Raw genomic sequence first — 288,358 nt, 5'->3', positions numbered from 1 at the left:
GTACTAGTTCTCATACATGAACCATCCACATAAAGTGTAAGGTCGGGATTAGGTAATGCAATGTCTGTCAGGTCTTGTCTTGGCTTAGTCATAGTGTTAATGACTTCCACACAGTTATGTGTGGCAGGATTTGAAGTAACTGACGGTAACAGTGTAGCAGGATTTAGAATGTTGCAGCGTCTGATTTCTATGTGTGGCTGGAACAGTGTCAGTTCATAACCTGTTAAACGTGCAATTGTCAAGTGCTGAGTCTGTGTTCGGTTTAAAAGAACTTCCACGGAATGTGGAACTTGTACTGTCAGGGAGTGTCCTAATACTATGGAATCACTTTGTCTGATAGCTAGAGCTGTAGCTGCAACTGACTTGAGGCACGCAGGCAAAGCCTGGGCTACTGGATCTAGTGTGCTCGAAAAATAAGCACAGGGCTTGTACTGTCCGGCTTGATCTTGTGTGAGAACAGATAATGCAGTACCATCACGTTCTGTGACAAAAAGTGTAAAAGGCTTACTGTAGTTCGGTGTTGCTAGAACAGGTGCTTGGCATAAGGCTTTCTTTAATTCATTAAAAACAAGTGTATGTTCAGATGTCCAAGGGAGGACAGTCGATACGGCTGCCTCCTGTGTCGTTAACTGTATCAGTGGCTTGGCTAGAAATGCATACTGAGGAATCCATTGTCTGCAGTAAGAAGTGAGGCCAATAAAAGCTCGTACCTCCTTCTGTGTCTTGGGCTGTGGAAGACTCGCTATTAACTGGATACGATCTGGTGTCAACTGCCTACCCCACTTGGACAGTAAGTGGCCTAAGTAGATCACTTGCTGGACACAGAATTGTAATTTGGAAGGGGACACCTTGTGCCCCTGCTCGGCCAGAAAATACAGGACTGTAAGTGACGCATGCTCGCAGTCACGTTCAGAACGGGCTGTGATCAATAGATCATCGACATACTGGAGCAGGGCAGTGTCAGTTGGCATGTGAATATTGTCTAGCTGTCTTTTAAGTGCTTGACTGTAAATACTAGGACTTTCTGTGAAACCTTGAGGAGCTCGTGTGAATTTATAGCTCCTTCCATTTAAACAGAATCCGAAAAGGTACTGGCTGTCTGGATGAATGGGAACACTGAAAAATGCGTTCTTGAGGTCGATAACAGTGAAAAACGTAGCTTCAGAATCAATAGCTGTCAATAGGGATGAAATATCTGGGACTACTGGGTACTGGGGTATGATACATTTATTAAGTTCTCGAAGGTCAATCACTAATCGATATACTGGAGGTGCATTTGGATCAGTACGTTTCATGACTGGAATGATAGGAGAATTACATACATTGGAGTCAGTTTCTACAACCACTCCTTGAGCAATGAGCTCATCAATAATTTTGGATAAGGCTGCTACAGCCTCAGGTGGCAATCTGTACTGTCTGATTCGTGGCAAGACTATACCTTGCTTGAGAGTCACACGATGGGGTGTGATGTGCATAAAACCTACATCAGTTGGACCTTGCGCCCATAAATGCTGCGGTACATTTGACAATCTTGGATCAAAATCACGTAATACATAGTGACCTTTAAAGTCTCTTAAAAACAATCGGATTCCTTCTGGGGAACAGCAAATAACTGCCCCTAATTCTTTCAATGTTTTAATGCCTAACAAATTTTCTGGACATGATTTCGTAAGTAATAAATCAGTAGTTCGGGACAATGGACCAACTTCTAGAGAAACTGGTTTTGAAATCTCGTTCACAATAGGCTTTCCTGAAAATCCAAGGGAAACATTTCTAGAGCCTGAGAGCGGAGCCCCTGGAACCTCGTCATGACTGATAGTAGTCCTACTTGCCCCTGTATCAATCAAAAACTTTCTGTCTTTCCCTAATACTTGACTGTGTACATAGGGACCCTCTTGATCTACAGGTATCTCGATGAGAGGCAAGCCTACCTCCCTCTCTAGGCTGTTTCATGAATACTGTTGATACTCTGGATACTCTGTCTGGGCATACTGGTACATCTGCTGTGTAACATGCTGTGTTGCAGCGATAGGCTGCGGTGCTGGAACTGTCTGTTGTGCATTCTGTGGTGACTGAGAAGTCTGTGAAACTTGTTCTTGTCTAGGCGGACGTGGTCTTTCTTTAGTCTTACCAGTTGCTATATTGTGTTTCAGAACTGCACACTCGTTTATAAAATGACCTGACTGTTTACAATAATTGCATGTCCCTTTAACGGGAGCTGCAGGATGACTGGCTTGATTCGGACCCCTCTTCTGACTGTCTTGTGGAACAGATTGTGCAACTAATACTTTCATTTTCGTGTCTTTCATATGTCTCTTTTCGTGTTCTTGCTCTTCCCTGATTCTATTCTGGTGATACTGGAGCATCTGAAGCATTTGTGACGGGGTACTAGCTTGCCAGGTACTTTCGACTTTCAAAACTCGATTTTTAACTTGTGGACTTGAATTCTCGACTAGTTTAGTAACAAAAAGATGAGGGTATGACTCGCTACCTGTCTTCAGACCACTGTTAATAATAAAACATTTTTCAAATCTAGAATAAAAATCACTAGTGTCTTCATCCTGTTTCTGTTTACATGCTGAGATTGCATCCCAATCTTCCTTTTTCGTGGCTAATAACCTTGGCAAGACCTGTATCAATAACTCGGGCAATTCTTTACATTTGTCCCCAAGACCGGTACCTGGTACTCGTATTTTATCTCCAGCTTCTAGAGCTGTCCAATCAATCTTTTTCTCTCCCACCTCCCATTCTTTTTCCTTGAGTTTTTCATATACCCCTGCGGGCAACAGGACTTTTAGCATTTTAATAATATCTGGATACGTGTATTCTCCCATACGGAGCATGTCTTTTAATTCTCGATGGAACCCTGCTGGGTCTTTGTCGTGACAGGGAATTAACTTTTTCATCTCTAAGAGTTCCATCTTTGTGATAGGGGTGTAAACAAATACTCGTTGCATTTCACCACCCGCTGTCCTAACTGGGTGTACTTCTCGTAACGGATGTTGTCTATCTATGTAAAATGATTTACTTTCTGGGGGTGAGACGTGAACAAAATGCGGGTTCAGAAACGTTCGATATTTGTGGCGCTGTTCTAGAATGACACTAATTAAATCGGTACCTAAACCTCTCCATTTATACTGGAGTAACTCGTTCAGAACATCGTGTAACGGACCTGGGTCAGAATGTTGTCCCTCATACAGTGTAATGAGGTGCTGGATCATATACATACCCACCAGTCGCTGCTCGGCTGGGGGCAGTTTCAGAAACATTTGTGCCACTATTTCGTCTGGAAAAGTGGTAGAATCAGTAGTCCATCGAACTGCTGATCGGGCTAGTTCTTGTTCATGCATAGTACTAAGTTCACTATAACCGATTCATGATTTCAGAATGTGATCGGTAGCTTGAAATACTTGTTCAAGAGAACCTTGTTCTGGTGCTGGAGGAGGGAAAACTTTCTTGTGTTCTAGACGTGAATGTCGGTCGGGAAGTCTAGTTCTACCTACATACGCTATTCTGGTGGGATTCTCGTCGTTTACCTCTTCAGTATCAGAATCGTCTTCTTTCTCGCTTACTTGTGCTGCTTTGCGTTTCTCGTGCAACCTTATTATTTCCTTACGAATTTTCTTGTACATACTCTCTATACAACTTAATGTCCTGTGTCTTCCCTCGGCTATATTATCACTCCACTTTGTCAGGACTCTCATTTCGGTCGGATCTTTAGTCGGATAATCTTGTTCCCTTATTAAACAATTAATTAGAAACTTTAATAGCATGAGCTGAGTCTCAGCTTTCCTTAGAGACATGGTTTCGCCAATACTTTCTGGATCGTCTCCTGTACGGATGAAACAATATATTCTGTCTAGATCTTCTTTCATATTCGGTAGGGTGTCCAAATACTCGGTCACCCGTCTTACGCGCAATGAATATATAACCATATTATCATCGCCTGGGACTGGATCATAACGGCATTCGGTAAGAGCTCGCTTGATATCTGCAATGGACTGATGTTTGGGCGTACGCTGTAACGCACGTTCATGTAACTCGACTAACGTTACACGTTTGTGTGGCGGCGGGGTACCAGGAGGACCTCCCCCCGCGGCCCCTATACTAGAATCGTCGACTGATACTCTTCGTGCTGGCAGAGTGACCGATGTAGCGGGAACTTGTACTATGGGCTGGACCGGGGGTACCGTAACAGGTACTGCAACGGGTGCCCCGGTGGCTGGAGGAACAGGAATTACATTATTTACAGGAGCGGGCGGAACAGGATTTGCATATTCTGGGACCGTGTCGTCCAAATAGGACGAGAGAAAAATATCAGCTGCGGTCGGTTTGTGACGTAGCTTAATCGGAACTAATGGCGGCGGGAAATTACATGGTGCTTCCGGGGTTGCTTTTGGCAAGCCCTCGGCAAGAAGAGGATACATACCCTTAATAAGGGCATTTCTCTGTCTGTCTGACTGTTCGGCTTTTACTCGTTCACCTATTTCGATTAATTCCCTTTCTTGGGCTCTTTCTGAGGATTCCCTACTTAATTCTAACTTTCTGATTTCTTTTTCGGTTCTTTTATGAGATTCTTTGCGCCATAACTCGATGGCATCTTTCTGGGACTGTCTGGATTTCTTTTTCCATAATGCTTCTTCTACTCGCATGATGCACTCGGCATCCCATGTACCTGATACAGGCCATCTATATTTCTCTTCTAGATCTTTAGTATACTCGACCCATAAGTCTAGATATAATATGGCACTTATGCCATGTTTATGATACATAAAATGACCTGGACTGTCCCTAGGCGGGACAGGAACTGCTTCTTCGAGCAGACCTTTTTCTGGTTTTTAACTGACGTAATTTCGAGAACAGAGGCATGACTTAGACTGGAATCTGGACACAATACAATACACGATAAACACAATAATAACTTGAAAAACAAATCACTCATACCACGACACTGAAAACACATGAATTGACATTTAACAGTTCGGACAGAATATCACCTGGAATACTGAGAACAGAACACATGAATTTCTCGAGAACAGAACAGAACTTACTGGAATGACTAGATGCACTGCTAAAACAGTACGAAACTTACCGGTCTCATAAAGAGACACGTCAGGACCCGCATCCACCTAGGTGGACACTTCGTGTTGGATCTGTGTACCCAAACCCACGGACCAGAGACAAATTAATTGACCCTGTCTAGATACTACCCCAGCAATGGTACTCACCGGGCAGCAAGAACGGAAGGCCTCGGACTGGACTGGACTGCTACGACGACGGACGGACGAACTTCGGACTTCAGTTACAGGTGGGCCTCCGGATACCTCGGACCTTGGACTCTCGGCTTGGGCTCTGGTCGGGACTCGCCGCGTTCCTCCACCGCCTCGTCTGGACGCTGGACCGCAACCTCCGTCTCCTCCGTGGGCCTGAGGGATACTTGAAGCAGAAATATCTGCACGTGGCCGGTATGGTTCCGTCACGGCTGCAGAGGATCAGTGGGCCTGCGTGGCTTCTCCGGCGCGTGGGGAAAGGGCAAGTCCCTGTTCGGGCGCCATTATGTGGTAAATAAATAATTAATTACCGGTTCTATTTTTGACTATAATCAATAAACGGGTAGCTCAATAAATAAGAGTCAAGATACGAGGTAGCTAGAGTTGACAGGCTTTAATTAAGCATAAAGGACAAGAACAGGACAGCCTGCATGGGAATGGGATGGCAGCTGCCGGGGGCAGGAATAGGCAAATAAGGGATAACTTTTAATAACAGTGCACAATATTTATAGTTAAACAAAATACATTGCATTCGATACAGTAGGCGTAGCAGTAGGCGGAGTTTGTAGCAGTCGCGAAAGATAAGGGCAAAATGAGGTAACAAGAAGGCGTGTACAGGGCGTATACATAGACATGTGATGTAAACGTAACAGAATATGTCATAAAAAGGGGCGGAAACATGGAGGGGGCTACCTGAGCAGCTGGGACCTCTAACCTAGTGGTGCGTGCTAGAAGAGGAGACTAAAGTCTGGAGGGTCAGAGCGACATGTACCTAGGCATATCTAGTATCTGGTGTTTATAGTACATGTTGATAGAATCCAAAAGTTATCAGGGCAAAGGCTAACAGACACTAAGACTGGTGCATGCATAATTCTATATGTAGTGCGTGTGCGAGGAATATTCTATGAATATTAATACAGTATTTCTCTTACATGGAGACATAAAGGCTAGACCATGACGGAAACTATTGATGTGATTCAGTAGCTTAGGAATGCAGAGAAGGAGGGCTGGACTGATAACTAGAAACATAACATACTCTTGGCAGACTGGGAGGCAGAGCCAGGCCGGGCCGGGCACTGCGAGGCATGAAGTAAGTGAAGGGTCAGGGATACAGGTGGGGGCTGTATCGCTCCTCGGAGAGGGTTCAGGAGACAGGAGCTGAATCTGAGTCCGGGCCCTTTTGAGGCCTAGAAACGGGGACAATTCAATGAATTAACGTGCACACTGTAAAACGTGGCAACGTAGGTTTACATAGGCCTAATATTCGTTGTTTTCACGAGGACTGGAACCTGGCATACTAGAGATGGACACAACTGTAATTGCGTCTTTAATCTATCAGAAAGGGGATACATGCATATCGATCATGCACATATGACATAACATGGGGAACACGTAGGCACATATGACATGGTAAAATTTACTTTCCCACTCTCATTGCTTAATATCACACCAGCAGACAAAACATTTCTCTAGTGTGTTACTTTCCCACGCTCTTCCTCTGCCCCTGCGGCTAAAACATCCCGGGATCTTAGGCAAATCCGTAACCATTACTTCCAGACTACATAAAACGCTAGTGCAATATGTTAGTAATCAAAATCAATAATTCCAACCATTAATTTCCCAAAATAATAATTAAAATCATCAAGCTGCTATCATAACTGATCCAGCGATCAAGAAATAGCAAAATTTAATTTCCAGGGACCAATTTATTACCCAACACGCCCCTTCATGCTGGGTGAGTGTGATTACCCAAACTTACCATTATCCAATTACCATGTCATCTTCGCATGAAAGTTGTGGCGTTGCAATCTTTGTTTATATAATCAGGGTTTGGAAAACTAATACCTGATTTAGGAAAACTCTTATAAACCAAATTCAACACCTCTAAGAAAGGCAAACTCATTTGTATATTTATAATGCTTTATCAAAATAATGTGAAATGCTCATCAATACAATACAGTATGAATCATACATTTTCACACAAGAGACAAATAATGAGAAATGACACAGAAAATGGCGGATTATTTTAAATCCAAAGTTGAAACTATCTTCATCTCCCTGGTGGGTCAAACCAATGATAAACAGTCAGATCCAAACCTCACGGACTTAGGCTACCCAGTTACCACCAAAGGCTTTCTGGATCATTTTACCCCTATTGAGAATACGGATCTGATCAAACTGCTGCACACCAAAAAATCCGGTGCTCCCAGTGATCCTTGCCCCGCTGGAATTGTTAAGTAAATTCCAGAAATCATTGGAGAAGTACTGACCCCCATACTAAATTCAGTTTTACAGACCGGAATGTTTCCTAGAGACTGGAAAAAGGCCTCCGTGCTCCCTCTGCTGAAGAAGCAATCTTTGGACCCCAAGGACTTGAGCAATTATCGCCCGATTTCCAGACTCCTGCTGCCTGCTAAAGTACTGGAGAAAGAAATTAATATCCAACTTAGTAACTTCATTTTGGCTAACTACTCTTTAGACCCCTTGCAGTATGGGTTCAGAGCCTTTCACAGTACAGAGCTGGCTCTAATAAAATCAACGGAGCAAATCAGATAGGCCTTGGATAGGGGAGGAAGTGCCATCTTAATCCTCCTGGACCTATCCGCGGCCTTCGATACAGTCCACCATGGGGTCCTGCTGAACCGGCTCTCGGACATTGGAGTAAAGGTTTTAGCATGGAAACTGCTACACTCTTTTCTGGCTGATAGGTCTCAGACCGTGGATCTTGATGGGAAAGTCTCTTCCCCCTTCTCGCTCCCTTGTGGGATGCCACAGGGCTCATCTTTGCTTTTCAATATCTGTGTGGCCCCCTTGGCCAATATCATCCGGTCGTTTGGGTTCCAGCTCACCTCCTACGCTGATGACACACAGATTGTGTTGTCGCTGGCGGATGGAGTGGAAAGAGAAGCAGGGGACACGTTTCAGAAATGTATGAGCTCCATTTCCATCTGGATGTTAGCCAACTGTCTAAAGCTCAATTCAGCAAAAATGGAGGTGACAAAGTTTGGCAATAATCTCCGGGTTTGGACACCGGATTGGTGGCCGGAAGAGCTGGGGTCCTGCCCAACACCCTCTAAGAAAGCCAAGAATCTGGGAGTCCTGGTGGATAATAAACTCACTATGGGGGACCAAGTGAACCAGGTGACTTCAACCTGTTTCATGGTCCTTAGGATAATCCAAAAAATCAAGCTCTTCCTCTCAGCCAGCAACCTAAGGATGGTCGTTACGGCCTTGATTTTGTCCCACCTGGACTATTACAAAAGCCTTTATCTTAATATACAGAAACAACACATGTACAAGTTGCAATTGGTCCAGAGTGCGGCAGTTAGATTACTGTCGGAAATGGCTAGGTTTGCCTCGGTTAGAGGTGAGCTGAGGAAACTACACTGGCTCCCAATCCCACTGCGATCTCGGTTTAAGGCCCTTTGTGTGGTCTTTAAAGCAGTGAATGGTATTGGCCCAGAGTTTCTTAAGCATAGACTCACATGGTATGTCCCTAGCAGAACCTTGCGCTCCTCTGGTTTCAAACTAGTTCAAACATCCACGTTTAAGATAACAAATTGGGGAGGCAGAAGTTTCTTTCACTGTGCCTCAAAAGCATGGAACAAACTCCCGTTCCAACTAAGAAATGCTCCTGATTTAATCTCCTTCCGCATGGGTCTGAAAACGTGGTTCTTCTCTCAATAACAGCTCACAGCTTTCCCAGGTAACCCAGTACTCAGCGCCAGGACACCCCAGGGTAGCTGTGCGCTTTATAAGTACAAAGAACACAACATAACAGAACAGAACATCTCAAATCAAATACATGAATGAGTGGATAGGCGTAGAGACAAAAGTTCAAAGTCAAATAAACATTTGCAACATGATTATGTAAATTCAGATTTTGGCTAGACTAACCCAGTAGAGAAATAGAAAACTACTCTCTGGCCATGAGAGCAGTAAAGCCCCTCAAGTAGATTTGAAGAGGCAAAGATTAAGTCAGGAATCAGCAGACAGGAACAGCCAGCCCAAAAGAATATGAGACAGCAACACAGGCCTCTCCTCACCCCAGGTAGAAATCACACAACTCCTAACTCCTCCCTCCAGGGACCTCAATTGTACCCTAAAACCCCAAAAGACCAACCCACATTTGTGTTGGAACTGGCAATTTCTCTTCATTCCATTGGTTAAGAAAGTGGGTGTACTTTCACACCACTCTTGTCATGTCACTTCAGTAAGGCGCCTCATTGTTCTTTTATTCATCTTATCAACTTCCAACCCAGGAAATACAAATTCGAGCCACTGCCATAGTACACATTTCCTCCATCCCGGTCATGTAACAACTTTTGTGCCTCCATTGTTCATTTGTGCCGCTCTCTAAGCAAGTGTTCTTCTTCCGAAGAATATTTTGTTTCTCCATGCAAACTTTGGCAGGCACATAGGACCCGTGAAGGACAAACTGTCTTCCACCTTCCCCTTCTCGCTCAGATTAAACCCTCATTAATTTCTAAAATTATTCTCTGGCCTTTTTTGCAGACCAGAAAGCCATACTTCTACGGAAAACAAACACAGTCATTATCAATCACTTTTAAAGCTATACCATAATGCACCCACCCTGTGCGTTGCATTTACCCATGCACATGCCAGTTTAATGTTATTTTTCAACACATATTAGTAGAGAGCAATTCAAGCAGCATTAGTCCTTTTATTTACCATTAGCCATAAGCATTTGCGGACTACTTCAGCATTTGGTTCACGCTTGTGCAGTTTCATTCTTCCTCATGTTAGTCCTTTTTCCGCATTAGTCTGCGCACCACGTTTAATCACTAGGGGGTTTCATCCGATCAAGTTTCATTTTGCGAAAACCCTGCTCCATCAGTATATACTTCAGGTGTCGCTATTGGTCTTGTGCATACATATGCATTTCAAATGTGTCTAGTGCGTTTGTGCATTTGTGAGTGTATATATGTGGGAAGCTCTGTGATGCTTATGCAGTACCTGTGTGGTGTGTGTGTATCGTTATATACACAAGTGTGGTGTTCTTCGTGTATATATATATGGTGTGAACAAGTGCTCCAGGGCTCGAAAGGCGTCACTGCTGGAACTTGGCTAAATAAAAGAACATCTTGCCTGATTGAAGTGGTCCGTCTTCTTCTTCGTCAGTTTGCGACAAGCTGGAGGTTGTTGGGAGTGTTATTCCTTTGGATATATATATATATATATATATATATATATATATTCACTGAAAAAAACATAGGTTTCAGGAGTTATATAGTTAGGAATTAGTTTTTAGAAAACCTTTGAAATTCACTCAAAAAACTATAAGTTTTAGTGGTGTTATAGTTAGCTGGACATTTTACTCATACAAAACCAATGAAATTGCTCCTATATAGTTAGATGTACTAACTATATTTTGCGCACCCGCAATCCACTGCTGATGATGTCACATATTAGATCAATCATGACATGGTCAGTGACATCACTGATGACATCTCAAATGACATCACTGATGACATCTCAAATGACATCACTGATGACATCACTGATGACATTATCCAGTGAATGTGGTTTGCTTCGTTATTTAAATATGCATTATATATATAGCAATTTACATTGAAGAATGAGTGGATATATATAAATAAATATTTGGATGGAGGATTTAGTAGCAGTGTAATTGACTGTTTACTTGACCAATTTATAATGTCTCACTAAATATAGTGGATAGTGACTAAACTGTGTGAATATCTGTATCACTTTGTCAGTTGTTGTGTAAACTGATTCTACAGTTGGTTACAAGCTATGTGAAAGATAATATTAGTTATTGATTAGTTAACTGAGTATTTGTATGGGAGTGTGAAAGTGTGTGTGGTTCGGTGGGGGGTGTGTGACTGTCCAAAGATGTGTGAATAGTTGATTCAGTAGATATATGAAGTTAAAACTACATGTTCTAACAGTTTGGGTGAGGGAATCTCTTTATGGGTGTGGTGATGAGCAAATATATTTCTCAAAGGTACAGGTCCAACAAACTAGAAAAATAAAAGGCAGTGTATGTGTCAGTTGTTGTATATAAATAAGTATACATAAGACACAATGATTGTGTGAGTGACTGTATGGATAACTGTATACTTGTAATAATGATTTTATAATTCACTAAGTATGACTTACTATCTAAATGAATAGAAGAAGTGGTGTTTGTATAAGTGTTTTGCTAAGTAAATATGTAAGTATGATCCATTGTTTGCATAAGTGAGTAGGATGACTTCATATGTGAATAGGATGCGTGCTGTTGTTTAATGTCGATATAGATGTGTAAGTATTTTTGATAGTGTTTGTTAGAACCTGAGATGTCAGGTCACCTAGGGTAGCCTGGCCTAGGGGTAAGACATGCAATTCTAGAGGCACAGTGCGAAGGTTGCCAACCACCCAAGAGTAAATCCACGCAATAGCACACAAAAACAACACTACACCAAGTATAGGAAAATACGTACTGCTTTATAAAAATAATATATTCTGTTCTCTTATACTTTAGAATTTACAGTTCAGTACTTTTCAATCAATCAGGTGAAATAACAATCCGCTAAAGTTTTGGGAGAGAAATCTACCACATAGTATAAGCAAAAGCAGATGTCATGGAATTAATAGCAATCTATTTAGCAGTGTTAACTGGCATTAAAAATCCACATCAACAGTATCTTTCATTGCATTTAAAAGTCATGTACACAGTAGCTCTATTTTCAGGACTATTAACTTATCTCAATGTTTAGCAATAATAATACATCTAGTCAGTTCAAGATTGACCAAATCTGACTTCAGTGAGGAATTCCAGTTTATCCCTTAGTTTAGTTATTAAACAGCAAGCTTTGTAATGAGCTTAAACCTTCATTTAACCATCAGGTTTCTTTATGTTGCTCCCCAGCCTGTATTAACCAGGAAGGAAAACGACCAGTGCCTTAATTACTTCACTGGAGATGTTAGCGCCGCTTCCCCCTTCAATTCTCCTCCTTACTTGTAAATGATATGACCGGAATCGTCTTGCGCCAGGCTTAGAAGGGGACAGCAGACAAAGGGGGTCGGGGAACCAAGGTAGGCGAGGCCCTCACGCCTCAGAAGGCTCCTCTCTATTCACTTCTCCTCCCTCGAGCCAGCTCCTCAGCGTGGCGCTCGAGTGGAGGAAAACCAGGGCTGATGACACTTTGCTCCCCCGGCCCCTACCGGGCCTCTGAACACTCTCTCCCTGCTCGGGCCAGCTCCTCAGTGTGGCGCTCGAGTGGGAGGGAAAGGGCGGATCTCTCGGCGAGCTGGGAAAGCCGGCGCGCCTCCTCAGTGTTGTCCGGCGGGGGCTGCTACTCCCGCTGACATGCGCGGAAGGCGCTCTACTCACGGGCCTGCTCTCTCCTTGCGCCCCTCCTTCCGGGGATCAGCATCAGACGGGGCATGCGCGAAGGCGCCTTCACTTTCCTCAGAGCTAGGTCGCTACCGGCAACGCATCCAAAGCGCGGTAGGCGCCCCCGGGGTCCCGCTCACGAAGGGAAGCCTCGCAAGGCTTCTCAGGCTCAGTGGATCCTGCGGGGGCGCTGCCACGGAGCGCGAACAGTGCCCCAGGGGTCCCGCTCTCAGTTGAAGACAGTGAACAAGTTCCTCAGCCCACACTTTATACCTAACAGATGGGGAGGCTTGCCACACGTCACAGGACCAGTTTGGGGTAAGGAAATCTGGAAATTGGCCAATGGAAGTACTTCCTTTCCACACTATAGTGAGGAGGGGGGATAAAAATGGGGAGGCTCCTTCAGAATGAATCCACAGAGCTCTTCCTCAGCACTAATCCCCTATCCCTCCTTACTGGGCAGACTAGGGGCACAGGGGAACTCTTAGTTCAGCTCCCAAGGCAGGGTTCTTCCCAGCTCCCAAGACTACTAGAATTAACCCCTTCACCTATCTGTCCAGGATCAGCAGGATGAGCTAACTTGGCTAGGACAACAGGACACAGGAGGTGGGAAAGCCTTGACAGAGGGCTACTCTTGTAGAGGAAACCACCCTTCAGAATCCTACCCCTACTAGACCTCAGCCTTCACTCTAGCTGCTCCTCACTGACAGACAAAATGGCTGTCCAGCATTCCGCCTTATATAGGCTGCCCCCTCAGTGGTCCAGAATGGACCAGAAGGTTCTGGAACGCCCTATACTAGTCTATGGACAAGTTCTAGGCTTGGCAGTTAGGGCAGTTGGTAGCCACCATTTTGTGGTTCCAACTTTCCCTGTCAGAACAGGCCTCTGAGCCTGAGGTGAAAGATTTTGAGGGGAAAAAGAACACCTATCCCCTTGACCAATACCTATAAAAAGTAGTAGACACAAAAATTATTAAGGGTATGAGGGGCAAAAAGGGGACAAAATAAATAATAATGAGGAGGGACTACGCAAAAAATCCAGACAGGTCTAACAGTGTTCTATTGTTCATTGACAGCATGTATGAGTGAATCCATAGGTAAGTGATTAGATGTGTGTATACATCTATGAATCACTGAGTGGATTTTTAGATACTTGTATTGCTGTGACAATGGATTTAAATATGATACTCTGTATTTTACAAACAGTGATGAAAAATTGTATTAGTGTATGAAAAGGTGTATGTGATTGTCACGTGGATGATGTCATCAGTGATGTCATCAGTGATGTCATTTGAGATGTCATCAGTGATGTCACTGACCATGTCATGAATGATCTAATATGTGACATCATCAGCAGTGGATTGCGGGTGCGCGAAATATAGTTAGTGCAACTAACTATATAGGAGCAATTTCATTGGTTTTGTATGAGTAAAATGTCCAGCTAACTATAACACCACTAAAACTTATAGTTTTTTGAGTGAATTTCAAAGGTTTTTTAAAAACTAATTCCTAACTATATAACTCCTGAAACCTATGGATTTTTCAGTGAATTTCAAAGGTTTTTTAAATGCTGATTCCTAACTATATAAGGCCTGAAACCTATGGTTTTTTCAGTGAATTTCAAAGGTTTTTTAAATGCTAATTCCTAACTATATAAGGCCTGAAATCTATGGTTTTTTCAGTGAATTTCAAAGGTTTTTTAAATGCTAATTCCTAACTATATAAGGCCTGAAGCCTATGTTTTTTTCAGTGTTTTTAAAAAAAAAATTGATTGGTTAACTGGCTTATTAAGTGTATCTTAGTGAATACATATATTAGCGAGTAATGTTTAAATATTTAAATATATGCATGAGTGACGTAATATGTGACGTCATCAGCAGTGCATTGCAGACGTGCAAGTTATAGTGAGTCCAACTAACTATAACGTGGGAATTTCAATGGTTTTATGCGAGTAAAATTTCCAGCTAACTATAACTGGTGTGAAACCTATGGTTTTTTCAGTGAATTTCAAAGGTTTTTTAAATGCTAATTCCTAACTATTACTGGTGTGTAACCTATGGTTTTTTCAGTGAATATATATATATATATATATAAAATTTCTATGGCAAAATGAACCCCCTCATTTTGTTCCTTTGCAAATTAAATGTTTTAAGTGTTAACACTTTATTCCAATCAAGATGACTTCAGGTGTGCCATACTTTTGTCTTAAGTATGACTGTTAGCGCTCTAGTTGTTCTTTAGAACACTCTGGGACATTCTGTCATTGGGCTATAGTTGGGCTACATCTGGCTGATATTTGGGCTACATTTGTTTTTTTTGTCTCTGGTGGCCATCTTTGGGCTACATTGGGCTACATTGGGCTACATTTGGGCTCTAACATATATATAGCCCAATGTAGCCCAATATATATTTTTTCAAAGTTAATTTTCGTAAAAACCACTGGAGCACATATCTTGAGACATAGCAAAGGCACATCGGGCTACCAGTCCCTACAATTTTGCCAAGTTTGGTGGAAAACCATTCAGCCGTTCGGGCTAAAAGTGAGTCCAACCGCCCTATGGAAATTAACATGGGGAAAACACGTTTTGGGACCCCCCTTTTATCTCGGCCCCCGCTTGACAAATCCCACCAAACTTTCAGGGAAGGAGCGGAGTTCCGCGAGGCAAAGTTAAGGAAAATTTCAGGAAGATTCCTCAACCGGCGCCAAAGTTATTCCCAATAGAATGTTGCGATTTCCCTATGGAAAACAATCCTAACTATATATACCTACTGGCTATCGCCAGTAGGTAATATATATATATATATATATATATATATATATATATAGAGAGAGAGAGAGAGAGAGAGAGAGAGAATCATATATAGTGCCTCATTTACAATAAAAGATGCATCCTCATTGATGCATCAGTTTCCTTGCGCCTGCGCCAAATGTCCTTGCGACACCATGGATGCACTGTATTTACAGTACAGAGCTCCATGGCGCAAAGATTAACAGATGCATCAGAAATTCTGACACATCTGTTGGCGCAAAAGTGATGCACTGCTGGAGTTTGTCATTAAAGTGACACAACTCCAGCAATGCGTCAGAACACATAGGTGAGTCCCATTGTAAAAGCCATTCGTCATTCCTTACGCCTGGTCTGAGCAGACGGATTTTTGACAAAAGCCATAGAGTGACACAGTGAAATGTTGTAAATTGCACTGCGTCCATCGGATCCACGTGGCTTTTTGAGTGGGAACGCCTACCCTGCATGCATTATACCTGGTGCTGGTATAATGTGACACAGAACTCTACAAACAGACGCATTGGACCCAATGCGTCCGTTTGTAGATATGGTGTAGTGTGGTGAACTAATTACGCAGCAGCTGAATAACATAAAGTGACACAGCGCAAGGGGCTTGTAAATGTAGTGTAAATGTAGTATTTTGTGCCTTATATATGTGACATCTTTGCAAGACATTTCAGTACCTTAAATGCAACAGGATGCGAGCCATTCTCCTGGGAGCGATTCAAAGCTGGCAGTGCTAAGCTGCTCCATGATGCATTCACCCTCTCCTCGCTTTTACTTCGTGCCGGTCCCATCAAACGTGACTGCAGAGCGTAGTTTTAATTAAACAAATGTGGCGAATGCAATTTAGTAGTGAGTTATTTATTTTAAAAACCTGGTGACAAGGCAGATATATTAAAACATACATTCACATTCCAGTGCCCCGGCCTGACACTCCGCAGACGCTGCAGCGTAATTACACAAAGTTTGCCAACATTCAGTATGACTTATAATGCGAATCTGCATGTCACCATGGCAACTGATTAGACTGTAAGCGCGTTTAATGGGATGAGGGAGGGTTGGAGCTGTTCGGGAACTTGGTCCTCTGGGACCAAGAAGTCAAAAACTTGGAAAGCTCTGGCATGAATGTTTCTAAGAGAAAGAAAGACTTTTTCATGCTCCTTTTTATTTGTTTAGCTTTCATGTTATTTTAGCTGGTCAAATCCAAGTACAAGTTTCACGTGCTGGTAATGTCCAGCCATATTCTGAAGTGACCTTACACAATTGGCTTAAAGCATAGGTGCCAATGTAGGACCAAGAGGGCCAGATGTCAGGATTTAAGGAAACATTTGTTACTTCCTAATACAAGCCACAATCTCAATTGTCCATCTGTTGGCACCACGGTGCTGACTAATAAGTATTATTTTTTTTTTTTTAGAGTTTAATATAGCGCGAACTAGACCCGAGACATTGGGTATCAGAGCGCTTTACATAGCACCAGTTGCGTTACAGAAGGACACATTATTTTTGTTGGGCACTGCATCGGTAGTAACCCAGGGAAAAATGGGGAAGGGAAAAGCCACAGAAGACACTGTTTCAGAAAGGTGCAAAAATCCGCCTAGTACCATCTCAGAAGCACTGCCAGGATATCTTCTTGAGACGTCAACTTACATGTCACGAGTGATGTAATATGTGTGCTTATAAGCAGTGCATGGTGTGACCGCAAGTTATAACTAGTTCAATAAATATAGCTGGAGAAATTCAGGCTTTCTTTGTTTTTAACCTTTGTTTTTTCGGTGATTTTCTGGGGTTTATTTAAGGTAAGCTAAATTCTTATCACCACATCTACCTATAACATACATTTAACCAATGTTTTTTCAGTGAAATTCTGAGGTTGAGGTTCATATTCACCCAGCCAATTCTTTGCTGAATACAGCCTAAAGTCACTGACTTGGCCCCGTGTCCAGCTCCAGTGCAGGTGGTCTATCACTCCCATGTGTATAGCTGACATTTGCAGCATGGGTTGGCCACAGCCCCGTGTCCAACCCCCTTGCCCACCTAATCCCTTGCTGTGTACAGCCTCCAGCAATGCACAGTGTGGGGGTTGGCCACAGATCGTGGTCTGCAGCCAGGTGCTGCACCCCACCCCTTGTGTCCGCTAAATCCCCAACTCCAACCCAACCCCTTATTCCCATCCATCCCCCACTCTGCACAGACTTCCCTTGTGTGCAACTGTGGTTTGGCCCTATACCCAATTCAACCCCATGTGGATAACGCCCACTGCATGAGGCCAACAATCTGCACAGAGGCAGTTCGCCAGAGGGTTGGCCTATGACCATGCTTGTGTATTTTTTTTTTATTGATTTTGGTTCCACAGTACCATCACTTCAGTACCACAGGAGGTCTGCCCTTGGTACCGCAGCACCAGGTGCCGGCTCTGTGGTACCAGTGCCCAGAAATCTTTTTTTTTTTTTTATGTAACCTAAAGGCGATTATTTACAGGATTTTTCAAAATATCAGATTATTCAGTAACGTGGTACCAAAATGACCAATGGGTGAAACTGACATTTTTTTAAATGTCTTAAGTACCACAAAACTCCTGCAGGGGTCCCAAAGGACCAATTGTCCAGATATACCTAACTTTGTTCGAGCATTAACCCCTTTATGCCCAACCCAAGCTTCTATGAAAATGCAAATTTCTCAAAACCAACTGAACAGTTTTATAGCAATTCACAAAATCATGCTTTCTGAGTACAGGTCTGACTTTTTGCCAAGTTTGGTCAAATTCCATTCTGCCAGTTTTCTGTTTTTAATAGCAAAGAGTCCTATGGGAATCAACGCGGGAAATCCTGTTTTGTCTCTCCCACCCTCCTTCCCCCTTCCTTTCCTTTTTTCTTAGCCCTTGCATGACAGATCGGCTCAAAAAATTCCATGAAGGAGGTGGATGAACTTTTTAATATGGGAAATTTTGTTCAGATTTGTCAAAAGGTACCAAAGTTATTAGAAAAAGAAAGAAAGTTCTTCGCTAAGTAAATTCGGACGTAAATACTGGTGACCACCTCTTTGTAGTTCATAATGTTTTAAAATTACTGGGATAAAATGTAAGAGTTTTTAAGGGTTGAGGCAACACTTAAAGATCTATAAATGAATAGAAAATATTAAAAAAGTTAAAGACTAACAAAATAGTTATAAAAATAAAAAACAAAGCAAATGAATCTAAAGTTAATGTTAATAACCCTATTAGTTAGTAATATAGGTAATCCAATAGGAAAAAAAACAAACTAAAGTCATTATTTCTGACATTTTTAAAAGGAACAAAAGGACATACATCTCCAGTTCAGTATGCCTCAAATGTGAAAATCCTATGCTTTCTTTGAATGAATGAATTAGGAGATTTTGATGTAGTGCATAAGTGATCTCATAGAGTTATCCAGACACTGATTATATTTTACCAGCAGCCTCAGTTATCAAGAGATGGAAGTGGTGAAGAACCATGTTTTGACCATTTTCTGAAAGGCAAGATGAAACATCAACTTGTGAATAAACAGAGGAAGAAAATTACTGAGTTTAGAAGAAAGAAAGCTGGAAGATCTGCAACCACATCTTGAGCATTTGAATGGAGAAATTGAAAGATAACTACCATCAGATGAAATAAGAATACAATATGGTGTGCAATAATGAGCCTTATGGTATCTGTACACATTTTGTAAACAATGCGCTTATGCATAGGCAGTCATTGGAGAGAGACTTATAAGATGCTGTTGAGGGATTGATTTTGAGTCTGAAAAATGTGATCCTTTTTTAAAGCTGCAGAAGTCACTGCACTGAATGCCACTGAAGTGAAGACTTATCTTAAAGATTTTTATTCTTAATGTTTAAGTGACTGTCTGGGTAGGCTACTGCATACACTTAAAGCTAAAGCATACCTACAAGCCCTAAACCTGGAACTCTCAGTTCCTATATGGTCATCAGTTGGCTATGTTGACTACCTTCAGGAAGACCATTAATGAATGAATGAATGAATTAAATAATGTATAAAGCACGGCAATACCCTCGGGTGTCTAGGCACCCATGTGCAGAGCTGACATTTGCAGCATGGGTTGGCCACAGCCCCGTGTCAGAGGATTTGGAGGAACGGCAAAGGGCCAGAGATCATGAGTTAGAGGTCGTGTAAATAAAGGTAGAGTCGAACAGGAACGCTTATGCCTTGGAAGACAAGAAATTGATCTTGGAACATGAACTGAGAATGAGAGAGCTTGATGAGGAACTCAGAGGGCTTGAGGCCATGAGTGTCTTAGCTAAGAAAGAGGACATGTGTGTAGCTCATGAAGTGAGCTTGGCTGGGTTGGAGGTGGAGTCCAGCTCAGATGGTGGAAGCAAAAATGTAGTGTCTAGTGCTGACACACCAAGAGATGTGGCGCCTGACTTGAAGGAGGGGATTGACACACACCGAGGGAGTCAGGGTTATGAGGTAACTCCAGTGGTGTGCAGTGTCCCTGCGGTGGATTGGGGAACTGGCACAGGAGTTCATATCCCTAGTGGTGGGAGGGACACTCTACTGACTCTAGATGAGAGGTGCAGGGAGAGGGATTCCTCCATGGTAGCAGTGGTGTGTGAGTGAGGAGACTGCCCAGAAGAGTCGGGGTTGAGTGACAGAGACAGTCAGACACTGTCTTGCCAATCTCAGGAGAGTGGTGTGGGGTACTTGTGTGAGGCACTGGATGGTGAGGCAAAGGGTAGGTTGGTTAACACATGTGTGGGGCTGTGTGATTTTATTGTTGGAGAATATATTTTAAGTCCCTCTTTTTCAGAGATATAGCAACAGCCAGTGGAGTGTGGGTTCCCTGACCCCAGGGAGCTTGAACTAGAAGCAGAACTTTTGGTGGATTTCAGAGGGTCTGAAGAAGCTTTTGGGAGTGATCCTGAGGGGGGGAGTGACTCAGGTTTACCCCAACCAAGTGAGAAAGAGAAGGTTGGTGGTAGCCTAGATAGGTTGCAGTGTAGTGGGAGGGGTGAAGGGTCCCACGTCCTGTCTCAGAGGAGAAGGAGTGGGAGTGGGCTGTGTCCCAAGGTGCCTGACCCCCAGTCCCAGGGCCTGGTTGGTTCATGGAGTGAACACCAGGAGGGGGGCCTAGTCTGTGCTGAGAAGCCATCCCCTGAGTGAGATCCCAAAGTGTCAGGTGAACTGGGGGGATGCTGTAACATGCATCCCACCAGTTCTGGTGTCTGGCAGCACTGCTCAAGTGGGGAGGGAGCATGATTCCAGCGAAAAGGGTGAGGGGGATGAAGTCCTCAGTGCAAGGACCAGTGGGTCAGTGGTTGCCAGCTCTGAGGTCAGAGCAACCTAGGGCTGACCCTGGTGAGGCCACATCTGGCCTGGGGGGGTCTTCATGCTCTGTCAGATGGACAGAAGGATGGAGACCTGCGCCAGGCAGACTCTCATACCAGAATCCACAATAGAAGACTGCCCCTAGATTGCGTTCCTAAAGGTATCTACAGAGTTAGGGGGAGATGCATTGCCAATGGGGGCATCTCATAAAAGGTTACGGACTGGCCTCACACACCACCCGGTGTCATGCTTCATCATCGGCTGTCCTCGCCCTCTAAAAACTTGGTTTGGTAGAGGGCGGGCATACACCTGGAGACAGGGCTGCACTTCTAAATCTAAGTGATGGCCGTGGGAGGAGTGCAAAAGTGTATAAACCTTTACCCTTGCCCATATCCTAGGTTTATTCAGGGATCAAAGGTATGGTAGTTAAAAGAAGTGGTCGGGATATGGCACAACTCATGAGGAGTGTGTTTCCCTTGGGGGGGTTGGTGTACTCCCCTGCAAGTCCTGTATTGCCAGGCACAGGTCCAGCCTAAGGGTGCAGACCCTGGGTTGAATGACCAGGTTCAGGGTGTCCCCCCTGACCTGGAGGAAGGGGTGACTGCTAACATTGCCCGTACCAGTTTGTCTTCATGGGGTACCGCTCCAGATGGGAGGCCCAAGGAGGAGGACCAGGTATGGGAGAGCCCACCCCAGTCCTGTGTCCAGCCACAGGGTACAGACCCTGAGCTGGTGTACCAGTTGCAGGATAGCACCTCTGAACTGGTGGGAGAATTGTGCAGAACACTTGCCCAGATAATTCTGGATTCGAGGGGAACTGCTCCCGATGGGGGGCATGCAGAGCCCCGGGCAGGGGAACTGGGTGTGGGAGAGCCCACCCCGTCTTCTGTCCAGCCGCAGGGTACAGACCCTGGGCTGGTGGGCCAGTGTCAGGATATCATACCTGACTTGGCAGCAAGGAGAGTGGACAAAAGGTGCCAGGCACCTGGGGCTACCTCCCCCAACTTTCTGACTCCATAGAGGTTAGAGAGGCATGAAAGGCATGAGGCCTGGCTCTCATCACTGACAGTTGTCAGAGGCCACTGTGGCTTGCTGTACTGGTGGACATAGTTGCCCCTCGGAAGGGGGGTGGACTGGACCACACCACTGTGTTGGCCATGTGGGTACTGCCTGCCTGTTGGGACCAATCTGTGAGCGAAGTAAGTTTAGGCGCTGCACAGGTGAGGAGAAGGGTTCCCCATGGGTTAGCTTAGTGGGCCCTGAGAGTATGGATAGAGAGACCCAACTAGGGTCAGGAAGGCGCAGATCAGGAATAGAAACCTGCTGTTGCAGGCTAGGTTCCATGTTCTATCGCCCCGAGGAGGGAAGCCCATCGAGGTATGGATTGGTCTACCCTGGCTTTTGGCTGGAAGGGGGTTGTGTTGGACTTGGCCCTTTTGCGGTTATCCTCAAACTTTTTGCTTCTTGCTCCTATCTTTTTCTGACCTGTTGCTGTTGGATTTAGTACTCTGGGTACTTTACCACTGCTAATCAGTGCTAAAGTGCATATGCTCTCTACGTAAATTGTTATTATGATTGGTTCTCCCTGATTGGCATATTTTGATTTACTGGTCAGACCCTAGTAAAGTGTACTGGGTGTGTCGGGCTGGTAAATCAAATACTACTAGTGGGCCTGCAGCACTGACTGTGCCACCCACATAGCCTGCCACTGCAGTGACTTGTGACCAGTTTGCTAACTGCCATGTCAACTTGGCAAGTGCACCCAGTTGCCAGGCCCTACCCTTCCATTTTATTACATATAGGGCACCCCTATGGTAGGCCCATGGTACCCCCCTGGGCAGGGTGCAGAGTATGTGAAAGGTAGAACATGTACTGATGTGTGTAATGTGCCCTAATAGTGAAATACTGCCAATTTCATTTTTCACTATTGAACGGCTATCTTGCTTAATATCACAGACTGGGGAATGTTTTGTAACATTTTACAGCAAAAGACAAACAATTGATGGACGGAATGCAGAACAAATCAAAACATTCACCCCCAGTCAATAGATCTGGGTTAAATCCACCATTCTTTTGCTCACCATGCTACCCCAGTTTAGACCTGGGCATATGCAAATCAGTCTTGACCTTGTGCCTCATGGTAACAGTCCAGCCCGAACTGCCAAGACAGGTTCTTCCTGGACCAGAAACAAGCATCCTAGGACTGGTTTCAGAGTTTCACCCCTCATCAGCCAGGTTAGCGTGATTCCAGTGGCACAGTGAGCCCAGGATCCTCGTCTGGGCATACCTGGCGCCCTTAGGGTGCGAAAGCAAAAGACACACACTTGATGGACGGAATGCAGAACAAATTAAAACATTCAACCTCAGTCAAGAGATCTGGGTTAAATCCATCATTCTTTTGCTCACTATGCCACCCCTGTTTAGACCTGGCCATATGCAAATCAGTCTTGACCCTGTGCCTCATGGGAACAGTCCAGCCCCAACTGCCAAGCCAGGTCCATCCTGGACCTAAACAAGCATCTTAGGACCGGTTTCGGAGTTTCACCCCTCATCAGCCAGGATAGCTTGAAGTCAGTGGCATAGTGAGCTCAGGACCCACGTCTGCGCATACCTGGCACACTTAGGGTGAGAAGGCAAAAGACCCACAATTGACGAACGAAATGCAGAACAAATCAAAACATTCACCCACAGTCAAGAGATCTGGGTTAAATCCACCATTCATTTGCTCATCATGCCACCCCAGTTTAGACCTGGACATATGCAAATCAGTCTTGACACTGTGCCTCATGGGAACAGTCAAGCCCGAACCTCAAACTGGGGTGGTGTGGTGAACAAAAGAATGATGGATTAATCCCAGATCCTTGTGGCAGGGGGGGAATGTTTGCATTGTACAGCATTCCGTCCATCAATTGTTTCTTTTGCATAAGTCGCCCTAAGTGTGAAGGGTATGCCCAGACGTGGGTCCCGTGCTCACTACACCACTGGATTCAAGCTAGCTTGGCTGATGAAGGGCGATGCCCTGAAACCGGTCCCAGGATGCTTGTTTCGGGTCCAGGGAGGACCTGGCTTGGCAGTTCAGGATGGACTGCTCCCACAAGGAAGAAGGTCAAGACTGATTTGCACATGGCTGGGTCCAAACTGGGATGGTGTGGAAGGCAAAAGAATTATGGATTAAACCCAGATCCTTGTGACTGGGGTGAATGTTTGCATTGTCCAGCATTCCGCCCATCAATTGTTTCTGTTGCATAAGTCGCCCTGAGTGGGAAGGGTATGCCCAGACGTGGGTCCCGTGCTCACTACACCAGTGGATTCAAGTTAGCTTGGCTGATAAAGGGTGATGCCCTGAAACCGGTCCCAGGATGCTTGTTTCCATTCCAGGGAAAACCTGGCTTAAGAGTTTGGGATGGACTGTTCCCACAAAGAAGAGGGTCAAGACTGATTTGCATATGGCTGGGTTCAAACTGGGGTGGTGTGGTGAGCAAAACAATGATGGATTAAACCCAGATCCTTGTGACTGGGGGGGAATGTTTGCAAAGTCCAGCATTCCGTCCATCAATTGTTTCTTTTGCATTAGTCGCCCTAAGTGGGACGGTATGCCCAGACGTGGTGATGTACCGAAAAATATTTATCACCACCCAATCATAGTTACAGTAAACCCAATTACCAATAATCAGTCAGTTGGCAGTGAAGAAGGTCCAAGCATTTATTATAACAAACAAAACTCTGTCAGAGGAGCTCCTTGCGACCTCACCCCACGAGGTCCGCAAAGAAGACTGTTGGCAGCTTGTCAGTACATCACATATATACAGTTGCATTGGCATCAGCATAACCCAAGATGGAAAAATACAAATTGGTACAGGCTGGCACAGACAGAAAAAGGAAAGTCCATATATGGCACACAATGCGCTCCTGGTTTTGCTCATCCTAGATTTAGCAAGGTCGAACGGGTGACTCCCTTCTGCCGTCTCGAGACAGCCGCCCCGCACCCCTCCCGGAATGTGCTTATCGGTCTTCTCTTCTGCTACCTACGACCTTGGCAGGCCTAACGAGCTGAAACAGCGGTTTTAGCAACAGTTGGGTTATTTCTCAGGAGGGAAACTCGGGTGCAAGACAAGAATGGGGCCTAGTTAATGCAACGCGTTTAGCGAGGCCACAATAGGGCGTTCGTGCGTGTATTGGTGCAAGGCTACTATGGTAAATACTATAATGTTAATGTGTACGTATATCTAACTAAAGTATTTAGTGACATCTGGCTAATCATAACATATCGATTATAAGTATTGCATAAGGGGAAATCGATTCCGGTTCCTCAAACCCTCCTTTTAGCGTGGTGTTGCTAAATACAAAGTCGAGCAGTTACTCTTCAAATATTTCTGCATTAATTGCCATTAATTCATGTATCCCCTGCTGCAACATTTGGTGTTTAGGAGGGACAGGGGTTGGAACGCAAAGCGTAGTGATTCGGGAAGCACAGTAAGAGCAACAGGCCGGACCACATTGTATCAGGACGCAGCAGGTAAAGATGATACCGGCTGCACCACCCAGGATCAATAACAATTTCCATCCCCAAGTGGACGAGAGTCCCCAGAACCAACCCAACAGTGACCAGGACCCATTTTCGGTATGCATTTCTGAAGCAATGCGGTGCAGTTTCTGGATTGCCAGATGAACAGAGGGGGCAGAGTCAGGGATATATACACAGCAAGAACTGCCAATCACGCGGCATGCTCCGCCTCGATCAGCCAAGATAACGTCCAAAACCATTCGATTTTGAAGCACCACGAGTCTCGTCGCCTGAAGCTCCACTGTGAGGTTCGTTAGGATGTCAGTTGTTATGTTAATGACATTTTCCACTATCCTGGACAATCTCCTTATTTCCCTGCTATTGAATATGGGACCCCAAAAGGGTGTTAAACCCTTGCTAAAATCCGTGAACTGCTGCAAAGAGGTGTCTGTTTGATCGACTTCGGTCATATCGAGTTGCCTGCGCTGTCTATCGAGGAACGCAGTGGGGGTGGTGCTTACAGGGAGTGGGAGTGATCGTACTGGATGTAGCCGATGTGTCTTATGATAATCAGATGGTGCTATGTACACTGGCAGGAAGAGGAAAGACAAGTAGCAACGTCCCGCCCAATTGCGTGGCAACCAGGTATATGCATGTTCTCCACAAACAAAATACACATTAGGTGGAGTTATCAAGGGAGGGCTAATGCGTTTCTTCAGACGAAAAGTATAATTGCAGATACTATCTCCCATCTGTATCCGGCCCACCCCTTGTACGCAGAATGCAGCAGAAACATTCAAAATAGGAATGGGTACAGTACGATCTCTGGTAACATTACGTTCAATAAACAGCTGAAAATATTGTGAAGCATTAAAATCCCTAAAATCAGAAAGTTCATCCTGCAACCAAGTCTTATTCATCGTTACCAAGTACAGCTGTATACATGCTCGTGGGTCTATTGCTCCCCGCCCCCCATTTCCTGTCTGGTGGAAACCATAGTGTGCACGAACATAGTCGAGAATGATATTATGTTCATTAACATCGAAATCCCTGCGATGCTCGCCCCAGTGTCGGTATATTGCTAAAAACAATTTGTACCAAGCCTCACAGCTGCCCAGATAGGATAAAGGACGTGAGAGAAATAGATCATGGTTGTGCACCACAGACGGTAGAAGTCCACAAACCCAGAAATCAGTAGTGTTGGTGACACTGTGTGTTTGATGAAGCATTTCAAAAAATACATTTTTAGCATATTTCTGGCGATGTCTTTCTTTGTGAGGTGCCAACGTAAACAGAAAATGCTCAGAGGGTGCAGCAGTGGATGGCAACAACTTCTGCAAAGGATATTCATGTTCTAAATATATGAACAAGCCCATAAACACTGCTACAATAACAGTTATAACCACTACGAATGCTACCTTGACCTTCGTGGTCCATGTGGAAAACATTGGCTCATAAAAGGGTACGTATCGTGGGGCAATCGGGAATTCTTCTTCTAAAATAATACGACCAAAAGGGTACATTCCTAGCTAAAAGTCCAAAGTAGGCCTAGCAGTCCGTCCTGCCAGAGGGTTCTTCTTCCTGTGTCTGTCAGAGTCTCACAGGCAGACTCCCATCGTTCATCCCAGACAAAACCAACCAGTAGTACTCCAGTTTACCTCCGTTGCACAACTTAGGTCCTGTATGCAGATTTGAGTCTTCTTTCTGAACAGAGCACAATGATCAGAGTTCCAGCTCTCAACGGGTTCAGTCCAGTGTCTCGCTCAGCCCCTCAGACCAAAAGAACGAACAAACTCTGTTTTATGCATATAAGTCTTTCCCTATCTCCTGGAGACGGGGTCTGAGGTGCCGTGTTTTGGCTTTCTCGGCCGCAAGTTGTATCGCACATTACCCGGCACTTCCTGATCCGGAAAAAGGGTGCCAGGTACTTCACGCACATGAGAACTTTCACTTACCGAGGTACTGATAGCAGGATTCAAAGCTTTTGCAGACTTAGTAGGGACCAAGTCATCTGGTCTCGCCTTTCCCTTCCCTAGCCTCGGTTCAATCTCGCAGGCGTCCGAAAAGGGTACAAGTGCAGCGGCTCTCTCTGTTTCCTGCGTCAGAATTCCCCCTGGGCGTTGCTGATCAAAAGGAAGCGGAAGAGGCAGTTTCTTTAGATGGGAGACATGTATCCAATGCTTTCTCCCATCTACTTTAACCGCCGTCCTGGTGGCCAGGAGTATTTGGTGTGGCCCGGACCACCTTGGAGCCAAACTGGTATCACGCTCAAATTTCTACACCAATACCCATTGGCTGGGTTGCAGTCGATGACCGGGGCCCTCTGGCAGTGGCTGCAGTACAGAAGCTACCTGCTGATGAACAGAACAAAGGTCTTTAGTCAGAGCATAAAGGTAATCAATCAACATAGGATATTCAATATCTGCAAATGAACGTGGTCTGGGTACCCCCCATACATTAGCAGGCCTACCAAATATTATCTCATACGGGGAGAGGCCAGAACAAGAATGTGGGGTAACGCGTAATGACATGAGAGCTAAAGGCAAAGTGTCAGGCCATTTTAACCCAGTGCTTTCCTGTATTTTTGCCATTTTGAGCTTAAGGATGCCGTTATATTTTTCCACGAACCCTGCTGATTGCGGATGTCAGGCAGCGTGGAACTTCTGTTTAATGTGTAAACCCTCACAGATATGCTTGACAAGGGCCCCATGGAAGTGCCCCCCATTGTCCGACCAGATCAAACGGGGCAATCCAAAGCGAGGCACAAACTCTTTTAAGAGGGCTTTTGCTGTGGCCATTGCAGTATTCTCTTTGGTGGGATAGGCTTCAACCCATTTGCTAAAAGCACATACCACCACCAGAACGTATTTCAAATTATTGACGCGCTCCATATGGATATAATCCATTTGGAGCACTTCAAAGGGCAATGAGGGAGGTGCAAAATTCCCGCTCAAGACACTTTCCCCTTTCCCTGGATTATGTTGTAAACAGACCATACAGTATTGGACCAACCGGACAGCCGTCCTTTGAATATTAGGGTTGTTCCAAACTGGGTCCAGGAGCCCGCAGATACCTTTCGCTCCCGTATGTGCCGGTCCGTGTGCCATAGTCACGACAGCCTGTACTAGTGCATTAGGCAATAGCCATCTCTGTTTTTCGGTCACATCAATCCAGCAATTATTTTCATCCAACCTTCCTACCTCCGTTTCCCATCTCTCTAATTCTGCGGGAGTGGCTTCCTTCTGCAACACTCTCACACTTTCTATAGTATTATCAAACAATTCAGAGTCCTACACCCATCTTGCAGAGGTATTTACGAACATAGTTGACATCGGGGTTTGTGCTGTCTGTTTGGCCACCTGATCTGCGAAAGCATTTCCCTCCCCCACTTCATCCACTATTGCACATCGAGTGATCGTAATGTGTGGTGCAAACAATGTCAATTCATATCCGGTGAGACGTGCACTTGTAAGGTGTTGCGTTTTGGTTTTATTTAGCAATGTGTCCACAGCATGCGGTACCATCACGGTCAAATTAGAATTCAAGACGAGTCCTTCCGACTGCCGGATTGCCACTGCGACAGCCGCTGTGGCCCTCAGACAGCTAGGAAGTGCTCATGCAACATTATCCAATGTGGCTGACAAGTAAGCGCACGGTCTTTGCTTACCACCAAAGTCCTGCGTTAACACTGACAATGAACAACCGTCAACCTCGTGTACATATAGTACAAAAGGTTTACGATAGTCAGGAGTGCCCAAAACAGGAGCAGAGCACATAGCAGTTTTGAGAGAGTCAAAAGAACGCTGACATGCATCCGTCCAGGGTAGGGATTCATGCACATCTTTCGTAGTCAAGTGCAACAAAGGTTTAGCAAGAAGGGAAAAATTAGGTATCCATTGGCGACCGTAAGAGGTGATGCCAAGAAAAGCGCGAACTTCACGCTGCGTGCAAGGAACAGACATGTTAGAAATGGTAGTGATGCGTTCAGGTGTTAGTCGTCTACCCTCCTTCGATAGTAGATGACCGAGGTAGGTCACCTCCTGTCGACTGTATTGGAATTTTGATAAGGAGACCTTGTTCCCCTTAGCGGCCAAATGATGCAATAATTTAACCGTGGCCTCCTTACAGCCCTCTTCCGTGTCAGATGCAACGAGCAAATCGTCCACATATTGCAACAGTACATTGCCACTCGGCAGATCCAGATCATCCAGCAAAGCTTTAAGGGTTTGGCTATATATGCTCGGACTCTCAGTATAACCTTGAGGTGCGCGACAGAGGCGGAAGCTTCGACCAGATATTCTAGAATCCGAAAATCTGTCTGCTATCAGGATGGATGGGAATGCTGAAGAAAACATTTTTCAGGTCAATGACCGAAAAATATTGGGCAGTTGGTGGGATCATTGTGAGAATCGTGGTGATGTCGGTCACCACGGGATACTGTGGCACCACTATTTTGTTAACAGCTCTCAGATCAATCACAAAACGGTAAGCAGCACCCTGCTCACTAACATCAGAGTTCCTTTTCAAAATCGGGAGGATCGGACTATTGCAAATATTGGCAGCCGTTTCTTCTACCACTCCTTTATCAACCAGGTCCTGAATAATGTGCAGCAAAGCTCGTTCTCCTGCTGGTGCTATTTTATACTGCGGAATGCGTGGTAATTTTGCGCCTTGTTTCAACGTAATATGAACCGGAGGAATATCCAGCTTACCCACATCTGCATCCCCAATTGCCCAAAGCGTGGCAGGAATGCCATCAAACTCAGACGGAAGGCGTTCACCTTTAGCGAAACATTGTTTCACGTGATCAGCATAGGGTCGGATCGTTAAATAAACCCCGTCCGCAGAGCAATTAATTTTTGCATTTAATTTCTTTAGCATATCTAATCCTAACAAATTTTCCCCGCAATGCGAGGTCAGTAGTAGAGGAGTGTCAATGGTGGCAGGACCGATCGTGAAAGGGAGAGGTCTAGAGATGGGGCTGACAACAGGGACTCCAGAGAATCCCACAGAAACATTATTTTGCCCGGACAGAGCCGCCCCTGGAACCAATGATCGAGTAACTGAACTATTCATTGCTCCTGTGTCAATTAGGAAATTCTCAGAGGTCCCCAACACTTCCCCTTTTACATAAGGTCCCCTTTGATTGACCGGAATCAACACTTGGCCCCTACTCTGTCCTTGGCTGTCCTATGTTGTCACGTATGCGTCTTGATCCTCGTATTCATAACCTTCGTGATAGTACTGTCGGCTTTGGGGACAATCAAAATGGTTCTTTTCCGACTTGCCTGGTCTTTCTTCTTTGTGCATATCACTTCGGTCGGGCCGCCTCGTCCTTGCCCTCTCCCTCGGACTGCTCCGCTCTGGGCAAGCAAAAACGGACACTGTGCTTTCCAGTGTCCCTCCTCCCTACAATAAGAACACTGGTTCAAACCTATTGTCGGGGCTCCTCCCGCACCCCTGCCTGTTCCCGCCCCTCTGGACATAATTCCTCGGCCTCTTCTCCCCCCTCCTTGTCCCCGCACTACTTGCTGCAACAATATTCGAGTCTTAAGATCTTTCGTTTTCTTTTCCGTCTTTTCCTTATTTTCGTTCTCTCTATGTTCATAGTACTGGGCCATGCTTAGGATTACAGACGGGGTAGAGGTAGTCCATGTGCTTTCTGCTGCTTCTAATCGTGCAGAAATCTCTGGGGCCAAGTTCGTAACGAATCTGTTAACAAACAATCTAGTTCCACCTTCAGTTGCCAAATCTTGCCCACTAAAATCAATAAAAACTTCCTCGAACCTTGTGAAGAAATCGGACACACTTTCCTCCTTCTTCTGCCGACAAGCAGACAATTTATCCCAGTCAACCTTTCTGGGCGGAATCAGAGTATGCATAAAAGCTATTATTTTCGCTGGTAGCGACGTTATTTCAGCCCTTGGTTTGTCCCCTGGTTTGCGATCCTGGTCCCAGCCCCTCAACTCCTCCCATGTCCCCCCTAGCTCAGCATGATTAGAGTCGTGCACCTGTCGCCATATGTCAACAGGTACAAGTAACCCAAAGAACAACTCAACATCTGCCAAGGTCATTACAGCAGAGGCAGCTGCCTCAGTCAATTCTTTGTAGTAGGCGGTAGGGTTCTTTCGGGGGTCAGGTAGTTGGGATTTCAGGGCTAGGACCTCACTTCTCTTCCATGGAGTGTAAATCCATTGTTCCTGGAATCTAGCTGCTATCCCTGCCCGTATGATTGCCTGGTTACCATCTCGCTGTTCAGGGACCTCGGGATGATAAATGGGATGAACTTCTCGCATGGGATGCTGAGTAGTCCACTGTGGACTCTTCAAAAACAGTCTCCTGCGGTATTGAACCAGGGTATCTATATTCTTAAATACCTCATTCGGTGTTAGACTGAATTCATGGGACCAGTCCCGGATATTATACAATATCTGAGGGGCAGTCCCGTCCCTGAAGCTGACTTCCCAGGACCAAATGAGTGAATTCGACATCTGGAATATTACGTGTTGCTGCATGACCGGTTGTAAATCCTTGACCGTACTCCATATGTCGGTCTCAGTGTATGCGTCGCTCCTTATCCATCTAACAGCCTGATCTTCTAACACCTCTTTCTCTCCATATCCCACGGATGATCTAGTGAATAGTTGTTTGCCGTCCATTCCCCCAGCTGCCCCCCTCGGAGTCTGTTCCGACTCACCGGGTGCGGCGCCGACCGAGGGAGAAACCCACTCGGGAGTTGGGAAACGTAGTTGTATATGAGGGGGTGCTAAAGCCTGCATAGAATCGGGGACAAACGTGGCCAGGTCCCCTCCATGAGAAGAAGGAACACCGGCATTTCACCCGGAGGTAACAGAGCCCTGTTCCGCTGGGGCGGATGCTCGTGTCCTAGCTTCGGGCTGGACAGGTATGGCGGGATATACGCGCTGTGGGGCATACGGCGGAGGAGGCCTTGCATCCAGCAGCTCCTCTATCTCATCTCCCGTTCCTTCTCGAGTTACATAGCTTTTGTCCACTTGTAACCTAAATTGTCTATCCGCAATTTCAATATTTCTCTCTATTTTGTTTTTGTCATGGGCGATAGCTTTCTGGGTTATAGTCTGTCCTTGCTCTATCTTGAGGAGCTTTTCTGATCGAATGCGCCTCCTTTTTGCCTCCTTCTGCCATTTGTTAAGAGTGTTACGGGGGAGCTGGCTGACTCTCGTCCAGCCTTACATCATCACTGCGGACACAACTAAAACATAACTTGCTAAGACACGGCATGTCCCTTTCCTTTGTTGTATTTCAGCTTAAAAGGAATTAAGGTTTAGTACAAAAAATAACAGAACCAAATGCCAATCAATCACAGCGCTCTCATTCTCATGGCCATGTTTTCATTCAAAACCCGCTCATATCTTGCATTGTACAGTTTTAAAAAGGACATAACACGAAAACACAAAACGTACCAAAAAAACCCCACATATAAATGCAATCAAAAGGTGGAGCCCGTCGACTCCCACCTATGGAGAACTCTTCTGCTACTAATCAAAAGCTGCAAAGAACGTTTCCAACAACAGTCTCGTCCTCAGACTGCCTGGAAATAGTCACACAGGTTTTAAACCACAGACCGACCTACAGGCCATCCGACAGTATTCATGGTTCACCTCCCGAACTATTCTGGCTGAGCCCGCGTTTAAGTGCCGCTCCAGATTTGTCCGGGCGCTACCCAATCTCAACCATTGCTTTCCCGAGAACAGTCCGGCCGAGCGAGAACCGCAGTTCCCCTGAGGCGTGCAATCCTTATCTCCAGTTTTTCTCATACAAAAGACACCAGGAGCGTCCGCACGTGCAATCTCACCATTGCCCCCGTCGGACCCCCTATCCAGAGTCTCTTCGTACCAAATGCTAATTCAGAGTTTCTCCGTGACCACAGGTCACCAAATGCTAAGTACCAATATCCAGGTCTGCAGACGTAGTTCAACATATAACGAGACACAACACTCACCTGGTGCACGCAGGTCTGATCGAACGTTCTCCACTGCCAACTCTCAATAAGATCAACTTGGCTGGTTCTCGGGTCACGCCCGAAGGACTCCGGTGTGGGGCTATTAGCAGCTGAGGTCCTCTGGATCGGGAGGGCGGAGCAAACCCCAAATTCTTGTTGGTTTAGTCTGAAACCCCCCCCGATCGAGGGCACCCCTTTTCAATGTCCCTCCGACCGTCTGTGCATACACAGGGACAGCCCCAACGCGGAGTCCCGGCGGAGTCGCCAACTGATGTACCGAAAAATATTTATCACCACCCAATCATAGTTACAGTAAACCCAATTACCAATAATCAGTCAGTTGGCAGTGAAGAAGGTCCAAGCATTTATTATAACAAACAAAACTCTGTCAGAGGAGCTCCTTGCGACCTCACCCCACGAGGTCCGCCAAGAAGACTGTTGGCAGCTTGTCAGTACATCACATATATACAGTTGCATTGGCATCAGCATAACCCAAGATGGAAAAATACAAAATGGTACAGGCTGGCACAGACAGAAAAAGGAAAGTCCATATATGGCACACAATGCGCTCCTGGTTTTGCTCATCCTAGATTTAGCAAGGTCGAACGGGTGACTCCCTTCTGCCGTCTCGAGACAGCCGCCCCGCACCCCTCCCGGAATGTGCTTATCGGTCTTCTCTTCTGCTACCTACGACCTTGGCAGGCCTAACGAGCTGAAACAGCGGTTTTAGCCACAGTTGGGTTATTTCTCAGGAGGGAAACTCGGGTGCAAGACAAGAATGGGGCCTAGTTAATGCAACACGTTTAGCGAGGCCACAATAGGGCGTTCGTGCGTGTATTGGTGCAAGGCTACTATGGTGAATAGTATAATGTTAATGTGTACGTATATCTAACTAAAGTATTTAGTGACATCAGGCTAATCATAACATATCGATTATTGGTATTGCATAAGGGGAAATCGATTCCGGTTCCTCAGTGGGTCCCGAGCTCACTACACCACTGGATTCAAGCTAGCTTAGATGATGAAGGGTGATGCCCTGAAACAGGTCCCAGGATGCTTGTTTCCCGTCCAGGGAGGACCTGACTTGGCAGTTTGGGCTGGACTGTTCCCACAAGGAAGAGGGTCAAGACTGATTTGCACATGGCTGGGTCCAAACTGGGCTGGTGTGGTAGGCAAAAGAATGATGGATTAAACCCAGGTCCTTGTGACTGGGGGTGAATGTTTGCATTGTCCAGCATTCGTCCATCAATTGTTTCTTTTGCATAAGTCGCCCTAGGTGGGAAGGGTATGCCCAGACGTGGGTACCGTGCTCACTACACCACTGGATTTAAGCTAGCTTGGCTGATGAAGGGTGATGCCCTGAAACTGGTCCTAGGATGCTTGATTCCGGTCCAGGGAAGACATGGCTTGGCAGTTCAGGCTGGACTGTTCCCATGAGGCACAGGGTGAAGACTGATTTGCATATGGCCATGTCTGAACTGGGGTGGCTTGGTGAGCAAAATAACGAAGGATTAAACCCAGATCTGTGACTGTGGGTGAATTTTTTGCCATTGTGCAACATTCCGTCCATCATCTTATGTGTTTTGCTGTTCACCCTATGTGGGAAGGGTATGCCCAGACGTGGGTCCCAGGCTCATTACGCCACTGGAGTCAAGCTATCCTGGCTGAAGACAGCTGATAGTCAGAAACCGGTCCTAGGATGCTTGATTACGGTCCAGGGAAGACATGGCTTGGCAGTTTGGGCTGTACTGTTCCCATGAGGCACAGGGTCAAGACTGATTTGCATATGGCCATGTCTGAACTGGGGTGGCTTGGTGAGCAAAATAACGATGGATTAAACCCAGATCTGTGACTGGGGGTGAATCTTTTGCCATTGTGCAACATTCCGGCCATCATCTTGTGTGTTTTGCTGTTCACCCTATTTGGGAAGGGTATGCCCAGACATGGGTCCCGTGCTCACTACGCCACTGGAGTCAAGCTATCCTGGCTGAAGGTGGCTGATAGCCAGAAACCGGTCCTAGGATGCTTGATTCTGGTCCAGGGAAGACATGGCTTGGCAGCTCGGGCTGGACTGTTCCCATGAGGCACAGGGTCAAGACTGATTTGCATATGGCCATGTCTGAACTGGGGTGGCTTGGTGAGCAAAATAACGATGGATTAAACCCAGATCTGTGACTGGGGGTGAATGTTTTACCCTTGTGCAACATTCCGTCCATCATCTTGTGTGTTTTATGGTTTGTTTTAAAAGCATGGCTTTCATTCTGCTTAAAGTATCAAATCGTATAGAAGAGACGTTCAGTGAAGTCCATAACAGTGACTCCCTGACTGTGTCAATTTGGGGGAACAAAACTTGCATAGAGCAAGTAACCCATGAAGTAACCGTTACCAGATGTGGGAATCCTGGCAAGATGCCACAGCAACCCTGATCATTCAACATGAGGTAACTTCCATTTGAAAGTTGGCCAAACGTTGGATTAATCACAGCAGCTGGTGAACCTTGTAGGTGGCAGGATAGGTTTGCTACAGAACCGATACAAGCCCAGTGTAAACTAATATCCCGACATATGAGTGAACTGCTCAGTGTATTTTCACAGTGTGTACCGCTTAGAAACACTTCACGACCCCACTCCAACATCTGTGTGTGTAAGGTAAATCCCAGGATGTCTTAATATATTCTTTACCCAACCTTTCATATGTGCCTGCTTGCATTTGTTTGAGGCAATACTGAAAATGGAAAGTTGTAACAGGCAGATTTATTTTGCCATGAATGATCCATTCTGTAGCTGTTTTTTCTGCTACCGTAAATGGCAATTTTTCCAGTTTTTCAATGCTCAGCACTGTATATTTTGCTCCCCTTTGTGCCAATTTGATCTGTTTATCAGTGAGATTGTATTCTGTAAACAGAGACGACGTGTTACTGAAACGCCAAGGCACATAGCCTGCACGCAAGTTTTGTAGCGTCCAGCCTAATAACATAATAGAACGTATTTGAGACTGGCCTTGTGTTAACATGGCTAAATCTTGTTCCAGTATGTCAATAGCAGAGAATACAAGGCTGCCCAGTGAATACATCCTGGATGACAGTCATTAACCCATTGTCGACCACAGCGAGAGATTTCTCTAAATTAATACAATCAATTTGTCGTATTCTTTCTGCGGCATCTGCTTGTGTTAACTTCCATATTTCATTATAAGCAGCATAGATGCTGCATATATGAAACGTTTTTGACACGGTTTTCGTGGTCACAGCAAGAAATCCCTAAGGTCTGCGCCTTCTTTAAGTAAAGATAAGTGATGTTTCACATCCTCGAGTGTAAATTTCTGTAGCCAATCGAGGCATAATTGTCCTACACTGTATGTTGTTACTACCCCTGGATGCTGTCGTTGAACATAACATGGGTCTGGCCTATTGATAGTAAAGCCCTATATTCTATTCAGGAATCTTTCTTGACAGGTGTTTGTGTCTGTGGGCCAGGGCAACCATTTTTCCCATTCAGGATCTGATCTGTTGTTTTGTAAAATTGTGCCTACTGTGACCTCTCCCTGTGTAGTGCTATTACTTTCAGGTGTTGGTACAGAAGCTGTGTTCATGTCTTGGATCTTGGCTAATCCGAGGCAAGACATTTGTTAGACAGTGTCATTCAAAAACATTATTTGCGGTGGGATGATACAGGCTCTAAACAAAGTTTCTATCCCCTGTACTTGCCAATCTTTAGAACCTCAGACAGATTTTGTGCCGATTGTGTCTTTCCGAAAGTCGAACCCTTGTCTAGACAGCTGGGCAATAAAGGCTGCAGAATAAATCTGTTTTGTATTAGTTAACATACTTTTCTGTACTGTTTTGTTTACATTCTTATAGTAAAAGTTTTCTGATTCAGATGTATTGCATCCTGAAAAATATGGAAACTTATTTGCAAATGTTTTTGAACTACCCTTTGGTGGTGTAGGACAATGCTCCCATTGGTTAAACATAAATACATTTCTAGGTGTTGAAGATTTATGCAAGAAATGATGACCATAGTGGTTATAACAGTAAAGCTGTTCGTAGACTGATGAACCCTCTAAGTTTTCATTGTTAGAGAACGCAGTTGACCTTTCTAGATCAGACATCATGTTATTCACAGTCTCAATGTCCCAATCATAAGAATAGGTACTAGAGGTAATAAAGATACTTAATGAAATTTTAAAGAAGTGTGTAATCTTCAAAATTTCCGACGGGCCGAATATATCATACTCGGTTTTGTCCCAAACTATACCATCTTGTATAGGAACGGCTGTGATGTTCACTGCTGACAAGTCTCTTGCTTCACGATGGGAGGATTTGTGTGGTTTTAAAAGTAAGTTAGACTTAAACAATGTGGACGGACCCACTAAGTGTATGTATTACAATCACTATGTGTGGTAAGGACATGGACCCATTAGGTGTTCTTAAAAGAACTCTCACACCAACCTAGTTGGCATCATGCTTCATCATTGAGGTCCCACCACGTGCCCCCCCATTTGTGCTACAACGCCTGACTACAGCAGAGCAGGTGTTGTGCAGATTTGTGATGTGACGTGAATTGATTAAGTTAAAAACACCTCTGAGAATCCTTGCCTTTAGACTTTAATATTGGCGCTCAGGATATGATTAAAATAAATATATTTGGTGCAACTATCAGGAGATTATTTCCGTTAGTTGACTATGTTTTGTGGTCTACATGTTTCAGCCCGGTTAAAAAGTGTAAGGGCTTTCTTCAGGACCAGGTGAGTGAAAAAGTGAGTGAGCAAAGGTGGAAGATGCCAAGTGAAACCTGTGAGGTACCTACACACATGCTAAGGTGTGTGGTATAAGTGTCGACATACTCACTGACACATGTAAAATAACCTGGTGGGGGAGAAAAAGGACAAGACAAGACATAGTTTGTAGCAGCATAAAATACAATCTTAAAAGGCAATTTAGGAATGCTGTAGTCATTGTCTTGATGACTACCACAGTGATTGTAATGTTGGAATGTATCAAACGCATACTGGAGAAAAGACCCGAAGAGAGTGGAGGTTATGCGGCGGAAAAACAAAGCTCACCTGTCCGTCGGTACTTCTCTGCCGGCATCCAAGCCGACTGGGGAGGTACCGGGTCAGGAATCGATCGATACGCTAGTAAAACGAGTCTTTGTATCTGACACGACAGCGTGATGTAAACAATTAGGCGGAGTCTGCATTTGGTCACGTGACGTCTGCCTCCAATCACGTTACAGCACTCAAACGAGGCTCCCTAAATGATGAGACTTACGAAAGAGGAGGATACTTAGGATGATCACGTGAGTACAACCAGGCGGGCAACTAGAGCCAAATTTCGGGGGGGGGCTGAAAAATATTTCGGGGGGGGGGCTAATTCTTCCACCTTAGACAGAGTGGCTGTAAGAAGGGGTCAACACACAACAAAAGCCTCATTAGCAAGTAAATGGTCTTTTAAAGACCTGTTAAGTACTCGGGTGCGGCTGCAACAAGATGCTCGCCAGCCCGCGAAGCTGTCTCTGCGCGGGCTGACGGACACGACGGGGGAGGGCTGAAGCCCCGTGAGCCCAATGGGTGTTGCGCGCCTGAGTACAACCACCAATCAGGGTACTGCACTTAAGCGAGGCTCTACTCCTGACCCGGTAACTCCCCTGACTTTCAGTACTAAGACCGTATAGGCACCCTACTTGGTAGATAGAGTATGTTCCATCTGGTCCTCTCACATCACCGGTAGCTTGTCAGCTATATGGTCAACAAGGGACTCCCAGATGATGAAGGGCGGCTCCGTGTGGTGACTGATGGGTATTCTTTTCTGATTTACATCAGGGATGGCTATCTTTTAGGTTAGACTCTTTTGTGTTTTGTGAGGTTCTACATCATGACAGACACTTTTTCTTTAGACCCATTAACACTCTTGTGTTAGACATTCATGATAGGGAACGTGTCATTGCTTGTTCTTTAAATTCCCTTGGGCCCCCTCCCACCGTATTGTTATTAATGTTGGAATGTGGCACATGCTCGCATCGACATGCCCTGATTCGTTGCGTGCTGTACCCGTTAACAAATAGGTCATTATAAATGCAAGCGTGCTTACACTTAGACAGACAATTAAACCTAGGTTGGTGTGCTCAAATGGCTGCAACTTAATACGTAAATGGCACCAACTAAAGAGGTGCCTGGGCCTGGTGGCCTATTAATGGTAAAGGTGGTGCCCTTTGAAGCCCATTGACTATGTTTAATGTGGCACCGTGTTGTGAGTGAGGGCCACTAAGGGATTATGTCCAGTGGTCCGCGGCGCACTATGCAAGCCGGTTTTGACAATTGCATGCACTCGTGTGACTTTGTGCGCTATTAATTAATTAAAAAATGATATAAGGGTAGATAGAGACATGCATGATGTTAAGCGGTCATAGTTACACTATTTAGGGATATTATACAGATTATCGAGGCTCGGGGGGGTTCTCTTCCGATGTCCCAGTCTAGAAATCAAGGACAACATAATGAGCTTGAGCATCCGTGTAAGCTCAAAGAATAAATTCAAAGAATAATACATAACCATGCTGGAGCACGAACCGTCTTACTTGGCCTCGGTGAGTGCCCCGAATCAAACCTGTAATGGTCCCTCTCCTCTTTAATCTGTATATCTGCCCCCTTGTTTCCTCTCTTCTCAAGCTGGGGGTCTCTGTATATAACTACGCAGATGACCTCCAGCTTGTCTTTGATCTGTCCTCCTCTCCTGATTCTATTCCCAAGTTCAGTTCCACCCTTATCTTTATCTCGGAGTGGATGAGCGCCAACCATCTTAAGCTTAACCCCGATAAGACGGAACTTGTCCTCACGGGTGGTCCCTCTAACCCTTGGTCCCCTGCACATTGGCCCCCCTCTTTTGGCCCCCCCCGCGCCCTCTCCCTCTGTTCGCACCCTTGGCATTAAAGTCAGCTCTGACTTAACCATGCACAGCCAGATCAGTTCTGTTGTGTCTTCATGTTTCCTCTCCCTCCGTCTTATTCGGAAAATATCTCGCTTTTTCACCATCGACGCGCTTAAAACCATAGTCTTGGCTTTAGTCATCTCACGCCTCGACTATGGCAATGGCCTGTACGTGGGTATCCCCTCCCACGAATCCCGACGTTTACAGGCCATTCAAAACCAGGCTGCCCGTCTCATTCTCTCCCTCCCCAAATCCTCTCACATTACCCCGGTTTTGAAATCCCTTCACTGGCTCCCCATCCGCTTCAGATCCCTCTTCAAACTTGCTTGCCTTGCCTTTCGCGCCCACTCCCGCTCTGCCCCTGCCTACATCACTTCCCTCATTTCTTCCTATGTTCCCAGTCGCACTCTCCGCTCTTCCTCTCTCTCCCTTCTTCACATTCCCCGCTTCCGCAAATCCAGATCCGGGGGCACTCGTTTTTCCGTCTTGGCCCCCCAGTTCTGGAATAGTCTCCCACTTCATCTTCGCTCCATTCCTATTTTCAGCCACTTCCGTAAAGCCTTAAAAACTTTTCTTTTTTCTTTGGCTTTTCCTTCTTAGGTCCCCTGTGTCCCCCTCCGTGAGTTCTGACCCAGGTCCCCCAGCGCCAGGAAGCCGCTTGGCAGCAGTGCGCTTTATTAAATATTGTTTTCATTTATTAAATATTGTTTTCATTTCCCCCGTAGTTCCGGCTGGTATGGCACGCCGCGAGGGACTGGTCTTTTGTAGCAGTGTTGTATTGCCAGGTACATGCTGGGCAGCATGATTGCATGATAGAATTTCACGCGCATGCACGGGCATGCGCGGTTGGTGCCAGCAGAGTGGATCTGTGGATGTCTAATTCAGCCGACATCTAGGAACAGAATGAGGCCTGATTTCATCACTGACATATATGTAGACAGGCGCAGAGGGTGCACGTAAGGGTGCGCGCAACGCCTTCATGCGCTTGGTCTAATGAGTCCCAAATCGGTGGAGAAGTGTGGCTCAACAGTTAGAGGTGGCAGACCCGGAGGCTGAGGTCGGCCCGGGACCAGGGTTCAATTCCCGACGCGGCCGGGTGCAGCACCAATGTCAGCGGGCCCGATAAATCTCACCTCGCCGCCACTCTAACCATGGGGTCCCACGCTGCAACTCTGGGCAATAGCTTGCTTAATCTCCACTCAGGCCCCATCACCGCCGGGGATGCCTGGCTTCACCTTGGGTATGCCCAGTAAAGGGACCATCTCACAGGGAAAGCCAGGACGGGTTCCCCGGTGGTACAGTGCTGGGACGCTCCAGGTTAACCACGCGCTTTACAAATCCAACATTCATTCATTCATTCATTCATAGCGCCCAATTAAGAAGTATGGTGGGCATCACTGGGATATGTGTAGACAGGCGAAGAGGGTGCAAATATGGGTTTGTATGGCGCCTTCATGCAGTTGGTCAATTGAATCTCAAATAGCTAGGTCTCCTAGTCCCAATTAGGAAGTATGGTGGGGAACACTGCCCCTTGTGGGTGAGAGGGACAGGGGCATCTGTCGTGCCATGAAATTCAATACGTTTTAAAACTTAAACTCAATGGGTAGGACCGGTGAGTAACCGGGAGCCATGGGTTGAGCCCATTTACCTGATTGTTTATAATGGTCTCATTGGTACAATGGAGTCCAGATATGGGCAGTTCATGCTTCTGAGAACCTGGCAGGGGGACTCGTTACTTAAACATAGATTCGGTAGAGTCACGTGTGGCCATAAGTTTACAGATCACGTATTAGGAAGCTAAGGAGGAAGTGAATCAGACATAGCCCTGGTAGTGTTGCATGTGGTATTGGGCTAGTGTCCATTTATGGTCTGCTGACGCTGTTCCATGGAATGTTGTCGTTAAGGCCCGTCTTATGGCTGGATAAGCGGTAAATCCATCTTTGTTCTTTCTCTAATAGTTGATGTTGTATGTTTGGTAAGTTCGGGTCTAGTGCCCCAATAATGACCCAGCGCATGTCATTTGTCGTGTGACTGTCTTCAATGAAGTGGTTGGTCATTTTTGTTGTTTTTTCTGCATCTTATGGTGCTGCGGTGTTTGCAGACTCTGGTCTTCACTTTTCTGTTTGTCATCCCGATGTAGGTGAGATGGCAGGGGCACACAATGCGATATATTACATATGCAGTGTTGCAGTTGGTGTGTTGTCGTAGTTGCCAGGTCTTACCTGGTTCTAGATTGAGATTCTTTGACTTTTCAGTAACGTAACATACATGCAATTGCCACATGAGAAGTGCCCAACGACTGTCGAGAGCCCCCATGCATTGAGAACTGTGTTCCCAGGCTTTTGCTGTTGTACAGATCGTGTCGTTAATAGGGCATCCTTTATGGACTTAGCTTTTCTGTGAGATAATAGAGGAGGGTCCCAGTCTAGGTTCCCTGTCTTCAGGGTTTGCCAATGTTTTTTTATGATCTGAGAGACCTTGTTGGAAACTGTGTTGAAAGTAGTGACGCATGTCAATGGTGTCGGAGTCACTTCACGTGGCTGTATTTCAATGAGCCCTTTGCGGTTTTGGTTCCGCACTCTTTTCTTGGCTTTCTCTGTAATGTGTTTAGGGTACCCACGCTTCAGAAGTTTGTTACTCAAGTCCTTGGCTTGGTCTTTATAATCTGCTATAGTACTACAATTTCTCCGCAGCCGGAGGTATTGGCCGTAAGGGAGATTTTCGGGCAGAGACCTGGGGTGGAAACTGGAGAAGTGTAGAAGTGAGTTGCGGGCCGTAGGTGTGAAGTGGATTTTACTCTTCATATAACCATTGTCGTCTTTGATGAGCAGATCTTGAAAAGTGGTCTTGAGGTAATCAAAGCTGTGTGTGAATTTAAGATTTGGGTCGCAGGTATTTAGCCATTGGCAAAATGTTGTGAGTGACTCTGTCTCCTTCCCAGATGAGTAGAATGTCATCTATGTATCGCCTATAGAATTTTATTACAGGGATCCATGACACGTTGTTATTAAATATGTACTTGGTCTCAAAGTTGTGTTCATAGAGACCGGCCACACTGTGAGCATAAATGCTCCCCATTGAGGTGCCGTACTTCTGAAGGTAGAGCTGACCCTCAAATTCAAAGAAGTTTTCTTTTAGCGCCAACTTGGTGCATTCCATGACGAATCTTTTTGAGGTCTGGTATTGCCAATCAGTATCATCCAGAGCCAATGTCAGTACTCTTAGGGTGTCGTCTTGTGGGAGACTTGTGTAGAGGCTCTCTAAGTCAAGACTCACCAAGAATGCGGTTTCCGGGATATAGGCCAAATTGTTGAGTAGTCGTGGTAGGTTCTTGTGGGCAGATGTAGGTAGCCAAATACCGGTCAGTAACGGCCAAAAATACCGAATTTCGGCCGTTAACGACCGGTATTTGGATATTGAGATGTAGGGTCACAAAAAATACCGATTTGGTAAATACGAGTCGGTAATTTTACAGAATCGGTAATTTTACCGAATCTGTAATTTTACCGATTCGGTAATCTTACAGAATCGATAATTTTACCGAATCGGTAAATAAGAAATACTAAAAAATGAGTTTTGAGATGGACTGGGAACTGAAAGCAGCCCTGGCAAATTTTCCCAGACCAGCCCCCATCCGGTGCGAAGCGAGCGTGCGCAGCGATCGAGCCCGACCGCTACTAGGGGGGTTTGAGAAAAAGAGAGACCAAAATGGTGAATTTTACAGCACATTTTTCATTACGAATTCAATTGTATCAACTTTGAAAGCACAGTAAATAGTAGATGATGACCTTAAAGAGCACCTGGTTACCCACCCATTCATATGTACCCATAGACATTCTTTCCGAGAGCACCAAAAATAGACACAAGTAGTGAATCATATACATCTTATTTTCTGTTTGCATTTTAATAAATACACTGGGGGTGGCATCTAGTGTCTCACTGAGGTGCACCAGTTTGAACAAGATGACTATCTCCCTAAATGACAACTGCAAGTTTAGCTCAGATATAATAGGATGTTCTGATTGCACTACTTTGGCTATTAACCACATTTCCTATGAGATGCCCCTGGCTTCTTCATATTCACTCCTGTTCAAGTACTTTCAGCCAGATTCAATAATCTTCATCTAGCTGTTTATGCTTTTTTTTTTAACATGTTCTTTCCCAGAAAGAAGGGCATTCTCCCAGTTACCTTTCTTTCCCTTGCTACTCTTTTTCCTAATCCTGCCTTCAACTCTTTTTACTCAGATGTCAAATTCTCCATTATTAAACCTTTTTTGCTATTTGATTTTCTTCTTTTTTTCCTCTGCTTTATTATCCTTTCAGTTCTTGTCCTCATTGTCTCTCCTTTTTTTATAACTCATGTACTAAATATAATCTCCCCTCTCATTCCATTGTGTTCCTTTCTTTTCCCTTTCACTCTTCCCTACCATCTCCCCATGATCACCTAAGATTCTTTACTTAATTTCTATCCTGGTTAATACTCTCTCATTCGTCCCTCCCTCACCCTTATTCCTCCTTCCGTTCACCTCATTACTTTATTCCATTCCTTCTCTCACTTCTTCCTCTTGTCTCCTCTGCCTTCGACTCTCTTTCCCATGCTAGCTTCTCTTTCACTCCCTTCTCCTTTGTATCCCTTTCTTTTTACGCTATTGATTTTTTTCTCTTCTTTATTTTCCTTTAAAAGGCACAAGCAAATGACAATAGATGTACTGTAGTTGTGTGAAGAAGGATGAAGCTGTTGACCATGAGGAGTATGAGAATAATGAGTCTGAGAGTAATAAAACGACTGGAAAGGGGCCGGCTACACTCAATGACCCACTGTTGTTGGGTAGACTGCGGCACGTAGGTTTGGAATTTTAACCTGCAGCTGTCTGCAGCGTGAGATAACGCACCAGATGAGGAATCGAGCCTGCAGACTGTGGGTTATGCACGTAGATTAAAAATGGGATTTATACCATTTGAAGATTATGGCCTTTGTTGGAACACCTCTTTCTTATTTATGCACGCATATGGACAACAGGCGCATTTACCTACTGTACTATATACATACAGAGTGCTTCTAGTAGGATAAACACAGCAAGGGGTCTCTAGAAGGGATGTGGCAAAAGAAGTAGAACTAGAAATATTTTCCAAGAGTCGTGCTCTATGTAAGGAAGGTAGTGGTACAAAAGGGGGTGGTGATGGACGGAGCATCTGAACCAATCAAACACTCACACCCAGTCAAAAGATCTGGGTTTGATCCATCACCGTTCTTTAGCCCACTCTGCCACCCCAGTTCAGACATGGCTATATGCAACTCAGTCTGACCCTGTGCCTCACCACCCCCTTTTGTACCGCTATGTAAGGAAGGGCATGGCTGAAAACACAGGAACTAACATTCTGTTCTTCACGTATTTGCAAAACCGTGTCAGCTCTTTCCTCTTCTGCACCATTCCTTTCACTCTCGCCTTCTGCACATACCCGCTTTTATCTTCTCCACTGCACCATCCCGGCCACACTCAACTCTCACACCTGGAAGCATTTCATTTCTATTCCTTTGGCAGGGTCTATATTTTGACAGCTGTGTACTTTCTTCACACACTTCCCAACAGTTATCATTGGAACATATGAGACCATCACTCTGTGCGCTCTGCGGAGAGGCTAAGGATGGGATGTGCATGCAGTCTGAATACCTCTATAACCTACTGACAGGAACTGAAAGAAACTCACACTTCTTCAGCCTCAACTGCAAAGTTATCAATTGTGTTCCATCATAAACACCCACCCACAACCTGAACTCACTCATACGCCTAGAGTCGAATCACTTCACAATATGCACTATACAAGAGTCATACCTTGTGTAAAAAACTACAGAAACACATATGGAAAAAGCAAACAATCATAAGGAATGCAAGAAGTAAAATGTGAAATGTAAGTGGGGGCTGCATGGGTGACGTAGATCACCCTGACTGAGGAATTTTGCAGTCATTGTTTTGAAACTGACCAGTATTTTTGCTTGTAAAGTTATGGACCTTAGAATCGGAGGTCCAGATAAGGACTGTCCAGCTAAAAATCTTTGATATATGCCGAGTTAAAGTCTGGTCCCTGCTGGTACTCTGCAGCAGGTGCATTAACCTCTATGCTCTTTTACCGGATTGGAACCTGGAGATTAGTGAGCTTCACAACAGCTACATTAACTCTCGGAAATGTCTTAATCTGTCCCCCGACATAGAGATCTGCTCACCAGCACATGCATTAACCCACTAAGCCGTGTTTACCACAATGTCCCCTGTGCTCAACAGCTCAGATGAAAAGCTGTGCAGTCAGTGCTTAAAGGCGTCTGCCAGGCTGCAACACGTGTGGGGGCTGAGGGGGAAGGGTTGGAACATTGTGTAGAGTTCTGCACAGTACACTGGATTTTATACATACGTGCATTACACAGGTGCACTGATTTGCAATTGTAGGCACAGAGAGAGAGAAGGAATTCAGGCAGAACGTGCAAATGTTCTCGGGCGTGACGGGCGGCAGCGCAAACTTAGCCATCACCTCTCCCCCAGCCCAGACTGTGGGGGTGCGTGTCCTCTGCAGACAGGAACCCAGGGCAAGTGTGCACCCTCCTCTCAGCCTAGCCTGTGAGTGACGGGCTCAGCCCTGACTGGGTGAGTTCACAGGTCAGTGAGGGAAAGGCAGACAGCCATGGGCACAGACTGCAGCAACTTGCAGCCACTGAGACAAGGCAGAGGGCATGAGCAGCACGGGCCGTGGGGGCCGCTAGGGAGACGGGAAGGGGGCTGAGGAAGACTGCCAATGGGCAGGAGGACAAGACTGTAGAGAGCCACCCGAGCTCTCCCCTACAATGTGTCCTTTCTAGCACGCACGCACACGCAGCCTTGGGGCGGGCTCGCCCCTTGGTATAAATAAACAAGCGGAAGACCGCTCGGGGTCTTTCCGGCTAACTACATAACCGAGTCCGTGTGCAGTCATTATAGTGTGAATGAGCACGTGTGAGGCCTTACCTCACAACACAACATTGGCGACGAGGGGGCTCTCTCTCCCCACGTGTGCCCGGTGCCCCGGCCTGCCGCACTGCTGCCTGCCTCCGGCTGCGGTGCCCGCCCGCTGGTGTGTGCCGGTTCCCTGCCTGTCGAGGCCCGCCCACGCGTCTCCCGTGAGGGAGCGCCTTCAGCCGGCGGGACTCGTGTAGCCGGTGCGCTGCTTCTGGATCCTGCGGGTGAGTGTGCCTGCCGTCTGCCCCGCCTGCGCGGCCCCGCCTCGCCTCCTCCCGTGTGTCTGCGCGGAGGAGGTTCGACTGCTGAGGAGTGCTCCCCGGATCCCTGACGCCGCACCACGTGTCTGTTCATCCCGGCGGCAGGCCGTGCGGAGCGCCTCCTCTGGCCACTCCCGCCTCGCTCCTGTCCCCGCAGCTCGCTGGCACTCATCCTTGCTGCTGCCACGTGGGCCCATGCGCCTTGTGCGGAGGAGGCCTTCAAATAGACATTACTTTGGGGGAAGGAAGGCGCGTGAAGCAACACGCTGTCTGCACACCAACTGAAACAGTTAGAGAAAATTTAAGGGAATCAGGCAAAGACACCACACGTCGAGGGGCACATCAGATACCAAGTGCAGCACATCAAGCATTGGCAACAACAAGGACTTGCAAGCAACAGCTCCCGCCCAGAGCTCCCAGCATCCTGCGCACACCCTAACTGCGCCCAGTACCCTGTGCACGTCCGCACGACGCGCAAGCCCGGAAAGCACCTGCACAGCCTGCGTGACACCGCGCCATGAACCAGGACGGAGCGGCCCAAGACGGGGCTGGCCAGCCCCCTCAACAGGCGGTCCAGCCGCCACCTGGTGTGCCTGCAGCTCAACAACAGCAAGCCCAAGCAGGGGCAATGGCCCCAGCGGGCCCCCTCACAACTGCGCCTCACGCGCATCAGCATGCTGGCGCAGCACCCATTCCGCCGTTCAGCGAATCTGCGGACCCAGCGACGGCTGCCAGCCGCTGGAAAGCATGGGTCGGTCGCCTCAACCTGTACTTTAAGGGCACCCGAGAGACAGATGGAACTGTGAAGAGGTCGCTCCTCATTCTGTATGGGGGTCAAGAAATCTATGATCTGTTTGAGTCGCTCCCTAATACTGGGCCAGAGGACAACTACGAAGCCGCGGTGGCGGCCCTCAATGCGCATTTTGATCCGCAGCTGAACAATGATTTTGAAAAGTTCAAATTCAAACGTGCCTGGCAGATGGACTCTGAGTCGGTTGACATGTACTACTCTCGGCTCCGACGGCTTGCGAGCACGTGTCCGTTCACCAATCCTCGTGACGAAATCAGGGATCAGATCATTGTTGGCTGCAAGTCCAAGCTGCTGCGGAAGTTGATACTGAGGCAACCGGGAATAACTCTCGACGAGATCCTCATCCTGGCTAGATCACATGAACTGTCCGATGCCCGCGCAGAGGAGATGGAGATAGCGCTGCGCACCCCGGTGATCGCCCCGTCGGTGGCGAGGGCCCCGACCATTAAAGAAGAACGAGTGGACGTAGTACACAGACGATTCCCGCCCGCAAGGCCCCGAGGCGGCCCGCCGAGAGGCGGTCAGTGCGGGTACTGCGGCGACGATCACCCGGCATCTGCCACGTGTGGCGCCAAAGGCAAGACGTGCCTCAAGTGCGGACGCCTTAATCACTTCGCCGCCGTCTGCCGAGGAGGGAAATTCCGGTCAGCAGGCCCGCGCGCCAGAACTGTGACACAGCGTGTCAGGCAACTGTCCCTCGACCAGGAGAGACCCCCTCCCGACACAGAGGCTCAAGACCGCCGGCCCAGGTACGAGGACGATGAAGACGACGAAGTGTATGTCATCTCCTATGTGAGTCGGGCCTCCACGAAAAGACGACCGCCTCCCATGTGCTCCGTCTCGGTTGATGGGACGAGTGTCCACGCGCTGATCGATACGGGGGCGTCCGTGAACGTCATGGACTCGGACCAGTACGAGCGTATGTCCCCGAAACCATCGCTGGCACCGTCCGCGGCGCGCATCTACACCTATGGAGGGACGGAACCCATGCCCCTTCGGGGAGTGATCCAGACCACCGTTGTTAACGGAGAGTACTCCACCGTGACCAAGTTCCACATCACGGAGGGCAAGAAGGGCACCCTCCTGAGCTGCCACACAGCGGAGGACCTGGGACTGGTGTTTTTCGCCAACCAAGTGCACCAAGCTCACGCGGATTTCATGCTGAAAGACTTCCCCGAACTGTTCAAGGGCCTCGGCAAACTCAGAGGAAAGAAGTTTAAGCTGCATATCGACGCGACCGTGAAACCTGTCGCTCTCAGGCACCGGCGAGTGCCTTTCAACCTCAGGCCTCAAGTGGAGGAAGAGCTTCGCAAGCTTGAAGAGTTGGGGGTAATCGAGAAAGTGTCGGGCCCGACACCCTGGGTCTCACCGCTGGTAGTCGCCCCCAAACCGAAGCAGCCAGGGGCCATACGTCTCTGCGTGGACATGAGACTCCCCAACACCGCTGTGAAGCGCGAGAGGCACATCACTCCTACCATGGATGATATCATAGCTGATCTCAACGGGGCGAAGTGGTTCTCCAAGCTGGACCTCAACTCTGGCTATCATCAGCTGGAGTTAGAGCCTGCTAGCCGGTACATTACCACATTTTCGACGCACGTGGGGCTGCGTCGCTACACCCGGCTCAGTTTCGGGGTCTCGTCGGCAGCTGAGGTTTTCCAAAACGCCATTCGAGAGGTGCTATCTGGTCTTCGGGGGGTGATCAACCTGAGTGATGATATCCTCGTTTACTCTACGACCCTCGAAGAGCACCACGCCAACTTGAGGGCAACCTTGCAGAGACTCGCCGACAGCGGCCTGACCCTCCATCGTGCCAAGTGTGCCTTCTACCAGGAGTCGGTGGAGTTCTTTGGTTACGTCTTCACGAGGGAAGGCCTGAAGGTTGATCCCAAAAAGGCAGAAGCCATCAAAGCAGCCAGCACCCCGCGGAGTCAAACGGAGGTCCGCAGTTTTCTGGGCATGGCCACATACTGTGGCCGGTTCATCCCGAACCTAGCTGACATAGCGGAACCCCTCCGAGCCCTCACACGTGCTGATCAGAAATGGGACTGGACTGCAGCCGCCAACAAAGCGTTCCAGGCCATCAAGGCCGGTCTGTTGGATGACACCACCATGGCTTACTTCCAGCCGCGAAGGCGAACTGAACTGATTGTCGATGCCAGCCCAGTAGGGTTGGGTGCCGTCCTGCTACAAGAGTACGGACCTGAAGAGTGGAAACCCGTTGCCTATGCTAGCAAGGCCCTGTCTGACACTGAGACCAGGTACGCACAAATTGAAAGAGAAGCCTTGGCCATCAAATGGGCGTGCCAGCATTTTCACCTCTACCTATGCGGACAGGAATTCACAGTAGTCACAGACCACAAGCCCCTCTTGCCCCTCTTTGCGGGGACGTCACGGCTTGCTCCCCCGCGCATCGAACGGTGGGCTGTCCAGTTGCAGGGATACCGGTTCAAGGTGGTGTTCAGGCCAGGAGCACACAATCCCGCCGACTACCTGTCGCGACATCCTGATGTCATCCCACCGAAGGCCCTCCCAGACGAAGGGGAAGAAGTAGAGGAGATCGTACACATGATCACCCAAGCGTCGTGCCCGGAGAATATGTCACTTCAGGAAATTGGTGACGCCACGGCAGCGGACGAGACCCTCGTGAGGGTTAGACAAGCACTCGAGGGGAATCACTGGGCCCATTTTCTTGATGGCGCATCTTGCCTCCGGCCGGAGGTGAGTCATGCCCGGCAGCAGTTGTGGCAGGTACGGAATGAACTGAGCATCGGAGACCAGGGAGTGGTGCTACGCGGACACCTCATCGTCATGCCCGAAGGCCTTCAGCAACGAGCCCTGAGTCTAGCCCACGTGGGACACCAAGGGATGGCTAAAACCAAGGCCCGCTTGAGGAGTAAAGTGTGGTTTCCCGCGATGGACAGCCAGGTGGAAGATATGATCCGGTCCTGCCACGCCTGCACGATCACGGGTGGAGACCCTGCCCCAGCACCCGTCCTCACGGAAGAGGCACCTCAAGCCCCGTGGGCTCAACTCAGCATTGACTTTGGTAGCTTCCCGGACGGTCGGCACATGTTGGTGCTGGTCGATTCTTTTTCAAAATTCCCAATCGTGGAAGTCATCGCGTCCACTGCATTCCCGCAGGTCAAGAAGGTCCTAAACCGAGTGTTTGCCACGATGGGGCTCCCTGAAGAAATCAAGTCCGACAACGGACCCCCCTTTCAAGGAAGAGAGTTTCAGGTCTACCTAGAAGCTCTCCGGATCAAACATCGGAAAATCACACCCCTGTGGCCACAAGCTAACGGGGAAGTCGAGAGACTGATGCGAACATTAAATAGAGCACTCAGGATAGCAGTGGACAATGGTGAAGACCCGGAGACTGCTCTGGACGACTTCCTTGGAGCCTATCGTCAGACGCCTCATTCAACGACCAAGTGTGCCCCTTCCCATGTACTGTTCAAGCGAGCTCCAAGGGACGGCATCCCCACTACAAGCACGTGGGTACCGGAAGAAAGGAACGCGGAAGCCATACAGTCCCGACGACAAACCACGAACGTCAAAGCCAGTGTGCATCGTCATGCCAAAGAACCCACTCTCCGGGAAGGTGATGCGGTCGTTGTCAAGGATCGCCATCCGGGGTGGAAGTTTCGGACTCCCTTTGAACCGGAGGTATGGATAGTAGAACGAGTACAAGGAACCATGGTCACAGCCACAAGAGACGGCCAAGCTGTGACGAGAAATGTCTCGTGCTTCCGGAAGGTAACCAACGCCCGAGGCGGGCATCAGAGAGCAGAGAGAATGGTACCAGGAGTCCACGAAGACGTGGACTTCGACAACTTTCCTAGTCCTGCACCCACTCCGCCAAGGGAGGACACTCCGCCAAGGCCAATGCCACCTGGCCCCGACGTGGGGCGGAGTCAGCCAAGGGTCGAAGATGCGAGTGGTGGTCCGAGGACAGCCCCGGCTGGGGCTAACGAACTGCCGCGGACCCAGAATCGTCGCTATGATCTGCGGCCCAATCCGAGGCCGAGTCAACGGTTGTTGGACTTTGCCTGGTCGTCTCCGTGAACATGAGTCTCCGAGAGTGCCTGCTGAAAGAGACTAAAATAAAGGAGGGATGTAGAGAGCCACCCGAGCTCTCCCCTACAATGTGTCCTTTCTAGCACGCACGCACACGCAGCCTTGGGGCGGGCTCGCCCCTTGGTATAAATAAACAAGCGGAAGACCGCTCGGGGTCTTTCCGGCTAACTACATAACCGAGTCCGTGTGCAGTCATTATAGTGTGAATGAGCACGTGTGAGGCCTTACCTCACAACACAACAAAGACAAGCACGGGCGAAGAAAAGGGAAAGTCAGTGAGAGGAGGCTCGGAGGAGATTGAGCACACACACACACAGACAGAGAGGACGAGGAGGAAAGAAAGGTGAGGGAGGGGGCGAGAGAGAGAAACAGGGCCGTGGAGAGAGAGAGTGTGATTAGGCAGGGAAGGGAAAAGGGAAGGAGTGAGTTAGAGGGAGTGAAATAGGCACAGGAAAATGGAGCGAGAAGAGAGGGCAGGTGAGGGGTGAGATGAAAACGAGGCAGGAAGCACCAGTGGGAAAAATGGAGTGAGGGATAGGACCGGAAAGGGGACAGAGAAAGGGAGTGAGAGAAGGAATGAGGGATGAAGCAAGGAAGGGGGGATAGAGTGAAAGAGGGGTGTGAGAGAAATAAGACTAGAGAGGAGATGGACGTAAGGGGTGGGATAAAGGAAACGCACTGATGATAAAAGAAAGTGTTTTCATTGATGGTGGAGGGGAGAAGAGAAGAGGCGGAGGAGGGAGAGTGCGATAACGGCGGAGAGGGGTGGAGGCGGAGGAGAGAGGTGGACTGTACAGGGAAGAAGGAAATGAAGAGGGAAAAGAAAGAGGGAAAGGGATGTGATGAAAGGGAAAGAAAGAATGGAGGAAGAGAAGGAGAGACAGACGGGGGAGGAACGATACGCAACAGTTAACAACTGAGAGCGAAGGAGAAGCAATGTACTCTGCTCTTGCATGTGTAGAAAAGAAAAAACATCATTTAACGTGCGATGCCTAAAAACAAGTCCAGGGCAATACACAGCTGAAGTAAACCATCGCTCAATTTAGAGAGAAAAATAATTCGAATAATTGCAGGGAAACTGGAAGAGTATCAGCAGAAGCAAGGCCCCTTGTTTTGTTTTCTTGGGCGGAACTGTCCTTTTCAGTAGCGCCTTTGAAACTATGCAGCAGCACTTTCTTCCAAGCGCTGACAGAGCGCTCTCACCCATCACTGGAATGGGCCTATTTTGAGGGGAGGACAGGGTCAACGACCTGGGGATTTATTTTCACCCATAGCCCTCCCACCTTGGGCTGTGGGGGGATCTGCGAGTAGGAAATTGTTTGAAGTGGGGTTTGGCGGGCCGGAGATGTCTGGCATGAGGGTGTACGTAACTCGGTGTCGGTGGGACTGACTGGGCAGGCGATTCATGCATGATTTGGAGACAGCAGTTTCAGGCACACGTTTGGATCACAGGTCCGGGACTGGGCCAGGTCCGACTCCGAAGTCCTGCCTGGTCCCGTCATAAATAGACTCACCTGCGGCTGTGGGCGGTAGACAGGGGGAATTAAATTATGGGGTCAGTCTGGCCTCTGAGAGCGAGTGATGCCTGCCGCCTCCTCAACCTCGCCTCAGAGTCACGCGTTCTTTTACTTTTAATAGCGCATGAGCAATGAGCATCACCAGGCAGCATACCCCACCCTAAGGCTGAACTAAACTAAAACTGTGGCATGCAGAGGTGGAGGCAGTGACATCTGCGAGCAGCTACGTCATCATGATCACATGGTTAGGTGGGTTTTAAATTATAACGAGTCAGGACTGATCTGCCTGCTGCCTAGATGACAGAGAAATCTGCCGGCGGGTCAGGTCACTGCTCACGTCACTGCACCAGCTTTATAGGCAGAGAATCGTTGTGCTCAGGCGGCAATGTGCAGAAATGGAAGTTATTAATGCACTGTTTGTTTGCACGGTCGGTCCGACATGGCCAAATCGGCCCCCAGCAAGAGAACCGGCCCCCATGTCTCAAAACCGGGCCCCACCCCATCCAGCCTACCGGGGGATTGCCCGGTGCCTGAAATTGCCAGACCGGCCCTGGGTAAATTCTAAAATACCGAATTACATGAAATTCGGTATTTAAGAGTCGGTATTTACCATGGATTAAAAGCAGGTGGTAACCAGGTGCAGGCTATAAAAAAGGGTCCAAAATGCAACAGTGTGACCAGAATGGCGGCATTCTACGTGATAGCAAGGCGGCTACGGCTACAGTCAGCAGGAGATAGGGTCTGGAGAAGGGAGAAGCAAGTCTACAGGCAGAAGATAACGCTATTTCAACTAACTGAGCCAGAGATATTGCAAAGGTACAGGCTACACCCCCACACCATCCTGGACTTGAGCAGTGACCTGCACCCACTTTTGGAGCACCCCACCCCAAGGGCGCACGCCCACCTGCTTGCATCTGGGAGTTACCAGAGTGTGATTGCTGCGGTAGGTGGGGTGTCCCAGAGCTGCCTGTCCCGTTTCTTTAGGAAGTTCCTAGAGACCACGATGCAGAGAATGCATCATTACACCAGCTTCCCTGAAACTCACGGGGAACTGCTCAAGACGAAGACTGACTTTTATCAAATTTCTCATTTCCCACATGTTATCGGCTGTATTGATGGCACCCACATCCCAATATGCCCACCTGCTGCCACAGAGTACATTTACAGAAACAGAAAGTCAACCCACACAATCAATGTACAGGTAATCTGTGATGCCAAGTACATTATCACTGACATAGTGGCCAAGTTCCCAGGAAGTACCCACGACTCCTACATCTTTCAGAACAGTGGGATCTACACACGCCTGACAGCGGGGGAATTTGGCGAAGGATACCTGCTAGGTAACACACTGTGTGACACTCTCTTGATACATATTGCAGATGTATGTGTATGTGTGCATGTGAGTAATGGCTTTCCCATTTTCAAATAGGGGATAGTGCATATGCCGTCCGCTCTTTCATCCCGAGACCCTACCTCAACCCTTCAAACCCCAGCCAGAGACGATATAACGTGGCACACAAATCTACTAGGAACATTGTGGAGCGCACCTTTGGGCTGTTAAAAAGCAGGTTCCGCTGCCTCCACAAAAGTGGAGGGGCACAGCAGTACTCACCAATCATCTGCTGTAAGATGATTGCAACTTGTGCAATGTTGCACAACCTTGCTACTAAGAATGGCACCGAGGTGAAATTGAGCGACTATGAGGACCATGATGATGAACATGCACTGCCTGAACCCAACACAGCAGGAGTTGCGACACCAACAGATGGCAGACACAGACGGGCAGAGATCACATGCAACTACTTTTAAGTAAGTAAAGAGACACAGACAGGTGGAGTATGCATCCAACGTAGTTTAATATTTGGCACTGCGCAGGTACTCAAAAGCACAAATGTGCAACACAAATGTAATCCATTTAATAATGGTAGTCCTGGGTCACTTCCCCATTTACTGTACAAGTCATTTCCGCCTACGCCTACCAGTGCCAGATGTAAGTGGCTGGCTCTCTTCACTGTGTGTTTGAGCTGTTGGCTCACCATGACGCCTGCTGCTCCTCCGTGTCTCAAAAACAAGAGGGCTTGTCATGCTGCTCCTACTGGTGCTTTCCTCACTTTCCGGTACATCCAGAGCAGCAGTTTGTGCTGTCTGTGCATTAATCAGCACCTCTACAGCACTGGTCATCCTAGCAATGCCCCTAGACACCACATTGCTGTTGTGTGTGAGTCCCTCTTGCATGTTGATGCATCGTCTGCATAGCAGGGAAGTGGCTGTGGCCAGGCGGTTCATTGCCTTACTTTGTTGCTGCACATGCTGCCTCTCCTTTTGCCTTGCTAACATGTCCTGGTCCAGTTTACAGCACAGAAGCTGCACCAATTGTGTAATGTAATGCATCCCTGCAGCCATCTCCTTGTTCACATCAACCAGATTTGCCTAACTTGTTGCTTGCTGTGCTGTATGACATGGTGTTTCATTTAATGACTACATGTCCCATAATGCATTGATCCTGTATAGTGCTACCTCTACTGGACTGGGGTTAACTTTGCCACATAGGGAAAAGGGAAGGTGATGGGTGGGGGTGATTGCGGTGCATGCCTCTTACCTTTTCTGGTGGCATCTGGCTGAGCTGTCTGCATCTCCCAGTCCACAGACGCTCTCTGGTTCAATGGTGGACCCCACCAGCTCCTCCAGCTCAGTCAGGGGGGTGCACGGTTCTTCCCTCCTCCAGTTTTGTTTGCCTCTTTGTGGAGCTCAGCAATGTATTTCTTAGTCAGGCTCCTCAGGTCATACCACCTCTTTTTCAGGGCATCTATGTCCCTTGGAGTTGGTAATCCTCTTTGTTCAAGATAACAGTGCCTCTGCCCTTGTCAGCAGGATTCATGACAATTGCGTGGTTGGATCTCAGCGCTTGTATAGATTGGCGTTCTATTTTGCTGGTTTTGTCTAGGCATCATTGCGGTTGCGCTTATAATTACCTATTTGTTAACGGGTACGGCACGCAACGAATCAGGGCATGTCGATGCGAGCATGTGTCACATTCCAACATTACAATCACTGTGGTAGTCAAGACGATGACTACAGCATTCCTAAATCGCCTTTTAAGATTGCATTTTATGTTGCTACAAACTATTTGTCTTGTCTTGTCCTTTATCTCCCCCAACAGGTTATTTTACATGTGTCAGTGAGTGTGCCGACACTTATATCACACACCTTAGAGCGTGTGTAGGTACTTCACAGCTTTCACGTGGCATCTTCCACCTTTGCCCCTCACTTTTTCACTCACCTGGTCCTGAAGAAAGCCCTTCCACTTTTTAAATGGGCTGAACATGTATACCGCAACACATAGTTAACTAACGGAAATAATCTCCTGATAGTTGTACCACATATATTCCTTTTAATCATATCCAGAGTCGCCAATATTAAAGTCTCAAGGCAAGGATTCTCAGAGGTATTTTTAACGTAATCAATTCACGTCACATCACACATCTGCACAACACCCACTCCGCTGTAGTCAGGCGTCTTAGCACAACCGGGGGGGCACTCGGCCACCCAGTTGGGACCCCAATGATGAAGCGTGACACCAACTAGGTTAGTGTGTGAGGGGTCTTTTAAGAACACTTAATGGGTCCTTGTTCTTACCACACATAGTTATTGTAATACATACACGTAGTGAGTCCTTCCACATTGTTTAAGTCTAGCTTTCCTTCTAGGGACCAGGACGTATTCCCTGTTTTATCCCTTGCTCTCTCCTTGTTTTTCAAAAAAATTCTTTTAAAAGTAAGTTCACATTTTTACTTTCTGTGTCCAGATGAATATATCTGCAATTAACAAGCCCTGTAAGAGTCACTACTAAAGCTAGCCAAAGTAGAAAGAAAAATATTCCAGGAATAATCCATAGTTCAATCCATGGTGAAACCAGATAAGTCTCTTTCAGATGATGAAAATAGTCATGTACTTGTTCTTTGAAAGTTTTTTTGGGCTGGCGTACATTTCAGGCTCACTTGGATCCTCAGACAACGTATCAAAGTTAATGAAGTAGCCAGAAGCATTTTGGTCAATTGTTGGAATTGCATCAGGATTCGTTGAAATCGTAGTTGATCACGTGTTACATTGCTGTAGATAGGTGTATCTTGACAAACTGTTATTTGAGTTTCAAGAGGGATGAGTTCTATAGCATGATTGCTTAGTCCTTCATCTGTTACTGCTGAATTCTCGATGGTGATGAGTTTTTCAGTCTGAACCTCTTGGATAGTAGCGAGAGAAGTGCGTTTGCTACTAGGTCAGAGTCCACTAGGATACTATTTAGTATTGGCGACATAGTGTGGTTCGATGAGGTCGATTGACACAAATCTTTTCTCCTTTCTTCCAGCAACGGGCCGCAGAAGTACTGTTCTTGTTCCGTAGATGGCTAGGAAAGGTACTGGTTGTCTGTAAGAAGGCCCTAATTCCTTCTTGTCCGCAATTTTCTCTCTGACTAGATCCCCAACTTTTCTGTCTTAGAACCTGGGTAGTTACATTTTGACTGATGTTATAGGATTCTGCATTCGATCCGTGTTGTCTGCAGGAATAAGACTTTGGTTTCAAACCCTGTCAAGTACTAGCTTAGTGGGATTAATCTTGGCCTTATAGAAAAGGCCTACTATTTAAATGTGGCTCATTGAAGCCCTTAACATAAATAGGTACCTCCAGGTGAAGGATTAAAAACCAGGACTAGATGCTTCAATTTTTCAGAGGAAATACCTAGAAGACAAAACGAAAAAATTGTGTTCAGGTGGGACTTCTGTAAGGACTCATGTTCCAAGCTTCTTCTTGAGGCAGAGATGTGGCATAGGATGACTGAAGAGCACCTGTAACAATACAGAGAAACCAGCTGAACACCAAACACTGGAGCAAGCAACCATTGAGAGAGCAGAAGAAATTGAAAAGTACAAAGGGGCATATTTACAAGGGCTTTATCTCCGCTTTTTTTAGCTTACAAAGCCAAAAAAGCGGAGATAAAACCAGCGCCCTATTTACAAGAGGGTGCTAACATCATAATCGCATGTTAGCACCCTTTTTCCTAACGCCTCTCTTTGCATCTCCAATGAGATACAAAGTGGGCGTTACTGGGCGTACCCCAGATGGACTACCTTGCAAATATCGCTGATGTTTACATCGCGATATTTACAAGGCAGCCCACATGATTTTAGCACACATTAGATTTTGGTGAAAATGGCCGTTTTCACCAAAATCCAACGTCCTGACATAGCCATCCCTAACATAAGGGGTGGATTATGCTGATATGACCCTGTGAGTCATATCAGCAAGGTTATCGCCCTCTTGCAGGGAACATCACTGGAAAACCAGCGATGTTCCCTGCAAAAGGGCGATATCCTCGCTATCTCTGGAATTTTTATCGCCCTGGAGTAACGCGTTGTTAATAACGCGCTACCAGGGCGATAACTCCAGAGATAGCCTGCGATAATATAATTATCGCTAAGCACAGCTAACGATAATTATCTCTGGCCGTTGTTAATATGCCCCAAAGTGCCAGGAAAAATTTCCTTACTTGGTTTTTAATGATGATCTGATCTGGATGGCGTGGATATTATGAAAACAGGAAGTGATCTGACCACTTTGGAGCAGAAAAAAATATGAAAAAAAAACACAGATTGAGCCTCTTGCCTACTACAAAATCCTGGAATGTATTAGTCAATCTATTAATATTAATGAAATATAATAATATTGAAAGAAAAAAGTAAATATAGTGTGAAGCACACCATGTTCAAAAGGGAAGAAAAAAGAATCACTGGTATCTCCTCTACAGAAGTCCTATTGAGGAGATGAAGCCACGTCTCTTGAGCAACAAGCCTGAGGAATATCGGCCAAAGAATACCTGGACCAAATCAAGTGAATGCCACTCTCACAGAGAAAAAAAATCTGAATGCGTTCAAGAGACGCCATTCCTCTGTGGTCTCAGCCTTCCAATTTCAGAGCAGAGTGGAATAAGTAGAAGAGCTTCTTCATGATAAAAAAACACTTTCTGCTTCAGGTTGGATACTGTATATCTTCTGAACTGCATAACAGTATAAAAGTGTAAATAAATAGCTGATGTTAGTCTTCTCAATGTAGATGTTGCTGGTGAAGCATTCCATTATTTAATGAGGTCTTCTATGATTAAAAACATTATTGATAACGAAAACGGTGTATGCCAGGGTGCTAGTTAAGGTTGAGTGAGGCTTGGGAGGTGGCAGGTAAGGTAAGCTTAAGGTTTTTTATAAATTGTAAATTTCATGGCTTTGTAACCCCTATCTTCCAGAACAGTAGGGGTGTATTTATTCCTTTTAAACTCCCTGAGTTGGGCAAAGGTGAGGGGGTTGTTGTGCTGTAGCACATTGGCCATAGCTGGGGTTGCATTTAGTGCTCTTACCTCTGCCTTGTCTGTTTGCTGGAGAGGGTCCTTTCATCTTGAATCCTCAGACCTTACACCAACCTTACACGAGGATTGGGACATTTTGCTTACTCTCCAACCTTCCTCACGGGTAAGGTGGTGCATGATTCCACCCAGCCTTGGACAAGTGCAGAGTTGATTTGTTTGCCGCAGCCAAACCCCCACCTTACCCATGGGTGAGTACATTTACTTCCTTTCAAACCCACCTTTCGCAACTACAGAAAGTGGATCTGCTTTCACCGGTATCTTGCCTAGTGATGCGATTGGTTAGACCCCCACATTATCCAAGAGTGTGGAGGGGTGTGCTTGAACCTTGATGCAACCACCCAAATTGCCCAAGGGTGCAGGTGCTGTTTTCTTTATACTGTTTTGTGATGTTCATTATTTATAAACAAAACATGTAGCCGGGCAATGCAGTCATTCTTGTTGCAACTGTAGTTTTTTTTTATGTTCAACTCATTTTTATTAAGCAAGGAAAGTAAAGAAAAATGCAAAGGAAAATAAATAAGGTGTAAACAATGAAACGTACATACATTGGTCATTCCATGTTCAAGTAAGTAAAGTAAAGTAATGTGGCACAGTACAAGATATACAGTACATAAGCAAAGACATAAGATTAAAGTCAGGTCACATAGCGCATATAAAACAGATGACATAATTATGAATAAAGTACATATACGATCTAGCATCAAAGGTACAGGTAAGCATACATGTAAGACGTCTTGAGTCATAGTGGCAGTATCTAGTACAGGGGTTATATCAATTACGCCACTTCATGGGAGTCATTAGGACAAGCATATGCGGCCTAAGGAAAAGAAACTAAAACAGTAGTATAACAAAACATACATTGTGTTTCATCAGGTGTAATCTTAGTGAGTGACATATGATAATGTAATGCATACAGCGTTGCAAGGTGGCTCTACTGCAGGTGTTGATGCCATAGGTGTCAGTCTGGTGAACTGTATGGAGTTACAATAGGGAGTCCCAGTAATGTTCTTGTTAAGTAGAACAGTATTTGAGGAGATTGTCAGACACACAGACATTATAGTAAGCTATCACGGTGGTTCAAACGAGAAGGAAGAACCGTCAAGTTCACTCCACAGTTTTTTGTTGGATACACGCCATGGAGAGGAGTGTAAAGCAGGGTTATCAGACCCTCTGATGCTTGACACCCTTTCTTTCCATTGTTTGAATGAGACCTCTGAGGTACTTTTCCAATTGCACAGGACAACTTAGCACGCTAGTGTGAGTAGCAGGTCAAGAAGATGGGGGTCATGTTCCCTTGCAAGTGTTGGCTCTATGGCACCTAGCAGAACGTAAATAAATTCTCTCGTTGGTTTAATTTTAAATATGTGTTCAATGCAGTCAAAGACATTGGACCAATATTTTTGTAGTAAGGGGCAATGGAAGAGCATGTATGGTAGATCTCCGTCAGCTAAGGAACAATTCCAACATGCAGGGGTGTCTCTCAGTTTCAGTTTGAATAGCCTTTGGGGGGTCCAGAAAACTCTGTTGATCAACATGTATTTTGTTTGTGAGAGAATCGGGGAGACTTTATGTGTAAGAACTGAAGTATGAATTTTATCCCAGTCGAGGTCTATTCCCGTATTATTAGGTTCTTCTTCCCATTTAAGCTCGTTCTTTCTATGGACTTTGCCTAGCGTAGGTAAAAGCATTTTATAAGCTTTCGAGACAAAGTGACCTGCATATTGTAGGCGTGGGAGAGTTGATTTCAGCCAAGGATCTGAGGGTGCAAACGATCGGGTGGACAAGGCCGCTTTTAATTTCAGGAAGGCGTAGAAGTCTATTGGTTGAAGGCTAAATTTGTCTTGGATCGTGGAGTACGGTAGCGGTAGTTGGTCTTCGTACAAGTCCGAGACCATGTTGATGCCGCTAGCTGACCAGTGCTCCCAGAAGGGTGATTTCCCATTGATCCTGATGGATGGGTTATGCCATAGGGATGAAGAGGTCGTCTTTTTTATCTGCAAGCCAGTTTTGTGTGTTTGGTCTAATCTAAGGAGGGCTCTTCTAGTGTTAAGCAGAATGTACTTGGAATGCACGAGGTGTGACAAGTCCATGGTGAGTATCGTCTGGAGAGGGGCATTGCCTATGATGGGTTTCTCTATATCAATCCATAGTGGTGTATAGCTTGTGGTTTTAACAAACCAGTATACCCTCTGTTTGCACAAAAAGGCGGTTTGGTAGTTTTTAAAATTGGGAAGGCCTAGGCCACCCTGTAATTTAGCCAATTGTAGTTTTTTCATAGACACTCTGGGTCTCTTCCCTTGCCATAAGAACGTACTGAATAATTTGTTTATCTTTTGTAGAAAATCCTCTGAAAAAGTCATTGGGAGCATGCTTGCTAAGTTGTTAATTAGGGGAGTAATCATCATTTTTAATGTTTCCGCCCTTCCCCACCACGAAAGGTATTTTGGAGACCGTCCATCGAGAAGTTTGTTTATTTTCTTAAGAAGTTGTCCTTCATTAATTTTCAGGGTTGTGATTAGGTCTTTTTCAAATTCTAAGCCCAAGTACTTAAAACTCTTGGGTTGCCAGGTAAGCCCGGAATCGCCTAGTATGTCCTTACTACCAATATTATTCAACAACTTGACCTCAGTCTTGTCTTTGTTCAGGGAGTAGCCAGACACATCGGAAAACTCCTGTATGGTGGATAGCAGGGCGGGTATAGCTTCCTCAGCTCTTTCAGTGAGCACTAAGACATCATCAGCATAAGCTGTGAGTTTAATAATGCAATCATTAAAGGGAATCCCTGGGATGTTATCATTGTTGCGGATTTGATAAAGAAAAGGCTCAATCGCCAATAGGAACAGAGAGGGGGATAAGGGGCAACCTTGCCTAGTTCCTTGTTGTAGTTTGAATGGTGACGAAAAGGCCCCTCCTGCTCTTACCCTCGCCTTAGGGCAGGCATATAGTGACATTACCATTTTGATGAAAAAGGGACCTAAGCCAAACTTGTGCAGGACGGACTCTAGATATGACCAGTCTACCTTATCAAATGCTTTCTCTGCATCAAGTGTTACCGCTGTAGTAGGTGTTAATAGAAATCTTGCCATTTCAATGACATGTGCCAGGATTCTAGTATTGTCACTTGATAGCCTGCTTTTAAGGAAGCCGGCTTGTGAGGGGTGTATAAGTGTAGGAAGGACTTTCTGTATTCGTTGGGCCAATATTGAGGCCAGAAGCGTACAGTCTAGGTTAATTAGCGAGATAGGTCTATAATTCTTTGGGAGCTTAGGATCTTTCCCTTCTTTAGGGATAACGGCTATGACTGCTTCAGCTAGTGTTCCTGTCGCTTCCCCTGTCTCGCCTATTTCATGGAACATGTCTAGTATTGGTGACGTGAGTGAGGCAGAGAAACATTTATAAAACCTCGCTGTAAACCCGTCCGGTCCTGGAGCTTTCCCACATTTAAGTGATTTGATCGCACTTGAGACCTCCAATTCAGAAATCGGCTTATTAAGGGTCTCTCGCTCCAACGCAGAGAGTGCTGGTAGATCACATTTCTCTATCTCTACCTTGTTATTTTTGGCATAAAGTGTCTCATAAAATTCCTTAAACAATTCCGCTATTTTGAGTGGGTCTGAATTGGGTATTCCTTTGTCGTCCATCAGGGAGTTGATTATGTTTTTTTGTATTTTAAATTTAAGGTACGCTGCTAACCCCTTTCCTGCCTTGTTAGTCTCGCATATTTTAAACCTCTTGGTTCTGTCCAGCCAGATTCCTGCTCTTTCACTTATCAGTTTATTGTAAGTATATTTTTGGTTTGTTAGTTTATTAAGTGTTGCAGCAGATCTATGATTCAGATACTCAGTTTGGAGTTGTGATATGTCTTCCTCCAGTTTTAATAGAGCAGCATTGTGATTCCTATTTGCAGCAGACGTTATTTTTATTAAGAGGCCCCTAATGGTACTCTTAAGAGCCTCCCATCTAATGGAATCAGTGGTGTCACCCTTTTTATTGATTATCAAGTATTCTTTAATGGCTGTTTCTATGGTGTCCCTGTTTTTCCCATCATTGAGAATGGCATCATTAAGTCGTCACATTGATTGATGCAACATTGGTTTTACATTATTCATAGTGAGCGAGATACAGGAGTGGTCTGAGACCACCCTTGGTTCAATACCTGTGTGTTCAATCCTGGCTATAGCATTTTTGGTAATGAATAAATAATCGATTCGAGAGAAAGAATCATGTGGTGGGGAGTAAAAAGAATAGTCCCTACCAACAGGGTTTTGTAGTCTCCATGTATCTATCATGTTAAATCTGCTGCAGAGCCTGGTAAAGTCCTTATGGGCTTTGTTGGGTCGGAAAGTACACTTAGAGTCTCTGTCTAGGGTGGGATCTAGCGGTAGGTTGAAATCACCAGCGAGGATATGGGCCGCTGTATCCGGAATGGTTTCCAATTGTTTTGTTAATCCTGACCAGAATGAAGGTTCGTATGAGTTAGGTGCATATACGTTAGTAATGTAAAATTCAGTGTCATCTTTAATTAATTTCGCCGTCACCCATCTACCTTTTGAGTCCACTGAGGAAGAAACTATATCTATGTTGGCCTTTTTTGCTATTAGTATCACGACCCCGTTTTTCTTGGCGATGGCTTCAGATCCTACAAATTCTTTGTAGAATTTGTTACGTAGTGTATGCAAGTGTTTAGCCTCTAGCTTCGTTTCCTGTAGTAGGGCTATGTCTCCTTTCTGTCTGCGTAGGTAGTCTAATATTTTCTGTCTTTTAACCGGCTGATTTAAGCCTTTCACATTTAATGAGAGAATTTTAAGATTTCCCACTTTCGCTGTCCCTATAGGTGTGTCAATGGCGGCTGCCATCATGTAGCAAATTCGAATCTATTAGAAGAAGAGATTGAACCCAGCAGCCCACGGAACATTACAGCTGAGGAACCCCATAGTGGGAGTAGGGTTCCTAACTTGATTGCCGTAGACAAGGCCATAACTACAATAACTATTGGAGGTTTTCCGAACTGTATTAGTAGGTGGATTGTGTGTGCGCGGAGCACCTGTATCAATGCATAGGTATTGGCACCAGAGTATGCAGGAGCACTAGTAGATTCGTGAAACACAGCAAGGAGTATCGCAAAAAATAAAGAGTGTGAAAATAAAAGCAATACACAACATTCCCCCCCAACCCATGACCCTGGGACCCCCCCCCACCCTTTCCTTCAGCCCTCCCCTCCCACCCCAAATGTAGAAAACGAACATGGCGACTCGGGAACGACCACGAGATCGCCTCCAAGCAACTCACTGTGTCAAATTACTTTTAGGAACTGCATTAACATATCTGAACAAGAGAGACTAACTTGCAGACAAGTCGTACCTCATCAAGGAACCAACACTTCCATCTTGTCAACAGACTGTATAGACAAACCTCTTATAAGTGACAGGTAGATCTGCACTAACAGGCAGGCAGACCCTATTTTAGGTCAATAAGATGTGCAAATTACATATAAACTTAGAGCGTTAAACAACGAGTGGAGAACCGAGCATACTGTTTAGCAGTGGAGAGTCACATCGTGGGTACAGTAGCTTAGGCATAGCAAATAGTGGTCAGAGTTAAGGACCATAACACAGGACGAAGACAGCTGTGTGTAGGATAAATGCAACTGTTATCGGGTAACTGGAGGCCAGAGCGCACGAGGACAGTGTAAAGTCAGAGTTAATATGGGTTCTAAGATTCCATTGGTAGCTGATCACTTGTAGTCAGATGCCGTCGCCCCTACTAGCTCCGGTGAGGTAATTTCCATGTTCCCGTCGTCTTGGTTATATATTAGGCGTCTGAGTTTTTGTGGGTCAGAGAAAACATGGGTTGCACCGTTAATTGACACTTTAAATCTCGCAGGGCCAATGGATCCATATTGGTGGCCCAATGATTTCAGTTGCGGTCTCAACGCAAGAAATTCTTTCCTGATATCCATAGTCTCTTTACTATAGTCTTGCGATATGTATATTTTGTGCCCTTTCCATAGAACATGGTTATGTTTACGGACAAACGTAAGAATTTGTTTGACGTGCTGGAACCTCAGGGGTTTACATATAATCGCTCTTGGGCCTTTTTGATCCTTTGTTAGTCTCCCGGGAACTCTGTGAGCCCTGTCGAACTCCAGTGGTTGGGCAAAAGTGAGGTTCGTGGCCTGTGTAAACCATTGCTCGAGAAAGGCTACGCATGTGCCATGGGAGTCCTCCGAATTCTCTGAAATACCAAAAATTCTCAGGTTCCCCCTCCTGGTTCTATCTTCCAATTCCGTTAGTTTCCTGGAAAGGTGGTCAGAGCTGAGGGTGAGATTTTTAATGGCTCCGCAGGTTTTGTTTTCAGTATCCTCCAACTTACTTATTCTGCTCTCAGTTTCTGCCAACCTAGAGTTGATATCCCTAATGTCCTGTCTGACCGCGACAACTTCTTCTTTAGTGGATTTGGCCAGGTCTTTGACTTCCTCCAGTCTGCTTAGAATGAGTTCCATGGCCTCGCCAAATTCCTTCTTTCCTTTGAAAGGTGAGAGTGGCAGTGGTGGTTCCGCTTTCAGCCGCTTAGAAGTCTTCCTGTTTTCTTTTTCCCCCATTTTAAGGACAAGGCGATGAGAAGATGTGAAGATATTTGGTTCTGTATCACTCTTATCTGAGATCAGGCCTCCCAAGCACTCATTTTATGCACCAGGCTGGTGGGACTGGTAGGGCTGGTAGGACTGGTCAGGAGACGCGCAACTAGTGTTGCGCAGTTAATCAGCTCTCGTGTTCAGCTTTGAGGGGGTTACAACATTAGCCACCATTTTGTAATAGCCTCATCAGGATGTAGGAACATACAGTGCTATCCTCATTTATCACTGGCACACTTATTGGCAGAGTCTCAAATACTGGCCTGCTTTCATTGTCTTGATTGTTTAACTGCGTGGCATTATCTCTATGCAGCGTTGAGCTACTTGATGAATTTACAAGTGACCCACTACTGGTTACATGATGTAGTAGTATCGGTAAACGTATTGACCGTTATGTAGTCTTCCCAGGCTATCACTTGCAGGATATAGCAATCAGGCGCCTGCACACCTGCTTTAATAACTTCCACAGTTAAATGTACTTCAGCGGCTCCTGTGAGTTATTCGCGGCCACTTAATTCCAACATTCGCGTTTCACCTTATTGGTTTGCAGTGATCTTCGGCAGTTATTTAGACAAAACGCTGGTCAACAATCACCACTGAGCCTGGGTTAAATGCGTGAGGGCGCTGGCTATAAATGTGATATCTGGCGGAGAATAACGCTCATGCCGCCATTTTGAAGAGGAGATTTCGCGCCATTTACGCCGTTTTACAAGTCAGCGCATAGTAACAAGTTTATTTTCTGCAGGTTTGGGCTATATACTTGCTGTTCTGTTGTGAGGCATTGAATCAGGGTCTCATATGCGTCTGTGGGGAGGTCAGCTGCAACCGATGGTCGAGGTGTTCCGCTGCTCCGGGGATCACGTCGCTCTAGCCGCCGCCGAGCTCCGTCACTCCCGTGCTCACTGGCGGTCAAGACGAAAGGGTCGCTCGCTTCTCTCTCCGACCTCGGAATCAGATCAAACTTGCTCCGTAGTCGGGGGAGACACTCCGGTTCTTGATTCTCCCTTTGAAGACGAGGGAAACATCCAATATGCAGCTCCCAGCAATCATAGATCGATCCTGCTTGGAGGAGCAATCGGGTTACGCCGCCATCTTCCCGGCGTCCAAGCCACGCCCCCGTTGCAACTGTAGTTTAATTGAAAATGCCATGGCCAAAGATGAGGGGTATATGTGTGCCCCCTCGCATCTGCCAAAGTCATAGGAGGATTACATAACACCCGGCTTTCATGCCAAAGGGTAAAGGCTATGTCATGTTATATTATATTAAGAAGATTTGTAGAGTACTCATATCTCCCAGAAGCAGCCTGGTGCCTAAGAAAGTGGGTGGAGAGGGCTGCATTGACTGAGAAACCATTGGAGGAGCCAGGTTTTTAGTTTCATTCGAATTCTAAGAAGCAGATGGTAAAACTGCAATGTAAAAAGGCAGCAAATGACAGCAAAAGGCAGAGCGAAAACATACAAAAGATGCAAAGGAGACAAAAAGGTGAAAAGCAAAGAGGAAACTGGAAGGTCACAGGTGTCAATGTAGAGTAAAGTGAAAAGAGCAAAAAACAAGGAGAAAAAAGAAGAAAGAGGAACAAAGTGTGAGTGAGAGAGTGAGCTGAGTGCAAAAAGATTTTGAAGGAGGCAATGGAGGAATGAGTGGAGAGAAGAGAGTGTGAGGGAAAACAGGCAAACAATACGAAAATGGAGCACAAGACAAACAGATTAGAAGCAGGGTAAAAAGCATAGAGAACATGAGAGGTAGAGGTGAAACACGCTTGATAGGCAAATGATGAAAAGATAAAGGGTTAGAGAAAAAGAGCCAGAAGATATGGGGAAGGAGGAAGGAAGGGGGAAAAAGATGGGAGGCTAGGGGACTAAATCTGGAGCAACTGAGCAAAACTAAGGTCTGAAAGGGCTGGGTCAAATACATATATATATATATATATACAGTTCCGCCGTAATGCGACACACCACGAGCAAGAGCGCCGTGTTTGCCTGACAGTGAACCGTGATGTAGCTCACGAAGGCGTAAAGGGCAAAGGGCAGCCGCCGGAGACCAACTTCGGCATGGTTCTGAACAGCTTTGGAAATATGCTGCTGAGACACAACGTATTAAACTGCAACAGCAAAGAGAACATTTAAATGACATCACCCACTGGAGGAATAAAAAGCAAGGGGCAGTAAAAACCGCAAGTACCAGCACGCAAGATGTTGACCCATTTGGGTGTCCACTATGGGGCAAACAGTTACAAATAAGTGCGATTGACTTGTTGGCTCCCTGCTCAGCATTACGATGTCAACGGCGAACTTTTGAGTAAGGTCAATGGTGTCCGAAACATGTCAGGACTTTTGCCGATGCTGTGCCGTTATTAAATTGAATTTGTCAACGTTGTGGAGTGCGGCTATTTCTCTTTGGAAGGGAGAATCTTGTGATGTCTAACAGCTTAGTTCTGCCGTAATGCAAGGCACCACCAGCAAGAGCGCTGTGTTTGTCCAACAGTGAACCATGTTGTAGCTCACGAAGGCGTAAAGGGCAACGGGCAGCCGCCAGAGACCAACTTCGTCATGGTTCTCAACAGCTTTGAAAATATGCTGCTGAGACACAACATATAAAATCGCAACAGCAAAGAGAACATTTAAATGACATCACCCACTGGAGGGATAAAAAGCAATGGGCAATAAAAACCGCAAGTACCAGCACGTAAGATGTTGACCCATTTGGGTGTCCACTATGGGGCAAACAGTTACAAATAAGTGTAATTGTCTTGTTGGCTCCCTGCTCAGCATTACGATGTCAACGGCGAACTTTTGAGAAAGGTCAATGGTGACGAAACATGTCAGGACTTTTGCCGATGCTGTGCCGTTATTAAATTGAATTTGTCAACGTTGTGGAGTGCGGCTATTTCTCTTTGGAAGGGAGAATCTTGTGATATATATATATATATATATAAATTTATATATATATATACATATAAATATATATATATATACCCGCTGGTGGCAATTCCGTTAGCGGTGTGGCAGTTTAGTGGATTGGGCAGGGCTGTGTCGCTCAACGGACGTGCACAGCACTACACAGATAGTGCGTGTGACGGCCGTTGGCCGACAGATGCACCCAAGAGGTTACACACACACACACACACACACACATATATATATATATATATATATATATATATTCCTCACACGTCGGTTCCTGGTTTCCCAGTCCTTCGAGCGCTCAATGTGGGTGCGTTTCCCTACGGCGGAACCTCGCCGTTCCATATGTCAAAACACCTCCGGGTTAGCGAAAGTAATGGGCGCACTCGTGCTGTCTCTCCGCAATGATTTTATTGTATTATTTCAGCATGGAAACAAAATTAAATGATCAACGCGTTTCAGTGCTGCTGGCACCTTGCTCACGATCACCTTTTTTACATTTTTTCATCACTTTTAAATTAACCAATGACGTTGGATGTTACCTCACATCCTGTGTTACTCTGGGCATTGTGGTATTTGTAGTTTTTAAAGAGTTTTTTATAAAAAGAGTCTGTGTTGTGAAGTTAGACCACTGGTTGCATCCGTATTCACTTCGTCACATTTTCATTTATCCATTGCATCATGGATAATTATTTATGATTATTTTTCATTTTTGAGTGTTTTTATGCTGTCCGTTTTTCCACCCCTCTAGTGGGGATATTTATCAACCAGATTTGAACATGTCCATTTTTATTGCCAAGCCAAATTATTATGTCCCTCTGGTGGGATTTGTCATGTTAATCTTTTCTACTTATGAAGATGCTCTACACATTCTTGTCCGTCTGTCTTTGTCCTTCACCTGCTCATTCTGATTAGTCTTATAAGAGGTGGATGTACAACTCCTCCGATTGGTTCAGGCCATGCGGATGCAGAGTTCTAAAGTTCAAGATGTGGCGCGATTCTTTTTTGCGCATGGTTTTCTCACGATCTCCACCACGTATGTTCTTCGGTATAGTTTCAATTCCGAAGAATCTTAGTTTTAGCCAATCCGCATTGTGCTTCAGTTCCATGTGTTTAGCCACCGCATTTGTTCTATCCTTGTGTGTCGTTGCTCTCGCATGTTCCATTATTCTTTTCTTCAGTTCGCCCTTGGTGCTTCCCACATACATCAGAGGGCATGGACATACGACACCATAAATTGTAAATTCTGTCGTGCAGGTTATTAGTTGTTGTATCCGCCATTGTTTGTTGTGTGGTAATGGTATTTCTTTGGTAGGTTTGGCGATTTGGCACATTTTACAATTATAACATTTGACAAAACCTGTAGTTTTCAACCATTCTTTCTTTTTGGTCGTGATGCAGTGGCTATGGATCAGCTGATCTTTCAAATTTGGTGCTCTTCTATAGGTGACCACTGGATGTGAGCCGACTATTTTACCTACAGTGTCATCCAAATGGAGTATTTTCCAATTCTTTCTCATTATTTTTACCAATTCATTGCTGTTTTCGGAAAAGTCCATGATGAGCCGGATTGGTTCACGTGTAGTTTTCTCTTTTTCTTCAATTGGTTTTGTCAGACACTCCTGTCTTGTTTTTTCATTTGCCTTATGCCAACACTTTTCAATATTTCCCAGATTATATTTCCGGTTTTTGAATCTTTGTTTGGCCTTGGTGCTGTGCTCCAGCCATTCCATATCTTCACTACATATCCTTCTGATTCGGAGGAACTCCCCGTATGGTATGCTTGAAATGAGAGACGCTTGGTGGCAGCTGGTTGCTTCCAGTGTTGAATTAGTAGCCGTTGCCTTTCTGTGAAGTGTCGTTTGGATGTGATTCTCCTTGATATAGATCCGAGTATCCAGAAAGATGATCTCAGTGTTACTGATTTCATAAGTAAATGTTAGTCCGGCCGTGCTGGCATTGATGATGTTAAAATATTCCTGGAATTCATCTTTCGTTCCGTCCCAGACAATCAACAGGTCGTCTATAAATCTAATCCAACACATGATCTTGACTGTGAATTTATCATGTTCTGCTGCCCAAGCTATCTCCTTTTCCCAATACCCCATCGTGAGACAGGCGTAATTGGGACTGAATGAAAAACCCATCGCGGTTCCATTGCGTTGTCTGTATATTTCTTCCCCGAATAAGAAGATATTTTGTGTGAGGCATAGTTCCATCATGTCTGACAACATTTGGTTATGGTTTTTAAACCGGATATCTCTCTGCTGCAGGAAATAATTACATGCTTTCAGGCCCAAGTTATTCTGGATGTTTGTATACAATGATACAACATCCATGGAAATTAATTGATAGTTTTCATGCCATGGGATGTTTTCCAGTCGTCTCAACAGGTCGTTGGTATCCTGGATATATGAGCTGAGTTGTATTACATGTGGTTTGAGAAAATGATCGATATAATTCGAGATTGGTTCCAGCAAAGAGCCCTTTGCAGATAATATTGGTCTGCCTGGTGGTTTGTTGCGATCCTTGTGCACCTTAGGCAGGAAGTATATTGTGGCTGTGATTGGGTGACTAGTTGTGAGGTATTTTTCTTCATCACTGTCAATGAGGTTATTCAATTTCCATTGTCTTAGTTTTTCATCCAGCTTGATCTTAATTTCCGGAGTTGGATTTGTTCTTAATCTTTCATAATATTTGATATCCTTCAATTGACGGTGTGCCTCGATAATATATGAGCTCTTGTCCCAAATCACAATATTTCCACCCTTGTCGGCCATCTTTATTTCAATTTGATCATCTTTACAAAGGTTTTCTAACCCCTTTCGTTCTTCTGGGGTCAAATTGTCCTGATAATTAGTTCCTTTGATTTTATTTAAGTCTTGGATTACTGCTTCCTGGAAGGCATCCACCTTGTTACCAGGTGGTAATTGCGGGTAAAATTTCGACTTAGGCTTTAATTTGCTGATGCCTGCTCCCTTCTGGGTGATTACTTGACTCACTGTTATTTCATCCTCATCCGTGGTGTCAAGATTCAGGAGGGTTGTAAAGGCTTCCGCCTCTCTAACACATAAGTCTGGAGTTTCTTGGCTTATCATCGGCTTAACAACGATGTTTGTTAAGGGCAATACTGAGAGAGAAAAAGGAGATAAACCAACCAAAGCGGACACGCAAAAATCTGATGTGAAAAGCAAATTGAGATTGTGGGAGAAATTAAGCCGCAAAGAGATTAATAAGTCCTGGGAATCTATTGCATTACAGAAGTATTTGGAGGCAAAAATGATACCTAGAGGCTTGAGAATAATGTTAATGCCTAGCCATCAGGATACATCAAATGAACTTTTGGAGGAATGGGGTGAATTCATCCTTCACTCATCTCTGGGCTTAGTAGCAATTCTAGTGAAACACATTGAAATTAGCTTAAATAAAATACAAGAGGAACTCAAAGAAATGGAGAAGGAGATTGCCTCATTGAAATTGAACAGTGAAATGACGAAGTTCAAGGAGGAACTGGATAGTCAAATTGCGAAACATGAGGAAACTGTGCGAGAGCGTAAACACAACAAGTTCATCAGGGACACTGTGGATTACGAGGAGGGATGTATATTCACCTTCTCCAGAAAATATGATTTTTTCAAACAACTTTCCCCACAAAAACGCAGCGCAAACCTATCTAGTAGTGCCTCATCCTCCTGTTCATTGGTATCAACTGAAGGAAATGAAGAACAACCTGAAGCATCAATGAATAAAGAAAGGATGCCTTTTTTAGGGGATATGCGCCTCGTGCTGCAACAAAGGCAATGGGAACAGAGCCGGGGCGCGCAAAATCAACAAAGAGGAAGAGGAAGAGGCCGACGCTGGACAACAAACAGAAGAAGACAAGAAGGGGCAACCGGAACAGAACAACCAACCGAAAAAATAGGTGCGGAAACGAGGAGCATGCGCCAGAAGAGGGGGAAGTAATGGAAGAGTTACAAATCATAAATCTTTCAAAAAGAACAATCACTGAAGCAGAAATGAAGCTTCTCAAACGAGGAATCAACTTTTGTCCAAAAAAGAAAATGAATATCGTCCAAGCAAGGATTGACCTATACCTCTACGTGAGAAAGATCAAACTAGCAAAATTCTTTGAGGAAAACAAACGCAAAAATGTAAGTAGTACACCGATGATAAGCCAAGAAACTCCAGACTTATGTGTTAGAGAGGCGGAAGCCTTTACAACCCTCCTGAATCTTGACACCACGGATGAGGATGAAATAACAGTGAGTCAAGTAATCACCCAGAAGGGAGCAGGCATCAGCAAATTAAAGCCTAAGTCGAAATTTTACCCGCAATTACCACCTGGTAACAAGGTGGATGCCTTCCAGGAAGCAGTAATCCAAGACTTAAATAAAATCAAAGGAACTAATTATCAGGACAATTTGACCCCAGAAGAACGAAAGGGGTTAGAAAACCTTTGTAAAGATGATCAAATTGAAATAAAGATGGCCGACAAGGGTGGAAATATTGTGATTTGGGACAAGAGCTCATATATTATCGAGGCACACCGTCAATTGAAGGATATCAAATATTATGAAAGATTAAGAACAAATCCAACTCCGGAAATTAAGATCAAGCTGGATGAAAAACTAAGACAATGGAAATTGAATAACCTCATTGACAGTGATGAAGAAAAATACCTCACAACTAGTCACCCAATCACAGCCACAATATACTTCCTGCCTAAGGTGCACAAGGATCGCAACAAACCACCAGGCAGACCAATATTATCTGCAAAGGGCTCTTTGCTGGAACCAATCTCGAATTATATCGATCATTTTCTCAAACCACATGTAATACAACTCAGCTCATATATCCAGGATACCAACGACCTGTTGAGACGACTGGAAAACATCCCATGGCATGAAAACTATCAATTAATTTCCATGGATGTTGTATCATTGTATACAAACATCCAGAATAACTTGGGCCTGAAAGCATGTAATTATTTCCTGCAGCAGAGAGATATCCGGTTTAAAAACCATAACCAAATGTTGTCAGACATGATGGAACTATGCCTCACACAAAATATCTTCTTATTCGGGGAAGAAATATACAGACAACGCAATGGAACCGCGATGGGTTTTTCATTCAGTCCCAATTACGCCTGTCTCACGATGGGGTATTGGGAAAAGGAGATAGCTTGGGCAGCAGAACATGATAAATTCACAGTCAAGATCATGTGTTGGATTAGATTTATAGACGACCTGTTGATTGTCTGGGACGGAACGAAAGATGAATTCCAGGAATATTTTAACATCATCAATGCCAGCACGGCCGGACTAACATTTACTTATGAAATCAGTAACACTGAGATCATCTTTCTGGATACTCGGATCTATATCAAGGAGAATCACATCCAAACGACACTTCACAGAAAGGCAACGGCTACTAATTCAACACTGGAAGCAACCAGCTGCCACCAAGCGTCTCTCATTTCAAGCATACCATACGGGGAGTTCCTCCGAATCAGAAGGATATGTAGTGAAGATATGGAATGGCTGGAGCACAGCACCAAGGCCAAACAAAGATTCAAAAACCGGAAATATAATCTGGGAAATATTGAAAAGTGTTGGCATAAGGCAAATGAAAAAACAAGACAGGAGTGTCTGACAAAACCAATTGAAGAAAAAGAGAAAACTACACGTGAACCAATCCGGCTCATCATGGACTTTTCCGAAAACAGCAATGAATTGGTAAAAATAATGAGAAAGAATTGGAAAATACTCCATTTGGATGACACTGTAGGTAAAATAGTCGGCTCACATCCAGTGGTCACCTATAGAAGAGCACCAAATTTGAAAGATCAGCTGATCCATAGCCACTGCATCACGACCAAAAAGAAAGAATGGTTGAAAACTACAGGTTTTGTCAAATGTTATAATTGTAAAATGTGCCAAATCGCCAAACCTACCAAAGAAATACCATTACCACACAACAAACAATGGCGGATACAACAACTAATAACCTGCACGACAGAATTTACAATTTATGGTGTCGTATGTCCATGCCCTCTGATGTATGTGGGAAGCACCAAGGGCGAACTGCAGAAAAGAATAATGGAACATGCGAGAGCAACGACACACAAGGATAGAACAAATGCGGTGGCTAAACACATGGAACTGAAGCACAATGCGGATTGGCTAAAACTAAGATTCTTCGGAATTGAAACTATACCGAAGAACATACGTGGTGGAGATCGTGAGAAAACCATGCGCAAAAAAGAATCGCGCCACATCTTGAACTTTAGAACTCTGCATCCGCATGGCCTGAACCAATCGGAGGAGTTGTACATCCACCTCTTATAAGACTAATCAGAATGAGCAGGTGAAGGACAAAGACAGACGGACAAGAATGTGTAGAGCATCTTCATAAGTAGAAAAGATTAACATGACAAATCCCACCAGAGGGACATAATAATTTGGCTTGGCAATAAAAATGGACATGTTCAAATCTGGTTGATAAATATCCCCACTAGAGGGGTGGAAAAACGGACAGCATAAAAACACTCAAAAATGAAAAATAATCATAAATAATTATCCATGATGCAATGGATAAATGAAAATGTGACGAAGTGAATACGGATGCAACCAGTGGTCTAACTTCACAACACAGACTCTTTTTATAAAAAACTCTTTAAAAACTACAAATACCACAATGCCCAGAGTAACACAGGATGTGAGGTAACATCCAACGTCATTGGTTAATTTAAAAGTGATGAAAAAATGTAAAAAAGGTGATCGTGAGCAAGGTGCCAGCAGCACTGAAACGCGTTGATCATTTAATTTTGTTTCCATGCTGAAATAATACAATAAAATCATTGTGGAGAGACAGCACGAGTGCGCCCATTACTTTCGCTAACCCGGAGGTGTTTTGACATATATATATATATATATATATATATATATATATATATATATATATATATATATATATATATATATATATATATATATATTCCAAAACACACTGTATACTTTTCCGTTTCTGGTGAAAATGTATTTAGTAGTTTTTTAGACATTAAAGGATGAAAAATATAGATATCTAGAGATGCAGATCCTCCTGCAGTATTCCGCTGATCCGCGCGCCCAAGAAAAAAAAGACCTCATTAACTGGCCGCACCCTCACACAAAAGTTACAGCCGCCATTTTCTTCTATTGGATAGCTGTCACTGGGGCTCAATTTTGAGCTGAAATGTTTATGAAAGAGTCGCCATGGGAGGATATAAGTGGGGTGAAAGCATACATTGTTATGTTAAAATGTGTCTTCATACTTTTTTAACTTTTTCTGAAATCTGCGCCTCCATCCATGGGCATATTTACAGCACGTGATCAGAACAAAAACGAAAGAGTGTGGCCCAGGGACAATCTACGGTTCCACGGAGAAAGCCAAGAAATCTGTAAAATGTTTAAAGCTAAGCCATACTACAGCAATAATAGTTATGTGTCAATTAACAATACTGTATTATTGTTTTATCCAAATGAATTTCTTTTCCTTCTTCATATTTTGCCCTGATTGTCACTGCTTTGCCTTTGGTTTTTGTACTCTATTTAGTGTTTTGCTTCCTTCCTTTTCCCTAATTCTCACTGCTTTCTCCTTTTTATGTTTGTATTATTTTGAGTGCTTTCTCATTACTTTTGCCAAGTTTTTACTACTTTCTCCTTTGTTTTGCCGCATTTTTGCAATGCCTATTCATTCTTTTTCACTTGTACTATGAACTAGGAACAATTGAGGAGGTTGGCCACCAGGCCTGGCCGAAGGAGAAACACTGTGAACAGCCTACTACTGCATTAAAAAAACATTAAAATTCACAGAAAAAAATAAAGGGTACAGGATGTTATAGTTAGGAAATAGATAGTAAAAACTTAACTGAAAAAAACAAATGGTATAGGGACCTTATAGTTAGGTACTGAATTTGCTTGCACAAAACCATAGAAATTCAGCAGCTATAGTTACCAACCCTAACTATAACGTACACCCCACAACAATGCACTGCTTATGACCTCAAAGATTACATCACTCATGACATGGTCAGTGACATTACTGATGACATCACTCATGACATCTCAAATGACATCACTGATGACATCATGCACATAAAGGATCTCACACCTCACTCACAGGCCCTTACAAACCTCTCATACACCCACTCACAACCTTATACAACTACTCACATACCTACTCACACACCCATACAACTATACACAAAAACACTAACTCAATGTAAAATGCACTCACAGGCTAATTCTCTTACTTGTATAGCCAGTCAGGCAACCACTCACCTTGCCATGCAATTACTCACACATTGTCTTAAACACCATTAAGCAATTCAGACATCTACACAGCCAACTACACAGCTTATACAATGTTCACTTGTTCTTGTACTGACTGAGCCACTCACATCCCAAACACCCACCCAGACACCCACTGACTAATACAACCACACAGAAAAACCAGTCAAGCAGGCATACAACCACCAACACAATGCGTTACTCACCGATACAAGTACTTGTACATCCACTCATTCACCTTTACAAGAAATAACAGAAGTCTCTCACCGACACAGTTATTCACACACCCCCTCACTTAGTCATATAGATACTAACACATATAAACCCTCCCATATATTAGTATACACTCACCCATTCATTCACTGACATCCTCACTCATGCATACAGTCACTTACACACCCACTAACTCGCCCATATAGATACTGACACAGCCACTAACTCACTCAAAGAGCCACTCACACAGCCACTCACTCAGCCATAGAAGCACTCAAACAGTCACTAACCACTACAACTACTGAAAAAAGCACTTACTCACACATAGAACCACTCACACATCCCCTTGTTTAACCATACAGCGACACAGAAACCCACTCACTCTGTAAAAAAGCTACTGACAGTGCCAGTCATCCCAGTGTACCACCACTCGCACAACCACTCACTTAGAAATACAGCCATACAAATATTCACTCAGATGACATAGATTACAAATGCTATCACTGATTAGTATAGAACAATATGCCGCTGCGCTGTGGGGAGAAGTGCAGCTTACACCAAGTGGGTCATTTTGCGACCTGAGGAGTGACTCCTGCCGGGGCAGCGCGACGCTGAGAATTTGTCCCCCGCCCTTGTGTTTCTGGCCCGGTGGCGGACTGATGGACCACAAGTTCCATCAGCCCCTGCACCTGCATCGCCTCCCGGACTCACCTGCAGCTTGTCAGCCCTCCCGCCTGCCAGTATTGAGGCTCCTCCTCATATCCCTATTTAGCCAGAGAGATCCCGCGCAGTGCGGGACGCGCGCGGGCGGCGCCGGGCGAAGCCCGGGCAAAGGGCGGGCCGTCTATGGCCGTCATGGGCTGCAGGAGGCTGGGCCGGGCCACCCCCCTAATTGCTTTGGATTCCGCTAGGGTGAAACCTCTCTCTATTGTGATCTAATTGTTCTAGGACTATTTTCGATTTCTCCAGCTTGACAGGAGGTGACTACATGACTCATTTGGGGTTCTCTTTATTCTGTTTCTGGAGCCCTTTGTGTCCCATTGGATCATTGCCACTACCACACCGTCTAGGGGGTAGCGCCCAACAGTGATCTACTCCATTTGGACCATCATTTTTGACCATCTATCATAAGACAATAGGGACAAGAGGTACTGTGGGGTTAGGAGGGCTTTTTGATTAACTAAAGGCCTGTATAATTGTGTTTTATTGTTTTTCACGCTTATTTGAGGTTAAGAGTTTTCCCCTGTATTTAAATTTGCTCAGGAGTGTCTGATCCAGTTTGACTTATCGATAATGGGCAATAGAAAGTCTATGGTGGGTGGGGGTGCTCAATTGTCACAGCCAAAAAAGGGGAAAAAGGCAAAAAAGGCTCTTCATGCAGCCGCTAACTGTATTGTGTCAAGAATTGAAACCATTGTTGACGAATGCGAGGGGATTTTAACAGGGAATATTAGTACCTCTGTGGTGGAAATACCAGATCCACTCACAGAAGTCCTAAAACAACATCGAAGGAAAGTAATTCCTGCTATCTTTGCCCAAAAAAACCCATATATTGCCCCAATTTGTGAAGTGCACAATCCCCTGGAAGGTCCCTTAGGGGTAGATTCTACTAAGGCTCTAATTGGGTCTAATTCACCTAGCAAGAACCCGGAATCTACAAATCAGGGGGTGTCGAAGGAGAATGGAACCGCGATAGGTATTAGCTGTTCCAATAGATTCGCTGTGTTAGAAGGAGAATCAGAGGACCCAACTGATGTTATAGCACAAGTTAATACTATGGCTAATAGGGACTTAGCGTCGTGTGGTGAAAACCTTGGGGGGTGTTCGAGTTGTTTACGTTCTAACAGGGCACTCCTCAAAAAACTGGAAAATGTGGAGAGGGAATTGGCTTGTATTAAAAAAAATTTGAAAGAACTATCCCAGGAAGGAGATATCTATAGGCCTAAAGCTTCGCAAACACTAACACCGGCCTTAGTAGCAACCCCATTACATCTAAGGGAACCCCTACCTCCTAATTTAATGACAGGAGGGGGGTCTGCAAAGAAAGGACTCTGACATCGGGCAGGGAACCTTCAACTGGTCAGCATAACTCTAGTTCTTATGCTGAAATCACGAAATTACGGGAAATAGTATCCAAAAAAAAGGTTTATTACACAAGTAAATCAGCTGGTAATGGTATTGAGATGGATAAAAATGATAAGCGTGGGGTAGATCCCCAGACTAATTCAACAAAAGGTTTAGCCCCCAAAAACCCTAATGCAATAATTTACATGGCAGGGGTTCCAAAACGTAATAGGAAATCTGGCCATGAAACTTTTGAAACTGTTCACAACAAAGCAATCCACTGGCTTCGCCATGTGAGGGGGTGCAGATCTATCATCAGGGAGGACATGATTAAGGTCAGGAAAGTGTTCTTGTTTAGCTCCCACACAGATTGCATCGAAATCCAACTTCGCAATGCAACTTTGGCGGAGAACTTAGTGGCCTTAGAGTACCGGACGTGCCCTCCTAAGCACTCCAATATTCAGATGAGAAGCTTGCCCCTTTGGTCTACAGCGGGGGACAATGCTGATTCTGATTTAAACAGAATAGATTGACTATTTAGGGATAATGGCAGGATCCACCCGGTAGTAACATCTAATACTGACGATACTAAGAATTCACCTGGTGTAGCCAGTATAACCCTTAACTCCTGCAGGAGGGAAATATTGAGTCTGAAGACTCGGGATTTGTATAAGGTGGGGGATGAAGATCCTGGGGTAATACGATTTGTCTCCTGGAACATAGCAGGTCTCCAAAAGAAACTGGCAATTCCAGAATGGAATGATTTTATTAGCAATTATGAGGTCTGCTTGTTCCAGGAGACCTGGAGTATGACCCCCTTGTATAAGGAGGGGTATTCCACCTTTTATATCCCTGTGACAAAAAAAGGAAAGGGTCGCCCCTTGGGGGTCTCCTTATATGGGTCAAGGTCCCTGAATTGGGATATCACTGTTCACAATTCACCTTCAGAGGATATTTTGCATCTATCTTTCAAAGGCCCTTTGAATAGTAATAGAGTGGAATTGTTTAATGTATATGCTAGAGGAACCCCAAGGGCTCAAATTTCATCTACAATAACGCTACTAGAATTAGCCCTAGCAGGTATCCCCCCCCCAGTCTAATATCATTGTGGGAGTAGATTTGAACTGTACGTATGAACCCTTAAGTGAGGAAGACCTTTTGGGAAGTAATGAAGAAGATTTAAGACAGTTTATTCCTATACTAAGCTTGAAGCCAATTAGGAAATGGTCAGCTAGGGCGATACAGATCAATGCTTTAACATTGGAATACAATCTCCGAGCATTGAATGGTAGGACGATTTCTGACCCAAATGGTGCTATGACTTTTAATAGACTTAGTGGCCCCTCGCGTATAGATTACATTCTGCTGGATACATGACTATGGGGGAATGTAATTGATATGGAGGTTAAACAAATGCAGGACAGTGATCATAATCCCCTTTGTATGGAAATTAGATGGGAGTGTAATAGGAGCACATCCAATGCACCATTATTAATCACTAAAGAGGTCGTCCCGTCTTACTCCAATCGTAGATTAAAATGGCATAAGGTGGCATGCCAGGGGAATGTCCTAACGAACATTGGAAACTTAGTGGAATCAAAATCTATGGAACTCTCAGTGCTCAACACTTCCCAGGGTAGTGAGCAGGGGTTCCAATTGAGTGAATTTTATGGGAAAGTTATAGCAAATCTGGGCTCTTATTTTTTACTTAAGGATCATAGAGTGCATAAAAGCAAAATAGTAAAAAGTGGCAATTTATGGTATACCCCTGTTTGTAGAAAAAAGAGAGAGGCCATCTCTATAGCCCTCCGTAAAAAAGACCCGGTAGCTGTAAGGGCTGCAAGAAAGGGGTATAAAAATCCCTAGAAACAGCTAAACTGGATTGGGAAGAAGATCATTGGCAGGAGCTCAAAATGGCAGCCTATTCCAAAGATTCAACTCTATTTTGGAATTTGATAAACAAACTTAATAGAAGGGGAGCAGACCCTGTCCCAATTCATATAACTGAGCCCAAATGGTTCTCCCATTTTTCAAATTTATATTGTGGCGAGGTTATTTCTGATCAAATAGAAGATGCCTATTTAGAAATAGAACCAGATAGCAAGATCCCCGAACCAGTAGATCCCTTTACTTCCCAAGAGGTTCAAACGGCGATTAAGAACATAGCCCCTGGAAAAGCAGCAGGCCCAGATGGCTTGCCGGGTGACCTACTCTTATATGACCCCAAGCGGTGGAATAACTTCATTGCTCTCTTAATGAATTTGTTGGCCAAGGGCCATTCAGTTCCTGAATCCTGGAAAGGAGCAGAAGTAGTGACGGTATATAAGAAAGGTGCCAGAGAGGACCCTGCCAACTACAGACCGATTAGTTTAATCGATGTGGTACAGAAGGTAGTTGGGAGGGTCATCATCTCTAGAATAGGGTCATGGTTGGAGGAGGAAAATATCCAGACGCATTTACAGGTGGGATTCAGGCAGAAGGTGGGTACGATGGACCAGGTTTTCAGATTCTTTGCAGTATACTGGAAATCTGTGTCCATTGCGAAAGGAAATCTGTACCTAGCCTTCATTGACCTGAAAACTGCCTTTAACCTTGTGCCCCGTGCCAAGCTTTGGCGGGTGCTGCGGGATATGGGCATCCCACGATATCTCCTTGAGTTGATAAAAAGATTACACGAGGGTAACTATGCTAGAATCAGAAGGGGGACCCAGGGTCAACTGACAAGGAGGGTTTCAGTGAATAGGGGGTTCGCCAGGGTTGTGTGATGGCTCCGACTTTGTTCTCTCTATTTATAAATGGGGTGGCAGACCATTTGAGAGAGGACCCGCCCAATGCCCCCACCCTGGCGGGGGAGAAAACACCAACCCTCCTGTTCGCAGATGATACCCTCCTGATGTCTAAAACCCCCTCTGGTCTACAGAAATTACTAGATAGGTTTAGCCAGTTCTGTGATGAACGTGGCCTAATCATCAATACTACCAAAACAAAATTGATGGTTATGTCAAAAGCAAAAAAGTCTAGGAAGATTAACGTCACCCTCAATGGGTCTTTGGTAGAAGTTGTGGACGCATTTGACTACTTGGGAGTTAGAGTTAATAGTAGAATGAAATGGGACTCCCACGTGGCAAAAATGCTCTTAACCTTAAAAGAGTGTCAGGAGCTATCTTGAGCGATCACTGGGCATCAATTAGGAGACCAATAGCCCCGGCGATAGCAGTCTATGAAGGGAAGGCACTGGCATCCGCAGTTTATGGGTCGGAACTGTGGGGTTTCGACAACACTGTGGAACTAGTCAAAGCCGAGAAAAAGTTCCTTAGAGACCTGGTTGGACTCCCGCTTTCAACCCCGCTAAAGCCCCTATACCACGACATGGGCAAACGCTCTATAAAATATGTAGTTCGCCTTCGCCCATTACTATACTGGGTACGCTTGCGAAGGACACCAGAATTAGTAAACTATCCTGCGGTATTTGATGAACTTATCAATTTGAACAGCTCAAAAAAGATTGTATGGCTGAACAAGTTGAGACAGTTGGTCATAACCTTGGGGCTGAGTGAGTCGTGGTTGTCCCAGGCCCCTCCCCCGAAGCACGTGGTCAAGAAAATTTATTGGGAATGGGTGTAGGCTGAGGAACTAAAATACACCAAGTGGGGGTCATTAACTGACCAATTTTTAGAGCACAAACCAGTCAGGAAGCTTGAACCTTTTTTTAGATTTTATCAAAATACCCAATGATAGAACGCTTTTTTTAAAGCTGAGGTATGGGACATTTCAACTGATTGATTTTACAAAGAGTTGGAAACATTCATTGTCCCATCAAGCTTCCTGTCCAGGATGTGCAAGCCCTAAAGAGTCCTTGGCGCACTTTTTGTTTTGCGTGTAGTGCTTACAGAGGGGTTAGGAAAAGATGGTTAAAAGCTGTATGCAGAGAATTGGGAGTTAGGCAGCACAGGATGGCCCTACGCATCCTAACAACGGATACAACTTCTCTGTTGATTGTCTGTGGAGTTGCAAAGTACCTGGGGAAGGCCTGGCAGATCCGCTCAAAGATGCTACAGAACAAAATGAGATAAAAAAATTAAGGGGCAAGGAGTTTGGTTGTATCCGTTTTAATGTCACAGCACCTTATGATCCGGGATTACTGTATATATTGGCTTTTTAATGTATTTATTGGCTGTATTTTGGGTCTGTGAATTTTATCCTTTTTATGATGAAATTGTAATCTACTTTTTGATAATCTTTTATCGAATAAAGTATTGAATTGAATTGAATAGTACAACATCTTAGCATGTATCTTAAACTCATGTAAACATTTTTTACACACTGTGGTGTTATTTGAGATGTCACTGACTATGTCATGAGTGATGTAATATGTGAGGTCATAAGCAATGCATTGCAGGGGTGTAAATTATAGCTAGAGCTGATAATATAACTGCTGAATTTCTATGGTTCTGTGTGAGTAAATTCAGTTCCATAACGTCTCTGTAACCTTTGGGTATTTCCATGAATTTCTAAAAAAAAAAAAAATTCTATTTCCTAACTATAACGCCCCAAGACCCCTTGTTTTTCTGTGATTTTTTATGGTTTTATGTTTGGATGCAAACCGTTGAAAGCAATCTATCTAGGAGGGCACAACAGGAGTCTAAAAAAGAAATGTGTCCCATTTTAGCTCAAATAATATTATGTATGCTCTAACATAGAAACTCTGCTTATCAAAACTACACCAAACTCTGCATGAAATGAGAAAGCAGAAAGTATACTTTTGAAGTTTGATGTAAATCCATTCAGCAGTTTTTGAGAAATTAACATTTTCAAACAGAAATTGATGACAGAGCCCATGGTAATGATTAGAAACACAATTATTTCCGCAAACAAATGAGCATTCTGTCCACTTCAGTCAGCTAGCTTGCATAATTTAGTATATATACCAGATTCATTGTATGTGTCCCTCGCACACAATGCTTTCTGTTATAAAGCTGTGTCAGGGCAAATTTCTTTAGCCACTCACCCTTACCTTGGAAGATCTTTTGGGGAGTTCTAGTTTCGTTCTTGTGCTCAATATGGCTCCATGTTCTGTTTACTCTTCCTATGAAACAGTAAGTGACACAATACGTCTTTCTCAGTCCAAATTGGTCTCCTCCACTAATATCTTGTTTGGGAGTTTTCTGATCCATCAAGGCAAATTAATTTCCTGTATGTCACTTCCTACTTCTTGGCTGTCTTCATCTCCTGTATCTCCCTAAATAAGGAGCTGAAAAAATTAGTAGCATGCATCACAAACCCTTCTGTAACTGTGGTAGTGCTTTCTCCTTTCGGATTACATTTGCTCCTGGTTCTCTTTTCTCCCTTCTCTTAGGCAGGCGCAGCTGGCACAGGTAACAGCGGTGAGGCGGTACAGTTGGGGGGCCGGGAATTCGACAGGCGATGGAGTAGGATTTATTTATTTTTCCCTATTCCATTGTCTGTCGACTCCCACACCCCGTCCCGCACAGCCCCCGCCCCAACATGCTTACCTGCACCAGCTGCTACTGCTTTTAGGACACTATTTCTCTTGTAGGATTTTATTCAGCTAGGTCTCCTAAAATCCTGCTCTAGCTGCATTTAGCCCCAGTCTATTCCATGTTGAGCGAATATTTTGTATGTTTACCTTACATTAGGAATTACAATTTTAGTGCACATTAATGAAAGAAAGCCAAGTTAAAGGGTGGGCATGAGAGGTAGGGTCAAGACCTGGCTGTAGATCAGGCCCTGTGGGCTAGTCGTGCTCTGTATATCCAACAGCCATGCATAGATGGAGTTGACTGCATCACAAGAGGCATTTGGCCCAGTCCAGTGGTCAACTCCTATAGCATCTAGCTGAAGGCCAATCTCTTTGTAGGATCTACTTGCATAAGGGTGTACACAATGGAATAAAAAAATATAAGAGCAGGAAGGATACAGTGTATCATCAAACAGAATAAAGTTCACTGATAAAACTTGTTAAAGATAAATTAGGACTTACATGACTCGTGACTTATTAATATTTGATTAATATTTGATTGGAAAGGTCTCAGAAAGTAATGTGACACAAGGGTGCTCTGTGTACACAAAATGCACAGCTGTGGTTGTAAAGATTAGGATGGGTTTAATGTTCATATGTGTTAAATATGCCAGATGCTTAGTTCAAGTGTTTCCCCAAAGATAAAGTGGTTGAAAGCTGTGTTATTGGATGGACTAGTCAGGTACAGCTACCTACAATCTTGCAGCTGTTAAGCTATGGATAGCATTTCATGGTAGAGCAAAATGAAGTATATGGCATTCTTGCATATTGCACAATAAGTATAGTATCCACTCAGATCTATAAAAGTATACACATAGGGCCCTATTTTGAGTCTGGCGTTCCAAGGTCCACCAGACACGTGGTGATGCGGCGGTGGCAGATACAGCCACCACTGCAACGGCAGTCTGATTGGCCCATCAGGAGTTGAGTGATTGGACCACCCTGGGACTGCCGGTTCTGCCAGGGTACCGCTGTTCCCTGGCGTTGGAGTTGTGGTCAGAGGCACCAATATGCTTCGCGGGATCGCCGCGGTCCCGCTAAGCATATTATGAGTTTACTCTCTTCCAGGGTTTACATTTGTAAAGCTTGGAGGAGAGGACCAAAGGGGATCCTGTAGGGCCGCCCTGTGCCTCAACCGCATGTGGATGCACAGAAGGGGGCAATAACGTGTACCCCCCGTATGCATGCACATAGGTTCCTGTCCCATTGCGGTGCCTTTTTAAACGGCCCGCCGCCTATGAAAGTCGTACCGCCTCAGGTCCGCCACGCCGGCTGCCTACCAGACCACTGATAAGTAGTAATCCGGCAGACGGGTGGGCGGTGGCGATCTTCGTAATTGGGCTCTTAGTGTGCCCAGGAGTGTTATTGGATAGGTACGGAAGCAGTGTGACTTCCTTGCGTGGCTCATTTGTGTCAGAATCTTCAAGCCAGTATTCATTTGGATACCTGTATTTCATGACTTGAAGCAGTGTAAAAAGTTCCTTCCATTACTGCCCAGCATCTGAATACTTTTTTGTACACCATGGCAATATGAATGAGGGGCAAAGCAGTGTCAGTTTGTTATACACTGAATTCTGCAGCTTTGCAAAATTCCGCAGAGCTATGTCAAAAGATAACTAGTCATGTGACTGATCTCTAACATTAGCATATTAATATGCATATCACATACTTGATCCACATTCCACTTAGGGGCTGATTAGGAAACAGCCATAGTGTAATTACCTCATGGAATTCCGCTCTACCTGATCCAAGTGGGTCAGTTTATCCACACCTGTTTTATCTGGGTGTGGGAGAGTTCAGACAAGAAAAATTGTATGAAGCCGTGGCTGCAGCAGCAGCCTGACCATTTTTTTCTGACAGGGAAGAGCACACAATGCCCACAGCCAGAAAGAATCCCCTTTCCTTCTTTACCTCCTGCTCAGAAAATAGGAAATATGCTTTGAGGGCTATAACAATTGATCCCACACAGTTATTCCCTATTCCAGGGGGTTGCAGTTGCAGGATACTGGGGCAAATTTACTACAGACTAACAGTAAAATAGCATGACAAATTCCAGTAGTGTATTCCGCCCCTTAGCAGTACACATACAATTTACTGCCAGCTTTAGTTGTCTTTGAGACTCAGCTGAGACGTTGTGCCTCATCCAGGTGACAGCTGCCTTGTGCATTGTGGAGTTGTGCCCATGCTTAATGCACTTCCATCACACATCCGCTCATCCTTATGACAATTCTGAAGAGTTGCTCAGCATGCGATTCGCCTTGACGTACATCGTGGGGCAAATGGCGGTAACTAAGATGGCTCTGGACCTTGAGAGGCAGCATGTGGCTCCATCTATAAACCTCACGACAAGTAAACAAATAAACAATGCTTCTATGAGTCTGAGAATCGACACCAGGCAAGAGACAGGCGATAACGCTAGGGAGAGACCCAAATAGCAAGGAAAGCAAGAAATGCAAGTAAGGGCTGTAATGCAATGTTTATGTTTAAACATCATTTAAGAAATTACCTTCACTACTATATTCACCCAAATGTTTCAAATGAAACTGTGACCTACATATTTGCTGAGACCTGCAGCACGGATCACCCACATAGCTGTCTTATATGAAACACCAGCCAGACAGACATAACTTCACAATCAAAAGTATAGTCACATTTTCAAGGCCGACTTATGCCACCATTATATTATCCGGGCATCAGCAGTGAATAGGAAACATGGTTCTTGCCCCACCGCTCCCTTAACAACAGTTAACCACTAGACAATAAGTAGGCTTGCTAATACATCACAACTAACCTCTTTTTATTAACAAGCATTGGCCTAGCCGGTAGGTCTCGCATTTGGGACCTTATAAGTGCTTAGCCATGCAGTAGTTGGTGTTGCTGCACCAAGGATATTCTGCTGCATAACTAAATACTTATTGGGTCCAAAAAGCGAGACCTATTGGCTATGCCAATGCTTGTTTGTTTTTTGTTGCTGTTTTAAGTTGCCAGATCTACAATAGCTGGACATGGTATTTGGTAACAGTTCTTTGCATCAAATGAACTTGTTTTAATTGCTCTAAATGTTGTTTCCATTCTGGTTGTAGGAAGCAGTAATTCCTGGGGTGTGGGGGCTGCCTAGCTGTGCGCATGCACCGAACTTTGCAAATGAGAAAAAGCCTGGTGCAGGTGCCATTTACAAGAGTGGAGTGAGTGAGCCTGAGGCAGCATAACTCACTCACACAGGAGTTCATACACTGCACCTGCATACTCAGCATGGTTTAAGAAAACTCAACCCACTCCCTCCCAGGCATTGAACACATATTTACCAAGAAACTCTGGTACCAAGACGGCTGGTGGTGTGTGTGCCTGGTGAAAGTGTGCACTGACGGTTGGTGGTGTGTGTGCCTGGTGGAAGCATGCACTGACGGTTGGTGGCGTGTGTGCCTGGTGGAAGCATGCACTGACGGATGGTGGTGTGTGTGCCTGGTGGAAGCATGCACACACGGCTGGTGGTGTATGTGCCTGGTGAAAGCGTGCACTGACGGCTGGTGGTGTGTGCCCGGTAAAAACGAGCACCAATGGTTGCTGGTGTGTGTGTGCCTGGTGAAAGCATGCACTGACGGCTGGTGGTGTGTGCCTGGTGGAAGCATGCACCGACGGCTGGTAGTGTGTGACGGCTGGTAGTGTTTGTGTCTGGTGAAAGTGTGCACTGACTGCTGGTGGTGTGTGTGCCTGGTGGAAGCATGCACTGACAGCTGGTGGTGTGTGTACCCAGTGAAAGCGTGCAGTGATGGCTGGTGGTGTGTGTGCCCCGTGAAAACGTACACTTATGGCAGGTGGTGTGTGTGCCTGGTGGAAGCGTGCACTGTCGGCTGGTGGTGTGGGTGCCTGGTGGAAGCATGTACTGATGGCTGGTGGTGTTTGTGCCTGGTGGAAGAGGCACTGAGGCTTGGTTGTGTGCCTGGTGGAAGCATGCACTGAGGGCTGGTGGTGTGTGCCTGGTGGAAGCATGCACTGACGGCTGGTGGTGTGTGTGCCTGGTGGAAGTGTGCACTGACGGCTGGTGGTGCGTGAGCCTAGTGGAAGCATGCACTGACGGCTAGTGGTGCGTGTGCCCGGTGAAAGCGTGCACTGATGACTGGTAGTATGTGTGTGCCTGGTGAAAGTGTGCACTGATGGCTGTTGGTGTGTGCCTGGTGAAAGCGTGCACTGACGGCTGGTGGTGTGTGTGCCTGGTAGAAGCGTGCACTGACGGCTGGTGGTGTGTGTGCCTGGTGGAAGTGTGCACTGATGGCTGGTGGTGTGTGTGCCTGTTGGAAGCGTGCACTTACAGCTGGTGGTGTGTGTGCCTGGTGGAAGCATGCACTGGTGGCTGGTGGTGTGTGTGCCTGGTGGAAGCGTGCACCGACAGCTGGTGGTGTGTGTGCCTGGTGGAAGCGTGCATTGATGGCTGGTGGTGTGTGTTCCTGGTGGAAGTGTGCACTGATGGCTGGTGGTGTGTGTGCCTGGGGAAAGCGTGCACTGACGACTGATGGTGTGTGTGCCTGGTGGAAGCAGGAGCATTCACAGTGATAGAAGACACAAATGAAACTGACGTAGAGGAGCGGCAGGAGGGGGAGAAGGGAGGGGGAGTGCGAGCAAAGGAGCATGTTTCACAGCTAGAAGACACAAATGAAGCTGACCAGGAGGGAGGGGGAGAAGGGAGGGGGGTAGTGCAAGCAGATGAGCCTGATTACAGCAATAAAAACACAGATGGCAGCGGAGCATGTGCACTAGCTTGTGAACGCAAGCTGTAGCAAAAGCCTCTGGTGGCACTTTTAAAAGCCACTTACTAAATGTCTCGAAGAGACAGCGTATGCGTTGTCCCAAGTGAGACCTAAAAAGGGACTTCATACATATTTTCTGCTAATTATTCAGGTAACAGACTATTAGCACGTATAAACTTTAGACATTAATCTCATTAAGGTATCTCATCAGTCCATTTGTGTCTAAAAACATAAATGTTTATGTATTCTGACTAGCTAGTCACCTCAATCTTTTAAATTGATGATTCCCGAGATAGCCTTTGATTGTAGTAGCGGATCTACAGACCCCACCATCCGGAAGCCCGCCTTACGCCTGACATGCAGCATTCCTATACACCTTAATGATGTGGAGTCATGCAAGTTACCTGTAGAATTTTCGTTCCATCTTCATCATTTATTTCTACTCCCACTTGGTTTATTTTGGAACATTTTTACTGTCTTCCTCAGGCGACGTATTAGAAGGCAATCCAGCTAGAGGCAATGTCAACATGCTTGCTCTATCGGATTTATTTTTATCAGCATTTTATGTGTTTCGTTGCCATCTATAGCAAATTGTGTTTTTGGCGCCATTTGCTATTTTCATTTTAGCAGGGCACTGTAGAAAGGTATCCACCCAATTACCTGGGACAATGTCATTGTTTTGCCATCCACATTTTTCAAATGCACTTGTAGGCAGATCAGTTGAGCCTCTATTTATGTAACATTTTGGGAGGTAGCAACTTTTTGCCCTCAATGCTTTGAAGCTTAGCCAGGATTGGCAAACTTGTTGTCTCAATTAACGTGTTCTTCCTTATTCTGCATCTTTACTTTGGACTGATTCAGATGCCTGGAGGTTGTCATTCCTTTGCTTCCTGCATTTCTGTTCGGCAGAAGAATATTTCTTTGGGATGGCTCCATTACCAGACATTTGTGAGAGTGCCCCAGCTGTATTTGTGCCAACTGTCTCGAGTTTAAAGGGTGGAGGAGAGTTGGTTGTGACAATGAATACTGTGAGTCAGTTTTTATATAGTGGTCCATGTTATCTTCATAGTTGACAGTGTTTCTGACCAGCAGCAGCAAAGTACCATCATCTCAAGGGGATTAGAAAAGACATCCAATTCCAGTCTTGGAATGTATTCCCTATTTTAAATTTGCCACCTAAGCCTGTGCACGTGATAAACAAGAGCAGTCTTAGTTTTCCTGCACCAGTAGAATACATAGCCCTACAGCAGAGGTTTAGCCTTCCACCAAATGTAATGTATGAGTTGGGCTGAGGTTGGCAAGTAGAGATTTAAGATATTTGGACTGCTAGTCATATCTTCCTCCACCCATAAAGCGAAGGTTATCCATAAATATCAGCTCGGCAACCTTTTTTTTATTAGATATCAAACTGAGGATCATTGCTGTGTTGTGTTTTAATCCCACGTAAGAACATTACCTATGCAGTTAAACAGACAAAAAGAGGGTACACTAAGCTCTTCACTATGTTATTGTTTTCTGTATTTGATGGTGATTTGGGACAAGTACTTAGAAGCCAAATCACCATTTTCAGTTGTATCATGATTTTAGATCAGACAGGAGGTAGAAGAAATATGTTGGCCCTTTTAAAAAGGCTGGCCCAATGATTCAGCTTTCAGTAGGGATGTACTACTACTGCCTATGGTCTTCAGTGCTGAGTAAAGTGTGCAAAATTGCTTAATTGTTGTACAGAATTTCTTGAATTGTGATGAAAATTTTACAGAATTACGCTTCCAGTGTGAAAGGTTTGTCTTTTTAAAAAGCCATACTTAGCATAAAAATGTTTGCAAGATACCAGCAGAAGACGGTTTTGAGAAGATAATGTTCTCAGTGAGACGTTTACTGTGAAGCCATATTTTGCAAAAAGTTTGCTCTGGTTGGCAAAAATTAGGCAACATTGCATGATAAGTAATTTCTGGAATTTTGCGAACTGAAAAGTTTGGGAATTTGGGGCATTTTGTCATCGTAGCTAAGATGTCACACCAGCCTGCTTCTGAGCCCTCTGGGTTGTCTGAATGCTCCAGTGTGAGTTTCTTGCATCAGTGTCGGAGCACCTACTTCTTCATCCAGCTGCATTGTGGATCTGGCCCCAGTGATCTTCCTCTACCTGTATGCCTTTCTGTAACATCTTCCCAAATTCCCACCTCCAGAAACCAATATGTACCACACTCAAATTCCCATAGTGAGTAGACATGAGAGGCTGCTTTGCAAAGGAATGTAGTGGAGAATTGTTGTGGACCAGTTGGATGGAAACAGTGAGGCTTGCTCACGATTGGCCAAAGTTTCCAATCACACAGGTACTAGATAGTAACAGCTTTAATTATTCATTTAACTAATCCATAAATCCTTCATGATTTTCAAAATATGTATTCCTCATATGACAACTTTGCTATATCCTGATACATTACATAATCATTTCATGTCAACCCTATGCTTTTCAGAGGTTCTTCTTTTATCAATAGTGAGGAAACAACACTAAGCACAGCTACAGAATGTATCATATCACTTCACCTCCCTCCTGTTAACTTAAATTCAGTCAGAAAGCTGTTCTTACGGCATGCCCACAATCTGAATTGTGGTCCAGGTGGCTGACCAGTCCATGCCCTACAAATTCGTTTGGCTGCTGCTTTGACCTTTTCCACCATCAGATTTATGTTGAGATTCTGCTCGACGATCATTTTAAAACACTGCAACAAGTCACGTTCGGAAATAATAAATGAAAACATAACGGTATTCTAGCTATCTCTCTTTTTCGCTGGCATTCTACATTGACATTCCTCTACACACCAGGCTTGCTCTTTCCTCCTGTAGTTCAGAAAGGAGACAAATACACCCCTCCTCAAGGAGCATCTCATCCATCTTTGATTGGGACAGTCCCAGATCCACTTCCCATTCGCCCACGAAGGGGAGTTCTCTCCACGGCCTCATGATGTCTAATTCTTCCCTTCGCATTGTCAACATAGTCCCTCCGTGCTTCTTACTACTGTGTAGCATGCTTGTTGCTCATCAGCATGGATTGCATTACACAAACACACATATGAAAGTTTATTATAGATTCATGCAGTAATGCAGGTGTAGTAATCAATTTCCAAAAATATCCTGCGGCACACTAGCGCTCTATCGGGGGTGTGTCCAGTGCAGAATTAGAGGTATGCTTCATAAAGTCATCTTTCCTGTCGTCCTTGGCAAAGAAGACAAATGGGTCTTTAAAGATGCATCAAACTTAATACATTCAAACAAAATTTTGGACCTGGACCAAGCTGTCTCAGGGCTAACGCTCCATTTAGAGGGTGGGGGGAGAGTGCCTGATGACAGCTTGAATCACCCAATCTTATGTCCAAAGGGGAGATGAAGAGGACATCTCAGACAGGTTGATTTATTCAAAGAGCAGAGAGAGAGATGTGTGTGTCTGCGATCACGACGTGGTTCGTCGCAGTTCAACCATACAAAATATTAAAGCAAGATAAAGTACAGGCCCACACGATATAAACAATATTAAAAATGTAACAGTTTCTTGTAATATACATGTAACAGACAATTTGGGATATTGCACTTACCTAAGCATATAATGATAGTTGTTGTCTTATTGCACAGAAAGCAATTTCCTATTACAGTTTAGCAGAAGTCTGCTTGACATATTGAGCTGGATGTTGTATATTTCTGTAATCAAGACCACTTTAAAAATAATGCACAGCTAGACGAGCCGACCCCAAACGCTAGTTAGGGATTCAGTATTTGTTCCTAATAGGGAGGTTAAGAGGGAAGAGTGGGAGAAAGTGATGCAAACCAATTACAGAGGCAGGTGCGTGTCCCATGGGATGCAACCCCTTGACCTCGCACTGCCATTAGAAGTTTTGAATTAACCTAACCCTTCGACAGAGCGTTTGCAGGCTTCTAGTCATGTCAGGGTCAGAATTGGACATGGAGGTCTATTACGGGAAGCTCTTTTGTGCCCTGGTAATCCCCCTAATACCCCTGGCCTCTGGGGGCTTGCAGGCACTGCAGGAACAGAAAGTAAACAGGAGTGTTAGAGCCCCTTCACCACTTGCCCGTAAGTAAGTCTCCAGCAACAAATATCAGGCTAAAGGCGGCACAAAGGTCAACCCTGTGATGTCATCGTAAATCAAATGGTGTGTGATGTCACTACCAAGTATCATTGGCATTTTAGGGACTCGACATCTCTGGAATAGGGGAGGCTCTGAGTGTCCATACTGTTGCAGAAGCCAATCGTTTTGCAGTGAACCTCAGTGTAAACTTTTGAACGTGTTGTATGTAGTGTTGAGCTCACACTGCACTCGATTTACACTTCACACTTATGATAAGTTACCCCAGTACTGAGATGTCAATATTTCTAGTTGTGAGTTTAAGAGGAAAGAAATATGCCACTGTATACATTAATGTTCCCTTGCAACTTTTAAATGTGGAACAGCCACATACATATGTCCTGTAGGAACTTTAAGAACCAAACCTCAGATTTGACAAACAACAAACACTTTAAAGCCAACGGCATGTAGAAGAATGCCAGTTGTTTTGTTGCCAGACGAGGCATGAATCAACAAGCATTTACAATGCAACGGTTTCGCCTTTGGAAAAGTTAGAGCTATTGGCATTGTAAATGACAAAATTTGTATTTATGTGTTGGTTTTGAAAACAGATAAATAAATGGCATTGTCATTTACATTGCCTTTAGCTTAATCTCTGCAGTCACTCTGCAGTCCCTAGCACTCCATAGCACTCCCTAGTCACTCTGCACTCCCTAGCACTTCTTAGCACTCCCTAGTCACTCTGCACCCCCTAGCACTCCCTAACCCTCCCTAGTCACTCTGCACTCCCTAGCACACTGCACTCCCTAGTAACTCTGCACTCCCTAGCACTCCCTAGTCACTCTGCACTCCCTAGTCACTCTGCTCTCCCTCGCACTCCCTCGCACTCCCTTGCACTCTGCACTCCCTTGCACTCTGCACTCCCTTGCACTCTGCACTCCCTTGCACTCTCTAGCAGTCCCTAGTCACTCTGCACTCCCTAGTCACTCTGCACTCCCTAGCACTCCCTAGTCACTCTGCACTCCCTAGCACTCCCTAGCATTCTGCAGTCACTCTGCACTCCCTAGCACTCCCTAGCAGCCACTCTGCAGTCACTCTGCAGTCCCTAGCACTCCCTAGCACTCTGCAGTCACTCTTCACTCCCTAGCACTCTGCAGTCAATCTCCACTCCCTAGCACTCCCTAGTCACTCTGCACTCCCTAGCACTCCCTAGTCACTCTGCACTCCCTAGTCACTCTGCACTCCCTAGCACTCTCTAGCACTCCCTAGCACGCCCTAGCCACTCCTTAGTCACTCCCTAGTCACTCCCTAGTCACTCCCTAGTCACTCTGCACTCCCTAGCACTCCCTAGTCACTCTGCAGTCACTCTGCACTCTCTAGCACTCCCTAGTCACTCTGCACTCCCTAGCACTCCCTAGCACTCTGCAGTCACTCTGCACCCCCTAGCACTCTGCAGTCACTCTGCACTCCCTAGCATTCTGCAGTCACTCTCCACTCCCTAGCACTCCCTAGTCACTCTGCACTCCCTAGCACTCCCTAGTCACTCTGCACTCCCTAGTCACTCTGCACTCCCTAGCACTCTCTGGCACTCCCTAGCACGCCCTAGCCACTCCTTAGTCACTCCCTAGTCACTCCCTAGTCACTCCCTAGTCACTCTGCACTCCCTAGCACTCCCTAGTCACTCTGCAGTCACTCTGCACTCTCTAGCACTCTCTAGCACTCCCTAGTCACTCTGCACTCCCTAGCACTCCCTAGCACTCTGCAGTCACTCTGCACCCCCTAGCACTCTGCAGTCACTCTGTACTCCCTAGCACTCCCTATCACTCTGCAGTCACTCTGCACTCCCTAGCACACCCTAGCACTCTGCAGTCACTCTGCAATCACTCTGCACTCCCCAGCACACCCCAGCACTCCCTAGTCACTCTGCACTCCCTAGCACTCTGCACTCCCTAGCACTCCCTAGTCACTCTGCACTCCCCAGTCACTCTACACTCCCTAGCACTCCCTAGCACTCTGCAGTCACTCTGCACTCCCTAGCACTCCCTAGTCAGGCTGAACCACAACACATATCAAACTCTCCAAAGCACAACAACTATACACTAGTCCTTACATACGCCCACACACACTGGACCGCTAAAACTCACACACCAGCCACACACGCCAAACCACATGCATCAAGACAAACTCATCGCGTCCTTAAACTCCAAACCACGCACATATGTATAGACACCAAACTACAAAAGACATACACACATGAATCTACACAAAAGGCACACAGGGGTAAGCACACTAATGCTCACACAGGCGTGCATGCCAATAAACACACATACCCAGACTTAGACAAGGTGTACAGATAAAGGCCCCCGCACCACATTTGCATTCACCCATCATGGTCTACCTACAGTTGACAGGTTGTGTGATCTTGGCCATATGACCGCATTCCAGTGTGGGACCCCCCGTTGTTGATAGCTTGGTTGTGTATGTTTTAGAATTAAATACATTTAGGCCTGTCTGCAGAAGTTTACCGGAACTGTGGTACACTGATAGAAAACCTCCTTTTTGCCCACAGAGAGGCGGCGTCAAGGGCCCTTTGTCACTGGAAGTTCTCACTAAACCCGAGTCAGAAGATGCCCGCGAGGTAGCGCTTATTGTAACAACTGTATTACATAATGCACTGTGAGCCCATTGTATTGGTTACATCATTTTGCCTCCCCTCCCCATGAAAAAGCTATCCTGCTGTAATAAATTTCAAGGAGTAGGAACCGATTTTCATGGACTCTAGAGCTGGGTGGGTGAAGGGGAATTAGGTGGTATGGTCGAATAGATGTTCATCCTCCAAAGGTCGATAACATTTGAAATTTGTGCTTTTTGCAGTTTCATATACAATTACAAGATGTTTAGCGTCCCCACCGAGACTTGAACCTTGTTCCCCAACTTTGAGGTCGGCGGTCCTCTGCGGTGTAATAGTGCCCCAGGAGGAGGGTGGAGAAGGTGACTACGGCCACCCAAAAGAGGCTGCAGCGGTTCAACCGTGGAGCTCAGGTGGAAAAGACTTGGATTCCTGGAGGCTACGTTTGGGGAGCCTGCCCCTCCCCTTAACAGTTACTTCACGATCCATGTAGATATAATAAATATACTCACATCTTCCCTATGAACCAACCTACTCCGGATCTCTAATACTTTAGCTACATATTGCCATCACGTCTTGACTCCCTTATTCGCGCCAACTGTTGTGACCTCACATAAACGAAGTTTGAGACAATAGGAAAGAAACTCTATTTACCCGATAACTTGCTTTAACTTGAAAAGGACACAGAAGACAGAAAACAAATAAAAATAACAGTTTGCGTACGCGACAAAGTAAACAAAGAAAAATCCACATGTTGACAGTACCCTCTGTTGAGTACAGACAGCTGCCATGCAAAAAACCACAACGCATACAGACCCTACCCATTACATCACCTTAGCCTCACTGGCTCAGATGCCAACCGACTCTATCAGCCCAATAACATTGCCTCTTTCTCCCCGTTTACTTTCATCACCCCTTTCACTCATGGTAAAGTGCTCTAGGCACTGCCGCTCTTTCAGCACCCCTAGCTCTTTCCCGCATCCCCCTAGTACAGCAGCACATCCACGCCAGGGGCAGTTACAGGTACAATTTCGCCCCGCCCTCACTTGTTGGTCTGGTGGTACAGCGCCTCCATGCTGCTCTCCCGGTGCTGAACTTCCCCGCTCCACCTCCTCCTTTCCACTTCGTGGCGGCAGCTTAGACTCCAACTCTGACAGCACACGTCACCACAAGCCAGGGCATTTCCGGGCCGGCGTCAGAGCCAGTTCCGGTGCAAAGGGCGTTGCTGCCGAGCCAGCCGGAGCGTCACAGATCAGCGGGAGCCCACGGATGAACGTTGATCTTGTTTTTTTTATGGCCAGCGTTTGCCGGACTAGGGGTAACTAACAGGGTCATGACTGCATTAGTTATATTTTTAAATGCGAAGTCTTACTGCGACGCGTGCAGCAAACCAGTAAAAGCACGTCCTTTTTCTATTTTTATGACATTGTCATTAAAGGTTTTGTGAAACAGGAATTACATCGCTTGGGGGACTTGGTTTGCCCACTCGTGTGTTTTTTGTAATTAGATTAAAGTATTTTTGCTGTGTCTTCATCACTAATACATTAAACTGTGTTTTCTAATGCATATTATTCCGTTTCATAAGCATTTGCAAAGGCACAGGAAACTGGTGGTTATTTGTAGGACACTGACCTTTGAAGAGTATTTGGCTGCTTTGCGAAACTATTAAACAAGTCAGGTCCCGGGCCGGCAGCCAATCACAGCGCGGCCCGGGAAATGACATCACGGGGGTGTCCCGGGCTGGCAGCCAATCACACCGCGGCCCGGGGAATGACGTCACGGGGGTGTCCCGGGCCGGCAGCCAATCACAGCGCGGCCCGGGACACACGGCATCAAGGGGCGGGACTTAAAAAAAGAGTCAGAAACGCCCACGATTCGCGTTCTGACCGGGAGAAAGCGATTGACCCGGTGGCAGAGGGTCTTACCTGGCACTGCCGAGGAGCTGTGGACACAGTCTCCGAATTTTAATTTCATGCGCTGCTGATTACGAGTTGCTGCAATGTTTTAACTGTTACCTGTATATTTTTCCCTTAACCCACCTGTACTCAAAGTTAACAGGTCTGTCTAATCTGCACTTACGTTTTTAGGGGTTCTGGAGTTCGCTGTGGGCTGTGTGCTGTGTGAGGGGCTCCCGCGATCGCGGGCGCCATCTTGGCTTGGGTTCCAAGCCCAGTTTACTTGGTAGCCACTCCCCCCACGCTGCTCCCTACTTAGCTGCAGTTCCGGCCCTCGGCAAGGTGATAGCGATTGACCCGGTGGCAGAGGGTCTTACCTGGCACTGCCGAGGAGCTGTGGACACAGTCTCCGAATTTTAATTTCATGCGCTGCTGATTACGAGTTGCTGCAATGTTTTAACTGTTACCTGTATATTTTTCCCTTAACCCACCTGTACTCAAAGTTAACAGGTCTGTCTAATCTGCACTTACGTTTTTAGGGGTTCTGGAGTTCGCTGTGGGCTGTGTGCTGTGTGAGGGGCTCCCGCGATCGCGGGCGCCATCTTGGCTTGGGTTCCAAGCCCAGTTTACTTGGTAGCCACTCCCCCCACACTGCTCCCTACTTATACGGGCATATGTGTCAGCGCAGCGGACGAGCGCAGCGGGCGCGACGAAGGCGCGCCTGAGTTGCGCCTGAGTTAAGCCCGTCTGCGCCCGTCCGCGGCTGGCCGGGGTTAGGGGCCCGTCACTCTGCTCCTCCATTCATCAGATACCCCCCAGCGGCCATGCTCTCACTCTGGCACTTGTGTCCTCCACCCTCCACAGTGCTAGAGCGCATCGCCTCTCTTGGGTTATGCAGCTTTCCCTCCGCACATTCACGTCCTGATTTGTTATTTCACCAGCTGTCCGATGTCCAACCTCCCCATGCTCACCTGTCACCTTCTCTCGATTCCATCCCTCTTTGCACCCCCTGTAGCCCTCAGCCCACCATCACTGCGATCCTTCTTAACACCAGGTCTGCGGTCGGGCATCAGCTTGAGCTATTCCACCTGCTCGACTCTCGTCAACCCGACCTATTGTTTCTCACAGAAACTTGGTTTAGGGATGATTCTCTTCCGAGCCTTTTAGCCATGCTGCCCCCGACCTACTCGGCCATTAGAATGGATCGCCCTGGGGAAAGACAGGAGGAGGCGTTGCCCTGATTACCCGTACTGATTTTCACTTCCAGACACAACCTTCCTCCCCTATTCCCGCTGTGGACTGTCTAGTAGTCCGTTCTACTTCATTTGGGGTCCCCCTGACTTGTGTACTTATCTATCGCCCCCCTCAGTCCACCCCCCAATTCCTTACTTCCATTGAGGACCTTCTGGCCACCTTAGCAGTGAACAATTCGGCAGTCCTGGTTCTCGGGGATTTAAACTATTGGCCGAATGACCCGGCTGAGGACGCCAGATCTAAGGAGTTCACAGCCCTGCTTGCTAGTCTCAACTTCCTTCCCCAGCTTGCTACACCTACTCACATCCAAGGTCATCAGCTTGACCAAATATGGACCCTTAATATCCCAACCAACTCCCCCACCACTTCGCCTTGTCCCTGGTCAGATCATTCCCTTATCTCTTTTGCACTGAACCTTGGACGTCCGCCAAAACCCCCTTTGCCCAAAAACATCTGGGTTAGAAAGTGGGACAAGGCTGACCTTCCCGATGTCTGTTCTTCCCTTGCGGCATCTTGCCCTGAGCTTAGTGATCTATCCCTCCCCACTCAGCTCACAGCCATCAACAACTGGCTGCTAAAGGCATGCAACAGCATTGTTCCCCTTAAGAGAGTGGCTATTAAACGCGCCCACGCTGCCAACAGATGGTTCTCTCCTCTCCTTAAGGACAAGAAGTTGGCGGCGCGCAGAGCAGAACGAGCATGGCGACGCACCTACTGTCCCCTTCTTAAAGCAAAGTACTGCCTGGTACTCAATGAATATAAAAGGGACATACTAAAAGCAAAAACTGAGTACTTCTCTGGTAGAATCCTGGCAGCGGAAAATCAATCTAAGGAAATATTCGCCACGGTACGCGAGCTCGCTGCCTCCGACAGGGTGATCTCCAAAATCCCTCCGTCTCAATCACTCTGCAATTCCCTTAACTCCTTTTTTATTGAGAAGGTAGCTCTCATTAAGGCCAACATCCCTCCCTCACTCCCGACATCGATCACTGCTCACCCGCTCCCCGCTGCCCCACTTCTCACTCAGCTTCCCCCTTTGACACGAGAAACCCTCCTCCCCTTACTGGCCCGGGTAAAATCGGGCTCACCCCAGGACATCGGCCCGGCTTTTGCCCTAAAAGAGATCTTTTCCAGCTGTTACTCCCCTCCACTCACATTAATTAATCACTCCTTTACAACCGGCATCGTCCCAAACGCCAACAAATCAGCAGTTATCATTCCAATCTTAAAAAAGGCAGGTGCCGATCCATCTCTGCCCGCTAACTATCGTCCCTTTTCCCTTCTCCCTTACTTGGCGAAGGTCTCAGAGGCTCATGTTACCAGGACTCTGAGCTCCTTTGTGGAGTCTACTGGCCGCCTTTCTTCTTGTCAGGCAGGTTTTCGTCCGCTGCACTCAACCGAGAAGGTGGTAGTTTCGGTGATGGACAAACTGAGGGAGGGCATTGACATCTGCCTCCCCCAGGCCCTGGTCCTCTTAGATCTGTCCGCCGCATTCGACACGGTGGATCATGACATTCTTTTGACCCGTGTCGAGGCGGCGGGCATTGGGGGCATGGCCCACGCCTGGCTCCGGTCCTTTCTAACGGACAGGGAGCAGGCTGTCCATCTGGCAGACTTTGCTGCCCCTCCTCGCAGAGTGACATGCGGCGTTCCCCAGGGCTCCTCTTTGTCTCCCTTGTTATTTAATTTATACATCTCATCCCTCATTTTTTCTTTACAGCAGATGGAGGTCTCGGTGTTCAATTACGCCGACGACCTCCAACTTATTTTTAACCTCTCCCACTCTCCCTCCTCTGCCCAGAATTTCCAGAGGGTGATGCTTTTCATCCAAGATTGGATGAACTGCAACCACCTCAAACTAAATCCCGACAAAACCGAACTGGTTTTGACTGGGAGTGGTTGCAGTCCTTGGTCCCCGTCTTTCTGGCCCTACTCACTTGGTCCCCCTCCCCCCCCGGTCCCTAAGGTCAAAACCCTGGGCATTTTTATCAATTCCCAGCTCTCTCTTCACACGCAGGTTCACTCAGTGGTGTCCTCCTGTTTCTTTTCCCTTCGCACTATTCGTAAGGTTTCCCGTTTTTTTTCCGTTTCTGCCCTTAAGCTCATCCTCATGGCCATGGTGCTATCGCGCCTTGACTATGGGAATGTGGTCTATAATGGCGCCCCAGACTACCTGATTCACCGGCTTCAACAGATACAAAACCAGGCTGCCCGCCTGATTTACGGACTCCCTAAATTTCACCATGCCACCCCTCTGTTGCAATCTTTGCATTGGTTACCGGTGAAGGAGAGGGCTCTTTTCAAGTTGGGCTGCATGACTTATCAGGCTAGGTCAGGGACTGCCCCCGTCTTCCTTTGTGATGTCATATCACCCTACCTTCCGGCCAGAGAGCTCCGCTCCTCTCACCAGGCCCTCTTGACAGTTCCCCGCTTCAGGAAGAAGAGGTCCGGGGGGACGAGATTGGCGGTCCTAGCTCCATCTTTTTGGAATTCCCTCCCTTTTGCCCTCAGAGCTTCTACTTCCCCTGTGGAATTCCGTAAACATCTCAAGACCTTCCTGTTTTCCAGATCCCTAGCAGTTTAGCCTCCGTCTCTGATTCCACTGGTTCACCGCTGCCCAGCGCCATGAAACCGTCCCGGTATAAGTGCGCTCTATAAATACGTTAAAATTCAAATTCAAATTCATTGACGCTGATGTCTTCCAATGGCTAGCCTCCATTTATGGAGCTAGCCAATGGAAGAAGGGGCGGTTTCAAGTCCCCACTTTGAGATAACATTAGATTTCGCCCTGGGCGGAGCAACTGCTACGCAGTTGCAATGCCAGGGCGAAACCTAAAAATATGTTTTGCTGGGAAATAGTGACATCTTAGGAGTGAGCGTGTAAAACTGAAGCAAGCTTTACAAATTCAGAAATCCAGCATAGTGAACCTTTACACTTGCTTTGTATCACTTATGACCGTAGGAAATCTTCCACGTATGCTGATGATTCTCCAGTCGAGAGTGTTCCAAGGAGAGTGAACTCGACAACTGGTTAAACACCTGTGAGGCTTTAACGATATGGACATTCAAAAACTTTTGCAACGCTAGTCACACACAATTTCGCTTCTGCACATTACCTCCTCGATCGTCTGCCCGTTATTCCTTAACAATGAGCAGCTCGTCTGCTCTGTAGAAACCTAATACCTTATCCAGCAGAGGTCAAACACTTCCCCAATATGGCGCTGCCTACCCGGCAAGCATAAAGGAGGAAGTGCATCACCACGATAGCCTGAGAATACCAAAGAAAGCATGTAAAAGAAAACACAAGACAATCACCACAGAACATAAACAGGGAGGGAGGGATGGGCTCAGCTCAGGATTGGAATGGGAAGACCAGGACTTTGAGTAATGAAGAATACCAGTGAGTAACCAGTCTTATGCTTTTATCAAAGAGGCCTAAGTTGTCCAGGGAGTGAGGGGAAAAGCATGAAACATTCCAATGTTTTCAATGGCTGTAGGCGAAGGTAAGGCTTCACATGGAAAATTGATTTTCTATCTAAAGAAAAAAGAAAAACATTTGCAATAGAAGAGTTAGGACAAACAGGTGCAATCCAGAGAAAATACTAAAAGTGTAAATTTCCCTGCCTTAACCCTATAGGCCCAAATCATAAAGTGCATTTAGTACTACTTAAAGTAATGCTATATTAGTACTACTTGCTTACTACAAAATGCCATCAACAAATCTACTGGTGGAACTCTCCAGCTCTCATATTTTATATTGGAAGATAAATTTGCTACTTAGGCTTCAATTACGAGTTGCGTGGTAATGGGGCGGATTTATTGCACAGTAGATTCACTTGTGTATTTACCATAATTTGTGGTAAATCCATACAGTAATGTACAATTACAAGATAAACATGATGGAATGAGGAATTTCCCGCATGGGGCCATTTTTTTCGACTGTAAAAACACACTTAATTACACATTCTGATGAGGTCTTTCGACAAACATTTACCACCTGCATTGAGCAGGTATTGCAACACACTTCCATAGACAAAGATGACAGCAGGGATTTACTATAACACCTTATAAAAAATAATGTTAAAATAATTATATTTATATTATTTCCAATTTTAAATAAAGTGCATACATATTTTTTATTCATAAAAATTATTCAAAATTAATCATTAAATGTTTTATCAGCATAAAAATGTATATTCGACGCATTAAAAATATAAATATATCTTTAAAACTTTAATGACAAAACATAATGTAGGAGAGATGTAGCTAGGAGTTGACCAGGATGGTCGCTCCTTTCTGGAACTCCGTTTTAGCAATGACTCTCCCCTGCCACCCTGCTGGCTCGTTTATGATCACAGACAAAAGATTGAAGTGCGCCCACCTCTAGCCAACATGCGTGGTGTACCCATTTAGGTATATTGCCCCCCGGACCTTCTGTCAATCCACTTGTGATTGAAGCCTACTTCACATGGTTCGGTGGCTGAGCATAGCTCTGTAAGGTTCTTGTACGGAGGAGTCCTCCCTTTGTGGGCCCAGAAGTAGAGTGCCTACCAGTGACCGAGGCTGAGCTTTACCAACACTTAGTGATTACATGATCTCCTTAACCCGTTTGGATGTCTTGTGAGGCTGCTTGAGCTAAGGTGTAAACAGCCGGCTTGAATGGGGCCTGAGTGTCCCAGGGGCTGACTACAACATTGCTACAGAAATGCCTGGAGACCTTCATGAGGCTTGGATTGGGGGTTTACCCTTTGTAGTGAAGAACCTCGATTACTGAGCAGAATATGATGGGAAGCAGTGTGCAACTGCATGATCTTAATCGCTTCAACTAAGGGTTTCCCTGACCACAGCAACGCTAACTATAAGCCGCCCCTGACAAATCTCAGAACAGTGTCGCTCCACCTGTGAAAAGCCTGCACAGATGTGACTTGGAGGCCTGGGTGCTGCCAACATGGGCTGATTAAGGACCCACCCCCCCGATGCTCCCTCATGTTCACCCCTGACGGGGCATCATGGCGCTGAATAACAGATGCTTTTTGTTACCCAATTGTACTCATTTTATTGAAAGGCCGGGTCTGTTATTCAGCGCCAAGATGCCCCGTCAGGGGTGAACGTGCACTTTACAAATACTTGTGTTATATTATGTTATCATCACCTGAAGACAAATGACTTCATTATAGTTCGAGGTGGTCAGTTGCTTATCTGGAGTGGATGCCCTTGGATCACAAAAGCTGGAAACAATGTACCATGGAGGGCGAGTGGCAGCCCACAGAGCAACCTGTAACTCCTATGTCTTCACACAGTTATTGCCCTCATTTGAACGTCTAGCAATAGCTAGTTGGTAGTCCACGACCCATTCTGCCTTCAGTCATACTGCCTGTTCTACGGGTGAGGTATGGGTTCTGAGTTGATGCTATCAAGCCCTGGAACGAACTCTATCCCCATAGTTCAGTGGTCTGTTCCCTCTCCTTGTTCTTCTTTCCCTCCCCCAGGCTCAAGGTTCCCCATTTGCCCATTATCCCCCTCCCACAGTCCTCACTCCACTCCCTCCGTTTATCTAGAGAGAATGTGTGCATGACCAGGTCTGTGCATTTAGTTTTCCAAGCAGCTGTTAGAACAAAGCAGATTTTCCCCAGATATCCTCAAGCACTGCTTGGCGTTAGTCGCCTCTAGTTCAATCGTAGTTATCAAATAAAGAGGCGGGCGCTGGAAATTGGAAAGCAGGAAACTGATTTATTCTTCGAAGATAAACACGTCGGGACTGACGAACAGGGCGTCGTTTCGAGGTTCTCTAACTGCATCTCTGTGGCCTGGCCTTTTATATACAGTTTTATCTCTTTATTGCAGTGCAACACATTCCTGACATTACTTTGATGCATCATAAACCATCTTTGGAATCCCCCCTTCAGGCCCGTTCCCACACATATCAACAGTACTGTACCCCACCTCGGTTTCAATAGGTGATTGCTATCGCGCAGCTGGGCATTCCGGCAAGAGCTAAAATACGCGCAATCGGTCAGATCTTATGGGGTTGTGGCATTGATTAATTCCGGCTCCTTTGATGAGAGGCGGAATCCTACTGTATGGGACAATAAACTGTATCCGCAGGTGTTGGTTATGGCCCGGGATCGGATCGAACAGCCAGGTGCAGGGGAGGAGATTATCGGAGGGCCTGTTCATGCGCAAGGGATGAAAGGGTATGTGGGCTTGGCATGGGAAGTGGCTCCCGGGCAGGGTCACGCTGAGGATGCTTTATGATTCTAGCATGTGCGCTTGGGGGCTGCCAGCGCGTGGGGGATGATTGCGAGGTCGGGGAGACGTGCAGGCGATCAGCAATGTTACGAACTGGCCATAGTGTCTAAAATGGCTGCCGCTTACGCGCTCGCAAAGGTCTAAGTGGGACAAGATGGCGCCGGTAATGTTCACATTGTAATCTAATATTTAACACAGCGGTGCTTGTGATTGGGACCCATTGCAGTGTCTCTGTGGTCATTTAACTTCTAATAGCAGATATTTGTTCAAACTGCTATTTTTTGCACTGTTTTTATTCTTGGAGAACTGAGGGATACTATTAAACTCTTTTTCTCTCATTCCTCTAATTTTAGTCACACACAGTTTTTTTCACAAAATTTTGTTGCACTGCAAATCAGTGGCGCTACATCATATGACACCCTGATCTCAATCTTCCTTGTTCACCTTGATCTATTGGCCATATACATCTAGTCTAGAAGGTTCAACATGGAAGTTACATAGTATGAGGTAGCCCGAATGATGACCAGGGCGGTACAGGGCAGCCACTGAGAGGTATCCTTATTCATTAAGGGATATCCGTTCCCAGTAACTACACCTCAATTATCCTCACATTTTAAGCTGTTGATTCATGTCATATTTAGGTTGCTTCACCATATATCTCTTTCATGTCATGTCTCACATGGACCTGGTTCAGGATTTTATATGTAGCTTCTGCCTTTTAAATGATGTCCCCCATGCTGAAGTCACTTTCTGAGGCTCATGGCCGGAATGCCTCTCTCCCCACTCATTTTACTTTTGAACCTTGAGCCTCTGGCAATGGCTATGTGCGTTTCCTGGGATGTTGAGGGTACACCCACTGAGGTGAGGTGATCAGTTCTCTTCTATATACGGACCATATCCTGCTGCCCTTGTCCCAACCCACATCTTCCATTGCCATTGTAATGGCCAACCTCGCTGATGCTTTGAGATTGTCAGGCTATGAGATCGGGTTTATGATTTGCAAAGTGCCCCCTATTTCCTGTGTTACCACCAATGCTTGTATAAGGGGCTTCAATATGCGGCCGGCCCACAGGGACTCTGATACCTAAGGGAATGAGTTAATTTGGGTCTCTCCAGTATGGTCAAGGATGACATTCTTTCTGTGATGACCTGCACCAAACAGGACTTCCTGATGTGGTCTCACCTCAACCTGTCTCTTTGGGAGAAGGTGCAGACAGACAAGATAGTTGTGGCCCCCCAATTTAATTACCTTTTTCGGCATGCTATCCCTTTTAATCTGATAGCAAATCCTGACAGGTATCGAAGCTGACACTATATCTTATGCTCTGGGTGGACACTATGGCTGAGGGGTCTGCGGCTGCAGCATATGTAGGTATATAGCTTGGCTTTCCAGTTGTCACAACTAGCCTCCTACCAATTCCCAGGTGGGGCAGCTCTGTGGTGTGTACCCTACAAGCATCGCCTCCTGGACTGCCCAAATCTTTTATTCCCCAGGATATCTCACTTCTTCGGACATAGTGGTGACTACGAACCCAGTAATGCAAGCCTCTTTCATGGCCTGGAAGGAGGGTCATAAACGTATGATTGTACTGCTGCTTCTACATCAAATAGCACTGCTCTGGCCCTGTGTATAGGAGGGAACCCGTTCTTATGACAGACTTTGTGTGAGAAAGGTCTGCAAAGAGTAGGTCAAATGTATAGCAATGGGACCTTTACAGCTATTTTTGACTCTAAAACTTGAATTTGGGCCTCTGTGGAACTGACTCACTGCCTTCGGGCAACTGTGGGGGCTTTACCAGACTACCATCTACTCCTCTCCATTTCTACGATACCTCCAGACCCTAGACCAGTTCTGAGGAGCACTGTACTTGGGTCCCTCCCTCTCCTGGACCAGGCTTGAATGACTGATGCTTCTTAAAAAAAAATACTCGTCAGAAGACAGGATGGCATTAGTCCTCGACCATGACTGTATCCTTTGAAAATCTACACTTAAATATCTTTATTTTTTAGATATTAAAAGCCCAGTGTTGGTCATCTTGGAAACTTAAGAGGGCCAAATTGTGGCCTCATGACGTTTGCTGGAAATGTAATTCTGGCAACTGTACTCTGTACCATAATCGGTGGTATTGCCTTGCACTTGCTGGTTACTGGTAGGCGGTATGGTTGCATTTCTGCTGCTATAGCCTTCTCTCAATACAATCATCCCCACAGATGGCCATTCTTCATGATGTCTCTGACATGCCAGGTCTGACAACCTGCCCACTTCTAGCTGGTGACCCCACTAGCAGTAGCCAGAGTGTGTATTCTCTACCAGTGCTGACAACCCTCTATGCCAACATTCATGGAGTGGATAATTGAGCTCCACAGAATGGCTGGATATGATCGTTTCACCTATAATCTCTTAATTACCAATTTGACATCTTCAATAGTGTATGGAGAAATTTTCTGACAAGCAAATATGCAAACTCATGATCCCTTATCCACCTGACCACCCCAACCAGACACACTAGAAGGCACTGTCACCAGACACGGCTGGACCTAGTTGGTCCCCACTGCTTATGAATTGCTCCGTCCTGCAGGTGCCCATTCCATCTAGACTGTTACCCCATAACTAGTGAATGGCAAGTTATCTAACTTGACTCCCTTTTTCCACCGTCACTGTCTTCCTCAATCCTGCCTTCCCCCATGTAGGGGAAACTGTTATATTAAGTGTCCTATGCCTGCTGTTTGCTTATTCTCTTAACTTGCTGTAGTTGTATGCCCGCTGTTTTTGCATCACCCTCCTCAGTAATCTTTTAAAATAAGGGGCATGTTTATCATTGGGTTGCATCGCTTTTGTGCCACACAACTGGGTTCAAAAGTGACACAACACTTAAGTACGATTTATCAAGCCACGCAAGCCAACCTTGCCAGGCCCTGAGTGGCTTGATAAATCAGGAGTAACCAACACAGCGCCCATCAGTAAGTTGCCTTACTTAGCCCCAAGGAGGTTTTCAAGGGTGGTGTGTGGGTGTTCCCACTCAACACTCATGGATTTTGTCACATTTAGAGATTTTACCATTACTTGCACACCTGGGAATGCGTCAAAATGCTAGGCATCCTCAGGGAAAGGGTAACGGCAAGAAATATCTTTACTTTCCTCGTTTTTTCCTTTTTTTATGTCTACTACATTCTGCAGCACACATAGAAAGAGAAATTGCCGTAGGAGTGTGTTTCTGTGGCAGAAGGTGTCCCTTACTGCAAAAAACCTATCCTGCTTACAGTGCAGGCATCCTTCACCATGGCGCAAGAGTGCCTGTGTTGGCGCTAGGCAGCACATCTTGTGCCAGCCTGGGAAAAGACAGGAATGTGCCTTATTGTGTTAAATACGGCACATTTCTCGACTTTAACTATCGCGCAGCAAGATAGCTTGCTGCGCTGCACTGCGTGACTTATTGATAGATATGCCCCTAAAGGTTGCAAAAAATATAATTTACGTTAAACACAATTTTTAATTGAATTTAGTAAATATTAATTAAAAATAAAATTTCGAAGTAGGGTGTTTACATTTCATTTTGTTTAAAATTAACATTAATAAAAATTAATGAATACATTTAAATTATTTAATGATTTAGTAGACATTTATTTTGAAGATGTATTGTACTCTAACATTTTAGTTTGTTAGTTCGAGGGTAAAATAATTGTTTTATTTTACATTTATAATTTGCAATGAAATACATCCATTTTTTTTTTTTACAAACAATTGATAAACTTTAGTAATTATCTCTATTTGTTCCCAAAGAATAATCTCCACAGCTGTGGCCAAGATCCCCACCACAGTGATGAAATTCTCTGCCTATGTTTGAAAAGTAATAACATTACATGCACAACTTTGGCTCCACCCTTTTTAAGTCTACACTTTGGAGGTAAATGTATCTTTGTGAATAGGCCCAGTAGGCGGTATATTGATGGGCTTTTCAGGTGCAGCAAAAAGCCAATAACTTGTTTTAGATGCCTGCTGTCTGTTAAGTGAAATCATTTTAAATTCATAAAATAACTCCTATATTTGAATATCATTCAAATGTCATTTGTGGCATATTTTCAGTGATTGGCTAAGAGCATTGTTTGTTTACTTGGCATTAACATTTGATCTAGTATCTGTCAGGTGCGTCAGACCCTACTACATGTATCAAACCAGTGCAGATGGTGGAACCAATCATTGGGGGAATGGTGTGGAGTTATGTACCTGTTCATAGCAATTTTATGATTTGGTTTGGATAGGTACAGATCAACACAGAAGGAATGCTTCCTTATCAGAATTCTATATTTACAGGACTATGTTCAAAAGGGACATTTCGTGCATTAACATCATGCACTACAAAAGTCCTCAGATCCAGGTATTTCATTTGCAGACTGCGGTTTTATTGCAGCAGTGAACATGTGCGGTTGTGTATCTAGGCTTACTGAGTTCTATGTCAGTTCCCCTAAAAAACTGGCTAATGTTGTCTTAAGAGCTGAATAGGGTATGTCTGTGTGTGGGCTGATCGGGAGAAACAATTATCGAAGAAGCAGGTACATAGGACGTTAGTAAAGTAGAGGCTGGACTTGACCATAATGATGCACGGATTGTGGAAGGTGAAACCTTATTTTGGATCAGGACAGCCAAAATACTGGCAGGATGTATGCAACTGTACCAGGGCAAAAGGAGCAGTGTTGCGTGGCCTTATTATGACGAGTAGTTGAGAAAGTACAAGGAAGAGCATCCAGAGTTCAGCTGAGTGACGAGGCATGTGGATAACCGAGGAGTTGCAAGGAAGATAGGCCCTAGGCCCTTTTAATTCAGCTCCTCAGCAAAAGATGGAGGGGATCATGGACAGAAATGAGGATAGATTTAAGTGGAAAGGATACTGCTGGCAATCTGACAAAGGGCATTGCTATGCAAGGGCATCATATGTTTATTGTACAAATACAGATAGCGATAAGTCACCATGGAGCCAGTGTTTACAGATGCCAGGGAGGACTGAGAAACTGGGGTTGTGGCAAACCGCACAGCAAGATGGCCGCATTTTCGAGAGCAGGTAGTAACTCCACTGACCCAGTCCTCTTCACAACGGGACAAACCAAAGCCATTGCAAAGACATAATAACAATGCTTGGTGTGCAAAACGCTGGTCTGATAAGCCGTCACCAGCCGTGCATGCCTAAGATGACAGCCAGCTGCTGAAGATTATAGGGAGCAGGCTGCGGCAGACCTGGTGGAGGCGCACTGAGGCACAGACCACTGTGGTGGTCCCGACTCACTGACTAGCTGCTAAGGCAGCGACATAGAAAGACTGCTGCCAGGGCCACCCCTTCACAGTTAGATCTGCCTGGGCTCGGAGGACTTGGGCCTTGGTGGAATTGAGTTGCAGGGCCTGTGTCTTGAGGACAGCACCTTTAGGGAGCTCTCTGGGTGACCTGAGATGGGCCGGGGGTGTGGGTGGTGCCTTAGGGTCGATGGTGGGAGATGCTGCAGTGGTGACCCTGAATTGTGCTGCTACTGTGTGAAAACTGCAGTGAGGGCTGTACAGAAGTGGCTACCCCACCTCCTCCCCCACATATAGGACCTCAAAGGGTCCTTGAGACCTGGGATGAGGAGATTGCATTGGCTCACTGTACTCCCCTTAAGTGAGAAAGATTGGCTGGATTGAGTGGCCCGGCAATGAGGGGTGTGGGGGGACAACTGCACCAGCATGAGCTGGGCCTCTAGAAGGTCCTTTTCTCTTTGTAGGCCACTCTAGTGATGCACAGGCTCTGCTCCATCAACAGTGCCTTGGAAACCACCATCATTTTCTTGAGTTTGTCAGAGTCTGTACCATCGAACTGATAGGGTGTGCACCTGTGGGCAGCCCCGACTGAGACTGCCCCTATTAGACACTGGTGATTCTACTCACCTTGGGTCACCTTATAGAACCTTCCTCAACACTGCATTCCCACTGCCTAACCACTGCCTCCCTGCTGACCCAGCGCCTTGTGTGAAAATGTGTCATGGGAGAGCCCTGAAGGAGGCTGGTATTGGTGGCAGGTCCAATGCTGAAAGCGCCTACCTCATATGGAGGAGAATTCTGAGCTATTGGCTCCCCTCCCAGCTTACTGAGGCGGAACCAGTGGTGTCACTAAGCCAAATATTGGAAGTCATCAACAAATCTTGTTAAATACTAGAACACAAAATAGACAAGGTGGCTCTAGATCTTGGACTGCTTCAAGACAATCATTGTAAGCTGAGTACTAAAAACAAGCACCGTAATGATGTTCTCAATGACCTCACATCGATTATTTTTAAACTGAAGGGTCAGATGAAAGACCTTATGTGGAGGGTCGAAGTTCTTGGCAGGTTTGCAGAGGACACAGAGGTATTGCCTGAAAAGATAGAAGGAATGGGTGTGCTGGCCTTTCTAGAGAGCTTGCTGGTGAAGGAGGTGGTGCCGTAGGGCACAATCAAATTATTTGCTTTCGAGAGAGCGCACAGAGTGCCTGCTGGATCCCCAGAATGACATGCCACTTTCAAGTGGAAAACATCAATGTGGCGATCTTCTCAGACTGTACCCTGGTGGTGAAGCCCAGACAAGCTCCTTTCTTAGAGGCTAAGAAAGCCCTGAGGGAGGCGGACCTGCTGGGCTCAACATCATGGTGGATGACTCGGCCTGGTTTTTTGATACTACTGACTGGGAATAGTTGGAACAGCATCAAACTGCATGTAATACCACTGACTGGAGTAGGCCTACACAGTTGAAGTGCCGATGGAGGAGACACCCAGCCAGATCCAACCTTCAGAGGAAGTCCAGGGACCAGGTATAGGGAGGGAGAGCAGAGGTGAGAGAGACAGGAAACTCATTCAGTGTTCTATTGCATAGGACCTTGTATTGTGCTTGTGCTTTAGTTGTTTGTAATGTGTTTAGTTAACCTTGTTTCCTCATCCTCTCAGGCCTGACTTCTGTGTTTACTTTAGAGTAGCACCACAGTGATAGAACTTGGGGTGCTGAGATTACTGTATGACTATGTCAGTTGCACCTGACTCTGCCTACTAGATGGATGGGATCTTTTCTACTTGGAATGAACTTACTTCTTCTACCTCACTGGGGGCCAGATGTAGGTAATTCATATTTACCACCTCTTAAATACCGAATTTTACCGATTCGGTATTTAAGAAGTGGTAAATATGAAGGGGGGAGATGTAGGTATTTCCAGATGTGGAAATACCGAATCGTTAAGATTCGGTATTTACCGAATCTGGAAATACCGAATCGGTATTTCCTATTGATTCCTATGGGCTGTGAAGCCCATAGGAATCAATGGGCAATACCGATTCTGTAATTACAGAATCGGTAAATACCGATTTTAGCAAGGGTGCAGGGGGTGTCACTTTGACACCCTCTGGCACCCCTGTTTTAGGCTTGTGTGCCATGTGGCACACATACATGCCCTTAGGGCATGTATGTGTGCCACATGGCACAGGTGTACATGCACAGATGTGCATGTACACCTGCATCAGTATTTTACCATGCAATTGTATTGCATGGTAAAATACCGATTTTCAAAGCCCTGTGTCAATGTGCAACTTGGCACCTACATACCACAAATGCATTTTCGGTAATTTTACCGACCGGTATATTTACCGATTCGGTAAAATTACCGAAAATGCCTGTTTTTTTCCCCCTACATCTCAAAATCCAATTACCGACCGGTAATTGGCCACCTACATCTGGCCCTGGATCTTCCTTTATTTGACTGAACTTGATTTTACACTGGCAACGAGCAAAGGAAACCTGCCCACCCCAGTGCACTTCTTTGGATTTGAACTTTTACCCATCTTTTGAGAAAAAGAATTGGTGTGGTCCCAACATCTCCTGATTACTACAATGATCAACTTTTTGGGGGGACATCTCCTTCATCTAAATGTTTTCCAAGTATCTCGTGAGTTACTAGTTAAAACCGTAAAACCTGGGGTTTACTTCTTTGAATTTTTTTTATTTTAATGTGAAACATTTTTTATTTTACTACTACTCTGGATTTCATGAACTCGGTCTTTTGGTATACTTTGGGAGCACTCGCCACACACCTCACCTTTGACCTCCTCAGGTTGGGAGATTCCGGTGCAGGCTCCAGTACACCTCTGGCATTCATTAAGGAGTTTGGAGTTGGGACTTTATTGGAGAAAAAGGAAAAAGTGTCTGCTAGTGTTAATTTATTGCAGACCTGAGCGAGTCACTTCATGCCGTTGCATTATTTCGGACTCTGTGAGGGGCGACTAGCAACCAACAATACGGTAAGAAGTCTTTGTAGTGTTGTTATCATTCAAAATAATGCTACTGGTCTCGCATTGTTATCGTTTGAAATAACGCCACTGACTCTGCTCGCTTCAACCCTCCAATCTTCTATTCAGACTTACCTTATTCTTAACGCTCCATTATCTCTGGATTCCAACTGCTTTGTGCATCCTTGAGCCGCTTCCTCGAGTGTGAAACAGTGCGCATCCTCAAGTTGCTTCCTCGAGCCTGAAACAGTGCGCATTCTCGACCCACAACTTCAATTCTATGTCAGGAAGCGGAGGCGAGGATTATGCTAGTCCTTTCTCCATTTTATTGACAGCACATTAAAAGTATGAAAGAAAAAACATCAAACATGAACTACCCTAACCTACATGGCAGCGGTAGTCATGGCAGCACATTAACCAATCAGTGTCCATACAACAGCATATAGGTATCCCACGACGGTAGTCCTTCCTCTTTCTCCATTGCTGCCGCGTCAAGATAAGTCCCGTTATTTTTTCCTCTCATACTTTTCTTGTGGCGTGGCAGTAATTGGTTTCATTGGTGACAGCTTGCTTTTGTCGACTTACTCGAGTGTTACTACTTGCTGTACAGATTTGTTTTGCTTTCCTTAGTGACGCGGTAGGCATTTGCCCGAGCATCTCAGGTTCACGCGTGCGCGGTCTGTGGCGTCGTTGTCAACGCGCTGACAGACTTGTCTCCACAGCGCTCGGTGCGCAAATGTGGTATTAACGCGCAGAGGCTTTGCGCTTCGTTTCTCATTATTGTGCCTCGTTTCCCCACACTGACGCTGCATTGTTGTAGCAGGACTATAATATTTTATTAAACAACTTGTGTTTATAGTTGTTTAGGGCAGTTCTTTTTCTTTATTTCTCTTGGTAAATTTATTTATTTATTTTCATTACATTTCTATACTGCCGTTTTAAGGGTACCTGTGTGGGGAATTCCCCCTATATTTAGTTTGGGGTGTATTTTTGTATGGGTGCCCATTCTTCTGCGGAAATGCAGACTCGTCAGGATCATGACTATGTGGCTGTTAATGATGAGGTGCCACAACAGCCCCAATTGCACCCTCCTGCAGAGGTGGACAGGCTCCTGTCAACAGCTATTGCCCAGGCGCTGGCACCTCTGCAGGACAGCGTCAATAAGCTGTCTGCCCATGTGTTTAAGTCTAGTGGTATTCTAGGGGACAGTGGGGCTGGGCCCAGTGGTGTTCTCCATGTGCCACCACGCACGGCCAAAAAGCGTGACGCGGGGCACCTGGAGGGTTTCAGCAAACTCGCTGAGGTCTTCCACAAGAGTGCGCGCACGCTAAGAAGCGCACCACACCGGGGGAAAGACTCGCCCGGAGATATCGGTGGTGATACCACCCAAGACCTTGACCCGGAAGAAGGGTTTCCCCTAGAGGGAGATGATGACGAGGATGGTTACTGTGATGACGATGATGATGAGTCCTCTGAGGACGTTTCTGACGTTGGCAGGTCTTGGCGCCCTAAGTCCAGTGTATCTGATTTTGGAGATAGTGAGACGGTCCCTCCAAATATGTTCGGCCCTACCACAATTTTCAAACCCCGTTCATCTGAATGGATTCCTGAAAAGTCTACGGCGGACTATGTCGCTGCTAAGCTTTGACAACTCCTGAAATAGACCCAAATGTTTTTTGCTAAATACATCAAGGACCCTAAAAAAGGGATAGACAGATCCTGGAAAGCTTGTCAGGACAAGTTATTGGACGTTGTAGGTCCCCTTACAAAAATCATTGAACTTGCCCAACGTTCCAAAGAGACTGGTATGCCCCTTCCAGTCGATGACGTAGCGGGTTGGGCGCAGAGAGCTATGTGTCTCCTAGGCAATGCCAATTGTGCTCTCTCCGCAGAGCGTCGCCGGTCACTCTTACTTAAGATAGATCCTAAACTGGGCGAGTTATCTTCGTGTGAGGCAGGTTCTGTGGCACAGGGTGCCTTGTTTGGAGACCCTTTTGTAAAAGAATTAGGGAAGTTTGTGGCAACTTTTTCTGCCTTAGATAAGGCGCAAGCTTCCATGAAGAAGATGTTTCCTAAGAAGGTTTTTGGCGGGGCCGGCAGAGGCAGGGGTCGCTCTTCCGGCCGCCAGTTCCAGCAAGGCTCCAATAGAGGCCAACCCAGAAGGAACAATGGATGGAATGACGGACGGCAGGGTTCCTTCTACCCATCCCGTGGGGGCAGAGGCCAAGGCAGAGGACGTGGAGGCAATCAGTCCAACTCCAAGGGATTCGACGGTAAGCATTTCCCTCTTGTCTCCGGTACGACTGGGGGGAAGGATTGCTTTGTTTCTTCAAGCCTGGTCAGCTCTAACCTCAGGTTCTTGGGTTCTGGAAACTGTTCAGGGTTTTCACATAGAGTTTTACGGTTCCCCGGTTCAACTCTCTCAACCTCGTCCACTGGTTTTTTCGCAAACAGAACAAGAGCTTATAGATTTAGAGGTTCAGGCTATGCTGTCAAAGGACGCCATCATTCCCTCTTTTCTTCATCCAAGCGGTTTTCTCAGCAACATCTTTCTGGTCGAGAAGAAAGACAAAGGGTTCAGACCAGTTATCAATCTTCGTTCCTTCAATGAATGGTTGATCTACAGACATTTCAAGATGGAGGGCATCCATCTCTTGCGAGACCTTCTGCTTCAGAATGATTGGTTGGTAAGATTGGACCTGAAAGATGCGTATCTTTCGATTCCAATCTTCCCTCCGCATTGTCGGTTCCTCCAGTTTCTCTGGAGGGATCAGGTCTACGAGTTTCGAACCCTCCCCTTTGGTCTTTCCTCAGCACCATGGTGCTTTACCAAACTCCTTCGACCGGTTGTCGAACACCTCCGCTCCATGGGAATTCGCCTAATCATTTACTTGGACGATATTCTTTTAATGAATCAATCCAAGGTTCTCCTTCTGCATCATCTTCAGATTACCATTTCTCTTCTTCAATCTCTGGGGTTCATCATCAATGCCCAGAAGTCGGATTTAGTTCCTCAACAGGAAATGACCTTCCTTGGGTTTCTGATCAAAACGACGGACGCAACTCTGCATCTCCCTTCTCAAAAGATATCCAAAATCAAGAAGGAGATTCGCAAGGTCCTTCGTCGAGACCGGATTTCTCTCCGTCAATTGGCAAGGATTGTGGGCTTACTGTCTTCATCGATCCAGGCCATTTTTCCAGGCCCTCTTCACTACAGGGCTCTCCAGAGACTAAAGGCGTTTCACCTTCGCAAAGGTCTCACGTATTCGGAACTCATTTCTTTGTCCACGGACGCCAGGTCGGAACTCCTTTGGTGGTTGGATCACATGGATGCTTGGAACGGGAGAGCGATTTTCGGCTCCCTTACGGATCTTGTGATCGAATCGGATGCCAGCCGCCAGGGTTGGGGAGCCCGGTGCGGTTCCCTCTCGGTGGGAGGCAGATGGACGGAGGAGGAACTTCATCTCCACATCAACTGCTTGGAACTCCTGGCGGGTTCGTTCGCCATCCGCTCCTTCACCACGACCAAAGTCTCTTGTTGTGTCCTTCTACGGATGGACAATACGACTGTGGTCAGATATATCAATCGATTGGGCGGCACTCATTCCAAAGTCCTAGCGGATCTTGCGAAGGATTTCTGGAACTATTGCCTTCTACGTCAGATTTCTGTCATGGCGGAATATTTCCCCGGCGATCTGAACACGGTGGCGGACTGGCAATCCAGGAATTTTCGGGATGCCAGCGATTGGAAACTGGATCATTCTGTGTTTCAGAGGATTTCAGATCTTTGGGGCCTTCCTGTGTTGGACTTGTATGCGTCCAGGTGGAACGCCCAGCTTCCCCGGTTTTACAGCTGGAAGCCGGACCCAGGCGCGGAAGCAGTGGATGCCTTCCTGCAGGATTGGTCCCGGTTTCCAGCTTATGCGTTTCCCCCGTTCCTGTTCATTCAGAGGGTAGCAGCCCAGGTCCGCAGACAACGAGCCTCTCTCATATTGATCACTCCGATCTGGAGGGCTCAATGTTAGTTCCCGTCCCTTCTAGAGTTATCATGGGACAGGCCTCTTCGGTTGCCGTCTTTTGACCTCATTCTGACAGATCCATTGGGTCATCCACATCCCCTGGTTCTCCAAGGCCATCTACGTCTCATGGCCTGGAGGATTTCAGGGGACATTGGTCTAACGACACTCTTTCGAGAGACGCTGAACTCCTCATTCAGCGGGCCTGGGCCCCTAGTACCACTAAGCGGTACCGATCAGCCTGGAACAGATGGGTTCGTTGGTGTGTGGCAAAACACCTGGATCCCGTGGGCTCCTCTGTTATAGAGGTAATTAACTTCCTTGCTGAACTTTTCCACAAAAAACTTGCATACTGTACCATCAATTCTTTCAGATCAGCTATTTCTGCTGGTCATGCCCTTGTGGATGGTTCTCCTGTTGGAGAGCATCCTTGGATTTGCAAACTCCTCAAGGGTATTCGTCTTTCACGTCCCCCGGAACCTCGTTATTCCGGTTTATGGGATGTGAATGTGGTTTTGCGTTTCCTTCTTTCCTGGCAGGATAATGAGTACCTTTCACGTAAGGAACTTTCGGCTAAATTGGCAATTCTCCTCTGTCTCATATCTTGCAAAAGGGCTTCTGATGTTCGTGCCCTTGATTTGTCCACCAGAGTCTTTACCCCTGATGGGGTTACTTTTACCGTTTCCAGATGAACTAAGTGCAATACAAGGTCAGTATCTTATCCAGCTTTTCCGGACTCCCCTAAACTATGTGTTGTTCGTTGCCTCAAAACCTATGAAGATGTGACCCTGGAAGTCCGTCCTCCGGGCAAAAGACAATTGCTTATTGCGATTAAGAAACCTTTCAAGGCGGTTTCTTCTCCCACCATTGCCAGATGGGTCAGGTGGATTATGTCTGAGGCTGGTATTAACATTACAAACTTCGGCGCTCACTCCACTAGAGGCGCAATGGCTTCCAAAGCCGTCCAGATTGGGGGCAGATTGGAGGACATTATGAATGCAGCGGATTGGTCATCGCATTCGACTTTCAAAAAGTTTTATTTTAAGCCAATCCATGAGGCTGCTTCTCTGGTGGTGAGTAAGCTTTGAACAAGCATAATCCCCGCCTCCGCTTCCTGACATAGAATGAGAAATTTCCTAGTTCCCACAAAGGAAAGTTTCAATTCTATTAAGGACGCGGAGGCGAGGATTATCCCGCCCTGGCTTTGTCTAGCCTCCCCTCCCAAGATTGTGGATTCCAGTGATGGTGTTTCTTCTTCTGAGAGAAGTAATTTTCTTTTCCAATGTTTGATGTATATATTGCACTGGTCTGTTTTTACATGATATTTCTTGTCTCTTACTGCAATTATCTTTGCTTATTCCCATTGCAATGTGTTTGGAATGTTTTCAACATTGTTCTGGACAAGATATTATTATTGTTTCTCTTCCCTTGGCTCCGATCAGAAAACGGACTAGAGGGTAGAGGTCTTCTTTCCAGCGGCAGCATCTAAAGAGGAAGGACTACCATCGTGGGATACCTATATGCTGTTGTATGGACACTGATTGGTTAATGTGCTGCCATGACTACCGCTGCCATGTTGGTTAGGGTAGTTCATGTTTGATGTTTTTTCTTTCATACTTTTAATGTGCTGTCAATAAAATGGAGAAAGGACTAGCATAATCCTCGCCTCCGCGTCCTTAATAGAATTGAAACTTTCCTTTGTGGGAACTAGGAAATTTCTCATTATGTCTCATTACGTTACGCACGCATGCAGCGTGATTTGGAAGACATCTTGGTACGACTGGAATCGCCATATTCTGCCTTACATCACAACAAGTACATTTACATCACCACATCACGTTACTCAGGTTACGTCAGTGGTGTAGCGGCCATTTTACCACGACTGGAAAGTGCTCATCTTTCTTAATTGACGCTTCAGTCAATTACGGACGCTGCATTATGAGATTGATGACCTATTGCTGCTGTCAAATACGGATGCTGTGCTGAAACATTCTACTGCATTTGTTGGCATCTCTGAATCTTCAAGCATCTCTTTATTTTACTGAGTTTTTCAAGGTGTTTATGATGACCTACTGTATTTGATGAATTCCCCTTACACTAATGTCAAATATGGACTTTCTCGTTTTTCTTCCTGAGTTTATATACATTTGTTTGGGAAAGTGAATAGTCTTATAAGTAATTTATTATTATTACCTGCAGCTTTATCTACAGTTTGGTTAATACTATTATCCTTTTGTTTCACAGTTGTGATCTCTGAACCTGTAAGCATCTGTTTATATTACCAACTCTTCGAAACTGTTTATTGATTTCTGATCATTTTTAACATATGTTGTATTTGTTTATTCATAACATTTTCTTCTCTAAATAGTTCCTAAATTCATCACTACCTTTTAACATGCCTGGTGATCCTCTGATTAGGTGGCAAAAGTGGAAAAAGGTATTTGAAAGGTATCTCAAAGTGTGTGGGATTAATCTGAGCGCAGAGAGAAGAACAACTCTTCTCTTGCATTGCCTAGGATCTGAGGGGCAAGAAGTATTTGATCATCTACCTGATGTGGATGATAGAAGCTTAAATGAGTACGAAATATGTTTATTAAAATTGGACAGACATTACTTGCCTAAAGTAAGCACTATACTAGAACGCTATCATTGTGGTCGCAAGACACAAAATGTTGGTGAATCTGTGGGAAATTATATTACTGCTTTAAGGGTCATCATGCAAGTTTGGAGCATTGTTGGAGGAAAGGATAAGGGATCAATTTGTGATGTATTTATTATGGGTACTGTATCGATCCCCCTGTTTCTGACCCTTGTCTGGTTAATAATTAACTAGCAGCCATTCAACTGCACAGAAATCCGTTATCTGATTAGGTCATAGCGCGTGCCATCATTAGTCAAGCACTATTCCCCCAGCCCCCCAATAGGCATACGGTGTTCTCAAAACAAATCAAACCTACCACGATCTGGGAAATCCCCACAGCCATTGTTTTGATTTAGCCGAGAACTTCAGTAAAGAATGTGCGAACGATCAAGTTCGTATGACATCCTTATTGACGTATTTATATCCATCCTTACGTCAATCCCGGCACCTTTCAGGTACAAATAATACCGACATTGCCTTAAGCAAACACACGAGGTGGTGACAAGATTGGAGCAGCGAGACTTGCCGAGGAACCCAGCTGACAGCGAAGCCCACAGACGCTGCCCCTCCTTTCTGACGCGCTGAGAGAGAGACGCTGCCTTTTCTCCTGCCGAGAAATCCAGCTCCGGCGCTTCCAAGCAGCCCTCGCAGGCAGCTGGAATATCAAGACCTGAGATAGAGATACCAGCCCTCCAGCCTTCTAAATCCCAGGTACTGAACTGAATCATCCTTTGTAGAGAATTCTTGAAGCAGACCCTTGGCAAAACAAACTTAACTTAAACTGCTACTTATCTACTCCCGCCACGTATTAGGCTTAGGTCAGGTACATTGGGGTAGGCGTAGTTAGAAGCACCAGTTGAGTACGATTAGTCAATGTATATATGTATGTATCTATTTTATCCATTTTAAGTATCATATGGCTAAGAAACCATATCAATGCTTTTACAGTATTATTTTATAATTCTATTATTACTGTATGCACTTTACTTAACTATAAGTATTGCAATAATAGCGATTCATTTCTCTTGTATGAGAAAAGAGACTGATCAATAAATAACATCTTTTTATTGAACACGCCCGTCTCTTCCTTTTCTCTACAATCTGGTGAAACTAAGAATGCACTGAACTGACTGAGTAAAATAAGTTGTCTTTTGTTTTCACACGACTCTAGAGATACACTCTTGATTAGGGGAGAGCAAAGTTGTCATGTTCTATGGTTGTCAGAAACTAAATCCCTTCTTGTCTATCCAGGGAAGTTAAACTCCTCCTTGTCTATTCGAGAAAGTTTCTAGTGAACTCTGAGCTAGCTGGCAAACACTAAACTTTAAGTCTAATATCGACAGTAGAAGACCTAGTTAACATCTGTCATACGTCTATACTATTGAAGATATTATTCCAATGCGCAGAGCCTATTGGGATGATAGGAACTACACTACAAATTCATGTTGGGGTGCACTGTTCAGAAGGTCAGGGATGATATTTGTCAGAATGAGTGATCCCTCCTTAGATGAAGTAATTACCATTGCTAAGCTGATAGAACATTCTCAAAAGTGTGTGGAAATTGTTATATGTTATATGGGTATTTGTGTTACACAGGTACACCAACAGGTTTCTTGGTGCTGTGGAATGTCAGGTGAGTACAGCTTAAGCAGGGAGCAGCTAGATATAGGCCAGTGTGAATAGCCACACCTTTAGTTGTTTTCTGAACCGCAGGTAGTCTCCCTCAAGCCTGAGGAGGGCAGGGAACGCATACCAGATCTTCGGACCTAGGGAAGAAAACCGAGTCCCGCCAATGCGTTTACGCTGGATTCTGGGCATCATTAAAAAGATCTGATGCGTGGATCTCAGAGTCTGCTTGGGTAGATGTTTGTTGATGAGCAAGACAATAAATCTAGGGCCGGTGTCTTGGATTGCTTTGAAAAGTATACAACCAGCTTTGAACAAGGCTTTTGCTCCACTGGAAGCCAGTGGAGGTCTTTAATCAGGGGGGTGATATGGCAGCGTCTATCCTTAATGTAGATGATACTTGCTGCTTGATTTTGGATCATCTGCAGACGATGCCTCTGGAATTGTGGGAGTCCAATGTAGACGACATTCCCATAATCGATTTTGGAGAGAATTAGGGCTATAACAATTTGGGTGAGGGCCTCCTTGCTGAAAAAGCTCTGATCTTGCACAATTTGCTCAATTGGACAAAGCATGCCGATGTCACTGAGCCGATTTGGGTGTTCATGGAGAGATTCGCGTCAATGTGGGGGCCCAGACTCTTTATAGCTAGTTTTGGAGTGGGTGCCACAACTAGTTCAGGGGCCAATAGGAGGGAGTCCAATAACCTAGTTTACTAAGGGGAACAATGATCTCGATCTTTTCAGCATTTAACTTTAATTGGTTTTCATTCATCCATGTTTTGACGTGCAGCATAGACGTCCTATCTAAGGGGCCGATTATGATAGCGGATAATCCGCATCCTCCGGGCCGGCGGAAGCCACTGCCGGACTGAAGAAATACCCCCATCAGATTAGGATGGCGGGGGGATATTTTTACAGTCCGCAGCTTTTCTACCGCGGTCGCCTTCCGACCGCTGCAGAAAAGCTCTAACATGGCTGGCGGTGCCTATCAGACATCGCCAGGCATATTAGGATGGCTGCGGTCCTATGCCTTTCCACGGCGGCATTAGAGATTCATCAGTCCAACAAGTACCGACTTGCACCCACCTGGGTGATCCACTATTGAACTACAAGTACCAGAATCCCGAGGGGCGATCAGGAGGAGGGGCTAGCGGTGTGCGCTCCATTGCTGTGGTTTCTATTAATTGGCTCCCTTGAGCTTTGAGCCGACGGGCTCCTGGATGCTGCCCTGCGGGCCGGTTCGGGCATCGAGGCCATTGACGGTTGTTTGGCGGCCTTCTCCTCCACCCCTAACCATTTCTCTACTGATGAGGGAAGTTATCCCGAAACCCGACCCATGTCTCGGGCGATACCCAAAAACCCGGGACATGTATCGGTTCTAGAGATTCATCAGTCCAACAAGTACCGACTTGCACCCACCTGGGTGATCCACTATTGAACTACAAGTACCAGAATCCCGAGGGGCGATCCGGAGGAGGGGCTAGCGGTGTGCGCTCCATTGCTGTGGGTTCTATTAATTGGCTCCCTTGAGCTTTGAGCCGACGGGCTCCTGGATGCTGCCCTGCGTGCCGGTTCGGGCATCGCGGCCATTGACGGTTGTTTGGCGGCCTTCTCATCCACCCCTAACCATTTCTCTACTGATGAGGGAAGTTATCCCGAAACCCGAGCCATGTCTCGGGCGATACCCAAAAACCCGGGACATGTATCGGGTCTAGAGATTCATCAGTCCAACAAGTACCGACTTGCACCCACCTGGGTGATCCACTATTGAACTACAAGTACCAGAATCCCGAGGGGCGATCCGGAGGAGGGGCTAGCGGTGTGCGCTCCATTGCTGTGGTTTCGAAGACCTAGTTAACCTCTGTCCTACGTCTATACTATTGAAGATATTATTCCAATGCGCAGAGCCTATTGGGATGATAGGAACTACACTACATGGCGCCCAACGGTTTGGATAGGCGATAAATCTAACGTAAGACATTAGAGTAACTCAGTCGTGCTTTTTCACACAGACCCCTTTTCCCCATAATACTCCAAAGACGTCTGGAGTGGGTGAAAGGTTAAATCCGCCAAACTTAGTAGGAGGAGACTCCTATGTGTGGTTCTTGGTTTATTCAACGTTGAAGGATACACTGTTCCAAAATATTGTGCATCTAATCTTTGTTTCCATAGAAACCTGATCTGCAAATAAATAAAATAATTTTCTTGACATTAGAATGTCAGAAACTGAAGAAGAAAGGGAGACAGCTAGAATAGCAGCTGAACTCATAGCAGCTGACAATAGTCTCCTACAGCAAGACCCGGAGGCAATACTCATCCCGGTCAACATAAGGAAATCTATAACTTTAAAACTTATAGAAAATGGGCTGACACCGAGAGGTGGTACAGTCATATTCGTAATCGAGGCACACGAATGTCGGCAGACAGAGGTATTCTATTCATGGATAAACTTTCCAGCAGCAAATGCTGTAACAAAGGACTTCCACTATTACAAAATAGAGGAACCTCCAAATGAGTACACTCCTTTCGAGGAGGTGGAAATACCACTCAAATACCAAGAGCACCTGCTCTGGTTTAATGGCGCCCTAAAACATAATAATCACATCACCAGGCTCGGTCCACTAGGTAGACCAGGAGCAACGTGGCCGGTCCTATCCGGATTCACACCACATCCAGACATTGAAGAAATGTCTGCACCAGAACTTTTAGCACAGCTAAAACAACTAATTAAAATACACAAACAATTAGTCCAATATGTAATGCGGACTTCAACAGTCCTACCAGCTATTAAAATTCCACAGCTGATCCCTCACCAAGGGAACACAAATAAAATTACACCACAGAACATACAGTCCTGTCTAGGTAAAGTACCCGCAAAACGGGAACAAATTCCATTCTGGTTAGCACAAAAAATCACTCAAATAGAGGCGGTATTTCCAGATACCACCCCGGTTGAGAAACACAGGATTCTGACTATCTGTCTTCCAATGGGAATCGCACCACATATGGAGGACTGTGACACTTGGGGTACAGTCTTTGCTTCCATTTACACAAAAACACATGGTGTTCCATCCATGTCAGTAATACCAGATGTGCTAAAACAAATTCAAGATGAATACGGTCCAGAACCTGCTTTAACTCTTGGTATGAAATTACTAAAAGACTTCAAGCAGGTCTCGGCAATATTACTAGCCAATATAAAGGGAGAAGCAGCAAATGTGGCGATCCGCCAGAGGTTGAAAGAGACAGATATAGCAGACCAACCATTTGAAATTGCCAGAATCATAGAAAAATCCTATGAAGAACTAGGAAGAGATAGTTTGGGTGGAATACCTGTAAAACCCCAACTTATTGAAAAACCTGAAAAAATATTTATTAAAAATAATCTAAACACTCAAAAAAAGAGCTGGGATGGAAATAAACAATCCACTCCTAAAGAAAAAAGATTCCAGTCCAGAGGAAGGTCTCCTCGGCGGAGAGAAAGATCTCCGGACCAAGGACACAAGTCTCCCCAAAGGGAGCCCTCTGAGAAAAAATACAACCTTAGAAATAGGGATAATATAAAAAAAACCTGATAGATATCAAGATATTGATACACGTCCCTCTCGATCTTTTCAGACTTCCTCGCAGAAATCGGAAAGAAGAGGACGGTCAGAACACAGGGAAGAGCACGTCAAGTCCAAAGACAAGGAACCTGCTCATCAAAATAAAAAATTACAGTTTCCAAAAAAGAAGGTAGCCAGTATTAAAGTAATCAACCATGCCGAGAATACTGAGGACACAGCTGAAAAACGGAGAATGGGCTCAGACAATGCTAGACAGCGCAGCAGAAGTGAGCATAGCTCGCAAGATCCTTATGAATCATCTGGAGACAGTGGACACGAATGAATACATTCAGGTGGAAACTGCAGATACCAGAGTTAGCAAACCTCATAAAATATATGAAATAACTTTACGTATAGAAGGGGATAAGACTAGGAAAATAAGGGGCCTTTTTTGGGATAATCTCTCCAAGGGCTATAATATCCTTCTAGCTGAAAGAGACTGGCCACCAGAGTTTGTCAGGGAGTGCCCTCATGGCGAAGAAATAATTATGCCTGCCTTCTCAAATCATATTCCAATTCATAAAAAATATACACTTGCAAGAAAGTGGGCAGTAGCCCAAGCTCCTGCATTATATAAAAACCATGTGGGATGGGATGAGGACTCTCCTCCTCACAAAATCCAGTTAAAATCACAACCTACTGCTCAAAGGCAGTACCCAATTAAGCAAGAAGCTAGAAAACGGGTAAAAGAGATCCTAGATCAACTTGAATACCAGGGGGTGATTGAAACTTGCACCTCACAAATGAATAATCCTTTGTTATCTGTCTCCAAACCAGACAATTCATATCGTCTTGTTTTGGACTACAGACACCTTAACTCATGTTGCAAAACCTTTGCAGTACAAAACTCGCATAGTGCTGCACTAATGAATAACATAGTGCGCAAAAAATACAAAACAACATTAGACATCTCTAATGGATTCTTCTGTCAAAATATAGCACCAGAGAGCAGATATTTGACCGCCTGGCTAACAATTTCCTAGAGAAATGTGCTGTAATCCAAGCACCTAGAACAATAAAAAACTTACAATCAATTCTAGGTTTCCTAAATTTCGGAAGAACTTACATTATAAATTATGCAGAGAGAGTTAAACCTCTCTATGACCTTATAAAACCAGATTTTAAAAGAATCAATTGGACTCAAAAACACACAGAAATTTTGAGATCTTTACAAACAGATATGTTAGTTAAAACAAAATTACAAACACGTGACAACACACGCAACCTTGTGATTCGAGTCATCCCAGGAAGATGCGGATTCACATACCTGACCTCTAATGAAGGAGAAAAGGTACCAATTACATACAAATCACATTTGTACACAGAAGCTGAAAAAAGGTTCAGCATTAAGGAAAACATTGTTCATGCGGTTCAAACAGCTGTAGCAAAAGAGAAATACCAAGCCGACGGTAGACAGATTACAGTCAGAACAGCAGAATCAGCTTTTGAGGCATTAACAACACCATGTAATTTACCGACAACGGCACTGAATCCAGAATGGATACAATGGGTAAATTCTGTTGCTACAGACAAAGTAAAATACTATTTTGACCCAGAAATGAAAGAATTAAAATATCTAGAATATGAGAGAGAATACCCTCTGCCAATCGACATTCTGCCTTTACGACAGTACGCCTGTGTAATATATACAGACGGTCATGCTCAACCCTCAGTTTGGGGAGAGCTGGCTTACAACGCCACATGCGAAATTGTAAAAGAAGTGTGGCATGGAGGTAAATTAAGACCTCTACTTACAAAAACACACTCAGTGGAAAATAATTCAGAACAACAAACTGAACTAATAGCGTTAAAAATGGCGTTAGATAATGCCGATCGTGAATTCCCCACACTTATAGTGTGCGATTCGTATTACTGCGTCAAATCATACAATAACGATTTACAGAAATGGATTCAAAACGGTTACAAAGATGACACAGGTGCAACAATAAAGCAAAAAGTGCTTTGGGAACAAGTAGTTCTTTTACAGAAAGAACTACCAAAAACTCACGTGATACACTCACTGAGTCATCAGCGTGATGGCGTTCACGTTGCAGGGAATTCATTGGCTGAGACAGCCACAGCGGTAGCAACTAAATCGGCTTCCGTAGCTACAAAAAGGCGTGCAGTAAAATACATTGACGGTGAAACTGTGCTGGCAGTAAAAACGTCATCAAAAGGCGACTGCTCTGCACTACCGATCAATTATCCACTCTATTATACATACATAATCGATGCAAACTCCGTTCCTTTTGCTCGAATCCCTGGAGTGGGGGATAGAGTAATTCCAAACATGGACAGGAGAGGCTTGTTAATAGCAGACGCACATATGGGTGAGGGTCTCAGACACCTTAAGCTAAAAGATTCTCTGGAAGAATTACAATCAGTGTACTGGTGGCCAGTCATGAGCCTGCATCATCACATTTTTGTAAAAAACTGCCCAGACTGCAACAGGGATCGCAGTGGCGAGAGAAACGGTTTACTACCATGGCGTTTCACTCCAGAAGGTATCAAATCAACAAAAAAACACAACCCAGTATGAAAATGCGTCGTATTAACATGAAGAGACTATTTTCACTTATAATGTAGACCCCAACTTTCGGCTGACGCCAGAACTGTTATAAAAGATTTGCGAGTCTATAATGGCATATACGCAAGAAGCATGTTACGTTCTGACCAAAATCTTCACTCTAGCTCTAAAAAAAGCTTATGGGGGGTGCCTGGCCAGAATGAACATTGCATTGCGGGACTCTTCTCACTTCCTTCCTGAGGGAAACGGGATGGTGTAAAGAAAAAACCAAGGCATAAAGCAATCTATAACAGCAAAGGTACTAGGTTCGGGAGCTGGGTGGGTCAAACATTTAATAAGTGTCCAACGTAGTCTAAGTAACCTGCCAAGATATTCTCTGAAAGGACTCAGTCCGTACGAACTATTGTTTGGGACTAGAATGTTAATGCAGGACTTAGATAGTCAGACTTCAGTGGTTAAAGAAAAATGCTTTGATATCAAAGATCGCTTGGCTATTTTACAGGACTTAAATGAAACAAGAAAAGACCTGAGCAACATAAAGTTGAAACAGCAGCCAGCAACCACTGAAGAAAAACCACCTGTCCCAGCAAGGCCTGTCTGGATTCCAAAAGTCGGGGATCTGGTCAGAGAAAAGATCGCGGTAAAGAAGGAATTTGGGCCTTCTTACAGAAAAGCAGTTCCTGTCTTGTCTATCAACGGGACAAGATCAATAGTACTACCGCCCCTTGCTGGTAAAAAGGAGAACTGAGTCATATCCATCGACCTGGTTAAACCACAATCATGTGGCCGATAACAAATAGTAGGCCAAGTGGACTCCCAAGAAGTAGCAGAACACCAAAGTTTGCTACATCCACAGATGTTCAAACTGAAAGATTGATCACATTTGGAAAATCTACAGTGAAACAACAAGGACTATGCAACAAAGCAATGGAACTTGAACCTCTTAAAACCCAAATCAAAGCTTTTCATCAAGAACAACAACCTACGATGATGTAACTACGAAATTTTCTAATGAAACAAAGCAAGAGCCAAAAGCAAAAAGTAATCCAGAAGCAATTGGAACAATTGACAGAACGGCATCCGGCTACTTCATCAACTTCGATGATTCTTCAGAAGAACAATGCGAACCAGAAGTACAGCCATCAACAAAAACTTTTAAAGACAAAGCAAAGGAACTTTTTCATCAACTAAAGGGAACCTATCTGACTTCTCCATGGATTGAAATTTGGGTGACATTAGGTGCATTTATCCTCATACTTTGGCTCATCATGGTACTATGCTTGGGACATTTCATTGAGGGAAAATATGCTAAAATGGACACAGCAAGCCAGAAAATCAACTTGGTCCTTAAACCACACACAACTTCACACGTCAAGAAAAGAGAACTTTCTTCAGTGAACTTCACAGCCAACCCTATACCAGGCGGTGTAGCATGGGACAATACTGATTATGAAATCTATGGCCCGGTTGAAATCCTGAAGTATCCACACCAATTTAAGATCTCGTTAAGTGACTTTGTAAAACCAAGCACATTTGCTGATGATTGAGACTTTGAAAGTATTAATGATATGATGTCTGACCTAGTAATGTCTGCTAAATTTACAGAACATGATTATTTGCAGGGTTCATCTAATTATGATCAAATGTTCTGCTATAACCACTATGGTAACCATTATCTCCACAAATCTGCACAACCTAGAAATGTTTTAAATTATAACCAATGGGAACATTGTGCTACTCCACCAAAGGGTAGTTCCAAAACATTTTATGATAAATATCCATACTTTTCAGGGTTTAACACAAGTAATGCAGAAACATTTTATTTCAAATTGTCAAATAAGACAGGTATGAAGACCATGCTTACCAACACAAAATTGACATATTCAGATTCATTTTTTGAGCAAATGAATACATTTGGTTTTGATTTCTGGAACAGTAACATTGAAACAAAAACTGTTTGGGGTACAAAAGATTGGCAAGTACAAGGTATAGAATCATTATTCAGAGCCTGCATGATCCCAGAACAAATTATATTTTTGAATGACACTATTCAACAAACTACCTGTCTTGGTGAAGCCCACAGACGCTGCCCCTCCTTTCTGATGCGCTGAGAGAGAGACGCTGCCTTTTCTCCTGCCGAGAAATCCAGCTCCGGCGCTTCCAAGCAGCCCTCGCAGGCAGCTGGAATATCAAGACCTGAGATAGAGATACCAGCCCTCCAGCCTTCTAAATCCCAGGTACTGAACTGAATCATCCTTTGTAGAGAATTCTTGAAGCAGACCCTTGGCAAAACAAACTTAACTTAAACTGCTACTTATCTACTCCCGCCACGTATTAGGCTTAGGTCAGGTACATTGGGGTAGGCGTAGTTAGAAGCACCAGTTGAGTACGATTAGTCAATGTATATATGTATGTATCTATTTTATCCATTTTAAGTATCATATGGCTAAGAAACCATATCAATGCTTTTACAGTATTATTTTATAATTCTATTATTACTGTATGCACTTTACTTAACTATAAGTATTGCAATAATAGCGATTCATTTCTCTTGTATGAGAAAAGAGACTGATCAATAAATAACATCTTTTTATTGAACACGCCCGTCTCTTCCTTTTCTCTACAATCTGGTGAAACTAAGAATGCACTGAACTGACTGAGTAAAATAAGTTGTCTTTTGTTTTCACACGACTCTAGAGATACACTCTTGATTAGGGGAGAGCAAAGTTGTCATGTTCTATGGTTGTCAGAAACTAAATCCCTTCTTGTCTATCCAGGGAAGTTAAACTCCTCCTTGTCTATTCGAGAAAGTTTCTAGTGAACTCTGAGCTAGCTGGCAAACACTAAACTTTAAGTCTAATATCGACAGTAGAAGACCTAGTTAACCTCTGTCCTATGTCTATACTATTGAAGATATTATTCCAATGCGCAGAGCCTATTGGGATGATAGGAACTACACTACAAATTCATGTTGGGGTGCAATGTTCAGAAGGTCAGGGATGATATTTGTCAGAATGAGTGATCCCTCCTTAGATGAAGTAATTACCATTGCTAAGCTGATAGAACATTCTCAAAAGTGTGTGGAAATTGTTATATGTTATATGGGTATTTGTGTTACGCAGGTACACCAACAGGTTTCTTGGTGCTGTGGAATGTCAGGTGAGTACAGCTTAAGCAGGGAGCAGCTAGATATAGGCCAATGTGAATAGCCACACCTTTAGTTGTTTTCTGAACCGCAGGTAGTCTCCCTCAAGCCTGAGGAGGGCAGGGAACGCATACCAGATCTTCGGACCTAGGGAAGAAAACCGAGTCCCGCCAATGCGTTTACGCTGGATTCTGGGCATCATTAAAAAGATCTGATGCGTGGATCTCAGAGTCTGCTTGGGTAGATGTTTGTTGATGACCAAGACAATAAATCTAGGGCCGGTGTCTTGGATTGCTTTGAAAAGTATACAACCAGCTTTGAACAAGGCTTTTGCTCCACTGGAAGCCAGTGGAGGTCTTTAATCAGGGGGGTGATATGGCAGCGTTTATCCTTAATGTAGATGATACTTGCTGCTTGATTTTGGATCATCTGCAGACGATGCCTCTGGAATTGTGGGAGTCCAATGTAGACGACATTCCCATAATCGATTTTGGAGAGAATTAGGGCTATAACAATTTGGGTGATGGCCTCCTTGCTGAAAAAGCGTCTGATCTTGCACAATTTGCTCAATTGGACAAAGCATGCCGATGTCACTGAGCCGATTTGGGTGTTCATGGAGAGATTCGCGTCAATGTGGGGGCCCAGACTCTTTATAGCTAGTTTTGGAGTGGGTGCCACAACTAGTTCAGGGGCCAATAGGAGGGAGTCCAATAACCTAGTTTACTAAGGGGAACAATGATCTCGATCTTTTCAGCATTTAACTTTGGAAAGGCATACGGTCTTTTGTTTGGGGGCCCGTTGCGGGCCCCCAGGGGTGAAGGGGGGGTGGGGGTTGCACATTGGGGTACCTATGGTACCCCCCTGCCTTTGCGTGCACGAAGCAGCAGGCACCACGCGGTGCCTGCCGCTTCGTGCATGAAAAGGTCAACATGCACTTTTTAACCTTGCGGCGGGTGCTGCTTCAAGCAGCATCCGCCGCAAAGTTAAAAATACAGGATGTGACCGCCAGGGTGGCGGTCACATCCTAATTGCCATGGAGGGACCGCCGCTGCCCATGCGGACGGTCCCTCTTCCTCGGGAATGACGGACGGACGCAGGTCCGTCGCCATCCTAATAGGGCCCTTAGTCCTTAGATTCCGTGCAGTTATCAAGGGCGAAAATAAGCTGCATGCCGTCAGCATAGTTGAAGATCTTTACTGCCATCTGCCGTAGACCCGAGATCAAAGGGCGTATGTAGATGTTGAACAGAATTGGCGAAAGGAAGGAGCCCTGAGGAATGCCACAGCTCAGAGCTACCGTTCTGGACTTAAAAGGCGATAACCACACTGACTGTTTACGGTCCTCCAAAAAGGAGCTGAACCAGTCAAGTGCTGAGCCCCCGAGACCTGCTGCGGCAATGCGATCCAACAACATTTTGTGGTTCACGGTGTCAAATGCCGCAGACAGGTTAAGGAGGATCAGGGCCTGAGTGTGATCCACATCGGCCTGTCCCTTGAGGTCGTCCAGTACCGATAGAATCACTGCTTCGGTGGAGTGCGCAGGGCGGAAGCCTGCCTGATGGTTGTCGAGGAACTTAGAAGTCTCCAAGAAAGAGCTGAGACAAGTGGCCACTTCGCCGCGAATGGGAGAAGAGAGATAGGTCTATAGTTCTCCAGTTTATTGGGATCTAAGCCTATCTTTTTTTAAGTGGGATTACTAATGCTTTTCCGAAAGGGAGCGGTACAATGCCAAGGGACAGTGAGAGGTTCAAGAATTTAAGAAAAATGTCTGGGAGGGACCGATAAATTGCTTTAGAAACATTAATAAGACAGTACTCCTTATGGGGAGCCTGATTTGACCTTTACTACAAGGTCTAAGAAGCGTTTCTTATCCATCAAGGGGAGAAAGTTGAAAGAGCATAAATTGGGGTGGTCCCTGTTGTCTCTGGAGCTGCAGTTGGTGGGGGCATTAGAATATTGATTTTTTTTTTCAACAAAAAAAAAGGAGTTCAGGTCATTGCAAAGTTCCTGGCTTGGCACAAAGGATGGGGTCACGCTGCTTGGATTAGAGAGTTCTTTTGCTATCTTAAAGATTTCTTTGGATCCATTGTCAGAGTTGAGTACCCTATTATAAAGAAAGCTCTCTTTGCTGCCAAGATAGCCTGCTCTTGCAGGGGGCCAAAGTCTTTTCCATCATGGATCTTAAGTCAGCCTATCACCAAATAAAATTGGATGAAGGGTCCAAGGATTACACAGCTTTCATAATACCATTCGGGACCTTTAGGTTTACAAGATTGCCGTTTGGGATGGTGTTGGCAGCCTCAGTATTTCAAAGAGCCTTAGAAAAAGTTTTAAATTGGCAGTCAGGGGTAAACATTTATCAAGATGACGTCCTGATTTATGGCAGTAATGAGCAAGAGCACAATTTCAGACTCAGGCAAGGTTTAGAGAGGTTTCATCAGTATAATCTCACTGTTAGGTTAGATAAATGCAAGTTTAGGAATTCCTCCATTCATTACCTTGGTCATACCATATCCGGTAAAGGTGTAGAACCAAAAAATGAATTAGTTGATGCCATACAAAAGCTAGCATCTACCACAAACAAGGAGGAACTCATGAAGTTTCTCGGGATGGCCGAGTACTACAGCAAATTTGTGAAAGGTTTTGCAGAGAAATGTGTTAACATGCGGACTCTCTTGTGTAAAGGAGTAGATTTTCTCTGGACTGAGGAGTGTGAAACTGAATTTAATGAAGTCAAAGAATTACTTAAAAAGACACCCAAATTAAGGAGTTTTGACCCTTCAAAGAAATCTGTGCTTGTCACCGATGCTAGCATGAAAGGGTTAGGGGCTGTTCTGCAACAAGAAAATGGTGGTTCTGTAAATGTTATTCTGTTTCTCTCACAGAGTCTTCGAGGGGCATAATTGCGGTATTCGGTGATTAAAAGAGAAACCCTTGCGATACTCTGGCCCATAAAGAAACTTAAGACTCTCCTGTGGGGTACTAAGTTTGTTGTGTGTACAGATCGCAAACCTTTGTGTGAGGTTTTTAAGAAAAAAGGCATTGATGCAATATCAGGCAGGATATCCAAGTGAGTGGTGGCACTTCAAGGCTATGACTATGGGGTGGAATATCCACCTGGTGTCAGAAATAGAGTTGCTGACACACTTTCAAGGTTAGTACCACACACAGAGGAAAATTTAAGTGATGAGAAACAAGAGTTTAGCAAATGGGTAAGCAGCATAGAGAGTGACGGCCTAAAAGAAAGCAGGTGGCGTGTAGTGTGTGCCTCTGACATGGAGTTTTTGGAACTTTTTTTGTTACTGAAGGAAGGGTGGAATAGCAAAGCCAAGGTTGATTGTGAAAAGTATTGGAACGTTAGGTTTGAACTTTCTGAGTGTGAGGGATTAATATTTAGAGGAACCAGACTGGTCCCTCCAGCTTTGCTTCATCATGCATTATTAGAGATGGCTCACCAAGTACATCAAGGAATGTCTAAGACTAAGAAAAGGCTTAGACTCAATTATTGGTGGCCTGGAATGGATGTTCAAGTTGAACGCATGGTTAGAGAATGTGTACCTTGTTCTCTTAGTGAAAAAAGTAGCCCAGAGTACAACCTATGGTTGTCAGAGAACGACCCAAAGGTCCTTGGGATGAGATAGCTTTAGATATTTTGGGACTCATTCAAGGAAATGGTTTAGAGAGTTATGTGTTAGTACTCATTGATTTGTATTCCAGGTGGCCGGAGATTAAACTCACCAAGGTTACTGACACAAAACATGTAATGTCTTTTCTTAAAGAGGTGTTTGCCCGAGAGGGCCTACCTGGTGTTTTGCTGACAGACAATGGTGTTCAGTTTGTCTCCAATGAAATGGAAAAGTATTTACAGAGTGGTTCTATCAGGCATAAGTGCTGCTCCTTCTATCATCCCGAGACAAATGGTATGGTGGAGCGCTTCAACCGAGTCCTTAAAGAAACCATTTGCATGGCTAAGTAGAATGGGTTAGATTGGAAAGAGGAGTTAAATAAAAAGGTTGACATTTATAGAGTGTCTCCTCATGCCACTACTGGTCTAACCCCTTTTGAGTTGCTCAAAGGGAGATACCCTAACACAGTGATTGCACCTCACTGGGTCACAGTAGCTGAATCTAAGAAGGGAAGAACAATTTCTGATGGTAAGTGGAAGCTTAAGGAGGAAGAAAGGATTAATGCACGGAAGTTAAGCTTTGACATTAAGAAAGCTGTCAAACCCACTCATGTGAGAGTTGGTGATTGGGTCATGATCAGGGCATCTTTTGGTAGGAAAGTGTCCAAGTTGTTTCAAACCCCTCAAAGGGTTGTCAAACTTTTGACCAATGCAATAAAAACTGAGGACTCACGCATATGGAATCTTAATAGGGTTCTTGTTGTTAAGAATAATGCTTTAATATCTTCATCTTCTTCCTCTTCTCGTCAAACGACTTTAACTTTGTACAAGGAGAATGAGAATGATACATCTCAAAGAGAAAAAAGGCTTGTCAAACAACCTACCAAATACAAAGACTGTGTTATGAAATAGTTGTGATGATGTGTTTTTTTTAACCCCTTGTGTGCTGGTGACGGAACCACTCCGTCACCAGCCACGGACGCGCTGTGCTGGTGACGGAGTGGTTCCGTCACGGCGAGCCACCCTGTCCACGCTGCCGATATTCCGCGCCTGCGCGTTCTATTAAGCGGGTGTGGCCATGGCGGAACCACTCCGTCACAAGCACAGCACGCCCGTGGCTCGTGAAGGAGTGGTTCCGTCACGAGCATGGCAGCGCCGCGTGGCCCCCATTACCCCCCAGCGCCGCGGCGGAATTACCGCCACGGCCAATGGGTTAATCAACCTTGTAACTTTTGGTTTTTAATGTTACTTTTTTTCTGTAAAGGGTGAAGGTGTGTAGTATTGTGCTTGTGCTTTTGTTTTAGTAATATGTTTAGTTAACCTTGTTTCCTCATCCTCTTAGGCCTGACTTCTGTGTTTACTTTAGAGTAGTCCCATGGTGATAGAAACTTGGGGTGCTGAGATTACTGTATGACTATCTCAGTTGCACCTGACTCTGCCTAGTAGATGGATGGGACCTTTTCTACTTGGAATAAACTTACTTCTTCTGCCTCACTGGATCTTGCTTTATTTGACTGTACTTGATTTTACAGACCTCCAGCGATCGGAACTCAGAGATGCACTCCGATATCTCAGACTCAGAGATGGCAGCAGGGGATACCCCAGTACCTCCACACATAACACCACCGGCTGCAGACGAACATAAGGCACTTTTCTTATCAGAGGACCAGGCATGTGTAATGTTTATTGATATGCCAATGACTTTAGCTGGTTTGTATAATGTTGTGTTGTCACTTGTGTGCCTGCCCTAATTCCACGATTGGAGGCTTTTAGGCTCCACACATTGTTCTGATGTATGGCTGGATGAGGTAGGCAGAGGGGGGATACCGATGCACTTTTGTGACCACAAACCCTCACTTATCTCTTTGTTGGTTATTAACCCTGAGAGTATTTTCTTATGTTTGGAAAGCTTTATTCAATAATCAATAGAGAAAATACAACATACGAGCAATTAGAATCGAATTGTGTAAAAAATAAAGGAATAACAAGCGAATTGGCTAGTACATGAATAAAAGCAATTTTGGATTTTTATATGAGGTATGGGGGAGTGGAATAGGAAGAGGGGGGAAGGGGAAGCAATACCATAACGTAAAGAAAGTTGCATATTAAATTGCATATCACAGATCAAAATAAGTGAATGATTGATCAATTCAGTCCTTAAATTAAATCAACATAGGTAGAAAAAATAAAGAACAGAGATGACATATTTCAAGGGGGTTTAACATTTTCAGAGTACAGAGGAGAAGTCTTTTTTAAAACAATCTGATTTAAATAGGTAGTAAGGGGTAGCCAGAAGGAATCTCTAATAATCATTGGTTGACAGGAGGAGGCGAAGGCAACATCAAGTCTATGAAAATGACAATGACTATTCCACCAATGTTGAATGGAAAGTTTTGTGAGGGATTTCCAATTGAGAGAGATGTGTTGGAAGGCTAGAGCAAGCATGAGATCAAAAAGACCATGATTGTGTGAAGGATGGTCTAAGGAGCCAGAGAGACTTCCAGCTAATAGGAGGGGTATAGAGTGGGAGATGGAGATTTTAAACAATCGGGAGATATAGGACCAGACTCTTTCCCAAAAATTGGAAACTGAAGGACACAGGAAAAGAAGATGTATGAGATCAGCTTTGGAAGAACCAGAAGTCCAACAATTAGAATCAATAGAAGTTGAAAATCGGGCTTTTGCGGTAGGGGTAAGATAAAGGCTATGATAGAGAAAGAACATAGATTGGGTAAGGGAAGCAGAACAAGAGATTTTTAAAGATCTAGATCACAGCTTGTCCCAGAAGATGATAGGCCATTCGCATCCAAAGTCAGATTCCCAAGAAAGTTCAAATTTAGACTTTGTTCGATCAGGATCAGGGGCTAAGAAGTATTTATTTATAAGGGAGGCTTTGGATAAAGAAAGAAATATTTTAAGAAGAGAGTTTTGAATGTTAATAGAGGATGAAGAGGGAAGGGAGTAATAAACATCAAGAATAATCGCCATAAGAATAATACATTTCTTCAGAAAGGAACGGGGATAATGAAATAAAGCTTGAAATTGGGGAAAGGAACATGGAGAAAAGCCATTGAAGAAATGTTCCACCCAAATAATACCCTTTAATCTCCATTGTTTCCCAAAAATAGGTCTGTTATTAAGTAAAATAAGGGAATTATGCCAAATAGTGGAGTCTAAGAAGGATTCCCGAGAAATAGAGTTGGGTTGAACTAAAGGTTTCAAAAGGGAGCAGGTGTGTCTAAAGAGGGGGAGGGAGGTATGGGAAGTTTTTGAAGAAAAAGACATAACTTCCTTAAAAGAAAAAGGCAATAATAAAGTTTGTTCAATGGAAAGCCATAGAGGGGTAAGAGGGGAAGGATTAGGTAGGAGCCATTTCGAGGCTTGACAAAGGGAAAAAGATTTGTGATAGAGACGAAAATCTGGGAAGTTTAAACCACCATTAGAATTTGGTTTGCGAAGAGAAGACAAGGCGATTCGGACGTGTTTTTTTTTTTCAAAGAAACGTAGAAAGACAGGAATCAATACGCTTAAAATAGACGACTGGAATATGCTTAAGCTTTAAGCACCGTCCGCCGCAATGTTAAAAATATGGGATGCACCCGCCACTGTGGCGGGTGCATCCTAATTGGGGTCACTGTTCCTCCGCCCTTGTGGCGGACAGTACCTGCCCCTGCCCCTGACAGGATGGCGGTCGGATTTTGTCCGTCCGCCATCCTAATGGACCCCTTAGTTTGACTTAAGAGGCAATGGTATTGGAAAACCATAAACCCAGATATTTAATTCTGAAACTATTCCAAGCGAATCCAATGGAAGAAAAGGCGTGAGGGAGACAACATTTTGTGAGAGGGAGAATTTCTGTTTTATCTGAATTAATTTTGTAGCCAGAGACCTGCGAAAAGGAATCAAATTTGAGCAATAAAGGGGGGATAGAGTATTCAGGATTTGAAATAAATAATAGAATGTCGTAGGCAGAAAGCTTTAGTTGTTGATCCCCATAAGGGAAGCCGGAAAAAGAATCATTATTGCAAATAGAGGATAAAAAGGGTTCAAGAGCGAGAACAAAAAGAAGAGGGGATAATGGGCATCACTGACGGACGCCTCGTTAGAGAGGAAGGTAGGATGAAACTTGTGTATTGACTAATACAGAGGCTTTACAAGCAGAGTATAATAAAGAAATAAGAGAGATCAATTTAGGGCCAAAACCATGCCATTGTAGTGAGGCAAATAAAAAGGACCAATCTACTCTGTCAAAAGCTTTCTCAGCATCCACAAAGATAGCTGCCAGAGAAATGGATGGGGTAGAAATTTTATTAAAAACATTAAGGAAAAGACGGGAATTGTCAGAGATGAGTCTACCCTTGACAAAACCGCATTGCTCTTTACCCTTAAGATGAGGCATGAGGGGTTCTAAGTATAAAGCAAGCAATTTAGCAAATAATTTATGATCAACGTTAACCAAGGATATCGGACGTAGTTCTTACAAAATTTAGGGTCGCAACCTTCTTTATGAATGAGGCAGATTGTAGCTTCTTGAAAAGTGCCATCAGTCTTGCCAGTTAAGAAAAATGAATGAAAAAGCGTTAAAAGTTTTGGGAGTAGTAATTCAGAAAAGTGTAAGTAAAATTCGACAGAAAAGCCAACTGGGCCTGGAGTTTTGCCTTTAGTGAGAGAATTTAAGGCAGTGGATAATTCGTTAGGGATAAATCAGCTTCAAGACCAGAAAGATTGAAATGGGAGTTAGACGGAGGAGGGAGTTTATCTAGATAGGCCTTAATGAGGGAAGAGGAGGGAGGGGATTCCGGAGTGTAAAGATTTTGATAGAAAAGTTTAAATTCATTAAGGATATCTTGATCTTTATATAAAAGGGATTAAGTAGAAGAATAAATAGAGTCTATGAGAGTGCGTTCTTTGCGTGTTTTGAGATAATTTGCCAAGAGTTTCCCTGATTTATTATAACCTCCATAGTAACAGGCACTACTATGAAGGTGCACAGAGGAGGCATTATCAGTGGTAGTTTTATTAAAAGCAAGTTTTGCTCGTATCCAATCAGTTGAGATTGAGTGTCTTGAAGACATATCCAATTTATGCTCTAGGAGCTTAATATGCGCTAAAGTGGCTTTGCGTTGCTGAAGGAATCGTTCCTTTTTTTTAAACAAAATCTATAATAAAGCCTCTCGCAGCAGCCTTAAAGGAGTCCCAAATGCTATGAGGGGGTAAATTGGGATCAGAGTTTAGTTAAAAAAATTAATTAGTAAAGGAGCGGAACGAGGAAGATAAGAGAGGGTCTGAGAGAAGAGAATTATTAAAACGCCAGCAAGAAGACTTGGGATGCGGAGGGACCAAATCAAGATCAGTTACAATTGGAGCATGGTCAGAAATAACTATAGGTTTAATAGAAGAAGAGAGGAGACTCTGAGATAAGGATTGAGAGAGAAAGATATAGTCTAGGCGAGAAAGGGATGAGTGAGAAGGGTAGAAAAAGAAAAATCTAGAGTGTCAGGATGAGAGAGTCTCCAAGAGTCAATGAGGTGTGCCTGCAATAGATTGTCTAGGAAGGCTTGTGGGTCTTATGGGGGACGAAACAGACTTGAGATTGACAATCAAGAAAGGGGTCTACAACTTGCTTGCAATCAACACATAGTATGAAGAGATCATCTTGAAATTGGATACATTTGTGTGTAATTAAAGGCCAAAAGGAACAATCGGGATGTGTTGCACCATAGATATTAACAAATAGTTAAAGCAATATTGTTAATTAACAATTTAACTATTATCCATCTACCTTCTGTGTCAATTTCTTGTAATAACACTTTACAGTTTAATTTCTTATGACATAAAATGACACCAATCTTTTTATTAGTAGAAGTAGAGAAAATAAGACTGTACCCAGCCAACTTCTTTTTAATTTTAAAGCCTCAATTTCTGTGAGATGAGTCTCTTGTAGTAAAACCAGATCAGGGTTATAAGAGGCGAGATGGGAAAGGATTCTCTGTCTTTTAATTGGATTAATAAAACCTTTTACATTCTGAATGCAAAAACATAAAACATGTACATGGGAGAAAATATGCAATGAAGAGAGAGTGGAAAAGGAGAACAATGTAAAGGGGAAAAAAGGAAGAGAGTAAAGGAAGAGGGAAAGACAGAAGGAAGAGAAGAATATAAGGAGAGACAGTACATATCCAAAGGATGACTGAAGAGACATACCTGAGGGGAGTGAAAACGAAATAAGGGTGGGGCAGTGGCGACGTACGGAAGTTGAACAACCCAACCAGGAAGTCCAGACCACACCAGAACAAGAAAGACATGTAGATGGACCAAATAAGTTAAAAGGAAAACAAAATGAGAAAGACGAATGAACCTATATAATATAAAAAGGAATCAAGAAGATTTAGAAAAAGAGAAGAAAAAGTTAGAAAATATATATTAAGAGAAATAAGACACAAAACCAAATATGAATCATATAACATAACAATTAACTGTGAACAATATTAATACTAACTATATTATTAACCATGCTATGTCGGAGAAATAATAGTTGAAACAATGATCCTTATTAATATATGCAAAAAAGAGAGGGCAGGGAGAATAAAAACAGGAGTAGAGATAAAGATGAACATATTCATATCATACATTAACAGTATGAAAGTTGTATGCAGAATACAAGGATGAGTATAACATATCAACCGTTAGAAGGACAAGCAGTATCCATGTGGGATGAAGTATGAGAGTGTATGAACTTCCTAAGATCTGCAGGATCTTCAAAGGATAGAGTACGATTCTGGAAGGTCACTTTGAAAATACAGGGATGGAAGTGGCCATATCTGGCTCCCAATGTACGAAGAGGTGGTCGAAGACTTAGGAATTCTCTGTGTCTGGTTGCTGTAGCATTAGAAACATCTTGGGATAGAAACACTTTCTGACCATGTCAAGAGAGTTGTCATTTAGTTCTGGCTGCAGAGAGGACTGAGAATAGATCATTATATTTCAAAAAGAGAATAATGACTCCTCGGGGTCTGACTGAAGAAGAAGAAAGTGAAGGACGAGGGCCAAGTCTGTGGGCTCTTTGAATATTGAGAGATGTTGATGTCGGCATATCTAATAGCTTAGGTAAGAAGGAGGTAAAAAAGGTGACAGGATCTTCCCCTACCAAGGCTTCAGGTAATCCATAAATTTGTAAGTTATTCCTCCTGTTGTGATTTTCCAAATCTTCAGTGTGTTGCTAGAATGTACAAACCTCCTTTTCCAGAGAGGATATTCTTTGAGAGTCACCTTGAACAGTGGAAAGTTGTTGTTCAACTGTGGAGATTCTACCTTCCATTGAAGACCATTTTTCCTCCACAAACTGCATTTTATTGATTGTTTCCTCCACAAAAGGGCACAAGGCACGAATTTCATCCAAGAGCAACTCCAAGGAGATGGTAGATGGTGTCTTATCTGGAGACGGAGGGTCTCGTTTCAGTCTTTTAGGTGTTGAGGTAGGCGGGGAGGATTTCTGCGGAGTTGAATGCGCCGATTGATTGTGAGCAGAAAACACTCCAGCCATATCTATAGCGGATGAAAGAGCAGTAGATCTGGAGGAAACAGTAGATGGAGACATTGCTGTGGAGGAAGTTTTAGGAACAAAGATAAATTGAGGTTTGCGTATTCTGCCCATGTGCATACGACAACCCAATAAAAATGCACGATGTTGTAGAGGGTAAACAACCTTTACCACGAAGTTTTTACCTTTACCACGCGGCCGTTACAACGCAAGTCGTTACCACGACTTGCGCTGGAGGGCGCTGTGGGATAAGGAATTTTATAAATTTATATTCCAACACCTTCCCTACTGTTACAGGGACTAGTGTTGGAATATAAAATTATAAAAATCCTAAATCCGCGCCCTCCAACGCAAGTCGTGGTAACGACTTGCGTTGTAGCGGCCGCGTGGTAAAGGTATGCGTTGTTACAACCTGCGTTGTAACAACGTACATCCGTTGTAGAGGGGAAAAATAAAACTGTAGGCGTAGTATACCAAGAATCAAATTCCTCACAGAAGTAATCCCAAGATGCAGATTAAGGAGAGGAGACCAGATTATTATAAGTGATGCAAAGTTTTCATAACAGAAATCGCTACAGTAGGTATATCACAAAGAGAGCTCCCTTGAATGATGAAAAAATGTGTTATTTAGGCATGAAAAACACACAAGCAGGTCATATTGTGCTCTTCTAGGTTGCAAAATGACTTCAAAGTACTAAGAGCCATTGAGGAAAAGACATAGTCAGCAGTAGACCAGTTTGCATATTATAATATTAGTCAGCAGGGGAGATATAGCTGACGTGTTGATCTGAGGTAAATAATATAATAAGGAAGTCTGGTTATAGAAGGCAAAATTCTTCTTACTGTACTAGTTAGTTTCTTCAGAGAACAGGAATGCTGCCGTCTGCTAATGCACTCGCTGAGAAGTAAAGTCCACTTTAATTCACTTCATGCAAGCGCGTCATAAAGGAATGGAGCGCATTCAAAATGGCGAGCAGATGTCTAGTGAAGAAATAACAGTAAGCGCAACGCGCTCAGTTCAGAAAAAACCCTTCACTAAACTTGCGGCATCTTCCGATTTTTATTTCCGTGAGGTCCGCATTCGAAAGGTGCCAGATAACGCACTTGCGGGTCGTATTGTGTGCCGGAACCTCCCACTCAGGCGGCCATCTTGCGCGGCGCCGTGACCACGTCCCCCTGAGAGTATTTTCCGACGTTATGATTATTGTATTTGAATATTTTGGCAGGAATGCCATTGCACTGCTGATCTGGGGTGAGGGATGGGGATCATGGGTGAGGGAGTTGCCTAATACACATTTAACTGGTGCATATCCCAGTGGTTTGGGACTCCCTGTTAGTGGGGGTATGGAGGCATGGTCAAAATACAGGTGCTGTCTATGTTTAACTATACATTTGTCACTGCGAGGGGTGGGCTCTGTGAGCAGCAGCATATAATGATGCAATACTTAAGGCACAGGGGAGCAGTCATTGTATTTCTCCAGGAGACACACTTAGTAGAGCAATAAATACCCAGGCTTCACAGGGGGTGGAGGGGCCAGGTGAACACTGCAGGATTTTCCTTATACGCATGGGGACATTGATATGGGTCAAGCCAGGCCCACTGATTGAGCCCATTACAGCAAACATTGAGAAAGAAGGCAGCTATGTCCTGCTCAAGGCACACCTTGATGACCTCCCAGTATTACTGGGTAGTAAATACAACCCAAACTTAGGGAAAACACAGTTCCTTGAATTCCCCATACCATTACAAGTGCAGATAACCTCTCACTTATTGCACTGAGCTCCCATAATTGTATGTTTTATCCTGTGTGTTTTCAGTAACAATTTTGGGAATTGAAATTAGGGGGCATTTTTCTGACAGAACTTGAAAATTAAATGATTCCTGCAGCCATTTTAATTTTGGGTGCAATGCACTTTTTCTAGACTCCAATTTCCTGGTTGATTGAGTTACAATCAGAGTCGCCATTTTGGTGCTTGGCCGCTCTAGTCTTTTTTGGAGGAAAACTATTTGAAAGCTTGGATGCCATAGACATGCAGCAGATGTGCGCAGCAGGTGTGCCAGCCGTGTTCCAAAGGCGGGCCAAAGGCATGCCCTTCAGCGCCCGTCCACAGCAGGACTCAACAAACACCAGCCACTCTGACCATTTTTAGGAGGCCATTGCTGAACTGGCATGTGGCAAAACTTCTGGAAATAATGCCCTACCAGCTGAATTTTATTATAGCTACATGGTTCATCTTGTGCCTAGGCTGGTTGCAATGCATGCAACAGTAGATCCTTGCCAAACACTAGTAGGGAAGCTCTCACAGTGTCTACTCCAAAACCTAAGGGTGATCCCAATGATGTGTCAGCAATAGAATGACATCCATGTTAAATATAGATGATAAGATCCTCTGCAAAGTGATGCCTAGTCATCTGATGCCACACTTGAATGTGCTGGGCCATCATGATCAGAACGGCTTCATCCACCAATGCAGCACCTCCCTCAATATTAGGAAATAGTTTTGAATCCTGGACGACACCCCGGTAAAGACTAAGGCCCCCATTAGGATGCGGGCTGACCACAGTGGCAGGCGCATCCTGTATTTTTACCATTACGGCGGGCGGTGCTGAAAGCACCGCCCGCCGCAATGGTAAAAATACATGTTGTGCATTTCAAAGCACAATGTGACAGGCACCGCGCGGTGCCTGCCACGTTGTACTTTGAAATGCAGGGGGGGACCATAGGTACCCCCATGTGCACCCCCCACTCCCCCGGAGTTGCTGGGGGCCCGCAACGGGCCCCCAGAGCAGACTCCGCATGCCTTACCATTGGTAAATGCCCATTGTAATATAGCTGGCGGTGTCTGATAGACACCACCACCATATGAACCCTTTACCGCCCAGTCGCAAGACGACCAGGGCGGAAAAGCGGAGGACGGTCTTTCCGTCCACCGCGGACCCCCCAGCCATGCTAAAATGGCGGGGGGTCATTCCGGCACGGATGGCGGGCGGATCGCCCCCGCCAGGCCGGCGGTGGCGGCGATCCGCCCGCCATCCTAATTGGCCCCTAAGTACGGACTGATATTGTCTATAGGCCTATGTAAGGCATTTGATACCCTGGATTGAGGGTACTTGAGAGTGGTTATGCATCACATGAAATTGGACTTGGGAAAGGACAAATGGGTTGCCCTGCTGTACTCTGATGCACGGGCACGGGTCTGAAAAGAACAGTGCATATCTGAGGCATTCTGTGTGCATATAAGGATGCTTTAAGGCTGTCCCCTCTCCTCAATGTTGTTTGCTCTGGTGGTGGAGCTCTTTGCTTGTGTGGTAAGAATTGAGGGAGGAGGGAATAAGATCCTGCCATGGGTTGCTGAGCACATAGTCTTGTTTTACACGCCTGACATACTCTTATACCTTTGCGACGTAGAGGTGGGATTTTTCTAGAGAGTGGCGATCCTGCATATCCTGAGGAACAACTCTGGGATACTAACTGGAGTCAATTCAGTGCCTTCCTGGCGTCAACCATGTTTTGGAGTCTTATGAGGCTTGGGGCCAGATGTACGACCATTCCATTGTGCGAGTTGCAACTTTCATTTTGCGACTCACAAATGGAATGTACAATTCTCAAATGGGTTGCAAGGGACCTGCCTCATTATTATTCATGAAGCAGGTCGCAATTTGCGACCCATTGGGAATGGCCTGCAAATACAGGGATGGAGGCCTGCTGGTAACAGCAGACCCCCATGTCTGTGTTTGATATTTCAATAAAGAAAATAGTTTTTTTCAAGTGCGGCCCATTTGCCTTAAAGGAAAAAGATACCTTTAAAAAGAAAAAAAAAAACATTTTTCTTTTCAGTTTTCAAGGGAAGGCAGTGGTCCCTGGGACCCCTTCCTGCTCATGAAAAATATTTTTGCTCCCATTCACCAAGGGGTAGGGGTCCTTCTCCCATTTGAGAGTGGCTTACCACCTCCTTAAAGTAGGCGGTAAATGGCAAATGTTTTGTGACCACAAATTCGATTGCAAAACAATGGTGCACACCATTCTGACTCGCTATTTAGAAGGGACGCCCTAAACATGCCCCTTCCTAATAGCAACTCGCAAACACTATTTTGCGAGTCACAGACTAGCAAAATAGCGTTTGTACATCCCACAACCCTTTTTTGTAGTTGCAAACGGGCCAATTTCTCTTTTGCAACTGCACAACAATGGTCATACATCTGGCTCTGTTTCCCCAATACATCAACATAAGAGGGAAGCACACTACGAGTAGTGATTAAAGACACAAATTGTTATCACTGTGTTAGAAATGGAGCTTTCTAGTTGGCAGAGGTATGCACCTTTGTCCAAGTAGGGACCCTTCTTTCTAGTCAGGGTAAGGAGATGACACACTTTGGATAATCCCTGCTCACCCCCTTTGTAGCTTGGCACGAGCAGACAGGCTTATCCCAAAGACACGGGTGTAAGGTATTTGTACCCAAACCCACTATAAACCCAGTGAAAACATTAGAAATGGACATCACATCAGTTTAGAAGAACAAAGTATCTTTATCTAAACCAAACAAGACCAAAACAACAAATATCAACATCCGTGTATCAAGATATCACTTTTAGAACAGTTATTTCAAAAATAGAACTGTAGAAACTAAATAGCTCCACCTGGGACTATTACGAATTAATGACAGGTGGAGGTGATACATCAATACCAAGTAGAAGCTGTTTCCCTTCTGCCAGGGAGGAGGCAAGGTGTCATGTCGGTGAGGAGGGGAGGCATCGAGTCCAAGACAGGGAAGTTTGGTGGTGTCAGTGGTGATGTGTCAATTCCGGTGAGGCAAGGCGATGTCAAAGAGTTCATGAAGTCACCCTCGTTGGTTTTTGGCACCGCGATTACGTGATTCTGGCACTGACAGTGATGGCGTCAGTACGAGCGCTGGCGCCAAGAAGGCTGATAAGTGCAGGCATCAAAGGACATCAGATCTGCGGTGCAGGCAGGGCAGTGCATCGTGCACTTCACGAGTGGTGCCCCCAGCCTCGGTGCAGGTCGCTACATCACTGGTGGCGGTGCTGACAGCGTCAGAGTTGTTCTTATTGCTTTGCAGCACCAACCACACAATTCTCAGGGCCCAGGAACTGGATATAGTGCCCTTTTGAAAATAGGAGTCCATGCAGGAGTCCAGATGCTGGTCATTGTGTGCAGGTGAAGTCTTTGTGGCCCTGAGACTTCAGAACAGAAGGCGAGCACACACATGCCCTAGGATATTCTTCTTTAAGCAGGTTCACAACAAAGTTCCAGTTTTTGTCCTCTCCTTGGCAGAAGCAACCCAGCAAAGCACACACAGCAAAGCGGCAGTACTCCTCTTTCCAGCTTTCCAGCTCTTCTCCTTGGCTTAGGTTCCTCTTGAGTCCATAAGTGATCTAGTTCTCACGGTTTAAGGTCCTATACATGTACCCCATTTTCTCTTTTTCTCTTTTTGGCAAAGGTCTCTAAGCCCAGTCAAACCAGTTCTACCCCTCTGGCCCAGCTTCCCTACAGGAGGTGGAGACAGCTTTGTGCAGAGGAGACACTGTCAATTCAGTTGCTAGTGTAAACTCCTCCCACCAGTCTTAAAGCAGACCAGCCCTATTCAGCCCAACTGTGAGTCACCCAGGAAAGACAGGACACACCTCAACCCCCCTTGTGACTGTTTACAGTGAATGCACACCCCCAGCCCCTGTCACTCAAAAGCCAGACAGTGAATGAACAGCAGATGCACACAGAATTATTAAATAAGAAAAAGCCTACTTTCTAAAAGTGGCATTTTCAAACAGATAATTTAAAAATCGGTAGTGAGACAAAATATCGAACTTAAAATATCGATATACAATAATATCGATGTTTTAATTTCGATAGTAAAGAATATCGATGTCCAAAATATCGACAGACAGAATATCGTTTTTTTAAGGTATGTATGTTACTAATATCGAATGTTACTAATATCGAAATTTTGTTTAGTGTTATGTATTTTAATGTGTTGTTTATATGTTTGTTAAACATGTTTTGTAATGTATGTTTGAAAATTTGTAAATTTGTTTACATTTTGCGTTTTAGTATCAGAGCGGGTTGTGGGTTTATAGGGGAATAGGGTGGGAAGTAATTTAATAATAATTAATTAATTAATATATGTTTGTAAATATTTTTAATTAATACTTAATTGGTAATTAATTAATATTAATTAGTTAATTAATTAATTTAATTTTGTACATATTTTTAATTAATAATTAATTGGTAATTAATTAATATTAATTAGTTAATTACACTAATTAGAGTAATTTTTTTATATATATAATTTTTTGTTATTGTTAATTAATTAATTGGGAAACTATAATATTAATTAGTAAATTAAATTATTTACAGCTAATGTGCTTATATATTTACTTTATTGTTATTGTTAATTAATAATTAATTGATAATTAAATAATATTAATTATGTAATTAAATTATTTAGAGTTCATGTGCTAATATATTTAATGTGTTGTTATTGTTAATTAATAATTAATTGGTAATTAAATAATATTAATTATGTAATTAAATTATTTAGAGTTAATGTGCTAATATATTTATTTTTTTGTTATTGTTAAATAATAATTAATTGGTAATTAATATTTATTAAGTGAATAAATGATATGATTTATTTCTGTGTAGTGGGTTGTGTGTTTATAGGGGGATAGGGTGTGATATATTTAAATGTAATTAATTAAAGAGATTGTAATTTTCTTTGGTATTTATTGTTAATTAATTAGTAATTAATATGTGTTATTTAGTTCATTTATAATTACATCAATTTAGTAATATCAATTGTTATTAATTGAAATTTATATTAATTGTCTTTTTTATATGTGTAGTGTGTTGTGTGTTAAAGTGGGAGTAGTGTGGGAATTAATTTTTACCCCCATGCTATTCAACGCTTTCCCTACTGTTGCACCCTCTGGAGTGTGAATAGTAAATTTTTACCCCTACGCTATCCACCGGGGAAACAACCTTTACAACGCAAGTTTTACAACGCATACCATTACAACGTAAGTATAGGTAAGTATATAATAATATTTTAAATGTTATATGTTTTAGTTTTTTTAAGGGGTATTTTTAGGGTTCAGGGTCAGTTTTCAGTTTTTGGGTAAAAGGGTATTTTTAGTGTTCAGGGTCAGTGTTCAGTTTTTGGGTAAAGGGGTATTTTTTGGGTTCAGGGTCAGTTTTCAGTTTTTGGGTAAAGGGGTATTTTTTGGGTTCAGGGTCAGTTTTCAGTTTTTGGGTAAAGGGGTATTTTTAGGGTTCAGGGTCAGTTTTTAGTTCTTGGATAAAGGGGTATTTTTTGGGTTCAGGGTCAGTTTTCAGTTTTTGGGTAAAGGGGTATTTTTAGGGTTCAGGGTCAGTTTTGGGTTTCTGGGTAAAGGGGTATTTTTTGGGTTCAGGGTCAGTTTTCAGTTTTTGGGTAAAGGGGTATTTTTTGGGTTCAGGGTCAGTTTTCAGTTTTTGGGTAAAGGGGTATTTTTAGGGTTCAGGGTCAGTTTTTAGTTCTTGGATAAAGGGGTATTTTTTGGGTTCAGGGTCAGTTTTCAGTTTTTGGGTAAAGGGGTATTTTTAGGGTTCAGGGTCAGTTTTGGGTTTCTGGGTAAAGGGGTATTTTTTGCGTTCAGGGTCAGTTTTCAGTTTTTGGGTAAAGGGGTATTTTTAGTGTTCAGGGTCAGTTTTCAGTTTTTGGGTAAAGGGTTTTTTTAGGGTTCAGGGTCAGTTTTCAGTTTTTGGGTAAAGGGGTATTTTTGGGGTTCAGGGTCAGTTTTCAGTTTTTGGGTAAAGGGGTATTTTTAGGGTTCAGGGTCAGTTTTGGGTTTTTGGATAAAGGGGTATTTTTTGGGTTCAGGGTCAGTTTTCAGTTTTTGGGTAAAGGGGTATTTTTAGGGTTCAGGGTCAGTTTTTAATTCTTGGATAAAGGGGTATTTTTGGGTTCAGGGTCAGTTTTCAGTTTTTGGGTAAAGGGGTATTTTTAGGGTTCAGGGTCAGTTTTGGGTTTTTGGGGTACAGGCGTACAGGGTAAAAATTAAATACATTTATATTTAAATTAAATCAATTAAATGAAATTAAAAAAATTAAAATTACATTAAATTATTACATTTTTAATTTATTTTAAATGTATATGTATTAGTTTTAATTTTTTAATTATGTTTCAATGTTTTTATTTAATATTTGTAAAATTATATGTATTTTAAAATTAATTTTACATTATTATTTATACTTTTAAAAAAACGATATTTTTAATTTCGATATTTTTGTACTACGATATTAATTTTTCGATATTTTTGTACTTACCTTTATGAAGATATGACTCCGATATTTTTGATTTCGATATTTTTGTGTCGATATTTTTTTATGTAGATATTCTGTCTGTCGATATTATGTCATAGATTCTTAAAAATCATCTCCCTAAAAAAGTGTGTTATTAAATTATGAGTTCAGAGAGCCTAAACTCCATTTCTCTATCTTGTCCCAATGGAAAGTCATACTTGCAAGATGTTACAAAGCAACTCCCATGTTAGTCTATGAGACAGATAGCCTTCCAATAGTGAAAAACAAAGTACACAGTATTTCACTATCAGGATGCATCACATACACCAGTACATGTCCTACCTTTCAAATACATGGTACCCTGCCTATGGGGGTACCTTGGGACTACCTGAGGGGTGCCTTTCATGCAAGAAAAGGGAAGGATGGGGCAGCCTGGCAAGTGGGTGAACTTACGAGGTCGACATGGCAGTTTAAAACTGCAGCTGCAGACACTGAAGTGGCAGGTCTGAGATACGTTTACAGGGCTACTCATGTGGGTCGCACAATCAGTGTTGCAGGCCCACTAGTAGCATTTGATTTACAGGCCCTGTGCACACACAGTGCACTTCAGGGACTTACCGGTGAATCAAATATGCCAATCAAGGATAACCAATCATAATAACAATTTAAACGTGCACTTTGTCACTGATCAGCAGTGGCAAAGTGCCCAAACCATCTAAGCCAGCAAAAACGAAATCCAGCATACTGTCAAAATTGCAGGAGGTAGAGGCAAAGAGTCAGGGGAAACCACACCAAGGATGCCAAGTCTAACACTCCGGTATCAAAGAAAAAGAGCAACTACATAGCTAAGAAGGCTACCATTCTGTGCCGGGACTCGTTGTCATCTTCACTGTGAAGATGTATCTACAGCATTATTAGACTTGGGGATCCTGCGAGAGCCCATGCTTCTGACCCTCCCACTACAAGTTTCTGCCATATTTCATCGCTGAGTATTTATCACCTGATTGCACCCTGACACTGTGGATTCATGTATTCGATGCGCTTAGTGAAATGCTAATGACGAGCGGGCAACTATTAATACAAATTGCCCTGGACATTGAGGGCTGCAAATGTGTTCTGGTTTAGTTACATGTAGCCAGAATGTGAACATCCTCAGAAACAGAAGCGGATGTAATGATATGTATATTTTGTATGTAATCTGAACCCATTCACTGGTGGACTCGACTGTGCGTGTCTCCACATTCATATCTAAGACTCTGAGAACATTTATTAATTATTTAAAACCCTTATGACAGCATGTTTGAAAAAAGGGGAGGACTTAGGAGCCAGACAATGTGTTGGTGGGTTACAGCACGAGAAGGGAGACAGATTATTTAAATCAAGGGTTCGCATAATGTTTCTTTATTCCAAATCTGGGCCTACTGGCGGTTTCAACACTCCTAATCCTCAAACAGCAGGGGAAATGCTCAATGGCTTACACATCTTTGGAGGCTGTGGAAGCATTAGTGCACAGTAAATGAGTGGGGGATTTCATATTTTCATGTCGAAGGCAGCCATCAAGTCAAGTTTACGGGTGGAGTTTGCATTGGATGTTGAACGTTAGTACGATGAATGCGCGCCCGTGAGGTGCACAGTATATGTGGGGATTCCATAACTTCTTGAAATGGAGATGTAAGCAGGAGAGCACCTGGGTTGGAGTGGCACACTACCTTGATGAATTTCCGTTTGCAGGTGAGACTCACGCAGGAGGATGCCAAACATTGCTCAAATGTGTCATGTGCATGAGAATGAGGAAGGGGGTTCTAAGAAGTGCAAAGGTCCAGTCACAAAGGTGTCACGATTGGAGATCGAGCTGGACTCAGTTAAGCAGAAACCAAGGCGTGAGGAAGTTCAGGCCTTCTGGGCCTCTGTACACTTATGCATGTTAGCCAAAAAGGTAACCTTACTGCAGCTGCGGCTATAGAGAGGGCTCTTGAACTTTGTGACAAGGGTGATACTACTGGGCAGGGCCTGCTCAAGGAATCTGGTGATGGCTACAGTAGGATTGAGACAAAGCTCAAATTTTACCGCATTGGTCTTTGTGGCCAAAGCGCGGAACAGGGGTGAAGCTCAAAGAGGATTCCTGAACAAGAAGATGATGATAGGGTGAGGCAGATTGAGGAAGGCTCCACTAGACAAAAAGGAAGGGACTGCGTTGCACACCTTGGAACTGTTGGTGCAACACATGTTGTACTCATTGAAGTATGAGACTACCATGTTTCAGTGTGTTTTCACTCTATCATTTTTCGTCTGGGGCCCTGAAAGCTAGTGAAATAGCAATTACACTAAAATTCTGTATCAAGGTGGATGTATTTCAGAAGCAGCAGTGCTAGGTGAAGGAGGATGAGTTTCAAGCTACCAAGGTCCAAAACTGATCATTCACTTTGGGGTGCATAGGTGGTCCTACACGCTCTCTCAACCAAGATCCTTTGTGTGCCTGGTCAGGATCACAGTGGACTACATGGCAAGGTGACCACGGCTAGGGAAAGCACAGTTGATTCACAATGAGGGGTCTCTAGTGACGATATACTGGTTCAGTCCTATGCTGAAGGCAGCCCTCAAGGAATGTAGTTTGGCTCACAGGAGGTATGGTAGTCATTCACCTCGAATATTCTTGGCTTTGGAAGTGGCAGGAGCTGGAGCAGATGAGAAGGCTATCATGAAGATTGCGAGCCTGAAGTCGCAATATTACAAGTGTTATGTTCATTCCATTAAAATCCTATCACAGGGCACCACCATTTGCCAGCCTGGGCTCAATCAGTTACCAATGGGGGCCCTCATGAGAATTTCCCCACCTCAGTGTTTTCCCCAAGGAATGTTTGGAGAAGATGGCAGCATAACATGACCTGAAGTCAGGAATTACTTAATCAAAAACTGTGTGTGTGGCCAGAGATGGCATGAAAAGACATTTAGTATCCAGGCGATGGCACATAAAGGTAAGACAGTAGACCTACCCCAAAGGTTAGGCCTAAATATATATTAACATATATTCAAAATGTCATATAGAGAAAGCTTAATAGGGTAACTATATGGTATCAGATAATCAATTTGATAAGCATTTAGCTAGATAAGGCATATAGTGAACAAACAGTATACTGTCCCTGCTGCTAGAGGAAAGGCCTGCTCATGGAGAATTTTAAAATGTATGCTCTGCTCTGTTGCCAGCCAGTGAAGGGTTTTCTTGGCAGAAGTAACACAATCAAACACACTGAACTTAAAGATGGCCCATGTTGTGTAGTTTTGCACTTATTGTAGCCTACCAAGTATATAGTTAGGCTGACCCCCCAAAAATAGTCAAATTTGCAATAATGCATGAAGCAACAACAGATGCCTGGGATTCTTAACAAAGAAAAGGCATTGCTTAACTAAGCAAAAGCAGCAGTAAAGAAAGGTACTCACCATACCATCAATGTGTTCGTTGAATGTCAATTCTCGATGAAGAATTACCCCTAGGATTTGGCTTTAACTGCAGTAGGAAACATCTCAACAATGCAAGAGGGCCATAAACATTTGCTGCATCAAGTCTTATATCTGCCCAAAAGCAGTAACACTGATTTATCACTGTTTGGCTTGAGATAGTTGTGGTCAATCATCTGTTGGGTGAGCATCAAACACACCATCTCAAATTGGATGCTTTGATTGGAGTCCCTTTATCGAATAGGATGACCACTTGTGTGTCATATCCTCATGTTAATGCCTGGCAGCCAAATGTTCTTAACAAGATGGACCAGGGTTGTACATATATGACAAAATAACATTGGGGATTCTAGTGGGACACTTTTAGACTGTAGCAATTAAAGCATCTAGGACTGAGATCGACTTTCCAGAAAACAAGTAAATCAAGACCAAACCATCTATCCCTTTGATACTGACCTCTAGGAGCCTCCCAAAAAATAATGAAAGGTCAACCATATCAAATGGAGTGGGAAAATCCAAAAGGGTCACTCCAGCAGTTTTACCCTCATCCAAGATGGCTCTGCTATCAGTCAAAATAGCTAAGCAGCTCCACTGGGACGAAAACCCAATTGACACAGAGTGTTCTTCGGGGTAGAGTACGTTACGGCCTTAACAGCAGTTGTACCCAGCCATTTAATATAAAAAGAGGGGTACGACAAGGCTGCGTATTTGCCCCCTTTTATTTTAATCTCTGTCTCAACAGCATAGGCGTCACTTTGGCAAGCAAGTAGGTCATCGTCCAATACCAGCACTTTTTTATGGCAATGATGCTGTTTTAATGGCTCGTACACCTCTTGGTCTCGAGTCGATGAATTCGCCAAATTTATGCAGACCCACGGCCTATAAATTAACATTAGCAAAACTTTTGCAATGAAAATCGGGAACAGGGCCTTCCGTTGTCATGATATTTTTATCGAGGGCGTAGAAATTCAGTTTACAACCTCATTTTCTTATTTGGGGATTGTATTTAGTGAAACTGGAAAATGGCAACTGGCAACAAAATCAAGACAACTCCATTTTGTTAAAACTACAAGGACCCTGTTGCATTTTGCTAATAAACAAGGAATCAAACACCTGAAGGAATTGATGACCATTTATAAGGCCAAATGCAGACCCACTGCCACGTATGGGTCTGAACTTTGGGGACATGGTCAGATCGGCAGCCTTCAACTGGAAGAAAATGCATTCTTTAGTAATCTTCTTGCCGTTCTGAAAAGCATGTCTCTCACACGGAATTAGGAGCCCCTTATATAGTAGATTTGATTAGGATTCAGCCAGTGTTACTATGGCATAAAATCTGGTCATCAGAACACACTACACTTAACCAATCTATTATTGCTGATTGCCTTAGTTTTATGTCGGATCTTAAAATCCCCTGTCTCAAATTTATGCACAACCTCTTGGCAGATATTGGTCATCCTGAGTATTTTGATCATCCCGAGACCTTGGCATCTGTTCAAAGAAAAGTACTCCAAATGAAATGTCTATCACTATTAGAGGACATGAGACTATCATCCGAAAATATGAAACCCTCTGTCCCGAGGAACCAGATGATCTTGACTAACTACCACATGCAATTGTATTTAGCCAATGTGTACAACCTGTGCCACAAGTTTGTTCTGACCCGGTTTGACTTAGATATATTTAATTACTTAGTTAGTTTCCCCACCATCAATAACTGGTCACCTGACCTGGAGAAATGTGCCTGTAATGATATCTCCTCACAGAAAACCATGCACAATGTCTTTTTCTGTAAACATTTCTCTGGGTTGAGGAAGAAATATATGAAACCATTGTTACTGCAGCTGGGTTGTGTACAATGCTGACCAGCTTTCAAATACCTGCAAATGTTACTGAATATCTACATAGGTGCTGTAATGTCCAGATTTTTACTGGCTGTCATTGGCTGCTGGAAGCAGCGGTAATTTAAAATTGATTGTGTAACTGATGCTTGTATTCTTGCACCGCAGTCTTTTTTAGCTTTTTAATCTTGTTTTAACTTTTATATTGGCTTTTCAATAATTTTGTAATGGATGTATTTTGTAGCTTTTATGATTCACGTTGTGAGTTCGAATTAAGCTTATTTTGACTTTTGACTTGAATTGAGTGTTCTTCCCTAAGAAACTTTAGAGCTATTTAGCTACCCACGTCTTACGCCAATACATAGATCTGAAGTAAGAAAGGCAAATTTGCTACTGCCTCACTTGAAATGTGCCTGAGAATAGCATGGAAGGAGAAAAGTTAAGTTTCAGCTGTTGGAGATGGAAGAAAGTGACAGAATTAAATTGAAAACAGTAAATGTGTGTGTGTTTCTTTGATTCTATTTTGGACCACTCAGTCACATGTTGGTTGAAACTTATCCTTTAATATGTAGTGTGGCATACCACATTAGATGTGGAAAAGGTGTAATTTGTTTGTAAAGGAATTGAACAAAACATGCTGTCTTCCAGTGATGGTACCTTTATTTGTTTCTCTTATATTTGGGGTTTGCAAGCTTTTATGTCTCATGCACTTATAGTGCAATTAAACAGATCCATTCTTTATATGGATGAGCAATCAAATTACATTTTGCTGTGCGTGAAAGGAATATGCAAATCTGTTAAAATTCTCAAGAAGGTGAATGCATTAATTTCTGTTTATTGCATTCATTCTACCTCATTTGCACAGCAGGTGTAAGGGAAATTTAAGCTTGGTAGAAACAGAGAAGGAGAAATGTTTTAATTTCTGTGTGTTGCATTCAGTGCTTTCAGAAGAGATACTTGCTTGAGACAGTGAGTGATGTGCAAATTGTTCTATTGTGAACACCTTCGCATAATGAATGACAAGCTCCTCTCAGCAGTAAAAGGAAGTCTCGTCTGTGCATGGTTAACTAGCTTGAAGGATTGGTTTTAGCCTTATCTTGGGAACAATCGAGATATGTCCACTTCTGATTGTAAATGTTTTACTAGCAGTTCTGAAGGTTCTGGAGACTCAAAGACATAAGATTTCGTGTTGACTAATAGCTCATAAATAATGTATCCAGGTTATTCAGTTGTCAAAGCCCCAAATATCTATATGTCCTTCTGCCACCCCATGTTTTGAATTGTCCATTCAGGATTACCACACTCATATCTTAAATGTATGTCCCAAAACAAAAAAAGGTTACCATTGGACTTGGCGTTCTCACTGTGATAGAGACTGTAGTGGTGATGTTCACTGGTTGTCTGAGTATTTGTCCCATTTCACCATCATAGATAAAGCCAGTTGAGTATTTCATCAATGCAATGAGCAGTACCACATTTGTAAATGAACTGATGCAAAAACCTTCAATTGTGAGGTTTTATTTCCTTTGTGGGGTGATTTTCGTAGTTGGCATAATGTATGCACAATTTTTTCACTGTTTGTGTTGCCTAGTGTTGTTACATGTTCTGTTTGTGTTTTTGAGTTGGTTCTACAACTACGTGGTGCACATTTTCATAATGCTTCAAAATACATTATTTGAAAATCTTTTGCCAGTCAACATTACTTTTCAGATGGAATATGTGTCTTGCAATATTACATAGAGATTTCACCTTGGACTGCCAGGTAAACAGTAGATAAACTCCCATTTTGTGCACAGGAGTTTATTTGAAAGCATTGAGGTTGTTTAGTAAATTTGATTATCCAAAATCATAGGGTTCAGGCCATGATGTATAAATTCCCTCTCAGGGCTCCTGAAAATGACTCCCACTCTTCTGTATAGTAGCATGTTAGCTTCACATGTATTGTCTGGTTTAAGATGGCGGCATTTATTCTGAATTTAAATTGAAATGTTTAACATATATTTATTAATGGTGGGTCTACGGAATTATGGATTATTATGATATGCATTTGTCTGGAATTTAAGCGAATGGTGGTGTTCATAGGTTATTTTTTTTTCAAGAGGTGTGTGAAATGAATGGTTGCTGGTTGGATATTGTTGTGACGCATAAGCAATTAAGCATGCCCCTTTCATTCGCAATCTAAATCACAATAGATCATCAATGCAATGGAGACAAATTATAGGTTTGATGTTGCAGATGGTAAAATAGTAGTGTTCCAATTGTACCATAAAGGTCATGCTTGTGAATAATGTCATCAGTTTCTGAGAGTAGATGGCGTTGCCAAACGAGAAGTGGTTGTAGGTTAATGTAAATTGTATGCATTGTTTTGCTCTTGCAGGGATTCACAATAAATTGCCGTTCCATTGAGATGTTGTTACAATAGAGCACAGGAAGGTGCAAGAGGGAAACAGGTACAGGAGGGTGAGAGAAGGGATGGCCACATGGAACGGAGATAGGCAGTATGGTAGTTTGTGCCTAGGTAGAGTGGAAGGTAAATGAACACAAGAAAGTGGAGTGTATAGGTTAGGGTTACAAATAGGTGTGGTCAAGCAAGATGAAGAGATGACGTAAATTGTTTTAAAATAAATGCAAGACGTTTTCGAATTTAAATTGCAGTCCAGGCACCAGTTTTTTGACAGATGAGAATTTCTATTTAGCTTAAGTAGAGCATAAAAAGAATGGCTGGCATTACGATTAGCTGCAATTTCCATGTGACCCACTCTACTCCACTGTAGGGTTACCTTAAGGATTGTGACTCCTGGGTGGCAGGAGGTCGACTTTTAGCCACAAGTGGTTGTAGGATTTTTTTTTCCTCTGCTGTGCATGGATCCTTTATTACCTCCATTTTTAGGTCGAGCGACCTATCTCAATGCGCATGCGCATTGAGCGGGAGCGAGATATATAGGGGCTTATCGAGAGTTTACCGAACTGGCGATTCCATGCAGTGCATGTGAAAGCGCCTGCACAATGCCACCAGCCGCCTGCCTGCCTGCCTCGCATTACCACATCAAAGGCAGCCCTCCCAGCGCATTTCTCACCCCCTGATCATTCACGGCCGGTCGGCCGTACTCTCAGTTTCACGGCCGCGTCTCCTCTTAAAACTTGTTTAACTTGTTTTTTTATCTTGCCTCCCGCAGCGACGCAACTTAAGATCCCACGCCCCTTCATGAGAGACCAAACGGAGTTCTTAAATGTACATCAAGCAGGGTTAGGCTCTGGGGTCGTGCACTCCTCATCGCCTGGCGTCGTGCTTCATGTTTGAGCAAAGCACAGCGCATACAAACAATGGCGGGCGAGGCTTTTTTTCCTCACAGCAGGCTCCCTTAAATTTCAATTACTCATGGTTTTTTAACCAGCTCCGCACTTGCGCTTCAGCAGTAGTGCCGCTGCATATGTTTATTTTCAGCACCTTTCACTTTCAACAAGGCGGCGCACGCCTTTCTTTCAGTATGGCGCTTTTTTAAAATCTTGCCTCCCAAAGCAACACGACTTAAGATACCACGCCCCCTCATGTGAGACCTTCACACCCTCATCGCCGCTCTCCCCGCTCCGCCCCCTCCCCTGCCTGCTGTGTCGCATTTCTCCTCCCCTCCCCACAGCAATGCCCTCCGTCTTGTTCTCCTCCGTCGGCTGTTACTCACCCTAGTTTCCCTTCCTCCTCGCCTCTCCTATTTCTTTATCTAAGCCCCTCGTATTCACTATAATACAGTCCACGTTGATTGAGCACAGGGTCAAAGAAAGGATTATTGTCATTATAATGGAAATGAAAACAAGGCATGCGCAACCCACCATCTACAACCCTTACATTAACATCGGTCAGTGATTGGTACAAAATAAGTACCCCTCTGTATATAATAAAAATGTCATGCCGCATCCACCACCACATCCACCACCACATCCACCATCACCACCACATCCACCACCACATCCACCACCACATCCACCACCACATCCACCGCATCCACCACCACCACATCCACCGCATCCACCACCACCACATCCACCGCATCCACCACCGTATCCACCACCGCATCCACCACCACATCCACCACCACATCCACCATCACCACCACATCCACCACCACATCCACCATCACCTCCACATCCACCATGACATCCACCGCCACATTCACCACCCATCCACCACCACCACCACCGCATCCACCACCACCACCGCATCCACCACCACATCCACCGCATCCACCACCACCACATCCACCGCATCCACCACCGCATCCACCACCGCATCCACCACCACATCCACCACCACATCCACCATCACCACCACATCCACCACCACATCCACCATCACCTCCACATCCACCATGACATCCACCGCCACATCCACCGCCACATCCACCACCACATCGACCACACCCACCACCACCACATCCACCACCACATCCACCACCACATCCACCACCACATCCACCACCACATCCACCACACCCACATCCACCACATCCACCACCACATCCACCACCACATCCACCACCACATCCACCACCACATCCAACACATCCACCACCACTTCCACCACCACCGCATCCACCACCACCACCGCATCCACCACCACATCCACCACATCCACCATCACCTCCACATCCACTATGACATCCACCACCACATCCACCACATGCACCACCACATCCACCACATCCACCACCACCACATCCACCACATCCACCACCACATCCACCACCACATCCACCGCATCCACCATCACCACCGCATCCACCACCACATCCACCACATCCACCATCACCTCCACATCCACCATGACATCCACCGCCACATCCACCACCACATCCACCACCACCCCATCCACCACATGCACCACCACCGCATCCACCACCACATCCACCACCACATCCACCACACCCACCACCACATCCACCACCACATCCACCGCATCCACCACCACCACATCCACCACATCCACCACCACCACATCCACCACCACCGCATCCACCACCACCACCGCATCCACCACCACCCCATCCACCACCACCACATCCACCACCACATCCACCACTGCATCCACCACCACCATCACTTCCACCATCACTTCCACCACCACATCCACCACCACATCCACCACCACATCCACCACCACTTTCACCACATCCACCACCACATCCACCACCACCACATCCACCATCACCACATCCACCACCTCCGCCACCACCTCCACCACCACCTCCACCACCACATCCACCACCACATCCACCACCACATCCACCCCCACATCCACCCCCACATCCACCCCCACATCCACCACCATCACCACCACATCCACCACCACCACCACCACATCCACCACCACCATATCCCCCAGATCCACCACCACCACATCTATGTGTGTGTGTGTGTGTGTGTGTGTGTGGCTGTGTGTGTGTGTAGGTGCAAATGCAATGTTCTTGGATTTTCGTCACAATAAAATACACTGAACATAATGTTCACAAAAGTTATTTACAAACGTTTAAGCTATTGCCATTATAAATTACAATAAATTTTATTTAAGTATTAATTATTTACAAAATTAAAAGCCATTGTTATTTGCAATATCAATACATCTAAGTCACGTAACTACAACACACATTGCATTACAAATGCTATTGGTGTCACATTTGCGAAAGTTAAAACTATTGACATTGTAACTGACAAAGCTATTGCTTTTGCTATTTTCAAAACCAACACATAAATAAAAAAAGTGTCATTTACAATACCAATTGCTCAAACTTTCCTAATGCGAGACCTATTGCATTTTCAATGCTTGTTTTAAGTATGCCATCTTCACACAATTTGAGAGAAGTACGTGGAGTGTAAAAAAGAATAGAAATTGCAAAATCTTTCACTTCACATACCTTTGATTTGATGCTACAATTGGACAGTTAAGTTATCCCGTGTTTTTTAAGCTATGTCTAGAAATTTGTGGCAGTTTCTTGCTATATCAGGAAATATATTAAAATAGGAAGTTTGCACCCATGGAATGTCAAGCATCAAACTACTTAATATATACTTGGTAACTAACATGAACTTTCATCTGCTTTAGACATTTTTTTAACTTTAGAAATGCCACTTCCGGTGGTGTCATCATGACAAAGATAACAAAGAATTGCTTCTAGTGATAGTGTTAGGAAACGATCATTTGATACCATGTCCTGAGATTTAACCTGTATCAAAGTTAACGTCATCACTTGGTGTGATGTTAACTGGGAGTCAAATGCCACCTGAGTGCATCAGGAGGAAATCTTAGAACATATGACGTTACTTATTCAAGTTCTAGCATTTCAGTGATTCAGTGCCCTAGGATATGGGGTACTTTTATTGGTGCCTTATATTTATGATAAAGAATATCCATCACAAATTGGGAAATAATTGTTAATGAATCATGACGAGGGGAACAGTGATGCTTTGCTGAAATTTTGAGTACATGAATTTGAGGGTGAATACAACCTTACATACAGGATTCAGACCTCTAACATAAGACTGTAGGACAGAAGATTGACCAAATATTGAGGTTTTACTAATCATGTGAAACAGGCCAAAAAGTTCAGAAGGAGAATGCGAATGAAGCAATGGAGCACTCTTGTGTGTATTTCGGGGCTTTAGACGCTCCTTCCAATGAGACCTGTTGACTCATTAAACACAATTGGGAACATAACTGATCACTGAAGTGCTAGTGTGTGAAAGTGGCAGTCTATTTTCTGTTCGGACATATCTGTAAACATATAAATATATATTTCAAAATCAAGAAACAGAACAAAGGTAATCCTTTTCAGAAACCAATACAAATATTTTTCATTAAAATCAAGGCAGCGGTGGACAAAGCGAGAGACAGGAAAACTCCAGAATGAGACCTTCAGTTGGCAGGTCCATGTTAGCACTTGGCAGAGGGCCCACTGCATATCCCATACTGTTGTTGGCTTCAGTAACTAATTCTTTCAAAGAGTTTGTCTTCCTGCTGTGCCCGTGAGTGTGGACTAAACCTCGTCCTTAATTCAGGTCCCTCGAGAAAAAATTCTGCAAAATAAATGTTCTGTTTGCCTATGCTCCAGCTTGATGTGAAGTGATATTAAAGCGACACCTGAACACCTTAAAAGCCAAAAAATGAATACATTATATTTGATTTTTGTACATTGCATTAAACAAACAAAATAATAAAGATGGAAGGAAGTCTTATCTGCAGCAGCATTAGACCAGAGATACTCAAAGTACGCATGGGGCCGCTTATGGGCCTCCTGACTTTTACATGAGGCCACCCCGGGCTACTGTTTACTTAAATTACCACTGACATTCAGAAGCCTGTTAAACATGCATGTCTTTATTTACCCATTATTGAAGTGAGAGGAAAAAAGCAGAGAAGGTGTCATGCACCACTCATCTTCAGAAACAACAAATATGCTAAAAATAGGTTAACGGCTCTTCAAAATAAAAAAAAGTGCATTTCATGAACATGTGAGAAAGCATTTCACCTTAATGCATCAGATTATATCGCTGCATTCAACGGCATTTTTTGAAAATGACAGTTCTCAAACATGAAAAACATTCATGCCTTCTCTGGCTGCACAAAAATATAATTAGTGATTAGTGAGCTTAGAGGCAAGTTAGTTGTTGTTTGCGCCCTCTGTGTCCTAGGTTATTATTACAGTTTGATAGCTCACTGTATGGCCATTAAAGACCTGCATGAGAAAGACGTTCTAAAGGCGCCAGCATCAAAGACCTGAGCTGAAGAACGAGGGCTTTGGCCTTTAATGGTCGGGATAGCCCGGCTAAAGGTGGGCTATAAAGCTGTTATAACATTCCACCCCATGAGGGCAGAATGTTCTAAATAAAAAACACAACGGCCTCTCAGAGCCCGCGAGGGGGGGGGGGCGTGAACCCCCCCCCCAGGCTTGGAAGCCTTAGTTCTCAGTTCTTGCTTCTGCTGTGAAAGTTCAACAGCCAACATTGTTGAACCTTCATACCAAGACCTGTGAAAGGAGGCTGAAGTCAGCCCCTGGTTCTTCCTGGCTTCGCTGAACTGCTTTTTGCCATTTATCCAAGCCAGGGAGACCCAGGTGCTGAGCAGCATTCTCCCCTCCCTCCATCTGAAGCCCTAGTACCACTGAGCTGAAGGAGGAGGGAAGTGTGAAGGCTGTGTGTGTCCTACCTCACAGCCTCTGCCTTCCACTTTCCTCTGCCTAAATAATATATTTTCAAGAGTCAGGGGAAAGAGAAAGGCAGAGGCTGTGTATTAGCACATTGAAATGTTGAGAGCAGAGGGCCTATACCAGTTTATAAAGGCCGCTACTGCTCCATTGTCTTAGCGCTCTCAACATTCAAATTTTCTAATATACATTAAACAACAATATAGTTACTTAGATCAAACACAAGAGGTTTTGCACAGTGCACATTCATGCATTTCAATATCCTGCCATATGTACTAATGAAGAAAATAGGTGGAAAGTGAAATAAAAAATCAAGTCAAACAATTTGATCAAGTAGTGGAGCCAGGTTTGATTCCAGATTTTCTGGTTTCACATTGTGCAATTCAGCCACCAAATAGCTATCTCCTTCCCTATTTCATTTTATATCAAAAGTTATTGCATTGCCTTATTTCTTGCTGCTTTATTTTTTATTTTTTTTATTTTTTAAACATACTTTTATTGCCATTTTATCATAAGCAACAGTTGGATAAGTACATCTGTAACAACTTCTTATATCACAGTACTAGTAGTTCCATTTGCGATAAGTAAGGTGTCCCTAAGTAAGGGGTCCCGTAAATTCCACAATATTTGGCAAAACAGGAATTATCCAACATTACAATCAAGCTCATCACAGTTGTTATCATTCAAGCCCTACTTGGCACAGTTACATTAGGGGGCCGATTTATCTGCAGATTAAATAAGATCTGCATCACAGAGAGGCTCGTCTTCAACAATAGACTACACCTGAGGGGTATCCTATAATCTATTTTTCAGCTATATGAACCTAAAAAAACGAACCAATGCTGGGAGCTCAATGTGTTAATGCAACAAAAATGCATGGATTAGAATGAGTCTGGGGGAGGATAGAGGTGTCTGAGGTCACTTCGACTTTAAATGTAAATGTACAGGAATTTATATAGCGCAAATCACCGAGCGGTTTCTAAGCGCTTGCTTAGGGAACCCGTCCTGGTATTCCCCTGTGAGATAACCCCGGCAGGGTATCCGCAAGGTGAAAGCCAGGCATCCCGCCGCGAGGGGCCTTTGACTTTAATAATGTCAGAATCTCTTATCTTTGCATTGCTGGGGCGGTATGCAAGGAGGGGTTCATTCCACAGTGCAATTCACAGCTCCCAAACCGGCACTACACTCATGGGGTTGTCTTTCCATATCCGGGGGACCTAAACAAGAACCATCTATCCCCTGGTGTTGCCTCGGGGTTTCCATCCCCCTCCTCTCCCGATCCTCCCTCGCCTTTTTAGGCTACTCTCCTCCCTCTTCGGGTGCTCCCAGAAAACAAGAATCTCCTTCCATAATTCTGCAATAAGGCGTCTTCTCAGTCCCGGGGACTCCTCTCGAAGCAGCCCCCTCCCCTACGCTCCAGCCCAATGAGTCACCTCCCTCAACTAGGCCCAGATCAGGGGTCCAGTATTGGATGCTCAGACTCTTGCTATCTGTTTCTGCGCTAGTGCACGAGCCAAATCTAGGAATCTAGTACCAACTTTACATTTGGGTGAGCATGGGTAGAGCTCCAACAGGCACATCTCCACTGTCGGGTCAAAGGCGCATTCCAGTGTTCTCCCGAGGGTGGTCATGACCTCATCCCAGTAGGGTCTTAGCACCATTCCCTCATCATATGTATAAAATCGGCATCCAGTGATTAAATCTAGGACAGCCACTTTGGGTTTTACCATATGCCACGTGTAGTCTATGGGGTGTCATGTATGTAATGTGTAAATAGTTCAATTGTATGTATTTCAGTCTCATATTTCCCAAGACTTTCTTCGAGTACGCTAGGATTTAATTCCAGTCAGAGTCTGAAATATCTCTGCCCAAGACTCACCGCCCCATTTCTGTCTGAGCTTCGTCAATGGCTTTCGAGTCATTCCCAATATCGATCCATAAAACTACTTCCCAATATGTGTCGATCTGCCCAGGGTGAGTAACATGCTTAATACTGTAAGTGTTGTGGGTTCTTCTCGGCTGTCCCCCCAAAGACCCTGAAATGTATGGGTCAAAGCTTTGTATGTAAGGAATTGGCCCACTGAAAGACTGGTGCCAACACAAAGTCCTCAAAGGAAATCAAGGTGTTCTGTACGTAGTAGTCCCGCCAGTTATTACGCCTGCTTCCGTACATACTGTCAGTTGACCGGCCGAAAAGAGAGTCAAGGGGTCTCCATGTGTAAGGCCCAGCAGTGACAGCTCTGGGGCATACAGGGAGTTCTCCACCATCTTGGTTACACAGCATCTCCAGCAATGTAATGCCGCCGTCAGCAGTAATGTTGGTGCGGGATTTCCACTGCTGGGTTGAGCAGTCGGTCAGTAACCTCCCCATGTATACGGACGATCCCACTGGGTTCAGCTCCTCCTGTGTCAACCTGTCCTTTCACTGCGCAATCCACTGTAGCTGAGAGGCTAAAAAATACAGCTTAAAGTTCGGTGCTCGCTATCAGTCCTCGATCATCAGACGCTGCAACGTTTCTAGCGACACCCTCGGCCAACCACAATTACATATCAGCTCTGGTAACAGCAAATCAAGCTGGCAGAACCAACTGGCCGGGAAAGTCGCCGGCAAGATAACAAAGAAGTAAAATAGTCGTGGCAACATAACCATTTTGGACAGTGAAATTCAAGCCATTATCAGTAGTCGTAAGGAACAACAGAAGGGAACGCTAGAGAGGAGTGTTCAGAACATTTTCCCCAGGTTACCATCCCTCAAATTCTCCAGAAAGTGAAATATCTGTACCCCCAGGTATCAGAATGTGACCGCGACTCAGTTAAGGTCTGTAGGGATCTTTTATGGTCAAGAAGTCCCCAGAGACATGGGAAACAAATATCCTTTGTACATATTGACTTTCAGTCCCAATTGGCATTCAAATGTGACAGGAGTTCAAATGCCTTGGATGCGCCTTGGATACGCCCTTTGCGGCATCTGCCAAGTAAAGCAGCAGATCATACGGTGGCATGATATGTTCCCGGCCCGCCATAGGCAGTCCCACTCCTGCTTCCTTCTGTCGGAACAGCTCTGCCAAGGGTTCACTCACCAGAGCTAATAGGAGTGGTGACAGGGGGCATCTTTGCAGAGTGATCTAAAATATCACATATTGCTTGGACACTATCTTGCCAGTCCGAACTCTTGCCATGGGCTTCTCGTCCAAGGGCTTTCCCCACCTGAGCCAGCCCTCTCCCATCCCCATGCTCCACATGACCTCAAACAGGAAGTCCCATCAGACTGTGTTGAAGGCCTTCTCCACGTCCACTGACAACAAGGCCACAGTCGGGCAAGTCGGGTAACCGGTGGGTTGGCAGACAACTGATTACAGTAGTTGGAGACTGAGGGATGTATTCTGAGCCAGAATAAACCCATTTTGGTCATCCAATAGAGAATGGAAATCTCCGGTACGGGCACCATGCATGGGCAGGTTGGGAATGGGGATCACTACTGCGTCCCTCGTGGACTCCCAAAGTGAAAGAACTCAGCATAAAGGTGCTCCAAACAAGGGGCCAGCTTTGGGGCATACATTATGTAGAACTCTACGGGGAGGCCATCTGGGCCCAAAGTTTTCCTGGTGGCCATGCTCTCTTTGCCCCCTGCCGCCACAACGAGTCAAATAAGGCCTTTTATGTTTTGGCAGGAACTGGTGTTGGTGAAGAATATAAATCCCTGTAATAATCTCAGAAAAGTAATTAATAGGGCTTGGCGCCTTCAGAGATATCCCTACATTTGCTTGATGTGTGTTATCGGGCCCCTCATGACTCTGGTCTGATAAGCCATGCCAGCAACCTACCAGGAAGACGCTCTTCTTCTTGTACTATAGCATGATAGCCCCCATAGTCGTGGCACCGGAGTTGTTCTAAAACCACGTCATACCTGTCTCATACCTTCCAGATGACTGTTGGGTTTGTCGATTCCGAAACTTGGGCACTCTCAAGATCATGCTGCCTGCTCTCCAGGACCCCTATCTCCCTGTGCACTTCCCTCTGTATTACTATCAACTGCCCCAAACAATGTCCCTGCATCACTACCATGAACACCTCCCATCTCCATCAGGGTGGAGGAGGTCTAACCTCACAATGGTTGTCTATAGGTTGACAGTAAATGTGTCTTCGAATCCGTTTGGGTCAAGTCTCCACAAGTGGATCAGCAGCCTTTCCCCTACAGGGCTAAAGTCTAGCAAAACCAGACTGTGATCAAATGAAGTGGGTCCCAGATATTCAGTATGTGTAATGGAGGCACCAAGTCTGGGCGAGCACATGAAAACATATGTACGCATGTGTAATTGGTGCACCGGGGACAGCAGCTTGCCTGTCATCAATACTTTCCTGCCCTCTTGATCCACAGAGGCCTGGAGGAGGTCAAACAGGACCCCAGCTCCAATACATCGCAAAGCCCCTGTGGAGTAGGTGGTAGCATATAACTACCTACGGCTCAGCTTATGTTATGCTTTGTATAACATGTGCCTCATGTAGCATAGCTACTTGTACTCCCCGTCGCTTCAGGTATCTGTGTATAGTATGGCGTTTAGCCGAAGAACCATCCCCCTGAGGCTCCAGGTCAGAAACTTTAGCATATTATGTGTAGTCACCATATATGAACAACACACATATTCCTCTCCCCGCCCTCCCCTCCCCAACCCCACATTCCCCATTCAGAGGTCATAGAGTTATCCCTGCAAACAAAACCAGAACCAACAACCAAAAAAATCCCATTAACTCCCCTGCCCGAGAACAGCCCAGCAATTGCCAGCCACCCAAACTACTTACTCATTAACAGTATGAGAAAGGAATTCCCCATCAGTTCAAGGTTGAGACTATCCGTGAGGGGGGTTAGGCCGCAGTTCAAGGGCAGCAACTCTCATCTCCATCCATGCTGGATCTGATGAGGTGCCCAGGTGTGGCACATACCTTCGACCAGCTATGCACACCCCTCCTGGTCGCCTCCATCTTCCTATCCGGAGAGTGTTCAAAGGAGTTTTTTTTTTCTTTTTTCCATTGTCATTGAGGTTATAGCCGGCAGGTGTAGACTGTCTGCTTGTAAGGAGTCCAATTTGATTTCACCCAACCCTTCAGCGGAAGGGGTGTCAGTTCAGAGAGGGGTCTACTGTGCCCTCACTATCTTGGCCACCGCCTGTAGGGAGCAGCTTTCCCCTGCTCTGTTTGAGAGGGGTTAGGTTTCTTTAGAGTAACCCCACGAGGCCTCCACTGGTTGCGCTTCTGCAATATCCATCCCCGTTCCCTGGGAGCAGTTCCGATCCTTAGGAGTGGACCACCAGCCCTGGGTGCCTCCAGCCACTCCCAACCCTCTTTGGGATAATTACAAAAGTGTGTCTTTCCATTGAGGGTAATTAGACCCTATGCACTCAGAGCCTTCTAGACTTCTATAAAGGAGGACTGCCGCTGCTGTACTTCCATTGTGTAATCCAGAAATATTGAAACTTTATTGTTATTGACAACAAATAGACCGTCTGAATGTGCCCTCTGAAGTATCCTGTCTCTATCCCTCTAGTGGAGGAGCCTAACCACCACCTGGTAGGGGGTTGGCCCGTATTGAGAGGACGTTCAGGCAACCAGTGCGCTCCCACCAGTGTATGAAAAGGGGAAAGACCTTCAGGTGCTACCACCATCCAGAGCCAATGTTTGAGGCATTCTACCATGTCCTTGCCTTCAATGCCTTCGGGCAGCCCCACCACTCGGATATTGTTCCTCCTATTCCAGTCTTCTGCATCCTCAACCCTATTTTCATGGAAGCTGACCCTATCTGTTAGGGCTTGCACCCAGTGGGAGAGATCTTGTTGCGCAGGCTGCAGTTCTGCAACTGAATATTTCTGCTGATTTGACTCTCTCAGCTAATTTATGGTGCTCTGCTTGGAGCAGACACAGCCCCACATACCCTGTCCTAATATCCTGGAGCAGTGTAGGTGTAGGGTCTGCAATAGCCTCAAGTATTTTATGAAGCTGCAATTGAATAGGGTCCTCTGCAGGCCATAGCTCCTGCTTCTCCATAGCATGTTCTGGGGGGGGCATCTCCCATGTCAGATGGGACCCCAGTTATCCTAGACTGTGTTTTGCCCATGTCCACAGGCTGAGTTACTCCCAAACAAGACCAGCGGTCTTCCGGGGCCACCCGTCGGAGTGCCTTAGTGCCTCTGCCTCTCACAATGCCTTGTCCCCTCTCAGTACCTCCGCCCACCGGCATCCCCAAGTGTCTCGTAGCTGTGATGGTTCCAGTCAGGGCAACCGTTGGAGTAACTTCAGAGGTCTACAGTCACTATGCTGCAGAGGCCTGAGTCACCAGGGTGGGGCAGCAACCACCTGGAGTCTGTGCCCCTTACACTTTTCATAGGCTGTCACCCAGAGCTGGCATCCCCCCAGCATGGATCGGGCCATCAAACCCCACATGAGTCACTCCTCACAGTGCCCGAGCCTTCACGGCAGGGAGGCCGAATGTATTGCACAGGGCCGGGCCTCCATCCAGGAGAGGGCCAACCCAGGAAATCTTCCAACTGCCTGCTCCACAACAGTCTTGCCGGTCCCCGACCTGAGCCCTGAGTCCACTCAGCTCTCAGAAAGAGCTCCAGGCACTCCATCTGCCCACCCGTTCTGGCCCAGGTCACTGCATGTACTGCAGAGGTTTGCTCCTCACCTTTCCGATCTCGTAGGGAGTCAGCCTGCAGTCTTTGCCCAACACTGGCCAGTGCTGGACAGTCCAACCCCAGGAGGATTCTGGTGATTGTCTCCCGCAATAACATCTGTCGCTGAAGTGGGATAGCTGCTCCAGTCTCCGCTCCGCACAGGGTCAGGCCTCTGCCGCACTCATGCCCACCGATCCGGCCAACACCCTCACATTGGCAGCTGATCCCCGTCTGCTCTGGTCTCGTCCTCCCTGGGTCATCGTCGCAGCTCAGGCAAAAGCCTCCCTACTGCCCCACCCCCGGCTGCGGTCCGGCGCCATCTCCGGGGCCTCCAAGCTCTCCATGGGCAGGGAGGGCTGACGGCTTCTCTCCCAGGGCTCCTCCTCAGACTGAAGTCAGGAATTTAGATCAAGCTTGGCTTGAGCCTTCAGTGGCTTGCACACCTTTATCACATTATGAACATTAAGGGGGCAAAGACGTAGGAAGGATATGATTTGACTATAATCAAATAATTTGGTGAAGCTGAAGTACCAACATGACAGTGTTGGGCTACTTGTTTCAAGATTCCAATTTTTCTCAGTACACCATATTTTAATAAGTGGACTGCAAGAGGCTATGTTCTCTTCCCCACGGTTGTAATGAAATGCTTTTTTTAATAAAACGTTTTATTGGTATTTTCAGCATTACTCCATACATTGAATACCATGCCCACGAGTGGGTTTCTCCCCCTGGAATACTCCCCAATTGCATTCTATTCCCCCCACTTCCAGTTACCTCGAGTATGGGGATAGCTATCCCGGTGTCTCCCAACAAACAACTGACCACAACAGCAAAAATAATCCCCAACTCTATCTTCTCCCAGACAGTTAGTGTCTGTTGCAGTTTGTGGCTACATTGGGCTTTGGTGGCTACCACAGTAACCCTATCTCCACCTGACAGAGGGTGGCACATGTCAGGTATATCATATGTCCGCAGGCATCAGGTACAGGCCGTCACATACCATCCCCAGCACAGTTGCCACCTGCCGTCTGCCCCTCTTGTCTGTGGGTTTAGGTTCCCGTGGACAGAGTCTCTGCCCCACCCACCCATGCCATCACCCTAACCCCTCCAATACCCTACAAGGTGGTGGCTGCTAGTGGTCAGTATCCTCATTCCTCTCGGGCCCCATATTTTGTCGAATTTATGAGGACAGCCCTAAGCATAGTATACCTCCTCCTCTAACCTCATACACAAGTCCAGATTAGATTACCAGTCCTACATTGTGGGAAAATAAAATGTTTGTTGAGTTACAGCCCTGTTTTCTTATCACATAGTTACTACCAGTGTTTCACAGAGCAAAGAAATATGTTTAAAAGTAATTACCCAAGAGGGCACAATTTTCCACAGGGGGTGTGTGGCCCATATTAATAAAAGACATGCCTCCTGGTTCCAAAGATTCCATCTTGATCATCAAAAGACTGGAGTCTGAGTTTGTCTGATGGTTAGACTCAGGGACTTATCACACTAAAGAAATGCCACTGTGCTCTGGAACCTGGCCAGACTTTAAATACAGAACTCCCCACCAGCATCTTTTTATAAAGTGTTAAACCCATGATTAAATTAACCCTGGGCATAAAACTCCGCTCCACTTGCAGACTTTGTGGAGTTTTGGCAACTCCATGTTCCCCGTAGAACACGGAGTTGCCGAAAAACTGAAAAACTCCGCACTCCGCTTTGTAGCAGAGTTATTTTTGTGTTGGCGCACCCAAAATGCATTTTTGCATGCACAGCAGAGACTCACTGGGTGCCCGCGATCGCCAACGAGGTATCTGAACTGTTTGTGAGCGTCATGAGTTTAGCTAGGTGGCCGCATGGCCCCCAAACTTGCGGTCGCGAACACGTAATTCGACCACATCATCGCCCTCTCAGTGGAGGTTTTGTGAAGAACGCTATCCTGAATGTGTAGGATTTACCGTGACTGCAATCTGGAGAATGTTCTCTTCCCGAGTAGCATCAAAACCTTATGGAAATGAAGACTTGGAGTAAAAAATCTCCTCAAATTTACATTTGGCTATCCTTTTTTGTGCAAGGAGTCCTTTTTCCTTTTTTACTCTTACTTTCAAGAGAAAGGAAGTGCCACAAGGTCTCCAACTTCTTGTTCCTGTGCAGCAGGCTCCTCCCAGTGCTTTGTCCATCTCCTGGTCACTTTCATTTGGATTTGGAGCTGGAAGGATCACTCTTTGTGTCTGCTGCATAATATTTAATTGGATTTGAGGGCATTAAATTAGAGATTTCACAAGTGTGTTGGAAAACTGGTGTTGTTTGTTTGATTGGGGCTAGTCATCTAGATTTATTTGTACTTTTCATCGATTTCTTTAGTGTAGTTTCAGTAGAGACCTAGTTGTTTCTTTGTAATTCATTTTTCTTCTTTTATAAAGGAAACATGTTGACAGTTCATTGCATTTTCTCCATGTTTTGCTTTTGAAATGAATTTGCAATATTTATTTATTTAATTCACTATATAGCCCAGCAGCCTGCCAATAGGTCTTTCTCAGCCAGTAGGCCCAGAGCTACTCATGGGTGCATGAAACAACAACTGTTCTGTGGTGTCTGTTGAATTAAAACATAATTTAGGGCATGGATGGCATTGGATTGAAATACAAAATGTGTTTTTTGTGGTATTTTACTTTTTTTCATGAGATGTGTTGTTCAACATGCCTCCTTTGTCTGGCCAGTGTGTGATTGTGTTTGTATTAGTAGGCCCCAGTATTTACCTTGGCTCCCCATGTGGCCAGGGGCCATTTTGTAAAGTCTGTGCCCATAGGCCTCCTTGTCTTTATAGTTTTCCAGGCCTCCTGCATGTTGTTGTGAGTGACCATGTGGGTGACGGCCATTTTGTGGAGGCAGTCAGTGTGCTTTTGCCATAGGCTGCATGACTTACTCTTTTCTTTGTTCTCAAAGGCCTTCTTCTTGCTTGTTGTTGTTTTTGATGATGACCATATGGTATACTGGCAGCATAATAAATTAGTAATTAGAAGCTTGAGGCACATTTTTATTTTTGACTGATTATAAATATTTTCTGTTTATTTTAATTTCTTTTTTCATTTTAATTTTTTAATTTTTCGAATTTGTTATATTTGCTTTTTTATATTCAATTTCTTTTATATATTTTCAATTTTTGAAAGTAAAAAAAACAAATGTCAAGTTCTTTTTCAAATTCTTTTTTTTCTGTTTTAAAGTAACATTGTTTGGCATCAATTATAACCAAATGAACCCCATGTCTGCTACATGACGTCCACATTGCACAACAGTATTCATTGTCTAGGGATTGTTCCACTGTCATTTGTCAGCCTCAGCTACCTGAATGCCGCATAGCACGTGATGCACAATGCCAATTGCCAAACCATTATATTTGTATTTTTGTTGTTCTTCTTCTTTCCTGTCCTTCCTAAGCGTACTGTACACTAGAGTACACCATGAAAGCCCTTGTTGTTGTCAAAGTCTCACAAATGGTTACACTGTATTGTTAATTTTTTTGTGACCACACACTAAATTATATTATATTTGTTTGTACTAGTATTGTAGTGAAATTAACTTATCGTTATCGTAAAGTAATACCCAATCAATGCTAGAAACTCAGATAAGTGGGTAACAACAGTCACAACACCCACCAATTGTAGTTCCTCCCGAAGTAGGGGCAGTTCAGGAGATCGAGCTTCCTGCTGAGAAAGAAGAAGAGCAAGCCACTCTTTCAGAAGATCCATTGTTTTCCAGATCCCCAGCAAGGAAAAGGAGGGTTAGTCCATCAACTTCTTCTGCAAGCCTCCCTCCTGATGATCTAGATGCCACTTGGACCCCACCTCAGTCTGAGAGTGAGTCACACAACGAGAAAAGGCTAGGGAAAAGGAAGGTTCCGGAAAGCCTTAGATGTATGGAGGTAGATGTAGAAGAGGAGGATGATGATGAGCCAGTCATCATGGACATTAGCCCCGCCCCAGTGGAGACCGGCATTACCCCATCCCAAATTGCTGTGAGGGATATGGCACAGATACCACTAACACAGATACTACCAACATCACCTCCAGCTGCCATATTTACAAAGTCCCACAGGCGACCTACATCCACCTCAACCACCTCAGTAAAAGTCGGTACTGCAGAGAGTTAAATATCACGGCCACCTACCAGTTGATCCGACATTGCAAGTGGCACCAGGACTGTCAGAAGGTTTGGAACTTCCTTTTGGTTAACCAGAAGGAGGTGAACATTGCTATATGCTCCATTTGTTGAGTCAGTGTTAGTCAGGGTAATCTTGGTACAACTATGGAACCGGAGGCTAAACAACCCATCTGAGAAAACACCACTTGATCCAGTGGGAGGTGCACCTTAGTGGCCAAAAAACTGCAAGTATTGTTGGTGGAGGGGATGATGATCTGATCACGGTGGAAGGTGAATAAGAGGGAGACATTTTCTCTGGTACAGAAAGCAGCCCTGTCCCCAGCAGTGCAAAGGTACTGCCCACATCATCATTAGCAACATCGTAATGGCACAAGAGTCAGACCGAGACACCAAGGGGTCTAAGGCAAGAGAGTATTGCAACAAAAAAATGTGCATTGAGCCTAACAATATCTCACCTACATCAGTGGCACCAGAAAAGAGAACACTCCAGGCTACCATTCTCTGCATGTTTAGGTCAGAGGGGCAGTACGAACGCAACCACCCAATGGCACGTTTGTACAATGCAAAGCTGGCTAAAATGTTAGCGCTGGAACTTCTCCCTTTTTCTATTGTGGAAGGGGTGGGTTTTCTTGAATTTGTGGCAGCCATCTGCCCGAAATGGAAAGTTCCCATCAGGCCCTATTTTGCCAGAGTTGCTGTTCCAGCACTACATCGCGACCTGCTGGAATTGCTTGGACAAGCTTTGCAGGAGGGTGCTGTTCACATTATCCACCTGACAACAGACATGTGATCCAGTTGCCGAGCCACTGATTACATGTGCATCACTGCACATATAGGAGGAACTCTTTTGTAGGGGTTAGAGAAAAGATATCTGCAGGTGTTGACACTGCTGACATTTCTAATGGTGCTCGGAAGCACACTACAGTAGCCATTTTCGCCATGGAGAAATCCCATACTGATGCAAAAATTTTAGAAGACTTTAGCACTAAGGTCTTTGAATGGCTGCAACCAAGAGGGCTTAACATTGGTTTTGTTGCCACAGACAATGGCAGTAATATAGTTAAGGCCATGGCAGATAGTGGCTACTTCAGAGTCCTGTGTTTGGTATACTGCATTAACATCATTGTCCAAGACTTTCTGGAAAAAAAGACTGAGTCAGCAACTTACTGACTACCTGCAGAAGAATCTGCACACATTTCAGCAATTCATTTAAAGCCCGTGCACCTGAGGATCATTCATCATGATTATAGAATGCCAGTTAAAGCACTCATCTAGGAGGCTCCAACACTTTGAAACTCAACTTATTACATGCTTGAATGTTTCTTTAAGCAATACAGACCAATCAATGAATATGGTGTTGTTTAAATGCCCCTCACACACCAACAGGCCCCTTGGTGTCATGCTTCATCATCGGGGCCTTCGCAAACCTCTACGGAATGCGGCGTGCTGCAACTCACGGATACGTAGGAGCACTTAGTAGTGAACTATGTGTAGGTGTGTGGAGGGAGGGTGTGAGTAAAGGAGTGAGGTGAAAAGGGTGAAGAGGTTAAAAATACCAAGCTCGTAGGAAAAATTCTTTATTAAACCCTCGGCTGGTACTATTAAAAAGTGCAAAAGAATAGGTTGACCAATATACGGATTATGGTATATCAACCTTTGACTAGCGTCGACATGTTTCGGAGTACTACGACTCCTTCTTCTGGACAAGGATTTGCACATTAATCCCCACCTTACTCACATGGGTATGAAAAAAAGTGTAAAAGGGTAATTTACCAAAAAATGCTAGGTGAAATGTTCCTATCAATGTTGTATGTACGCTCTGTTGCGCCCAATAGGCGTAAGAGGAACCTGTGGGAAAGAAAGAGCATACAGTAAACACCACAGTTGGACGTCCAGAAAACCAAAATAAATTTCCTGTTGTTATAAGGGTAAAAATATGAACCAGTATTCAGTGGTCCAAGGACCCTGTAAAAAATTGAAAAAAATGAAAAAAGACACACACTCGACATAGACATACACAAAATGTTAATACAGAACTAGTGATGAGCCAAGATCTTGCTCCCAAAAGTACTGGCTGAAAAAGAGCTGTATGGTAGGCTTACTTATTGTTAGGAAAAGTCTGACCTCATGAGCCCAAGCATAGTTTTGGGGGGTGGGAAGTTCCTCACTGCTTAATATTGCAACCTAAAAATATTCAAGGGTAGGTTTTAGGATCAAATAGTTGTACAACCAATAAATAGTAACTGGCCCTCGATTCAGCAGGTGGACTCACGGTTACTGCACGGTCTAGTAGACTGTCTTCCCCTCAACGCGGCTCCGAAGAAGTGAGCAGTCAGGCTGGGTTAAGGATTTTATACCCTGCCGTGCCCGTCAATTAGGGTGTTAAATTGGCTTTAATTAGAAACGGAAGCCTGCCCATACATGGTTATAACACGGAGGGAAGGTCCGGTAAAAACGCTGTAGACAGGTACGCGATGTGCGCTTGTACTGCGCATGTGCTAGAAGATAGTGTCTCTATGTCTGCGCATGCGTGGTCTACTCGCAGCGTCACACCGAGGAGCATGAGCTGCATCAAGACGTTTTGTTCTGCGCATGATCACATCGTTAGGAATGGGACAAAAGCGAAACTTAATGCCCCATGCAGTTTCATTTGATTGCTCACTCTTATTGTCATTGGTGAATTATTTTGAAAACGAGGGGAAAGAAATTCGAAACGCGGGACACAGGTTGAATAGCCTTAACCCTTCTTTTTATCATGGGGCGTTTTTTAAAAAAAAATTAATTCAAATGTAATCCAGGTTGCCCTGCGGACAGAGGCCCGCGAATAATTTTCTCTAATCGCAGAGAGAAGGTGCAGCTAGAAAATCACCACAGATCAACGTAATTGGCTCCAAGGGATCGAGTCATTAAGCCCGGTGGTGGCTGTTCCCAGACGGAACACCCACCTCTGTTCCTTTTCAAATAGTCCCACCTCTGTGGGGAGCGAGGAATAATAACCGCGAAGCTCTGTTAGAAGATAAACCTGTGAGAGACAACCAACCTAACAGAACAGTCTGTGTCACCACTTACAGTCCGGTATCGAACCAAGTTTCCAAACTTGTCAATAGGGCCAGTTACTATTTATTGGTTGTACAACTATTTGATCCTAAAACCTACCCTTGAATATTTTTAGGTTGCAATATTAAGCAGTGAGGAACTTCCCACCCCCCAAAACTACGCTTGGGCTCATGAGGTCAGACTTTTCCTAACAATAAGCAAGCCTACCATACAGCTCTTTTTCAGCCAGTACTTTTGGGAGCAAGATCTTGGCTCATCACTAGTTCTGTATTAACATTTTGTGTATGTCTATGTCGAGTGTGTGTCTTTTTTCATTTTTTTCAATTTTTTACAGGGTCCTTGGACTACTGAATACTGGTTCATATTTTTACCCTTATAACAACAGGAAATTTATTTTGGTTTTCTGGACGTCCAACTGTGGTGTTTACTGTATGCTCTTTCCTTCCCACAGGTTCCTCTTACACCTATTGGGCGCAACAGAGCGTACATACAACATTGATAGGTACATTTCACCTAGCATTTTTTGGTAAATTACCCTTTTACACTTTTTTTCATACCCATGTGAGTAAAGTGGGGATTAATGTGCAAATCCTTGTCCTGAAGAAGGAGTCGTAGTACTCCGAAACATGTCGACGCTAGTGAAAGGTTGATATACCATAATCCGTATATTGGTCAACCTATTCTTTTGCACTTTTTAATAGTACCAGCCGAGGGTTTAATAAAGAATTTTTCCTACGAGCTTGGTATTTTTAACCTTTTCACCCTTTTCACCTCACTCCTTTACTCACACCCTCCCTCCACACACCTACACATAGTTCACTACTAAGTGCTCCAACGTATCCGTGAGTTGCAGCACGCCGCATTCCGTAGAGGTTTGCGAAGGCCCCGATGATGAAGCATGACACCAAGGGGCCTGTTGGTGTGTGAGGGGCATTTAAACAACACTGTCTGCTCCCCATCACTTTAGGGATCACTTCCACTCTCTTAGTGGATTCTATTCTGTTTGTACGAATATCATGGGAGACTGAATCCACTAGTATCTCTCTCCCTCCCTCCTTTTGTTATGTTTTCAATCAATGAATATGTCATCCAAAGAGGGGATGCAACTGTGAAAGACATAATTATTCAGATGCATCTATGGGGTCTAGTTAAATGCCTGACAGAGATGCTGCTTCTTTTTGAGGTCTTCACACGTGAAGTCAGCAAGGAGGACTGTACCATGGGTCAAGCTATCCCACAGCTAAAGGAGGTGTCTGTAATGTACGCAGGTGTGGAGGAAGGAAAAGAAGCATATGACTTGGTGGAGAGCTTAATCCTTTGCTTATTTGAAAATGCAAGTGTGCAAAGAGGCATTCTGTCATCCAACCACTACATTTGTGTCACAATTGTTGATCCACAGTACAAACCATTACAGGACACTTTCCTTCCTTTTTCAGATGGGGAGGTTGCTGCCAGGGTGGAGGAAGATAGCGCTGGATATAAAAAAACGGTGCTGCCACCTCCACCTCGGAAAACAGGGCACAGCTCTGCACCCTGCCTGGGGCCGCCTTCTGCAAGGAAGGCAGCGGTTACTTGCACGCTGTTGTGCGCCCTTATCTGCCATGGGGCTGGGGGGAAAGAGAGAAAAAAAAGCAATGGGGAAAAAGAAGGGAAGATGGTAACAAGGAAGTAGGAAAGCTAAAAAATGTAAAAGTACAAAACTCACCAAAAACACACAGTAAAGTAGAAAAAACACAAATACACACTTAGAAAGACAAAGGGTAAGATAATAAATAAAAAAGATTGGGAAAAAGTTTTAGAAAGTAAGGATTGCAATGATTGAATAAGGATGGAAAAGTAGGCCCCAGCACCATAAACAAGATGGCTGCGCCCATGTGCGACCATGTGGTGCAGTTCGCGTGATATTTCTATCCGAACACGCAATCCATGTTGATGTACGGTGGAAACGTCGTGCAAACGGGCGGGACAAGCAACTCCGCCCGCTCGCGGAACTCCGTGTAGTTCGGTGGAACTTTTTTGCCGCTTTGCAGAGTTTAGCGTAGCACCGCTAGGCAAACTCCTCCCAGGTTTAGATTAAATAACAAGTCTGATAGAGGCATATCCATAATGTTACCACTGTCCCATTTCTATCTTTGGAGGTTTGAAGTTTGTGTTGCCAACCTCAGTCAATTGAACATCTTGTTAGGGGTACTTGGCTATGGATTTTTCTTGGTTATGAATTGTTTTGAGCACTTGCTTCCATAACAGAAGAGCTTACAGAGGTTTCAGTCCTGCCAAGTTTTCTAGGTCTGTGCATGAAGCATTGCCTCTTTAACATCTCTCTGGCTGGCTGTTTTATCCTTTCAGAACTCACTTTTGGTGGAAATACTTTTTTTTCCTGAAGCACTCCTTGAGAGTGCATGTGTTTTCTAGCTGTCTCCCTCATTTGCTTCACCCATTCCAAATGCCAGGTCAGCATTCTGTGTTGCTGTCTCACTCATATTGCAAACACTCTCTTGTGCTTTTTCACTCACCAAACTCCAACCCTCCTCCGCAGCCAATGTTGCTTTCTCACTTGTATGCTTCTCCCTCCATCCTCTATGTTTCTCTCACCTGTATGCTGCTTTTCACCATCCACTCCCTTTTGCTTCACCCCACCCGCACCTGTGTTGCCCCCACACCCACCATCTAACACGTAAAGTAACGCACTCGAATAAAATAGGGGGAGGAAAGTAAAATCTAAAAAGTACTTGTATAGCAGTTGTTTTAAGGAAAAGAATATCACAATATTCCTAAAAAGTCATTGAGTGACCCCGCATATGAAAAATTTGTGTGGGTGGGTGGAAGGTTTCATTCCATCCATGAAATTGACGGAATTTGGCGACTCCACATTGCTCTTGTAATGCGAACTTCTGGTCAAATTCTGCCAAAAGCTGTGTGGCCGAATTTTGTCCTGTGAGGCTTCAGAAATGTGAGCAAGGTTTGGTCTCTCCTAACGCCATTTCCTAGTGAGTGCAGTCAAGGGTGGTTGTGGTGAGAGGGCTGCTTCTCAAGTAGAGATGCTGGCACTCAAGTAGATTTTCTACTCGAGTGGCAGCAAAATGAACTTGAATGGCTGCACGCTCCTGTGCACAGCAGGGTGACGTTTGCGCTGATTTTTCAGTGCTGCTCATGCTACTGACACTAAATTGCAGCATGAGCAGTACAACACACACATGTCTGCCCTTTGAGAAAACTCCATGGAATTTTGCTGAGTTTTTATGTAATTGTGCACAATTTCTCAGAGTGAAATTCCTCGAATTCCGCCTACCCCTGAAAATTGGGATTCTAAGAAGTCCCAAATTCCTGCCTCTGTAACTACGATTCCACATGCTGTTCCTTTAATCTAATTTATAGTCAACCATCTGTTAGAGGCTTTTCATGTACACATATAGCGTTTGGACCCATTTCAGCCTGGTGTCTGATTTCAGATCCTCTAATGAGAGCCGGCGACCAGCGGACTATTGGAGCTCTGGGAGGGACAGGCAGGTCTGCACACTATTCGAATTCCTCAAATTATGTCAATCTTGTTACTTTGGGCTATCAAACTTTACTAGTTCACCTCAGTCTTGTGACAGTGTTTGCCGAAACTATTTGATGATGATCAGCCTGCACAAAAAAAGTATTGATCAAATAACTAACTGTAAGCCATTGTAAGCTCGTACATTGTAAGATACTTTCAACCATCATTGAGCCCTGTACTGACTATTTAGATTTTATTGAGCATTCATTTCTAGGTTCTGTATTTAATCATACTGTAAGTCCTCGTTCTTTTTCTCATTATCATTGATAAGCCCTCACTGCAACATATATTGATGGCAATGTCTCTAGGTAGCTTACAGTGCTCGTCCTGAGTACTCCGTCCACTCCAATAGTAGGAGTCTGAACATCAACTCATCAAATATACAGATTTTGCTACTAAAATATCATCATGGTAAATATTGAAATTGCTGGTCCTTCCTGTGCAGACTTGGTTGTTTTTTTAAATTTTAGATTATATGTGTTTTTACCACCCACAACACTGACCATTACGCCAACTTCACATGTTTTGTTGACATGACTGTTTGACATAATGTTTGTACATATATTGTGTGATTTTCACAGTGCAATAAAAGACAGTTCTAAACCCCCCTTCGAAAATACAGTGGTTACTTTCACTAGCTGACAGGCCTTAATGATCATTTATTAATTAATTACTGATGTATGTTCACACTCAGAGTTCCATCAATATTTCTACATTTCTCCAGAAGGAATACTGTTGTATTTGTTAGCTGTACCCGACGTCCTGGACGTAGGTTCACCCGGCTTCGTTGATGAGCCTCCTCTTTATTCAGCAATGATATGTTTTCAGTCTGTGACTTCCAGGGGGATTTCATATTTAATGCGATGATTCAGACCTACTAATGCATTTGTTTGGGGAGCACAGAGAAATTGTCGAGAAAATATCTACCCAGGCACCATTCATGAATGAATAAAGACAAACACATGTTGCCTTAGTTTGGTTCAAGCAGAACTTTTCCTAATAGGCACCAAAACCATTTTTGTCAAAAAGCATTCCTACATTCTTAGGGCCCAAAATCACAGGAAAGGTGAATGACAAGATCCTTGTGGTTCGAGATGGAGACTAGTGCTTTCGTGAAATCAGAACCGCTAAAATTAATTATTCCACCTGAATGTAATGATTTAACTTTCATTTTCTTTGGAAAGAGAATACAAACGTTATATTGTCTTATATCCTAGTGGACCCACCCGAGCCACATCAATGGAAGGATCTACATTTTGATAGGGACCACCATAAAGATGGTAAGTACCAGCAGGCAAAACCACATCTAATATCACACAGTGGGTTATATTCCCCAGCTTATATGGAGTGGCATTCAGTGAACTGCGCTTTCTTCACATTCTTCAATCTGCTTGCACCTCATCCAACATGTCCCATATGGGTCAACCTATAAACAAAAGCCTTTAAACCATACACTCCGAACACCGCCCAGGAATTCAATGTTAATTGGTGCAATTCACCAGGGGTGTGAAATATGTACCCCTGTCAAAATAATGCAATTGGACGTTGTAGAAAGGTGTTTAATGCCTCTGAAGGAGTATGGAAGGCACTATACAAATGCCAATGCAACACAATGCAACAGTGTCAAGTGCTACTAGTCATATTCTTGTAGCAGCCTTTACATGCAATATTTTGCTGCTGGTTCTACACAGCTTATAAACAGAGTGGCTAATAGGTGCTGATCACAGTCTAAATATGTCACTTGGCTTCAAGTCATGGCCATGCAGACCCTACTGTATGGTCTATGAGCCACCCTGCCAGAGGGCCATCTACCCTATTGAGAAATCCCAGCCTACCTCTTTGATGTGAAGGAAATTGCATTTTCAGTGGCTACCTTCACAAGATTGTTTTTTTTTTAGTGTGCACCGTGGGCCCACTTTGCAAAGAAATGTTCTCGTAATGAGAAAATAAACTTCCAAAGAAGGATTTTTTTTCTCAATACAAAAAATGAAATGGTCCTGATGCCAGGAGTTTCTCCCTGCCTCTGGAAGACATTCTACTTTTTCTGTGCCTATGTCTGACATTGCTGGCATGGCAGGCACGGGCAGAAAATATAAGTTAATGTTGTCTCCCCTAAATAAGGTAAGACAGCCGTCACGGTGACCTGGTAGAGGTTTGGTGGGCAGGCTGCCAGGTCAGAGGTTTATTCACAGGTGGCAGAGGCTCATCGGGTGTAAAGCTGCAGCTTTTTCTGACTTGAAACTGAGGGGCAGATTTACAAGGCCCTTGCACCACCGCTGCGTCTTTCTTTTTTTATGCAGCGGTGGCGCTGTCATTGCTCCATATTTACAAGATGACACATCTAGGCTGATGCATCACTTTTCATCTGCCTGCATCAGTTTTTTCCTTAATTGGAATCGGCTGCGTCACATTAGTTCTAATATATGCAAGGTAGGTGTTCCCAACTAAAATCCCATGTAAAACGAACTCAATAGTATTTATGACTTTTTCCCAAAGTGATGGATTTTCTGGACACAGGCCACTGAGCCTGAGAGTAGTCAAAATTTCCACGCCTCTAAAACCCAGGCATAGGAACGGTTCATTGGCTGTTTCAGAGTAATATGACCAGATGAAATGTCTTGAAGCAGTGTAATCTGCAATCAAGGCACATTCCCTCAACAGATAAATTCACACATAAGGTAGGTAGCACAGTACATCACACATTACACACCATTAATGTCTTATGTACAACATACAAAGACATAGTGATACACATAAATACACTATGCCCACGTGTATGTGTGACATCCAGGACCAATGTAATAGAAAGCAGGGTGAGTTTTTCACCTTTTGACATTTTATGACAGTAGGCTACTTGCGTCAGTCAAAAATGACGCATCGTCCCTGGTTTTTGATGCATTGCTGTAGTTGTCAGGTGTATGACCAACAACAGCAATGTGCCACCTTGGGTTGAATACCTTGCGGCATTCTTCCCCTGGGACCTTGCGCCGTGGAGCCCTGTATTGTGTAAATACGGGACATCTATGGCGTCATATGGATTTTTCACACAGGCACAATAAATTTTGACTCTTACGTGTCTTGGCGCAGCGGAGCATCATTTCTAGTAAATATGCCGTGCTTGAGTGAACCATGAGTCAACTAGGGCAGAAAGACCACATTTTAGGACAGTCTTTCCGCTTCACCCAACATTAGATCAGTCCCATTGTCAGTAATGTGTTCATGATGCAGGTGAATAGACAACAATGAAAGTTAAAACAAATAATGGTTTATAATGGATATAATGATTAGCTCACGTGGCGGTCCTAATTTCAGCTCCATGGTATCACCCATGGAGTTAATGGAGAACCCAAAATGTGGACTCCACTTGTTAAAGATAGTTAATGAAACACCATATTTCATCAACTTGAAAAACATACAGAGCAAATATCTCATTTCAGTTAAAACCCTTTTGAGGTCAGCTAGGATGTGTTCCTTGCACTCTTCCCATTATGCCTCCATATTACTGCTCCTCCCGCTAAGCTGTGTGCACGGAGTTCTCACTCCCTTCATGTATTGATAAGTAACTCACAAATACATTTAACTATTTCATGGTCCTTCAAAAATGAACCATACCATTGTCAGCTGATCCTGCCACATTGAAGCTTGGGGCCCATACCCTTCTTATTCAGCTTGAACGTAAAGCTTGCCTTCTTGACCATTGGTTAAAAAAACACACCATTTTTAAAAAGTCAATTGTTTCCCACCAAAGCAAAGAACTAAAGAATATTTTGAAGGTTAATATTTGTGTGCTTCATTAACTATGTGTAATTTGTATTTTCTCACATGATTCTACATATATAAACAGATGGAATACAATTACTTTCTGGTATGCATAGATGTGTATTATGAACGTGCTTTAGTTAGGCCACATTTCTCTGTAAAGCGCCATCTTGAACAAGATGGAAGTCATATCTGTTTTTCACTTGTTCTTCTTCCCTGCCCCCACCCTCTCCCCACGGCTCTCCGGCACACTAACAAGCTGAAATCTTAATAGTTTATTTTCACTATTGTTATTTTTCTGTTCACTGTGAATTTTCCCTGGTGCGGAAGTAAAATTGCTTCATGTAGCTATGTTTTCCATTCCTTCACTGGACCTATTCGTTCAAAAACGTTGTCAAATGTTTCATATTTGGTCAAATATCTTCCGATGCCATTAGCATAGAGAGTGTTAAAAAATTATTCACGGAGATGGGATAGTGCTTTTTTTGTTAAGATAATACCATTATATTCTTGTATTCTGATTTGCTGAAGAAGTGATACATTTACCCCCACCTGGATGAATGTGCAGTAATTCAGATTTTCTATGCAAGAATTGTGTATGAAATCCACTTAATTTAGGGGGTGAGTCAGAAAAGTTTAGGAGCTTTCTTTGATGCTAAAAGGGATGCTGTTTATTTTGAATTTTTTATATTAAAAGCATTCAACTTTTCATTGATCTAGAACTCAGTTATTGAAAGTGGCTCATTCAATCTATTTAACCCATTACTTAATGAATTGAATTACATTGCTGATTTGATGCTTTGTGATGTACTTTTATGTGGGACAGATTGCCTCATGAAACTAAGGTTTAACACCTTTGGTGATCGTGACAAGACCAGCTCGTCATGAGTCCCGGTGGAGCTGTGCTCATGACGAGCTGGTCTCGTCATAACTGCTCCGTGCCGACCACGCGCGATTGATTCTCCGCCTGTTCGGGTGAATGAATCAGTGGGCGAGGTCGTGACGAGACCAGCTCGTCATGAGCACAGCTCCACCTTGATGCATGATGAGCTGGTCTCGTCACGAGCACCTCGGTGCCGCGCTCAACCTCTGCCCCCCTGCACCGTGGGGCAATTACCCCCGCAGCGAAGGGGTTAACACCATCTTAGATCAAGTGTACTCTGGGAGAACTAATTGAGGTAAATGTTGGAGTGTCCACAGTTTGGAACACCTTATTTCTCCCACACCTAAATGAATAGACAGGTAGACCTCATACTCGAAAGCATGGTGTTTGAAAATCTAACTCTTAAGGAGATGCTGTGAGGATCATAAACTTTTATATTCTCATGAAGACATTTTTGGGGGTATAATTTAGAATAGCGTTGTGTTTTTGTACTGAAAATAAATTTTGTTTATTTTTGTGCCTTTCTTATGATACGGGAGAGACTTCAATATTCACTTTCATAAAACACAAACCAACGCGCTCAGAGATACTTGAGAGTAATTAATCTTTGGTAACAGATTATGGGGGGCTAGCACCATCCTCTAGTGCAATCAGAGATACAGTTCATGTTTGTATGCATTTTTCCAGATATGTACTTGGCCAACATTGTAATTTACTCGCAATTGTATATAACAACTTTATAAAACCCACAGTCATCATTGATATTGTTGTTAGAAGCTCACAAACATGAGCTCGAAAAACGACTGTAGGAGCACTTGTTTGCAGTGATTTGTCTCAGCGAGACTGCCATGCATTTTGAAACCCTCAGTTAACCCCAATTCAAGTATAGCATGGCCTAGTAACTGACCAGTGATATTGAAATGTTTTATCCCAAAACATCACTTTTAATATTGGTGAGGAATCCTAAAATGTAGGAACTTTCACCGTTGGAATCCTGGAGCCTACTTACTGTGGAGCATTCACTGGAAACCAAGTATTACTATGAAGCACCTGATGCTCAGGATTGCAAGGCAGAACAGTCCAAAGGCTTACTCAGAGAATGGTTGTGTGCTAGCGAGAGACTTAGGGGCTCGTTAGGATGACGGGCAGACTTTGTCCGCCCGCCATCCTGTCGGAATTCGGGACCGCCCGCCATAAGGGCGGGGGTCCCGTGGGGGGTATTAGGATGTGCCCGCCACAGTGGCGGGCATATCCTGCATTTTTAGCATTGTGGTGGGCGGTGCTCTCTGCACCGCCCGCCACAATGCTAAAATAGCATTGATACATTTGCATAAACAAAGCGGCAGGCACCGCGCGGTGCCTGCCACTTTGTTAATGCAAATGAAGTGGGGTACCACAGGTACCACCCCGTGTGTACCCCCACCTCTCCTTCACTCTGAGGGCCCGCAGGGGGCACCCAGAGTGAAGACCGCATGCCTTTCCGTGAGGGCATCGCCGCCACGGTAAGGCACCTACAGACGCCCATCATAATATGGCTGGCGGTGTCTGATAGACACCGCCACCATATTATTTCTCTTCCGCCCCGGCCGCAAGGCGACCGGGGTGGAAAAGCAGCGGACGGTCTTTCCGTCCGCCGAGGTCCCCCCCGCCATACTAAGATGGCGGGTGGGAAAACGAGTGTGGATGTCGGGCGGATTGCCCCCGCCGGGCTGGCAGTGGCTACCGCCAGCCTGGCGGGGGCAATCCGCCCGACATCATAATGGGTCCCTAAGTATTCATAAACGCAACAAATGCTTAATACATCACTGTCCAGTCAGCACTTTATTACACCAACTGCTAAATACTATGCACAAATCTACAAATCTATACTGAAGTGACAGGAGATATGCCTGTGGTGACATCCTCTAAATGGCCTCAAAACCAACAGGGAGCTCATGGTAAAGATTGGTCTCATGTACCCTCTACCCATTGTGCTGATGACACCTCTAATGATCAGATCAAAACACAGTGCAATCACTATTAACATATTTTTTTCAGGCTGGCACTGACTTTTTATAACCTTCAGCAATATGTGGAAAGACTCACTATTAATACTAGCGTTGTGATTGAAGATATCAGTGTGCAATACTGTTAAGTTTATAGATCTTTTTCTTCCTCTACACTGGCAGCAAAGATACTACGGGACCATGAAACAGAAGGTACTTGCACCTTAGAGGTGGGAGAATACAGGTTTCAGTTCTAGAAGTGCTTAAAACAGTGAAAAGATCTTCCTCGGTCCTTATTGTGTGCCCTCAGAGACTAAGGATGACATTTTCAATGCGTTATTAAGGCTCCTAGGGGGATCACTACAAACCTGGCAGCCATGGCAGAGCCAAAATAACTCTCTTTTTCCTGACCCCGTGTTCCACGGGTACTACAGAACATATATACAAGTTTTGTAGTACAGTGTAGGAAATTACAGGGTGATCCTGCCCAGCTGATCATATTATCCTGCTTCACTCCTTTTGAAGCAGCCATGGGCAGTTTTGAACTTTTTGGCTATTGTTCTGAAAGTGCGCTCTAGTGCAGGCCTTACAATTTATGACGCAGTTGCCCCTGCACCTACTGTGGGGCCGAGTTAAGGCAGGCCATGGGCTTTGCAGGAGCCATCATACTTCACTCTTGTGTGCCGTCTGCTCACCCTAGTAACGGGCCTGGAGGAAAGGAGGCACACCCCAATGCTCAAGGGGCTTTGACCTCCAAGAGATCACTGAAAGGGAATGAGCAACGCTCCGTACTCTGGTCTTACCTGGGGGAAATCAGTTGATTGAAGCAGGAAAGAGCCCTGGGATTTCTTGGTATGTATGTCAGTTTTCAGGAGTTACCACCATGCACACCACTCCTTGTGTGGGTTCCACTGGGTGCGTGTCTTCATTGGGGCTGCTTGAAAATTGCAAACTGGGGTATCAGGATTTAGCAAGTCTGGTGGCACTGGGGCCAACCAGGCTGTTCACCCCATGAGGGAAAGCAACAAATGCTATTTTCTTAGGCCCTACTGGGCGAATTTGAATGAGGATGGCTCTGTTTTGCTCCTGATGTGATGACCAGAAGTGGTTTTTTTCAGACCTCGAACACTTTGCGAACTTCCAAGAGCATGTTTCCCACTTCCTTTCCATCTGATGATGCCTATCTTACCTGCATGCAGTTGCCAAGTGGAACGAGGAATTGAATATTTACGCTCTAACCATATCTCAAAGGTGCATATATTTTATAATGACTGCTATTTATTATCATCACGTTTATGGTTCTATACCATACAAACGGGAATGCATTAGCCGTTAGTCTGTCGCAACAATTAATCCCTATGGAATATCCTACAGTGTGTTGTATCTTTGTAAGTGCCGTTCGCAATCTTCAATGGTGAATTTTGACCAAATCATTAGGTAGTTGACACGTCTTCATCAGAATCTATTTTTACTTTAAAGTGGTCATCAAGTATTGTATTATTCAAGAATAGACTCTGATTATGTATATATATGTTTAATAGTCTATCCTTATGCTATAAGTCTCCGACCCTCCTGAGCTCAAAATATAGTTATTGGCCTCATGGATTTTCCACTTACATGTTCACATCTACTGGAGCGCCCTTTGGATATCCAATGTTCGATTTGTATAAATAGCATTAGTCACCCCGTATTGAATAATAGTGAGGACAGACCATGTTTAACTCTAGTATCATATCTCTTACTACAGAATCAGGATTATATCAATTCCTGTTCCCTGCTCATTTGAAGAATTAAACGGAGGATCTTCTTATCTCCAATGACTTTGTAACTGAGAGTGAGTTCGACATTATCATATCATTTTATATAAAAAAAAAAAATTTGAATGAAATAACTGTTTATTTCCCATGTGATCAATGAATTATTGCATTCAGGAATTAATTAGGTAAATAAGATATTACCAATCTCAATTGTTATGGCGAACATAATCCTGTTAGCCTTAGACCATATATGCCCCAATTGTAAATAACGTTTTGATAATTTGCTTATATTCCTCATGCCCCTTTTCTCTTAAACCTTTCCTCTTTTTTCATTCTCCTTTCCTTTTTTTTGTTTATTCTGTATCTGATATGCTGGGTACTTATTATCACTGTACTGTATATGAGGTCGATTTTTATGCTACCTTTAGAAAACATGATATAATATGTAGGAATCAAGATGACAGCAAAAAATTTCCCTCGTGTTTTTATAAAAATGTTGAATTATTATAATTTGAATAGAACTGTATATTTTATAATGTGCAACACCGTAACGAAATAACTTGATGATGGTGTTCTTTTTCTACCCTTTTTATTTAGATATATGTTCTAGATTTTATATATATCTTTCCCTTTGTGGCTCCTGAAGAAGGCGTTTGCTACGCCGAAATGCGTGTCGATGTTATCTGCCACTCTGTTTGGATTTTCTAATTAAAACTGTTAGGCTTTTTGTATATATTGATGATTATTGGTTGTTTTGATGTATATAAATTTATGTTTTTAACGCCCTGTCAATAGACAGTTTTCAATTGTCATAAATTGTATGATTTTTTAATGTGTTTTTTAATGTGTTCATTAAACTGATGGTACTATCCATTGTTATTTTTTATGTTTTTTCTTGCTGTTATCTGGTGTCACATGTTTTCTTTTGTGCTACTGCCTAGGACTTTTTTCACATGCAGTTGCCAAGTGACATGGTCTCCTGCCTCTCCCAGCTTGTCTGTGTGGTCCCCTTTATGGGTCGCCCTCCCCTGAAGGACTGTCCACAGATGTTCCATGGGACCCATCTCTTTAGGGTCCTCATCACACCTAGCTCTCTACAGTCCCCTAGAGAGAATGCAAAGGCCAGTAAAATTGGTCCAAAATCCACAGAGTCCAATTCAAAACACGTCTTGAGAGTTTCAGCACTCTAGGCAGGGTTCAGCCACAAGAGGTGCATACATCCTTGGATCCTGCAGATTGACCAGTGCTTTCAAATGTCGTTCCATTGTGCTGCATTTGTTGAAGTGGTGGTTGAAAGTTCTAGAAGGCAGGCATCTCTCCCAAGTCCAAACCTGAGACATCATCACTCCATTCCTATTCTGTCCCTCCTGCACAGCATCTTGAGAATTTTCAAAATGGTGACTTCATTTTCAAAACAGTGACTTCATGTGGTCAGTGGTCAGAGCTCTCTGACAGCTATAAGAGTGACACCTAACTGCTGCTGCCAACGTGGTTTCCACCAAAACTACAAAAGAGCCTCATGGGAAAAGTGTGCCTACTCTTGACAGCCATTGTGGATGCAAATGCCCTATGCAGATTCTGCCCACCCTCTTCGTTTCCCAGAAAGAGCCTTAATGCCCTGCAGATGGGTATACTGTGTAAGGAAGGTCTGATCTACATGATGGCCATAAAAGTAATTACTCTGGCCTTAACAGGGTCCCCAAAGCCTGAATCTAATTAACAGCTGACTCAGAAAAATATCTTTAAACTCCAATTACACGAAAGTGTGCAAATATGACCGAATTAACATTATATTGTACTCAGGGTCTTTATTTAATTAGGGAAGTGTATGTTAAACTTCTCTTTAGGTTCGGCCAATGTAAAGTTATGATTTTCGTGCAGCTTTCGCCTACTGTGGGAATGAAGTAAAGCAGACTCACACTACAGTGAAACAATAAATGGAAACACTTATTTGCGAATGCTCAATTCAATTATAAAGTCATACAGGCCATAAGAAATGTATTGAAGATCCCACCCGCTCCAGTCTTCCTTCTGGCTCAGCAAGCACATGTGAGAACTCTTCCGGACACATATGTGAGAATATGATCATGTGCAATCAGCCCAGAGCCAGCCAAATCAGCTGCACAGCAGTGGACATTATTTTAATTTATTGGGCACTGGCGGTTAGCACTCACATGCAATTTACAGTAGCTTACAGTTAGAGAGGCTCAGTGAGACTCACTCAAAAGAGAGGTCAAAAACCTCCATGGCCCAAAAATTACTAAATCTAGAGAGCCAAATGGCTCAGAACCCATTCTTCACAGCAATATACCCATTTAATGCAAGTGAATCATAACACCAATCAGTGGTTAGCTGTGTGCCACAGGAGCACAGCCACGCTAGATCTTTTTCATTGTGACAAGTATGTCAGACCTGACAGCTGCCTATGACTTCTCACTTCAACCACAAGGTCCTAGTTTATCCTAACACCCATATACCCCATGGGTTTTAAGTGTGTATATGAGAAAAAAATTATGTTTTTGTTGTCAAACGTATTTATTTCAAGAAATGAATGGGAAGACGCCTTAAAACGGAGGGAACTGGATTAAAAAGGCATAGACATTAATATTGGAATCTTTATTTAAGTATTTATTAAAGTATCGAATATGACTGTGTATTGGTTTTTAGTGTGCTATACTTTGTCCGACTCAGTCTTCGGTATGCCTCTCTTGACTTGCAACCCATCTATCCAGGAGAGCTGGGGCCCCTTTGAAAACCTTACTTTCCACCTCAGGCCAAGTAGTCAGCATTCTGGTCAGTACACAACACATGCATTTTCACATTTTCACACTAAGATGGGGTCCTTACATTATTTGGTGTTTGGAATGAAGTCTAAGAGCTGTATTAAATTCTTGAGAGAGACCCAATTTCTCAAAGGTCCTGTCCTTCCAACAGTGATCTTCTTCTCCTATCCCTCTGAGCCTTGGGCACATGCTGAAACACTATTTTCACTATTGTGATGACCAAGCTTGCCCCTGTCTGATGCAATCAGTGCAACTGGATTAAATTTATAAACTCGCTCATGTTACATACCAAACGTGAGATGCACTTAAAAAAATGTGTGCAACCCAACTCCCTGAAATAATAACATAAATGTATGGCTAGACACCATAGGAATTCTGTTGTCTCACGCCGAAGAACATCAGCTGTTGAGTATTGATAGCATTCGGTTACCTCATGCAGCAAAGCTGCAGGTGTTTGACCAAAGAGAACCACTAATGCTCTGACGCTTCCTCTTACAGTGATTACCCCTGGGTTAAAGATGTGATCTCTTGTGAGTGAGTCTGAGTGATTTAGGATGAAAAAGAATGGGACGCATCCACGCACACACATTTCAATAGAACAACCAAGAACTTTACTCGTGTTTGCAAACAGTAGTTCCACCACTGAGGGACCAACTGTTGTAGTGACTCCATGGCTGCCGCAAATGTCTTCCTGTTTACCAGGCTTCTGCACATGGTTATTTCTCCTAATGTGAAGAAATACATATCTAGACTGCAAAAGGAGAGGTCGCTAAAACATGGACTAGCTATTCCTGGACGGAAACAGTGGTGGCAAAAATTAATTATTTCTCCAAATCAAAGCATGAGTCTTCTTAATGTCTGTAGTATGTTTCTAGCTTGAAGACAGTTACGTTTTATTCCCATTTGTGGAAGGAAACAGCAGCAAGAAGACGAAACTTAAGGCAATTAACCCATTCCGTCTTTGTATCACAACGATTTCTGTATACCTTGTCTTTGAATCATGAAACTTCCTCTTCTGTTTGATCCTCAGTCCGGGTTGTTACTTAATATTTTGTTTTCTCTTGTTTGTAGCATGCATAACTTTTGATGTAGTTTGTCATGCCTTGAGTGTACCGGAATGCTCACATTCTTACCTTCATTTGGGAATTAGTCACAGCCCATTTTTGTTACCACCAACGCCTTCATTCATTTGGGAAGCTTGAACTAACTACATTGTGTGTCCTTATTAGTACTTGCTCGCTCTCACCATCGATCTGATATGGAGACTATTCGTTAAACATGACAATACTTATGGGTTAATTTGCATTTACGCTGTGAATTCGAGCATTATTTTTGACCTGTCTTTACTGATTACTCAAGCATATCCCTATTTTTCCTTATTATGTAGCGTTAAAATCCGACCTATTAGAGGTTGAACGATAACGTGTAATTTTAAGTAATGTACCAAAGACCTCATTTTACCTGAGAAATATTTTGTTCGAGTCTTTTTGTTGTTGTTTGTTTTTGTTTTTGGTTGTTGATTAATAACTATGCTACACCTTCTCTCTTTTTTACCCCCTCCCCTTACTTGCACATATAACCATCCACGCAAATGTTGCCATGTTTACACCTCTAAACACTCTGTGCTTTGTTTCTTTCCTTTTCGGTTCTTCTGTCTGTTTCTCTCTCTCTGCTCTTCGCTTTCACTCTGCCTCTTCCATTCTCTCTCTCTCTTTCTTATCTATGTTCCTCACACAAATCCAACTTCATTGCACTTGGGTATTTGCCATAACCCTTAACCATTTTAACCATGGCACACCTGGCCTTGGATTAATCACTCATGTATCATGTACAGCCTTGAGAAAGCCCTTGGCCAATTAGGTACCAAGAGCGAAACACGTGTCGGCTGTTTTTGCTTTTTCTTCCTGTCTGTGAACCTAAACACCCGCACTAAATAAAAGGAGTACATATTAGAAAATGCTTTCTTGACGACATCATTTTGAACACTACGAATATGAGTGCATCTTTTCTCCTCAAAAGAACCCCGGCAAACATGCTGAACCAGGAGCTAAGCTGTTGAGGGTTACTGATCGCACTCAGACATTTTAGGTGGCACTGGAGAGTATTGTGGTAAGGGAAGAGCTTTGAAACCCTTATTGATACTTATCTGGTGACACCGTCCTGCAGTATAAAAAGTGAACAAAAGAAAGGAGAGCTCAAGTTCTTTATGTCTCTGACACTGACATCCTGACAAGTGAATGCGTCTTTCTGGCGATCAGTCTGCTTAACGATATGCAAGACAGTTGAATGGCAGGTAGCTTTTTACTTGTTATTTGTCCTCTGTACGCAGTAGGCTAGCTTAGTACTTTTGCAGAAAAGCTTTCCAGATCGCTCTTGTAATTTCTTTGCAGTTGAATGGGAGTGCAAACAACACATCAATCACTACAGGTGCGAGCAAAGTGCTGGTTTCTAAATATTTAAGAATTACCTGTGTGCTTTCAAGGCCGACAAAGTGAAAGCCTTAAGTACAGGAGAGAAGCTCCTAAAAACTAGTGTGGTAGCATCTGCATAGACGTGTTACATGAACCTATTGCGTACACATGAGAATATGTGTGCAAAAGGTTTTTGTATCTTTTAGTGTGTATGTTTCAATCAAAGTACATGCAAGTAAACAGTAGGCCTGGGCGTAATTCAAATTAGGAAGGCTGGGCTAGTGACATGGTTCACTGAGTTGGTACACCCTTACTCATCAATTTGCTGGATTGGCTTTGAGAATGACATTTCTTTGCACACAAAGCTGACAAGCTAACTGGTAGACAACTTAAAACCAGGCAAGCTCCTACACGTGGGGTTTTACCCTACCGTGTGTAGGGTAGGAGGCTCTGTCTTCTAGACACCACTGGCTCGAGGGGAATGGAACTCCATTGGGGGAATTAGTGGGAGCTGGTCAGCCCGCAGGAGCCCTGGACACCTCCCTGATCAAATGCCAGCCTGGCCTGGGTTAGGAAGGTAATCCTGTGTGGTACCAGGATCCCTAGCCTGCAAGGACTGGGCCTCTTAAGCCAACGCCAGACCTTCGCCCACCTCCCATGGGGTATTTCAGGATCTTGGCCTTTCACACCTGGGCCTTTACTTTGGGTACCGTTCCTGCTCCACACTTCCGGAAGAACATGAGAGTCCTTACCAGATTACAGCCACCATGCCCTGGGTAGGGACTGTTACTCCAGTCCATCAGCTAAGGGGGCCAATGGTCAGTGCCTTCCACCTTCCTGGTGCCCGAGCCTGAGGAGCTAAGGAGGGTTAAGCTACCAACTAACCTCCCCATACTCCACTTAGGCCTGCCTGGAAAGTTATTCCCCCCAACTATTAAGCACCCATGAATTGGGGGCATGCAGAACCTGCGCTGAGACACTGAACTACACAAGCTGACCTGCCCATCATCTGGTCCACCACCAACCATTTGGATGGCCAGCCTGGCGACCAGCTGGCTGGAGCCTACCTGGTTACCAGAGTGCTCAGGTGGCAGCCAACAAAGAGGCCAGTGCTCAGGAGGCTCCTTCCTCGAGCTACCGACCGCCTTCTTGCTTCCAGTTTACTCTGCAGGTGCCTGCTCTGGCCATCTGGTCACCCTGCTGACCTGTGAGGGATCATGCCCCCATCCCTGCCACACTGCACCTGGTGGAGGCAGGTCCCCTGGGCTGAACCCTATCCCTCCCACTGGCCTGGCAGCATCAGAACACCAGGGGTGCATGGGTGCACATGGACAGAGACAAAAGGTTGGCTCAGAAGATGATTTTCAATAGATCAAAGCAAGGTAGTTTCTATGCCACCTATGAAACCCTGATCCTGAATAAGGTCATCTACAAATGATTTAGCAGCACATGCTCCACAAACATGCGGTGCACTAAGGGCGACAAAGGTGTCCCCCGTCAGTCCATTCTCCAGGTCCCAAGTGAGCCGCTCTTCACACTGGTCCAGAGGCCGGCTATCCCAAGCAAACCGAGGCTCCACAGCACTGCGGAATTGTTATAGTTTAGGGGGGATTCTGAATTAGAGGCATTCAGTCATAATCCCAGAGATTGTAGCTTTGCCCCATTTACGCCTCTGCCAAGCACATACACCAAATTTGTGTACCTGCTAATCCACTTGTACTGAGCAGGATTACTATTGCAACATTACATCATCAACTAACCTGTCTCAAAATGGTCTGAACCCAGTTCACATTCCTTATTTGTGGGGGAATCATCCAATGCTTGTAGAATCCTGCTTCAAAATGATAGGAGGAGACCACTGAAGGACCTTGCTATGAATGTTTATCCGCAACAAGCCAGTTATCACTGTGGTAACTTTTCTGATACCTCCTTCTGGAAACATTCTTGGCAAATGGATTTGTTTGGGTTCATCGTGCACAGGTCGAAGAACTTACCTCTAGCAGCACAGTACGAATGGCCCTGGATGTCCCTCTTAATAATGGCCCCAGTTCTAAAAACCAACCAAATACACTGGGGTCCTACTCCATTTTTCCTAGCTGAAGTATTTAGGCAACTGGCCTGCTTTGAACACCCTCATTTTTTCAAATGATATAGTTTGGAGTCTTGGAACTCAGTCAAGAGCACCAAGGGGGTACCAAGAAACAGGGACTGGGACAGGTGGTAGATCACCTTATGGCAGACTGCCATCACCCAGATCCAAATATACGCTTTTTAACTGCAACAATTTTAATATACACTATTGGAGCTGAAATTATTGTGGCTGCTGGCTCCAGCCTTGACCTCCAATGGATCCTTGTTAATGGATTTAAAGTGTACTCATTCCAATTACAGGACCTTAAAAGAGTCCTGTATTATTATTTTGTTTTACCTACCTCCTGGAGTCAGAAGTAGGTAATTTGCACACCAGCTGCATTCCTAGGATGTGGTAGCTGTTTCCCTGTCTGCCTCTCCAAAATCAAACCCTGATTCCCCAGTATCGGTACTCACCATCGTAAACACAGAACGTACCATCAAAAGTTAACAGGGCAGACATCCGTATGTATTGTCACCATCACTGGGACATGCGATCAGTCCCAGGTTATCTAGACTCACCAAAGTGGCCAGGGGAGCTCGGATTGGTTTTGGTCTGATAACTGCACAAATCCCAGTAAGTTAGTGCTCATCCACATGTATGAGCTTTAGAATTGCTACACTTATGCAAATAACATATGAAGCAATCAAAGGAACTATAACTGATTTAATAAGCCATTTGCAGTATCACTGTACCAGCCCAGTGTACTTACCCGAGCTTAGCTTAATCTTTGAGACAAGCATATGCTAATGAATGGATCAGCCAGATAGCTGCACCTGCTGTACAGGAGGAGGAGCGGGGTGCTCAACCTAGATCATCCTTCACAAGCTTTGGGCTTTGGGAGCCCCTGCTTGCCTGTCAGAGGGGATCGGGAAGTCACAGGGGCACCAGCAATCCCAGCCTGCACAACATTAGAAAGGAGAGTAGGGCCAAGGTGCAGCACGAGAAAGACACAGGGGTGATGTGTCCCAACATGGGAAGCTGGGTCATTCTGAGCTGCCACAGAAATGCTCTGGGTGGATAAAGGAAATAGATAGGCACATGGGGCCTCGACCACTAGGCAGGATCCAGAACTAGAGCCAACGAAACCCATACACTCTAGTCGACCCCTTCACAGGTTGTTAGACTGCTTGGCCTTCGCTCTGCTGAGTGGCCGCCACAAAAGCACACCTTTGAGTAGGACATTCCAGGCAGGATGGAAGTGCTTTGCTTGAAACAGCAGGTGAGACTGGCCATGCAGTCTATCCCTAAGTGGACCAAGTGTGCCCAATCAATCAGAGTACAGAGCTGGCTAAACCGGCCCAAGCAGGCTGCCCTGTATGGTGATGTCAGCTTTGCATCCCTGCCTGCGCTCTATGAAGCAAGGCTCAGAGGATAGAGCCCATCTGACAGGGCTAGAAGGAAACTACAGATACAGGTCCTTGGAACCCCAGGGCAGACTGGCCCAGGCCCTTGCAGAAACTGGGGAGAAAGACCCGAGATTAAGGATCCCTCTTACCTTGTCCCTAATAATCCAGAGGAAGCCTACCTTCTTTTCCTGTAATCCATGCACACAGAGTAAAAGGGGACATTGGAGTATCCAACCTCCTAGATCCCTGAAAGGGCCTGGAGAGTCAAGTGTGCCTTCACCAGGACTTCTAGCTCACCCCAATCATTGTAATCACAGTACAGTGCTGGCTAAACAGCCTGTGAGCCGGCCGCCGTGCATGCGGATTTCAGCTTCGTATCACTGACCGGTCCCCGGGAAGCAATGCCCAGAGGAAAGGGCCATTGGACAGGGATAGAAAACAGTCACATACCAAGGCAGCATCTAGGCGAGCAAAGAAATGGATGACAAGGGGGTCCCAAGTAACCTGTCTCTACTAATCCAGAACATGCCTACCCCCAGTTCTTATAATCTGTGCACATCAGTGACAGAGGGGGAGAAAATGCACCTGACCTCCTGGAGCCCTGGTTGGGAATGAAGAATCAAATGAGCCCTCATCAGCACTTCCTGGGCAGCTTGGCTACCTGGGCATGCTATAGGAAAGCCTTGTGTGCAATCACTTGTCTGGGGTTTGCAGCGATCAGATGCCTGGACTTGAAGGAGAGTCATCTAGTGGCACTGTGTCATATAAAAAAAGAGTTTACTCTCCTTGGAGAAAACAGGGACTCTGAATCCCGGGTTCTAGGGGACTGAGCTGGGTATAAGGCAAGGGGCTATGGGGGGGAGGGGTGTTAAAGAGCTCTGACCCAGGGCCCGGTCAGAGCTTCTGAACACAGGCAAGCAGGGGAGAACTCCTTGAGGCCTGGGGGCCCCCCAGTCCCAGAAACTTTGTGACACAGTGGGCCAGAGAAGGGAACCCACGGCCAGGGGCTTCCACCACAGCCCAGCTGGACTTCTAACCCTGGGCTCTGTCAGAGCTTCTGAACACAATCAATCAGAGTACAGTGCTAGCCAAACCACTGCACAGCACAGGGACATCTTCAGCTTCAGCTCTCTGCCTGCTCTCTGTGAAGAAGAGCTCAGAGGAAAGGCCCATCAGACTGGGCTTGAAGGTAACCACAGACTCAGATCTCTGGGATCTCACGACAGGCCAGAACTGGCCCTTGCAGCACCGGGGGAAAAAGACCAGAGGACAAGAGGGTCCCTCATACCTTGTCTCTAATAATTCCGAGGAAGGCTACCTGCCTTTCTGGTAATCTATGCACACTGAGAGAAAGGGGGCCATCGGCATAAACACCTCTGACCTCCTGGAGGTGGAACTGGACTTGGAGAGTCAAATGAGTCATCATTAAGACTTCCAGGTCAGCCCAGCCATCAGGATTACAGTATAGTGCTGGCTAAAATGCCCCTGATCAGGATGCATCGGGATGTTAGTTTTGCATCACTGCCTGTGCTCCAGATAGGAAGGATTAGAAGAAAGGCCCATCAGACAGGACTGGAAGGCAGCTGTAGACTCAGTCCCTTGCCCCCCTTCACCCACAGGGTCCCTGTCAGGCCCTTGAGGCACACAGGATAGAACGACTGCACAACAAGGGGGGGTCCTGGGCACCTTGTCCCTAGTAATCCTGAGCAAGGCTACCCCCTTGTAATATGGGCATTCAAGGATAGAAGGAACTGTTGGTGAAAATGCATCTGAACTTCTGGAACCCTTTCTGGGTTCAAACAGTCAAACAAGCCCTCATTGGGACTTCCAGGGCAACCCGGCCATCTGGGTGTATAGAGAAACACATTGTTCACAACCAGATGTTTGGGGTTTGGAATGACCAGATGCCTAGGCTCGAAAGATTGCTATCTGATCACGCAGTGACTTGTGAAAAAAAATCTGCTCACCCTTGGAGGGTCAAGGTCTTTGAATATTGGGTTCTAGGAGCCCGAGCTCGTTATCAGACAAAGGGCTATGGGGGCCTCACGGAGGAAGCGCTCACCTGGGGCCCAGTCAAAGTTTCTGAACCCAGATGAGCAAAAGAGGCAACCTCCCAAATCCTGTGGGACCTCATCCCATGCTATACGGTCACACACAAACTGTAATTCAGATTTAGTAATCTACCTCATTAAGTGCCCGTGCAAACTAACCTATGTGGGAATGACCAGTCGCAAAGTTAAGATGCGGATAAGTGAACATAGAAGCACAATCAGATGTGCAGTTACAGCCACTAAACTGACATCACACTTTGTGGAAAAACAGCACAAAGACACAGACATACGATGGACAATAATTGACAAAGTCAAAGGCACTAGCAACCTGCAAAAAAGTCTCTTAGACAGGGAACAACACTCGGTATACCAATTGAAAAGCCATGAGAACTGGCTCACCGACGGTATACCACGGAGCCAACTTTCCAAGTAAACGTGATGCAACCACAGATTGATCCTATCACATTTGTGATCACTGAGAAGTTTGAATGTTCATCAATTTCGACATTAACACCGAATGTCCTCACCCTCTGTCAATACCTTTTTCCTTTTTATTAGCTCTATGAGGGAGTGTAATGTAATCTTTTCAAAATAGGTGGATCATCTTGTTCTCAATCAATCATCTTGTTCTCAATCGATCTGGTTTTCACAAATTTTCCCAAAATAAAATGCCTTTCCCCGGCTCAAATACTTTGGTCCGACCACCTCATCGTGGAATTTTCAATATCTAAGGTGGACAAGCCCTCTAATAAAAACGCCCTACCCCCTGTCTGGCGTCGACAATGGCATAAAGTCACCGTAGAGGAATTGCAAAAGGTATGGTAGCAGCCCACTCCCACAGAGACAGAAAGTATTGAGACCGTTTTAACCAAATTTAATAACTCCCTCAAAGAAGCAATTGATAAAATAGCACCTCTAAAATTACACAAACAATACACTGCCACCAAACAGGAAACATGGTATACCGAAGAACTTAGAACAGAAAAACAAAAATGTAGGAGGCTGGAAAAGAAGTGGAGAAAAACGCGAACTGAAGGAAACAAGAAGGCACACTATGAGGCCCAGACAAAATATTACAAAAATATCAAACTCGCTCGGAGGAGTAGCCTATCTCAACAACTTGCAGAAGCGGGAAATCGATCTAAGGAATTATTTAAAATCCTTCAGGAATTTGTAAAACCTATTGCATGCAAAAGCCCTGACGACTTTTCCCAACAATTATGCGACGAAATCTCCCTGTTTTTTTAAAATAAAATTAACTTGATTTACGACAAAATTCTATTGGTCTCCAATCAAAATAGTAACAACTTTCTCCCCCCTTCCACTCTGCCCACACGGAGTAAAACCACACTTACGGCATTCCCAGCAGTCAATAACTCAGATCTCACCTCCCTTATGAGCCATATAAAATCTGGATCTCCAGATGATCTTTTACCAGCTAAAATAACTGCTTCTCTGCAAAATCTGCTCAGGCCCCATATCTTAACACTGATCAATTACTCTCTTAGGGAAGGATCAGTGCCCATGAAATGGAAAAAAGCAGTGGTGAACCCTATCCGAAAGAACGCAGCAATCCCATGGACCGATCTTTCCAACCTTCGACCCATCTCCCTCCTACCCTTTCTCAGCAAGATGACCGAGAGACACGTTAACACTCATTTGTCCAAATATATCGAGGCAGCGGAGGGCCTGGGCCACTCTCAATCCGGATTTAGGCCCAATCACAGCACGGAATCTGCCCTCCTTTCAGTGACTGATAACATCAAGATGTCACTGGATGGAGGAAATTCAATGATTCTAGTGCTGTTGGACCTATCCGCTGCCTTCGATACTGTGTCCCATCAGATACTTCTCGGTCGTCTGAGGGAGAGAGGAATAGAAGGGGTGGCTCTTTCTTGGCTGGAAAGCTTTCTTTCGGAGCGTCAACAAGAGGTAAGATTGAGCTCCCACCATTCTATCTCCAGGGAGCTCACCAAGGGAGTGCCACAGGGCTCTTGCCTAAGCCCCACACTTTTCAACGTGTATGTGGCCCCCTTGGCAGATATTGTGAGATCCTATGGGTTCACCCCTGTATCGTACGCTGACGAGACTCAGCTTTTGTTCCCCTTTATAACTCTAACGCCCGCAATAAAAATATCTTTTGCGGACGGAATGAGGGCAATATCTCACTGGATGGCTACTAATCGCCTCCAGTGTAATGTGGGCAAGACTGAAGTAATGCTGTTCGGGGAGGCCTCACTTCTGTGGTCCCCAGATTGGTGGCCTCTGGATTTGGGACCAACTCCAAGCCCCAAACAGACCGTCAAAAATCTTGGTGTGCGCTTGGACAAAACACTCCTGTTTAAAGAGCACACAAATCAAGTAGCAGGTTCCTGCTTCCAGGTCATTGGTCTGCTACGACGAGTCTTCCCATTTCTATCTGATTCCTATAGAAAGACTCTCGTCCAGGCCTTGGTTATAAGTAGGCTGGACTACTGTAATGGCCTGTTGCTCTCGGCAAATGAAGAACAACTACAGAGACTACAGGTGGTCCAGAACACCGCCGCGAGACTAGTTCTCAACGCCCCGCCAAGGTCTGCCTCACTTCCCCTCTTGACTAAACTCCACTGGTTGTCAATTAGACAGCCTGTAAAATGTAAAATCTGCTGCATAATTCATAGATGTCTGTTTGGCAATGGACCCAAATATCTAAAAGAAATATTTATACCTTACAAACCCAGCCGAACCTTGCGCTCCAGCAGTCAGCAACAACTCCAGGTTCCCAGGATAAAAAAAGCAAGGCAGGGAGGGCGAGCCTTGTCCCATAAAGGCCCCATCCTCTGGAACTCACTGCCCTCTGCACTCAAAAATACAACCAACTTTCTTTTCTTCAAGAAGTCTCTGAAAACCTTTTTATTTGTCGCTTGTTAGGCTTTTCTCCTTCATCTCACTGTCTAACTACAGATATCTGGCTCATTTGGTTATGCGTAAGCGCAGAGATACCCTTTCGAGGATTGACTTCCTGTGCTATACAAGAACACAAATAAATAAATAAAGCATCCGTGAGATTTAGTGTAAAGTCAACACTTAATTGCCAATCTTTCCTGCACGTCACTCATATAGGGTGATAATTATACATTTATGCTACATGTGCTTTTTGGGTAATTAAACCCCGTAGCGCGTAACATTACTAAATGCCCGTCATTGTTATTATCTTTTTCGTTCACACGAACACTTAATTTAATTACTAGCGCGGCTCCTTTACATGCTCTAATCTCTGTATTAGGAATTCTCCCGCATATAAACTACAAATACAATGTATAGAAACTACATTTCCCAGGCACACCTTCTAAAGTGCACACTAACATAATGACGCTATATGTCACTTCCTCCGCAGATCGGAGGTCGAGGGTGGGATCTATGACCCCATCAGATTACTGCGCATAAACAAGATTAAGCCCACGACCGGAGACATGACTAGCACAAGCCGAGGACCGGGACCTAGATAGCTACACTGCTAGGTGTCTGCTCAATTGAAGTAAGTGTTGTTAACCTGCGCTGGTACCCGAAGCACTCCCCTATTTTAGACAGTGATGAAGCTAATCTTTAACCGATGGCCCTAAGTATATTTTGGCACACTAATTAGAATTTGTTTTGACACACCCCTTTTGACATCTACCCCAGGACCACCCGCATAGTTAAACTTGTCCTGTGTGATGAAGTCAACCTCCCCAAATTGGGTAAAGTATCTTTGGAATGAGAGACAGAATGCATGATATGAAAATATCGAAGTGCTCAGATTAACGAGAGATATATATAAACTTCTCTACATTTAAGACTGTATACCAGTTGGTGCAACTAACATTGCTTTCGCTTGGTGCATGCTGTTTTTTACAATTTCAGACTCTCACACTGATAACGCTAGTATGCGATTAACCTCGCCACCTACACAGAAAGCCTGTCACATATAAAACCAATATGTTTCAGTGTTATGGTTTGAGTGGCACAGTGAAAAGGTGATACCTCCACATATAAGCATGCACAAATTTGCAGCCATGCTCACCCTGGCGGTATTCACGACGCCCTATCAGTGCGAACACACAACAACAATTTTGTGTGTGATATATGTTACATGGTATCTGTCCCTATGTTTCTTTTCAGATGGAGTCTGGCAGATGACATACACACACTTTTAACATACCACAAGGTGCAGCTACTCTGCCTTCCCTTTACTGATAGGATAGGGACCTCCCATCCTGTTAGTTCCCTCACATAGGGGGTCAGCCTTGCCCTGAAGAAAGTCCGGGACCTTTACGGCCACTACGGACTGAAACATGTCAGCAATAGGGTCTTAGGACCATATCACTCCAATCAAGACACAATTTTACATATTTTTAATTACCTAGACAGACCCAAGAATAAAGGGAAACCGGGGATCTGCCTGAGGTATTTTATCTTTAATCCTCCTTGTCCTGCAACTATTCAAAGAGGATCACTGACATAATATCGAGGGACATAATATCGACTATCAAAAATATCGTTGACAAAATATCGACAGACAGAATATCGACTTTGTATCTACAAACAGGTAAGTACAAAAATATCGAGTAAAAAATATCGTTTACAAAAATATAGTTTATAAAAATATCGACTTTATTAAAAACAATGTTAAATTAAATTAATATTAAAAATTAATTACTAAAATATACTTAAAAATACTTAAATTACCTTATAATAATTAAATAATTAATGAAAGTTATCAAAACATTTTTTTACAATAATATTTGTTAAAAAATAGATATATAGTTACATAATATAATTAAATAATAATCAATATTATTACCGTAGGATAGCGGAAGTGTAAAAATTACTATTCCCACTCCAGAGAGTGCAACAGTAGGGAAAGCGTTGGATAGCGTAGGGGTACAAATTACTATTCCCACTCCAGTGAGTGCAACAGTAGGGAAAGCGTTGGATAGCGTAGGGGTAAAAATTACTATTCCCACTCCAAAGAGTGCAACAGTACGGAAAGCGGTGGCTAGCGTAGGGGTAAAAATTACTATTCCCACTCCAGTGAGTGCAACAGTAGGGAAAGCATTGGATAGCGTAGGGGTAAAAATTACTATTCCCACTCCAGTGGGTGCAACAGTAGGGAAAGCGTTGGATAGCATAGGGGTAAAAATTACTATTCCAATTCCAAAGAGTGCAACAGTAGGAAAAGCGTTTTTATAGCGTAGGGATAAAAATTACTATTCCCACTCCAAAGAGTGCAACAGTAGGGAAAGCGTTGGATAGCGTAGAGGTAAAAATTACTATTCCCACTCCAGTGGGTGCAACAGTAGGGAAAGCGTTGGATAGCGTAGAGGTAAAAAATTACTATTGCCACTTCAGTGGGTGCAACAGTAGGAAAAGCGTTGGATAGCGTAGGGGTAAAAATTACTATTCCAACTCCAAAGAGTGCAACAGTAGGAAAAGCGATGGATAGCGTAGGGGTAAAAATTACTATTCCCACTCCAAAGAGTGCAACAGTAGGGAAAGCGTTGGATAGCGTAGGGGTTAAAATTACTATTCCCACTCCAAAGAGTGCAACAGTAGGGAAAGCGTTGGATAGCGTAGAGGTAAAAATTACTATTCCCACTCCAGTGGGTGCAACAGTAGGGAAAGCGTTGGATAGCGTAGAGGTAAAAATTACTATTCCCACTCCAGTGGGTGCAACAGTAGGAAAAGCGTTGGATAGCGTAGGGGTAAAAATTACAATTCCCACTCCAGTGAGTGCAACAGTAGGGAAAGCGTTGAATAGCGTAGGGGTAAAAATTACTATTCCCACTCCAAAGAGTGCAACAGTAGGGAAAGCGTTGGATAGCGTAGGGGTTAAAATTACTATTCCCACTCCAAAGAGTGCAACAGTAGGGAAAGCATTGGATAGCGTAGGGGTTAAAATTACTATTCCCACTCCAAAGAGTGCAACAGTAGGGAAAGCGTTGGATAGAGTAGAGGTAAAAATTACTATTCCCACTCCAGTAGGTGCAACAGTAGGGAAAGCGTTGGATAGCGTAGGGGTAAAAATTACTATTCCTACTCCAGTGAGTGCAACAGTAGGGAAAGCGTTGGCTAGCGTAGAGGTAAAAATTACTATTCTCACTCCAGTGGGTGCAACAGTAAGGAAAGCGTTGGATAGCGTAGGGGTAAAAATTACTATTCCCACTCTAGTGAGTGCAACAGTAGGGAAAGCGTTGGATAGCGTAGAGGTAAAAATTACTATTCCCACTCCAGTGGGTGCAACAGTAGGGAAAGCGTTGGATAGTGTAGGGGTAAAAATTACTATTCCAGTGAGTGCAACAGTAGGGAAAGCGTTGGATAGCGTAGGGGGAAAAATTACTATTCCCACTCCAAAGAGTGCAACAGTAGGGAAAGCGTTGGATAGCGTAGGGGTTAAAATTACTATTCCCACTCCAAAGAGTGCAACAGTAGGCAAAGCATTGGATAGCATAGGGGTTAAAATTACTATTCCCACTCCAAAGAGTGCAACAATAGGGAACGCGTTGGATAGCGTAGGGGTAAAAATTACTATTCCCACTCCAGAGAGTGCAACAGTAGGGAAAGTAAATACTTCATATATTATTTAAAAAAAATATAAATTAATATCTATAAAAAAATAATTTAAAGTAATTACCAATTTAATATAATATAACTATTAATCAATTAAAATTACAAATTAAAATTAAGTATTACTATTAGTTACCTATTAATCCAAATTAAATACAAATTAACAATTAATTAATTAACAATTAAAAATTATTTAACAATTAATTCAAATTAAATACAATTAAATTAATTTAATTATTTAATTAATTATGAATAAATTACTTCCCACCCTATTCCCCTATAAACCCACAACCCTCTACAGAAAATAAATTAGTAAAATTAACATAATTAGCAATTAATCAATTAAATAACATTAATTGCCAATTAAAATGTAATTAGTTACCCATAAAAAATTAATTAACAATTAATTCTAAAACAATACCAATAAATATTTTTACATATTTAATTAATTATAATTAAATTACTTCCCACCCAATTCCACTATAAACCCACAACCCGCTACAGAAAATACATTAGTAAAATTAACATAATTAGCAATTAATCAATTAATTAAAATTAATTGCCAATTAAAATTTAATTAATTACCAAATATAAATTAATTAACAATTAATAAAAAATGAATACCAATAAATAAATGTATATATTTAATTAATTATAATTAAATTACTTCCCACCCTATTCCCCTATAAACCCACAACCCGCTACAGAAATAAATTACGCAAACATTTAAAAAACAAATTTCATTATTTAAAATTAATTATAACATAAATACACATTTTTCACACATATAACATAAAAAACACTATAACAAATTTGATACTATTAAAAATTCGATAATTTTAATAACCTATATTATATACTTCGATATTTTAACTTTCTATATTTTTAACATTCGATATTACATTACTTACCTTAAAAACGATATTATTGATGTCTATATTCTGTCCATTCGATATTTTGTCCAGTCTATATTTTAAACTCGATATTATGTCCATTCGATATTTTGTAGTCGATATTATGTCTGTTTACCATTCAAAGAGCTCCCAACATTGTGGTTGAGCCCACCCCGACTTTTAGGGGTTGGGGTGACCCGATGATGAAGCATGACACCACTAGGGTGTGTGAGGGTAATTTAAAAAAAAAGTTGTTTTTTTCCTCACATTCATGGTTGGGTTAGGTACAACCTTTCACTAGAGAGTTCTTACCCCCTCTTCTGTTTTGGCTCCCCCAATTTGGGCACAGCTAGTTTTCTAACACCACTGACCACTATGTGGTTTGTTGGAGTATTTTTTGTGAATTATAGACTACTTAGGGAGGATATACTCCGGTAATTACCCTCTCAAACCCTTTAGGTGTTGGGATCTTTCCTAGCACCTGCTTGCATTTACCTCATCCCATGCACCTTGTGATACAGCAAGTCGGAGAAGGTAGCCTAGGGAAAGAGTCTTCCACCACAGGATCAGCCGGAGCTCTGACCCAGGGCTCAGTTAGAGCTTGTTATCCAGGTCAAGCAGGGGAGGCCCCTCGGGCCTGCGGGTCCCCACACTGGGAAATTTGAAACATAGCAGGCAGGGAACGTGGGCCAGGGACAGTGGCCTCCACTCCAGGGTCTGCTAGAGCCGTAACCTGGGACCCAGTCAGAGCTTCTGATCCTGGGCAAGCAGGAGAGGCCTACTGGGACTTTTGGGATCCCATCATGGGTCCCTTTGTTACACAGCAGGCAAAGGAGTGAAGCCCAGGGCTGGGGTCTTGCACCACAGGGCATTCTGGGGCTCTGATCCAGGGTCCAGTCAGAGCTTATAAACCCGGACAAGTAAGGGATACATCCTAGCCTATGGCATCTCATCCTTGTTATTTTTGCAACACAGTGGGGAGGGGAAGGGAACCTAGAGCCCAGCAGGAGCTTCTGATTTAGACTCCCTGGGCACTTTGAGACATCGCGGCCAGAGATGGGAGTTCAGGGCCTGAAGCTTCCACCCTTGGACCTGCTAGAGCTCTGTCACGGGGTCCAGTCAGAGCTTTTAAACCCATCTATCAAGGAGGGGCACTGCGGGTTCCGTCCCAAGCACTTTGAGCCACAGTAGGTCGGAGAAAGGAGCCCAGGGCTGGGGGTTTCCAACCCTAGGCCTGCTGGGGCTCTGACCCTGAGCCCAGTTAAAGCTTCTGAAGCCAGACAAGCAGGGGGGGCCTTCCAGGGCCTGCAGAACTCAGTGGTGGGCACTTTGCAACATGGCTGGCCAGGGAAGGGAGTCTAGGGGCTTCCACTGGGGACTATTCATCCAATTTCTGGAACAATGCACCAAACAAAGGTGTAAAGTATCATGTGTGATTGTCCTATCTTCAGTGTGTGGCAAACTGCCTTCCTCACTTTTTGTTGATGAGGAACATCAGTCCGAATGATTTCTTGCATTGTTAGTAAGACTTCTTTAGATAGTTTCTTTTCACAGTTTTTTCAAGTTACCAATTGAAGTTGACTGTTGTTGGATATGCAGCATTCTAGAGCTGAGCTCCGAGGACACGGATTGACTTTCCACCACAGAACTCCAGGTAGAGTTATTCCTGAATGAGGAAATTTGCATTATTGGAGCTCAATTTTCCTTTTGTTCATCCACCCATTTGTCAGTCCAACCATCCATTATGAGGTTAATGCCTTTCTAATCAAATGGAATATGTTGGTGTCTGTTATGATAAGGTTAGTAAATGAACGAAGGCTTGTGTCTCCTCATCTGCACCATACAATTGTACATACCTACATCCCAGCAGAATGTGATTAACTTGTGCCCAGGATACACTTGCAGTCCCTGCAGATGATGCAACAAATTGTAATTTATTAAATGGACCTAGATAGAGAGAAACAGAACGAGCGGTGCAGAGAGAAAAAGAAAGACACAAAGGGACAGAGAGATGAACAGATACATATAGAGGAACACAGACAGAGAAAGATAAAGATCAGGTGCGATAGAAATAAATAAACAGTGAGATAGAAAGAGAGAGATGCAGAGAGAGAAAGACAGTGATAGAGCCAGATAGATAGACAGACAGACAGACAGACAGACAGAGAGACAGATAGACAGACAGACAGACAGACAGGTAGATAGATAGATAGATAGTTTCTGTCTCTACCTATCTCTCCCTGTCTTTAAGTGTCCTTCTCTTCCTCAAATCCCTCTGTGTTTATAGCTCCACCTTTCTGTCTATCCATAGCGTCGATATCCAACAGCCCACACACACACTGCCCTAGTTTAAATGCATATAACCATAGAGTGCAAACCATGAGGAAAGATAAGACCAAACCAGTTGTTGTTGGACAAATCTTGGCTACATGTTTTATTATAGCATATGTAAGCAAAACAAAATTGGGTTAACTTATGGGCAATCCAAGGGCAGTCAGCGGATGAGCACCTATGCTGACCACCCACCCGATTGCCTGGACAATACACCCTCGGGCGCTATACCTTTTTAGGGTTTCCCAAACTGTTGACCTCATGGAACAGAACTCATGCGCAATGGTGGAGAGGTGCAGAGCAAGCCCCCAGATGCTCAGGTTTACAACTGCCCGTGGGACTAAAGGGGCGCTGTCGCTTTCATCCTGACATAAAGACTCCAGGGAAGTGGCATGGAGCACTCCCTCTGTGCTCCCTCCGTGGTTGCTTTCTGCAACAAACTCCTTTAGTTCGCCCTATAACTCCGCCAAGCCACATAGGCTACCGTCAGCTCAGGGTTCCGATGAGATGCTGCCCTTCCGAAAATAGACAAAGAGATGGCCAAATGAACGGGGGTTTAGGGGGCCTCTGCTCCTGCCCTTGAAGCCTGCTAAAAGAGAAAGGGGGCCAAGAGCCCCCTTTCGATCTCTTTTTTACCCCTTACCTCTCCCCCAGGTGCCCACATGATGTCTGCAGCCCAGGGGAGGTGGACGAGTCTCTCTTCTAAGCTCCTGAATCCCCCCCAAGCCAGATGTTCATGCGGGGGAGCCATGGGGGCAGGGGAATGAGGCACTGGACCCCTGCTCGCCAAAGTTATCATGCTGCATGCAACACGGACAGCTCCATTTTGTCTCTCTTACTCCCTCTATTGTTTTCTGTCTCGCCCAGTCTCTTTCTCCAAATCTATCCCATTCTCTGTTTGTCTTCCCCAGTCTTTCTCTGTCCCTCATCCTTTCTTTTTTTTTCTTTCTCTCCCTGTCTTTCTCTGTCTATACCTGGCCCACTCTCTCTTTCTGCCATTTCTATGTCTCCCCCTCTTTTTGACTTCTCTGCTCCATATCATTCTCTCTCCCTCACCTGTCTCTCCTTATCGGTTGTCTTTTTCACTGTCTTTATCAAACTCTACTTGTCTTTTTCTGTCTTACCCTTGACTTCTGTGCCTCTCTTTTCCTATCTACCTCTCCCTTATCTCCCCTGCATATGTCTTTCTCTAGTTTTTTATGCATGTCTTTCTCTCTCCAAGGCCTCTTTCACTGACTTTTGCTGTCTCTCCTTCTCGGATCACTGACATAATATAGAATGACAAAATATAGACTTACCAAAATATAGTCACCAAAATATAGAATGCCAAAATATCGAATTCCTATCTACAAACAGGTAAGTACAAAAATATCGAATCCAAAATATAGTCTGTAAAAAATATAGTCAGTCAAAATATCGAATTTTTTTATATGTCTTAAAAGTAATTTAAAGTTAATGAAATAATAAATATAATTAACTAAAACATACTTAAAAATACTCAAATAACCTTAAAATTAAGATATAATTAATGTAAGTTATTAATAAAAAATTTACAATATTTTACCGTAGGATAGCAGGAGGGTAACATTTAATATTACCACTCCAGTAAGGGCAACAGTAGGGAAAGCGTTGGATAGCGTAGGGGTAAAAAATACTATTCCCACTCCAGTGAGTGCAACAGTAGGGAAAGCGTTGGATAGCGTAGGGGTAAAAAATACTATTCCCACTCCAGAGAGTGCAACAGTAGGGAAAGCTTTGGATAGCGTAGGGGTAAAAATTACTATTCCCACTCCAGAGAGTGCAACAGTAGGGAATGCGTTGGATAGTGTAGGGGTAAAAAATACTATTCCCATTCCAGTGAGTGCAACAGTAGGGAAAGCGTTGGATAGCGTAAGGGTAAAAATTACTATTCCCACTCCAGAGAGGGCAACAGTAGGGAAAGCGTTGGATAGCGGGAGTGTGAAAATTACTATTCCACTCCAGTGAGTGCTACAGTAGGGAAAGCGTTGGATAGCGTATGGGTAAAAGTGGCTATTCCCACTCCAGAGAGTTCAACAGTAGGGAAAGCGTTGGATAGAGTAGGGGTAAAAAATACTATTCCCACTCCAGAGAGTGCAACAGTAGGGAAAGCGTTGGATAGCGGGAGGGTGAAAATTACTATTCCCACTCCAGTGAGTTTAACAGTAGGGAAAGTAATGATTTAATATATTATGAAAAATAAATTAAATATCAATACCAATAAAACATTAATTGAAATTAATAACCAATTTATTATTATGTAATAATTAATTAGAACTACAACTACATATTAGTTATTAAAAATTAATAACCTATTCATAATTATTTAACAACTAATTAATTTTCAATAACAAAAACTAAGTAATAATAAAAATTAATACCAATTAAAAATTAACAGTAAATTAATTATAAATACACAAAAAGTATTTTTAATATGTAATTAATTACAATTACATTACTTCCCACCCTATTCCCCTATAAACCCACATCCCACTACAGAAAATACATTTATACAATTATCATAATTATCAAATATTTAATTAATACAAAATAATTACCAATTAATAAAAATTAATTGCCAATTATTAGAAATTAATTGCCAATTAAAAATTAATTAACAATACATTTAACATCAATACCAATAAATGGAAAAAATGATTTACTTAATTACAATTAAATTACTTCCCACCCTATTCCCCTATAAACCCACAACCCGCTACAGAAAATAAATTTAGAAAATTAACATAATTAACAATTAATCAATTAATACAAATTAATTGGCAATTAATAAAAATTAATTACCAATTAAAAAATAACAATAAATTCAAAATGAATACCAATAAATAAATAAAAATATTTAATTAATTACAATTAAATTACTTCCCACCCTATTCCCCTATAAACCCACAACCCCCTACAGAACTAGAAAACAAAATTTAATTAAAAATTATTAATAATTGCTAAAAATTAATATTTAATTTAATATAATTAAATTACTTCCCACCCTATTCCCCTATAAACCCACAACCCGCTACAGAATTAAATTATGCAAAAATTAAATAACGTAAAATTCATTACTTAAAATACATTAAACATACATTACAAAAATTAATATACACTTTTCAAACATAAACTAACAAACAAAACACTTTAAAAAAACTGATATTATTAAAAAATCGATATATTTAATGCCTATATTGTATACTTCGATATTTTGACTTCTATATTTTGAAAATAGATATTACTTACCTTAAATTCGATATTTGTAACCACTATATTGTGTCCATTCGATATTTTGTCCATTCTATATTTTTACTTCGATATTATGTCCATTCTATATTTTTACTTCGATATTATGACTGTTTACCCTCCTTCTCCATCTATTGCTGTCTTTCTTTGACTTTAGGCCCTATTTAGTATATATTAGATGGGTAGCTCGCACTGATTTGCAAAATGTGATGCAGCGCGCACTACGAAATTCGTTTTATTAATTAAATTGTTTACTTACCTCCAATTATCCATATTCCGGTTTTTAGCACCTCCCACCTTGCCCCTTCCCCGCCCGCCTCTCTGCCTCACCGTAACTCCCTCCACGGGCCGCGGCTCTGGATATCCCAACCGCGTATTGCAAGAGCATTATATTATTTGACATGTTGGGCGGACGGGATATCTGTCACGTTTGTGATGGATTAACCCGTCTGACAAACTCTAAATCAGGCCCTTTGTCTCCAGACATAGTTTTCTTTATTTCTCTTGCTGATTGTCCCTTCCTGTCCTTCCCTCTATTTCTACCTGTCTCTCCCCCAAATATTCTTGTCTCGCTGCCTTTGGTCGTTCTTAATGTCGCAGACAAACTTCTGAAGTTCTGTGTTTTTTGTGTTTTATGCAGAATGAAAATCTTCACCTCTGAAAGTTGTGAATAGCACTGGCCGTTCTTGGCCTTGGCCTGATTTTATTTCTCTGATCCAGAGCCTTTTAAAGCACTGCACCACAATTGGTTAGTGCCCACAAGTGCACAACTCTATTGCTGCTTGATTAGGTCAGGTCTCACAGATCTCTGGCACCCAACAAAAGTGTATTTTGAAGACATTTTAAATCTAATAGATAAACAGAATTTAGACTTTGAGCGTCAGTCCAGCCAAAGCCAATCAAATATACTCACTCATTAAGGTAACCAAACCACACACAACCTCAATGGATACTGGGGAAAGCAATATAAAACAATTACATTGTTTATTAAACAGAAAATCAATCAATGTCTTTAAGCTACAACACTATTAAAGTAAAATAGGGCCACAAGAATCCAGAGGGGTCTTCTCATTGCCTTAAAATGATTCGGAGTATGCAACAGACATTAATCTCGTATTAGTATGCTAGCTTGAACAAGCATTTACTTGATGTGATTTTATTAAATATAGAAATAGTAACAGTACTTAATGAGCTAGACAAAAGGATAGAACAAGCCAAAAGGACACTAGTGACAAAATGGAACAAGTGGAATCGAAAAAGGAAATTGATTACATCAATTTAAATCTAAATGCATACAATAAAGAGATAAATGAATGCAAACTTTGCAAATTCAAGCGGGACAAGTATACAAATGGACTGAAAAATAGCAAATGAAAAGAAACAACAAAAAGTCCACTGACAACCAACCAGAAAAGCAAAATATCAGAACATACTGAAGACTGATTTGCATACAGCTGTGTCTGAACTGGGGCAGCGAAGTGAGCTAAGAAACGATGATGGATTCAATCCAGATCTGTGACTGGGGGTGAGTGTCTGAAAAGTTTCCGTACTCTGTCCATCATCTCCTTGTGTTTGCTTTGTTCACCCTAAGTTGGTAGGGTATGCCCAGACATGGGCCCCTTGCTCACTTTGCCACTTGATTCAAGCTAGCCTGGCTGATGAGGGCTATTAGCCCGAAACCGGTCACAGGATGCTTGTTTCTTGTCCAGTGAAGACAGGGCTTGGGAGTTCGGGCCGAACTGTTCCAATGAGGCACAGAGTCAAGACTGATTTGCATATAGCTGTATCTGAACTGGGGTGGAGAAGTGAGCTAAAGAACGATGATGGAGAAGTGTGGTGCAGCGGCCAGGGTAGCTGTCTTCGGAGCACAGGCTTCACGGTTTGATTCCCGGCTCGGGCGGCAGCTCAGCACCATGTGACTCTGGGCAATAGCTCACTTAATGTCCACGGCGGCCCCCAGCGCCCATAAGGGTGAGTAGTTTGCGCTTTACAATTACAGATTTACACTTATAGCTGTGCCTGAACTGGGGTGACGAAGTGAGCTAAAGAACGAAGATGGATTCAACCCAGATCTGTGACTGGGGATGAATGTCTGAAACGTTACAGTGTTCTGTCCATCATCTCCTTCTTTGCTTTGAAAAACTAGACTAAGCACATTGAGACATCAGTCTTTTTTTTGTGTTTTTTAAAACCCTGCTTCAATCAGAAAGTCCCAAGAGGAAAATGGAAGAATTCCCAGAAGCAGGATAAAAACTTTGATAACAACTTTGAAATAAATATTTTAAGTATGTCACTTAACAAGATCAACCTAGTGATATTGCATAAATGCACATCTTTTGTGCCTGCACATAACAAATACGAATTGGAAGTTGAAATATTACATTTCAGATTCATTTGAATCTTGCAGTTATAAAATGTCTTTATTCACTTGGTAGATAAAACGGTGATAGCATCATTTGTTGAGCTCCAAAAATTCAGACTCCGATCCGGTTTCTAGCCACCAGCCAGCCACATATTATTAAACAACTTTGAGATTCGGAAAAAACCTATATCAAATCTTTTAATGTAAACAAAAGAAGTACACCACAGTGCCCAATAGAGAGATGCATATATTTAGAAAAATTGTGGATGCCCAAATATATAACTTTAAAATTAGCTGATATAGCAGAAGTGATGGAATTATATGCAAATTAGATTTCAAAAACTTGGTAAGAATCCGCAGTACAGACCTATTGTTGTCAAATATATATCATTTGTTTACTGCAACCTATAGTGTGCCAGAGACAACCCTCAAAAAAGTCACAACTGATTGTTTACAAAAATTGATGCAAGTAAACATAGAAAATCAAACCTTTGGGCTGGGGGTGCCCCATCATCCATTGGGATCTACCTCCACTGTCCAATATACTACCATCCACCACATTGAGGGCCTCATTTATGAAAAGTGATGCATCGCTGCGTGAAAACAGTGATGCGTCACTTTTCAATGCACCCTCCTTGCGACATGCTAGATGCGTCATATGTACAGTATGACGCATCATGTCGCAAGGAGTTACAGATACCTCAGTATTTCTGACGTATCAGTAGGCGCAAAAAATGACGCATTGCTGGAGTGTGTCACAAAAGTGACGCAACTCCAGCAATGGGTCATTCCAGATGGGCAAGTCCCATTTCAAATGAGCCTGCATCAGTCTTACGCCTGCTGTGCGGCAGGCGTAAGATATTGATGCATTTGCGTCCTAGAAGTGGTGCAGTAAAATCTCATAGATTTCACTGCGTCACTTCTTTGAGGCTTACTTGCGTTGGAACGTCCACCCTGCATACATTATACCTAGTGCAGGTATAATGTGGCGCAGGGGTTAACAAAGTGACGCTTCTATCTAGATGCGTCACTTTGTAAATAAGAAGCAACACAGCACATTTTTTACGCTGCTGGTGCGTCACAAAAAGTGACGCACCACCAGTGCAAAAGTGACGCAAGGGCTCACAAATAAGCCCCTGAGAGTATTCTGCCTACCAGGCAGAGATCTCTGCGCCAAGAAAAGGTGCTACATCTTTCTTTTAAATCTTACCATGTCGTTGGTTGCCTTTGTATTAGTTTTTCTTTTATTCAGGGGCAAGCTTGGTGTCCAAGATACGTCTGACCTTTTTAGGTTGGTTGTCAGTAGGTGTTAATGCCCCAGTTAGTGTAGTCTTCCTTGCTACATTACTGACGTAGTGAAGCTATGTTACGAGGAAGACTTACGAGGATGTAATGCCCCGGTTACTTACCAGTATCTTCATTACTTCAATTGTAACTTTCTTCGCCACATAAGTTCACTGAGTCAGTAATGTGGTGAGGAAGACTTACGAGGAGGTAATGCGTGCTTAGAGTATACATGCCATGGCTGGGATTTAGCGAAGTTCCTTGTCTGTGTCTTACAGCTGGAAGTCTGTTTTTAAATATCAGTTTCTTAAGCATATATGTGAGAGCCGAGTCTCATAAACAGCAAGATGTTTTCTTCTTCTCACCCCATTTGTTGATTCAAACGTATAGGCAATGGAGTCGAACTCCCTCGGCTCCATGCGTGAGGCCTTCATGTTCATGTTGCCTGTACTTGCATCCTGGTGAACTCGTAGATTTGCACTTTTGAAGGTACTTGAATATATTTTCTGCTTTGGTGTGTGTTGCTGTGTAGTGTTGTAAATGTTTTCATGTTTGTTGTGGTTGCGTACTCGTGGTCGCATTCATGTTTTACTTTATGACACTGTTGCTGGGGCTTCGTGTGCAGACTGGCGACAAAATAATATACACTTTACCCGGTGTGTCCCTTCTGCCCAGAAGGCCTTGTGAGAGAACAGATGGGGTAGGCGGGAGGGAGAGGCAGGGATTCTGGATTCTGGGTTCTTAAATTATGTCAAAGGAATTTTCAGAAGATTAGACAAGAGTTTCTCTTCCATTTAAATCCATCCTCTTTTAATCACATACACCGCAAAGATCAAAGGCTTCTCATTATGAAAGGGGAAGGATTGAAAGGAGGAAGCGGAGGGACCTGATTATGGTGGGCAGAGCGCCAGCAGGATGGGCCGGCGGCATCTGAGAGAGAGCCTGCTGCAGGTGGAGGAGGCTGGGGGCGGCTGCGAGCATGGATAGAAGCGTCGAGGAAGTGGAACCTGCGCCTGTGCGTAGTTGCGTGTGCACGCTCGCGCGTAGGCACGCATGAGAGAACTGTGGTGCTTCACCATATATACGTACATGTGACGGGGGCGGGCTTCTTTGTAGACGCACTCACGTGCAATACAGGTGCTTCTACCATGAGTATGAATGCATGTAACACGGGAGCTACTGCAAGAATTGTGTTTTCCACGGCATGTATACATGTAACACCGGACCTACTGTATGAACTGTGTTTACCCCACGGCTCGTATGCATGTATCACGGGAGCTACTGCAAGAATTGTGTTTACCCCACGGCATGTATGCATGTAACACCGGACCTACTGTATGAACTGTGTTTACCCCACGGCTCGTATGCATGTATCACGGGAGCTACTGCAAGAATTGTGTTTACCCCACGGCATGTATGCATGTAACACCGGACCTACTGTATGAACTGTGTTTACCCCACGGCTCGTATGCATGTAATAAGGGAGCTACTGGATGAATTGTGTTTACCCCCACGGCATGTATGCATGCCTGTGATGTGGAGCCATTTGTTTTGTGTAGTCTATGTATCTCTCCCAGGTGAATACGTGCTTAGACAGTCTTAGAAGGTCTTTATGCCTTCTGTGTAGACCATGGGGTGCTCCCTCCACATGTAATACCGGAGTTTTCACCACGAGTATCGATGAATATAACATGGGAGCTTCTGTAATGGTTGTGTGTGCTTCACGGTATGTATGCATGCATGTGATGAGGGGGCTTTTAACTTAAGTACCCTCTGTATTCCTCACCGTGTGTATACATGCATGTGACAAAGGGTCTTCTGATAGACTATGGATCTCCCCCCACATGTAATACAGAAGCTTCTACTATGAGTCAGCATGCATGTAGTATATGATCCTCAGTGTAAGTTGCATGTGCCTCAAGGTACATATGCATGCATGTGATTCAGAAGCTTGTGCCTTGTTTGGACTCTGTATCCCTCACTATGTGTATACATGCATGTGATACCGGCTCTTCTGTGTAGACCGGGTATCCTTCCCCATGTGTTTACATTCAAGTGAAATGGGGGGCTTTTGAGAGGATTTTGTATGCCACGCCATGTGTATGCAATTATGTGACTGGGACTTCTCTCTGAACTGCGTGCATGTGATATAGTATCTTCAGTGCAGATTACGCATGCTGTAATGGGGTTTCTGTCTAGCTCTCATCATGTACATGCATGCATGTGATATGGGGGGGTTCCTTCTGAGTTGTGTATTCCACATCTGGCCATGTATGGATGTATGTGGTGTGGCAAACATTTGTCAACTCTGTGGGTGTTCATGTAAAGCTTCTATATATTTATGGACATGGGGCATGAACGTTTGAACTGTGTGGACAATTTTGTTATGCTTAAATGTGATGTACGGTTATATGTGAGGACTGTGCCAAGTGATGAAGACCAGTAAATAGATCACTTGCTATTATTGCTTGCTTTACAAGTTAGAGCAATATAACATAACATTACTTAACATATCTACGTGCAACAAATGTGCAACAAAAGCCCTGTTTGCACCTCAGTGTATCTGATTAGGCATGTGCCGGCAGATGTTTGGCTAATCTTGTATGCTTTATCGATTGTACAGCATGCAAGCGTGACATCCCACGTTTAACTGTCTTAACTCTTGCTGTGAATGTGAGTAGACTCTGTATCCCTCACACTTGCGTACACATGTATCCCTTACGTGTGCATGCTCATGTTTATTGTGTACATGTGTGGATACGAAGTAATGGGCATGTTGTACACTTTCATGGTTAATGATGCATGTAATCTGGGCATAGATGCCTTATGACGCAGGTTGAAACTGTATGCAGGCATGTGTTTTCCATGTGTCTGTGTGTCCTTAGGCAAAACAGATGGATTTCAGACTCAAGCTCATTCAGCCCCCACCCCTAGCCCGCAATCAACCAGACGTTGCATACAACGAGATTGCTCACAAACCCGCTTTTATCTGCAACTAAATTCTGAGCGCTCACTTCACGTGCAGGGGGTCAGGGTTGTTTTGACCTGTATTTTTAGACTTTACTTGGCTCATTGCTACTTGTTGACAGAATGTGGGTAGACGTGCAGGTGAGAGTGCAGTCAGACAGCCATCATCACCTGCAAGATGATATCTCATCCTCACAATTTGGAGGGAAAATGACAGGCACTCAAACATTGACTTGTATGAGGATAGGAGATATCCCTTCTAACCCACACCTCGAGAGGACAATGTGATAGCTACTCCAACTCCTAGGTGAAGGGGATTAGAGACTGCCAATCTAACCTCTACCAGGCCAGAGTAGGAGGCAGTGATCTTAAGGTCCTTATTATGAGTGGCTCAGTAATTGGTGCGATATCTATGGCACCTGATAAAATCCGACTTTGTTGAGTCAGAATTTATTGGGTGTGATAAATATCACCCATAGGCGAGTTTCTGGGGGAAAATGAGGATTTTGTAAATACTGTGCATTTTTTCCAATAAGTATCAGCTGGTTGGTGCTACCACCATTTATCAAAAAACTCATAAATGTGATTTATCGCACATATCTTAATAAACCAGGCTGCTCATAATGAAGACCTAAGTCTTATCTGCTGCAGAAGACCTGGAAGTTAAGAGCCAGCCACTCTAGGCCTGAAATGTAAAGGCACCGGCGACCGTCACTCTCTAGCCCTCTCCTGTAGGAGGCTACGAAACAACAAGATATCCTCCTATCCGTAGGAGGATATGAAACCTCGATTCTCGCTCTTTCTGTAGGACATGAGGCAGGCATTTAAACCAACCCATATACAAGAATAGGATATAAGCACTGAAGCACTCAACTGGTGGCAGCTAAGGAAGTTCCTCACTTGTAAGGGGATAAGAGAAAGTAACTTTCTCATTCTCACCTTTATAAAGACAGGAGATCACCCACGCTAATACTCACCTTTACCGCTCACTGGGGCAGGCCTTACAGAAGTCAGTATATTTCTCTCTTGCAGACGGGAAGTAGACAGACACTCAAATACTCTGCTGCTGGGGAATAGGAGACATTCACTCAAATTGTCATCCGCAGGATGTTACAAAGCAGCCTAGCACACAACTGCAGCTGGAGAGGGACAGCCACTCTCTAAAACTCATCAGCAGAGGATTAAACAATAACCACTCTAGCGCTGGCCTGGAGTAGGATACGAAAAACAGCGCATTAACACTCACATGCACAAGTATTAAAGGATGTAGGAAGCTGGCTCTGTATATACTATACTGAGGTTCCGTGAAAATTGTAAGTGATGTTTTCGACTCGCACGAATATGGTCGAGTCTGGTATCTAAGAACCGCAAATGACGAGTTTAGTAAGTGTGCGCAGTTTCGCTGTGCTAACTTAAACTGGTCGTTTGATATGTGGTTTTTTTCATCTGTACCCACGGGTTCCATCTTAGATACGGCATCCATTTTGTCTCTTGCCCTCAAGTAGCCAGCGAACGGACACTGTCCGCTTCGTTACCCTGGGACTCTCAAGATATTAGTGGAAGACACATGTTCTTTGTAAATATCTTTTACGATGAGGGGGATGATACTGTAAGGCAAATGGCCCCGCTCGAGGCTCATCTTGCCGGGTCGGTTTATTGTCTCAGCCGTGCATCTCATTAGGCACGTCCCTTTGATGCCTGTATCTTGTGTTTCCCGATACCTCCCCTTTTACACTCTTTTCAATCCCCCACTGTCTCCATCTTCCTCTGCACCTGTCCTTGTCCCTATTTCGATCTGTTTTACTGCCGATTGGAATTCACTAATGTTGGGAAGATGGGTTTTTACAGTTGGGAACCACTAAATGTTTCCGCACTTATGTTCCGGACCTTATGTGTACCAAAGTGACCAAAGCGACCCCTCTGGGGGATAATTATGGGAACCAGGTTGTAAACTTTTGTGTACCATGTTGTCCTATGAGTAAATTCTGTATAAAAGGAGCGATCCACAGAACCAATTTGAAGCAGTCTCCCCAAGTTGCACGTGTTGTACTTGTCGTGACTTCTGTGTTCCCTGCAGTAATAAACCTTGAATCTTTGACGCCGAAGGAAGTGTCCCGTGTCTCTGTAGTTTGTGCGCCGAAACAGGTATCCCATGAAGGTTATAGGTGTTGTTCCCTGGCACCGCTGGTACTGTTAAAAAGTCCAGTCCTTCAATACCAAAGTGAGGTATAGTGTGTACAGAGTCCAGTGGAACCCCAACGGTAGGCAGAGATAACGTTAGATAGAACCTTGCTCTCTATTTGTGGTAGTGTGGTCGAGCAGTATGGCAGCATCAGAGGGCAGTGTTAAGCATTTGTTGTACACACTCAGTCAGCAAATGAATTCACACACGCAAAGACTGAACTTCAGACCAGTTGTTTTTGTATAAAAATATTCTTTTAGTTATTTTATTTTCTAGAACCAAGAAAGCCTAGCACAGGTAAGCAATAAGTACTTTACAGTAGTAATACAATTGTAAGCAGTCTCTTATTGTTCATCATCAAACTTGTAATTCTATTAAGCAATTCACTTACTTTGGAAGAACAGGGGACCTGCTAAATACTTTCAAATACTTCTAAAATGCATTTTTAACACCCATGCAAGGCCATGAATCTAACCTGCATAGAAGTGTTAGAATTGGACATTTTCCCTCTCGATCCCAATGTCCCTTCCCAATGATTCCGAGATGGGGCCTCAAAGCAGATGATGCCCGTTCCATTGTCAAGTCAGGTATCATCAGCAAAGAGCATCTCCTTCCTTCTCTCGTCCAGTAATCAGTATGCTGTTACTTGGCAGCAAGCACGGTCTAGCAGAGAGAGAAGAAGGACTGCAGAAGGGATTGCTGCATCATGAGAGCTGGAGAAGATGGAGAACATGCATGTTTAGAATGGCGGACTCCTGCTTGCTGTTACACAAAGTGTGCTCCCATTATCACTAGCACACTATAGAACCCTGCCAGAGACATAAAACTGCAGGGTGAGGAACAGTATTATTTTTGCCATTTAATCCCGCAAGGTTTCTTGGCATATGGTTTCTCATTTTGTCCTCTCAAGTGTGACATTTGGAATTTGTATTTGTCAATGTTGAACATTCGGAAGACATTCCCTAGGAAGCCCCTCGAGTGCAAGGCCTTATCAATTACTCTGTGACAACCCCTTATTAAATTGTGGCTGGGGAGAGTGGGGCGCTAAAGGTAAAGGAAAGCAACTGAGTAATAAATGCATAAAGCGACTTCTAAGTGCTTTAGTAAGCAGATTCCTCCTCTCAATGTGACAGCAATGTACAATCTTAATTAGAGCGTTATTGATTTTCTGTGTGTGAAAACCAGAGTATTTACATGATATTTATTTTGTAGTAAAGAAATATTGATACTATATTGGAAAATGCTCCCATCTGGCCTGCCTAATCTTTAAGACTGTCACCTCCATTATGATTTCGGATGATAGGACATTGAAGAGTCTTGGCTGGGACCTGAAGCTCCTGAATTATGTTGGTGCACTAATTCCACCATGTGACTCTGGCGTGGGAGTAATATATCCATCTGAGGTACCATCAAATAGAATAGTAATCTTCCAACTCCTTAATGAAGGCATTTGCTATAACCCGGTTCATCTCCAGCTTGACTAACACTGAAATAAATCGTCTCCAACCCATTTTCTGAATAGACTGGACCTCTTTAGACTTCTTTAAGCAAAACAATTACACCATCTTTTTCACTAAATTGGTTACTGAGTCTTCTCCTGTTTACCTAGCGCTGTGAAATGGCCTTTAGGATATGTTAGCGTGATACAAAAAAGCACAATTAATAAATAAACCCATTCTTCTGATGGAATGTCTAAATATCAACAACAAAAATATCATGATAACACAAATATTGCAAAAAAAAGAAAAACTCTGGAAACAAAATATTGTTTTTACATACTTTGTATATGTTGCGCAAATATCTAGACAAACTTACTGTACACCAGAACATCTTCAAAAACCAGGTAAATATTTTAATTATACTATATAGAACATTATATTTTATTAAATATAAACAGTAAACTTTTAAATAATAATGAGATTAAAAGTAAGTATTATGTTCCCAAACGTTGTAATGTAATAAATATATACTTTACAAAAATAAAATATTATTTAAACAATTATTAAAAATAAATGACATTAAAAGTATTACTAATAAAAATTTAAAAAATAGATAGCAAAAAACATACAGCAAACTATATAACATGGAATTAAAAGCCAAAAAATTAAAATATGAACATTTAAAATACGACCTATTTAATTATATACCTAGTTTTAAAATAAAGTATTTCAAAGACAATAGAAAAAATGCAATAAATACTTCTACTTATAACTAAGAGCAAGTAGGGAAATTATTGGACTGTGGGGTGGTGAGACTTACTATTCTCATTCCAACATACGCAAAAGTATTGATATTGATTGATATTGAAATGTATTTGTAGAGCGCTCGTTCGCCCGGGGGCTTCATGGCGCTATAGACAGGGACACAACGCAGCAGTCAGAGGAAACAAAGAGGAGCTCATCAAAACGCTTGGGAAAAGAGCCAAGTTTTGAGGGAGTGTCTGAAACTAAGGATGTTTCCACACATTTTAAGGTGAAGAGGAAGGGAGTTCCAGAATGCAGCTGCAAGGTGGTCAAAGCAGCAGCCTCCAAGACGCTTCCTTTTGTAAGTAGGGACAGTCAGAAGATGTTTATGCATAGAGCTAAGATTCCTAGGGGGGTCATATTTTTTAAACAGATCTCTGATGAATAGGGGGCCTGATTGGTGTAAGGACTTAAATAAAATACAGCCAGTCTTAAAAGCCACCCGTTGCTCAACAGGCAGCCAGTGTAGTTGTTTTAGACCCAGTCTGACAGACTGCCTCTTAGTTAGATTCAGAATGAGTCTGGCTGCCTGATTCTGAATCAGCTGGAGGCGCTTTAGCTCGCCGACCGGGAGCCCAAGATAGAGACTGTTGGAGAAGTCCAGTCTAGACAGCACCAAGGAGATGACAATCTGTGTGAGCGCCTCCAAAGTGAAGAAACGAGCAATTTTCTTAATTTTCTTCAGCTGAAATAGGCTGGAAGACACCACTGCGCTGACCTGCCTTTTTAGAGAAAGATCTTCGCTGAGGAAGATTCCTAGGCTCTTAACTGAGGACGATTTGGATGGAGGGGCTCCCATGCTGGATGGCCAAAAGCCAGGGTTCCAGCTGAGTACACTCTGCCCAGGCAAGACCAGCTCAGTCTTGCCTGGGTTGAGCTTCAGGTGATTGCAGCTCATCCAACTCAGGATGTGAGACATGGTGTTTTGAAACACTGCCACTGAGTCCTCGGTGTTTAAAGGAAAGATGAGCTGCAAATCATCTGCGTAATTGAAGATGGTAACTCTGGTATCCCTGAGGGAGTACAGCAGGGGGCGTAGGTAAAGATTAAAAAGTAAAGGTGACAGGGAGGAGCCCTGAGGGACTCCACAGGTGGTAGGAATAGTGGGGGCCGTGAAGGGGCCCAGTCTCACGGATTGGTTACGGCCAGTAATAAATGAGCGAATCCAGCTCAACGCAGGACCCCTGAGGCCGGCCTGTTCGACACGGTTGACCAAGATGGTATAGTCAACCGTGTCGAATGCCGCTGATAGATCTAATAATACCAGAGCCTGATGGATCCCCTCGTCGGCGTTCCGCCTCAGAGTGTTCTGAACTGAGACGATGACTGCTTCAGTAGAGTGAAGAGGACGGAAGCCAGCCTGGTTAGGCGCAAGGAACTGTGATTCTTCCAAGAATTGGGACATGCTATCACAAACATGAGCCTCCAATATTTTGGCACAGTACGGCAGCAAGGAGATGGGCCTATAATTTAGAGGATCCGATGGATTAGCCCCAGCCTTTTTCAACAGAGGGATGAGAAGAGCTTTTTTAAAACTGGCAGGGACCAAACCCTGTGAGAGGGATCCATTCATCATGAAAAGAATGCTCTCAGGAAAAGCAGCTCCCACTTCCCGCAAGATGTTGGGAGGGCAGACATCATCAGGAGAACCAGATTTTACTTTAAGGAGGAGTTTAGATAGGCAGGCAACATCAATGGGGGGGAAAGATTCCAGGGTAGAGGGATTGTAATAGATGTCCGAAGAAGGAGGAGGTGAGATGGTAAGAATACTTTGCTTTATGGTGCAAATCTTATTCAGAAAGAAGGTATTAAGAGTATTGCAGAGATCCTGAGTGGGAGCCACAGCTGGGGAAGTTCTGTCGCTGCCACTAAGACTCTCCACAATGTTGAATAAATCTCTGGATTTATTACGTGAATGAAGAATTTGCTCAGAGAAGTAATCAGTTTTGTGCTTCTGAATAAGTTTCTGGTACTCCTTTCGTGCCCTACAATAGTCAGCCTTGTCAGATTCTAAATAGGCCGACCGCCACTTACGCTCCTTCTGACGAACTTGCAGCTTAGCGGCTTTAAGATGAGGTGTAAACCATCTGTGAGCGTCATGGGTGCGGGAGCGGGGGAAATTGGAACAGGGAGCATGAGCATTGGCAGCCTGAAGAAGCCAGCTGGAGAAGGCTTCTTCGTACCCCTCAATATCCTGATCAAATGGTGATTGAAAGGCTGAATGGTGAGTGTGTCACTGACCCGGCTGGTATAGTTGAATGCTTTGTTGACCATTTCCGAACTGTGTATGCCTCCGTCAGCGATAGGGATGAGGCGGATTCCCAATTGTTGTTGCGGGACATTGCACTGCCTCGCCTTTCTGTTGATGATAGAGATCTAATGGATGTGCCTCTTACGGTAGATGAAGTTGCTATCGCCATACGTTCCCTTCGTTCTGGTAAGGCAATGGGCCCTATTGGTTTGCCCATCGAATTGTACAAGCTGCGTCCCGACAAAATGGCGCCTCACTTAAGGGGTATGTTTCTTGAGGCTTTCAACTCTGGTTCCCTTCCCGTTGATCAGCGCCTAGCTACCATCGTTGTTATCCACAAGGAGGGTAAGCCGCGCGATCGTTGTGCCTCATATAGGCCCATTTCATTACTTAATGCCGAACCCAAAATACTGGCCAAATTGCTAGCTAATCGATTGATTAAGGTGATTAGCGACTTGATCCATCCGGATCAATCTGGTTTCATCCCACACCGGAATACCGCCCTTAATTTTCGGAGACTCCACGGAGTTCTCGCGAGAGCTGGGACTCTTACTGAGCCGGGCATTTTGGCTTCCTTGGACGCCACTATGGCTTTTGATAATGTAGAATGGCCTTATCTTTGGGTGGCTCTTTCCAAATTTGGGTTTGGTCCGACATTCATCGCCTGGGTGAGGCTTCTCTATGAGCGGCCCCTGGCCCAGGTGGTTGTTAACGGGAGGGTCTCCAGTGTTTTTACACTTGGGCGAGGCACTCGGCAGGGTTGCCCGCTGTCCCCGTTGCTTTTTGCCCTTGCCTTGGAACCATTGGCGGAGTGGCTCTGTTGGGAGCCTTCGATGAAAGGCATTCGGTGGACTCCCGATTTTGAGGATCGAATCTCGCTATACGCGGATGACATCCTCCTATACCTTACATCCCCTCAGAAATCCCTCAATGTGCTCTTTGACGTTTTGACCTCTTTTGGTCGGAACTCGGGTCTCATTATTAATTGGGCTAAATCATGTGTCTACGTTTTGGCAGGGAGTCTTCCTCCTCTGCCTCGTAGATTCCCAATTCAAGTAACTGAGACTGGCTTCAAATACCTAGGGATTTATGTTACTTTGTGTTGGACCTGGGACTTCCAAGTCACATAGGGTAGCTTGGCACTAAGTAGAAAGGCTTCAATCAAAGGCACATGCGTTAAGTTTGCGTCACACCCTTTAGTAACATAACGTCCCTCCACTCAAAAATAAAGACACTACACCAGCTTTAGAAAAATACGATTCACTTTATAAATTCTCTTTGTAGTTTTCCTTTGTTTCTTAGCAGTATTTAGATTCCACTCATTAAAAAGCTCCGTTGTTGATTATTAGCATAGACAAATTTTCACATAGGGATAACCGCACATTACATCAAGCATTTCCACCTTTTTTTAAATTGTACACTGTGCTTTGTCCCTTATGCTTCACTCATACACTAGAACTTAATTCAGTAACTTCTTAGTAGTTCAAAACTCCAGCAATTGTATTTACATTTCCATGCACTTGTTTCAGATTCTTGTCACAGAGTTTTACCCCTTGAGTTTCAATTCTTATCCTTCCCTGACTCTCCACCCTTGGTTTACCCAACCTTGTATTCAGGTTAGTGGGGAAATCGTCAGTGTTTGAAGGAGAAATACCCTAGTCAGTAGTTCCTAGCTGCTTACAGTTTTCCCAGTTCAGGCTTCAATGTTCTAACAGGTGTAATGCAATCTAGCACCTTTATAGCCACTGCTCCTTTTTAGTTTCACCTCTCTCTCACGTTTCCCTCCCCCCCTCTCTCTTTGAGCGACAGGAGAAGTTTGACAGGAATCAGCAGGCACCTAAAGAGGCTAATCCTTCCTTCCTGCAATCGCCACTACATTCAGTTTCTTCCCTTTATTCAACTCAGGTTATGATGTTCCCACCTTACTTGTTACTTAGCCTGCGCACGTATAGGGGGAATTCCCAGCCTCCTTTTTCTCAGGTTTACCCCTCACCAGCCACGCTACCAGAAGTCGTAAGGCTCACGGCGTCACTCGGGGGTTGAAAGGGATTCCCCTGGTCGATTACGCTCAAACGGCCTCCTTCGCTCGGCCGACTCAGTGGGGCTGGGGCGCTTCAAGGCTGGCACTTCTCTTCCGCCCCACGCCCCTCGGAGGTTCGAGCTCCTCCCTTCGCGACGTCGGTCTTCCCCTTCCGGGCCTTGGGCTTCAATGACGGGTCATCTCTTGCATGTCAGGCTCCCCTGCAACAGGCAGACGTCCTTCCACCGGGAACCAAGTTCTGCGCGGGTTCCGTTCCCCCTCCTTCGGCTTCTATTGGGAGGCGCTGCCGTCAACACTCACTCAGCGCACCGCCCCAACCTCACCAGAGCCCTCGCGGACCTGCCGACTCGACTTCCCACAGACCCAGAGAAGCGGCCGCCACCGGATACTTGGACCAGCCTGGGTAAGGTTCTTACCCCCTTAGTTGGAAGAGGGTGGGGAAGGTAGGAACAAGACAGTCTCTCTGTCACTGAGGGGAAATCCTGTGGCTCCCTCACGGAAGACCTCCAGCTAGGGGAGTTGATTCCACAGGAGTTTCAGTCTTCTAGGCTGTGTTCTCCGTAGTAGGACAATCCCAGTTCCGCTTACTTAGGGATTCCCTTTTGATCTAGACCAGCGATGTCTATTGGGGGAAAACGACGCCCTTCACCAGTACCTCAAGTGAAGCGTGAGGAAACAGCTTCGCCGGGACAGGTCTTCGGATTAGGGGGAGCGTCAGTCAGTAAAGGAAGAGCAGCCCCCAGAGGCTATCAGATCCTCTTCCGCGCACCCACCTCCTCACTCCTCAGCCTGGTCTCCAGCTCGCTCTTGACCTGTGTGTCGCCTTCCTCCACTCTCATTACACAAAATGGCCGCCCCACATTCCAGTACTTATAGCCCAGGTCCAGAGGGTCTAGAGTGGACCAGAAAGTTCTGGAACTCTACATACTACCCAATGGCACCAGGTTCCAAAGTAACAGTTGTGGCAGTTGTAAGCCACCATTTTGTGGGCCTGGTCAATTCAGTTAGAAAGGCACCTACACCTCTGGAGAAAGGACTATGAGGGCAAAAAGCATCTAACCCCTAAGTCAACACCTCAAAAATCCAGTGGACATAAAAATGAAAGGTTTTGAGGGGCAAAAAGGGGACACAAATTAATAAATAATTAGGAGGGACTACTCAAAGGGCAGACAGGTCTAACACACGTCCCCCCCAGCTGAAAGTGGGGAGAGCTACCCAACCCCTTGGGAGTCCTCATCACTAAGGCGGAAATACCTAGAGAGACCTTCTGCATTGGCGTGGTCCACTCCAGGCCGATGTTCCACCAGGAAGTCCATTCCCTGTAGGGAGATGGACCATCTCAACAGCTTGGGATTCTCCCCCTTCATTTGCATCAGCCAACGAAGAGGTCGATGGTCAGTCTGAACCAGGAAGTGCGAGCCAAACAGGTATGGCCGCAACTTCTTCAGAGCCCATACCACCGCAAAAGCTTCCCGCTCAATTGCACTCCACTTCTGTTCCCGGGGAAGCAGTCTCCTGGACAGGAAGACTACAGGCTGATCCAGACCCTCTTCATTGAGTTGCGATAACACTGCCCCAATGCCATGCTCTGATGCGTCTGTCTGGACAATGAACTCCTTGGAGAAGTCTGGGGCCCTCAGGACTGGTGCTGCACACATTTCCTGTTTCAATTTCACAAAGTCTTGCTGACAAGCCTCTGTCCAGACTACCCGTCGAGGTTGTTTCTTGGATGTGAGCTCTGTGAGGGGCGCTACAATAGTGCCATACCCCTTCACAAAGCGACGGTAATAACCTGTGAGGCCCAGGAAAGCTCGGACCTCAGTCTGGGTCTTGGGCCATGATTGCCTCAATCTTTGCCTGGAGGGGCTGCACTGTTCCCCTACCCACCAAGTGGCCTAGATACACAACCGACCCCTGCCCAATCTGACATTTACTGGCCTTGATTGTCAAGCCAGCCTGTTTCAGGGCCTGGAGAACAGCTTGCAAGTGACGCAAATGGTCCTCCCAACTGCTGCTGAAGACGGCAATGTCATCCAGGTAAGCAGCGGAGAAAGCCTCCATTCCAGAGAGGACCTGGTCACCAGCCGCTGAAAAGTGGCAGGGGCGTTCTTGAGCCCAAAGGGCATCACACAGAACTGGTAGTTCAGGTGTGGAGAAAGCTGACCTTTCCTTTGCTCCATCTGTAAGGGAGAGCTGCCAGTACCCTGAAGTAAGGTTAAAGGTACTCAGGTATTAGGCAGCTCCCAGCCGGTCAATCAATTAATCCGCCCTAGGGATCGGATGAGCATCAGTCTTGGTCACTGAGTTCGGTCCCCGGTAATCCACACAGAACCTCAGTTCTGGAGTGGTGCCTGGTGGGGCAGCTTTTGGTACTAAAACCACCGGACTGGACCAGGGGCTACTGGAAGGTTCAATGACTCCTAGCTCCAGCATCTTGGTAACCTCACCGTGGATGCTGGCCTTCACCTTGTCTGACAGTCGGTCGGTCTTTGACTTCACTTGTGGGCTGTCTCCTGTGTCCACATCATGGGTACACAAGTGGGTCCTTCCCGGGACAAGGGAGAACAACGAAGAGTACTGCTCCAATATCTGGCGGCAGTCCTCCCGCTGCTCAGGAGTTAGGGATGGGGAGAGAATCACTCCCTCCACCGACCCATCTTTTTCCTGAGACGAAAAAAGGTCAGGGAGAGGCTCGCTTTCCGCTTCCTCTCCTCCTTCAGTCACCATCATCAAGATGACCTCGGGCCTCTCATGGTGGGGTTTGAGGCGATTAGCATGCAGCACCCATAGGGGCTGTCGAGGGGTCTTAAGATCCACCAGGTAGGTGGCCTTACCCTTCTTCTCCAATACCTCAAAGGGGCCTGTCCATCGATCCTGGAGAGCACTTAGGTCTCCAGGCTCCATCACCCACACTTTCTGGCCAGGCTCCAACTCCACCGGGTGAGCGTTGTGGTCATACCACTCTTTCATTACTGCTTGACTGGCTTCCAAGTTGTCTGAAGCTTGCTTCCACAACTTAGCCATTTGGCTCCGGAAAGCCAGCATGTAGCTCACCACATCCTGGGGAGGCTTTCTGGGAGACTTTTCCCATCCATCCTTCACCAGGCTGAGAGGTCCACGTACAGGGTGCCCGTACAGTAGCTCGAAGGGGCTGAAGCCCACTCCCTTCTGCGGCACTTCCCTGTAAGAGAATAGCAAACAGGGCAGGAGGACGTCCTATTTCCTCCGCAGGCTCTCAGGCAGACTTCTTATCATGCCTTTCAAGGTCTTGTTGAACCTTTCTACCAGTCCATTGGACTGGGGGTGGTATGGAGTGGTGAACCGGTAGGTCACTCCACACTCCTTCCACATTGCCCGCATATATGCTGACATAAAGTTGGTCCCCCTGTCGGACACAACTTCCTTGGGGAAATCCACTCGGGTAAAGATCCCCATCAGGGCCCTAGCCACAACAGGTGCAGTGACAGTCCTCAGAGGAATTGCCTCTGGGTACCGCGTGGCGTGATCCACCAGAACCAGGATAAACCTGTGACCAGCGGTAGTTGGTGTATCCAATGGCCCCACAATGTCGATGCCCACCCTTTCAAAGGGGGTGCTAACGACAGGAAGTGGTTCCAGGAGAGCTTTCAGCTTCACCCCTGTCTTCCCACTGGCTTGACAAGATACACACGTCCGACAGTATGTGTCGCATGCCACTTTCATCTAAGGCCAGTAAAAGTGGGGGACAAGCCGGGCAAAGGTCTTGTCCTGACCTAAGTGTCCTGCCAAGGGAATCTCATGAGCCAATTCTAGAAGAAAGGCTCGATATCGTTGAGGGACTACCAAGGCCCATGATGAACCGGGCAAAGGTACCTTGGGTTCACTGTAGAGGAGTTTGTCCTCCCAGTAAATATGGTAGTGCCCTGCAACGTTCCCTGCTGCCTGGGCTTCAGCCTGTCGCCTCAATCCCTCAAGGGTAGGGCACTCCTTCTGGCCCTTACAAAACTCCTCCCTTGTAGGCCCTCCTTCCACATGCCACTCAGCAGGGATAGGTAAGTCCCCCAGGGAGACTACTTCCCCCTCCACAGACTCCTGGCCCACCACCGCAGGTGGCCGATCTGTCTCATGGGGCGTGGAAGCCGAAGCAGGCTTCTCCTGTCTTTGGGTCTTTCCCTTTTTGGCAGCGGGCTGGGCCATTGTTCCAGGCTCCAGCCCAGGCGAACTCCCTCTCCGGGTAGTCGCAGACCTTGTGCTTGCACAGGCCCAGTCAGGTGTACCCAGCATCTCCGAATGAGTCCGGTATTCCACCTCCTTCCAAGCATAGTGCTCCATGTCATTTCCCAACAGACAATCGACTGGCACGGCAGGGCTTACGGCAACTCGAAGTGAACCTGCAACCCCTTCCCACTCAAAGGGAACCTCGGCCACAGGGTAGTGGCCCAATCTGCCGTCAGCCATCGCCGCGGGGTGGAGTACATGTGGAATCACCTGCTCTGGAGACACCAGTTGACTCCTTACCATAGTCATACTGGCTCCTGTGTCTCTCAGAGCTTCCCATCTCTGGCCATTGATGGTGATCCATTGCCCATACTTGGTAGTATTTGAGGGCACCTGGATCTTAGGAACCATCTCCCGATCTCCCAGGGACACTAAGGTGACACCCGCCCACTCACCCCCCTTATCTAAGGGCAACTCCTTCCCGAGCACTACACTAGCTACTCCTGGGGCTTTTCCTCCAGTGGGAGGGGGTGGTCTCTTTGGGCACTTGACATCTCCCTTATAATGTCCAACACCACCACACTCGAAGCAGTGGACAACCCTTGGCTGCTGGCTTTGGCCAGGATAAGGATTTCTGGGCGGGTTAGCCTTAGGAGTGAATCCTGTTCCCTTTCCCTGGAAACTGTTTTGGGGACCTTTTGAGAACTCCCGTTTTTTATCTCCCCCCTCCTTCTTCTGGGAGGCGCCCTGTCCGGCCCTTTGGTAATCCCCTGCAGTCCCCTTTGAGGACACCCGGGTACTTGCCCAGATGTCCGCCTCCTCTGCAAGCTTCCGGGGGTTGGTCAGCTTGCTGTCCACCAGGTGTTGACGCAGCCCGGGAAACATTTCTCGAGTAGGTGCTCTTTGAGAATAAGGTCGTACAACCCCTCATAGTCCCTCACCTTACTGCCTTGTATCCAACCCTCTAGTGCCTTCCTTGCGTAGTCCAGGAAATCCACCCAATTTTGTGTGCCTAATTTGTGACTTCCCCTGAACTTTTGCCGGTACTTCTCTGGGGTCAGCCCAAATTTCTTAATTAGCGCCACTTTCATGGTGGGGTAGTCGGTCTGCTCTTCCTGTTCCAGGGCCAATAGTGTATCCCGTCCAGTAGGAGGCATGTATTTGTATAAACCACCCCCCCAGTGTTTTTCCTGGATCCCATGGGCTCTTAAGGAGACCTCATAGGCAGCCAGCCACTTGGCGATGTCATCCCCTGGGCTGTAGCTGGCAACTATATCTTTAGGTAGGTAGGGTCTGGATTCCCTGGTCAGTTCTTTTGTTTCGCTGCCACCATTGGGAGAGTTGGAGGGTCCTATCTGTAGGGCCTTGAGGTCTAGCTCCCTAAGTTTCAACTCGTGAGCCATCCTCTGTCCTCCCTCTCCTTTTCTAACCAGGCTAACTCCCACTTCAGCTGTCTTTTTTCCCTCCTGTCCGCTAGTTCAGCTTCGGTTAAGCTTCTTCCGGAGACACTGCTGCCCTTCCTTGAGAAGGTCCTAGGTCCTGGGAGTAGGTTTCCCATCTCAGGATGGAACAATCCCGCTACCCCTATGACTGTGTCCCGGTCCGTCCCCTCTTCCTCCTCCTTCCCCTCTCCATGTGCTGCCACCCAAGCCCTCAAACTGGTCTGGAGTTCCCCCTTCTTGGCACCACGCTTAAAAAACACTCCCATTGTCTGGCAAAAATCTCTAAGCTGGGCTACAGAATAGGTTTCCAGTTCCTCCAGAGCAAATTCCATTTTGCTTATGAGATATATAGGGACAACCACTCGGGAAGAATTGGTTCAAAAGGGCAATTCGAAGCTACCTCCACCCACCACCAGGAGTAAATTTGGAAAACAAAAAGAAATAATTAGGGAGTCCGCAAGGAGAAAACTCCAGGTGTAGGCCTGTGGAGTACACTTTGTTACTTCAGAGTGGACGCAAACACAGTTCTGTATCCCACTGCTGGACACCAATTATGTTGGACCTGCAACTTCCAAGTCACATAGGGTAGCTTGGCACTGAGTAGAAAGGCTTCAATCAAAGGCACATGCGTTAAGTTTGCGTCACACCCTTTAGTAACATAACTTCCCTCCACTCAAAAATAAAGACACTACACCAGCTTTAGAAAAATACGATTCACTTTATAAATTCTCTTTGTAGTTTTCCTTTGTTTCTTAGCAGTATTTAGATTCCACTCATTAAAAATCTCCGCAGTTGATTATTAGCATAGAAACATTTTCACATAGGGATAACCGCACATTACATCAAGCATTTCCACCTTTTTCTTATTTGTACACTGTGCTTTGTCCCTTATGCTTCACTCATACACTAGAACTTAATTCAGTAAATTCTTAGTAGTTCAAAACTCCAGCAATTGTATTTACATTTCCATGCACTTGTTTCAGATTCTTGTCACAGAGTTTTACCCCTTGAGTTTCAATTCTTATCCTTCCCTGACTCTCCACCCTTGGTTTACCCAACCTTGTATTCAGGTTAGTGGGGAAATCGTCAGTGTTTGAAGGAGAAATACCCTAGTCAGTAGTTCCTAGCTGCTTACAGTTTTCCAAGTTCAGGCTTCAATGTTCTAACAGGTGTAATGCAATCTAGCACCTTTATAGCCACTGCTCCTTTTTAGTTTCACCTCACTCTCTCACGTTTCCCTCCCCCCTCTCTCTTTGAGCGACGGGAGAAGTTTGACAGGAATCAGCAGGCACCTAAAGAGGCTAATCCTTCCTTCCTGCAATCGCTACTACATTCAGTTTCTTCCCTTTATTCAACTCAGGTTATGATGTTCCCACCTTACTTGTTCCTTAGCCTGCACACGTATAGGGGGAGTTCCCAGCATCCTTTTTCTCAGGTTTACCCCTCACCAGCCACGCTACCAGAAGTCGTAAGGCTCACGGCGTCACTCGGGGGTTGAAAGGGATTCCCCTGGCCGATTACGCTCAAACGGCCTCCTTCGCTCGGCCGACTCAGTGGGGCTGGGGCGCTTCAAGGCTGGCACTTCTCTTCCGCCCCACGCCCCTCGGAGGTTCGAGCTCCTCCCTTCGCGACGTCGGTCTTCCCCTTCCGGGCCTTGGGCTTCAATGCCGGGTCATCTCTTGCATGTCAGGCTCCCCTGCAACAGGCAGACGTCCTTCCGCCGGGAACCAAGTTCTGCGCGGGTTCCGTTCCCCCTCCTTTGGCTTCTATTGGGAGGCGCTGCCGTCAACACTCACTCAGCGCACCGCACCCACCTCACCAGAGCCCTCGCGGACCTGCCGACTCGACTTCCCACAGACCCAGAGAAGCGGCCGCCACCGGAAACTTGGACCAGCCTGGGTAAGGTTCTTACCCCCTTAGTTGGAAGAGGGTGGGGAAGGTAGGAACAGACAGTCTCTCTGTCACTGAGGGGAAATCCGGCGGCTCCCTCACGGAAGACCTCCAGCTAGGGGAGTTGATTCCACAGGAGTTTCAGTCTTATAGGCTGTGTTCTCCGTAGTAGGACAATCCCAGTTCCGCTTACTTGGGGATTCCCTTTTGATCTAGACCAGCGACGTCTATTTGGGGAAAACGATGCCCTTCACCAGTACCTCAAGTGAAGCGTGAGGAAACAGCTTCGCCGGGACAGGTCTTCGGATTAGGGGGAGCGTCAGTCAGTAAAGGAAGAGCAGCCCCCAGAGGCTATCAGATCCTCTTCCGCGCGCCCACCTCCTCACTTCTTAGCCTGGTCTCCAGCTCGCTCTTGACCTGTGTGTCGCCTTCCTCCACTCTCATTACACAAAATGGCCGCCCCACATTCCAGTACTTATAGCCCAGGTCCAGAGGGTCTAGAGTGGACCAGAAAGTTCTGGAACTCCACATACTTCCCAATGGCACCAGGTTCCAAAGTAACAGTTGTGGCAGTTGTAAGCCACCGTTTTGTGGGCCTGGTCAATTCAGTTAGAAAGGCACCTACACCTCAGGAGAAAGGACTATGAGGGCAAAAAGCATCTAACCCCTAAGTCAACACCTCAAAAATCCAGTGGACATAAAAATGAAAGGTTTTGAGGGGCAAAAAGGGGACAAAAATTAATAAATAATTAGGAGGGACTACTCAAAAGGCAGACAGGTCTAACACTTTGGATCCCACAGTTCGCTATGAACGCAATTTGCTGCCCCCTCTCCAACGGCTCAAGCTTGACGTTGCACGTCGGCGTCAGTTGCCTCTGTCGCCACTGGGTCGTGCGGCTCTTTTTAAAATGATGTCACTACCCAGATTTTTATATGCACTCCAGAACTCTTTTGACCCCATTCCTTCGGGTTACTTTCGTGAAGTGGAGAGCCTGCAGAGGCGGCTGATTTGGGATGGGCGTGCGCGCATTGCTCTGTCTAAACTTACGCTTCCGTGGTATGATGGAGGCATTGCCCTCCCAGATATCAGGCGCTATTATTGGGCTTCTCAATTGAGTGCGATCAACCACGCAACTTACGCTCCCGGTCCTACCCCGGCCTTTGAAATGGACAAACATCTCTTGCCAGGTGGGAATTTCAATAGGGCGCTATATTCTAAGGGGCTTTATAGAACATTGGCCGGGCCCACTAAAATCACTGTACGAGTGTGGCATGATGCGAATGCGGCCTTGGGATGGTGTGATAGACTGACCCGCGCAACACCATTGTATGATTCTGAAGGTTTGGGCAACTTGTGGAGGACGAAAGGCTTTGACAAATGGGATATGATTGGCCTAAGCAAGGTGGACGACCTCTGGTCTAAAGGAAATGTTAAGACCTTTCAGGTACTTAAGACGGAATACGAGACTGGGAATTTTTTAGATATGCTCAGGTGCGTCATGCCCTGCTGTCAGTCTTTGCTGTGGGGACTGATATTCCTGAATCCTCTCCTCTCGAGGACCGTATTCTGGATGGCTACGTACCTGATAGTACAATTTCGTTGATCTACAAAAAACTGATCAATTATAGAGCTGATTTGCTTGTGCGCCTCAGGGCTTTATGGATTGACGATGGATTGGAAGTGGATGACGAGGACTGGCAATCTGCACTGTCCTCGCCTAAAGAGGTTGCCATACCTGCCCACCTTCGGTTCGTCCAACTTAAGATCCTTCATCGTGTGTATGTCACTGGTCCGAGTCTGGTTCCAATGGGTTACTCTTTGGATGGGCTATGTAAGCGCGGCTGCGGCATGACTGGCACCTTCCTTTGCATTCTATGGGAATGTCCTGAGGTGGCTGAGTTTTGGTCCCGAGTGCATGCAATTATGGAGAGGGTCACGGGGGTTTCTCTTCTACCCGAGGCACGGCGCTGTCTCTTGAATGTGTGGGAACCGAATGATTATAATACTGCACAGACCAGCTGGGCTACCCTTGGCAACATGGTTGCAAAGAGGGATATTGCACAGCTATGGGGCTCCCATAGATCACCCACTGTATTGGCATGGAAGGAGAACATGGACTGGTGCATGTTTAGGGAAAAGACCGTGTACCTGTCACGGGGCAGACCCAACAAATGGAACAGAATTTGGTCACAGTGGAATGCTTATCGTGGAAATGTATGTATTCCCCCACAGGATCTTACCCTTGATGTTCCCTTGTCCCCCTAAATGACATTCCAGATACTTTGCACCAACTGTATATATTGCATTGTCTCCTTGCTGCCCCCCTCCCCGCTACCGATTTTACTTATTTCGCACGTACTGTACTGTTCGGAGCGGCCCCCGCATGGACTCATGATCACCTTACTGTACCTCTGCCTTGTGAACTGTCTTATGTTGTTTATTGTTAATTTCAACAAACATTTTCTAAAAAAAAAATTTCTCAAAGGATTTAATCAGCTCTGTACCTTGGTTATAGAATGAAGGAGGTCTTGTATCTCTTTCTCAGGACTCGATTTCCCAGCAACCCGCGAGGGTGACTGGAAACACTGGAGCTGGATTTCTCGGCAGGAGAAAAGACAGCGTCTCTCTGTGCGTCAATGGGAGGGCCGGCTTCCTTCAGCTCTCGCATCAGCTGGGCTTCGGGCAAGTAGATAGCCGCTCTGCTCCAAACCAACGTGTCTTTGCTTAAGGCAACGTTGGTATATTTATACCTGGAAGGTGCCGAGTTTTGACGTAATGTTGGACAAAAGACGTCACTAAGAACTTACAGTTCTTTCTGGACTCCAGGAGTTCTTGTTCAAATCAAAACAAAAGCAGGGGGATTTCCCAGGCTGCTGGAGGCTCGGTTTGTTTAAAGAACGTGTTGTGCTTTCTAGGAGTCTATGGGAGTAGCCTTGCCGTATTTGGACTGCATTGGCTATGAATAAATATGGATATGATTCTTATGCCTTTATAAGGATATGTTTTGTTATAACCACAGAAGGGCATGAATCAGGAATATTTAAATAGGGTCCTAGATACGTTTACAACTCCCACTCCACGTATTATGTCAATCATTACTAAAATTCTAAGCAATACTAAACACTAAACATATAACGATGCATGTGTTTTCCAACCCATCCCAAAATACATAAATTGCATTTGAAATGGTATATACAGGAAAATGAGAATTTGTACTGTATGGTTTTCAAGCAGTGGTATCATTCAGATAATGCATACATAAATATTGGCTAAATGAATTGTGAAAATTACATTTATGAAATGGCTCTTAATACAGAAAAGAAGGTCGAGACCATTTCATCACATATTTATAAAATACTGTGCATGTGCTAGAGGTTGAATCTAAATATTGTCTCTAGAGTTTCAAAATAGAAGTTCTGTTCTCTAAGAATAGTTCTACTTTAAGCAGAGTACCGTGTGCCAGAAAAAAAGGTAAATATTTTGGAAATGGAAAAATAATTTCGCTTTCAGGGGAAAAAATTGTTCCAATTGTTTTCAGTATTCTTGTTTATAAAAACTGAATGCCGAATTCAGAGTTCAGGGAACGCTGTGTGCTCGTTGTTTTAAAAGTTATTCTCGTTGTTAGGAGAGAACATCAAATCAGACAGGCTTGCGAAAAATTGGTCTACAACAGTAGGTGAAAGTTCGACCAAGTTCGAAAAAGCTGAAATTGTGCATATGTGAGAATCATTGCCATCATCGATGTCTGGATCAGCAATGCTCACAGAAGGTTGTACCTGTGTGGTGCTGCTTTCATCTCGTACTTCACCGCCACCTAATCGTAATGGTGAAGTCTCAACGAATGCCGTCATCAGAATAGGTAGCCGCTGGGGACAACACGTTGCATGAGCCGTTACCGAACCAAGCAAAGTATCGATATCCATAGGTACTGCTGCTGGTAGTGTAAGACAGACGTCCAACACGCATTCTTCTCCGCATAGCAGACATCGAAGCACAGGTAAGATGCAATCTTGCCAGATTGGTCTGAACGAAAGAAACCAGGTAGTACTCAGATCTCTTAGCCAGGCAAAGCCGAGGACTTTAGTGATCCGTTCTCAGTATCGTATAGCCACGATCGTTTCTTCCATTGTAGCCTGAGTTTTGTCTGTGGCTTGACTTGCCATATCGGAGCAGAAGGAACAAAAATAAAATTCCTGCTACGAGTCCCAAAAGAAGAGGCAGTCCGCCAAATACAGAATGCACAAAATTCGGGAAGATGCCCAGAACTGTTTCAAAGGGTGCTAACAGTCCCGAAAAAATGGTCTTAAATACATGTGCGATGCCACTGGTATCAGACATGTTTAAAATTTGACCTAACATTTCTACGAAATGCACGGGGCAATTTGTCGATAATAGTGTATGTATCTCTGCCGCTGTCCTTGCAACTTGCAGATCATACGTTTCTTTGAACGAGGTTAAAGGCACAGTTGTCTGTAAAAGAATAGACTTCATTCTGCTTAAAGTATCAATTCAAATAGAAAAGATATTCATAGAAGGCCATATTGCTGCCTCCATGTCTGGTTTGCTGTTTGGATACAATACTTGCATACAGCAAATGGCCCTGGAAGTAACGCTCACGAGATAGGCTAATCCTGGCACCATGCCACAACAGCTGCGGTCATTTATTACAACGTAGCTGCCGTTGGAAAGCTGTCTGAAAAAAGGCTCTATCTGTGTTGCAGGACTGCCATGCAGGTGACATGAAAGGTTATTTGATGAACCTTCACAGGCTCCATGCAAGTTAATACCTTGACACAGAAGTGTACCGCTTAGTGAATTTTTACAGTTATTACCACTAAGAAATACCTCTTTTTTCCCTTCACTATAACATTGATGTGTATAAGGTAATTTCCAGGTTGACTTGATGTATCCTTTACCCAACCTTTCATACAGGCCTGCTGGTATATACTTCTGGCAATACTGAAGCTGAAAAGTTGTTATCGGAATTGTGATTGTACCATGTATTATCCATTCAATGACAGGTCTCTCTGACATTGTCAATGGTAATCTCTCAAGTTTTGCAATGCTCAGAATCGTATAATCTCATCTGCTCCTTTTTGTGCCAAACTGATTTGTTTATCTGTAAGGTTAAAGATAAAAAATAATGACGTTTTGTTGATTAGACGCCATGGCACGTGACCTGAACGCAGATTTTGTAACGTCCAGCCTAGCTGTACAATAGAACGTAATTGGGACTGACCATGTTGTAACATTAGCAAGTCCTGCTCTATTATATCAATAGCAGATGATACAATGCTGTCCAGTGAATAAATTCTGGAGGACAGAGTCGTTAAAGCATTGTCCACTACAGACAGTGATTTTTCCAAATTAATACGATCAATTTCTCGTATTTTTTCAGCAGTTTCAATCTGCATTACTTTCCAAGCCTCATTGTAAGCTGCGTATATACCGGCATATATGAAACGTTTTTGACGCTGTTTGCGAGGTCCCAATATGAAATCTCGCAAGTCATCACCTTCTTTAAGTAAAGTTAAGTGTTGCTTAATTTCCTGCAGTGTGGATCTCTGTAGCCATTCGAGGCATAGCTTTCCTACACTGTATGTTGTAACTATCCCTGGATGTTGTCTCTGGGAATATCTTGGGTCTGGCCTGTTCTGTTTGAACCCCTGTCTTTTGTTCAGGAATCTATCTTGACAGTTATTAGTGTCTATGGGCCAGATCAACCATTTTTTCCAATCAGGATTTGTTCTGTTTTGGTGTAAAATATGGGATACGTCTATCTCCACATCTGTAGTGCTGTTACTATCAGGTATGGGCTGTGGAATAGACGGTTTGTTTAAGTCTTTTATCTTGGCTAGGCCAAGACAGGTTTTCTGTTGAATGGTGTCATTCAGGAATATTATCTGTTCTGGGATCATGCAGGCTCTAAATAATGATTCTATACCTTGTACCTGCCAGTCTTTTGTACCCCAGATGGTTTTTGTCTCGATATTATTTTTTCAAAATTCAAAACCAAATGTAGACATTTTTTCATAATATTGTTCAGAATAAATCAATTTAGTATTTGTCAACATGTTTTTCATTCCTGTCTTGTTTAACATTCTAAAATAAAATGTTTCGGGATCAGTGTTAGTAAACCTTGAGAAGAATGGGAATTTCTCATAAAATGTTTTTGAACTGCCTTTTGGTGGTGTGGGACAATGTTCCCATTGGTTATAACTAAAAACATTTCTAGGATTAGCAGATGTATGCAAATAGTGATGACCATAGTGGTTTAAACAGTAAATTTCTTCATAGTTAGATGAACCCTGCAAATAGTCATGTTCTGTGAATTTTGCTGACATTTCTAAATCTGACATCATATTATTAATATTTTCAAAGTCCCAATCATCAGAGAAAGTACTTTGTGTCACAAAGTCACTTAAGGAAACCTTGAACTGATGTGGATATTTCAAGAGTTTAACCGGGCCATAGATTTCGTAATCCGTTTTGTCCCATGCTACACCCCCAGGTATAGGATTGGCGGTGATGTTCACTGATGACAGTTCTCTTTTTTCAATGTGAGAAGATCTGTGAGGCTTTAGGGCCAAGTTGATGTTCTGACTTGATGTGTCCATTGTACTATATTTTCCATCAATAAATCTACCCAAACATAAAATCATGATGAGCCAAAGTATAAGGAAAGTACACCTAACACAATCCATAATTCAATCCATGGTGAAATCAGATATGTTTCTTTGAATTGATGAAATAGTTAAGTCAATTTTTCTTTCAAAGTTTTTGTTGCTGGCTTTTCTTCATGTTCACTTGGATCATTCGAAAAGTCATCGAAATTGATGAAGTAGCCAGATACAGTTCTGTCAATTGTTGGAATTGCTTCCGGATTTTCATTAATCTTTGGATATGTATGTTCAAATGCTACATCATTGTAGACTGGTGTTTCTTGACGAACTGTTGCAATTTGGGTTTCAAGAGGCACAAGTTCCATGGCTTTGTTGCATAGTCCTTTTTTATTCACTGCAGGTTTATCAAATGTGATTAGTCTCTCAGATTGAACCTCTAGGATTGTAGCAAGGTTTGGTCTTCTGCTACTTCTTGGGAGTCCACTGGGCCTACTACTTATTATTGGCCACATGATTGTGGTTTTACCAGGTCGATTGATACAACTCGGTACTCCTTTTTACCAGCACGGGGCGGTAGTACTACTGATCTTGTTCCGCTGACAGCTAAGACAGGTACTGCTTTTCTGTAAGAAGGCCCAAATTCCTTCTTCACCGCAATCTTTTCTCTGACCAGATCCCCAGTCTTTGGAATCCAGACAGGTCTTGCTGGGACAGGTGGTTTTTCTTCAGTGGCCATTGGCTTTAGCTTTGTGTTACTTAGACTTCTTCTTGTTTCATTTAAGTCCTGTAAAACAGCCAAACAATCTTTGATATCAAAGGATTTGTCTTTCACCACTGAAGTCTGACAATCTAAATCCTGGATTATCATTCTAGTACCGAACAAAAGTTCGTATGGAGTGATACCTCTTAGAGAATTTCTTGGCAGATTATTAAGACTACGTTGGACACTTGTTAGATGTTTGACCCACCCGTCACCCGAACCTAATACCCTCACTGTTATAGATTGCTTTATGTCCCCCTTTTTTTTCTCCACTACCGCATTTCCGTCGGGATGGAATGGACTAGAGTACCACAATGCAATGCCCATGCTGGCCATGGCCTCCTTGTAAGCTCGAGAGCTAAACGCAGGACCCTGGTCAGAATATAGCATGCCAATTAGGTATGTGCCGATAAAGACTCGCAAATCTTTTATAACAGTTCTGGCGTCAGCCGAGCGCTGGTGCCTCATCTAAATGAATCTCGTCTTAATAATTATGGGATCGCCGTTTTCCATCTGGATTTTTGCGTATAGATTGCCTAATGCTTTCTAATAAAGGTATCTGGGCTGGTGTCTCGTCCGGTTCACCACTGCAATCTCTATTGCAGTCCTGACAATTCCTTGCACAGTTGTAAATTTGCACGTTCATCCCCTGCCACCAGTATTGTGATTGTAATTTTATTAGAGATTTCAAGATCTCTTGGTTCCTCAGACCCATTCCCATGTGTGCTTCTTGAATCAAGTAAGCTCTCCGGTTCGTGTTTGGAATTACTCTATCCCCTACTCCAGGGATTTGAGCAAAAGGAACGGAGTTCGCATCAATTATGTATTTATTTCCGAGTGGATAATTTAGAGGTAACGCCGCATCGTTGCCTTCCATTGAGGCTTTTACTGCTAGTAGCGTTTCACCGTCTATCTGTTTTTTAGTACGCTTTTTTGTAGCTACGGAAGCCGGTTTGACAGCTGCCGTTGTGGCTCTGTTAGCCAATGAATTCCCTGCAACATGAACGCCATCACATTGATGACTCAGTGTATGTATCACGTGAGTCTTATGTAGTTCTTTCTGCAAAAGAACTACTTGTTCCCAAAGTTTTTTATGCTTTATTGTGGCACCAGTCTCATCTTTGTAACCGTTTTTGATCCATGTCTGCATGTCATTATTGTAAGACGGGACGCAGTAATGCGAATCGCACACTATTAGTGTGGGGAATTCGCGATCTGCATTTTCAAGCGCATCTTTAAAGATCTTATTTCAGCTCGCTGAGCTGTGCAGTTTCTGATTGATTCAGTTTTGGTGACCTTCGGTCTGAATTTACCTAAGCGCCGGCGACCTTTAACAATCGCGCATGCTGCATTGTAAACTTGTTTTTCTCACAACGTAGTGTTGTGCAAATCTGTCCATGTAGATTACACAGGTGTATTGTTCGAGAGGCAGAATTTCGATTAACAGAGGACATTCACTTTCGTATTCTAGATCTTGTAGTCTTTTCATTTTTGGATCAAAAGAGTGTTTCACGTCTTCTGCAGCAAGAGAACTTTCCCATTGTATCCATTTTGGATCTAATGCCACTGCATTTGGAATCCCTGGTCTCGTTACTGCCTCAAGGGCTGATACTGCTGTTAAAACAGATATGCTTTTGCCTTGGGCTTGGGCTCTTTCTTTTGCAACAGCAGTTTAAACCGCAGTCAGAATTTTTTCAGTAAAACTGAATTTCATTTCAGCTTGTGTGTACAAGTGTGATTTATAAGCTATTGGTACCGTTTCTCCCTCATTAGAGGTCAGGTATGTGAATCCGCATCTTCCTGGGATGACTCGGATTACAAGGTTGCGTTCATTTGCGCGTGTTTGCAGTTTTGTTTTAGTTAACATGTCTGTTTGTAATGTTCGTAAAATTTCTGTGTGTTTCTGAGTCCAATTAATTGGCTTGAAATCAGGATTTATTAATTCATAGAGAGGTTTAACCCTCTCTGCATAATTTAGAATGTATGTTCTTCCGAAATTCAGGAAACCTAGAATTGATTGTAAGTTCTTCAGCGTTTTTGGAGCTTGGAGTACTGCACATTTCTCTAAGAAATTGTCTGCTAGGCTTTTGCCTTCACTTGATAATTCATATCCTAAAAACAGGACAGTTAGATGGGCAATTCGTGACTTTTTAAAGTTGAATTTATACCCTTCAGATGCAAACCCAAGTATGATGGTGTTCACTCTTTTCAAGTGTGTCTCCAGGTCGTCGTCTGTAAGATAGATGTCATCAACATAGGATGATGCCTCATCATCATACATTTGTAGTAACTCTGTTACCCTGGCTGAGAATAATCCTGGGCTATTCTTGAATCCCTGTGGGAGATGGCAAAATTGTTTTTGCGCCCCCATTGTTGAGAAAGCGGTCAAATACCTGCTTTCAGGTGCAATGTTTTGACAAAAGAAACCATTTGAGATATCTAATGTTGTTTTATATTTGTTGCGCACGATGTTATTCATTAGTGCTGCACTGTGTGAGTTTTGTACTGCAAAAGTTTTGCAGTATGAGTTTAGGTGTCTGTAGTCCAAAACTAGACGATATGAATCATCTGGCTTGGAGACAGGAAACAAAGGATTGTTCATTTGTGAGGTGCATGTTTCAATCACCCCTTGATATTCAAGTTGATCTAAGATCTCCCTGATTTATTTTTTAGCTTCTTGCTTAACAGGATACTGCCTTTGTTCAGTAGGTTGATTTTTTAACTGAATTTTGTGGTGAGGAGAATCCTCATCCCATCCTACATGATTTTTATATAATGCAGGGGCTTGGGCTACTACCCATTTTCTAGCATATGTGTATTTTTTTATGAATTGGAATTTGATTTGAGAAGTCAGGCATAATAATTTCTTCGCCATGTGGGCACTCCCTGACAAACTCTGGTGGCCAGTCTTTCTCTGCTAGAAGGATATCATAGTCTTTCGAAAAGGTTATCTTAAAAGAGACCCTTTATTTTCCTAGTTTTGTCCCCCTCTATACGTAATGTTATTTCATATAATTTATGGGGTATGCTAACTCTGGTGTCTGCAGTTTCCACTTGAATGTATTCATTCGTGTCCACTGTCTCCAGAAGATTCATCAGGATCTTGCGAGCTATGGTCACTTCTGCTGCGCTGTCTAGCATTGTCTGGGCCCACTCTCCGTTTTTCAGTTGTGTCCACAAAATCCTCTGCATGTTTTATTTTAATACTAGCTACCTTCTTTTTTGGAAATTGTAATTTTTTACTTTGATGAGCAGGTTCCTTGTCTTTGGACTTGACGTGCTCTTCCTTGAGTTCTGACCGTCCTCTTCTTTCCGATTTCTGTGAGGAAGTCTGAAAAGATCGCGAGGGACGAGTATCATTATCTTGATATCTGTCAGGTTTTCTCAATTTATCCCTATCTCTAAGGTTGTATCTTTTTTCAGAGGGCTCCAGTTGTGGAGACCTGCCCCCTAGTTCTCGAGATCTATTTCTCCGATTGGGTGACTTTCCTCTGGACTGGAACTGATTTTCTCTGGGAGTGGTTTGTTTGTTACCCTCCCACTTCTTTTTTTAAGTAATGAGATTATTTTTAATAAAGGTTTTTTCAGGATTTTTAGTTAGGTGTGGTTTTAGTGGTTTCCCACCCAAACTATCTCTACCTAATTCTTCATAGGATTTTTCTATGATTCTGGCAAGTTCAAAAGGTTGTTCTGCTATATCTGTTTCTTTCAATTTCAGGCAGATCGCCACAGATGCTGCTTCTCCTTTTATATTGGCTAGTAGTATAGCCGAGACTTGCTTAAAGTCTTTCGGTAATTTCATACCTAAAGTTAAAGCAGGTTCTGGACGTATTCATTTTAAATCTGTCTTAGTACGTCTGGTATAACCGCCATAGATGGAACACCATGTGTTTTTGTGTATATCGAAGCAAAGACTGTGCCCCAAGTGTCACAGTCCTCCAGATGTGGTGTGATCCCCATTGGAAGACAGATTGTCAGAATTCTGTGTTTGTCATGAGGTGTAGTATCAGGAAATACTACCTCTATTTGAGTTATTTTTTGAGCTAACCAGAATGGAATTTGTTCCTGTTTTGCGGGTATTTTGCCAATGGCTGATTGTATATTCTGTGGTGTGATTTTATCTGTGTTCCCCTGGTGAGGGGTGTGCTGTGTAATTTTTATTGCTAGTTGGACTGTTGAAGTCCGCATGACATATTGGACCAATTGTCTATGTATTTTAATGAGTTGTTTTAGCTGAGCTAAAAGTTCTCGGTCTGACATTTTTTCAATGTCAGGGTGTGGTGTGTAGCTGCCTGGATCCTTCCATGTGGCTCCTAGTCTACCTAGTGGATCGAGCCTGGTGATGTGATTTTGATGATTTAGGGCGCCATTAAACCAGAGCAGGTGCTCTTGGTATGTTAGTGAAATTTCAACGTCCTCAAAAGGAGCGTATTCCTCTGGAGATTCCTCTATTTTGTAATAGTGGAAATCTTGTGTCACAGGGTGTGCTGCTGGAAAATGTATCCATGAATAGAAAACCTCTGTCTGCCGATATTCATGGGTCTCTACCACAAATATGACTGTACCACCTCTTGGTGATAGTCCATTTTCTATAAGTTTAAGAGTTATAGTTCTTCTTACGTTTACCGGAATGATTATAACATTCGGGTTTTCATTTTGGAGACTTGTGTCATCCGCTAAAAGTTGAGCTGCTATTCTAGCTTGCTCTCTTTCATCCTCACTTTCCCCCATTTTTCTGACAGAAAGTTTTGTTTTACAGAGCAAATTTCAAGGAAACAAAGATTAGGTGCACAATATTTTGAAACACTGTATCCTTCAACGTTGACTAAACCAAAAACTAATACATAGGATTCTCATCCTACTAAGTTCCAGCGGATATTAACCTCTCACCCACTCCAGACGTCTTTTGGAGTTTTTACGGGAAAAAAGGGGTCTGTGTGAAAAGCACTACTGAGTTACTCTAGTATCTAGCGTTATATTATCGCCTTACCAAACGTTGGGCGCCATGTAGTGTAGTTCCTATATTCCCAATAGGCTCTGCGCATTGGAATGACATAAACGATAGTTTAGACGTAGGACTGAGGTCATCTAGGTCTCTACTGAATATGTTAGACTTAATTATGAATGCCAGCTAGCTCAGAGGTCACTAGAATCTTTCTCGAGTAAACAGGGATGAGTTAACTTCCCTGAATAGACAAGAAGGGATTAGCTTCTGACAACCGCATTAACATGACAACTTTGCTCCCTCCAGAATAAGGAGTATATCTCCAGAGTCGTGTGAAAACAATAGACAGCTATTTCACTCAGTCAATCGTGCATGCTTAGTTTCACCAGAGTGCAGAGAAATAGAGAGACGGGCGTTTTCAATAAAAGTGGTTATTTATTGAGCAGTCCTCTTTCTCGTGCAAGAGAAGTGAATTGCCACAATTGCAATACTTGTTATAAAGTAAAGTGCGTACAGTAAAAGGAGTATTATGAAATAATACTGTAAAAGCATTTATATGGTTTCTGAGCCATATGATACTTAAAATGGATAAAATATATACATACATAAAATCATTGACTAAACGTACTCAACTGGTGCTTCTAAGATACACCTACCCCGGTGTACCTAACCTAAGCCTAGTACGTGGGAAGGAGTATGTGATCTGCAGTTTAAGTTAATTTAGTTTTTGCCAAGAATCTGAATCAAGAATTCTCTAAGGATTTAATCAGCTCCGTACCTTGGTTATAGAATGAAGGAGGTCTTGTATCTCTTTCTCAGGACTCGATTTCCCAGCAACCCGCAAGGGTGACTGGAAACACTGGAGCTGGATTTCTCGGCAGGAGAAAAGACAGCGTCTCTCTCAGTGTGTCAATGGGAGGGCCGGCTTCCTTCGGCTCTCGCATCAGCTGGGCTTCAGGCAAGTAGATACACGCTCTGCTCCAAACCACCGTGTCTTTGCTTAAGGCAACGTTGGTATATTTATACCTGTAAGGTGCCGAGTTTGACGTAAGGTTGGACATAAGACGTCACTAAGAACTTACAGTTCTTTCTGGACTCCAGGAGTTCTTGTTCAAATCAGAACAAAAGCAGGGGGATTTCGCAGGCCGCTGGAGGCTTGGTTTGCTTAAAGAGCGCGTTGTGCTTTCTAGGAGTCTATGGGAGTAGCCTTGCCGTATTTGGACTGCAATGACTAAATATGGATATGATTCTTATGCCTTTATAAGGATATGTTTTATTATAACCACATAAGGGCATGAATCGGGAATATTTAAATAGGGTCCTAGATATGTTTACAACAGTGAAGGATTCTCTAGTTACTTTGTTTCTTTAACATCAATTAACCTTTAAAGAAATAAGTGCAAGTGTATTTAACTTTTTTTAATGTTTAGTGTTGAGTCAAGTAAACAGCAGCCCAGTGCTGCAGTGGCCCAGGGGCCGAATATAAAGGTCAGGAGGGCCACCGTCAGCCCCCGGGCCGTACTTTGACTATCAATGCTCTAGTTCATTACAATGTTAATCTGCCTCCTTCAAGATCTCCAGTCGGAAGCCAATCACACAATTGGTCCCAGTGACCACTGCTGGTCCCAAACATCTATGCACTCTGACCACCCTTTTACATCTTACAATAATACTCAGATATGAATGATAGCAAAAATTCTCAACCCAGCAGATCTCTCCACTTCTTTCTCCATCCAAACATGCCAGCTCAGGGCCATAACTATACACAAAATATCATACCATACCATGTATATTTGTAAAAAGTGCACACAGAAGGGAATCTTGGCGCTGAATAACAAATATTTATGTATACTGTACAAACCAGTGAAATAAATAGCTACGCAGGCTCTAATAATTACAAATACTATAAAGGGACTTGCAGAGCTTTTCAAAATTGCCAGAACACTCAAAACCATTAAAATGTGCATTTGTCTCCCACACCTCAACATCCACTCTGCAGCTAAGCACTGCATTCCATAACACGATAATCACACTCGTTGGTCCTCACTCACAACATGGGAACACTTCCCACATAGACTCACAAAACGAAGACAACACTGTCCCAACCACACATCCTATATGGCGTAGCTACCTACACTCTTTCTTTCTCTCTTTGTTCCTTTCTTTCTTTCTTTTCTTCTTTATTACATTACATTATGAAATGTTATGACTTTTCCCAGCACATTTCTAAGTATAGCTGAATTTATAGCTATAGCTCAGATGTTCAAGTATGCTTGTTCTTATCATTTATTTTACTTCAATAATTTTATAGAAGTGACAATGCTTTAAGGGTCAATGGAAAGATGTGCATTACGGGGAAGGGAGTACATTTGTTTTTGATGGTACATAGAACAAGGGGTAACTGAGTAAGAAATGCACGGTAAAGAGCAAAGAATACAGTTGTAAATCAAAACCTTAAATAATACGGCAAAGGGGACAATGACCAAAATGGATTATGCAACAGGGCATAATATTATACTGCAACATAAAAATGACTGAAAGTATGTAGAAAAAAACCTTAAACTCGGGTGACATAAGTGTTCTTAGTTTGATTGAAATTTCAAGGATAGGTGTGACATAAAGCTTTTGAACTGTTGAAGAGAAGGTGAAAGTGGAAAATGGTTGACTCCTGGTAAGTAGTCGTAGTGCATTACAAAATGTATGGAAACCACGATTTTAAATGCACTGTGGGTTGGTCAGTGAGGATGGGGGCAGGGTCAAAGGCCTGGCTAAAAAGAATCCAATATTCTTAAACTATTTTGTTGGTCGTTCACCTTCAGGTAATTGCAAATAAAATAATGCACATCTTAAAAGAAAAATAAATGTAACTTTAACTAATTAATGGGAAATGTTTTTTTAAAGTTAATTAACCTCTTTTAGTTGAAGCGATCACTGCAGATGTCTGTGTGTGTAACCAGTCAGCCGCAGACTTGAACCTTGCTTGGGGTAGTGGGGAACAGGTTTTAGTGCTAAGAGGTTCTAGTCTCTGATAAAAAAGCACCAAGACTATCTAAGTCATTATTTAAATTTGCATTACACACAGTGTAAGATAGGCTGCCGAAAAATGCTTAAATATATGTAGGTTTCAGAGTCAAAAGTGCTTCCAAAATATAGATTTTAGTTGTGAGTAGAATGTACCTAGGGCAAACATGTTTTATGTGTCCATCAAAAGCATGTATTCCAGAACTCGGCCGCTACTACCTTAAAATACCTCTCAAAAAGAGTTCATCTTTGTCATCTCAAAGCATCAATTGATCCCATCAATTAAAGGCTATATTGAATTCTACATATGCCTTACATTTGTAGGTTAACCCCATCCCTGTGCCGCGAATTCCGCAGCAGTGCAGGGGGTCTAGGGGTGGGCGTGGTGCTCCACGCCGTCATGAATCACGGGTGGCGTGTACTCATGACGGAGTGGAGCCGTCATGACCCCACCTACTCATTAATTCGCCCGCACAGGCGGGGAATTAGTGCCGCAATGGCGGAGCGGCAGCGGCATGATGGCTCCACGCCATCATGAGCACACGCCGCCCGTGACTCATGACGGCGTGGAGCCGTCATGAGCACCCAAAGGGTTAAGCAATTACAGACGTTTACCTTTCTTAAAGGCAGAAAGAACCCTAGAAAGAAGTCTTGTTTCCTTTTTAGCTGTCTGTTCTTCTCTATCTTCACAGAACAGGAGACTTACCCCCCCATCTCCGCCCCTCCACTTCAACTGATCTCAACTGAATTAACTGACATGGGACAGTCATCTTCTAACAAAAAGTAGGGGAACAGTTAAAGTAGAAGATTATGGGCACGTTGTGATCCACAGATCTCGCCTACTTCAACCACTGCTCCTGGTTCTTTTCGAATTGTTCTCTCAAACTCCAGACTCCCACAGTGTACCTGCCTCCTTCCTGCAGGGAAACAAAGACCTGACTATTTGTTACTAAGGAAGGTTGCTTCCTTACAACGAATCATCTTGTGTGTGGTGCAGGGAACTTTCAACCACATGAAGATTTGAGAGAGCGGTCATTCAGACGGGTGAGTTTATGCCCACATTTCCTTTCTTGCAAGAACAGGCAGGAAGTAGAATGGGACACCCATCAGAGGGCAGTACTATCCAGGTAATGTTAGTGAGTCCCGACTGAATCTGTCATCTGGCTGCATCTGCATGTAGCAGAAATGACTGTGACTTGCTTGGGTTTGTTTTTACATCTACACAGGGGCGTCGCTTGATGAAGATTAGTGGGGAGAAGGGAAGGTGAAGTTAATATTTCCCAACACTCACGTTGGGATATATTTTTAAAACACATTATATGAGAAGCAGAATGAGGGGATTTAAGGGGCAGTAGTAAAAAGAGGAGGGACGATTGTTAGGGACACTTATAGCACAGTTTTTCAGACTAATTAACATGTTAAGGCCTTCAAAACAGAGAGTGTGTGTCTGTGTTTTTGTCAGTGTGGGCATGTAATAATGTAACACAAAAAGATGATGGACGGAATGTTGAACATTGCCAAACATTCACCCCCACTTACAGATGTGGGTTTAATTCATTGTTATTTTGCTCGCCATGCCATTCCAGTCTGCACTCAGACATATGCAAATCAGCCTTGCCCCTGTTCCCCATGGGAGCAGTCCAGACGGAACCGCCAGGCAATGTCCTACTCCTACCACCAAATGGATTTGTGTTTTTAGGTTTCGCCTGGCGTTCACTGCGCAGCAGTGTCGCGCAGGCGAAATTTGTTGATCTCCAGTACTGGGGCTTTAACCCGCCTCTCTCTTCCATTGGCTAGCTCCATAAATGGAGGCTAGCCATTGGAAGAGAGATGTGTCAATCATTGTTGGAGCAGATTCGTGGGCGTTTTTGTCTTTTTTTAAGCCCCGCCCCTTTTTTCCGTCATAAAGAGGTGTGGGTGTTTCCTTTTTTTTTTTCTTCAGGATGTTTGCGCCCGCCATTTTTTCATGGAGCTGAAGCGGGCGGGTCGCAAGTTCGATCGGGAGCCTGGCCCCCAAAATGTAAGCAAGAAAAGTTTGCTTTGTGAGTGATGGATTGCATGCCAAGAGCTGCGGCGGGAGCCTAGCTCCTGCGGGTGGGGCCAGGAAAAGAGCTTTAACGAAAACAAACCCCATGAAGGGAAAAAACACATAGCTGACACCGTGCAGCTGGCCCATCTGTCCTTCCGTAGATTGCTTATTTTGCTAAACCTTCCCCTCACCCCCTCTCATCCCTCCCCAGGGAAGGTGACGCTGCCTGCCAGCAGCCTGGGAATAGCGCCGTTCGTGTGGGCTAGGTCCTGATTGCATTTCAAGGAGAGTGCGGCATGCAACTGCATTTTTGTTGTATTATAAGTAATAGTAGGCAGCGGTCGAGGTGCCTTTTATTTTGCAACATACTCCGTTTTCAAGTCCCTTAGAAGCACAAATATGTGCCATATAGTGGCGAGTGCTGCAGTGCACCCCCCACCCCCTGTTTTTTTCTTATCGCACATACCACGCCCTGAGCACGCACTATGCCGTAGCTTTACAAATGGAGAATTATGTGAATGAAGAACGATTGGTCGAGCGTTGGGGACCCTCAGCAGCGGATGTATATATGATCACATATTTTAAATCATGGTTGCATACATGCTATTAAACCCGAGTCGGGACGGATACGACCGATTTTTGAAGCCAAACGTCTGTATTTTGATGTTTCCCTCCTCAGATTGCTGATGCTTCCATACAAGTCAATGAGGAAAATACATTCTCCCGATTATTGTGTTTCTTAAGTCTCCCACTTTTTCTCTTGTAAAATGTTGGCATATATGTGGTTTCATTCCTTGCTCGTTCAGTGTTTCAACCAGTCACATTGACATGGCCGAACAGGAGGTGATTAGATATACGTCGTTTCCTTTGAGGTTCACATTACAGCGACAGCGCGGCAGCTGCTGCTAATGCAACAAAGTGAAATGAATAAAGTCACTTACATCCTTTGCTTACTTTAGGCGTCCGTGTGCGCTGCTTTCTTTCTGTTAATTGAATGGTTTTATTTTTCTTTGTACGTGCAGTTTCAATGAGAGGTTTTTGCCTGTTGCATTTTTGTTTCTTTCAACGATTGTGCACAAGAGAGAAACAACGTAACTGCTTGTTTATTTTACCTCTTGTATATCCACTGATTTAGCATCAATGTAATTAAATGTGTTTAGTAAGCACTTGTTTTGGTCGTGATGTTTTGTGCAACTACTGTTTAGCGCAGGCGGATGTAAACAAGGGGCAATTGCTTTTTTAAAGTTTTATTTTGCGATGTTTGGATACGTCTAGTAAAGTATAGAATAAGACACGATTAGCATAACATTCCTTGGAGTTTAGCCAACATGCGAAAACAGTGGCATCACATGTAACGGATACTGCAAACTCAGCCAGCCAGCAGAACGGCCCATGGAATAGCCTCTGCGATAGGGGCAAGCGTAGGTACTGTAGTTAACATTGGGAAATAAAGGTATATGGGGAAATACGGGGACTGGCAGAGAATGGACCCAGACACAGGAAGATAGATACCTTCGATCCAGACACTGTCGTAGCACTCGGGCACTAGGGCAGGACGCCCTGACTCTGGGAAAGGCAGTCAAAAGCATAGCACAAACTGAGTGAACAAACCTCAGTCACATTTTGCATGAAGTTTATCCACATAGCATTCCGACTCCTAAGATCCTTTACAGTTTATATATGGTTGCTACTGATTGATACCTACAGTTCAGTACTGTGCATGCAAGATTATGCTTCTCTTCCTGTGCATGTGACCATCTAGAACTCAAGACTCACCTTGGAGGATTATGTCAGTGCTGTGCATGATGCTGTGATGTGTCAATATTTAGCTAGTAGTATATATATATATATATATATATATATATATATATATATATATGTATATGAAGTCAGTTTCTCCTTCCCTCCGGGTTAAGAAAACAAAGAACACAGCGGGGTTTCAGGGAATGCATTTATTGAAACCTTTTGCATAACCAGGTTTCGGCGTGTGCCTTCATCAGATGCTGGGTTTCAAAGGCGTGTTCCCCGGTTCTTAGATCTTTATGGGCTCCTCCTCTCCATCGTTAAGGAGCCTCACCTGCTTCAAATTGCCCGTAGTGCCAATTCGGGGGACTACCAGTCCCACAGTGCAACAGTCAGGATATTTTGAGGCAGACCGGGGCTGCTGCGATCTTTATGCCATAATTGTCTCCTGCCCCCTTCTCTCTGCCACGCATACACAGGCACCAGAGTCGTTGACGCTAGCAAGTTGTTCGCATATATATATATATCTCGTGACGGTCTAACATTGTTTTCTTCTATGTTTATTATGCACTCGTGCACTTTAAAAATGGTGATTTGGCCTGTGTACTGCGTCATGTGATCAAGGCTCCACGAGAGCCGAAACGCGTCGTGGCAAACTGGTGTTGGGCAAAATAAATCTCTGAGGAAACACCAACCTTTGGGTCTCGTCTCGTCTTTTACAGATATTGGCTGTTGGCGCTACATACCGCATGTATATCCAGGTTTGCTTCCCTGGAGCCGACGAGACCCCTCCACGTCTGGGCTAGAGCGGCTTGAAGCTACGACTCCATTTGGTTTTGGAGCACTTTTGCAACTCCGTGTAGGAGACGCCGCCGGAGCCCCAGGAGAGGCGGAGACTGTCCGGTGACGACGACGGGAAGAACGGAAGCGGAATCCAGGTCGGAGGTCGGCGTTGGTCGACTGAGAACTGGAGCTGCACCGGGAGTACTATCGCCATCGCCGGAGTCCCCCAGCAAGTCCTGTGTGGAGTGGAGCAAGGGGTCGACTGCCCAGTATTGACGGGTAGGATTTAGAGAACGTTGTACCCCTTTTGCAACTAATTGACTTTGCCCTGTATTCTATACACCATGTCTGCCGACGCGGTACGAGGCCGTGTGGAGGCTTCTAAGGGGATGTTTACGGACTCCTCGGCTGGGGGGTCCGCTTCAGTGGTTAACACAGTTTCGACACCAGAAGCGGGTCAAACTGTTAAAGATTTGTTCAAGGCATTAGAAAAATGCTATAAAAATGAACAGGCGAAGTGGTGGGAGCACAGCTCCCTTTCTGGCTATTTGGAGGTAGGACGAGTACCTCGGGGATTGCGACTAATGCTAGCGCCTTCATATGAAGATCCGGATCCCCAAATGCTAGCGGACTGGGCGCTTTGTAATTTAGATTCTTCCAAACGCTTGATGCAGATTTTGGTGCAATATGCCGAAAGTGACAGGGATAAGCTAATGATCAAAATTGAGAAATTGGAAGCTGAGTTAGCAAAAATCCCAGGCACACCAATAATCACGAAATACCGAGAAGAAATGGAAGCACGTTTAAAACGTGAAGAGGAAGTTATCAAACGGCGCAAAGCATACAAATTTCAGCGAGACAGGCTCGACTATGAACACGGGCAGATTTTCACCTTTTCTCGAGCCTTTGATAACCTGAAATTACAACAGCAACCTAATGGCACTGAGAATACCCCGACAGCATCATCAAGCCAGCCCAATACTAGTAGTATGTTGGAGATGTCATCTGTATCTGGTAACAGCTCACAAGTTGATAGCGAATCGGATAATGAAGCTACGCGAGTGAGAAGAGTGGGGTTTCGCAAGTTTACCCCTGCGGAGGAAATGGCAGCGGTGCAACAAAATCGCAGGCAAACGCTTCGCTCAGGTACTCGAGCAGCAGGCGCAAACAACTCAATGCAAAACGTGCAGAAAGGAGGAAATGCTCAAAAAGGAAGAGGCAATGGAGGGCGACAGAGGAGGCAGAGATCCAAGTGGCAACAAAATCAATCCACCAATTAAGTGACTCTAGAACTGTGGTCAACTTAAGCAACACCAAACTAACCGACAGTGAAACAGCCATACTATCGCTGGGTTTATCCTTTAGCCCGAGAAGTGACTTTGATTATGCCAGCACGCGGATTGATCTGTTCAAATATGTTCGCAAGCTGAAGCTTAAAAAGTATTACAGCGCCCGCAGAACAAACGCAGTCACCTCTCTAACCATTCAGCAAACTCCGTCTGCCAGTCAACCGCAATTTGGGGTTTCTCTAACTCAGGAGTTCCTCGATATCCAACAAGAGGAAGATGATATCTCTCAGCAATCTCTGGGAGGTGAACCCGAAGTGGCGCATTCCTCCTTCCTGACCGCATTTAAACCGAAATCCAAATTTTGCCCGTTATTACTGAAAGACAATCTTGATATTTTTCATGACAGAGTCTCCAGTGAATTGAAAGAATTACGAATAAAAAATACAAAAGCAACAAAAAAGAAAAAGTACAATAATCGTGACATTCAATATCACAGACTGATTAAGAAACTGCGAGGACAAAAACAACTTATTATCAGACAATCCGACAAAGGCGGAAACGTTGTCCTCTGGCCCAGAACAATGTATATGGAAGAGGCTTTAAAACAACTGAATGACAGGGAGTGCTATAGGAGAACTAATGCACAGGAAATACAGGCAGCAAGGAATGATTACTATACTAAATTGATGGCCTGGAGGAGCAAGGGTCTCCTCTCTTGGGATGAATTTAAATTCCTTAAAAATGAACATCCTGTCACACCTGTGATCTATTTCATTCCCAAGATTCACAAGAATCAACAGCAACCCCCAGGGAGGCCGATTATTTCGGCTAAGAAAAGCCTCCTGGAGAATACCAGCAAATATATTGATTTCTTTTTACAAGAGTATGTTAAGTCACTTCCATCTTTCATTCTTGATACAGGGGACCTGATAAACAAACTTTCCAACTTTGTATGGCAACCTAATTACCTCCTGATTTCATTAGACGTCACATCCCTCTATACCAGTATTCATCATAGGGATGGGATTAGAGCAGTCAAACATTACCTTGCTAAGAGAATGAGTAATTGTACAGAACACTCCAATATGTTGATAGAAATGATTTCATCTTGTTTAGAAAATAATGTGTTCTTGTTTTCCAACCAACATATTTTGCAAACTAGAGGTGTGGCAATGGGGGCCTGCTTCTCTCCGAGCTATGCCTGCTTGCATATGGGCTATTGGGAGGAGCAGGTCCTCATGGTGGATATTTCAGCCACCATGGAACTCAAGGTTAAAGGTTGGTGGCGTTACATTGATGATCTGTTTATGATCTGGGATGGTTCTGAGGCAGATGCTGAGCCATTTATTGATCAGTTGAATGTAAACAACTTGAATTTGCATTTCACTAGCACAATAAGTTCTAAATTGATTGTATTTCTGGATGTGGAGGTCTATATTGATCATGACAAAATGCACACCAGATTACATAGGAAGCCTACAGCAGGTAATACCTTACTACATGCCCACAGTCACCACCCTCTCCACCTGATAAAGAGCATCCCCTATGGGGAGATGCTCCGCATCAGACGGATATGTAGCAATGAATTTGACTGTCTCAAAGCACAAGAGGATTGCAGATCTAGATTTCTGGCCAGAGGCTATGATCTGCTTACCATCAACTCTGCTCAAAAGAGGGCCAACTCTGTTGAGAGAGAGCTTTTGCTGCCTACAACGGAAGCCAAAGGCAAAACCAGTCATACTGAGGCTAATAATGAAACAAGACTGATAATGACTTTCAGTAACCAACATAAAACCATTCGCAATATAGTAAAAAACAATTGGTTTCTCATAAGAAGTGACCCTGTGATTGGTAATTTGGTGACAGTCAGGCCTAACATTACCTATAGAAAAGCTAGGTCCATGGAGACGAGTTTGGTCTCCAGCAGCCCCGAGGTACCCACTGGCACATGGCTTGCAGGAAGTAAAGGGTTTTTAAAATGTGCAACTTGCAAGGCATGTAAAAATGGCAGCAGCAGATCTGAGTATACAATACCTTTCTCTCCAGTCCCACTTAAGATCAGAGAGAAGCTCAACTGCAAAACAGAATTTGCTGTCTATGTCTTGCAATGTCCATGTGGGCTCAGGTATGTGGGCAGCACTAGGCCCCAGGTTCACAAAAGAATATTGCAACATCTGAGGGCCATTACCAATGCTGACCCCACATATCCTGTGGCCAGACATTTCGAATTGGTCCACGATAAGAATCCACAGGGCCTTACCTATTATGTTATTGATTGGGTGCCACCACAACGCAGGGGAGGCGACAGGGAAGGCCTGCTTCGTAAACTTGAGACCCGCTACATCATCTTACTGGACAGTAAGATGCCTAATGGGCTCAACAAGAGTGAAGACTGCCATACATACCTCTAACTGTGTCACTCTATGGGGTTCTTGTCTCTAAGTCCTGTACTGAACAAATACTTACCATCTATTTTACCATTAGATTAACTAAATTCCCTTATCCTCCACATTTTCCATCAGGTAGATCATTATGATCACATTTTTTAATCACTTTTTTTCTTTAGCACAATTGTTTTTGCTAATCCATGTTATTTGCACTTTAATGCGTGTAGATGCACAATCAACCAATTTGCACTGAAACCATTAGCTACTTTGCACAGAGGATGGTCTTGCCCACATGGGCATTATAAACCAAAACCATATATTTATATATTGCTTTTAAATCTTTGAACCAACTTATTTATATACAGTATTTTGAATATATATATATATTTTTATACGTGTTTTAAAATCTTATCTTATTGTTGTTTTATATTAAACAAACGGTTGATAATAATGTGAGGTGTGCCCACAGTGGGCAAAAGTTATACCCTTCTATGCAAAATGAGTCTAAGTTGGCCATTGATATAGTTGCATGAACAAAAACTAGGGTATTAGCATGGTTGTGTATATGGTGACCCCCTACATGCAGACTAGTCGTTCTTGTGTCCAGCAACCTCGCTAATGGTCCCTCTATAGCAAGAAATGAGGTTTACGTTATGTATTTATACAGTAATCACAAAGTTCACTACATTTTAACAACAAGAGTACTGAATTGAATTTTATTATTCTCTTGTTACAGTGCTGCTAATTGCTTGAATTGTGTTAATATCAGTTGTGCATTCACGCATATAGTATGTCTTCTATGTTTATTATGCACTCGTGCACTTTAAAAATGGTGATTTGGCCTGTGTACTGAGTCATGTGATCAAGGCTCCACGAGAGCCGAAACGCGTCGTGGCAAACTGGTGTTGGGCAAAATAAATCTCTGAGGAAACATCTTTTACAGATATTGGCTGTTGGCGCTACATACCGCATATATATATATATGTATATGAAGTCAGTTTCTCCTTCCCTCCGGGTTAAGAAAACAAAGAACACAGCGGGGTTTCAGGGAATGCATTTATTGAAACCTTTTGCATAACCAGGTTTCGGCGTGTGCCTTCATCAGATGCTGGGTTTCAAAGGCGTGTTCCCCGGTTCTTAGATCTTTATGGGCTCCTCCTCTCCATCGTTAAGGAGCCTCACCTGCTTCAAATTGCCCGTAGTGCCAATTCGGGGGACTACCAGTCCCACAGTGCAACAGTCAGGATATTTTGAGGCAGACCGGGGCTGCTGCGATCTTTATGCCATAATTGTCTCCTGCCCCCTTCTCTCTGCCACGCATACACAGGCACCAGAGTCGTTGACGCTAGCAAGTTGTTCGCATATATATATATATCTCGTGACGGTCTATCATTGTTTTGAGTTTGTGGAAAAAAGTAAAACTCTTCCAATGAAGCACTATGCATGACTGTTTATAACTGTATAACTGGCACCTTTTGTCCGCTGAGCATCTGTGTAACATTTTTACACAGATCGCTATAGAGACGTTTTGACACCGAACACCTTCTTTTCAAGGTGATACTAAGAGGAGCATGCTTTTTTTTTATGTGACATGTATGTGACCATCAGTAGAATTGACATAGCCAAACCCATTGCCGTATTCTTCTAACGAGCACCAACACAGCAAAGTGTTTTCTTAATTGATGGAAAGCACTCTCTAGTAGTTACCTTGGTCATGTAAATGTTACATTTTGTTTACATAGGTTTCTTTGTGAAGTGCACGTTTGCTCGTTATGCACTTTTTTGGTTCTGTTGTAGCATCGGTTTAAGATGCAATCTGAGGCCTTAGCTTAGAAAATGGAGAGTGCATGAGTTTTTAGTTGGTAGTTTGATGAAAGTGTTCAAAGGTGCGGTTTTGTGACCAAACATAGCGAAGGTTGCAAATGGTCATGAATATGCAGGCTTGTCATCTGGTTCCTATGTGTGAGCTTTTTAAGACGGTTAGGGGTATTTCTACAGAAGTTCCCTGAAAGTGGGAAGTACTGGGCAGTTTAACTTTACACTGAACCCAGGTTGATATCTGTGCATTCTGTAGATGGGAAAAATAGCATTAAGTGTTGTGTGTTTTAGTTTTTGGATGCTGTACTTCATCAGTGGGGTACTGTGATTTGTTAATGATGTTAGCCAGGTGGTAGTTATTCGAAAAATGTTATTACGGAGTGGTGTAGTGGCTTGCTTTGTCTTGCGATTGGTAGTGTCATCTAGAGGTCTGAGATATGGAGGACCATGTGCATATTAATGTGGGGTGCCCTAGAAAGACATCTCATCTGCTCTGATTCCACCGTGTGGAATATTGATATGCCATGTGGTATACTCAGTACAGTGGTTAACTGTCCCACATTTTTTAGGTTTGTCCTGCAAACAGGGCACCTGTTGCACTGCACAGACAGGTACAGAGGAACTGTGGAATGCCCTTTGTCTCCCATTTTGGTTCTTTGTCACTTTTAACCCTCTCAGAGCACAATAAACTCTCACTGTTTCAGGCAATTATGAGCTGTGACAGAGGTACCTGCTGGTGGCTAGGAGGGGGGAAAAGCACCACAGGAGGGGGCTTGCACAATGCAGCTTCAGGATAATGTTCATTTGCTGATTTGCAAATCCAGCCATCTCTGATAGACAACCCAAATGTGTGAATGAAAACAATGTTGGCGACCTACCCGGGGAGTATGCTCTTGGGGTTTATTTCTTCCTTTAAGCCTGTTTCAAAGTGCTGATACATTGCCATCTCGGTGGAGAGAGGTGCAGGGCAAATATGATTTTCCAATGATCAAACTGTTTGTGAAATGGAGAATATACCACTAGACTGGGCACGTCTTCTCTACCCTAAGTAATATTCAGTCTATTTTTCTATCTGCATGCTTATTTGCAGCTTTTATTTGCTTCTGAATGCCCCCAGTCTTGCTAGATAGGGTGCTGAGGAATACATTTAAAAAGTGAATGCACAAGAGCAGACAGTTTGGCCAAACTGGAGACCGTGACTAAAAACCCTTTCTCTTTGTTCTACTTTTTTCAACTGGTCCAGTAGGCCACAATTGGGGTGGCCGTAGGTTGATGGCAAGGCCAAGGGGCGGCTCTTCCCTGGGAAAGGCCATGGTGTTGTAGACCCTGCTTATCTTTAGAATATAGTGTTTATTGCAAACATATTTAGGAGAAGTGGTAAAGTGGAATTGAGCTGTCAAGTATCCTAGTTACATGTCTAAGGGCCTGATGGAGGTCGCCAATTACCGGTCGGTAACGGCCGATTTTGGCCGTTACCGACCGGTATTTGGGTTTTGCTATGTAAGGGGCTGAAAATTACAGAATCGGTATATTTACCGATTCGGTAAAATTACCGATTCGGTAAATTACCGAATCGGTAAATATACCGATTCTGTAATTCCAAATGTAGGTGGCACAGTTTACAGTGCCACAGGCCCTTAGAAATTCGTTATTGTCCATGTAATACTGTTGCATGGTAAATTACGAATTTCTGTGTACATGCACATCTGTACATGTATCATGTACACCTGTGCAATGTGGCATGTATGTGTGTCACATTGCACACAAGGCAAAAACTGGGGTGCTACAGGGTGTCAAAGTGACACCCTGTCCCGCTTGGCAATTCGGTATTTTTACCGATTCTGTAATTACAGAATCGGTATTTGCCATTGATTCCTATGGGCTTCAAGGCCCATAGGAATCAATGGCAAATACCGATTCTGTAATTACAGAATCGGTAAATACCAAATCATACCGATTCGGTATTTTTTACCGAATGAATACCTACATCAGATTTACCGATTCATGATTACCGAATCGGTAAAATTCGTTTTTTATGAAGCGGTAAATCTGATTTACCTACATCTAGCCCTATATCCTGCTTTCTGGACAAGGTCCTGTGGCAGAAGGTGGTTTATGCGCCGCATGCATGGTAGATACTGACATAACCCTTGGTGTTTAAAAGTTTAGAGTTTAGACTATTTAATTCCATTTGGATTCCAGAGTTATTCATTTTTGAAACTTGTCACTCAAGAGTTACAATAACGAGTAGTCCAGGCTTATTCCCGGAGGTGTTAAAGGGATTAGAATTTGAATACAATATGAACAGTTATCGCACTCAATAAGTTCAGTCTCAGGCAGAGTTTTATATTTTAAGCTGGCCTGATTTAGAGAAGGGGATTTAGAATAAAAGCCCAAAAGTGTGCCAAATGATCTATAATGCACCCACTCACCAAGAACTGTCTTCAGATGTCTCTGTGCATGCAGTGTCTCTCAAGACGCACAAAATGTCCTGCGAAGGCATAATGGTAAGCTGCCAACACCAGGTATAGTGGGATGTGTTGTGATGTGGTATACAAATTGGTGGTGCTGTTTGTGATCTGTTACTTGAGGTTTTTGGGATGTTTTGGTGTTTGTGTGCTGTGTAGCTTTGGATAAAGTGGTGTTTTTTGAAAGGCGATGCACCAGATTCACCATTTATGTCCCTGCCGGCTCTACAAATGATATATAATTTTTAGGTCTCGACTGGCGTACACTGCGCAGCAGTGTCGCGCAGACGAGAAATTTTGTTCTCCAGTACTGGGGCTTGAACCCGCCTCTCTTCCATTGGCTAGCTCCATAAATGGAGGCTAGCCATTGGAAGAGAATGAAGTCAGTCATTCTTGGAGCAGATTCGTGGGTGTTTTTGTCTTTTTTTAAGCCCCGCCCCTTTTTTCCGTCATGAAGAGGTGTGGGTGTTTCCTTTTCTTTTTCTTCAGGATGTTTGCCATTTTTTCATGGAGCTGGGGCGGGCGGGTCGCGAGTTCGATCGGGAGCCTGGCCCCCAAAATGTAAGCAAGAAAAGTTCGCTTTGTGAGTGATGGATTGCATGCCAAGAGCTGCGGCGGGAGCCTAGCTCCTGCGGGTGGGCGTGCGGAGGGGAATGAGTGCATGCGCTGCATGAACTTCTCTTTTGTTCTGCGCGGTTCGCGGTGCGCGGCGCACGAGGCAGTTAGGACGGAAGAGGAACAACTGCTCAAAAGTTAATTTCGGTAGGTTTGCAAAGTACTTTTAAATCCGTGCATAAAAAATCCACGTAAAAATGTGATTACAGCCTAGGTACAGAATTCGATCTAAATGTCCACGAAAACGTTGTTTTACCGTCAACTAAGCAGCGTGTCCATTCTTTCACACAGCATGCCACACTTCACAACAAACGTGCTCCCTTCAGTAAAAAGCGGCCGCAAGGATTTACGCAACCTACACAATAGTTGCCCATTTCAGTCCTCTTTTAGTTTCTATTTTCCTCTTCTTTCTTCATTGAAAGATCTGTCCACAATTTCTTACTTCCGGATTTGTAGAGACCAAAACAAACCACCTCTTCTCGTTTACTGGTTGAAAACACCAGCCCTTCCAGAAAGCTAGGCCGCAAGTCACTAATTTGTGACGCTATATTGCATGTGTAACCAGCCTGGACCCCATTTGCCATTCATACGTTTCAGCACACCAAAGATGGTCGCTTTTAACGGTTAGCGCTCTAGTTTATAACGTGACGGGTTTGCACTCTAGAGCGTGTAGCCCATAGAGTTTGTTCTATTGTGTTGATGAGCTCACAATGCTCACGGTATTCTGCTGATTGGCTAAGCTGTAATGTTTCGACCGCTGCACTGCGCCTGCTCACTTTACTTCTCAAAGGAAGAAGATGGCGGGCACCGGTGGCGAGAACCGGCTGATGTCGCTGCCAATATCCCGCATTCGTGTCATCATGAAAAGTTACCCAGATGTGTCCAACATCAACCAGGACGCGTTGCTGCTCACCACAAAAGCCACAGTGAGGGAGGGACGGGAGGTGGCAGTAGAACGGCCCCCGAAGTTTATAGACATGATTCGGGATGGGATGACGAGAAACGATGCATCCAAGGTGCTTGAGAAAGGGTGTGGGAGACCATAGAGGGGTGCCGTAAACTCGGGACTGCGTCAGGGTGGAAAACTGACCGTTGGTCAACCACTATAATTATGGGCTGAACAAAGATAACCTGTCCCTGGGAGGTAAAGCTCACTCACTCCAATACTCTCTGTGTAATTTTTCAGTGGGGATTGGACGCAAATGGCTGTGTGTGTGTGGCTGTGTGTGTGGCTGTGTTTGTGGGGCTATGTGTGTGTGGCTGTGTGTGTGTGTGGCTGTGTGTGTGTGTGGCTGTGTGTGTGTGTGTGGCTGTGTGTGTGTGTGGCTGTGTGTGTGTGGCTGTGTGTGTGTGTGTTTGTGCGTGGATGTGTGTGTGTGGGTGTGTGTGGCTGTTTGTGTGTGTTTGTGTGTGTGACTGTGTGTGTGTGTGGCTGTGTGTGTGTGGGGGCTCTGTGTGTGTGTGTGTGTGGGTCCCTGTGTGTGTGTGTGTGTGTGGGGCTCTCTGTGTGTGTGGGGCTCTGTGTGTGTGGGGGGGGGTGGTCTGTGTGTTTGTGTGTAGCATTTGCGAGAGATTAAGCTATTGGCATTGTAAATGACAATGCCATTTATTTATCTGTTTTCAAAACCAACACATAAATAAAAATGTTGTCATTTACCATGCCAATAGCTCTAACTTTTTCAAAGGCGAGACCGTTGCATTGTAAATGCTTGTTTATATTCTCAGCAAAAGAAGCGAAAAAAGAATTTACTTATATTGTTGAAAAAATAACAACATTGTAAATTTATTGGGTTTTTCTTCCTGCATATCCAAACTGCATGAAGTTTGGGAAGATCCCCAAAAACTTCATAAAATGGTGAAAGTTAAGTACTACAACAATGCACATCCCTAACGCAAATAAATAGAACTTTAAATTAACAGATCCCTCGGCATAAAAAGAAACTATTGTCAACCAGGCACCTTTTCTCAGACCATAATCCTATTTGAAGAAGCTCTGTAGAGGATTTGTCCAGATCTGAATAATAAAATGTCTCTGTCACATCTACTGCACAGGGGCTGTGGTTCCAGAAATCCACAAAAAACTCACACAACGATCAGCTAGCGAAACTAGTTTTACAAAAGGTCAGTTCCAGGTGAAAAGGGTTACTCTCTGTAGTTCATTCAGAGACAGAGAAACCCATACTAAGGTTATGTCCTTAAATACTTGTTCTGCCACAGTGAAGGCCTACTGTAAGGGCAATCCACAAAATGGCTGCTATTCACAAAATGGAACCCGAGGGTTCAAGATGGAAACTCTGATTTCAGGGTGCTTTCTTCACCCGAATGCGACGAAAATGATTGTGCATAGTATACTCGTCATTTCCAGTCTGCTGATACCAAATTCGTCATGATACGACGATGTTTCATGACACTGGTCCAGAATTTTCAGTACCACAGACGCTCCTTTTGCCCTTACATAGGCAATAACCTAAACCCATGTCAGTCTGAATCTAGGTCTATACTCATCAGATCATCAAGGTGTTGCTGTAGTATCATCTTATTACTTAGCAACTCTCTCGGGACAGGTCTCCTTACACACGTAGTGGCACAAAGGCCATATATGGCAGGACAAAATAGGGAATGCCTCTATCTGTAGTATGTGGTATAAGACCACACGCCCAACAATCAGTGATGTTCAACTACTAACTGGTGTTGATGCAAGAACTGTACAAAAGGAATTATCAGTAAACTCTGATCTCCTAACTATCCATATTCAGGTAAAATCTGGCCTGGATGCAAAGAAGTAGAAGTAGGAAGAGACATAGGTTGGGAGGTGGGTACAGATGTGAATTGGGCAGCAAAAACAATCCCACCCATAAAGCAATGCCATGTTTAAAAAACACTAGAAAACACGTCATTAAGAACATATAGACAAAATAGTGACCGCTATTACAAATGAATCATAATTTTCCACAACCCTAAGCAAAAAGTAATTCCTAAAATTATCTTTTACATTTTAGGTCTTCCTATGCATTTCTGTGTTTCATTATATGTTCAAGTGAAACAGTGGTGACCCTCGTTAATGCTCTGAGGCGAAAAGGGGATATTCCTTCACAGAAAAGGGACTTTATTCTGCTTTTTCTAAACAGAATACTACTTTAAAATAATGCCAGCAGAACAATAAAAATCATTCTCCCAACACGTAGTCTATACAATCACACGGAAACCTCTTGTGCAACCAACTATGCCCAGAGTCTGTTCAAAAAGCCTCTCTGGCAGACCTCTATTGTCCATCAAATCCGCTTCCAGTGTCTTCTTCGCGTTGGGCCCCTTCATTCAGGCCTTTTCATGAGAAAAAGTACTGCTTAGTTGGAGTGCCCTCCTGGCAAACACTCATAGCTCATTCACAAAGTCTCAATGTCTCAAGGCAGTGCACCAGTGTCTCTTCTTTGGGGCAGACACTACAAATGATGTGCGCTTCATTGATCATGGGCACAAAACATCTTGTGCAGATCCAAGCACTACTGAGAAACAACCTCTCAAGATCAGCAGCACTTTCAGACTCCAACACTCATCATTTAGTGTCAGAGGACGCTCAAGCTGCTCTCTCATGGGCACCAGAATGTAGTTCCTTTTTCCAAACGTGGATCCTTGGGTGCACTGCCTTTCCACTGGAGCAAAGGGAAAAGAGGTGTGTGTGTGGCCAAAACTCGGGCCAAGGGCTCAAGGGACTGTACACTGTCAGAGGTTACCAGTACATAACAGGTACAAAGCTCAGACAAACAGGAGCTCCCATTCTGTGGCAAACAAGGAACCAGCTCCTCTTTCTCCTCTGCAACGACTTCTGATGAAGCAAATGCCTTGCTTGGGAGGTACCATTGACGGCACGCTGATGATCGCTGTTCAGCCTCGCGACTTTCTGGTTGCAGAAATTGTAGAGCCAAGAAACCTGCATTCATCTGTAGGGGAGTGGGCTTAGTCTTGATCACAGGTCTGCAGGGTATCACTCTTCCTTTGACTCTGGAAGATCCCGCAGAACCTAGTGATATAGGAAATGTAACACAATTGTTAGTTTCCTTCAAATCAAGCACAAAAACAGTTCATGGGTTTTAACAAGGGGACTGCAAGCAGGTGGCCTGCAATCTGCAAGGGAGTGGCCACACGCCATGGGACAATGTTGGTCTAGAATGCACTGTCATTTTCAAAAAGCAATTCAAACATAAAGGCAGTAGGCAAAACAGTGTCTCTAGGTTTTTCAATTAGGTTTCCGTGTGAGAGCATATCCTTCATCATCTAAGGGTAAATAACTACACAAAAATTCTATCTAAATGGATGTCTTCACATATGGTGGCATTGTCTAATGGTGCAAATACATATTTTCCTCAATGATTAAGCCCAGGTGTTCCTAAATTCCTTATCTAGAACACCTCAAAATAGAGAAATGACATAATACAGATTATCAAGAACATGAAGAAAAGTCCCTTTAAAAATGTGCATTAAGTGCACTATGCAATACAAAGGCTAATGATCAAATGTGCAGACAAAGGACAAACACTAGAAAGTCCTGGTATTTGCATGATTAGAACACATCTGATCCCACCAAAAATTAAAGCTGCAGGAACAAGAGAACTGAAAAATTAAAAATAGACATTGAAAATTCATCGTGTTCAAAAGGTAAACTTAAGATATCTCCTATTGAGATAGAAAACGTGTCTTACTATAATATTGGGTCAGTTAACCAGCCTGTCACTACCCCGACAGACAGTCTGAAAAAAACATTTTACATAACGTGGGGGGTCCCTGATACATCACATCAGTCTAAAAGTGTGCACATAAACAATACACCCATAATAATAAATGGGCTGACTGGTGAAAGAAATATGGAAAAGGGAAATGGAAGTAGGACATAACTAAAATCCCCAATAACTAAGCATGATGCGACATCGGCCAGGGGAGAAGCAACAAAAGAAAAATCTATAGGAAGAACAAGAGTTTGCTTGGGTGCCTCAGGCATGTGACACAGCACCAAGAGTACTGGCAACTACACCTTATACGGTAATCCAAACTAATGTTCCAGTTCCTTCTTCAGGGAAAAATGAAACCTGGTTTCCTTTCAAGGGACAAAGCCATATACTATTTGGGAAACAGAACATGATTAAGTAATGCAATATAGAAATTAGGTCACCATGTACAAGAGTCACAAATCTATCATTTATCCTTACGTCCAATCAGGATATATAATTTTTAGGGCTGCCTATTCCTTTAAGGGAATGTGCAGTAAGTGACTAACAGCAGATGACACATTTTGATTCTGTATATCTTTTTAGTTTTGTGCAATATCATTATAGCCAAATTTAGGCATGCACTGGTAAAAGTGCTGCCTAAATGAAAAAATCATATCTGTGAAATTTAGTATCAGCGAAAATTTTACCCAACTGTTGACAGCGACACGTATCGTCATACATGTCACAAAAACACGGGTGAATTTGTAATAATTTCTTAAGCAGCAACATACAACATAAAACATGCAAAAACGCGCAAAACGTAAATAAATGAGCGGTGACACATAATACCGTGTGAGGATACCCTCCATTTTGACAGTAGATCCCCAATAGAGTGGGTATCTGCTGACAAATACAACTTTCGGACACACAGAACCAGCAAGAACAATTCATGATAGATCAAAATACACAAACATGAAAAACGCATGGACATTTCTTTTTTTAGAGCTCACGTGTCTTGTTGTGCTTGAAAGCCCCCAGAGCAGTAATACACAGCACACAAAAGGGACACATTTCTGACACCAATTGTAACTTTTAAGCAGAAGACAAAACATCATACACATTAAAAAACACAAAAATAAATTTCCATTACTTAACTGTTACCATTTTGTCAGTCACCTTGCTACATGAAGCCTTTTTTAACTTTTTTAGAGGTAAAAATCCTTTCCCTGACACCTAAGTTGTGGCCTTGTGCCACAATCTCCATGATAAAAACTTCTTAAATGGCAACTCGTTTTAACTCATTCATGTAGGCTTCAAAATTTTAGTAAAATGCTGCATCTCATTTTTCTGTCTAAGACGTAATGCAACACTTCGTTTTCTGTCAAATGTTTTGGGACTTTTCAAAGAAACCCCTTTCTATTTTTCCTTTTAAATTGAGTTCTTTCATTTTATTGATGTTCTCACGGAGAAACCAGAAACCCTACCTTTGAGGCCCGTTCAGAGAAGTCATTCTGCATTCCTCAGAGGCAAGTCCTAATTAAAAAGGTCATAAATGTCAACACGACAGCATTCTCCATTGCCCGACAGGAAACTAAAAGATAACATCTCAGCAGCGCGGCTCCAGCCAGCCTCTGCAATCCTCTCAGCCCTCAGCCCTTGCCACACTGACGCTGTCAAAGCCAGAAGGCCTAACTAATTCCTAATTCACTCTATTTTGAAAAATAATTTCTCTTTTTTTTGTTTAGGCGCTAAAATTATCTCTATTCCCATGTTATTAAACTACATTTATTTGCAACAATTCTCAAAACCTAATGACACATATACCAGTTTTCACAGTAAATGCTTGTTGCAATCCTATGGTACACACTTCATCAGTCTTAAATGAACAGACTTCTCCGTAGGCCTAGCTGAAGCTAGAACCTTCAACCCTGATATTTAAAACAAGCCTTTGTACTGGCACATTAACCCACTGACTCATAAGAAGGCACAACCTGCAAATATATATATATCAAAACCTAAATGTATGCATTTACTTAAGCCTGAGACACTTTAAAAGTACTCTGAATGAAAGCAAAATGCAGTTTAAACAGTGTTTTACTCAAAATCGACTTTCATAGTTTGGGCATTAAAAAATGAATATCCTACAATTTTCTTGCATAATATGCATTACTAGAATGTCTATTACAAATCCCAAGAGTCAGGCATTTGAAAATAATAACTTATATTTTACACAAATGAGCTTGCTTGCGCCTATGCCAAGGGAAAATTATACACACGAATGCTTGTTATTTTAGTGATGCAACATAACTTAAATCAAATTTTAATGCTAGGAGGTCATAGTATGAGTGTTAAGCTTTATAAATATTAAAAAACGATTTTTGTAGCACTTATTTTTAATTATTATTTTTCATAATTAATCATTTTTCTCTTCAAATAAAACCCATTATTTTTTTTGTGATTGTTCTACATATAAGAGCCCACTGCATCCCTTGCCTATCATTTTGGATGCATTAACTCACAAACCTGAGCGCATATGCCTAACTTAAAACGCGTCACATTCCTGCGTCACATTTCTGCGCCACATTTATTTAAAAGGACGGTTATGCAAAATTCCACCCATGTTTAACTGGAAAAAATGCTGGCTGAATGAACATTCCTATAAAATATAATGCAGCTGAAAAGTTTGCCTGTGAACATCTAAAACAGTGCATCTAAGGAAAATGCTGTAAATTTATTTATTTTTGCAAAAAATAGACAATTTCGTTTTTTCCTTTTTGGGGCCTTATTTATATCCATTGAATGTTTTTCCTAATTTTATCCTTTAAGCGTGTAACGGCAGTTTTGTATATGTGCACAATTGCTCATTCTACAAACTAAAGAGCAACACATACCCATCGTAGCACATTACATGTTTCATTTCTGTATCTTTTACTCAAGTTTCTACTCAACATTAACCAACCAGCATTTTACTTAACAGACTGAAAACATCAAGAAAACCACAAACACATTGAGCTCATTGCAAACATAAACAGAAAGTGTTCAAAACATTCAGGACACGCAAGACAGTGCTGTAGGCATTTCGTTTAATAAATTTGCGCCAACGCTATTCACAACAGAAGTTACAGTAACGGCAAAAAACCACATTAAAACACACATGGAACCCACAGATCAACACATAGGACTGAAACAGAGGACAGCTACAAAGACTGTACCCAAACCAAACCATTTTGTAAATACTAAATGTAAGTCATATTTACAAGAACCGCTTCTCAATACTGACAGAACACCAAAATTCGTTCTACATATAAAACTGCATACAACAAAGGATCCTTGTTTTGTATTATGTCATATTTTAATTCCCTGGGGATACAAAGTCACCAAGGAAGAAATATGCTTTTAATCTTAACCTATTTAGATATTTAGCCGGCTAATCCTAAACGTATACAAAGTTGGCCAACACAAAGCTCCAAATTCGCTAAGATCAGGTATCTTATAGCTCACTAATCTAGCTTCCAACTTCAAGGGGGCTATCTCTATCGATACACTTGTAAATATACAAGACCCTCGGTTTTTGAAAATTGCAATATTCAAATAAACTAAGGACCAAACAAACTAAGCAAAGAACCACAGAACCAAAGAACAAAGGACTGAGAGCGACCCACTTATACCTCAACTAAAGCAGATGGAGAAAAAAAAAATCCCTTCATTACCTGCCTACACAAATTGCAATTCGCATATACAAACCTATACAAACCTATCAAAGCTATACCAAACAAATATTTGTCCAAATTCTAACTGCCAAGTTCTAACTGCACTAACAGTCTCTTTTCTTAAAAAAAAACACTTACGCCAAAAAGGTTCCTCAGTCAGGAGTGACATCTTTTGGAGAGTTTAAGTCAGAAAAATCAAAAATATACTGGGCCGCAGAAACAAAAAAAATCCCCCAGGACCTCTGTGCACAGAGTACCTCTTTTAGTAGATTTCTGTCTTGCCTTCCCCAGTAGATTTCTGTCCTCTGACAAGATTACCCCTTCAGATAGTCACTTCTTGATGAGGCCCGCGTTGGTCGCCCCATTTGTGGTTCCAGAAATCCACAAACTCCTTCTCAGGGGTCTTACCAATAAGTAGTCCATTCAAAAGTAGCAAAGAAATCAACAGAGAATCTGAAATATGAAAAGACATCTTTATTACAATTAATTGTGAGGCTACGTCACCCAGTCACACCTAAAGCAACTGAAGGAGGCAGCCTGCTGAATGGTCTGAGCACAGACCCTTTATACCAATTATTATGCCCTAGGCACACATTTGAAGTACATTCCCAGAACGTGCACACAGATGCAAAACCCACTTTCAAGATAAGTCCAGGCCATAAACAATGTTCACATAATGCGTACATTCTCTGGCTGACAAGGCCGGATAAACCCAAAACACAGCCCATGTCATAAATAGCTCGTGGAGGTAGGAACAGGAACAGATGGAAGTAAGATAGGCACGTTTGTGTGTAGTAAATCTTAACAATGTCCTGTGCTCTAATCTATAATCTTGATCAGCTAAAGGGCAGGTACTGGTTTGGCAAGGAAAGGCCAGCTTCTAAAATTAACTCCAGTGCACGAAGAAATCCCTGGTTAATATGTATATATGATTCACAACCGGTCAGACTGCTTTGCGCACAAACTAACTTCTGAAAACCTATATAAAAGTAACACTAGATGGCAGTCACGACACATAACAAAAACCCAAGTTTCAGAAAAGAAAGTCTTTAAGAAAATAAACCATTTAGATATTGTTTAAGATAACACATGCGCAAGGAACCTTAATGGTTAACAAGGTCCTAATCAGTAATTGAAAAACTCACACAACGATCAGCTAGCGAAACTAGTTTTACAAAAGGTCAGTTCCAGGTGAAAAGGGTTACTCTCTGTAGTTCATTCAGAGACAGAGAAACCCATACTAAGGTTATGTCCTTAAATACTTGTTCTGCCACAGTGAAGGCCTACTGTAAGGGCAATCCACAAAATGGCTGCTATTCACAAAATGGAACCTGAGGGTTCAAGATGGAAACTCTGATTTCAGGGTGCTTTCTTCACCCGAATGCGACGAAAATGATTGTGCATAGTATACTCGTCATTTCCAGTCTGCTGATACCAAATTCGTCATGATACGACGATGTTTCATGACACTAGTCCAGAATTTTCAGTACCACAGGGCCAATTGCCTGTGTGCAGAGCAGTCACCTTCTTTCGCAATGTGGGGCATTTTATCAAGAACGGCGTTACAAATTATCTCCGGTTTAGCGGCAGAAAATTGCCACTAAAATGGCGATAATGAGCTTGATAATATGCCCTTGAGAATTCCAGTAGAAGTCCATGTTCTGGTGTGAACATGGGCTTCTATTGGAATTCTCAAGGGCATATTATCAAGCCCATCATCGCCGCTTTAGCAGCAGTTTTCTGCCGATAAACCGGCGATACTTTTAACGTTGTTCTTGATAATATGCCCCTGAATTCTTTGCAATTACCTAACTCACAAACAAATCACCTTCCTGCTCAGAATCCTAAAGCTATTCACCAAAAAAAAGGCGACAGCTGGCTTTGTAGATGCTTGGATCTGGTGGTGATGCATGTAAAAGAAGATAGCTCCAGGTTGGACATTTCCTGCCAAACGACTCCAGGGTAATAATTTCACTTTTTGCAAACAACCTTTTACAGAGCTATAACTTTTATGACTTTGTCTTTACAATATAGTGGATAATTATATTTATAAATATTAATTTATTATCGAAATCTTAGACCACAACAAATTGCACATTTTCAGCTTTGACTGTTGGCATCATTAATACAACAGAAGTCCAAAAATGTGTTAATAAATTATGGTTTGTTCCCTACTCACAGCCCTGATGAACACATTTTGTCAAAGTCAAAGTCAACACTTCGGGTTGCGCTGTACCAAAGAGCCCATGGTCGATGTGTAAAAGAAAGCCAGGGTAATCTTTAACGACAAAATACTATAAGTGATGTTACGGGGGTGGAGTTGCAAGACATGGGGTAGGGATGAGGCTAGTAAAGGAGCACACACACTTTTACCTTGGATGCACTTTTATGCCATGAGAGAGATTTCTCTATTTTCTGTGCAAATACAAAGGCCATCACACAACCTATTCTGGAGGGCTGGGGTTGTGTTAGTGTGTGTAGGTGTGTTTTGCTGTGTGTGCATGTATGCAATGTGTGTGAGCATGTTGTGCACTTGGAGACCCGATATGCATATGTATATGCGTGTCTGTGAGTGTGTACACAGGCACATTTTGCAGAATCCCTAGGTGATATTTAAAAGGGAGCACATTTCAAACAAAGGGTTCCTGTTTTATCTGTTGGGGCCGCTGCTTTGTCTAATAGAATACTGCACTAACAAGGAGGCCTTGTCTCATTTACCCAGCGCTGCTCATCAGTGAATGAAGGAGAACACTTTTGTGTCTGCGCATGGTCCTTTAACAAAAATGTGCACATGGGTTAGGTGGTCCTTGGAGGGCACATTGAATATCCACAGTCATTTCCACTGGTGCCTTGATGCCCTTGAGCTAAGTTGCGCGTTATAAGTTCCGCTTCATTCATTCATTCATTCATTCATTTCAGGTGGTGGACAGGCACAGTGCCCAAGCAGGGCGGGACTGGGAATAGCAACCAGCCCTGGCAGATTGCTGCCTGACCAGCCCTGGGTACAGGGGGGTGAGGGTGTGGTGGGAGTGGGTGCTAGTAAGAAGCACCACTCCTGCTTTTGTTACAGGTGGCCGATATTACAGCACTACAACAAAACCGGCCCCAGTGACAAATCGGCCACAAAACTGGCCCCCACCCTTCCTGCCCACCGGGGAAATGCTTGGTGCCTGCTACAGCCTCTCCGGCTCTATGCCAAGGTGGTGTTTTGGGAAAGGACAGGGATGGTTATTGGGTCCCTCAAAACCTCTACTCCTTAACAGGACAGTACAGTCACAGACAGGGAGGGGTCCCCATTTCAAAAGGGAGCCAGGTACATACATGCACAACCAGCAGTGCTGCACTATTTGGATGTGTGCATATGTACGGTGAGGGTACACCTAATCCCATGGAGACACTCTGTTGCCGTTTAAAGACCATTAGGGGCAGATGCTCACACTGGTGGAAAAATAGGTAGGCCATTCATTGTTGTGAATGACTGGTATGAGCACACACATGCATTTATGCTATCTTTGGTAACATGCAGCCGCGGTCGGTAGGGGAGTACTTGCCGGCGCGGTGACGTGGGGAGGGGAGGGGCAGGGTGGGGGTTAGTAATGTATGGATAATGGAGATTTGCAGGTAAGTAAACATATAAATAAATCAAACGAATTTCGTTGCGTGCACTGCATCCCCAAATGCAATGCAGTGCGCGCAACGAAATTCGTTTGATTTATTTAAATGTTTACTTACCTGCAAACGTCCATTATCCATACATTACTATGTCCCCCACCCTGCCCCTCCCCCACCCCACATCACCGCCCCGGCAGGTACTCCCCTACCGACAGCGGCTGATAACATGACCTCTACACTGCGCTGTAGACAACACGGGAACATCAGGATAAAGGGAAGCACTTGCAATCCATATAAAAAGCCCTCTTTAGATGTTCCCTCAATAGTGCCACTTTGAAGTGCAAACCCATAGTAGTGGATAACTCAATAGCTCACCAGGCATTTTATCAAGGGTCTATTGCATAAAGTCTTTTTATGGCGGCAAACACAGCGATTTGAACAATCACAGGGTTGCACATGCAAAAGGTCTTTGTATAATCTACAAACGTTGTTTTATAAGTTGGAAAAGCATTTCTGACTCATAAAAGGGTTTTTGTGAATGTTCTGACAAACAATTAGGATAGGGTACGAACTGGGATTCCTACTCCTATTTATTACTCAGAATGGTATGGATCAATGGTTTGGGACCTCAATTATGGTTTCAAAACATTGATCAGTTAGAGACCCCGAGGTCAGTTATTGACCCCCGTGGAACAACTTACCTTTTGGGAATCATGTCTGCAGCCTCTGAGGGAGCAGGTCGGGCTTCCCCGATGTCTTCTCAAATAGGAGACTATTTTTTTAAACCAGTGCATGTCTTATTAATGGACACAGGCTGCTTCAAAAACATCTTTCCTGTTTAAGAATTCAAAGGCAGGGATAGATATCTGATGTTCTGTTCAGGCCTCCATCACCGTAATTGCAGACAATCGTCAGTGAGTTGTAAATTGTGGCTTGCTACAATGCAATCTATCAGTAGATAATTTGCATCACAGATTGTAAAACACACAAGATGATGGACGGAATGTTGCACATTGGCAAAACCTTCACCCCCAGTCACAGATCTGGGTTTAATCCATCGTTATTTTGCTCACCACGCTACCCCAGTTCAGACATGGCCATATGCAAATCAGTTTGAACTGGGGTGGTGTGGTGAGCAAAATGACAACGGATTAAACCCAGACCTGTGACTGGGGGAGAATGTTTTGCCAATGTGCAACATTCCGTCCATCATCTTGTGTGTTTTGCTGTTCGCCCTATGTGGGAAGGGTAGGCCCAGACGTGGGTCCCGTGCTCACTACACCACTGGAGTCAAGCTATCCTGGCTGATGACGGCTAATAGCCAGAAACCGGTCCTACGATGCTTTATTCCGGTCCAGGGAAGACATGGCTTGGCAGTTCGGGCTGGACTGCTCCCATATGGCACAGGGTCAAGGTTGATTTGCATATGGCCATGTCTGAACTGGGGTGGCGTGGTGAGCAAAATAACGATGGATTAAACCCAGATCTGTGACTGGGGGTTAATGTTTTGCCATTGTGCAACATTCCGTCCATCATCTTGTGTGTTTTAGATATTGCAATCCTATTCTACATCCAGTCAGTGCATAAATTGCACTTCCCAGGTTTGCCAAAAAGAATAGGACATCTGACCTAGGGAGGGTGAGTAAGGCTTCCGCCACCATAGAAAAAGCTATTGAAAAGAATCCACCTAGTGGCATTGCGAATAAGGGGGAAATACAAATGAAGGAATCCTTCTGCTGAAAGAGGAAACTTTGCTGAAACTTCTCAAGCTTCTCCCTTCTTCAGGAGGTGTGAGCGCTTCCTTCACAAAAAGTACTTATTCCTGCCCAAAGGCTCCCTTTCCAAGACCGTCGAACCACACTTGATTGTAGGGCACATATTATAAATTACACGCACTGTCCATATCTGTGCCACTGTGCACCTTTAAATAGGTGTGCAAGGCATAAACATGAACAGTGTGGCAGATTACAATGAATGCCCTGCCCTCAGGGCACCCGCAAACTCGGAGGTGCCCTGGGTCAGCTCATTCAGTGAAATACTGAGCGGCTGCTTTAACCAGCCTCTCCGTGTTTCACAGTGCAGCTGCAGCTGCATGAACTATAGAGAGGGGGCAGTGATCCCCCTGCAGGCATTGACTGCACCCTCTACCTGGGGGTTTGTCTAGGGGGGTCAATGGGAATCCCTTTCCTCCCTCCAGAGGGCTACCATCATGGGGTGCACTGACTGTGCACCATCTTTTTGTGGCACACTTTTAGTGCGCCACCTGACAGCTTCTTTGCCTTTGAGCCCATAAAATGGGGCAGGCACAGAGGCAAAGAGATTCCCTTATTTGCATGGGGCCGTATCCCCATGCAAATGAGGGTACACCCTCTTGAGCTAGAGCTGATGTGACATGTGTACCTGCGCTCTCAGTATTACAGAAGGGGCTGCACAAGTGTCTGCGGTGCCTTCTGTAATACCAAAGTGCCCCTGGGGCAATATAGTTATTGTCTTGAGGGGGTGAGACAAATGTTTTTATTTGAAACTTGTATTTCTTTTTTCTATTTCTGGTATACCTTCTATGTTGTTTACGGGCTAACTCACATGGTGTTAGGGTGTGTTTACTGGTTCAATCACAAGATCTCCACACCTCACATTTAGCTTGAAACCTTTCTCACATGGCACCCACAATTATGCACATTGATCACTACACACAGGTGTACACAAGTAATTTCCGTGGTGCTCTAGTGTTTATAAGAGCTATTGGATCCGGCGTTCACCCGCACATATTTCCTACATCTGTCGGGGCATGCGGTTTCACTAAAGTACAGAATCTCTTTAAAGTAAGTGCGACAGGGGTATGTGCTGCATTTTCTAACTTTAGTCAAAATTGTATGACAGATGGTGATGTTCCATGTGTTTTTTCTATAGCGGGTTACTAGACAGTGTCCTTGGTTTACCATGACTCCTCGGGTTTTTTAGAAGTTCAGGGAAATGCTGGGCGCACAGCATACGTAAGTGTAGAGAATGGTTTGGTCTGGGTGCAAAAAGGTGAGGGGAAAAAGGCCCTAAACCCCTCTGAAGTGTGTGCAGGGCACACGCTCGATAAGTACAGAACAAATCACCTCTGACGCATGCCAATACCACTACTAGACGGATTGGCTCGTCCTGCCTTTTCTGCGCACCTCCTAAAACGCGCTTCACGCTCCCTTCAACACAATGACCAAACCGGAGGTGTTAGCGCTCTAGCTGTCCGCATACGGGCAGTTCCGCCGAAACGCTATAAATTCATTTCCGGGTCGGAATCACGTGTCCGCACCCGGAACCGCTGCGAGGAGGTACTCATCCCGCAGACCGTGCCATCAGCAGCTTGCTCTAACCACTGGTAAGCCCCCTTTTTTTATTTTATTTTTTCTTTATGCTCCCACGCACGGAATATTTCAGTCCGATCCCCACGCTTCTAATTACAAGACCGCATTTTCCGGTCTTGAGCAAACGGGCTTACTCACGCTCGCGCTCTCTTATCTTGTCCCATACAGAACGCACACACTTGTGTGAGCACTAGAACCTTTGACTATCACTACGGATCGTCCTACCCAGACATTCCAGCACCACGAAAACAGAGGCTCTGCTGTATTTCATTTGTGGCTTTTTATCTACCATAATCGCCTGGAGCACTGTTTCTGGAACACAAAGGTGAGACCCTCACTTTTACTTTGAATGATTCCGCTACCTGACCCGCGCCCCGCCCTCTTTTTTGTGGGGCCTTGTTGTAACTTTACTTATGCACTACTTGTGGGTTTTACCAATACAATATTTCTATTGTATTTCACATCAGCGTGCCCTAACTACATGACCCTTGAACTTTGGAGCAACAATCACCGACGAGCGTTAACCTGGTCTCGAGCAGGGGCCGGGTCGGAAGTATCACCGGCTCAGCGGTGAGTCTTTTGTTTGAACATTACTCATTGCCCTCGTCAGTGACAATATCCACGCATGGGACCTAACATAAATGTTCAGTGCTCCATGTTATTATTATTTTTAAATTTCAATCGAGCCTGATACTTTGTCTTGCCATTTTTGTTCCCTCCTTCATTCTTCATCTCCATAGACCTATGGTCCCATTTCATCGCGTTACAGGTAGGAAGTGCCTAGCCATTTTTGTCTCACTTCCCACATAGATTATGTGCGCGTGCACCCTAAAACCCTAAACCCCCCCCCCTTTTTTACTTTTGAATCTACCCGCGTAGTGTGTCTGCATGTTTTCGCAACACCACCGGAGGACTACCAATCCTCTTTTTCTCTAGAACCACCACAGTTGGCACCACCACCCATATTACGATCACAGAATACTCACCTCTATCCGTCTACTCTCAATAGGGGTCAACCCAGCTACCATAGGCACTTGACGACCGGCACTACCTACACCCGCACTCTCTCACGCACCGGCATTCTATCATTCCCCACACCCGATGTTACGTTTTTTCACTTTCACCTTGTTTGGCACTGTGTGCTCCCACTACGAAATTTGTTTGACTCATACCAAGTCATTACTGCCACGGCCTCCACCTGCACTCTCACGTGCACCAAGAACTAGACACGATTACTAGTTGCTATAGAAAAACTTCGTTTATGTTGTGTGGACAACTTATTCCATCATGTACTTTGTATCTTCCCCAGCCCTGATGAATCGTACAAGCATTGTTACCGCTTGACGACGAAACACGTGTCGGCTGGCCATCCATACAATTAAAGAGGAACCGCACTACTTCGCTTCCCTCTTTTGTTCTGAACTTTGTCACTTGTACTAATTTATGCCCATTGAGACATCTCTTTCTGTACTGTATATTGGTGTGCATTTGGTATTTGTTCTGTACTTATCGAGCGTGTGCCCTGCACACACTTCAGAGGGGTTTAGGGCCTTTTTCCCCTCACCTTTTTGCACCCAGACCAAACCATTCTCTACACTTACGTATGCTGTGCGCCCAGCATTTCCCTGAACTTCTAAAAAACCCGAGTTCTCCATAGCCTTTATCTCACCGTACAGGGGGGCAGCCGCTACGTATTGTTATTGTTTCTTTTCTGAGGATAGCACTTTCTATTCCTCACCATGAATCGCGATAAAGCTGCCGAAGAGCTTTTTGAGAATCTGGCCAAAGGAATGTCCACACATAGAGCTACTACCATCAATGCCCCTAACAGTACCAAGGAAGAAGGTCTGAGGGACAAATTTGTGAGATTGGAAAAACTCAAAAAATTAGAAAATTCAAAGTGGTGGGATGGCATCACTTTGAAGCAGTACGTTAGACTCAAGCGCATACCGAGAGGTTTGAGAGCACAGATCTTCCCCACCTATGATAATTTAGACCCTGATCTTTTAAGCAGATGGGAAGATACTTTGACTAACAACTCCAATATCCTCATGGATATTCTCATTGAGAGCTCTGACCGCAAGGTCGCGAAATTTCAAGCCGAGATTGCCATTCTAGAGCAGGAGATCAAAGATCTGAATCGTCCTGAATCTACTGTAAAGAACTACACAACACTAGACGAGATTCTTCTTAAACATCAGAACGAGATTAAGAGTCGTAAAGCCAGACAGTTGAAAAGGGATGAGGCTGACTACACTGACGGCAGAATTTTCACATACGACAGAAAATACGACCACATGATTAACAAACCTACACCTAAAAGCAGAGACGGAGCGAATCTTACTGATGCTAGCTCTATCTCGTCCAGCAGCACTTCACTGAGCACTATCAGCATCAGTGAAGATGAGTCAAACCGCACTGACAACGAAACAAATCCTTTTTTATGCGAGATCCAACGGATAAGAAGGGGTATCCGCACACTAGAACCAAAACCCGCAGGGGTAGGAAGGGGCATGGTAGAAGATTACCGGAAGAAACTCAGATCCGGGAACCAACAACAGTAACCGATACACAGGAGGGGGAGGTACAGGTTATTAATCTTTCATCTAAAATCCTCACCACTAACATGATCTCCCTTCTGAGCAAAGGCTTAAACTTTAATCCCTTCTCAAATACTGATGTATGTAGACTTAAAATTGATTTGTTCAAGTTCACTCGAAAACTGAAATTGAAAAAGCACTTTTCAAATAAAATCATGTCTAATAAAAATCCTACAAACATCCCTACTGAGTTTGAACCTGATATTTTAACCATCAATGATATTCAAGCCACACACCTCCTTCTCTCTCTCACGGATGTAGAACGATCTCCTCAAGACATGGACACCCTACTAGAGGAGCTTAATGTAGAATCAGATTTCAGCATTGTCAGTGGGCTCAAATCTAAATCCAAATGGATCCCCACATTACCGGGAGGGAACTCCATAGACAACTTTCACAAAAGAGTCTTGGAGGACATTGATAAACTTGAACTGAAAGACACTAAACGAACCTTTAGATACAAAGACAACCTCACTACAGGAGAACGAGCAGCCATGAACAGCCTCATCAAGGATCATGAGATCATCATTAGGGAAGCGGATAAGGGAGGGAACGTTGTCATTATGAATAAAAAGGATTATGATCAAGAAATCCTCAGTCAGTTACAGGACAATACGTGCTACCTACTTCTTGACCACAACCCTATGGCACCACTCACGACCCACATTAACAGATCTCTCATCACCTGGAAAGAGAGTGGCCTGATTAATGAGGATGAATTTCTGTACATGAAAGTGATCAAACCATCGTACCCTTGGCTGTACACTCTTCCCAAGGTGCACAAAAATCAACCTTTCCCGCCCGGACGTCCCATCATTTCCGGGATTGGGGGCCCCACAGAAAGAATTGCGGAATATGTCGACCTGTTCCTGGGGCCTCTGGTACGTAACCAACCGTCCTTCATACAGGACACCAAACACATATTGAGTATTCTCTCTGATCTTCAATGGCAATCTGGCAATTTTTTGGTCACTATGGATGTGGTAGCGCTGTACACCAGCATCAAACCAGATCTGGGACTCGAAGTCGTCACCAAAATTCTACAGAAGCGTCCAGCCACCATGTGGCAACACACCAACATGCTCATCTCCATGATGGACCTCATATTGAATAATAACTCGTTCATGTTTAACAATGCATGGTACAGACAAACAAAAGGAGTCGCCATGGGCTCGAAATTTTCCCCATCATTTGCCAATCTATTCATGGGCGCCCTTGAGAATGATCTTATTTGGGGCCCCAAAGGAGCGACCTTCATTGATTCAATAGTATACTGGGGGCGCTACATAGATGATTGTTTCCTGATTTGGTCTGGCACACATGAACACCTGATGGATTTCTACAAGCATCTCAACCACAACACGTGGGACATGAGGTTCACCATGGTGGCGAGTCTGGATAGGATTGAGTTTCTAGACCTTGAGATTTATATCCTGGACGATAAACTGAACAGCAGACTTTTTAGAAAGGACACTGCCTGTAATGCGATTCTGCACGCTGGCAGCGCTCACCCATCCCACCAGATTAGCAGCATCCCCTTTGGAGAATTCCTAAGAGCTCGCAGAAACTGCAGTAACGATCAAGATTTCAAGAAAACTTTGGTTAGCATGCAGGAACGTTTTAAGAGAAGAGGCTACTCAGACAACCTACTAAATAAAGCGACATCTAGGATCATGAGAATCCAAAGACAAGATACTCTGAAAAAGAGACCCAACAAGAAGACAGACGACCCTGGAACTATCCGCATGATCACTGACTTCAGCAACTACCACCAGGCACTACGAAGGACCTTTAGCAAACACTGGAACATCCTGAAGAATGACAAAAACATCTCTAATTACATAGGAGAATACCCCCAGATCACCTACAGGAGAGGCAGAACCCTGAGGAACAGACTAAGTCCCACAATCCCTCGAAGCAGCACGGAGGACAATTGGTTGACCAAACGTAATATTGGCTTCTACAAATGTGGGTTCTGCTCCATGTGCCGGTGGGCCAAACACAGAACTACTGAATTTCAGGACACCAAGGGAGAAACCTACTGCATCAGAACTAACATAAACTGTACCACACGCTATGTGGTCTATATAATTGAATGCAGATGCAAGAAAATTTACGTGGGGAGCACCATCCGCCCGTTAAAAGAGAGGATAGCGGAACATATAAGGGCGCTACACAAACAGGATCCTAGATATCCAGTTGCCCTACACGCGGCTGCGTGTGGTGATCAATCTTTGGACAAACAGGTCTCGTTCTATGGGATTGACACTGTCCCCATTGGTGCACGAGGCGGCAACAGAGAACTCAAGCTAAGACGCCTGGAGGCAACATGGATTCTCCGCCTCCGCACCGTGTCCCAGGGGCTCAATTATGACCAGGAGATGCAATTCTTTCTAGGGGACTGAACCCCTCTGTACATTTCCAACCCCTTTGTTCATTTCCTGCTTGCAAATCTCTACACGCTATGATCTTGTCATTTCTGTAGGGTACATTACATCAGACCTTACTGTACTTTGCTCCGCCACTGCCCTTGCGGCAGTTTCTCGCAGTGAAGTGTCCATGAGGCCACTATTGGTTATGACATTATTGTTTCTCTTTGCACCATTGTAACACATGTATGTTTATTTCATGCCACAAATGATACTGCGGTACCCATGTCACTCATTACGTGTCACATTGGACACGCAACACCATCAACCTGCAGGCATTTTCATATATCTGTGTTATTATGATCCTTTGTGCCTAATCTGGATCTTCTGCATAATCTTCCACAAGAAATTGGGATGAGATATGTTTATTAGCTATTTTTTTGCCTGTACATGTCGTTCTAATTGAGGTGATATGACCGATGTGATGTATTACGTGTCTTTTACGTCCATGTTTATGTGTCACTGATCACCTTTACACGTCGTGGATCGGATGCATGACCACCTTTTTTTTGCATGATGATTATGTTTTTTGTATTTAGTATCACCCTACTTTTTCTCTGACATTATCTATGTCATTTTGCGGGATTCAACTACGTAACAATCGGTATCTTATCCATTTTCTGTGTACTCTCAGTGGATCAACATACTTGTTGTAAACTGTTAAGCCTCACAATATCCCACTACGAATCACATGGCTATAGACAACTCAGTCTTGTCACCTCTGACGCATGCCAATACCACTACTAGACGGATTGGCTCGTCCTGCCTTTTCTGCGCACCTCCTTCACGCTCCCTTCAACACAATGACCAAACCGGAGGTGTTAGCGCTCTAGCTGTCCGCATACGGGCAGTTCCGCCGAAACGCTATAAATTCATTTCCGGGTCGGAATCACGTGTCCGCACCCGGAACCGCTGCGAGGAGGTACTCATCCCGCAGACCGTGCCATCAGCAGCTTGCTCTAACCACTGGTAAGCCCCCTTTTTTTATTTTATTTTTTCTTTATGCTCCCACGCACGGAATATTTCAGTCCGATCCCCACGCTTCTAATTACAAGACCGCATTTTCCGGTCTTGAGCAAACGGGCTTACTCACGCTCGCGCTCTCTTATCTTGTCCCATACAGAACGCACACACTTGTGTGAGCACTAGAACCTTTGACTATCACTACGGATCGTCCTACCCAGACATTCCAGCACCACGAAAACAGAGGCTCTGCTGTATTTCATTTGTGGCTTTTTATCTACCATAATCGCCTGGAGCACTGTTTCTGGAACACAAAGGTGAGACCCTCACTTTTACTTTGAATGATTCCGCTACCTGACCCGCGCCCCGCCCTCTTTTTTGTGGGGCCTTGTTGTAACTTTACTTATGCACTACTTGTGGGTTTTACCAATACAATATTTCTATTGTATTTCACATCAGCGTGCCCTAACTACATGACCCTTGAACTTTGGAGCAACAATCACCGACGAGC

This window comes from Lissotriton helveticus, chromosome 7 (assembly GCF_964261635.1).
Source record: "Lissotriton helveticus chromosome 7, aLisHel1.1, whole genome shotgun sequence".
NCBI lineage: Eukaryota > Metazoa > Chordata > Amphibia > Caudata > Salamandridae > Lissotriton > Lissotriton helveticus.
The sequence above is the reverse complement of the archived record's forward strand: the minus strand, read 5'-3'. Positions refer to the sequence as shown.